The sequence below is a fragment of the Hypanus sabinus genome (genome assembly GCF_030144855.1).
Source record: "Hypanus sabinus isolate sHypSab1 chromosome X1 unlocalized genomic scaffold, sHypSab1.hap1 SUPER_X1_unloc_7, whole genome shotgun sequence".
Lineage (NCBI taxonomy): Eukaryota > Metazoa > Chordata > Chondrichthyes > Myliobatiformes > Dasyatidae > Hypanus > Hypanus sabinus.
Genome location: NW_026778976.1, coordinates 651972 through 931047, shown reverse-complemented (window position 1 = coordinate 931047; position 279076 = coordinate 651972). Strand labels below are relative to the sequence as shown.

Genomic DNA, 279076 nt, shown 5'->3' with positions numbered 1-279076 from the left:
GGGGGAAGATGTCTGAATGTGAGGGTGCGTGTGGAGGGGTAAGAGGACCAGCTGGAGGGTAATGCCAGAGGATCTCGGCAGGTCAGCCAGTACCGACGGGAATAAGCGGACAGTCAATGTTTTGGGCCGAGACCCCTCTTCGGGACTGGGAAAGGAGGGGGAAGGCGCCAAAGTAAAAAATGCTGGGGGGGGGGTGGCGGGTGAGAGGGAGACAAGGGAAGCCAGGTGCGCTGGAGGGGAAGGAATCTGATAGGAGAGGAGGGAAGGAGGAGGAGACCCAAGGCAGAGGTGGTAGGTGAGTGAGAAGAGGTGAGAGTGGGGAACTGAAGAGCGGGGGTGGGGGGGTGGAAATTAAACTAGAAGGTGATAGGTGAAGCTAGGTGGGTGGGGGGGGGAATGAACTACGAAGTGATGGGTGGGAAAGGCAAAGGGCTGGAGGAGAGGGAATCTGACAGGAGAGGAGAGTGGGACCGGGAGGGGGGGACCCAGGGGCAGGTAGGTGATCGTCAGGCCAGCGTGGGGCGGGGGGGGGCGGTACCCAGTTAGATTGCTCCCTAGGGTATCCGTAGAATCGAGGGTGATCACTCTGAATATCCGTCTCCCCTCTCCGTCAGGAGCTGAAATCTCTGCGCAGCCAGCTGCGGGGCACCGTGACGGTGGACGTGGACTCCGGCCGGGAACGGACCTGACCAAGGTCCTGGACGAAATGAGGGAGAAGTACGAGCTAATGGCCGCCAAGAACCAGAAGGAGGCGGAGGCCTGGTTTCAAGGAGCAGGTAGGCGGGAGGGAGAGGGAGGCGGGCGCTCTCCCCTCTTTGAGGGAAAGGTCCAGTGTGAGCGCGTGGTACTGGGCACCCCGGGGGTGACGTTGCTCGACGCCCGGGCGACCTCGGACCATCGGAATCCCGCGTACTCGCGAACCCCTTAAGAGGCGGGGGCAGGAATCGAACCCCGGTCGGTATCCCCGGGCGCTGCGAGACGGCAGCACCAACCGCGCCGCCAAATCAGACCACAGCGGGATTAGGCCGCTCGACCCGTCGAGGTTGCTGCGACTTTCCAACGCGGCGTTCCCTTCCACCCGGCCAGTGGTTGCGATCCCCAGACCGTACAGTGTCAATGGGCGGGAAGGTAATTCCGCCCGGGTGGAATTTGGGATTATCGTGACGCTACTGGGCTGGCCCGTTCTCCTGCTTCCCTACACCGCACCCCCCCCACCCACCCCGCCTCACGGCAACCAAAATGAATACCGAGCCCTGAAGAATGGCCTTGGCCTGAAAAGTCAACGCCATGGATAACTGCTGAGGCCCTCCAGCATTTTCTGTGTCGGCTACTCCAGATTTCCAACACCTGGAGATCCCCTTACACGAGTAAAAATCTCTGGATTCCACCAACCTCCCCTTCTCCCATGGTCCACTCTCCTCTCCTATCAGATTCCTTCTTCCTCAGCCTTATAGCTTTTCCACCAATCACCTCCCAGATTCTTACTTCAACCCCGCTTCCCCCGCCCACCCACCTTCCCCCTCACCTGGTCTCACCTGTCACCATGTCCTCCTCCCCCTCCCCCACCCACCCACCTTCCCCCTCACCTGGTCTCACCTGACACCTTCTCCTCCTCCCCCTCCCCCACCCACCCACCTTCCCCCTCACCTGGTCTCACCTGTCACCTTGTCCTCCCCCCTCCCCACACACCCACCTTCCCCCTCACCTGGTCTCACCTGTCACCTTGTCCTCCTCCCCCTCCCCCACCCACCCACCTTCCCCCTCACCTGGTCTCACCTGTCACCTTGTCCTCCTCCCCCTCCCCCACCCACCCACCTTCCCCCTCACATGGTCTCACCTGTCACCTTGTCCTCCTCCCCCTCCCCCACCCACCCACCTTCCCCCTCACCTGGTCTCACCTGTCACCTTGTCCTCCTCCCCCTCCCCCACCCACCCACCTTCCCCCTCACCTGGTCTCACCTGTCACCTTGTCCTCCCCCTCCCCACCCACCCACCTTCCCCCTCACCTGGTCTCACCTGTCACCTTGTCCTCCTCCCCCTCCCCCACCCACCCACCTTCCCCCTCACCTGGTCTCACCTGTCACCTTGTCCTCCTCCCCCTCCCCCACCCACCCACCTTCCCCCTCACCTGGTCTCACCTGTCACCTTGTCCTCCTCCCCCTCCCCTACCCACCCACCTTCCCCCTCACCTGGTCTCACCTGTCACCTTGTCCTCCTCCCCCTCCCCTACCCACCCACCTTCCCCCTCACCTGGTCTCACCTGTCACCTTGTCCTCCTCCCCCTCCCCTACCCACCCACCTTCCCCCTCACCTGGTCTCACCTGTCACCTTGTCCTCCTCCCCCTCCCCTACCCACCTTCCCCCTCACCTGGTCTCACCTGTCACCTTGTCCTCCTCCCCCTCCCCCACCCACCCACCCCCCTCACCTGGTCTCACCTGTCACATTGTCCTCCTCCCCCTCCCCACCCACCCACCTTCCCCCTCACCTGGTCTCACCTGTCACCTTGTCCTCCTCCCCCTCCCCCACCCACTCACCTTCCCCCTCACCTGGTCTCACCTGTCACCTTGTCCTCCTCCCCCTCCCCCACCCACCCACCTTCCCCCTCACCTGGTCTCACCTGTCAGCTTGTCCTCCTCCCACTCCCCCACCCACCCACCTTCCCCCTCACCTGGTCCCACCTGTCACCTTGTCCTCCTCCCCCTCTCCCACCCACCCACCTTCCCCTCACCTGGTCTCACCTGTCACCTTGTCCCCCTCCCCCACCCACCCACCTTCCCCCTCACCTGGTCTCACCTGTCACCTTGTCCTCCTCCCCCTCCCCCACCCACCCACCTTCCCCTCACCTGGTCTCACCTGTCACCTTGTCCTCGTCCCCCACCCACCCACCTTCCCCCTCACCTGGTCTCACCTGTCACCTTGTCCTCCTCCCCCTCCCCCACCCACCCACCTTCCCCCCACCTGGTCTCATCTGTCAGCTTGTCCTCCTCCCCCTCCCCCACCCACCCACCTTCCCCCTCACCTGGTCTCACCTGTCACCTTGTCCTCCTCCCCTCCCCCACCACCCACCTTCCCCTCACCTGGTCTCACCTGTCACCTTGTCCTCGTCCCCCACCCCCACCCACCCACCTTCCCCCTCACCTGGTCTCAACTGTCACCTTGTCTTCCTCCCCCTCCCCCACCCACCCACCTTCCCCCTCACCTGGTCTCACCTGTCACCTCGTCCTCCTCCCCTCCCCCACCCGCCCACCTTCCCCTGTCACCTTGTCCTCGTCCCCCACCCACCCACCCACCTTCCCCCTCACCTGGTCTCACCTGTCACCTTGTCCTCCTCCCCTCCCCCACCCGCCCACCTTCCCCTCACCTGGTCTCACCTGTCACCTTGTCCTCGTCCCCCACCCACCCACCTTCCCCCTCACCTGGACTCACCTGTCACCTTGTCCTCCTCCCCCTCCCCCACCCACCCACCTTCCCCCTCACCTGGTCTGACCTGTCAGCTTGTCCTCCTCCCCCTCCCCCACCCACCCACCTTCCCCCTCACCTGGTCTCACCTGTCACCTTGTCCACCTCCCCCTCCCCCACCCACCCACCTTCCCCCTCACCTGGTCTCACCTGTCACCTTGTCCTCCTCCCCTCCCCCACCCACCCACCTTCCCCCTCACCTGGTCTCACCTGTCACCTTGTCTTCCTCCCCTCCCCCACCTACCCACCTTCCCCCTCACCTGGTCTCACCTGTCACCTTGTCCTCCTCCCCCTCCCCCACCCACCCACCTTCCCCTCACCTGGTCTCACCTGTCACCTTGTCCTCGTCCCCCACCCCCACCCACCCACCTTCCCCCTCACCTGGTCTCAACTGTCACCTTGTCTTCCTCCCCCTCCCCCACCCACCCACCTTCCCCCTCACCTGGTCTCACCTGTCACCTCGTCCTCCTCCCCTCCCCCACCCGCCCACCTTCCCCTCACCTGGTCTCACCTGTCACCTTGTCCTCGTCCCCCACCCACCCACCCACCTTCCCCCTCACCTGGTCTCACCTGTCACCTTGTCCTCCTCCCCTCCCCCACCCGCCCACCTTCCCCTCACCTGGTCTCACCTGTCACCTTGTCCTCGTCCCCCACCCACCCACCTTCCCCCTCACCTGGACTCACCTGTCACCTTGTCCTCCTCCCCCTCCCCCACCCACCCACCTTCCCCCTCACCTGGTCTCACCTGTCAGCTTGTCCTCCTCCCCCTCCCCCACCCACCCACCTTCCCCCTCACCTGGTCTCACCTGTCACCTTGTCCACCTCCCCCTCCCCCACCCACCCACCTTCCCCCTCACCTGGTCTCACCTGTCACCTTGTCCTCCTCCCCTCCCCCACCCACCCACCTTCCCCCTCACCTGGTCTCACCTGTCACCTTGTCTTCCTCCCCTCCCCCACCTACCCACCTTCCCCCTCACCTGGTCTCACCTGTCATCTTGTCCTCCTCCCCTCCCCCCCACCCACCCACCTTCCCCCTCACCTGGCCTCACCTGTCACCTTGTCCTCCTCCCCCTCCCCCCACCTACCCACCTTCCCCTCACCTGGTCTCACCTGTCAGCTTGTCCTCCTCCCCCTCCCCCACCCACCCACCTTCCCCCCCACCTGGTCTCATCTGTCAGCTTGTCCTCCTCCCCCTCCCCCACCCACCCACCTTCCCCTCACCTGGTCTCACCTGTCACCCTGTCCTCCTCCCCCTCCCCCACCCACCCACCTTCCCCCTCACCTGGTCTCACCTGTCACCCTGTCCTCCTCCCTCTCCCCCACCCACCCACCTTCCCCTCACCTGGTCTCACCTGTCACCTTGTCCTCCTCCCCCTCCCCCCACCCACCTTCTCCCTCACCTGGTCTCACCTGTCAGCTTGTCCTCCTCCCTCTCCCCCCACCCACCCACCTTCCCCCTCACCTGGTCTCACCTGTCACCTTGTCCTCCCCCTCCCCACCCACCCACCTTCCCCCTCACCTGGTCTCAGCTGTCAGCTTGTCCTCCTCCCCCTGCCCCACCCACCTTCCCCCTCACCTGGTCTCACCTGTCACCTTGTCCTCGTCCCCCCACCCCCACCCACCCACCTTCCCCCTCACCTGGTCTCAACTGTCACCTTGTCTTCCTCCCCCTCCCCCACCCACCCACCTTCCCCCTCACCTGGTCTCACCTGTCAGCTTGTCCTCCTCCCCTCCCCCACCCGCCCACCTTCCCCTCACCTGGTCTCACCTGTCACCTTGTCCTCGTCCCCCACCACCCACCTTCCCCCTCACCTGGACTCACCTGTCACCTTGTCCTCCTCCCCCTCCCCCACCCACCCACCTTCCCCCTCACCTGGTCTGACCTGTCAGCTTGTCCTCCTCCCCCTCCCCCACCCACCCACCTTCCCCCTCACCTGGTCTCACCTGTCACCTTGTCCACCTCCCCCTCCCCCACCCACCCACCTTCCCCCTCACCTGGTCTCACCTGTCACCTTGTCCTCCTCCCCCTCCCCCACCCACCCACCTTCCCCCTCACCTGGTCTCACCTGTCACCTTGTCTTCCTCCCCTCCCCCACCTACCCACCTTCCCCCTCACCTGGTCTCACCTGTCACCTTGTCCTCCTCCCCCTCCCCCACCCACCCACCTTCCCCTCACCTGGTCTCACCTGTCACCTTGTCCTCGTCCCCCACCCCCACCCACCCACCTTCCCCCTCACCTGGTCTCAACTGTCACCTTGTCTTCCTCCCCCTCCCCCACCCACCCACCTTCCCCCTCACCTGGTCTCACCTGTCACCTCGTCCTCCTCCCCTCCCCCACCCGCCCCACCTTCCCCTCACCTGGTCTCACCTGTCACCTTGTCCTCGTCCCCCACCCACCCACCCACCTTCCCCCTCACCTGGTCTCACCTGTCACCTTGTCCTCCTCCCCTCCCCCACCCGCCCCACCTTCCCCTCACCTGGTCTCACCTGTCACCTTGTCCTCGTCCCCCACCCACCCACCTTCCCCCTCACCTGGACTCACCTGTCACCTTGTCCTCCTCCCCCTCCCCCACCCACCCACCTTCCCCCTCACCTGGTCTCACCTGTCAGCTTGTCCTCCTCCCCCTCCCCCACCCACCCACCTTCCCCCCTCACCTGGTCTCACCTGTCACCTTGTCCACCTCCCCCTCCCCCCACCCACCCACCTTCCCCCTCACCTGGTCTCACCTGTCACCTTGTCCTCCTCCCCTCCCCCACCCACCCACCTTCCCCCTCACCTGGTCTCACCTGTCACCTTGTCTTCCTCCCCTCCCCCACCTACCCACCTTCCCCCCTCACCTGGTCTCACCTGTCATCTTGTCCTCCTCCCCTCCCCCCACCCACCCCACCTTCCCCCTCACCTGGCCTCACCTGTCACCTTGTCCTCCTCCCCCTCCCCCACCTACCCACCTTCCCCTCACCTGGTCTCACCTGTCAGCTTGTCCTCCTCCCCCTCCCCCACCCACCCACCTTCCCCCACCTGGTCTCATCTGTCAGCTTGTCCTCCTCCCCCTCCCCCACCCACCCACCTTCCCCTCACCTGGTCTCACCTGTCACCCTGTCCTCCTCCCCCTCCCCCACCCACCCACCTTCCCCCTCACCTGGTCTCACCTGTCACCCTGTCCTCCTCCCTCTCCCCCACCCACCCACCTTCCCCTCACCTGGTCTCACCTGTCACCTTGTCCTCCTCCCCCTCCCCCCACCCACCTTCTCCCTCACCTGGTCTCACCTGTCAGCTTGTCCTCCTCCCTCTCCCCCACCCACCCACCTTCCCCCTCACCTGGTCTCACCTGTCACCTTGTCCTCCCCCTCCCCACCCACCCACCTTCCCCCTCACCTGGTCTCACCTGTCAGCTTGTCCTCCTCCCCCTGCCCCACCCACCTTCCCCCTCACCTGGTCTCACCTGTCACCTTGTCCTCGTCCCCCACCCCCACCCACCCACCTTCCCCCTCACCTGGTCTCAACTGTCACCTTGTCTTCCTCCCCCTCCCCCACCCACCCACCTTCCCCCTCACCTGGTCTCACCTGTCACCTCGTCCTCCTCCCCTCCCCCACCCGCCCACCTTCCCCTCACCTGGTCTCACCTGTCACCTTGTCCTCGTCCCCCACCCACCTTCCCCCTCACCTGGTCTCACCTGTCACCTCGTCCTCCTCCCCTCCCCCACCCACCCACCTTCCCCCTCACCTGGTCTCACCTGTCACCTTGTCCACCTCCCCCTCCCCCACCCACCCACCTTCCCCCTCACCTGGTCTCACCTGTCACCTTGTCCTCCTCCCCTCCCCCCACCCACCCACCTTCCCCCTCACCTGGTCTCACCTGTCACCCTTGTCTTCCTCCCCTCCCCCACCTACCCACCTTCCCCCTCACCTGGTCTCACCTGTCACCTTGTCCTCCTCCCCTCCCCCACCCACCCACCTTCCCCCTCACCTGGTCTCACCTGTCACCTTGTCCTCCTCCCCTCCCCCACCCACCCACCTTCCCCCTCACCTGGTCTCACCTGTCACCTTGTCTTCCTCCCCCTCCCCCACCCACCCACCTTCCCCCTCACCTGGTCACCTTCCTTGGTGTATTTAAAGCGGAAGTTCTTGATTAGTCAGGATGTCAAAAGTTACGTGGCGAAGGCAGGAGAATGGAGGTTGAGAGGGATAGTAAATCAGCTACGATGGAATGGGGGAGCAGATATTTATTAATTATTAAGTGCAGAACAGGGCAACGCGCCTTGACATCCCACAGCCTACCTATCTAACACTAGGCCAATTTACATTGACCAGTGACCTATCACCCACACTGCCTCATTGTCCTGTGTAGTTTTTATTGTCATGCCTGCACTGTCCGTTTCTCCGCAGTCGTCCACTGTCCAGCAGTCCGTGGCGACCAGCTCCCAGAGGCTGGGGACCGAGAAGGACCAGCTGAGCGAGAACAGGCGCAAGCTGCAGACGGTGGAGATCGACCTCCAGACGCTGCTGAGCGTGGTGAGTGGCCGCGAGGTTTTTCACCCCCCCGTCGCAGAGCACCGCGGAACAGAAACCGGCCCTTCGGCCCCGTCGACTGCGGGTCTGCACACCCTTCTCATCCACGTACCCACCCCGACTTCTCCTGAGCGTTGAAGTTTAACCCGTATCCACCACTTCCTCTGGCAGCTCGTTCCACACTCACACCGTGGAAAAACAAGTTCGTGTTCTCCTTAAACACTTCAACTTTCACCCTCAACCCGTGACCTCTACTTTTAGTGTCACCCAATCTCGGTTAAGAACAGAAAGCCTGCTGTCGTTTACCCTACCCGTACCCCTCATGACCCTATCAAATCTCCCCTCGTTCTACTGTGCTCCAGGCAGTAATCTATTCCACCTTACCCAACGTCCTTGTAAATTTTCTCTGCGCTCTTTCAATTTTATTCAGATCTTTCCTGGAGGTCAATGACCAGAACTGTGCGCAGTACTCCAAATTCGTCCTCACGAATGCCTGTGGAACTGCAGTAAAACATCCCAATTTCTGCGCTCCGTACTCTGATTTATGAAGGCCCAAATCTGTTTTTATGACCCTACGTATCCGTGACACCACTTTCAAAGAATTACAGATACTTCTGTTCAACAGCACTCCTGTGCAAATCCGTGCCCCGCCCTCCCAAAGTGCCACACCTTGCAGTTGTCTGGATTAAATTCCGTCTGCCATTTTTCCAGCTGGCCCAAAATCGTCCTCGCTGTCCGTATCGCCTCCGGTCTTGGTATCATCCGCGAAGTTGCTGATTCAGCTTGCCCCGTTATCATCCAGATCTGTTGATACAGATGACAAAACGACAATGGACACGGCACCAATCCCTCCGGGACACCACCCGATACAGCCCTGTCATCAGAGAAGCAAACATCAACTGCCTTTCTGTGGCTCTCCCACAGAGTCCAACGTTCCACCGAGCCAATGACGAATCCAATCTCCCACCGAGCCAGTGTCGAATCCAATCTCCCACGGAGAAAGAGTCAAATCCAATCTCCCACGGAGAAAGAGTCAAATCCAATCTCCCACTGAGCCAATGTCGAATCCAATCTCCCACCGAGCCAGTATCGAATCCAATCTCTCACCGAGCCAGTGTCGAATCCAATCTCCCCCCGAGCCAGTGTCAAATCCAATCTCCCACCGAGCCAGTGTCGAATCCAATCTCCCACGGAGAAAGAGTCAAATCCAATCTCCCACGGAGAAAGAGTCAAATCCAATCTCCCACTGAGCCAATGTCGAATCCAATCTCCCACCGAGCCAGTATCGAATCCAATCTCTCACCGAGCCAGTGTCGAATCCAATCTCCCCCTGAGCCAGTGTCAAATCCAATCTCCCACCGAGCCAGTGTCGAATCCAATCTCCCCCTGAGCCAGTGTCAAATCCAATCTCCCCCTGAGCCAGTGTCGAATCCAATCTCCCACCGAGCCAGCGTCGAATCCAATCTCCCCCTGAGCCAGCGTCGAATCCAATCTCCCCCCCGAGCCAATGTCGAATCCAATCTCCCACTGAGCCAATGTCGAATCCAATCTCCCCCCGAGCCAGCGTCGAATCCAATCTCCCACTGAGCCAATGTCGAATCCAATCTCCCACCGAGCCAGTATCGAATCCAATCTCTCACCGAGCCAGTGTCGAATCCAATCTCCCCCTGAGCCAGTGTCGAACCCAATCTCCCCCTGAGCCAGTGTCAAATCCAATCTCCCCCTGAGCCAGTGTCGAATCCAATCTCCCCCTGAGCCAATGTCGAATCCAATCTCCCCCTGAGCCAGTGTCAAATCCAATCTCCCCCTGAGCCAGTCGAATACAATCTCCCACCGAGCCAGTGTCGAATACAATCTCCCCCTGAGCCAGTGTCAAATCCAATCTCCTCCTGAGCCAGTGTCGAATCCAATCTCCCCCTGAACCAATGTCGAATCCAATCTCCCACCGAGCCAGTGTCGAATCCAATCTCTCCCTGAGCCAATGTCGAATCCAAACTCCCCCTGAGCCAGTGTCGAATCCAATCTCCCCCTGAGCCAATGTCGAATCCAATCTCCCCCTGAGCCAGTGTTGAATCCAATCTCCCCCTGAGCCAGTATCGAATCCAATCTCCCCCTGAGCCAGCGTCGAATCCAATCTCCCCCTGAGCCAGTGTCGAATCCAATCCCCCCCTGAGCCAGCGTCGAATCCAATCTCCCCCTGAGCCAGTGTCGAATCCAATCCCCCCCTGAGCCAGTCTAATCCAATCACCCCCTGAGCCAGTGTCGAATCCAATCTCCCCCTGAGCCAGAGTCGAATCCAATCTCCCCCTGAGCCAGTGTCGAATCCAATCCCCCCCTGAGCCAGTGTCGAATCCAATCTCCCCCTGAGCCGGTGTCGAATACAATCTCCTCCTGAGCCAGTGTCGAATACAATCTCCTCCTGAGCCAGCGTCGAATCCAATCTCCCCCTGAGCCAGTGACGAATCCAATCTCCCCCTGAGCCAGTGTCGAATCCAATCTCCCCCTGAGCCAGTATCGAATCCAATCTCCCCCTGAGCCAGTGTTGAATCCAATCACCCCCTGAGCCAGTGTCGAATCCAATCTCCCACTGAGCCAGTGTCGAATCCAATCTCCCCGTGAGCCAGTGTCGAATCCAATCTCCCCCCGAGCCAGTGTCGAATCCAATCTCCCACCGAGCCAGTGTCGAATCCAATCTCCCACCGAGCCAGTGTCGAATCCAATCTCCCACCGAGCCAGTGTCGAATCCAATCTCCCACCGAGCCAGTGTCGAATCCAATCTCCCACCGAGCCAGTGTCGAATCCAATCTCCCACCGAGCCAGTGTCAAATCCAATCTGCCACCGAGCCAGTGTCGAATCCAATCTCCCCCTGAGCCAGTGTCAAATCCAATCTCCCACCGAGCCAGTGTCAAATCCAATCTGCCACCGAGCCAGTGTCGAATCCAATCTCCCACCGAGCCAGTGTCAAATCCAATCTCCCACCGAGCCAGTGTCAAATCCAATCTCCCACCTAGCCAGTGTCGAATCCAATCTCCCACCGAGCCAGTGTCAAATCCAATCTCCCACCTAGCCAGTGTCGAATCCAATCTCCCACTGAGCCAATGTCGAATCCAATCTCCCCCCGAGCCAGTGTCAAATCCAATCTCCCACCGAGCCAATGTCGAATCCAATCTCCCACTGAGCCAATGTCGTATCCAATCTCCCACTGAGCCAATGTCGAATCCAATCTCCCCCCGAGCCAATGTCGAATCCAATCTCCCACTGAGCCAATGTCGAATCCAATCTCCCCCTGAGCCAGTGTCGAATCCAATCACCCCCTGAGCCAGTGTCGAATCCAATCTCCCACTGAGCCAATGTCGAATCCAATCTCCCACCGAGCCAGTGTCGAATCCAATCTCCCCCTGAGCCAGTGTCGAATCCAATCTCCCACCGAGCCAATGTCGAATCCAATCTCCCCCTGAGCCAGTGTCAAATCCAATCTCCCACCGAGCCAATGTCGAATCCAATCTCCCACCGAGCCAGTGTCGAATCCAATCTCCCCCTGAGCCAATGTCGAATCCAATCTCCCCCTGAGCCAGTGTCGAATCCAATCTCCCCCTGAGCCAGTGTCGAATCCAATCTCCCCCTGAGCCAGTGTCGAATCCAATCTCCCCCTGAGCCAGTGTCGAATCCAATCTCCCCCTGAGCCAGTGTCGAATCCAATCTCCCCCTGAGCCAGTGTCGAATCCAGTCTCGAACTGAGCCAATGTCGAATCCAATCTCCCACTGTCAGTGTCGAATCCAATCTCCCCCTGAGCCAGTGTCGAATCCAATCCCCCAGTGAGCCAGTGTCGAATCCAATCTCCCCCTGAGCCAGTGTCGAATCCAATCTCCCCCTGAGCCAGTGTCGAATCCAATCTCCCCCTGAGCCAGTGTCGAATCCAATCTCCCCCTGAGCCAGTGTCGAATCCAATCTCGAACTGAGCCAATGTCGAATCCAATCTCCCACTGAGTCAGTGTCGAATCCAATCTCCCCCTGAGCCAGTGTCGAATCCAATCCCCCAGTGAGCCAGTGTCGAATCCAATCTCCCCCTGAGCCAGTGTCGAATCCAATCTCCCCCTGAGCCAGTGTCAAATCCAATCTCCTCCTGAGCCAGTGTCAAATCCAATCTCCCCCTGAGCCAGTGTCGAATCCAATCTCCCCCTGAGCCAGTGTCGAATACAATCTCCCCCCGAGCCAATGTCGAATCCAATCTCCCCCTGAGCCAGTGTCGAATCCAATCTCCCCCTGAGCCAGTGTCGAATCCAATCTCCCCCTGAGCCAGTGTCGAACCCAATCTCCCCCTGAGCCAGTGTCAAATCCAATCTCCCCCTGAGCCAGTGTCGAACCCAATCTCCCCCTGAGCCAGTGTCAAATCCAATCTCCCCCTGAGCCAGTGTCGAATCCAATCTCCCCCTGAGCCAATGTCGAATCCAATCTCCCCCTGAGCCAGTGTCAAATCCAATCTCCCCCTGAGCCAGTCGAATACAATCTCCCACCGAGCCAGTGTCGAATACAATCTCCCCCTGAGCCAGTGTCAAATCCAATCTCCTCCTGAGCCAGTGTCGAATCCAATCTCCCCCTGAACCAATGTCGAATCCAATCTCCCACCGAGCCAGTGTCGAATCCAATCTCTCCCTGAGCCAATGTCGAATCCAAACTCCCCCTGAGCCAGTGTCGAATCCAATCTCCCCCTGAGCCAATGTCGAATCCAATCTCCCCCTGAGCCAGTGTCGAATCCAATCTCCCCCTGAGCCAGTATCGAATCCAATCTCCCCCTGAGCCAGCGTCGAATCCAATCTCCCCCTGAGCCAGCGTCGAATCCAATCTCCCCCTGAGCCAGTGTCGAATCCAATCTCCCCCTGAGCCAGCGTCGAATCCAATCTCCCCCTGAGCCAGTGTCGAATCCAATCCCCCCCTGAGCCAGTCTAATCCAATCACCCCCTGAGCCAGTGTCGAATCCAATCTCCCCCTGAGCCAGAGTCGAATCCAATCTCCCCCTGAGCCAGTGTCAAATCCAATCTCCCACCGAGCCAGTGTCAAATCCAATCTGCCACCGAGCCAGTGTCGAATCCAATCTCCCACCGAGCCAGTGTCAAATCCAATCTCCCACCGAGCCAGTGTCAAATCCAATCTCCCACCTAGCCAGTGTCGAATCCAATCTCCCACCGAGCCACTGTCAAATCCAATCTCCCACCTAGCCAGTGTCGAATCCAATCTCCCACTGAGCCAATGTCGAATCCAATCTCCCCCCGAGCCAGTGTCAAATCCAATCTCCCACCGAGCCAATGTCGAATCCAATCTCCCCCTGAGCCAGTGTCGAACCCAATCTCCCCCTGAGCCAGTGTCGAATCCAATCTCCCCCTGAGCCAGTGTCGAATCCAATCACCCCCTGAGCCAATGTCGTATCCAATCTCCCACTGAGCCAATGTCGAATCCAATCTCCCCCTGAGCCAGTGTCGAACCCAATCTCCCCCTGAGCCAGTGTCGAATCCAATCTCCCCCTGAGCCAGTGTCGAATCCAATCACCCCCTGAGCCAGTGTCGAATCCAATCTCCCCCTGAGCCAGTGTCGAACCCAATCTCCCACTGAGCCAATGTCGAATCCAATCTCCCCCCGAGCCAGTGTCAAATCCAATCTCCCACCTAGCCAGTGTCGAATCCAATCTCCCACTGAGCCAATGTCGAATCCAATCTCCCCCCGAGCCAGTGTCAAATCCAATCTCCCACCGAGCCAATGTCGAATCCAATCTCCCCCTGAGCCAGTGTCGAACCCAATCTCCCCCTGAGCCAGTGTCGAATCCAATCTCCCCCTGAGCCAGTGTCGAATCCAATCACCCCCTGAGCCAATGTCGTATCCAATCTCCCACTGAGCCAATGTCGAATCCAATCTCCCCCTGAGCCAGTGTCGAACCCAATCTCCCCCTGAGCCAGTGTCGAATCCAATCTCCCCCTGAGCCAGTGTCGAATCCAATCACCCCCTGAGCCAGTGTCGAATCCAATCTCCCCCTGAGCCAGTGTCGAACCCAATCTCCCCCTGAGCCAGTGTCAAATCCAATCTCCCCCTGAGCCAGTGTCGAACCCAATCTCCCCCTGAGCCAGTGTCAAATCCAATCTCCCCCTGAGCCAGTGTCGAATCCAATCTCCCCCTGAGCCAATGTCGAATCCAATCTCCCCCTGAGCCAGTGTCAAATCCAATCTCCCCCTGAGCCAGTCGAATACAATCTCCCACCGAGCCAGTGTCGAATACAATCTCCCCCTGAGCCAGTGTCAAATCCAATCTCCTCCTGAGCCAGTGTCGAATCCAATCTCCCCCTGAACCAATGTCGAATCCAATCTCCCACCGAGCCAGTGTCGAATCCAATCTCTCCCTGAGCCAATGTCGAATCCAAACTCCCCCTGAGCCAGTGTCGAATCCAATCTCCCCCTGAGCCAATGTCGAATCCAATCTCCCCCTGAGCCAGTGTCGAATCCAATCTCCCCCTGAGCCAGTATCGAATCCAATCTCCCCCTGAGCCAGCGTCGAATCCAATCTCCCCCTGAGCCAGTGTCGAATCCAATCTCCCCCTGAGCCAGCGTCGAATCCAATCTCCCCCTGAGCCAGTGTCGAATCCAATCCCCCCCTGAGCCAGTCTAATCCAATCACCCCCTGAGCCAGTGTCGAATCCAATCTCCCCCTGAGCCAGAGTCGAATCCAATCTCCCCCTGAGCCAGTGTCAAATCCAATCTCCCACCGAGCCAGTGTCAAATCCAATCTGCCACCGAGCCAGTGTCGAATCCAATCTCCCACCGAGCCAGTCAAATCCAATCTCCCACCGAGCCAGTGTCAAATCCAATCTCCCACCTAGCCAGTGTCGAATCCAATCTCCCACCGAGCCAGTGTCAAATCCAATCTCCCACCTAGCCAGTGTCGAATCCAATCTCCCACTGAGCCAATGTCGAATCCAATCTCCCCCCGAGCCAGTGTCAAATCCAATCTCCCACCGAGCCAATGTCGAATCCAATCTCCCACTGAGCCAATGTCGTATCCAATCACCCACTGAGCCAATGTCGAATCCAATCTCCCCCCGAGCCAATGTCGAATCCAATCTCCCACTGAGCCAATGTCGAATCCAATCTCCCCCTGAGCCAGTGTCGAATCCAATCACCCCCTGAGCCAGTGTCGAATCCAATCTCCCACTGAGCCAATGTCGAATCCAATCTCCCACCGAGCCAGTGTCGAATCCAATCTCCCACCGAGCCAGTGTCGAATCCAATCTCCCACCGAGCCAGTGTCGAATCCAATCTCCCACCGAGCCAGTGTCGAATCCAATCTCCCACCGAGCCAGTGTCGAATCCAATCTCCCACCGAGCCAGTGTCAAATCCAATCTGCCACCGAGCCAGTGTCGAATCCAATCTCCCCCTGAGCCAGTGTCAAATCCAATCTCCCACCGAGCCAGTGTCAAATCCAATCTGCCACCGAGCCAGTGTCGAATCCAATCTCCCACCGAGCCAGTGTCGAATCCAATCTCCCACCGAGCCAGTGTCAAATCCAATCTCCCACCTAGCCAGTGTCGAATCCAATCTCCCACCGAGCCAGTGTCAAATCCAATCTCCCACCTAGCCAGTGTCGAATCCAATCTCCCACTGAGCCAATGTCGAATCCAATCTCCCCCCGAGCCAGTGTCAAATCCAATCTCCCACCGAGCCAATGTCGAATCCAATCTCCCACTGAGCCAATGTCGTATCCAATCACCCCCTGAGCCAGTGTCGAATCCAATCTCCCACTGAGCCAATGTCGAATCCAATCTCCCACCGAGCCAGTGTCGAATCCAATCTCCCCCTGAGCCAGTGTCGAATCCAATCTCCCACCGAGCCAATGTCGAATCCAATCTCCCCCCGAGCCAATGTCGAATCCAATCTCCCACTGAGCCAATGTCGAATCCAATCTCCCACCGAGCCAGTGTCGAATCCAATCTCCCCCTGAGCCAATGTCGAATCCAATCTCCCCCTGAGCCAGTGTCGAATCCAATCTCCCCCTGAGCCAGTGTCGAATCCAATCTCCCCCTGAGCCAGTGTCGAATCCAATCTCCCCCTGAGCCAGTGTCGAATCCAATCTCCCCCTGAGCCAGTGTCGAATCCAATCTCCCACCGAGCCAGTGTCAAATCCAATCTCCCACCTAGCCAGTGTCGAATCCAATCTCCCACCGAGCCAGTGTCAAATCCAATCTCCCACCTAGCCAGTGTCGAATCCAATCTCCCACTGAGCCAATGTCGAATCCAATCTCCCCCCGAGCCAGTGTCAAATCCAATCTCCCACCGAGCCAATGTCGAATCCAATCTCCCACTGAGCCAATGTCGTATCCAATCACCCCCTGAGCCAGTGTCGAATCCAATCTCCCACTGAGCCAATGTCGAATCCAATCTCCCACCGAGCCAGTGTCGAATCCAATCTCCCCCTGAGCCAGTGTCGAATCCAATCTCCCACCGAGCCAATGTCGAATCCAATCTCCCCCCGAGCCAATGTCGAATCCAATCTCCCACTGAGCCAATGTCGAATCCAATCTCCCACCGAGCCAGTGTCGAATCCAATCTCCCCCTGAGCCAATGTCGAATCCAATCTCCCCCTGAGCCAGTGTCGAATCCAATCTCCCCCTGAGCCAGTGTCGAATCCAATCTCCCCCTGAGCCAGTGTCGAATCCAATCTCCCCCTGAGCCAGTGTCGAATCCAATCTCCCCCTGAGCCAGTGTCGAATCCAGTCTCGAACTGAGCCAATGTCGAATCCAATCTCCCACTGAGTCAGTGTCGAATCCAATCTCCCCCTGAGCCAGTGTCGAATCCAATCCCCCAGTGAGCCAGTGTCGAATCCAATCTCCCCCTGAGCCAGTGTCGAATCCAATCTCCCCCTGAGCCAGTGTCGAATCCAATCTCCCCCTGAGCCAGTGTCGAATCCAATCTCCCCCTGAGCCAGTGTCGAATCCAATCTCGAACTGAGCCAATGTCGAATCCAATCTCCCACTGAGTCAGTGTCGAATCCAATCTCCCCCTGAGCCAGTGTCGAATCCAATCCCCCAGTGAGCCAGTGTCGAATCCAATCTCCCCCTGAGCCAGTGTCGAATCCAATCTCCCCCTGAGCCAGTGTCAAATCCAATCTCCTCCTGAGCCAGTGTCAAATCCAATCTCCCCCTGAGCCAGTGTCGAATCCAATCTCCCCCTGAGCCAGTGTCGAATACAATCTCCCCCCGAGCCAATGTCGAATCCAATCTCCCCCTGAGCCAGTGTCGAATCCAATCTCCCCCTGAGCCAGTGTCGAATCCAATCTCCCCCTGAGCCAGTGTCGAACCCAATCTCCCCCTGAGCCAGTGTCAAATCCAATCTCCCCCTGAGCCAGTGTCGAACCCAATCTCCCCCTGAGCCAGTGTCAAATCCAATCTCCCCCTGAGCCAGTGTCGAATCCAATCTCCCCCTGAGCCAATGTCGAATCCAATCTCCCCCTGAGCCAGTGTCAAATCCAATCTCCCCCTGAGCCAGTCGAATACAATCTCCCACCGAGCCAGTGTCGAATACAATCTCCCCCTGAGCCAGTGTCAAATCCAATCTCCTCCTGAGCCAGTGTCGAATCCAATCTCCCCCTGAACCAATGTCGAATCCAATCTCCCACCGAGCCAGTGTCGAATCCAATCTCTCCCTGAGCCAATGTCGAATCCAAACTCCCCCTGAGCCAGTGTCGAATCCAATCTCCCCCTGAGCCAATGTCGAATCCAATCTCCCCCTGAGCCAGTGTCGAATCCAATCTCCCCCTGAGCCAGTATCGAATCCAATCTCCCCCTGAGCCAGCGTCGAATCCAATCTCCCCCTTGATCCAGTGTCGAATCCAATCCCCCCCTGAGCCAGCGTCGAATCCAATCTCCCCCTGAGCCAGTGTCGAATCCAATCCCCCCCTGAGCCAGTCTAATCCAATCACCCCCTGAGCCAGTGTCGAATCCAATCTCCCCTGAGCCAGAGTCGAATCCAATCTCCCCCTGAGCCAGTGTCAAATCCAATCTCCCACAGAGCCAGTGTCAAATCCAATCTGCCACCGAGCCAGTGTCGAATCCAATCTCCCACCGAGCCAGTGTCAAATCCAATCTCCCACCGAGCCAGTGTCAAATCCAATCTCCCACCTAGCCAGTGTCGAATCCAATCTCCCACCGAGCCAGTGTCAAATCCAATCTCCCACCTAGCCAGTGTCGAATCCAATCTCCCACTGAGCCAATGTCGAATCCAATCTCCCCCCGAGCCAGTGTCAAATCCAATCTCCCACCGAGCCAATGTCGAATCCAATCTCCCACTGAGCCAATGTCGTATCCAATCTCCCACTGAGCCAATGTCGAATCCAATCTCCCCCCGAGCCAATGTCGAATCCAATCTCCCACTGAGCCAATGTCGAATCCAATCTCCCCCTGAGCCAGTGTCGAATCCAATCACCCCCTGAGCCAGTGTCGAATCCAATCTCCCACTGAGCCAATGTCGAATCCAATCTCCCACCGAGCCAGTGTCGAATCCAATCTCCCCCTGAGCCAGTGTCGAATCCAATCTCCCACCGAGCCAATGTCGAATCCAATCTCCCCCCGAGCCAATGTCGAATCCAATCTCCCACTGAGCCAATGTCGAATCCAATCTCCCACCGAGCCAGTGTCGAATCCAATCTCCCCCTGAGCCAATGTCGAATCCAATCTCCCCCTGAGCCAGTGTCGAATCCAATCTCCCCCTGAGCCAGTGTCGAATCCAATCTCCCCCTGAGCCAGTGTCGAATCCAATCTCTCCCTGAGCCAGTGTCGAATCCAATCTCCTCCCGAGCCAGTGTCGAATCCAATCTCTCCCTGAGCCAATGTCGAATCCAATCTCCCACTGAGCCAATGTCGAATCCAATCTCCCACTGAGCCAATGTCGAATCCAATCTCCCCCCGAGCCAGTGTCAAATCCAATCTCCCACCGAGCCAATGTCGAATCCAATCTCCCACCGAGCCAATGTCGAATCCAATCTCCCCCCGAGCCAATGTCGAATCCAATCTCCCACTGAGCCAATGTCGAATCCAATCTCCCACCGAGCCAGTGTCGAATCCAATCTCCCCCTGAGCCAATGTCGAATCCAATCTCCCCCTGAGCCAGTGTCGAATCCAATCTCCTCCCGAGCCAGTGTCGAATCCAATCTCTCCCTGAGCCAATGTCGAATCCAATCTCCCACTGAGCCAATGTCGAATCCAATCTCCCACTGAGCCAATGTCGAATCCAATCTCCCCCCGAGCCAGTGTCAAATCCAATCTCCCACCGAGCCAATGTCGAATCCAATCTCCCACCGAGCCAGTGTCGAATCCAATCTCCCCCTGAGCCAATGTCGAATCCAATCTCCCCCTGAGCCAGTGTCGAATCCAATCTCCCCCTGAGCCAGTGTCGAATCCAATCTCCCCCTGAGCCAGTGTCGAATCCAATCTCTCCCTGAGCCAGTGTCGAATCCAATCTCCTCCCGAGCCAGTGTCGAATCCAATCTCTCCCTGAGCCAATGTCGAATCCAATCTCCCACTGAGCCAATGTCGAATCCAATCTCCCACTGAGCCAATGTCGAATCCAATCTCCCCCCGAGCCAGTGTCAAATCCAATCTCCCACCGAGCCAATGTCGAATCCAATCTCCCCCCGAGCCAGTGTCGAATCCAATCTCCCACTGAGCCAGTGTCGAATCCAATCTCCCCGTGAGCCAGTGTCGAATCCAATCTCCCCCCGAGCCAGTGTCAAATCCAATCTCCCACCGAGCCAGTGTCGAATCCAATCTCCACCTGAGACTGTGTCAAATCCAATCTCCCACCGAGCCAGTGTCGAATCCAATCTCCCCCGGAGACAGTGTCAAATCCAATCTCCCACCGAGCCAGTGTCAAATCCAATCTCCCACCGAGCCAGTGTCGAATCCAATCTCCCCCTGAGCCAGTGTCGAATCCAATCTCCCCCCGAGCCAATGTCGAATCCAATTTCCCACTGAGCCAATGTCGAATCCAATTTCCCACTGAGCCAATGTCGAATCCAATCTCCCACTGAGCCAATATCGAATCCAATCTCCCACCGAGCCAGTGTCAAATCCAATCTCCCACCTAGCCAGTGTCGAATCCAATCTCCCACTGAGCCAATGTCGAATCCAACCTCCCCCCGAGCCAGTGTCAAATCCAATCTCCCACCGAGCCAATGTCGAATCCAATCTCCCACTGAGCCAATGTCGAATCCAATCTCCCCCTGAGCCAGTGTCGAATCCAATCTCCCCCCGAGCCAATGTCGAATCCAATCTCCCACTGAGCCAATGTCGAATCCAATCTCCCACCGAGCCAGTGTCGAATCCAATCCCCCCCTGAGTCAGTGTCGAATCCAATCTCCCCCTGAGTCAGTGTCGAATCCAATCTCCCCCTGAGTCAGTGTCGAATCCAATCTCCCACCGAGCCAATGTCGAATCCAATCTCCCCCCGAGCCAATGTCGAATCCAATCTCCCACTGAGCCAATGTCGAATCCAATCTCCCACCGAGCCAGTGTCGAATCCAATCTCCCCCTGAGCCAGTGTCGAATCCAATCTCCCACCGAGCCAATGTCGAATCCAATCTCCCCCCGAGCCAATGTCGAATCCAATCTCCCCCTGAGCCAGTGTCGAATCCAATCTCCCACCGAGCCAATGTCGAATCCAATCTCCCCCCGAGCCAGTGTCGAATCCAATCTCCCACCGAGCCAATGTCGAATCCAATCTCCCCCCGAGCCAATGTCGAATCCAATCTCCCACTGAGCCACTGTCGAATCCAATCTCCCCCTGAGCCAGTGTCGAATCCAATCTCCCCCTGAGCCAGTGTCGAATCCAATCTCCCCCTGAGCCAGTGTCGAATCCAATCTCCCCGTGAGCCAGTGTCGAATCCAATCTCCCCCCGAGCCAGTGTCAAATCCAATCTCCCCCCGAGCCAGTGTCGAATCCAATCTCCACCTGAGCCAGTGTCGAATCCAATCTCCACCTGAGACTGTGTCAAATCCAATCTCCCACCGAGCCAGTGTCGAATCCAATCTCCCCCGGAGACAGTGTCAAATCCAATCTCCCACCGAGCCAGTGTCAAATCCAATCTCCCACCGAGCCAGTGTCAAATCCAATCTCCCACCGAGCCAGTGTCGAATCCAAACTCCCACCGAGCCAGTGTCAAATCCAATCTCCCACCGAGCCAGTGTCGAATCCAATCTCCCCCTGAGTCAGTGTCGAATCCAATCTCCCCCTGAGCCAGTGTCGAATCCAATCTCCCCCCGAGCCAGTGTCGAATCCAATCTCCCCCCGAGCCAGTGTCGAATCCAATCTCCCCCCGAGCCAGAGTCGAATCCAATCTCCCCCTGAGCCAGTGTCGAATCCAATCTCCCCCTGAGCCCGTGTCGAATCCAATCTCCCCTGAGCCAGTGTCGAATCCAATCTCCCCCCGAGCCAGTGTCAAATCCAATCTCTCCCTGAGCCAATGTCGAATCCAATCTCCCCCTGAGCCAATGTCGAATCCAATCTCCCCTGAGCCAGTGTCGAATCCAATCTCCCCCTGAGCCCGTGTCGAATCCAATCTCCCCCCGAGCCAGTGTCGAATCCAATCTCCCCCTGAGCCCGTGTCGAATCCAATCTCCCCCCGAGCCAGTGTCGAATCCAATCTCCCCCTGAGCCCGTGTCGAATCCAATCTCCCACCGAGCCAGTGTCGAATCCAATCTCCCACTGAGCCAGTGTCGAATCCAATCTCCCCCCGAGCCAGTGTCGAATCCAATCTCCCCCCGAGCCAGTGTCGAATCCAATCTCCCCCTGAGCCAGTGTCAAATCCAATCTCCCCCCGAGCCAGTGTCGAATCCAATCTCCCCCCGAGCCAATGTCGAATCCAATCTCCCCCCGAGCCAGTGTCGAATCCAATCTCCCAGTGAGCCGATGTATTTCCTTGTATCTCGATGTTGAACCCGTTAGACCGTTCCCTCCCAGCACACACCGATAGGGTTACTGACTCTCAACTTCTAAACGCAGAAATCGTCCTTGGAAGACACCCTGCAGAACACAGAATACCGCTACTCCGAGCAGCTGTACCACCTCGAGGACCTGCTGGAGCAGCGGGAGGCCGAGTTGGCCGAGATCCAGGCTGACACACGGAGGCAGTGCGACGAGTACGCACAGCTGTTGGACATCAAAACCCGGCTGGAGATGGAGATCGCCACGTACCGTCGCCTGCTGGAAGGAGAGGACTTCAGGTGAGGTGGGGAGTGTGGTAGACCAGAGCAGAGTGCAGATCCACTGCCGAACTTTTAACCTGACCCTTTCCCCTTCACATAGCTGATGCATCGTTAAAAAAAACAAGGGCTGGTGCAATCCGCGTACCACATGTACAAGGAGCGTGTGAGGCTGCAGCCTCTTTTTGCGAATTTGCATGGGCTGCTTCTCGCCTTCTGGCTGCATTTCAGCCCCCACCCTGTTTATGTACGGTCATCCAGTAAGGAAGGGGGCATGGAGGGATGAGGATGTCCTAGTCAACTTGCTGCTGGGGCTGGCGAAATCCGCCATCCGTGGGTCTTGGAAACGGGCGGCGGGAAGATCTCCCCGGACAGACTGCCTGGCGATGTTTAGGGGGTATGTTCGTGCCCGGGTAACTATTGAAAAAGAACACAGCGGCCTTGGAGGAGTTTATAAGGAGTTTATGCTTTTTACATACCTTGGCCTGTATGTACATGAAGTGAGACGAGGTGATGTGGGTGTCGTGGTAGTGGGGGGTGGGGAAGTTTACTACTTTCGAGTCTGGTGGTCCCTGGTGTGGATGCGACGTAGCCCCCTCCCCGACGGGAGTGGGGCAGACGGTCCGTGAGCAGGGTGGGTGGGATCCTTCATGGTGTTACCGGCCCCTCTCTCTGTGTCTGTGTCCTTGACGATGGGTCGGCTGGTGCTCGTGGTGCGGTGGGCAGTTTAGACCGTCCGCTGTGGAGAACTGCTGCCCGCCGCTGTCCAGTTCCTGGCGCAGTTTGTCAGGGCGCTCTCTGCAGCGCATCTGCGGAAGGACGGGGGCCGGGACTGATTTACCGGGACCACCTCGACCCTTCCGACTGGAGACCCAGCTTCTCATCTCTCACACCCCCACCCTCCTCCCCCCCCGCCCCCCCAGAGCAAAGAACACAGACCAGTACGGCGCAGGAGCCGACCCCACTCGGCCGGACGTCGGAGACTCGACTCACGCGGCGAAAAGCGTCGCGAACGGGCTGGGGAAAACCCGGAAGTCCCGCCGCGCCTCTGGCGCCAACAGAGACCGCCCGTGACATACCGACCCCGGCCCGTCCGCCGGGGCGAACCCACGCGGCCGGAGGGAAAGCGGGCCTCGGGAACTCCTGCTGCAGACGGGCCGCTGACCCGAAACCAGCCTCGGCCGCGGGAAGCGATTCATCCCAGGCGCGGCTTCCAAGCAAAACCAGGCCATTCAGCCCATCGAGTCTGCTTCACCCCCCCCCCCTCCACTCCACCGCGGCTGATTTATGATCCCCCTCCCGACCCCGTTCTCCCCGTTAACTTTTGGCGCCCCGAGTAACCGGACCAGGGGGTAAAGTAGGCTGAAGTTCCGACACAGTGCCGGAATGTTCTGTGTTCCGTGTCTCCGGAACGCGGGAGGCAGTCGGGAGCCCGTGAGGCCGGGAGGCGGAGGGAAGGGGGAATTGAACCTGGGTCGCCGGCACTGGAGTAGTATTACACCACCGATCAATCGGTGAATTGCTTTTCTCTGACTCTGCTCTTCCTATCTCCGACAGCTACTCTACCGAGATCAGAACCGTAGAGACCATTAAAGGTAAGCAGCGTCTGTCGCTGTTGGCAGGAAACCCGGGGTGGTGGGGGTTCTGCGGCGCGAGCGGTGCCTTGGCAAGCTGGTCGCGGCGGGTGGCCGAGACTTCTGCGGGGCCTCGTCGCTCCCTTGGCTCCCCGCGGACCGCGGCAGGCCCAGTCACGGGGGGGGTGGGGACGCTTGCGGCCACCGATCAACCAGTGAGAAGGGGACCGAGCGCCTTCCCGGCAATTTCCTGGCGCCAGAAGCTCCTCTGGGGCCTCCAGCCGGGGAACAGGTGTCGACTTCACCCGACGTTCCGATGACAGACTCCGCCATCTTCATCAGGGATGCTGCCCGGGCGCGTCTGGCCCGCTGGCGTACCTATTCAACTCACACGGTCCGCCCCTCCTGATTGGCTAGTCTCCAACCAATCAGGTCCCGCCTTGCTTACAATCTCATTCCACTTCTTACTTAGAGCAAGACTGTCGCCTTCACTTAAAAATTCCTTCCCAACGGAGAGCGGGTTCTTCCTATCTTGGGTCGATTTCAGACCCGGAGATTCTCCACGTGGAAGTGCACACGACATCCCTGCAGAACTGAATTGAACTTCGGTTTATTGTCACTGAGAAACCACAACCGCAATGCAGTTTAAAAAAACAAGACAGTGTTCCCCCAGAATGATATCACAAAAAAGCACACGACAAAACAGACTCCACCAGAAAATCCACGTAACGTTTGGCAATCCCCAATCCAGAGTCCGGAGAGGCTGCTGCGTATTAATATCGCGCTACCGTCTTAGCGCGTTCCCCGGAAAGGAGCTCCAATCCCACCAGACAGAACAAGACTACCCAGACACACCGAGTCAGGAGACCAACTCTACCACCAAACAAACCAAAAACTAAAGCTACAAGTCCTACACAAAACCACATAGTTACAACAGTGCAAACACTACCATAATTGATTTAAAAAAAAACAGACCATGGGCACGGTAAAAAATAGTCCAAAGACGTTAAAGGACTGTAAGTTTGAAAGAAACCACCACACAGTTTCCACACGTCCCCAGGGTCCCGACAGATTCGCCATCCCACGCAGGCAGCAGAAGGGAATACCCCCGCTGTGGACTTCAATGGCTACAGGGTGAAGGAAGTCAGTCGGTCCCGTAAAAGGGCGGACGGAAAGTCCAGGGAAACCGAACGACGAGGGGGAATCCGTCGCTACCGCCTGTCTTCCCGATACTCCCCCGGTTTCTGGGAGGAGGGCCAGGATCCCACGGCCACGGGATTGACCTTGGCAGCACAGAGCTACCGCGCCGTGCCAACAAGCTTTCGGGACCGGCTGGTGAAGGAAGGCATCGAAATGAGACTGGAGGGGGAAGAACCTTAACAGAGACGGAAGGCCGCGATTTTTAAGCAAGGCGGGACAGCGGGAAACCTGATTGGATGAGGAACCAGCCAATCAGGAGAGACGGACAACGGGGGGGGGGTGTAAATACCACCGGACTAGCCGCGCCCAGCGTCCACCCTGATGAAGATGGCGGCCGGGCGCGTCTAGTTGCACCGGGCTGAAAACCCGGGATTAGTGGCTTGGACTGCCGATGGGGAACCCCGGGGCACCCGGAGGAAAATCCGGGCGCACTCGAGAAGGAACGGACGAACTTGCTTACGGCGGGTGCCAGGACTGAACTCTGGGGCGCCAACCGCTAACGGTGCCATGCAGGGCCGCCCGTGTTACAGTGGAGCCCCATACACCGTACAGTCCAGCGCAGGACAGGTCCTATAACCAGTCGACCAACTTAAATTAGTAATCAAATGGCCAGCTAAACTAATCCCTTCTGCCCACACCATGTCCCTATCCTTCCATTTTCCACACGTCCTATCTAAAGGTCTCTTAAAAGTCCGTAATGGACCTACCTTGACCACCTGCCCATTCCAGCCACCCACCACTCTCTGAGTTTAAAACAACTGCCCTCACATCTCCTGTGGAATTACCCCGCCTCACCTTAAACACACTCCTCTGGCATTGGACATTGCGACCCTGGGAGAAAGGTATTGTCTGACTCTGCCTCCCATAATCTGGTAAACCCCTGTCAGATCTCTCCTCCCTCTCCCTCTCTCCCTTTCCTCCTCCCCTCCCTCCCTCCCCCTCTCCCCCTCCCCCTCTCCCTCCCCCTCTCTCTCTCCCCCTCCCTCTCTCTCTCTCCCCTCCCCCCTCTCCCTCTTTTCTCTCTCTCTTTCTCTCTCTCCCTCTCCCTGTCTCTGCCTCTCTCCCTCCCTCTCTTTCCCCCGTCTTTGCCTCTCTCTCTCCCTCTCCCCTCCCTCTCCCTCTTTTCTCTCTCTCTCTCTCTCTCTCACTCTCCCTCTCTCTCTGTCTCTCTCTTTCTCTCCCTCTCCCCCTCCCCTCTCCCTTTCTCCCCTCCCCCTCTCCCTCTCTCTCCCCTCTCCCCCCCTCTCTCTCTCTCACTCCCTCTGTGTCTCTCTCTCTTTCTCTCCCTCTCCCTGTCTCTCCCTTTCCCTCTCTCTCTCATTCTCTCTCTCCCTCTCCGTCTCTCTCTCTCTCTCTCCCCTCTCCCCCCCTCTCTCTCTCTCTCTCCCTCTCCGTCTCTCTCTCTCTCCCCTCTCCCCCCCCTCTCTCTCTCACTCCCTCTGTCTCTCTCTCTCTCTCCCCTCTCCCCCCCTCTCTCTCTCTCTCTCCCTCTCCGTCTCTCTCTCTCTCTCTCCCTCCCCCCTCTCTCTCTCTCTCCCTCTCCGTCTCTCTCTCTCTCTCTCCCTCTCCGTCTCTCTCTCTCTCTCTCCCCCTCTCTCTCTCTCTCTCCCTCTCCGTCTCTCTCTCTCTCTCCCTCCCCCCTCTCTCTCTCTCCCTCTCCGTCTCTCTCTCTCTCTCTCCCTCTCCGTCTCTCTCTCTCTCTCTCCCCTCTCTCTCTCTCTCTCCCTCTCCGTCTCTCTCTCTCTCTCCCTCCCCCCTCTCTCTCTCACTCCCTCTGTGTGTCTCTCTCTCTCTCCCTCTCCGTCTCTCTCTCTCTCTCTCCCCCCCCCCCCCCCCGTTCCCCGTTCCAGAGGTAAAGGAAACCCAGGCTTGCCCAGCCTATCGTCACAGCTTACTGGCGGTCACAATGCTGGTGTCGCCGTTTCTGTCTGTCCTTGGCCGCTCGGATGTAGAAGGGTTCCCCGTTGCTGCTTCCGTAACAAGCTTTGCTTGACCGGTCGGGGTGGTCGGACCCGAGCTGATCACCCCTCAACCCCCCCACCGAACCTGGAGGGCCGGTGGACTGCTCTTAGTCTGACCTCTGCCCTTTGACCTGTTCGGCACGGGTGACCGGACCGAGAGCGCGAAGCCCTGACTCCGGCCGGCAGAGCTCCCCAGGTCATCGAGGCACGTGAGCCTCCGAACCCTCCGACCCTACGAGATAGCCTACTGCCTCTCAAACTCGACACACCCCTTCGACCCGTTTAGCCACGTTCAGGGAACTGGGAACCCAAGATTCCTCTGGTCCCCTAAAACTACACCTCCAGAAGTGTGGACAGTGTAACGGAAGCACGTCCTTTAGAATTAGGCCATTCAGCCCATCGAGTCTGCTCTGCCATTCCATCAGGGCCGATTTATTATCACACTCAACCCCCGTTCTCCCGCCTTCTGCCCGTAATCACTGGCGCCCGTACTCGGCGAAAACCCATCAATCTCCGCTTCAAATGTAGCCAATGTCTCGTCCTGCACAGAATTCCACAGATTCACCACCCGCTGGCTAAAGAAATTCCTCCTCATCTCCGTTCTAAATGTACACCCCTCAATTCCTGAGGCTGTGTCCTCTAGTCTAGATTACCCCCACTATAGGGAATATCCACTACACATCCACTCTATCTGTGTCCTCTGGTCCTGGACTCTCCCACTATAGGAAACATCCTCTCCACATCCACCCCATCCGTGTCCTCTGGTCCCAGACTCTCCCACTATAGGAAACATCCTCTCCACGTCCACTCTATCTGTGTCCTCTGGTCCCAGACTCTCCCACTATAGGAAACATCCTCTCCAAATCCACACCATCTGTATCCTCTGGTCCTAGTCTCCCCCACTATAGGGAACATTCTCTCCACATCCACTCTATCTGTGCCCTCTGGTCCTAGACTCCCCCACTATAGGAAACATCCTCTCCACATCCACTCTATCTGTGCCGTCTGGTCTTAGACTCCCACACAGTAGGAAACATCCTCTCCACATCCACTCTATCTGTGCCGTCTGGTCTTAGACTCCCCCACTATAGGAAACATCCTCTCCACATCCACTCTATCTGTGTCCTCTGGTCCTAGCCTCCCCCACTATAGGAAACATCCTCTCCACATCCAATCTACCTGTGCCCTCTGGTCCTAGACTCCCCCCACTATAGGAAACATCCTCTCCACATCCACTCTATCTGTGTCCTCTGGTCCTAGACTCCCCCACTATAGGAAACATCCTCTCCACATCCACTCTATCTGTGCCCTCTGGTCCTAGACCCCACCACTATAGGAAACATCCTCTCCACATCCTCTCTATCTGTGTCCTCTGGTCCTAGACTCCCCCACTATAGGAAACATCCTCTCCACATCCACTCTGTCTGTGTCCTCTGGTCCTAGCCTCCCCACTATAGGAAACATCCTCTCCACATCCACTCTATCTGTGCCCTCTGGTCCTAGACCCCACCACTATAGGAAACATCCTCTCCACATCCTCTCTATCTGTGTCCTCTGGTCCTAGACTTCCCCACTATAGGAAACATCCTCTCCACATCCACTCTATCTGTGTCACTCTGGTCCTAGACTCCCCCACTACAGGAAACATCCTCTCCACATCCACTCTATCTGTGTCCTCTGGTCCTAGACTCCCCCACTACAGGAAACATCCTCTCCACATCCACTCTATCTGTGTCCTCTGGTCCTAGACTCCCCTACTAAAGGAAACATCCTCTCCACATCCACTCTATCTGTGTCCTCTGGTCCTGGACTTCCCCACTATAGGAAACATCCTCTCCACATCTGCTCTATCCGGACCGTTCAACATTCGATGGGTTTCAATGAGTTCCCTCATCCTCTCCCCACCATTCTTCTAAACTCAGAATCAGAAATCACTGGTGTATATTGTGAAATTGGTTAACTTACTGGCAGCGGTACAATGCAGTATGCCATGTATATATATATATATGTGTGTGAGTGTGTGTGTCCGTGCGTATGTGTCTGTGTGTGTGTGTGTGTGTATATATATATATATATATATATATATATAAATAGTTAAGTTATATAAGCAGTGCAAAAAAAAAAATTAAAAAGTGGTGAGGCAGCGTTCGGGGGTACGATGTCCGTTCAGAAAACCAGGACTGTGGTGAGCGGTGGCCCGGAGCAATCAGACACTACCGCGATGTTCACCCTTCCTTTCCGGAATCGTTTCGGCGAACCCGCCCGCTGGACCCCTCTCCGACGCCCGCGCACCTTCTCCCTCCGATCATGGCCCGGAGCTGCTGACGGCGCTGAGCGTGCTCGGCCGGGACATCCTTAGCCGTCGTGCAGGGCGGAGGGGATCGGTCGGCGACTCGATCACTAATTGAATGGGTCCAGCACAGCATTTGCGGGCCGAAGGTCCTGTGACCTGAGCTGCGCTGTTCTGTTTTGCTTTGCCCAGGGGGTGGAATGTCTGCCAGCAGAGGGGCATGCATTTACGGTAATTTCAAAGGAGTTGTGAGGGGCACGTTTTTTTTTTAAACACGCAGCGAGTTGTTGGCGCCTGGTGTGGTGGTAGAAGCAAATGGATCAGAGGCTCTTGGGACACGTTCAGAGTGCGGGGAAAATGGGAGGATTGGATGTTGTGTAGTCCGAAGTTCCCATTTACATGTACACTGTGCACAACCTGAAATTCGTACTCGTCACAGACATCCACGAAACGGGGGGGGGGGGGGGGAGAAAACCCCAAAGAATGAATGACAGGAAACGTTGGAACCCCAAAGCCCCCCCCCCCCACGCTAAAGCATCAACCCTCCCCCTCCCCCGCAACTTGGTCCGGCCGAAGTTTCACCCCCCCATCCCCTCACGCCCCGCCCCCCCCCCCCCCCCCCCGCACCGGGACCACGATCAAAATGACTGTCGACATGTCAGGCATCTCAGTGACGAGGGGGGGAGGGGAGTGCACCGGTACGTTCTGTCGATGTTACAGTCTGAGAGGCCGCCTGTTTCTGCAACGGCGTGCGCTGCTACGTTGGTAACTGTCTCTTGGTTACGAACTGGATCAGCGCAGCATCGACGGGCCGAAGGGCCCGTGCTGTTCTGTTCTCCGTCCTGTTCTTGCCCTGTGAACGTTCCCTCATTCATTCTCCCGCAGAACCGGAGGTGATCACCAAGAAGAAGGTAGTTACCATCACCGAAACACTGGTCGACGGGCAGGTCGTTGAGTCTCGTCAGGAGGTCAAAGAGGCCACGACTTAGCCGAACTCCTCTCGCCCGGCTGTGAAGAACTTCAGAAGACGCCAGCCCCATTAGCCTAGAAATTATGACTTGCTTCCTGGAATTTTGCCCGCCTTAAATAAAAGTAGTTCCTGGTGATTCATCAAACACTTGTGTGCGTTGTCGGCTGGTGTTGTGGAAAGGCCATTATGGTGGCAGCGGGGTTCGATATGCAGGCAGACTGAGATAATCCAGCTGGGCGCTCGATCCCAAGAGAGGGAATGCGCTCTGAGATGTCTTTCAGGGACAGCTTGCGTTTCAGCCCGCTCCCAGGTCGGGCAATTGGGTAATGAACCAGATTTAATGAGGGAGCACGAGGTAAAGGAACCCTTAGGAGCCGGTGATCATAATACGATGCACCTCGCCCTGAAGGAGAGGCGAAGATCGGATGTATCGGTGTTACAGTGGAGCAAAGAAGCACGAGGGAGAGGAGCTGGGCAAAGTGGATTGGAAGGGGACACTAGCTGGGGTGGTGGCCGAACAGCAGCGGCTAACGTTTCGGGGGGTGGGGGGGTGGGGGGAATTCGGAAAGTGCAAGGAAGATGCAACCCGAAGGTGAAAGAGTATTCTAAAGGGAGAACGAGACAAAGGGAAGTCAAAAGCAAAAGGCAGGGCGCACAATACAGCAAAGATTAGTGGGAGCGTTGAAGACTTTTTAAATAAAAACACCACCGGAAGGCAACCGGAAATGCCACAAGGGGGGTAAGGGGTGAAATAAGAGGATTTGCAAGCCAATCACATGAAACAGATGCAAAAAAGTTTTTACGAGGAGTAACAGAGAGGCGAGAGTGGATAGTGGGTTGCTGAAAAGTGATGCTGGAGACATAGCAACGAGGCGCAAAGAAATAGCGGAGGAAATTAATAAGTATTCCACATCACTCTCCACTGCGAAAGGCACCAGCACAAGATAGATACCTTATTGATCCCAAAGGAAATCACAGCGTCACAGTGGCATTACCAGTGCGCAGATTTACAAGTATTAGAAGAGAAGTTTGAAAGTATAAAAAATAAGTTCCCACAAGCAGTCTGACGGGAGTGTGGGGGGGGGGGGGGGGGTCACCACTTCCCCGGCTACGGGCTGACTCGTTATGGAGCCCAATGGCCGAGGGTAGGACTGCCCTCATTTTGTGCTCTTTGGAGCAGCGCAGTCGTCTCAGTCTGTTACTGAAAGTGCTCCTCCGTTCGGCCAAGGTGGCGGGCAGGGGGTGGGAGACATTGGCCGGAATTGCCAGGGTTTTCCGGAGGGGCCTTTGTTCCACCGCGGCCCCCCAGTGTGCCCGGTTTGTCTCCCGTAACGGAGCCGGCCTCTCCGATCGGTGTATTGAGCCTGTTGGCATCACCCGCGTCGATGCCGTTGCCCCGGCACGCCAACGCGTGGAGGATCGTACCGGTGACGACGGACCGGTAGAACGTGTGAGGGAGAGGCCTGCACCCTCCAAAGGGCCTCAGTCTCCTCGGGAAGTCGAGGCGACTCTGGCCCTACTTGTACACAGCCTCCGCTCAAGTCTGTCGTCCAGGTGCCCCCCCCCCCGCCCCAGGTACTTGTAGGTCCTCCCCACATCCACGTCCTCACCGTCGATAGTAACAGGGAGCAGGAGCAGTGCAGGCCTTGTCTTCCCAAAGTCCAGCACCGTCTCCTCTGTCTCACTGATGCTGAGCTGCGGGTGATTCAGCTCGCACCAACAAAATCCTCCACCAGGGCCCCGTACTCATCCTCCCCTCTCCCTTTATACATCCAGCCATTGCTGAGTCATCAGAGAATTACAGCAGATGGCATGACTCAGCATTGTATCCACTTGAGGTTATCCACTTTGGTGGCAAGAACAGGAAGGCAGATCACTATCTAAATGGAGTCAAGTTAGGAAAAGGGGAAGTACAACAAGATCTAGGTGTCCTTGTACATCAGTCAATGACAGCAAGCATGCAGGTACAGCAGGCAGTGAAGAAAGCTAATGGCATGCTGGCCTTTATAACAAGAGGAATTGAGTATAGGAGTGAAGAGGTCCTTCTGCAGCTGTACAGGGTCCTGGTGAGACCCCACCTGGAGTATTGTGTGCAGTTCTGGTCTCCAAATTTGAGGAAGGACATTCTTGCTATTGAGGGAGTGCAGCGTAGGTTCACGAGGTTAATTCCCGGAATGGCGGGTCTGTCATATGTTGAAAGATTGGAGCAACTGGGCTTGTATACACTGGAATTTAGAAGGATGAGAGGGGATCTGATTGAAGCGCATAAGATTATTAAATTTGCGAATGTTACTTTTAATCCCTTCATCTAAATCATTAATGTATATTGTAAACAGCTGTGGTCCCAGCACCGAACCTTGCGGTACCCCACTGCTCACAGCCTGCCATTCCGAAAGGGACCCGTTAATCACTACTCTTTGTTTCCTGTCAGCCAGCCAATTTTCAATCCATGTCAGTACTCTGCCCCCAATACCATGTGCCCTAATTTTGCCCACTAATCTCCTATGTGGGACTTTATCAAAAGTTTTCTGGAAGTCCAGATACACTACATCCACTGGCTCTCCCTTGTCCATTTTCATAGTTACATCCTCAAAAAACTCCAGAAGATTAGTCAAGCATGATTTTCCCTTCATAAATCCATGCTGACTCGGACTGATCCTTCTACTGCTATCCAAATGGGTTGTAATTTCCTCTTTTATAATTGACTCCAGCATCTTTCCCACCACTGATGTCAGGCTAAACAGTCTATAATTCCCTGTTTTCTCTCTCCCTCCTTTCTTGAAAAGTGGGACAACATTAGCCACCCTCCAATCAGCAGGAACTGTTCCTGAATCTATAGAACTTTGGAAAATGATTACCAATGCATCCACAATTTCTAGAGCCACCTCTTTAAGTACCCTGAGATGCAGACCATCAGGTCCCGGGGACTTATCAACCTTCAGACTCAACAGTCTATCCAACACCGTTTCTTGCCTAATATAAATCTCCTTCAGTTCATCCTTTACCCTAGTTCCTTTGACCACTATTACATCTGGGAGATTGTTTGTGTCTTCCCTAGTGAAGACAGATCCAAAGTACCTGTTCAAATCATCTGCCATTTCCTTGTTCCCCATAATAAATTCACCCGCTTCTGTCTTCAGTGGCCCATTTTTGGTCTTAACTATTTTTTTGCTATTCACATACCTAAAGAAGCTTTTACTATCCTCCTTTATATTCTTGGCTAGTTTACCTTCGTACCTCATTTTTTCTTGGCGTATTGCCTTTTTTGTTATCTTCTGTTGCTCTTTAAAAGCTTCCCGGTCCTCCGGTTTCCCGCTCATCTTTGCTATGTTATAGTTCTCTTTTATTTTTATACTGCCCTTTACTTCCCTCATCAGCCACGGCTGCCCTTTACTCCCCTTAGGATCCTTCTTCCTCTTTGGAATGAACTGATCCTGCACCTTCTGCATTATTCCCAGAAATACCTGCCATTGTTGTTCCACTGACATCCCTGCTAGGGTATTGTTCCATTGAACTTTGGCCAGCTCCTCCCTCATAGCTCCATAGTTCCCTTTGTTCAACTGTAATACTGACACATCCGATTTTCCCTTCTCCTTCTCAAATTGTAGGTTAAAACATATCATATTATGGTCACTACCTCCTGATGGTTCCTTTACCTCGAGGTCCCTGATCAAATCCGGTTCATTGCACAACATTAAATCTAGAATTGTACTCCAGTACAAGCTGTTCTAAGAATCCATCTTGGAGACACTCCACAAACTCCCTTTCTTGGGGTCCAGTACCATTCTGATCTTCCAGTCTACCTGCATGTTGAAATCCCCCACGACAACTGTAGCATTACCTTTGTGACATGCCAATTTTAACTCTTCATTCAACTTGCACCCTACATCCAGACTGCTGTTTGGGGGCCTGTAGATAACTCCCATTAGGGTCTTTCTACCCTTAGAATTTCTCAGTTCTATCCATACTGACTCTACTTCCCCAGATTCTATGTCCCCCCTCGCAAGGGACTGAATATCATTCCTCACCAACAGAGCCACCCCACCCCCTCTGCCAGTCAGTCTGTCCTTTCGATAAGACGTATATCCTTGAATATTTATTTCCCAGGCCCTGTCCGCTTGAAGCCATGTCTCAGTTATTCCCAAAACATCGTACTTGCACAATTTCCAACTGAGCCTCAAGCTCATCTACTTTATTCCTTATACTTCCTGCATTCATATATAATACTTTTAATTTGGTACTCCCCTCTCCTTTCATATCAATTCCTGTTTCACTTGGCCATACTGTATGATCTCTTCTTGAGCTTTCTACTCCATTGATTCTGTTGTCTGTTGTCCTTTTAAACTTTTTTCTTATTTTCACATTTCCTTTTAACTCCATCCTTATTTTTCCAGTTCATCCCCCCCCCCCCACTACTTAGTTTAAACTCGTCCGCGTTGCAGCGGCAAACCTGTCTGCCAGAATGCTGGTCCCCCACCGATGAAGGTGCAACCCGTCCCTTTTGAGAATGGATGGATGGCTGGCTGGCGGGAGGAGACGAGTGGGAATAAAGGGGGGCCCGTTGGCTGCTGGAGACGAGTGGTGTTCCACGGGAGTCGGTGTTCGGGCATCTCCTCCTCCCGCTGCGTCTCAATGAGCGAGGTGCAGGACTTGGCGGGACGGGAGGCAGCATCGAGAAAGCAGTCTGTGGAAGGACTGAGACACAGATTGGGCGGGGGGGGGGAGGGGGCTGGCAAGGAAGTGTAGAATGGAATATAATGTCAGAAAGCACTAGTAAACAGGGACAAAACTCAGAAATCTGTGGTGCAGAGGGACTTGGGAGTCATTGTGCGGGAGTTGCTGAAGGTTAACTCGTGGGGGAGGAAAGCAAATGCGATGTTAACGTCCATAAAAAAGCCAGGATATAATACTGAGGTTTCAAAAAGGCTTTGGTCAGACCACACGTGGGAATATTGTGAGCAGCTTCTGGCTCCTAAATCTACAAAACGATGTGTGGGCAGTGGAGACCGTCCCAAGGAGATTCATGAGAATGATCCCAGGATTGAAAGGGTTAACATATGGGGAGCGTTTGATGGCTCTGGGCTGGAGTTCAGCAGAATGGGGGTGGGGGGGGTGATCACTGAAACCTATCAAATATTGAAAGGTCTAGATAGAGTGGATGTGGAGAGGATGTTCCCTATAGTGGGGGAGTCTAGGACCAGAGGACACAGATAGAGTGGATGTGGAGAGGATGTTTCCTATACTGGGGGAGTCTAGGACCAGAGGACACAGATAGAGTGGATGTGGAGAGGATGTTTCCTATAGTGGGGGAGTCTAGGACCAGAGGGCACAGATGGAGTGGATGTGAAGAGAATGATTCCTGTAGTGGGGGAGTCCAGGACCGGAGGACACAGATAGAGTGGATGTGGAGAGGATGTTTCCTATAGTGGGGGAGTCTAGGACCAGAGGACACAGATAGAGTGGATGTGGAGAGGATGTGGATATTCAGTGTGTGTGTGTATGTGTGTGTGTGTGTGTGTGTGTGTGTGTGTGTGTGAGTGTGCATTCACCAACCCCCCCCCCACCTCCACAGCACAACAGTAGGAGTGTGTCAGTGGGGGGGGTTGGTGTGCCTAATAAAGTGGATATTCAGTGTGTGTGTGTGTGTGAGTGTGCATTCACCAACCCTCCCCCACCTCCACAGCACAACAGTAGGAGTGTGTCAGTGGGGGGGGGGTCAGTGTGCCTAATAAAGTGGATATTCAGTGTGCGTGTATATGAGTGTGCATTCACCAACCCCCCCCCCACCTCCACAGCACAACAGTAGGAGTGTGTCAGTGGGGGGGGTCGGTGTGCCTAATAAAGTGGATATTCAGTGTGTGTGTGTGAGTGTGCATTCACCAACCCCCCCCCCCACCTCCACAGCACAACAGTAGGAGTGTGTCAGTGGGGGGGTCAGTGTGCCTAATAAAGTGGATATTCAGTGTGTGTGTGAGTGTGTGCATTCACCAAACCCCCCCACCTCCACAGCACAACAGTAGGAGTGTGTCAGTGGGGGGGGGGGTCGGTGTGCCTAATAAAATGGATATTCAGTGTGTGTGAGTGTGCATTCACCAAACCCCCTCCCCCACCTCCACAGCACAACAGTAGGAGTGTGTCAGTGGGGGGGGTTGGTGTGCCTAATAAAGTGGATATTCAGTGTGTGTGTGTGTGTGAGTGTGCATTCACCAACCCCCCCCCACCTCCACAGCACAATAGTAGGAGTGTGTCAGTGGGGGGGGGGGTCGGTGTGCCTAATAAAATGGATATTCAGTGTGTGTGAGTGTGCATTCACCAACCCCCCCCCACCTCCACAGCACAACAGTAGGAGTGTGTCAGTGGGGGGGGTCGGTGTGCCTAATAAAGTGGATATTCAGTGTGTGTGTGTGTGTGTGTGAGTGTGCATTCACCAACCCCCCCCCACCTCCACAGCACAACAGTAGGAGTGTGTCAGTGGGGGGGGTTGGTGTGCCTAATAAAGTGGATATTCAGTGTGTGTGTGAGTGTGCATTCACCAACCCCCCCCCCCACCTCCACAGCACAAAAGTAGGAGTGTGTCAGTGGGGGGGGGGTCGGTGTGCCTAATAAAGTGGATATTCAGTGTGTGTGTGTGTGTGTGTGAGTGTGCATTCACCAACCCCCCCACCCCACCTCCACAGCACAACAGTAGGAGTGTGTCAGTGGGGGGGGGTCAGTGTGCCTAATAAAGTGGATATTCAGTGTGCGTGTATATGAGTGTGCATTCACCAACCCCCCCCCACCTCCACAGCACAACAGTAGGAGTGTGTCAGTGGGGGGGGGGTCGGTGTGCCTAATAAAATGGATATTCAGTGTGTGTGAGTGTGCATTCACCAAACCCCCTCCCCCACCTCCACAGCACAACAGTAGGAGTGTGTCAGTGTGGGGGGTTGATGTGCCTAATAAAGTGGATATTCAGTGTGTGTGTGTGTGTGAGTGTGTACATTCACCAAACCCCCCCACCTCCACAGCACAACAGTAGGAGTGTGTCAGTGGGGGGGGGGGGTCGGTGTGCCTAATAAAATGGATATTCAGTGTGTGTGAGTGTGCATTCACCAACCCCCCCCCCCCCACCTCCACAGCACAAGTAGGAGTGTGTCAGTGTGGGGGGTTGATGTGCCTAATAAAGTGGATATTCAGTGTGTGTGTGTGTGTGTGAGTGTGCATTCACCAACCCCCCCCCCCACCTCCACAGCACAAGTAGGAGTGTGTCAGTGTGGGGGGTTGATGTGCCTAATAAAGTGGATATTCAGTGTGTGTGTGTGTGTGTGAGTGTGCATTCACCAACCCCCCCCCCACCTCCACAGCACAACAGTAGGAGTGTGTCAGTGGGGGGGGGGTCGGTGTGCCTAATAAAGTGGATATTCAGTGTGTGTGTGTGTGTGTGTGAGTGTGCATTCACCAACCCCCCCCCCCCCCACCTCCACAGCACAACAGTAGGAGTGTGTCAGTGGGGGGGGTCGGTGTGCCTAATAAAGTGGATATTCAGTGTGTGTGTGTGTGTGTGTGTGTGTGTGTGTGAGTGAGTGTGCATTCACCAACCCCCCCCACCTCCACAGCACAACAGTAGGAGTGTGTCAGTGGGGGGGGGGTTCACGTTGTCCAGCTCCGAACGGCCCACACAGCTGACCCCCGCCCTCAGGAGGAGGCGGCGGCGGCTGTGAATTCTCGCAGTGCCCTTGGCTGGGAGCGGGCGAAGCCGGGAGGTGGGGACCAGTGGTTGCCCGCAGAGGAGGAGGAGGAGGAGGAGGAGGGTGGTAGCGGGGGCGTTCCCTGCCCCGGCACTGGCCAGTCCCGCTTCATGCGCCCGCCGTGCGCTGCTACTGCCCGGCTCTCACGCCGGAGGAGGATGGGAGAGGCGGCGCAGGGGCGATGGAGTTGTCCCGGCTCCTCGCCGACATACAGAGGCACTACGAGCAGATCGTGCTCCGGAGCCGGCAGCTCATGGACGGCTACTGCCCGCAGGTACGAGCCGGCAGGGGCAGGGGCAGGGGCAGGGGCAGGGGCGGGGGGCGGCGCAGGGCCGATCCCACTGCGGTTCTCCCGGCCGATCACACGGCAAAAGCGCTTCTCGTCAAACCCGCTCTCCGTTATGTCCATCTCCCTCCCTCCCTCTCTCTCCCCCCGCCATCTCTCTCTTTCCATCTCCAGGTCTGATTATGCCTCTCTCTCTCTCCTCTTTCTTCTCTCTCCCCTCCTCTCTCCAGTCTCCCATCTCTCTCCCCTTCTTTCTCCCCTCCCCTCTCTCTTCCCTCCCCCCTCTCCCCTCCCCCTCCCTATCCCCTCCTCTCTCTCCCTCCTCTCCCCTTCTCCCCTCTCTCACTCCTCCCCCCTCCTCTTCCCCTCTTCTCTTCCCCCTCTTCTCTTCCCCCTCTTCTCTTCCCCCTCTTCTCTTCCCCCTCTTCTCTTCCCCCTCTTCTCTTCCCCCTCTTCTCTTCCCCCTCTTCTCTTCCCCCCTCTTCTCCCCTCCCTCTCTCCCTCCCTCTCTCTCCCCCTCTTCTCTCCCCTTCTCCCCCCTCTTCTCCCCTCCCCTCCTTCTCCCCTCCCCTCCTTCTCCCCTCCCCTCCTTCTCCCCCCTCTTCTCCCCCCCTCTTCTCCCCCCTCTCACTCCCCCATCTCTCCCCTCCCTCTCCTCCCCTCTCTCACTCCCCCCCCATCTCTCTCCTCTCACTCTCTCTCCTCTCTCTCCCTCTCCGCAGGCTCCGGAGGGCGGCGAGGCGGAACTGAGCGACGGCGGGGGCGGGGACGGGGACGGGGACGGGGTCGAGGACTGCCTGCAGGCGGCCAGGGGCCGAGCTGAAGGACGCCCGGCGCCGGTGGCAGAGTCTGCAGCTGGAGACCGAGTCCCTGCGGGCGCTGGTGAGGACGTGCTGCGTCTCCCCTCTCTCTTTCCGAGCGGCCTTCGCACCCAGCGTCCTGGGGTAGGGGTGGGGGGGGGGCTGCCCCCTTGCACACCCGGGGGTGGTGGTGGTGGGGGGCCGGCGCCCTTCGCACCCAGTGTCCTGGGGTAGGGGTGGGGGGGGGGCTGCCCCCTTGCACACCCGGGGGTGGTGGTGGTGGGGGGCCGGCGCCCTTCGCACCCAGTGTCCTGGGGTAGGGGTGGGGGGGGGCTGCCCCCTTGCACACCCGGGGGTGGTGGTGGTGGGGGGAAACGCAGCCGTTCCGCCGCGGGTTCGGCCCCGTGCTGTCTCCGTGGAGTCTGCACGTTCCGGCTCTGCTCGGCGATTTCTGCATCGTCCATTCCCCTGTCGCAACCCGAGGGGAGGGCGGGGGAAGAACTTTGGTCGCTTGAAATTGCCCCCAGCGTGCGGGTGAGGATCACAGTCACCCTGCACCTGTCGTGAAATCTGTTGTCTTTGCGGCAGCTGTACAATACATGGTAATATAGGAAAAAGCGGTGTAATGCAGTACATATCACCATATGTGTGTGTATATATGTTTATGTGTGTGTTTATAGATATTTATTCATACTTAAATACAGTAGTGTGAGAATAGAAATTATAAAAGTAGCGAGGCAGTGTTCATGGGTCCAGTGTCCATTCAGAAATCTGATGGCAGAGGGGAAGAAGCTGTTCCTGAATCGTTGAGTGTGTGTCTTCAGGCTCCTGTACCCCCTCCCTGATGGCAGAGGGGAAGAAGCTGTTCCTGAATCGTTGAGTGTGTGTCTTCAGGCTTCTGTACCTCCTCCCTGATGGCAGAGGGGAAGAAGCTGTTCCTGAATCGTTGAGTGTGTGTCTTCAGGCTCCTGTACCTCCTCCCTGATGGCAGAGGGGAAGAAGCTGTTCCTGAATCGTTGAGTGTGTGTCTTCAGGCTCCTGTACCTCCTCCCTGATGGCAGAGGGGAAGAAGCTGTTCCTGAATCGCTGAGTGAGTGTCTTCAGGCTCCTGTACCTCCTCCCTGACGGCAGAGGGGAAGAGGCTGTTCCTGAATCGTTGAGTGTGTGTCTTCAGGCTCCTGTACCTCCACCCTGATGGCAGAGGGGAAGAAGCTGTTCCTGAATCGTTGAGTGTGTGTCTTCAGGCTCCTGTACCTCCTCCCTGATGGCGGAGGGGAAGAAGCTGTTCCTGAATCGCTGAGTGAGTGTCTTCAGGCTCCTGTACCCCCTGCCTGATGGTAGCAACGAGAAGAGGGCACGCCCTGGGTGATGGGGGTCCTTTAATGACGGATGCTGCCTTTTGAAGATGTTCCAGACGCGGGGGAGGTCGGTGTCCCACGATGGAGCTGGCAGAGTTTACAACTTTCTGCAGCTTATTTTAATCCTGCGTCCTCCCACACCAGACCCGTTAGAATGCTTTCCACGGTCCAGCTGCAGAAATCTCCGCGAGTCTTTTGGTGACTCCTCATGGGATACAGCCACCGTCGTGTCTTCTTTGTAACGCTGGGCCCAGGGAAGATCCTCAGAGATGTTGACACCCAGTAACTTGAAGCTGCTCACTCCTCCTGAGCAATGAGCAATGTCTGTGCTCCATTTGACGAGACCCCGGTGGTGGCTGGTTATTCATCAGTCCCCCAGCCCGGGGGAAGGAGCTGTTCCCCAGTCTGACAGTCCCAGTCCTGATGCTCCTGTACCTCCTCCCTGACGGCGGCGGGTCAGAGAGATTGTGGGATGGATGGGGGTGACGAGACCCCGGTGGTGGCCGGTTATTCATCAGTCCCCCAGCCCGGGGGAAGGAGCTGTTCCCCAGTCTGACAGTCCCAGTCCTGATGCTCCCGTACCTCTGTCCTGACGGTGGTGGGTCAGAGGGATTGTGGGATGGGTGGGGGGTGACGAGACCCCGGTGGTGGCCGGGGATTCGTTAGTCCCCCAGCCTGAGGGAAGGAGCTGTTCCCCAGTCTGACAGACCCATACTGATGCTCCCGTACCTCCTCCCTGACAGCGGTGGGTCAGAGAGATTGTGGGATGGGTGGGGGTGACGAGACCTCTGTGGTGGCCGGGGATTCATTAGTCCCCCAGCCTGAGGGAAGGAGCTGTTCCCCAGTCTGACAGATCCAGTCCTGATGCTCCCGTACCTCCTCCCTACATCTCAACAATGCTGTGGGCCCATTCAGATAAAACACTCCCAGTAAGTGTCCCGCGTAGGGGGAGGAGGACCCTGAAGACCCTTTAGGCTGGTTTTACTGTCCTCTGCAGGTTCTTGAGGCCCGATGCCTGGCAGATTCCCTACCACACAGTGACACAGGCCGGACGGGACAGTCTCCTCGGTCCTCCCGCAGGAAGTTGTTAGAATGGGGACGGGGAGACTTCCTTCCATACGCCTCAATCTCCTCAGTAAGGGTAGACCCTGCTCTATTTTCTTCACCAATGAGGAAGTGTTGGGGGGCCCCTGACGTGCACACCGGGGAGCTCTGTGTTCCCCTCTCTCTCTCTCCACGGCAGGGCCGTCGATCCTTCTGTCTTGCCCACGTGGACGTCGCGTCCTCGCACCGCTGGACGGGGCCTCTCCGCCCGCCACTGTGGCTGACGGGGGCGGGGGGAGGCCGGCCGGCCCGGTAAAAGTGGTTTGAGGGATGAGTCAGCAGCCCGTATCGCAGCTGGGGGGCGGGGGGGGGCCCCCAACTCGGTGATGCCTTTAGGACTGGGATAGGTGTCGCTGACAAAACGCTCCCAGATCCGGTTACAGGGAGGGGCTTTGGGAGCCCCAGTGAGAACAGTTTACCCACCAGCCCCCTCAGGGGTTACCACCGTGTTCACCGACCGGCTCGATGACGTATCAGGCGTTGCTTTTTTTTCAAGTGGGACGTGACGGAGTGGTGTGGGGGTAGGGGGATGAGGCTACGGTCTCGTCGGTGGGGCCTGTTTGAAAACAGTCCACTGTAGCTGGAAGGTAGGGTCCCTCACCGGCCGCTCAATGGTTGTTGAGGTCAGTGTCACTGGAAGCCATAGAATGGGTGCAGAGGAGATTTACCAGGATGTTGCCTGGATTGGGGAACGCGCCTTATGAGAATAGGTTGAGTGAACTCGGCCTTTTCTCCTCAGAGTGACGGAGGATGAGAGGTGATCTGATAGAGGTGTACAAGATGATGAGAGGCATTGATCGTGTGGATAGTCAGAGGCTTTTTCCCCAGGGCTGAAATGGTTGCCACAAAAGGACACAGGTTTAAGGTGCTGGAGAGTAGGTACAGAGGAGATGTCAGGGGTAAGTTTTTTACTCAGAGAGTGGTGAGTGTGTGGAATGGGCTGCCGGTGACGGTGGTGGAGGTGGATACGATAGGGTCTTTCAAGAGACTCCTGGATGGGTACGTGGAGTTTAGAAAGATAGAGGGTTATGGGTAAGTCGATGTAATTTCTAAGGTGGGGACATGTTCGGCACAGCTTTGTGGGCCGAAGGGCCTGTATTGTGCTGTAGGTTTTCTCTGTGTTCCCCCACTTCCTCTCCAGTCCTGTTGAGGGTTCTCGGCCCGAAACGCAAGTTGTTGTTTATTTTCTTCCACAGACGCTGCCTGATGTGCCGAGTTCCTCCAGCATTTTCTGTGTGTGTGTGTGTGTGTGTGAGAGAGGATGAACGTGTTACTACGGGGGCAAGAGAGGGTTTCTCACGGAGAGCTATTTGTGGGTGGGGATGTTTCTCTGACAGCACGGTGGAGGCAGTTTCAACAGGAACTTCACCTTGGCAGGGACAATGGAATTCACTGGATTAATCTACCCACGATGGGGTTTTGCAAGACAAGCACCTATAAATCTTCAGTGTCTGTAATCTTACCCCACTTCCCCTGAAAATACTAACCTTCAAAAAGAACACAGAAATCTAAAGCACGTTACAGGCCCTTCGGCCCATAATGTTGTGCTAACCATGAGACCTGCTCTAGAAATGCCTAGAATTTCCCTACCCTATAGCCCTCTATTTTTCTGAGCTCCATGTATCTATCTAAGAGTCTCTTAAAAGACCCTATCATATCCTCCTCCACCGCCGTTGCTGGCAGCCCATTCCACACACTCACCACTCTCTGTGTAAAAAACTTACCCCTGACATCTCCTCTGTACCCTCTCCCCAGCACCTTAAACCTGTGTCCACTTGTGGCAACCATTTCAGCCCTGGGAAAAAGCCTCTGACTATCCACATGATCAATGCCTCTCATCATCTTGTACACCTCTATCAGATCACCTCTCATCCTCCGTCACTCCGAGGAGAAAAGGCCAAGTTCACTCAACCTATTCCCATAAGGCATGCTCCCCAATCCAGGCAACGTCCTTGTAAATCTCCTCTGCACCCTTTCTATGGTTTCCACGTCCTTCCTGTAGTGAGGCGACCAGAACTGAGCACAGTACTCCAAGTGGGGTCTGACCAGGGTCCTATGTAGCTGCAACATTACCTCTCGGCTCCTAAACTCAATCCCACTATGGATGAAGGCCAATACACTGTATGCCTTCTTAATCACAGAGTCAACCTGCACAGCAGCTTTGAGTGTCCTGTGGACTCGGACCCCAAGATCTCTCAGATCCTTCACACTGCCAACGAGTCTTAGCTTTAATATTACATTCATCCTTTGAAGGATCCAGGGAAGGAAAGAGTTAATAGTTGAGGAGAGTTTGATGGCTCTGGGCCTGAACTCACTGGAGTTTAGAAGAATGAGGGGTATTGAAGAATTGAAACCTATCAAATATTGAAAGGCCAAAGGAGAGTGAAGAAGATGTTTCCTATAGTGGGGGAGTCTAGGACCAGAGGACACAGATACAGTGGATATGGAGAGGATGTTTCCTTTAGTGGGGGAGTCTAGGACCAGAGGACACAGATAGAGTGGATGTGGAGAGGATGTTTCCTATATTGGGGGAGTCTGGGACCAGAGGACACAGATAGAGTGGTTGTTGGGAGGATGTTTCCTATAGTGGGGGAGTCTAGGACCAGAGGACACAGATAGAGTGAATGAGGAGAGGATGTTTCCTATAGTGGGGGAGTCTAGGACCAGAGGACACAGATAGAGTGGATGTGGAGAGGATGTTTCCTATAGTGGGGGAGTCTAGGACCAGAGGACACAGATAGAGTGAATGAGGAGAGGATGTTTCCTATAGTGGATCAAGCGGACAGCCAGAGAAGGGAAGGGGAAGGGGGAAAGATGTCTGATACGAGGGGGGCATAATTTTAAGGATGATTGGAAGAAAGTGCAGGGGGGATGTCAGAGGCACAGAGAGTGGTGGGTGTGTGGAACACCCTGCCAGGGACTGATGCTGGAGTTGATACCTGGGCCCTCCTAATGAAAAGTAGCCGCTGGTGGGCTGCCTTCTCAGTCCCATCGATATGTTGGACCAACGGGAGGTCTTCGGAGAGCTCAGCAACTTGAAGCTAATCCCTCGGTGAGGACTGGCGCGCGTTCCCTCAACTTCCCCTTCCTGGAGTCCGCAGTCACTCCCTTACTGGCGTTGCGAGCGAGGTTTTTAGTAGCAAAGTAAGACAGCCGACAGATCTGTCTCGCTCCTGCATGCCTCCTCGCTATCCCCTGGACTTCTGCCAACAACCGTCGTGTCGTCGCGGATTTACTGGTGGGGGGGAGGGGGTTCCCAAACATTTTTTTTATATATATACCGGGGACCAATATCAGTGGCCACCCCCGGTTGGGACCGCCTGGTGTGGAGAGAGTGGAGCGTGGGCTCGGCACGCATCCTCGAGGTTTGCCGGCGTTGGTTGTCGGCGAGACCGAGACGTTGGTTTCCCATCTGCACTCCTGATGAGGAAGTGAAGGAACCAGATGCAGAGAGATGTAGGTTCCCTGGGCCTTGTGCAGGTTCCCCGGGCCTTGTGCGGGTTCCCCGGGCCTTGTGCGGGTTCCCCGGGCCTTGTGCGGGTTCCCCGGGCCTTGTGCGGGTTCCCCGGGCCTTGTGCGGGTTCCCCGGGCCTTGTGCGGGTTCCCCGGGCCTTGTGCGGGTTCCCCGGGCCTTGTGCGGGTTCCCCGGGCCTTGTGCAGTTTCAGGCTTTTGGACATTGGAGACTGGTACTGACCGCTAAAGCTGTCATCAATATCTAGCAGCCGGACGTTGGTACTGCAGTTGCCACCGGTGGCCCAAGGCTAGGCACCATTAGATTTCCAGCAAGAGACTGCGGTTAACGTAACGTTGTTGCAGCCTGCAGGAAGCTTGAATGTTCTCCCCCGTGACCGGGTGCTCCGAATATTGTCCCGTAGTCCACAGGCATCCGGGTTAGTAGGACAACCGGTCGTCGTAACTTGCCCCGTGATTCGGGCTCGGGTTAAGCCGGTGGGTTGCCGGGCGGGGCAGATTACAACGGGGCCCGATGGGGCCGCGTCTCAAAATAAGCAACGTGGGGAGAGGAAGCTCTCCGCCAACCATCTGGCTGAAGGTGGGATTGGCTGTGCGGGCCGCAGGCCCACTCTCTCCGGTGCTATTCCGCGGCCCCGCAGCGACTTGGACAATAGACAGTAGGTGCAGGAGTAGGCCATTCGGCCCTTCTAGCCAGCACCATCATTTACTGTGATCATGGCTGATCGTACACAATCAGTACCCCGTTCCTGCCCTCTCCCCATATCCCTTGACCCCGCTATCTATAAGAGCTCTATCTAACTCTCTCTTGAATGCATCCAGAGACTTAGCCTCCACTGCCTTCTGGGGCAGAGCATTCCACATATCCACCACTCTCTGGGTGAAAAAGTTTTTCCGCATCTCTGTTCTAAATGGCCTACCCCTTATTCTTAAACTGTGGCCTCCAGTTCTGGACTCACCCATCAGCGGGAACATGCTTCCTGCCTCCAGCGTGTCCAATCCCTTAATAATCTTATATGTCTCAATCAGATTCCCTCTCATCCTTCTAAATTCCAGTGTATACAAACCCAGTCGCTCCAATCTTTCAACATATGACAGTCCTGCCATTCCGGGAATTAACCTTGTGAACCTGCGCCGCACTCCCTCAATAGCCAGAATGTCCTTCCTCAAATTTGGAGACCAGAACTGCACACAATACTCCCGGTGGGGTCTCACCAGGGCCCTGTACAACTGCAGAAGGACCTCTTTGCTCCTGTACTCAATTTCTCTTGTTATAAAGGCCAGCATGCCATTAGCTTTCTTCACTGCCTGCTTGCACACGTTCGAAAATAACACCTTCAGTCCTGTGTGCAACCTTTCTGATTTTGTCCACCTTTTATGTTGCAACTCATCCTGCTGGCTGCAATTTTGCCCCGTCAGCAGTCCTCTTCTCACTCCAGGTTGCCTCTGTTTGTAAACCAACCACCTCATCTCCAGCACAGTCATCCGCCTTTCCTACGACACTTCTTGCAGACAGCTCAGGACACCAGCTCAACCTTTCAACTCCGAACCTTGTCTGAGATCTGACCAACATCCATCTCCACATCCCCTCCGCTAACTGTTCCCATCCCCCTGTAACTCTAGTTTAAACCCCACCGTGCAGCATGAACAAACCTTCCCACCCTCCAGTTCAGGTGCAAACCGTCCCTTCCGTACAAGACCCACCCTCCCTGGAAGAGGGACCGATGATCCCTCATGTCCTCCCTCCTCCGGAAAATCCTTAGCAACATTCCACCCTGAAGGTGGAATCTCATGTGGACAGGGTGGTGAAGAAAGCTTTTGGTATGCTGGCCTTTATAAATCAGAGCATTGAGTGCAGGAGTTGGGATGTGATGTTAAAATTGTACAAGGCATTGGTGAGGCCGAATTTGGAGTATTGTGTACGGTTCTGGTCACCGAATTATAGGAAAGATGTCAACAAAATAGAGAGAGTACAGAGAAGATTTGCTAGAATGTTACCTGGGTCTCAGCACCTAAGTTACAGAGGAAGGTTGAACAATTTAGGTCTTTATTCTTTGGAGCGTAGAAGGTTGAGGGGGGATTTGATAGAGGTATTTAAAATTACGAGAGGGATAGATAGAGTTGACGTGGATAGGCTTTTTCCATTGAGAGTAGGGGAGATTCAAACAAAAGGGCATGAGTTGAGACTTAGGGGGCAAAAGGTTAAGGGGGAATTTCTTTACTCAGAGAGTGGTGGCTGTGTGGAACGAGCTTCCAGTAGAAGTGGTAGAGGCAGGTTCGATATTGTCATTTAAAGTAAAATTGGGTAGGTATATGGACAGGAAAGGAATGGAGGGTTATGGGCTGAGTGCTGGTCAGTGGGACTAGGTGAGATTAAGACTTCGGCACGGACTAGACGGGCCGAGATGGCCTGTTTCCGTGCTGTAATTGTTGTATTAAACTGTATAATCTTCCTAGCTCTGGCCTCGCTGGCACGTGGCACGGGCAGCAATCCTGAGATCACAACCCTGGAGACTCCCCCACTATATGAGACATCCTCTCCACATCCACTCTATCTGTGTCCTCTGGTCCTAGACTCCCCCCACTATAGGAAACATCCTCTCCACATCCACTCTATCTGTGTCCTCTGGTCCTAGACTCCCCCGCTATAGGAAACATCCTCTCCACATCCACTCTGTCTCTGTCCTCTGGTCCTAGACTCCCCCGCTATAGGAAACATCCTCTCCACATCCACTCTGTCTCTGTCCTCTGGTCCTAGACTCCACCACTATAGGAAACATCCTCTCCACATCCACTCTATCTGTGTCCTCTGGTCCTAGACTCCCCCGCTATAGGAAACATCCTCTCCACATCCACTCTGTCTCTGTCCTCTGGTCCTAGACTCCACCACTATAGGAAACATCCTCTCCACATCCACTCTATCTGTGCCCTCTGGTCCTAGACTCCCCCCCCTATAGGAAACATCCTCTCCACATCCACTCTATCTGTGTCCTCTGGTCCTAGACTCCCCCACTACAGGAAACATCCTCTCCACATCCACTCTATCCGTGTCCTCTGGTCCTAGACTCCCCCACTACAGGAAACATCCTTCACATCCACTCTATCTGTGTCCTCTGGTCCTAGACTCCCCCACTACAGGAAACATCCCCTCCACATCCACTCTATCTGTGTCCTCTGGTTCTAGACTCCCCCACAATTGAAAACATCCTCTCCACATCCACTCTATCTGTGTCCTCTGGTCCTAGACTCCCCCACTACAGGAAACATCCTCTCCACATCCACTCTATCTGTGTCCTCTGGTTCTAGACTCCCCCACTATTGAAAACATCCTCTCCACATCCACTCTATCTGTGTCCTCTGGTTCTAGACTCCCCCACTATTGAAAACATCCTCTCCACATCCACTCTATCTGTGTCCTCTGGTTCTAGACTCCCCCACTATTGAAAACATCCTCTCCACATCCACTCTATCTGTGCCCTCTGGTCATAGACTCCCCCACCATGGGAAACATCCTTTCCACATCTACTCTGTCTAGGCCTTCCAACGTTCGAAAGTTTTCAATGAGATTCCCCCTCATCCTTCTGAATTCCAGCGAGTACAGGCCCAGAACCATCAAACGTTCCTCGTATGATAACCCTTTCATTCCTGGAATCATCCTTGTCAACCTCCCCTGGACCCTGTCCAATGCCAGCACATCTCTTCTAAGATGAGGGGCCCAAAACTATTCACAATACTCAAGCTGAGGCCTCACCAGTGCCTTATAAAGCCTCAGCGTCACATCCCTGCTCTTGTATTCTAGACCTCTTGAAATGAATCCTCACCACCGACTCAACCTTTAGTTACCCTTTAGGGTGTTCTGCACAAGGACTCCCAAGTCCCTCTGCATCTCAGATTCCTGGATTTTCTCCCTGTTTAGAAAATAGTCCGCACATTTATTTCTACAACCAAAGTGCATGACCGTGCATTTTCCAATGTTGTATTTCATTTGCCACTTTCGTGCCCTTTCTCCTAATCTGTCGAAATCCTTCTGCATCCTACCTGTTTCCACAACACTGCCTGCCTCTCCACTAATCTTCATGACATCTGCAAACTTGGCAACAAAGCCATCTGTTCCATCATCTAAATCATTGATACACAGCATAAAAAGAAGTGGCCCCAACACCGACCCCTGTGGAACACCACTAGTCACTGGCAGCCAACCAGAAAAGGATCCTTTCATTCCCACTCCCTGCCTCCTACCAATCAGCCAATGCTCTAACCACGTCAGTAACTTCCCTGGTAACTTGTCAACGGCCTTCTGAAAGTCCAAATATACAACATCCACTGCATCCCCTTTAATCTGTAATCTGCTCAAAGAATTCCCACAGATTCATCAGGCAGGATTTTCCCTGAGGGAAACCACACTGTCTTTGTATTATCTTGTCCCGTGTCACCAATTATTCCATCACCTCATCCTTAACAAAGGACACTAACATCTTCCCAGCCAGAGGTCAGGCTAGCTGGTCTATAATTTCCTTTCTGCTGCCTTCCTCCTTTCTTAAAGAGTGGAGTGCATTTGCAATTTTCCAGTCCTCTGGCACCATGCCGGAGTCCAATGATTTTTGAAAGATCATTTCTAATGCCTCCACAATCTCTAACGCTACCTCTTTCGGAACCCTAGGGTGCAGTTCCTCTGGTCCGTGGGACTTGTGAACCTTTAGGTCTTTCAGCTTTCTGAGCACCTTCTCCCTTGTCACAGTAACTGCCCCCACTTCTCTTCCCTCACACACTACAACATCAGGCACACTGCTAGCGTCTTCCACAGTGAAGACTGATGCAAAATGCTCATTAACTTCATCAGCCATCTCCTTGTCCCGTTATTATTTCTCCAGCCTCATTTTCTAGCGGTCCGATGTCCACTCTCATTTCTCTTTTATTTTTAACATGCTTGAAAAAACTTTTACTGTCCACTTTGATATCATTTGCTGGCTAGCTTTCATATGTCATCGTTTCCCTTCTGATGATTTTTTTCTTTTAGCTGCTCTCTGTACATTTTTAAAAGCTTCTCAATCTTCTATATTCTCACTAACGTTGCTTTGTTGTATGCCCTCTCTTTCGCTTTTACATTAGCTTTGACTTCCCTTGTCAACCGTTGTTGTACTATTTTACCATTTGAGTATTGCTTCATTTTTGGAATACACATGTCCTGCACCTTCCTCATTTTCCCCCAGAAACACACACTGATTGTGGATGATCAGCCATGATCACAGTGAATGGCGGTGCTGGCTCAAAGGGGCCGAGTGGCCTACTCCTGCAGCTATTGTCTGTTGTGCAGTATATGGAATCGGGTGGTTGATTACAGATTGGCTGCGGGCATCACTGAATCGTGGCCGAAGGACGATTATAGCCGGGGAGCTTAACGTCCAAGGATACACGTTGCATCGAAAGGACAGGCAGAGAGGGTGGCTTGCTCTGTTGGATTTTTTACAAAAAAGATCAGGTCATAAGAAAGAGGTGACGTAGTGTCGGGAGGAGTGGAATCGTTGTGGATGGAACAGCAAGGGGCGAAGGACCCTGGTGGAAGTTCTGTAACGGTGAGGATGTGGTATAGGTTACAATGGGTGATAGAAAATGTACACCAAAATGGCAGGGGGTATTTTGGTGTGCCGGTGGGTCGGGAAAATCAGATTGGTGCTGGATTCTCGGAGGGGGGACATCTAGAGTGCCTACAAGAGTGCTTTTTGGAGCAGCTCCTGGTTGAGCCCACAAGGGGATCAGCTATTCTGGAACAGAAACATGGAAAACCTACTGCACCATACAGGCCCTTCGGCCCACAAAGTGGTGCCGGACATGTCCCTACCTTAGAAATTACTAGGCTTACCTTAAGCCCTCTATTTTTCTGAGCTCCATGTATCTATCTAAGAGTCTCTTAAAAGACCCCATCGTATCCGCCTCCACCACCGTCACCGGCAGCCCATTCCACACACCGACCACTCTCTGTGTAGAAAACTCACCCCTGACATCCCCTCTGTACCTACTCCCCAGCACCTTAAACCTGTATCCTCTTGTGGCAATCATTTCAGCCCTGGGGAAAAGCCTCTGACTATCCCACACGATCAATGCCTCTCATCATCTTGTACACCTCTATCAGGTCACCTCTCATCCTCCATCAAAAGGCCGAGTTCACTCAACCTATTCTCATAAGGCACGCTCCCCAATCCAGGCAACATCCTCATAAATCTCCTCTGCACCCTTTCTATGGTTTCCACATCCTTCCTGCAGTGAGGTGACTAGAACTGAGCACAGTACTCCAAGTGGGGTCTGACCAGGGTCCTATACAGCTGCAACATGACCTCTCGGCTCCTAAACTCAATCCCATGATTGATGAAGGCCAGTACACCGTACGCCTTCTTAACCACAGAGTCAACCTGCGCAGCAGCTTTGAGTGTCCTATGGACTCGGACCCCAAGATCCCTCTGATCCTCCACACTGCCAAGAGTCTTACCATTAATACAATATTCTGCCATCATATTTGACCCACCAAAACAAACCACCTCACACTTATCTGGGTTGAACTCCATCTGCCACTTCTCAGCCCAGTTTTGCATCCTATCAATGTCCCGCTGTAACCTCTGACAGCCCTCCACACTATCCACAACACCTCCAACCTTTGTGTCATCAGCAAACTTACTAACCCATCCCTCCACTTCCTCATCCAGGTCATTTATAAAAATCACGAAGAGTAAGGGTCCCAGAACAGATCCCTGAGGCACCCCACTGGTGACCGACCTCCATGCAGAATATGACCCGTCTACAACCACTCTTTGCCTTCTGTGGGCAAGCCAGTTCTAGATCCACAAAGCAATGTTCCCTTGGATCCCATGCCCCCTTACTTTCTCAATCTGCCTTGCATGAGGTACCTTATCAAATGCCTTGCTGAAATCCATATACACTACATCTACGGCTCTTCCTTCATCAATGTGTTTAGTCACATCCTCAAAAAATTTACGTGTCTCGTAAGGCACGACCTGCCCTTTACAAAGCCATGCTGGCAGCTCCAAATTATATTATACCTCTCCAAATGTTCATAAATCCTGCCTCTCAGGATCTTCTCCATCAACTTACCAATCACTGAGGTAAGACTCACTGGTCTATAATTTCCTGGGCTATCTCTACTCCGTTTCTTGAATAAAACATCCGCAACCCTCCAATCCTTGGGAACCTCTCTTGTCCCCATTTATGATGCAAAGATCATCGCCAGAGGCTCAGCAATCTCCTCCCTCACCTCCCACAGTAGCCTGGGGTACATTTAGTCCGGTCCCGGTGACTGATCCAACTTGATGCTTTCCAAAAGCTCCAGCACATCCTCTTTCTTAATATCTGCATGCTCCAGCTTTTCAGTCTGCTGCAAGTCATCACTACAATCACTCAGATCCTTTTCCATAGTGAATACTGAAGTAAAATATTCATTAAGTACCTCTGCTATTTCCTGTGGTTCCATACACACTTTTCCACTGTCACATTTGATTGGTTCTATTCTTTCATGTCTTATCCTTTTGCTCTTCACATACTCGTAGAATGCCTTGGGGTTTTCCTTAATCCTGCCCGCCAAGGCCTTCTCATGGCCCCTTCTGGCCCTCCTAATTTCATTCTTAAACTCCTTCCTGCTAGCCTTATAATCTTCTAGATCTCGAACATTTCCTAGCTCTCTGAACCTTTTGTAAGCTTTTCTTCTTGACTAGATTTATTACAGCCTTTGTACACCACAGTTCCTGTACCCTACCATAACTTCCCTGTCTCATTGGAACATAGGCAGAACTCCACACAAATATCCCCTGACTATTTGCACATTTCTTCCGTACTTTTCCCTGAGAACATCTGTTTCCAATTTGAGCCTCCAATTTCCTGCCTGATAGCCTCATAATTCCCCTTAGTCCAATTAAATGCTTTTCTAACTTGTCTGTTCCTATCCCTCTCCAATGCCATTGTAATGGAGATAGAATTATGATCACTATCTCCAAAATGCTCTCTCACTGAGAGATCTGACACCTGACCAGGTTCATTTCCCAATACCAGATCAAGTACAGCCTCTCCTCTTGTAGGCTTATCTACATATTGTGTCAAGAAACCTTCCTGAACACACCTAACAAACTCCACCTCATCTAAACCCCTCACTCTAGGGAGATGCCAATCGATATAGGGGAAATTAAAATCTCCCATCACTAAAAACACTTATTATTACACCTTTGCAGGATCTGTTTCCCTATCTGCTCCTTGATATCCCTGTTACTATTGGGTGGCCTATAAAAAACACCCAGTAGAGTTCTTGACCCCTTCCTGTTCCTAACCTCCACCCACAGAGACTCTATAGACAATCCCTCCATGGCGTCCACCTTTTCTGCAGCTGTGACACTATCTCTGATCAACGGTGCCACGCCCCCAACTCTTTTGCCTCCCTCCCTGTCCTTTCTGAAACATCTAAAACCCGGCTCTTGAAGTAACCATTCCTGCCCCTGAGCCATCCAAGTCTCTGTAAAGGCCACCACATCATATCTCCATGTGCTGATCCATGCTCTAAGCTCATCTGCTTTGTTCACAACACTCCTTGCATTACAATAGACGCATCCCTTCTCTATCACCTGCCTATCCTCCCTCTCGCGCTGTCTACAAGCTTTCTCTGTTTGTGAGCCAACCTCCTCTTCCCCAGTCTCCTCTTCAGTGGAATGAATCAGAATGGTTCAGAGAACTTTAAGGTAAAGGAACTCTTGGTGATCGTAATATGGTCAGATTCACCCTGAAATTTGAGAAGAAGTTGCTAAAGTCAGATGCATCAGAGTAAATGGAATTACAGAGGCATGAGCGAGGAATTGATGGGGAAAAAAAAGTACTGTCAGGGATGACAGCAAAGCAGCAACGGCTGGAATTTTACTGAAGCAATTCGGAAGGCACAGGGTTTATACATCCCAAAGAGGAAGAATTATTCTGAAGGGAAGATGACCGTGGCTAACGAGAGAAAAGCCAAAGAGAAGGCATATAATAGAGATAAAAATCAGTAGAAAGTTAGAAACCAACTTAAAAACGTCATTACTTGGGTAAAGATGGAATACACAAGAGAGCTAGATATTAAAGTGGATACCAAAAGTTTCTTCAAATACATAAAAGGGAAGGGAGAGTGGAAAATGGTGCCGGAGAGGTAGTAATGGGGGGAAAGCTGAACAAGTATTTTGCGTCGGCCTTCACTGTGGAAGACTGTAGCAGTATGGTGGAATTCAAGTTAGGTCTTTATTCTTTGGAGTGTAGAAGGTTGTGGGGGGGGGACTTGATAGAGGTATTTAAAATTATGAGGGGGATAGATAGAGTTGACGTGGATAGGCTTTTTCCATTGAGAGCAGGGGAGATTCAAACAAGAGGACATGAGTTGAGAGTTAGGGGGCAAAAGTTTAAGGGTAACACGAGGGGGAATTTCTTTACTCAGAGAGTGGTGGCTGTGTGGAACGAGCTTCCAGTAGAAGTGGTAGAGGCAGGTTCGGTATTGTCATTCAAAGTAAAATCGGATAGGTATACGGACAGGAAAGGAACGGAGGGTTACGGGCTGTGTGCGGGTCGGTGGGACTAGGTGAGAGTGAGCGTTCGGCAGGGACGAGAAGGGCCTAGATGGCCTGTTAACGAGCTGTGATTGTTACGTGGTTGTATATGGAAGTTCCAGGTATCAGGGGTCATGAAGTGGGTGAAGTTACCATTACTAGGGAGAAGGTTCATGGGAAACTGAAGGTCAATAAGTCACCTAGACCAGATGGCAAACACCCCAGAGTCCTGAAAGAGGTAGCTGAAGAGATTTTTCAAGAACCGCTAGATTCAGGATCCAAACACTTTATTGTCACTCTAACCGTTCGTCAGCTCTGCAGGGCAGAATGAGACCGCGTTTCCCAGGAGCAGTGCAATCATAACATAACAAATGCAACACTAAATAATAAACACAACAATAAATAGTAAAACAACAACAGCCACGTGACGGTTAAAATCAGGTTGTAAGTGTCCAGTGCAAGTTAAAAGTGCCCAGAGAAGAGTCAGATAGAGCAGCGATTTAGCAGTCTGACTGCCCGTGGGAGGAAGCTGTTTAGTAGCCTTGTGGTTGTAGTTTTGATGCTCCTGTAACGTTTACCTGATGGCAGAGGAACAAACAGAGGGTGTGAGGGGTCTTCAATGATGTACCGTGTCTTCTGGAGGCATCGACTCTGAAAGAGGTCTTGGACAGAAGGTAGGGAGACCCCAATAACCTTCTCTGCTCCCCTAACCACCCTCTGCAAGGCTTTTTTGTCGGCAGCACTGCAGCTGGAGTACCAGGTCAGCACACTCACAGCCACGCCTCTTGAGATGTTAAGATTCTGGAATGGTTCTGGAAAACTGGAAGACAGCAACGTCACTTCGCTCTTCAAGGAGGGAGAGAGGCAGAAGAAATGAAATTGTTGGCCTCTTCGTCTGACTTCAATGGTTGGGAAGATGTTGGCGTTGATTATTAAGGACGAGGTCTCAGGGTGATTAAGTAGTCTACAGTCAGCATGTTATCCTCAATGGAAAATCCTGCCTGACAGATCTTTTGGACTTGTATGAAGAAATATCAAGCATGACAAAGGAGAATTAGTTGATGTTGCATATTTGAATTTTCAGAAGGCCTTTGACAAGGTGCCACTCATCAGATTGATATTCAGATTATTTGTCATTTAGAAACCACAAATGCAACGCAGTTAAAAAATGAGACAACGTTCCTCCGGAATGATATCACAAAAGCACACGACAAAACAGACTACACCAGAAAATCCACGTAACGTTTGGCAATCCCTGATCCAGAGTCCGGAGAGGCTGCTGCGTATTAATATCGCGCTACCGTCTAGCGCGTTCCCCGGAAAGAAGCTCCAAACCCACCAGACAGAACAAGACGACCCAGACACACCAAGTCAGGAGACCAACTCTACCACCCAACAAACCAAAAACTGAAGCTACAAGACCTACACAAAACCACACAGTTACAACAGTGCAAACACTACCATAATTGATTAACAAAAACGGACTATGGGCACAGTGAAAATAATCCAAAGATGTTAAAGGACTGTAAGTTCAAAAGAAATCACCACACAGTTTCCACAAGTCCCCGGAGTCCCGATAGACTCGTCATCCCACACAGGCAGCAGAAGGGAATACCCCGGCTAAGGACTTCCACGGCTCCGCCCGACTCAGCCTCGCAGACGCAGCGCACAATGAAAGCTCCGTCGAAACCAGCCTCGTTGACGCAGCACACAACCTGACCACAGCGGACTCCGAGCCCGTCGAGCCTCCGAGCCTCCGACCATCCCCTCCGGCACAGCCTCTCCGAGCACCATCGTCTGCCGAGCGTATTAAGACGGCCCCGCCAACGGCCACCGGCAACGCGACCCCGAGGACTGGGGGCCTGTCCTTCCCAGCAGAGACCCGGGACCTCACAGCAGCAGCAGCAACGAAGAGGGTCTTCCTGGAGATTTCCCGATGTTCCTCCGTGCGCCCACGTCCGTTTCCAATCGATTACGATTGCGCACAGCCACCCCGCTTCACAAACAACAGGTCATCAGCTCCGGAGTGGCCGCTGCAAGCCGTGTCGCGCCGCCGTCTTGGATGAGCCAGCGGTATGACAGGAAAGATACTAACATGGATGAAGCATTGGCTGATTGACAGGAGGGAAAGGGTGGGAATAAAGGGAGCCTTCTCTGGCCGGCTGCCGGTGACGAGTGAAGTTCCAGAGGGGTCTGTGTTGGGGCCAACTCTTGTTACGTTGTATGTCAATGATTTAAATGATGGAATCGATGGCTTTGTTGCAAAGTTTGCAGTGGCGATGAAGATAGGTGGGGCACGTAGGTTTGAGGCTACCGAGGGAGTTAGATCAGGAGAATGGGCACAGAAATGACGGGTGGACCAGGGTACAGGGAAGTGCACTTTGTAGGAGAAATGAAAGGGTAGGCTATTGTCTAAATGGGGAGAAAATGCGAATTACTGGGTGCAGAGGGACTTGGGAATGCCTGTGCAGGATTCCCTGAAGGTTAATTTGCAGGTTGAATCTGTGGTGAGGAAGGCAAATGGGATGTTTCGAGTGGACTAGAATATAAAAGCAAGGGTGTAATGTCGAGACTTCATAAAGCACTGGTGAGGCCTCGCTGGGGGTATTGCGAGCAGTTTTGGGCCCGTTATCTTGAAAAGGAGGTGCGGAAACTGGAGACAGTTCCAGGGAAGTTCACAAAAATGGCTCCAACATTAAACGGCTTGTCGTATGAAGAGCGTTTGACGGCTCTGGGCCTGTATTCACTGGAATTCAGAAGAATCAGGGGTGACCTCGTTGAAACGTATTGAAAGGTGAATGGCCTTGGTAGAGTGCATGTGGAGAGGATGTTTCCTGTAGTGGGGGAGTCTAGGACCAGAGGACACAGATAGAGTGGATGTGGAGAGGATGTTTCCTATAGTGTGGGAGTCTAGGACCAGAGGACACAGATAGAGTGGATGTGGAGAGGATGTTTCCTGTAGTGGGGGAGTCTAGGACCAGAGGCCACAGATAGAGTGGATGTGGAGAGGATGTTTCCTATAGTGTGGGAGTCTAGGACCAGAGGACACAGATAGAGTGGATGTGGAGAGGATGTTTCCTGTAGTGGGGGAGTCTAGGACCAGAGGACACAGATAGAGTGGATGTGGAGAGGATGTTTCCTGTAGTGGGGGAGTCTAGGACCAGAGGACACAGATAGAGTGGATGTGGAGAGGATGTTTCCTATAGTGGGGGAGTCTAGGACACAGATAGAGTGGATGTGGAGAGGATGTTTCCTATAGTGGGGGAGTCTAGGACCAGAGGACACAGATAGAGTGGATGTGGAGAGGATGTTTCCTATAGTGGGGGAGTCTAGGACCAGAGGACACAGATAGAGTGGATGTGGAGAGGATGTTTCCTGTAGTGGGGGAGTCTAGGACCAGAGGACACAGATAGAGTGGATGTGGAGAGGATGTTTCCTGTAGTGGGGGAGTCTAGGACCAGAGGACACAGATAGAGTGGATGTGGAGAGGATGTTTCCTATAGTGGGGGAGTCTAGGACACAGATAGAGTGGATGTGGAGAGGATGTTTCCTATAGTGGGGGAGTCTAGGACCAGAGGACACAGATAGAGTGGATGTGGAGAGGATGTTTCCTATAGTGGGGGTGTCTAGGACCAGAGGACACAGATAGAGTGGATGTGGAGAGGATGTTTCCTATAGTGGGGAGTTAGGACCAGAGGACACAGATAGAGTGGATGTGGAGAGGATGTTTCCTATAGTGGGGGAGTCTGGGACCAGAGGACACAGATAGAGTGGATGTGGAGAGGATGTTTCCTATAGTGGGGGAGTCTCGGACCAGAGGACACAGATAGAGTGGATGTGGAGAGGATGTTTCCTGTAGTGGGGGAGTCTGGGACCAGAGGACACAGATAGAGTGGATGTGGAGAGGATGTTTCCTATAGTGGGGGAGTCTAGGACCAGAGGACACAGATAGAGTGGATGTGGAGAGGATGTTTCCTATAGTGGGGGAGTCTAGGACACAGATAGAGTGGATGTGGAGAGGATGTTTCCTATAGTGGGGGGAGTCTAGGACCAGAGGACACAGATAGAGTGGATGTGGACCAGAGGACACAGATAGAGTGGATGTGGAGAGGATGTTTCCTATAGTGGGGGGAGTCTAGGACCAGAGGACACAGATAGAGTGGATGTGGAGAGGATGTTTCCTATAGTGGGGGAGTCTAGGACCAGAGGACACAGATAGAGTGGATGTGGAGAGGATGTTTCCTATAGTGGGGGGAGTCTAGGACCAGAGGACACAGATAGAGTGGATGTGGAGAGGATGTTTCCTATAGTGGGGGGAGTCTAGGACCAGAGGACACAGAGAGAGTGGATGTGGAGAGGAATTTTCCTATAGTGGGGAGTCTAGGACCAGAGGACACAGATAGAGTGGATGTGGAGAGGATGTTTCCTATAGTGGGGGAGTCTAGGACCAGAGGACACAGATAGAGTGGATGTGGAGAGGATGTTTCCTATAGTGGGGGAGTCTAGGACCAGAGGGCACAGACAGAGTGGATGTGGAGAGGATGTTTCCTATAGTGGGGGAGTCTGGGACCAGAGGACACAGATAGAGTGGATGTGGAGAGGATGTTTCCTATAGTGGGGGAGTCTAGGCCCGGAGGTCACAGCCTCAGAATAGAGGGACGCCCTTTTAGAATGGAGATGAGGAGGAATTTCTTTAGCCAGAGAGTGGAAAATCTGTGGAATTGATTGCCAGGGAATGCTATGGAGACCAAGTGTTTATGTATACTTAAGGCAGGGGTTGATAGATGTTTGATTGGCCAGGGTATGAAGGCATACGGGGTGGGGGCGGCAGGAGATTGGGGGCTGAGAGGGGAAATTGGTCAGCCATGATGAAATGATGGAGCTGACTCGATGGGCCAAATGGCCTAATTCTGCTCTTATATGCCCTTGTGGTCCATTGCTGACTGTTGAGGTAACTGCCTAAGAATTTTGCGCTGGACTCTACAATCGACTGATAAAGCTCATCTTTTAATCGTTAAAATTTGACAGGAAATCCAGAATTTACCCTGCAATTTCCCACCAGCAGCCTCTCCGGAGGTTCAGTTCTGAAGGAAGGGTGGTTATCGATCTGATCAGACACCCCGATCTATACTTTGTTCCAGAAAGCATACCACCTGTAACCTGTGACCCCTCCCCCCCTCGTCACGAATCGGATGCGGGAAGCCACGGGCAGTCGGACCTGGCGTCCGATGTCGTGTATTCCCAGACCCGGAGTATCACCCTGACCAGCGGCACCTCGTCCCGAAGCTGCCCTCTTCGACCCGAGCCCGATCGCGGGACTCCCTCAGGCATCCCGGCGCGGAGTGTTGGCGCGCCGCCGACGGGTAAGAAGCCAGGCCCCCCCGCGGAGTCGTTATTTTCAGGAGTTCTGGGCGCCGGTCGAGGCAGAGAGTCTCTGCGCGGCAGTGGAGTGTCGCTGGAGCAGTTGGCGGGGTGCAGTGCGTCCGGAGGCGGCTGGCGTCCCCTACCTCGTCCGCCGCTCTCGACGCGGCCTCCTCCGCGGTGGTGAGACCCGTCGTAAGTCGGTAGGGGTGGGGAGGAGGACGCTCCGTCGAACACCTCCGCACTATCCGCCACGAGTGAGTGGGCGGCCAAACGTTTTAACTCCGATTCCCACTCCCGATCCGGCATGTCCCAGGATGAGGCCACCCTCAGGGTGGGGGAACAACGCCTCCTATTCCGTCTGGGTAGCCTGCAACCTGATGGCATGAATATCGGTTTCTCCTTCCAGTGAACAAAATTCCTGCCCTTCCCCCTTCCTCTGCCCTTTCACTTCTTCTCACCTGCCCACCACCTCCCCCTGGGTCCCCTCCTTCCCTCTCTCCCACGGTCCGCTCTCCACTCCTGTCAGATTCCTTCCTCTCCAGCCCTTTTCCTTTCCCACCCATCACCTCCCCCTGGTGTCCCTCCTCCTCCCCTTCCTCCCACGGTCCACTCTCCTCTCCTGTCAGATTCCTTCCTCTCCAGCCCTTTACCTTTCCCACCCATCACCTCCCCCTGGTATCCCTCCTTCCCTTTCTCCCACGGTCCACTCTCCTCTCCTGTCAGATTCCTTCCTCTCCAGCCCTTTACCTTTCCCACCCATCACCTCCCCCTGGTGTCCCTCCCCCTCCCCTTCCTCCCATGATCCGCTCTCCTGTTTATTCATCGACTATTTATTCATTTCCAAAGGTGCTGCCTGATCCAGTATTCCGTGTGCTGATTGGATTTCCAGCATCTGCAGAACCTCTTGTCTTTGTCATTTAACAGATAGCTGCCTTTGTTATAATGTGAAAGTATCATCATTATGTGCCGTGTCATGTGACATAATCTTTATGTGCCGTGTCGTATGACATCATCATTACCTGCTGTGCGTCATATGACATCACCATTATGCGCACCTTGTCAAATGACATCATCAGGCGCGCCTTGCCGTATGACGTAGGCGGTCACGGTCTTTCCATGACCATGATTGTTCTTGGCAAATTTTCCCACGGAAGTGGTCTGCTGTTGCCTCCTTCTGGGGTACAAGACGGGTGACCCCTTGTCATTATCATTACCCTTCAGAGATTGCCTGCCTGGCGTCAGTGGTCGCATCACCAGGACTTGTGATCTGCACCGGCTGCTCGTACGACCGTCCACCACCTGCTCCCATGTGACCCCGATCGGGGAGCTAAGCAGGTGCCACACCCTGCCCAAGGGCGACCTGCAGGCCGGCGGAGGGAAGAAACGCCTCACGCCTCCTCTGGTAGCCACCCAGAATGTGTATTAGGGCTATGAAATCAAAAACGTGACACCTTCTTGAAAATTTCTTCCCCCAGTTAATCTGATTAACCATTCCAGTTGGACCTCCCCACTCCCCTCTACTTGCGCTGCTCTTCGCATTGAAAACCCATTCTGGTATTTAAAGGCATTCGCGTCTGTACCCCAATCCTCTGGTGGCATATTCCATATCTTTCTTTGTAATTGTCTTTGTAATTTTTTTTTTTGGCGTTCTGTGCCCTGGCTGGCATACTGTGGATAGATGTCAAGCAGACCGAAAAGACAGCGGAGAAAATTTACGGGGATGTGGCCGGGACTCGAGGACCAGATTTCCGGGGAAAGGCAACGCACGCTGCAGGGCCGGGGCTGGTTTAAACAATTAAATCAGGAATCAAATCCCTTGTGCCCACACAATGTGCAATTCCTCAACGTCGTGTCCCTGTCGAAGAGACTCCTGAACGTTGCTATCGTGATTACCTCCTGTCACCACCACCACCCCAGGCAGCCACGTCAAAATGACGCTTGAGAAGACCGTGAAGTACTATCAAGTCCGTCTATCCATTGAGACACAGCGTGGGACTGGCAATCCATCGATTTCATCCCAGCCCCATCACGGGGCAGTTGACAATGACTAATTAGCCCACCGACCGGTAGGCCTTTGGTCCGTGTGGGAGGAAACCCGGGCGGTCGAGGGGAGGGAAGTGCCGAGGGGCAGCGGTGGGAGTTGAACCCGGGTCGCCTCTACTCTGCAAAGCGTCGTGCTGGCAGTTGCTCTCCTGCGACGACGTGCTTGGAGAGGGTGTTGGCGGCCGGCGTCACCTCACGGCGAAGCGAGGGCCTGGACTCGCTGTTGTTGCCTACCGCCGCGATAGGCCTCCAGCCTCACCACCCCCCCCACGCTCGGCCTGGCGTCGCCCGGACGACGGTAATACTAAAGTCGGGCTGCTCTTTATTGACCGCAGAGCTGCAGTCAACACAATCGTCAACACCCTCCGAAATCTGGGCCTCTGTACCTCTGTCTGCATCTGGATCCTCGGCATCCTGCAGATCGGGTATGACATGCGTGGTTAGCCCGCTGCTCCGCTCTCCCGACAAACCCGCTCATCTCAAAATGCCGCCTATGAATTTCCCCGGCGACACTTGAACTTCTGACGGTGGCGAGGAGGCGGACGGGAGTGAGGGGGATCGGCCGGTCGAGCGACGTCGCAATGAGGACCTGGCACTCCCAACGCCAGTGAGACCTGACGGTGGACTTCGGGAAGGGGAGGTCGAGGGCACACCCACCATCCCTTGTCGAGGGATCAGCATTGGAAAGTGCGCCAAGTTCCCGGTTGACAGCGTCACTGAAGATCTTTCCTGGACCCAGCATACCGACGCTATCACAACGAAGGCTCAGGGGCTTCAGAAGATTCGGTACGCCACGACAGGCGCACGCAAACTTCTACAAACGTTCCGCGGACAACATTCTAACCGGTGGGGCCCACCGCACGGGATCGGAAAAAGCTGCAGAGAGTTGTAAACTCGGCTCCCCAGCATCTTCAATAGGCAGTGCCTCAAAATGGCGGCATCCGTCATTAAGGACCCCCATCACCTAGGACATGCCCTCTTCTCACTGCTACCATCAGGGAGGAGGTACAGGAGCCTGAAGACACACACTCAATGATTCAGGAACAGCTTCTTCCCCTCTGCCATGGGTGGGGATACAGGAGCCTGAAGACACACACTCAACGATTCAGGAACAGCTTCTTCCCCTCTGCCATCAGGGAGGAGGTACAGGAGCCTGAAGACACACACTCAACGATTCAGGAACAGCTTCTTCCCCTCTGCCATCAGGGAGGAGGTACAGGAGACTGAAGACACACACACTCAACGATTCAGGAACAGCTTCTTCCCCTCTGCCATCAGGGAGGAGGTACAGGAGCCTGAAGACACACACTCAACGATTCAGGAACAGCTTCTTCCCCTCTGCCATCAGGGAGGAGGTACAGGAGACTGAAGACACACACACTCAACGATTCAGGAACAGCTTCTTCCCCTCTGCCATCAGGGAGGAGGTACAGGAGACTGAAGACACACACACTCAATGATTCAGTAACAGCTTCTTCCCCTCTGCCATCAGGGAGGAGGTACAGGAGCCTGAAGACACACACTCAATGCCTCGCCCTCTGCCTCCAGGTTTCTGAATGGACAATATTTCTTTTGCTCTCTCTATCTCTAATTCAAATTAATTTTATACAGGACGGTGCAAACCTCAGAGGCCCATGTTGTCTTGCCGGGTTGCCGAAGACTATATTGGTTAACGTGGAACGGAGAGCGAGTTTGTAAATCTGACAGGAGCAAAGGATGCTGGGAATGGTGATGGTGGAGCACCTTGGGAGGGGTGTGGGACAGGTGGCAGAGAAGTAGCGTCAGGGGTGAGGGCAGACTCACAGCCAGCCCCGAGACACCAGGCAAGCTCACTTGATTCCAAACAATCGGTTTGTTGATCATTACAGAATGTCTCTCTGGTACTTCCCGCTCCCTCCCCCTCTCCCTTCCCCCTCTCCCAACCGTGATTCCCCTCTCCCTGCCCCCCCCCCCACTCTCAGTCCACAACAGAGACCCGTATCTGAATCAGGTTTATCATCAATCACACCCGACGTGAAATTTGTTTTTTTTCTGTGTGGCAATATATAATATATTTATATATATATTAAGTATAGTGCAATGCATAAAATTACCACAGTACTGTGTGCAAAAGTCTCAGGCACCGAGATATAGATATGCACCTAAGACTTTAGTAAATATTTATATTTTATCGCAATGTACTGCTGCTGCAAAACAGCAAACTTTATGACCTACCGGTGATATTAACGATTACAGCACGGAAACAGGCCATCTCGGCCCCTCCAGTCCGTGCCGAACGCTCACTCTCACCCAGTCCCACCGACCCTCACTCAGCACATAACCCTCCATTCCTTTCCTGTCCATATACCTACCCAATTTTACTTTAAATGACAATATCGAACCTGCCTCTACCACTTCTACTGGAAGCTCGTTCCACACAGCTACACTCTCCGAGTAAAGAAGTTCCCCCTCGTGTTACCCCTAAACTTTTGCCCCCTAACTCTCAACTCATGTCCTCTTGTTTGAATCTCCCCTACTCTCAATGGAAAAAGCCTATCCACATCAACTCTATCTATCCCCCTCATCATTTTAAATACCTCTATCAAGTCCCCCCTCAAACTTCTACGCTCCAAAGAATAAAGACCTAACTTGGCCCCCTCCACCCCTCGCCGTTCTCCTTCCCCATTTCCCTCTCTCTACCAGCCCATCACCTCCCTCTGGTGTTCCTCTCCCTTTCATTCCTTCCGTGGCCTTTTCTGTCCCCACCTACCGGACTCCACCCCCCCCCCTTCCATCTCTCCATCTCTGTCACCAATCGACTTCCCAGCCCCCACACCTTCTCACTCGTCCTTTCCAGTGCCGGTTCTCCCTCCTCTTCCTCTCCCTCCCCCCCCCACCCCCCCCCCCACACACGATCCCTTACTCCGACTGCCCAGCTTCTATCCCAGTCCTGACGAAGGGTCTCGGCCCGAAACGTCGACTGTCCACCCGTCTCTGGAGAGACGGCCGAGTTCCGCCATCGCTTTCCGCGTGGTGGTCCCGGTCTGTGAGAAGACTGGTTGGGGGGGGTGGGGGGACGCCGTTTCGCGGTGAGGGGGGAAAGGCGCTGGGCGCGCAAAGCTCACGGGTCTGTTGTGGGTTTACAGCGCAAAGGCTTGGAGCGCTCGCTGCAGGCAGCCGAGCGGAGGCACGTGCGGCGGCTGAGGGACCTGGCGGGCGTCGTCGAGGGGCTGGAGGGCGAGCTGAGGGAGGCGAGGACGGACCTCGGCCGCCAGGCCTGGAAGCACCAGCTGCTGCTCAACACCAAGATGAGGCTGGAGGGAGAAATAGCCAGGTACCGCGACCTCCTCGAGGGAGAGGAGGGGAGGTGAGTGCCGGAATCCGGCTGCCCTGCTTTGCAGAAGTGGGACGTCGTGTCCGTGCTTGCTATGCGGGGCCACAAGATCATCACAGGAGCAGGATTAGTCCATTCAGCCCATCGAGCCTGCTCGCCCATTCCATCATGGCTGATTTATTTCCCTCTCAAGCCCCTCCTCCTGCCTTCTCCCTGTAACCTTTGACTCCCTGACTAATCAAGGACGTCTTCCCCGGAGACCTTTGGCTCTTGGCAGGGTCGCCCATGTCAAACAGGTCAAAGGGTAGAGGTCAGACTAAGAGAGGTCCACTGGCTCCGACAGATTTGGGGATGGGGGGTGGGGTGGGATGGTGGGTAACAATGCTCACCAGACAAAAAAAAATAATTCTTAGGGAAAGAGCAATGAAGATTAATTCTATATAGTCAATATTCATTCTACACAGAGATGGAAGACCTTCACTGCTGCCCAAAATGCCAGCGGTGTAACAGGCAACTAATTCATAACGGCCAAGAGCCAGTTAACCTCCATTTTAAATATAGCCAATGGTTGGCTGCGTGCGGCAAAACAGTTTCACAGATTTGCGAACCGCTGGCGAAAGAAGTTCCGCCTTGTCCCTATTCTAAAGGGAGGCCCTTCTGTTCTGAGGCTGTGCCCCTGGTTCCAGACTCGCCCACAATTGGAAGCAGGGATATTTGGGTATTTAAATTCACTGCGGTTTTATCAATATCATTATTATTCGGTTCTTTATACTCTTGTAGGTTTTTTTTTTGGTGCTGCATTGCATGCAGAATAAAAAAATCATATCCTTCTCCTTAAACTTTTGTGCTGGAAATAATGCTTGAACCTCCTGATTGTTGATCCATCGGTTTATGATGAGCAAAGTTTGCCTTTTGCACAGAGCATGCCCGTGAGGCTTTTGTCTGCAGTTTTTCATAAAATCTTTTACATTATTTTGTACGACTCTGAATGCCTGCATCAATATATATGGCAGACTAAGAGAGTAAAATTACTTTGAGCTTAGGACTTTTATGAACCAGAGTCAATAGAGAAGGGACTAAACCATGAGCTTCCATATCAGCATAGGATTGATGTCTCCCCTCTGTGACCTTGTATATTAAGCTGGGATTCATGTCCCTCCACCATGACGATCGATATATCAGACTGTGGTTAATGTCACCCCAGCTTGCACTTTTATAACCATACAGCAATTCCAGCACGGAAACAGGCCGTCTCGGCCCTTCCAGTTGGCGCTGAATGCTTCCTCTCACCTAGTCCCACCGACCCTGTATATCAGACTGGGATTGATTCTCCCCACCATGACCCTGTATATCAGACTGTGATTGATTCTCCACACCCTGACCCTGTATATCAAACTGGGATTGATTCTCCCTCCCAGACCCTGTGTATCAGACTGGGATTGATTCTCCACACCCTGACCCTGTATATCAGACTGGGATTGATTCTCCCCTCCCAGACCCTGTATATCAGACTGGGATTGATTCTCCACACCCTGACCCTGTATATCAAACTGGGATTGATTCTCCCTCCCAGACCCTGTATATCAGACTGGGATTGATTCTCCACAACCTGACCCTGTATAACAGACTGGGATTGATTCTCCCCACCATGACCCTGTATATCAGACTGGGATTGATTCTCCCCTCCCTGACCCTGTATATCAGACTGGGATTGATTCTCCCCTCCCTGACCCTGTATATCAGACTGGGATTGATTCTCCCCACCCTGACCCTGCATATCAGACTGGGATTGATTCTCCCCTCCCTGACCCTGTATATCAGACTGGGATTGATTATCCCCACCCTGACCCTGTATATCAGACTGGGATTGATTCTCCCCACCCTGACCCTGTATATCAGACTGGGATTGATTCTCCCCACCCTGACCCTGTATATCAGACTGGGATTGATTCTCCCCTCCCTGACCCTGTATATCAGACTGGGATTGATTCTCCCCACCCTGACCCTGTATATTAGACTGGGATTGATTCTCCCCTCCCTGACCCTGTATATCAGACTGGGATTGATTGTCCCCACCCTGACCTTGTAAGTCAGACTGGGATTGATTCTCCCAATCTCCTGTATATCAGACTGGGATTGATTCTCCACTCCCTGACCCTGTATATCAGACTGGGATTGATTCTCCACACCCTCACCCTGTATATCAGACTGGGATTGATTCTCCCCTCCCTGACCCTGTATATCAGACTGGGATTGATTCTCCCCACCCTGACCCTGCATATCAGACTGGGATTGATTCTCCCAATCTCCTGTATATCAGACTGGGATTGATTTTCCACTCCCTGACCCTGTATATCAGACTGGGATTGATTCTCCACACCCTCACCCTGTATATCAGACTGGGATTGATTCTCCACACCCTGACCCTGTATGTCAGACTGGGATTGATTCTCCCCACACTGACCCTGTATATCAGACTGGGATTGATTCTCCCCATGACCCTGCATATCAGACTGGGATTGATTCTCCCCATGACCCTGTATATCAAACTGGGATTGATTCTCCCCACCCTGACCCTTTATATCACACTGGGATTGATTCTCCCCACCATGACCATGTATATCAGACTGGGATTGATTCTCCCCACCCTGACCCTGTTTGTCAGACTGGCAATGATTCTCCCCATGACCCTGTATATCAGACTGGGATTGATTCTCCACACCCTGACCCAGGTATATCAGACTGCGATTGATTCTCCCCATAACACTGTATATCAGACTGGGATTTATTCTCCACACCCTGACTCTGTATATCAGACTGGGATTGATTCTCCCCTCCCTGACCCAGTATGTCATACAGGGATTGATTCTCCCATGACCCTATATATCACACTGGGATTGATTCCCCACACTCTGACTCTGTATATCAGACTGGGATTGATTCTCCCCACCCTGACCCTGTATATCAGACTGGGATTGATTCTCCCTCACAGACCCTGTATATCAGACTGGGATAGATTCTCCCCTCCCTGACCCTGTATATCAGACTGGGTTTGATTCTCCACACCCTCACCCTCTATGTAAGACTGGGATTGATTCTCCCCACCCTGACCCTGTATATCAGACTGGGATTGATTCTCCCCTCCCAGACCCTGTATATCAGACTGGGATTGATTCTCCCCACCCTGACCCTGTATATCAGACTGGGATTGATTCTCCACACCCTGACCCGGTATATCAGACTGGGATTGATTCTCCCTCCCAGACCCTGTATATCAGACTGGGATTGATTCTCCACTCCCTGACCCTGAATATCAAACTGGGATTGATTCTCCCCACCCTGTCCTTGTATATCAGACTGGGATTGATTCTCCACACCCTGACCCGGTATATCAGACTGGGATTGATTCTCCACACCCTGACCCGGTATATCAGACTGGGATTGATTCTCCCTCCCAGACCCTGTATATCAGACTGGGATTGATTCTCCCCACCCTGACCCTGTATGTCAGACTGGGATTGATTCTCCACACCCTGACCGTATATCAGACTGGGATTGATTCTCCCCTCCCTGACCCTGTATATTAGACTGGGATTGATTCTCCCCACCCTGACCGTGTATGTCAGACTGGGATTGATTCTCCCCTCCCTGACCCTGTATATCAGACTGGGATTGATTCTCCCCTCCCTGACCCTGTATATCAGACTGGGATTGATTCTCCACACCCTGACCCTGTATATTAGACTGGGATTGATTCTCCCCGCCCTGACCCTGCATATCGGACTGGGATTGATTCTCCCTGCCAGACCCTGTATATCAGACTGGGATTGATTCTCCACTCCCTGACCCTGTATATCAGACTGGGATTGATTCTCCACACCCTCACCCTGTATATCAGACTGGGATTGATTCTCCACACCCTGACCCTGTATATCAGACTGGGATTGATTCTCCCCACACTGACCCTGTATATCAGACTGGGATTGATTCTCCCCATGACCCTGCAGATCAGACTGGGATTGATTCTCCCCACCCTGACCCTGTATGTCAGACTGGCAATGATTCTCCCCATGACCCTGTATATCAGACTGGGATTGATTCTCCACACCCTGACCCAGGTATATCAGACTGCGATTGATTCTCCCCATAACACTGTATATCAGACTGGGATTTATTCTCCACACCCTGACTCTGTATATCAGACTGGGATTGATTCTCCCCTCCCTGACCCAGTATGTCATACAGGGATTGATTCTCCCATGACCCTGTATATCACACTGGGATTGATTCCCCACACTCTGACTCTGTATATCAGACTGGGATTGATTCTCCCCACCCTGACCCTGTATATCAGACTGGGATTGATTCTCCCTCACAGACCCTGTATATCAGACTGGGATAGATTCTCCCCTCCCTGACCCTGTATATCAGACTGGGTTTGATTCTCCACACCCTCACCCTCTATGTAAGACTGGGATTGATTCTCCCCACCCTGACCCTGTATATCAGACTGGGATTGATTCTCCCCTCCCAGACCCTGTATATCAGACTGGGATTGACTGTCCCCACACTCACCCTGTATATCAGACTGGGATTGATTCTCCCCACCCTGACCCTGTATATCAGACTGGGATTGATTCTCCCCACCCTGACCCTGTATATCAGACTGGGATTGATTTTCCACACATTCACCCTGTATATCAGACTGGGATTGATTATCCACACCCTGACCCTGTATATCGGACTGGGATTGATTCTCCCTCCCAGAACCTGTATATCAGACTGGGATAGATTCTCCCCTCCCTGACCCTGTATATCAGACTGGGATTGATTCTCCACACCCTCACCCTGTATATCAGACTGGGATTGATTCTCCCCTCCCAGACCCTGTATATCAAACTGGATTAGATTCTGCCCAAGACGCTGAATATCAAACTGGGATTGATTCTCCCCTCCCTGACCCTGTGTATCAGACTGGGATTCATTCTCCTTCCCAGACCCTGTATATCAGACTGGGATTGATTCTCCCCTCCCTGACCCTGTATATCAGACTGGTATTGATTCTCCCCTCTCTGACCCTGTATATCAGACTGGGATTGATTCTCCCCACCCTGACCCTGTATATCAGACTGGGATTGATTCTCCCCTCTCTGACCCTGTATATCAGACTGGGATTGATTCTCCCCACCCTGACCCTGTATATCAGACTGGGATTGATTCTCCCTCCCAGACACTGTATATCAGACTGGGATTGATTCTCCCCACCCTGACCCTGTATATCAGACTGGGATTGATTCTCCCCTCCCTGACCCTGTATATAAGACTGAGATTGATTCTCCCCTCCTTAACCCTACATGTCAGACTGGGATTGATTCTCCCCACCCTGACCCTGTATATCAGACTGGGATTGATTCTCCCCACCCTGACCCTGTATATCAGACTGGGATTGATTCTCCCTACCCTGACCCTGTATATCAGACTGGGATTGATTCTCCACACCCTGACCCTGTATATCAGACTGGGATTGATTCTCCCCTCCCTGATCCTGTATATCAGACTGGGATTGATTCTCCACACCCTGACCCTGTATATTAGACTGGGATTGATTCTCCCCACCCTGACCCTGCATATCGGACTGGGATTGATTCTCCCTGCCAGACCCTGTATATCAGACTGGGATTGATTCTCCACTCCCTGACCCTGTATATCAGACTGGGATTGATTCTCCACACCCTGACCCTGTATATCAGACTGGGATTGATTCTCCACACCCTGACCCGGTATATCAGACTGGTATTGATTCTCCCTCCCAGACCCTGTATATCAGACTGGGATTGATTCTCCACACCCTGACCCTGTATATCAGACTGGGATTGATTCTCCACACCCTGACCCTGCATATCGGACTGGGATTGATTCTCCCTGCCAGACCCTGTATATCAGACTGGGATTGATTCTCCACTCCCTGACCCTGTATATCAGACTGGGATTGATTCTCCACACCCTGACCCTGTATATCGGACTGGGATTGATTCTCCACACCCTCACCCTCTATGTCAGACTGGGATTGATTCTCCACTCCCTGACCTGGTATATCAGACTGGTATTGATTCTCCCTCCCAGACCCTGTATATCAGACTGGGATTGATTCTCCACACCCTGACCCTGTATATCAGACTGGGATTGATTCTCCACACCCTGACCCGGTATATCAGACTGGTATTGATTCTCCCTCCCAGACCCTGTATATCAGACTGGGATTGATTCTCCACACCCTGACCCGGTATATCAGACTGGGATTGATTCCCCACACCCTGACCCGGTATATCAGACTGGGATTGATTCTCCCCACCCTGACCGTGTATGTCAGACTGGGATTGATTCTCCCCTCCCTGACCCTGTATATCAGACTGGGATTGATTCTCCCCTCCCTGACCCTGTATATCAGACTGGGATTGATTCTCCACACCCTGACCCTGTATATTAGACTGGGATTGATTCTCCCCTCCCTGACCCTGCATATCGGACTGGGATTGATTCTCCCTGCCAGACCCTGTATATCAGACTGGGATTGATTCTCCACTCCCTGACCCTGTATATCAGACTGGGATTGATTCTCCACACCCTCACCCTGTATATCAGACTGGGATTGATTCTCCACACCCTGACCCTGTATATCAGACTGGGATTGATTCTCCCCACACTGACCCTGTATATCAGACTGGGATTGATTCTCCCCATGACCCTGCAGATCAGACTGGGATTGATTCTCCCCACCCTGACCCTGTATGTCAGACTGGCAATGATTCTCCCCATGACCCTGTATATCAGACTGGGATTGATTCTCCACACCCTGACCCAGGTATATCAGACTGCGATTGATTCTCCCCATAACACTGTATATCAGACTGGGATTTATTCTCCACACCCTGACTCTGTATATCAGACTGGGATTGATTCTCCCCTCCCTGACCCAGTATGTCATACAGGGATTGATTCTCCCATGACCCTGTATATCACACTGGGATTGATTCCCCACACTCTGACTCTGTATATCAGACTGGGATTGATTCTCCCCACCCTGACCCTGTATATCAGACTGGGATTGATTCTCCCTCACAGACCCTGTATATCAGACTGGGATAGATTCTCCCCTCCCTGACCCTGTATATCAGACTGGGTTTGATTCTCCACACCCTCACCCTCTATGTAAGACTGGGATTGATTCTCCCCACCCTGACCCTGTATATCAGACTGGGATTGATTCTCCCCTCCCAGACCCTGTATATCAGACTGGGATTGACTGTCCCCACACTCACCCTGTATATCAGACTGGGATTGATTCTCCCCACCCTGACCCTGTATATCAGACTGGGATTGATTCTCCCCTCCCAGACCCTGTATATCAAACTGGATTAGATTCTGCCCAAGACGCTGAATATCAAACTGGGATTGATTCTCCCCTCCCTGACCCTGTGTATCAGACTGGGATTCATTCTCCTTCCCAGACCCTGTATATCAGACTGGGATTGATTCTCCCCACCCTGACCCTGCATATCGGACTGGGATTGATTCTCCCTGCCAGACCCTGTATATCAGACTGGGATTGATTCTCCACTCCCTGACCCTGTATATCAGACTGGGATTGATTCTCCACACCCTGACCCTGTATATCGGACTGGGATTGATTCTCCACACCCTCACCCTCTATGTCAGACTGGGATTGATTCTCCCCACCCTGACCCTGTATATCAGACTGGGATTGATTCTCCCCACCCTGACCCTGTATATCAGACTGGGATTGATTCTCCCCACCCTGACCCTGTATATCAGACTGGGATTGATTCTCCACTCCCTGACCCTGAATATCAGACTGGTATTGATTCTCCCCTCCCTGACCCTGTGTATCAGACTGGGATTGATTCTCCCCTCTCTGACCCTGTATATCAGACTGGGATTGATTCTCCCCACCCTGACCCTGTATATCAGACTGGGATTGATTCTCCCCACCCTTACCCTGTATATCAGACTGGGATTGATTCTCCCCTCCTTAACCCTGCATATCAGACTGGGATTGATTCTCCCCACCCTGACCCTGTATATCAGACTGGGATTGATTCTCCCCACCCTGACCCTGTATATCAGACTGGGATTGATTCTCCCCTCCCTGACCCTGTATATAAGACTGAGATTGATTCTCCCCTCCTTAACCCTGCATATCAGACTGGGATTGATTCTCCCCACCCTGACCCTGTATATCAGACTGGGATTGATTCTCCCCACCCTGACCCTGTATATCAGACTGGGATTGATTCTCCCTACCCTGACCCTGTATATCAGACTGGGATTGATTCTCCACACCCTGACCCTGTATATCAGACTGGGATTGATTCTCCACACCCTGACCCTGTATATCGGACTGGGATTGATTCTCCCTCCCAGAACCTGTATATCAGACTGGGATAGATTCTCCCCTCCCTGACCCTGTATATCAGACTGAGATTGATTCTCCCCTCCTTAACCCTGCATATCAGACTGGGATTGATTCTCCCCACCCTGACCCTGTATATCAGACTGGGATTGATTCTCCCCACCCTGACCCTGTATATCAGACTGGGATTGATTCTCCCCTCCCTGACCCTGTATATAAGACTGAGATTGATTCTCCCCTCCTTAACCCTGCATATCAGACTGGGATTGATTCTCCCCACCCTGACCCTGTATATCAGACTGGGATTGATTCTCCCTCCCAGACCCTGTATATCAGACTGGGATTGATTCCCCACACCCTGACCCGGTATATCAGACTGGGATTGATTCTCCCTCCCAGACCCTGTATATCAGACTGGGATTGATTCTCCACTCCCTGACCCTGTATATCAGACTGGGATTGATTCTCCCCACCCTGACCCTGTATATCAGACTGGGATTGATTCTCCCCTCCCAGACCCTGTATATCAAACTGGATTAGATTCTGCCCAAGACGCTGAATATCAAACTGGGATTGATTCTCCCCTCCCTGACCCTGTGTATCAGACTGGGATTCATTCTCCTTCCCAGACCCTGTATATCAGACTGGGATTGATTCTCCCCTCCCTGACCCTGTATATCAGACTGGTATTGATTCTCCCCTCTCTGACCCTGTATATCAGACTGGGATTGATTCTCCCCACCCTGACCCTGTATATCAGACTGGGATTGATTCTCCCCTCTCTGACCCTGTATATCAGACTGGGATTGATTCTCCCCACCCTGACCCTGTATATCAGACTGGGATTGATTCTCCCTCCCAGACACTGTATATCAGACTGGGATTGATTCTCCCCACCCTGACCCTGTATATCAGACTGGGATTGATTCTCCCCTCCCTGACCCTGTATATAAGACTGAGATTGATTCTCCCCTCCTTAACCCTGCATATCAGACTGGGATTGATTCTCCCCACCCTGACCCTGTATATCAGACTGGGATTGATTCTCCCCACCCTGACCCTGTATATCAGACTGGGATTGATTCTCCCTACCCTGACCCTGTATATCAGACTGGGATTGATTCTCCACACCCTGACCCTGTATATCAGACTGGGATTGATTCTCCCCTCCCTGATCCTGTATATCAGACTGGGATTGATTCTCCACACCCTGACCCTGTATATTAGACTGGGATTGATTCTCCCCACCCTGACGCTGCATATCGGACAGGGATTGATTCTCCCTGCCAGACCCTGTATATCAGACTGGGATTGATTCTCCACTCCCTGACCCTGTATATCAGACTGGGATTGATTCTCCACACCCTGACCCTGTATATCGGACTGGGATTGATTCTCCACACCCTCACCCTCTATGTCAGACTGGGATTGATTCTCCACTCCCTGACCTGGTATATCAGACTGGGATTGATTCTCCCTCCCAGACCCTGTATATCAGACTGGGATTGATTCTCCACACCCTGACCCTGTATATCAGACTGGGATTGATTCTCCCTCCCAGACCCTGTATATCAGACTGGGATTGATTCTCCACTCCCTGACCCTGTATATCAGACTGGGATTGATTCTCCCCACCCTGACCCTGTATATCAGACTGGGATTGATTCTCCACTCCCTGACCCTGTATATCAGACTGGGATTGATTCTCCCCACCCTGACCCTGTATATCAGACTGGGATTGATTCTCCACTCCCTGACCCTGTATATCACACTGGGATTGATTCTCCCCACCCTGACCCTGTATATCAGACTGGGATTGATTCTCCCCACCCTGACCCTGTATATCAGACTGGGATTGATTCTCCCCACCCTGACCCTGTATATCAGACTGGGATTGATTCTCCCCACCCTGACCCTGTATATCAGACTGGTATTGATTCTCCCCTCCCTGACCCTGTGTATCAGACTGGGATTGATTCTCCCCTCTCTGACCCTGTATATCAGACTGGGATTGATTCTCCCCCACCCTGACCCTGTATATCAGACTGGGATTGATTCTCCCCACCCTGACCCTGTATATCAGACTGGGATTGATTCTCCCCTCCTTAACCCTGCATATCAGACTGGGATTGATTCTCCCCACCCTGACCCTGTATATCAGACTGGGATTGATTCTCCCCACCCTGACCCTGTATATCAGACTGGGATTGATTCTCCCTCCCAGACCCTGTATATCAGACTGGGATTGATTCCCCACACCCTGACCCGGTATATCAGACTGGGATTGATTCTCCCTCCCAGACCCGGTATATCAGACTGGGATTGATTCTCCACTCCCTGACCCTGTATATCAGACTGGGATTGATTCTCCCCACCCTGACCCTGTATATCAGACTGGGATTGATTCTCCCCTCCCAGACCCTGTATATCAAACTGGATTAGATTCTGCCCAAGACGCTGAATATCAAACTGGGATTGATTCTCCCCTCCCTGACCCTGTGTATCAGACTGGGATTCATTCTCCTTCCCAGACCCTGTATATCAGACTGGGATTGATTCTCCCCTCCCTGACCCTGTATATCAGACTGGTATTGATTCTCCCCTCTCTGACCCTGTATATCAGACTGGGATTGATTCTCCCCACCCTGACCCTGTATATCAGACTGGGATTGATTCTCCCCTCTCTGACCCTGTATATCAGACTGGGATTGATTCTCCCCCACCCTGACCCTGTATATCAGACTGGGATTGATTCTCCCTCCCAGACACTGTATATCAGACTGGGATTGATTCTCCCCACCCTGACCCTGTATATCAGACTGGGATTGATTCTCCCCTCCCTGACCCTGTATATAAGACTGAGATTGATTCTCCCCTCCTTAACCCTGCATATCAGACTGGGATTGATTCTCCCCACCCTGACCCTGTATATCAGACTGGGATTGATTCTCCCCACCCTGACCCTGTATATCAGACTGGGATTGATTCTCCCTACCCTGACCCTGTATATCAGACTGGGATTGATTCTCCACACCCTGACCCTGTATATCAGACTGGGATTGATTCTCCCCTCCCTGATCCTGTATATCAGACTGGGATTGATTCTCCACACCCTGACCCTGTATATTAGACTGGGATTGATTCTCCCCACCCTGACGCTGCATATCGGACTGGGATTGATTCTCCCTGCCAGACCCTGTATATCAGACTGGGATTGATTCTCCACTCCCTGACCCTGTATATCAGACTGGGATTGATTCTCCACACCCTGACCCTGTATATCGGACTGGGATTGATTCTCTACACCCTCACCCTCTATGTCAGACTGGGATTGATTCTCCACTCCCTGACCTGGTATATCAGACTGGGATTGATTCTCCCTCCCAGACCCTGTATATCAGACTGGGATTGATTCTCCACACCCTGACCCTGTATATCAGACTGGGATTGATTCTCCCCTCCCAGACCCTGTATATCAGACTGGGATTGATTCTCCACACCCTGACCCGGTATATCAGACTGGGATTGATTCTCCCTCCCAGACCCTGTATATCAGACTGGGATTGATTCTCCACTCCCTGACCCTGTATATCAGACTGGGATTGATTCTCCCCACCCTGACCCTGTATATCAGACTGGGATTGATTCTCCACTCCCTGACCCTGTATATCAGACTGGGATTGATTCTCCCCACCCTGACCCTGTATATCAGACTGGGATTGATTCTCCACTCCCTGACCCTGTATATCACACTGGGATTGATTCTCCCCACCCTGACCCTGTATATCAGACTGGGATTGATTCTCCCCACCCTGACCCTGTATATCAGACTGGGATTGATTCTCCCCACCCTGACCCTGTATATCAGACTGGGATTGATTCTCCCCACCCTGACCCTGTATATCAGACTGGTATTGATTCTCCCCTCCCTGACCCTGTGTATCAGACTGGGATTGATTCTCCCCTCTCTGACCCTGTATATCAGACTGGGATTGATTCTCCCCACCCTGACCCTGTATATCAGACTGGGATTGATTCTCCCCACCCTGACCCTGTATATCAGACTGGGATTGATTCTCCCCTCCTTAACCCTGCATATCAGACTGGGATTGATTCTCCCCACCCTGACCCTGTATATCAGACTGGGATTGATTCTCCCCACCCTGACCCTGTATATCAGACTGGGATTGATTCTCCCCTCCCTGACCCTGTATATAAGACTGAGATTGATTCTCCCCTCCTTAACCCTGCATATCAGACTGGGATTGATTCTCCCCACCCTGACCCTGTATATATGACTGGGATTGATTCTCCCCACCCTGACCCTGTATATCAGACTGGGATTGATTCTCCCTACCCTGACCCTGTATATCAGACTGGGATTGATTCTCCACACCCTGACCCTGTATATCAGACTGGGATTGATTCTCCACACCCTGACCCTGTATATCGGACTGGGATTGATTCTCCCTCCCAGAACCTGTATATCAGACTGGGATAGATTCTCCCCTCCCTGACCCTGTATATCAGACTGAGATTGATTCTCCCCTCCTTAACCCTGCATATCAGACTGGGATTGATTCTCCCCACCCTGACCCTGTATATCAGACTGGGATTGATTCTCCCCACCCTGACCCTGTATATCAGACTGGGATTGATTCTCCCTACCCTGACCCTGTATATCAGACTGGGATTGATTCTCCACACCCTGACCCTGTATATCACACTGGGATTGATTCTCCGCACCCTGACCCTGTATATCGGACTGGGATTGATTCTCCCTCCCAGAACCTGTATATCAGACTGGGATAGATTCTCCCCTCCCTGACCCTGTATATCAGACTGGGATTGATTCTCCACTCCCTGACCCTGTATATCAGACTGGGATTGATTCTCCACACCCTGACCCCGGTATATCAGACTGGGATTGATTCTCCACACCCTGACCCGGTATATCAGACTGGGATTGATTCTCCCTCCCAGACCCTGTATATCCGACTGGGATTGATTCTCCACTCCCTGACCCTGTATATCACACTGGGATTGATTCTCCCTCCCAGACCCTGTATATCAGACTGGGATTGATTTTCCACTCCCTGACCCTGTATATCAGACTGGGATTGATTCTCCCCACCCTGACCCTGTATATCAGACTGGGATTGATTCTCCCCTCCCAGACCCTGTATATCAAACTGGATTAGATTCTGCCCAAGACGCTGAATATCAAACTGGGATTGATTCTCCCCTCCCTGACCCTGTGTATTAGACTGGGATTGATTCTCCCCACCCTGACCCTGTATATCAGACTGGGATTGATTCTCCCCACCCTGACCCTGTATATCAGACTGGGATTCATTCTCCTTCCCAGACCCTGTATATCAGACTGGGATTGATTCTCCCCTCCCTGACCCTGTATATCAGACTGGGATTGATTCTCCCCACCCTGTCCTTGTATATCAGACTGGGATTGATTCTCCCTCCCAGACACTGTATATCAGACTGGGATTGATTCTCCCCACCCTGAACCTGTATATAAGACTGGGATTGATTCTCCCCTCCTTAACCCTGCATATCAGACTGGGATTGATTTTCCACACATTCACCCTGTATATCAGACTGGGATTGATTTTCCACACATTCACCCTGTATATCAGACTGGGATAGATTCTCCCCTCCCTGACCCTGTATATCAGACTGGGATTGATTCTCCACACCCTCACCCTCTATGTCAGACTGGGATTGATTCTCCACTCCCTGACCTGGTATATCAGGATGGGATTGATTCTCCCTCCCAGACCCTGTATATCAGACTGGGATTGATTCTCCCCACCCTGACCCTGTATGTCAGACTGGGATTGATTCTCCCCACCCTGACCCTGTACATCAGACTGGGATGGATTCTCCCCTCCCAGACCCTGTATATCAAACTGGATTAGATTCTGCCCAAGATGCTGAATATCAAACTGGGATTGATTCTCCCCTCCCTGACCCTGTATATCAGACTGGGATTGATTCTCCCCACCCTGACCCTGTATATCAGACTGGGATTCATTCTCCTTCCCAGACCCTGTATATCAGACTGGGATTGATTCTCCCCTCCCTGACCCTGTATATCAGACTGGGATTGATTCTCCCCTCCCTGACCCTGTATATCAGACTGGTATTGATTCTCCCCTCTCTGACCCTGTATATCAGACTGGGATTGATTCTCCCCACCCTGACACTGTATATCAGACTGGGATTGATTCTCCCCACCCTGTCCTTGTATATCAGACTGGGATTGATTCTCCCTCCCAGACACTGTATATCAGACTGGGATTGATTCTCCCCACCCTGAACCTGTATATAAGACTGGGATTGATTCTCCCCTCCTTAACCCTGCATATCAGACTGGGATTGATTTTCCACACATTCACCCTGTATATCAGACTGGGATTGATTTTCCACACATTCACCCTGTATATCAGACTGGGATAGATTCTCCCCTCCCTGACCCTGTATATCAGACTGGGATTGATTCTCCACACCCTCACCCTCTATGTCAGACTGGGATTGATTCTCCACTCCCTGACCTGGTATATCAGGATGGGATTGATTCTCCCTCCCAGACCCTGTATATCAGACTGGGATTGATTCTCCCCACCCTGACCCTGTATATCAGACTGGGATTGATTCTCCCCACCCTGACCCTGTACATCAGACTGGGATGGATTCTCCCCTCCCAGACCCTGTATATCAAACTGGATTAGATTCTGCCCAAGATGCTGAATATCAAACTGGGATTGATTCTCCCCTCCCTGACCCTGTGTATCAGACTGGGATTCATTCAACTTCCCAGACCCTGTATATCAGACTGGGATTGATTCTCCCCTCCCTGACCCTGTATATCAGACTGGTATTGATTCTCCCCTCTCTGACCCTGTATATCAGACTGGGATTGATTCTCCCCACCCTGACCCTGTATATCAGACTGGGATTGATTCTCCCCTCTCTGACCCTGTATATCAGACTGGGATTGATTCTCCCCACCCTGACCCTGTATATCAGACTGGGATTGATTCTCCCTCCCAGACACTGTATATCAGACTGGGATTCATTCTCCCCTCCTTAACCCTGCATATCAGACTGGGATTGATTCTCCCCACCCTGTCCTTGTATATCAGACTGGGATTGATTCTCCCCACCCTGACCCTGTATATCAGACTGGGTTTGATTCTCCCCACCCTGACCCTGTATATCAGACTGGTATTGATTCTCCCCTCCCTGACCCTGTGTATCAGACTGGGATTGTTTCTCCCCTCTCTGACCCTGTATATCAGACTGGGATTGATTCTCCCCACCCTGACCCTGTATATCAGACTGGGATTGATTCTCCCCACCCTGACCCTGTATATCAGACTGGGATTGATTCTCCCCTCCTTAACCCTGCATATCAGACTGGGATTGATTCTCCCCACCCTGACCCTGTATATCAGACTGGGATTGATTCTCCCCACCCTGACCCTGTATATCAGACTGGGATTGATTCTCCCTACCCTGACCCTGTATATCAGACTGGGATTGATTCTCCACACCCTGACCCTGTATATCACACTGGGATTGATTCTCCGCACCCTGACCCTGTATATCGGACTGGGATTGATTCTCCCTCCCAGACCCTGTATATCAGACTGGGATTGATTCTCCACTCCCTGACCCTGTATATCAGACTGGGATTGATTCTCCCCACCCTGACCCTGTATATCAGACTGGGATTGATTCTCCCCTCCCAGACCCTGTATATCAAACTGGATTAGATTCTGCCCAAGACGCTGAATATCAAACTGGGATTGATTCTCCCCTCCCTGACCCTGTGTATTAGACTGGGATTGATTCTCCCCACCCTGACCCTGTATATCAGACTGGGATTGATTCTCCCCACCCTGACCCTGTATATCAGACTGGGATTCATTCTCCTTCCCAGACCCTGTATATCAGACTGGGATTGATTCTCCCCTCCCTGACCCTGTATATCAGACTGGTATTGATTCTCCCCTCTCTGACCCTGTATATCAGACTGGGATTGATTCTCCCCACCCTGACCCTGTATATCAGACTGGGATTGATTCTCCCCACCCTGTCCTTGTATATCAGACTGGGATTGATTCTCCCTCCCAGACACTGTATATCAGACTGGGATTGATTCTCCCCACCCTGAACCTGTATATAAGACTGGGATTGATTCTCCCCTCCTTAACCCTGCATATCAGACTGGGATTGATTTTCCACACATTCACCCTGTATATCAGACTGGGATTGATTTTCCACACATTCACCCTGTATATCAGACTGGGATAGATTCTCCCCTCCCTGACCCTGTATATCAGACTGGGATTGATTCTCCACACCCTCACCCTCTATGTCAGACTGGGATTGATTCTCCACTCCCTGACCTGGTATATCAGGATGGGATTGATTCTCCCTCCCAGACCCTGTATATCAGACTGGGATTGATTCTCCCCACCCTGACCCTGTATATCAGACTGGGATTGATTCTCCCCACCCTGACCCTGTACATCAGACTGGGATGGATTCTCCCCTCCCAGACCCTGTATATCAAACTGGATTAGATTCTGCCCAAGATGCTGAATATCAAACTGGGATTGATTCTCCCCTCCCTGACCCTGTGTATCAGACTGGGATTCATTCAACTTCCCAGACCCTGTATATCAGACTGGGATTGACTCTCCCCTCCCTGACCCTGTATATCAGACTGGTATTGATTCTCCCCTCTCTGACCCTGTATATCAGACTGGGATTGATTCTCCCCACCCTGACCCTGTATATCAGACTGGGATTGATTCTCCCCTCTCTGACCCTGTATATCAGACTGGGATTGATTCTCCCCACCCTGACCCTGTATATCAGACTGGGATTGATTCTCCCTCCCAGACACTGTATATCAGACTGGGATTGATTCTCCCCTCCCTGACCCTGTATATAAGACTGGGATTCATTCTCCCCTCCTTAACCCTGCATATCAGACTGGGATTGATTCTCCCCACCCTGTCCTTGTATATCAGACTGGGATTGATTCTCCCCACCCTGACCCTGTATATCAGACTGGGATTGATTCTCCCCACCCTGACCCTGTATATCAGACTGGTATTGATTCTCCCCTCCCTGACCCTGTGTATCAGACTGGGATTGTTTCTCCCCTCTCTGACCCTGTATATCAGACTGGGATTGATTCTCCCCACCCTGACCCTGTATATCAGACTGGGATTGATTCTCCCCTCCCTGACCCTGTATATAAGACTGAGATTGATTCTCCCCTCCTTAACCCTGCATATCAGACTGGGATTGATTCTCCCCACCCTGACCCTGTATATCAGACTGGGATTGATTCTCCCCACCCTGACCCTGTATATCAGACTGGGATTGATTCTCCCTACCCTGACCCTGTATATCAGACTGGGATTGATTCTCCACACCCTGACCCTGTATATCACACTGGGATTGATTCTCCGCACCCTGACCCTGTATATCGGACTGGGATTGATTCTCCCTCCCAGAACCTGTATATCAGACTGGGATAGATTCTCCCCTCCCTGACCCTGTATATCAGACTGGGATTGATTCTCCACTCCCTTACCCTGTATATCAGACTGGGATTGATTCTCCACACCCTGACCCGGTATATCAGACTGGGATTGATTCTCCACACCCTGACCCGGTATATCAGACTGGGATTGATTCTCCCTCCCAGACCCTGTATATCCGACTGGGATTGATTCTCCACTCCCTGACCCTGTATATCACACTGGGATTGATTCTCCCTCCCAGACCCTGTATATCAGACTGGGATTGATTCTCCACTCCCTGACCCTGTATATCAGACTGGGATTGATTCTCCCCACCCTGACCCTGTATATCAGACTGGGATTGATTCTCCCCTCCCAGACCCTGTATATCAAACTGGATTAGATTCTGCCCAAGACGCTGAATATCAAACTGGGATTGATTCTCCCCTCCCTGACCCTGTGTATTAGACTGGGATTGATTCTCCCCACCCTGACCCTGTATATCAGACTGGGATTGATTCTCCCCACCCTGACCCTGTATATCAGACTGGGATTCATTCTCCTTCCCAGACCCTGTATATCAGACTGGGATTGATTCTCCCCTCCCTGACCCTGTATATCAGACTGGTATTGATTCTCCCCTCTCTGACCCTGTATATCAGACTGGGATTGATTCTCCCCACCCTGACCCTGTATATCAGACTGGGATTGATTCTCCCCACCCTGTCCTTGTATATCAGACTGGGATTGATTCTCCCTCCCAGACACTGTATATCAGACTGGGATTGATTCTCCCCACCCTGAACCTGTATATAAGACTGGGATTGATTCTCCCCTCCTTAACCCTGCATATCAGACTGGGATTGATTTTCCACACATTCACCCTGTATATCAGACTGGGATTGATTTTCCACACATTCACCCTGTATATCAGACTGGGATAGATTCTCCCCTCCCTGACCCTGTATATCAGACTGGGATTGATTCTCCACACCCTCACCCTCTATGTCAGACTGGGATTGATTCTCCACTCCCTGACCTGGTATATCAGACTGGGATTGATTCTCCCTCCCAGACCCTGTATATCAGACTGGGATTGATTCTCCCCACCCTGACCCTGTATATCAGACTGGGATTGATTCTCCCCACCCTGACCCTGTACATCAGACTGGGATGGATTCTCCCCTCCCAGACCCTGTATATCAAACTTTATTAGATTCTGCCCAAGATGCTGAATATCAAACTGGGATTGATTCTCCCCTCCCTGACCCTGTGTATCAGACTGGGATTCATTCAACTTCCCAGACCCTGTATATCAGACTGGGATTGACTCTCCCCTCCCTGACCCTGTATATCAGACTGGTATTGATTCTCCCCTCTCTGACCCTGTATATCAGACTGGGATTGATTCTCCCCACCCTGACCCTGTATATCAGACTGGGATTGATTCTCCCCTCTCTGACCCTGTATATCAGACTGGGATTGATTCTCCCCACCCTGACCCTGTATGTCAGACTGGGATTGATTCTCCCTACCCTGACCCTGTATATCAGACTGGGATTGATTCTCCCCACCCTGACCCTGTATGTCAGACTGGGATTGATTCTCCCCACCCTGACCTTGCATATCTGACTGGGATTGATTCTCCCTGCCAGACCCTGTATATCAGACTGGGATTGATTCTCCACTCCCTGACCCTGTATATCAGACTGGGATTGATTCTCCACACCCTGACCCTGTATATCGGACTGGGATTGATTCTCCACACCCTCACCCTCTATGTCAGACTGTGATTGATTCTCCACTCCCTGACCTGGTATATCAGACTGGGATTGATTCTCCCTCCCAGACCCTGTATATCAGACTGGGATTGATTCTCCACACCCTCACCCTCTATGTCAGACTTCGATTGATTCACCACTCCCTGACCTGGTATATCAGACTGGGATTGATTCTCCCTCCCAGACCCTGTATATCACACTGGGATTGATTCTCCCTCCCAGACCCTGTATATCAGACTGGGATTGATTTTCCACTCCCTGACCCTGTATATCAGACTGGGATTGATTCTCCCCACCCTGACCCTGTATATCAGACTGGGATTGATTCTCCCCTCCCAGACCCTGTATATCAAACTGGATTAGATTCTGCCCAAGACGCTGAATATCAAACTGGGATTGATTCTCCCCTCCCTGACCCTGTGTATTAGACTGGGATTGATTCTCCCCACCCTGACCCTGTATATCAGACTGGGATTGATTCTCCCCACCCTGACCCTGTATATCAGACTGGGATTCATTCTCCTTCCCAGACCCTGTATATCAGACTGGGATTGATTCTCCCCTCCCTGACCCTGTATATCAGACTGGGATTGATTCTCCCCACCCTGTCCTTGTATATCAGACTGGGATTGATTCTCCCTCCCAGACACTGTATATCAGACTGGGATTGATTCTCCCCACCCTGAACCTGTATATAAGACTGGGATTGATTCTCCCCTCCTTAACCCTGCATATCAGACTGGGATTGATTTTCCACACATTCACCCTGTATATCAGACTGGGATTGATTTTCCACACATTCACCCTGTATATCAGACTGGGATAGATTCTCCCCTCCCTGACCCTGTATATCAGACTGGGATTGATTCTCCACACCCTCACCCTCTATGTCAGACTGGGATTGATTCTCCACTCCCTGACCTGGTATATCAGGATGGGATTGATTCTCCCTCCCAGACCCTGTATATCAGACTGGGATTGATTCTCCCCACCCTGACCCTGTATGTCAGACTGGGATTGATTCTCCCCACCCTGACCCTGTACATCAGACTGGGATGGATTCTCCCCTCCCAGACCCTGTATATCAAACTGGATTAGATTCTGCCCAAGATGCTGAATATCAAACTGGGATTGATTCTCCCCTCCCTGACCCTGTATATCAGACTGGGATTGATTCTCCCCACCCTGACCCTGTATATCAGACTGGGATTCATTCTCCTTCCCAGACCCTGTATATCAGACTGGGATTGATTCTCCCCTCCCTGACCCTGTATATCAGACTGGGATTGATTCTCCCCTCCCTGACCCTGTATATCAGACTGGTATTGATTCTCCCCTCTCTGACCCTGTATATCAGACTGGGATTGATTCTCCCCACCCTGACACTGTATATCAGACTGGGATTGATTCTCCCCACCCTGTCCTTGTATATCAGACTGGGATTGATTCTCCCTCCCAGACACTGTATATCAGACTGGGATTGATTCTCCCCACCCTGAACCTGTATATAAGACTGGGATTGATTCTCCCCTCCTTAACCCTGCATATCAGACTGGGATTGATTTTCCACACATTCACCCTGTATATCAGACTGGGATTGATTTTCCACACATTCACCCTGTATATCAGACTGGGATAGATTCTCCCCTCCCTGACCCTGTATATCAGACTGGGATTGATTCTCCACACCCTCACCCTCTATGTCAGACTGGGATTGATTCTCCACTCCCTGACCTGGTATATCAGGATGGGATTGATTCTCCCTCCCAGACCCTGTATATCAGACTGGGATTGATTCTCCCCACCCTGACCCTGTATATCAGACTGGGATTGATTCTCCCCACCCTGACCCTGTACATCAGACTGGGATGGATTCTCCCCTCCCAGACCCTGTATATCAAACTGGATTAGATTCTGCCCAAGATGCTGAATATCAAACTGGGATTGATTCTCCCCTCCCTGACCCTGTGTATCAGACTGGGATTCATTCAACTTCCCAGACCCTGTATATCAGACTGGGATTGATTCTCCCCTCCCTGACCCTGTATATCAGACTGGTATTGATTCTCCCCTCTCTGACCCTGTATATCAGACTGGGATTGATTCTCCCCACCCTGACCCTGTATATCAGACTGGGATTGATTCTCCCCTCTCTGACCCTGTATATCAGACTGGGATTGATTCTCCCCACCCTGACCCTGTATATCAGACTGGGATTGATTCTCCCTCCCAGACACTGTATATCAGACTGGGATTCATTCTCCCCTCCTTAACCCTGCATATCAGACTGGGATTGATTCTCCCCACCCTGTCCTTGTATATCAGACTGGGATTGATTCTCCCCACCCTGACCCTGTATATCAGACTGGGTTTGATTCTCCCCACCCTGACCCTGTATATCAGACTGGTATTGATTCTCCCCTCCCTGACCCTGTGTATCAGACTGGGATTGTTTCTCCCCTCTCTGACCCTGTATATCAGACTGGGATTGATTCTCCCCACCCTGACCCTGTATATCAGACTGGGATTGATTCTCCCCACCCTGACCCTGTATATCAGACTGGGATTGATTCTCCCCTCCTTAACCCTGCATATCAGACTGGGATTGATTCTCCCCACCCTGACCCTGTATATCAGACTGGGATTGATTCTCCCCACCCTGACCCTGTATATCAGACTGGGATTGATTCTCCCTACCCTGACCCTGTATATCAGACTGGGATTGATTCTCCACACCCTGACCCTGTATATCACACTGGGATTGATTCTCCGCACCCTGACCCTGTATATCGGACTGGGATTGATTCTCCCTCCCAGACCCTGTATATCAGACTGGGATTGATTCTCCACTCCCTGACCCTGTATATCAGACTGGGATTGATTCTCCCCACCCTGACCCTGTATATCAGACTGGGATTGATTCTCCCCTCCCAGACCCTGTATATCAAACTGGATTAGATTCTGCCCAAGACGCTGAATATCAAACTGGGATTGATTCTCCCCTCCCTGACCCTGTGTATTAGACTGGGATTGATTCTCCCCACCCTGACCCTGTATATCAGACTGGGATTGATTCTCCCCACCCTGACCCTGTATATCAGACTGGGATTCATTCTCCTTCCCAGACCCTGTATATCAGACTGGGATTGATTCTCCCCTCCCTGACCCTGTATATCAGACTGGTATTGATTCTCCCCTCTCTGACCCTGTATATCAGACTGGGATTGATTCTCCCCACCCTGACCCTGTATATCAGACTGGGATTGATTCTCCCCACCCTGTCCTTGTATATCAGACTGGGATTGATTCTCCCTCCCAGACACTGTATATCAGACTGGGATTGATTCTCCCCACCCTGAACCTGTATATAAGACTGGGATTGATTCTCCCCTCCTTAACCCTGCATATCAGACTGGGATTGATTTTCCACACATTCACCCTGTATATCAGACTGGGATTGATTTTCCACACATTCACCCTGTATATCAGACTGGGATAGATTCTCCCCTCCCTGACCCTGTATATCAGACTGGGATTGATTCTCCACACCCTCACCCTCTATGTCAGACTGGGATTGATTCTCCACTCCCTGACCTGGTATATCAGGATGGGATTGATTCTCCCTCCCAGACCCTGTATATCAGACTGGGATTGATTCTCCCCACCCTGACCCTGTATATCAGACTGGGATTGATTCTCCCCACCCTGACCCTGTACATCAGACTGGGATGGATTCTCCCCTCCCAGACCCTGTATATCAAACTGGATTAGATTCTGCCCAAGATGCTGAATATCAAACTGGGATTGATTCTCCCCTCCCTGACCCTGTGTATCAGACTGGGATTCATTCAACTTCCCAGACCCTGTATATCAGACTGGGATTGACTCTCCCCTCCCTGACCCTGTATATCAGACTGGTATTGATTCTCCCCTCTCTGACCCTGTATATCAGACTGGGATTGATTCTCCCCACCCTGACCCTGTATATCAGACTGGGATTGATTCTCCCCTCTCTGACCCTGTATATCAGACTGGGATTGATTCTCCCCACCCTGACCCTGTATATCAGACTGGGATTGATTCTCCCTCCCAGACACTGTATATCAGACTGGGATTGATTCTCCCCTCCCTGACCCTGTATATAAGACTGGGATTCATTCTCCCCTCCTTAACCCTGCATATCAGACTGGGATTGATTCTCCCCACCCTGTCCTTGTATATCAGACTGGGATTGATTCTCCCCACCCTGACCCTGTATATCAGACTGGGATTGATTCTCCCCACCCTGACCCTGTATATCAGACTGGTATTGATTCTCCCCTCCCTGACCCTGTGTATCAGACTGGGATTGTTTCTCCCCTCTCTGACCCTGTATATCAGACTGGGATTGATTCTCCCCACCCTGACCCTGTATATCAGACTGGGATTGATTCTCCCCTCCCTGACCCTGTATATAAGACTGAGATTGATTCTCCCCTCCTTAACCCTGCATATCAGACTGGGATTGATTCTCCCCACCCTGACCCTGTATATCAGACTGGGATTGATTCTCCCCACCCTGACCCTGTATATCAGACTGGGATTGATTCTCCCTACCCTGACCCTGTATATCAGACTGGGATTGATTCTCCACACCCTGACCCTGTATATCACACTGGGATTGATTCTCCGCACCCTGACCCTGTATATCGGACTGGGATTGATTCTCCCTCCCAGAACCTGTATATCAGACTGGGATAGATTCTCCCCTCCCTGACCCTGTATATCAGACTGGGATTGATTCTCCACTCCCTTACCCTGTATATCAGACTGGGATTGATTCTCCACACCCTGACCCGGTATATCAGACTGGGATTGATTCTCCACACCCTGACCCGGTATATCAGACTGGGATTGATTCTCCCTCCCAGACCCTGTATATCCGACTGGGATTGATTCTCCACTCCCTGACCCTGTATATCACACTGGGATTGATTCTCCCTCCCAGACCCTGTATATCAGACTGGGATTGATTCTCCACTCCCTGACCCTGTATATCAGACTGGGATTGATTCTCCCCACCCTGACCCTGTATATCAGACTGGGATTGATTCTCCCCTCCCAGACCCTGTATATCAAACTGGATTAGATTCTGCCCAAGACGCTGAATATCAAACTGGGATTGATTCTCCCCTCCCTGACCCTGTGTATTAGACTGGGATTGATTCTCCCCACCCTGACCCTGTATATCAGACTGGGATTGATTCTCCCCACCCTGACCCTGTATATCAGACTGGGATTCATTCTCCTTCCCAGACCCTGTATATCAGACTGGGATTGATTCTCCCCTCCCTGACCCTGTATATCAGACTGGTATTGATTCTCCCCTCTCTGACCCTGTATATCAGACTGGGATTGATTCTCCCCACCCTGACCCTGTATATCAGACTGGGATTGATTCTCCCCACCCTGTCCTTGTATATCAGACTGGGATTGATTCTCCCTCCCAGACACTGTATATCAGACTGGGATTGATTCTCCCCACCCTGAACCTGTATATAAGACTGGGATTGATTCTCCCCTCCTTAACCCTGCATATCAGACTGGGATTGATTTTCCACACATTCACCCTGTATATCAGACTGGGATTGATTTTCCACACATTCACCCTGTATATCAGACTGGGATAGATTCTCCCCTCCCTGACCCTGTATATCAGACTGGGATTGATTCTCCACACCCTCACCCTCTATGTCAGACTGGGATTGATTCTCCACTCCCTGACCTGGTATATCAGACTGGGATTGATTCTCCCTCCCAGACCCTGTATATCAGACTGGGATTGATTCTCCCCACCCTGACCCTGTATATCAGACTGGGATTGATTCTCCCCACCCTGACCCTGTACATCAGACTGGGATGGATTCTCCCCTCCCAGACCCTGTATATCAAACTTTATTAGATTCTGCCCAAGATGCTGAATATCAAACTGGGATTGATTCTCCCCTCCCTGACCCTGTGTATCAGACTGGGATTCATTCAACTTCCCAGACCCTGTATATCAGACTGGGATTGACTCTCCCCTCCCTGACCCTGTATATCAGACTGGTATTGATTCTCCCCTCTCTGACCCTGTATATCAGACTGGGATTGATTCTCCCCACCCTGACCCTGTATATCAGACTGGGATTGATTCTCCCCTCTCTGACCCTGTATATCAGACTGGGATTGATTCTCCCCACCCTGACCCTGTATGTCAGACTGGGATTGATTCTCCCTACCCTGACCCTGTATATCAGACTGGGATTGATTCTCCCCACCCTGACCCTGTATGTCAGACTGGGATTGATTCTCCCCACCCTGACCTTGCATATCTGACTGGGATTGATTCTCCCTGCCAGACCCTGTATATCAGACTGGGATTGATTCTCCACTCCCTGACCCTGTATATCAGACTGGGATTGATTCTCCACACCCTGACCCTGTATATCGGACTGGGATTGATTCTCCACACCCTCACCCTCTATGTCAGACTGTGATTGATTCTCCACTCCCTGACCTGGTATATCAGACTGGGATTGATTCTCCCTCCCAGACCCTGTATATCAGACTGGGATTGATTCTCCACACCCTCACCCTCTATGTCAGACTTCGATTGATTCACCACTCCCTGACCTGGTATATCAGACTGGGATTGATTCTCCCTCCCAGACCCTGTATATCAGACTGGGATTGATTCTCCACTCCCTGACCCTGTATTTCAGACTGGGATTGATTCTCCCTCCCAGACCCTGTATATCAGAGTGGGATTGATTCTCCACTCCCTGACCCTGTATATCAGACTGGGATTGATTCTCCCCACCCTGACCCTGTATATCAGACTGGGATTGATTCTCCCCACCCTGACCCTGTACATCAGACTGGGATGGATTCTCCCCTCCCAGACCCTGTATATCAAACTGGATTAGATTCTGCCCAAGATGCTGAATATCAAACTGGGATTATTTCTCCCCTCCCTGACCCTGTGTATCAGACTGGGATTCATTCTCCTTCCCAGACCCTGTATATCAGACTGGGATTGATTCTCCCCTCCCTGACCCTGTATATCAGACTGGTATTGATTCTCCCCTCTCTGACCCTGTATATCAGACTGGGATTGATTCTCCCCACCCTGACCCTGTATATCAGACTGGGATTGATTCTCCCCTCTCTGACCCTGTATATCAGACTGGGATTGATTCTCCCCACCCTGACCCTGTATATCAGACAGGGATTGATTCTCCCTCCCAGACACTGTATATCAGACTGGGATTGATTCTCCCCTCCCTGACCCTGTATATAAGACTGGGATTCATTCTCCCCTCCTTAACCCTGCATATCAGACTGGGATTGATTCTCCCCACCCTGACCCTGTATATCAGACTGGGATTGATTCTCCCCACCCTGACCCTGTATGTCAGACTGGGATTGATTCTCCCTACCCTGACCCTGTATATCAGACTGGGATTGATTCTCCCCACCCTGACCCTGTATGTCAGACTGGGATTGATTCTCCCCACCCTGACCTTGCATATCGGACTGGGATTGATTCTCCCTGCCAGACCCTGTATATCAGACTGGGATTGATTCTCCCCTCCCTGACCCTGTATATCAGACTGGGATTGATTCTCCCTCCCAGACCCTGTATATCAGACTGGGATTGATTCTCCACTCCCTGACCCTGTATTTCAGACTGGGATTGATTCTCCCTCCCAGACCCTGTATATCAGAGTGGGATTGATTCTCCACTCCCTGACCCTGTATATCAGACTGGGATTGATTCTCCCCACCCTGACCCTGTATATCAGACTGGGATTGATTCTCCCCACCCTGACCCTGTACATCAGACTGGGATGGATTCTCCCCTCCCAGACCCTGTATATCAAACTGGATTAGATTCTGCCCAAGATGCTGAATATCAAACTGGGATTGATTCTCCCCTCCCTGACCCTGTGTATCAGACTGGGATTCATTCTCCTTCCCAGACCCTGTATATCAGACTGGGATTGATTCTCCCCTCCCTGACCCTGTATATCAGACTGGTATTGATTCTCCCCTCTCTGACCCTGTATATCAGACTGGGATTCATTCTCCCCACCCTGACCCTGTATATCAGACTGGGATTGATTCTCCCCACCCTAACCCTGTATATCAGACAGGGATTGATTCTCCCTCCCAGACACTGTATATCAGACTGGGATTGATTCTCCCCTCCCTGACCCTGTATATAAGACTGGGATTCATTCTCCCCTCCTTAACCCTGCATATCAGACTGGGATTGATTCTCCCCACCCTGACCCTGTATGTCAGACTGGGATTGATTCTCCCTACCCTGACCCTGTATATCAGACTGGGATTGATTCTCCCTACCCTGACCCTGTATATCAGACTGGGATTGATTCTCCCCACCCTGACCCTGTATGTCAGACTGGGATTGATTCTCCCCACCCTGACCTTGCATATCGGACTGGGATTGATTCTCCCTGCCAGACCCTGTATATCAGACTGGGATTGATTCTCCCCTCCCTGACCCTGTATATCAGACTGGGATTGATTCTCCACACCCTGACCCTGTATATTAGACTGGGATTGATTCTCCCCACCCTGACCCTGCATATCGGACTGGGATTGATTCTCCCTGCCAGACCCTGTATATCAGACTGGGATTGATTCTCCACTCCCTGACCCTGTATATCAGACTGGGATTGATTCTCCACACCCTGACTCTGTATATCGGACTGGGAATGATTCTCCCTCCCAGAACCTGTATATCAGACTGGGATAGATTCTCCCCTCCCTGACCCTGTATATCAGACTGGGATTGATTCTCCACACCCACACCCTCTATGTCAGACTGGGATTGATTCTCCACTCCCTGACCTGGTATATCAGACTGGGATTGATTCTCCCTCCCAGACGCTGTATATCAGACTGGAATTGATTCTCCACACCCTGACCCTGTATATCAGACTGGGATTGATTCTCACACCCTGACCCGGTATATCAGACTGGGATTGATTCTCCACACCCTGACCCGGTATATCAGACTGGGATTGATTCTCCCTCCCAGACCCTGTATATCAGACTGGGATTGATTCTCCACACCCTCACCCTGTATATCAGACTGGCAATGATTCTCCCCATGTCCCTGTATATCAGACTGGCAATGATTCTCCCCATGACCCTGTATATCAGGTTGGGATTGATTCTCCCTCCCAGAACCTGTATATCAGACTGGGATCGATTCTCCACTCCCTGACCCTGTATAGCAGACTGGGATTGATTCTCCCCTCCCTGACCCTGTATATCAGACTGGGATTGATTCTCCACACCCTCACCCTGTATATCAGACTGGGATTGATTCTCCCCATGACCATGCATATCAGACTGGGATTGATTCTCCCCATGACCCTATATATCAAACTGGGATTGATTCTCCCCACCCTGACCCTGTATATCACACTGGGATTGATTCTCCCCACCATGACCATTATATCAGACTGGGATTGATTCTCCCCACCCTGACCCTGTATATCAGACTGGGATTGATTCTCCACACCCTGACCCTGTATAGCAGACTGGGATTGATTCTCCCCACCCTGACCCTGTATATCAGACTGGGATTGATTCTCCCCTCCCTGACCCTGTATGCCAGAATGGGATTGATTCCCCCCATGACCCTGTATATCAGACTGGGATTGATTCTCCCCACCCTGACCCTGTATGTCAGACTGGGATTGATTCTCCCTCCCAGACCCTGTATATCCGACTGGGATTGATTCTCCACTCCCTGACCCTGTATATCACACTGGGATTGATTCTCCCTCCCAGACCCTGTATATCAGACTGGGATTGATTCTCCACTCCCTGACCCTGTATATCAGACTGGGATTGATTCTCCCCACCCTGACCCTGTATATCAGACTGGGATTGATTCTCCCCTCCCAGACCCTGTATATCAAACTGGATTAGATTCTGCCCAAGACGCTGAATATCAAACTGGGATTGATTCTCCCCGCCCTGACCCTGTGTATTAGACTGGGATTGATTCTCCCCACCCTGACCCTGTATATCAGACTGGGATTGATTCTCCCCACCCTGACCCTGTATATCAGACTGGGATTCATTCTCCTTCCCAGACCCTGTATATCAGACTGGGATTGATTCTCCCCTCCCTGACCCTGTATATCAGACTGGTATTGATTCTCCCCTCTCTGACCCTGTATATCAGACTGGGATTGATTCTCCCCACCCTGACCCTGTATGTCAGACTGGGATTGATTCTCCCCACCCTGACCTTGCATATCTGACTGGGATTGATTCTCCCTGCCAGACCCTGTATATCAGACTGGGATTGATTCTCCACTCCCTGACCCTGTATATCAGACTGGGATTGATTCTCCACACCCTGACCCTGTATATCGGACTGGGATTGATTCTCCACACCCTCACCCTCTATGTCAGACTGTGATTGATTCTCCACTCCCTGACCTGGTATATCAGACTGGGATTGATTCTCCCTCCCAGACCCTGTATATCAGACTGGGATTGATTCTCCACACCCTCACCCTCTATGTCAGACTTCGATTGATTCACCACTCCCTGACCTGGTATATCAGACTGGGATTGATTCTCCCTCCCAGACCCTGTATATCAGACTGGGATTGATTCTCCACTCCCTGACCCTGTATTTCAGACTGGGATTGATTCTCCCTCCCAGACCCTGTATATCAGAGTGGGATTGATTCTCCACTCCCTGACCCTGTATATCAGACTGGGATTGATTCTCCCCACCCTGACCCTGTATATCAGACTGGGATTGATTCTCCCCACCCTGACCCTGTACATCAGACTGGGATGGATTCTCCCCTCCCAGACCCTGTATATCAAACTGGATTAGATTCTGCCCAAGATGCTGAATATCAAACTGGGATTATTTCTCCCCTCCCTGACCCTGTGTATCAGACTGGGATTCATTCTCCTTCCCAGACCCTGTATATCAGACTGGGATTGATTCTCCCCTCCCTGACCCTGTATATCAGACTGGTATTGATTCTCCCCTCTCTGACCCTGTATATCAGACTGGGATTGATTCTCCCCACCCTGACCCTGTATATCAGACTGGGATTGATTCTCCCCTCTCTGACCCTGTATATCAGACTGGGATTGATTCTCCCCACCCTGACCCTGTATATCAGACAGGGATTGATTCTCCCTCCCAGACACTGTATATCAGACTGGGATTGATTCTCCCCTCCCTGACCCTGTATATAAGACTGGGATTCATTCTCCCCTCCTTAACCCTGCATATCAGACTGGGATTGATTCTCCCCACCCTGACCCTGTATATCAGACTGGGATTGATTCTCCCCACCCTGACCCTGTATGTCAGACTGGGATTGATTCTCCCTACCCTGACCCTGTATATCAGACTGGGATTGATTCTCCCCACCCTGACCCTGTATGTCAGACTGGGATTGATTCTCCCCACCCTGACCTTGCATATCGGACTGGGATTGATTCTCCCTGCCAGACCCTGTATATCAGACTGGGATTGATTCTCCCCTCCCTGACCCTGTATATCAGACTGGGATTGATTCTCCCTCCCAGACCCTGTATATCAGACTGGGATTGATTCTCCACTCCCTGACCCTGTATTTCAGACTGGGATTGATTCTCCCTCCCAGACCCTGTATATCAGAGTGGGATTGATTCTCCACTCCCTGACCCTGTATATCAGACTGGGATTGATTCTCCCCACCCTGACCCTGTATATCAGACTGGGATTGATTCTCCCCACCCTGACCCTGTACATCAGACTGGGATGGATTCTCCCCTCCCAGACCCTGTATATCAAACTGGATTAGATTCTGCCCAAGATGCTGAATATCAAACTGGGATTGATTCTCCCCTCCCTGACCCTGTGTATCAGACTGGGATTCATTCTCCTTCCCAGACCCTGTATATCAGACTGGGATTGATTCTCCCCTCCCTGACCCTGTATATCAGACTGGTATTGATTCTCCCCTCTCTGACCCTGTATATCAGACTGGGATTCATTCTCCCCACCCTGACCCTGTATATCAGACTGGGATTGATTCTCCCCACCCTAACCCTGTATATCAGACAGGGATTGATTCTCCCTCCCAGACACTGTATATCAGACTGGGATTGATTCTCCCCTCCCTGACCCTGTATATAAGACTGGGATTCATTCTCCCCTCCTTAACCCTGCATATCAGACTGGGATTGATTCTCCCCACCCTGACCCTGTATGTCAGACTGGGATTGATTCTCCCTACCCTGACCCTGTATATCAGACTGGGATTGATTCTCCCTACCCTGACCCTGTATATCAGACTGGGATTGATTCTCCCCACCCTGACCCTGTATGTCAGACTGGGATTGATTCTCCCCACCCTGACCTTGCATATCGGACTGGGATTGATTCTCCCTGCCAGACCCTGTATATCAGACTGGGATTGATTCTCCCCTCCCTGACCCTGTATATCAGACTGGGATTGATTCTCCACACCCTGACCCTGTATATTAGACTGGGATTGATTCTCCCCACCCTGACCCTGCATATCGGACTGGGATTGATTCTCCCTGCCAGACCCTGTATATCAGACTGGGATTGATTCTCCACTCCCTGACCCTGTATATCAGACTGGGATTGATTCTCCACACCCTGACTCTGTATATCGGACTGGGAATGATTCTCCCTCCCAGAACCTGTATATCAGACTGGGATAGATTCTCCCCTCCCTGACCCTGTATATCAGACTGGGATTGATTCTCCACACCCACACCCTCTATGTCAGACTGGGATTGATTCTCCACTCCCTGACCTGGTATATCAGACTGGGATTGATTCTCCCTCCCAGACGCTGTATATCAGACTGGAATTGATTCTCCACACCCTGACCCTGTATATCAGACTGGGATTGATTCTCACACCCTGACCCGGTATATCAGACTGGGATTGATTCTCCACACCCTGACCCGGTATATCAGACTGGGATTGATTCTCCCTCCCAGACCCTGTATATCAGACTGGGATTGATTCTCCACACCCTCACCCTGTATATCAGACTGGCAATGATTCTCCCCATGTCCCTGTATATCAGACTGGCAATGATTCTCCCCATGACCCTGTATATCAGGTTGGGATTGATTCTCCCTCCCAGAACCTGTATATCAGACTGGGATCGATTCTCCACTCCCTGACCCTGTATAGCAGACTGGGATTGATTCTCCCCTCCCTGACCCTGTATATCAGACTGGGATTGATTCTCCACACCCTCACCCTGTATATCAGACTGGGATTGATTCTCCCCATGACCATGCATATCAGACTGGGATTGATTCTCCCCATGACCCTATATATCAAACTGGGATTGATTCTCCCCACCCTGACCCTGTATATCACACTGGGATTGATTCTCCCCACCATGACCATTATATCAGACTGGGATTGATTCTCCCCACCCTGACCCTGTATATCAGACTGGGATTGATTCTCCACACCCTGACCCTGTATAGCAGACTGGGATTGATTCTCCCCACCCTGACCCTGTATATCAGACTGGGATTGATTCTCCCCTCCCTGACCCTGTATGCCAGAATGGGATTGATTCCCCCCATGACCCTGTATATCAGACTGGGATTGATTCTCCCCACCCTGACCCTGTATGTCAGACTGGGATTGATTCTCCCTCCCAGACCCTGTATATCCGACTGGGATTGATTCTCCACTCCCTGACCCTGTATATCACACTGGGATTGATTCTCCCTCCCAGACCCTGTATATCAGACTGGGATTGATTCTCCACTCCCTGACCCTGTATATCAGACTGGGATTGATTCTCCCCACCCTGACCCTGTATATCAGACTGGGATTGATTCTCCCCTCCCAGACCCTGTATATCAAACTGGATTAGATTCTGCCCAAGACGCTGAATATCAAACTGGGATTGATTCTCCCCTCCCTGACCCTGTGTATTAGACTGGGATTGATTCTCCCCACCCTGACCCTGTATATCAGACTGGGATTGATTCTCCCCACCCTGACCCTGTATATCAGACTGGGATTCATTCTCCTTCCCAGACCCTGTATATCAGACTGGGATTGATTCTCCCCACCCTGACCCTGTATATCAGACTGGTATTGATTCTCCCCTCTCTGACCCTGTATATCAGACTGGGATTGATTCTCCCCACCCTGACCCTGTATATCAGACTGGGATTGATTCTCCCCACCCTGTCCTTGTATATCAGACTGGGATTGATTCTCCCTCCCAGACACTGTATATCAGACTGGGATTGATTCTCCCCACCCTGAACCTGTATATAAGACTGGGATTGATTCTCCCCTCCTTAACCCTGCATATCAGACTGGGATTGATTTTCCACACATTCACCCTGTATATCAGACTGGGATTGATTTTCCACACATTCACCCTGTATATCAGACTGGGATAGATTCTCCCCTCCCTGACCCTGTATATCAGACTGGGATTGATTCTCCACACCCTCACCCTCTATGTCAGACTGGGATTGATTCTCCACTCCCTGACCTGGTATATCAGACTGGGATTGATTCTCCCTCCCAGACCCTGTATATCAGACTGGGATTGATTCTCCCCACCCTGACCCTGTATATCAGACTGGGATTGATTCTCCCCACCCTGACCCTGTACATCAGACTGGGATGGATTCTCCCCTCCCAGACCCTGTATATCAAACTTTATTAGATTCTGCCCAAGATGCTGAATATCAAACTGGGATTGATTCTCCCCTCCCTGACCCTGTGTATCAGACTGGGATTCATTCAACTTCCCAGACCCTGTATATCAGACTGGGATTGACTCTCCCCTCCCTGACCCTGTATATCAGACTGGTATTGATTCTCCCCTCTCTGACCCTGTATATCAGACTGGGATTGATTCTCCCCACCCTGACCCTGTATATCAGACTGGGATTGATTCTCCCCTCTCTGACCCTGTATATCAGACTGGGATTGATTCTCCCCACCCTGACCCTGTATATCAGACTGGGATTGATTCTCCCTCCCAGACACTGTATATCAGACTGGGATTGATTCTCCCCTCCCTGACCCTGTATATAAGACTGGGATTCATTCTCCCCTCCTTAACCCTGCATATCAGACTGGGATTGATTCTCCCCACCCTGACCCTGTATATCAGACTGGGATTGATTCTCCCCACCCTGACCCTGTATGTCAGACTGGGATTGATTCTCCCTACCCTGACCCTGTATATCAGACTGGGATTGATTCTCCCCACCCTGACCCTGTATGTCAGACTGGGATTGATTCTCCCCACCCTGACCTTGCATATCTGACTGGGATTGATTCTCCCTGCCAGACCCTGTATATCAGACTGGGATTGATTCTCCACTCCCTGACCCTGTATATCAGACTGGGATTGATTCTCCACACCCTGACCCTGTATATCGGACTGGGATTGATTCTCCACACCCTCACCCTCTATGTCAGACTGTGATTGATTCTCCACTCCCTGACCTGGTATATCAGACTGGGATTGATTCTCCCTCCCAGACCCTGTATATCAGACTGGGATTGATTCTCCACACCCTCACCCTCTATGTCAGACTTCGATTGATTCACCACTCCCTGACCTGGTATATCAGACTGGGATTGATTCTCCCTCCCAGACCCTGTATATCAGACTGGGATTGATTCTCCACTCCCTGACCCTGTATTTCAGACTGGGATTGATTCTCCCTCCCAGACCCTGTATATCAGAGTGGGATTGATTCTCCACTCCCTGACCCTGTATATCAGACTGGGATTGATTCTCCCCACCCTGACCCTGTATATCAGACTGGGATTGATTCTCCCCACCCTGACCCTGTACATCAGACTGGGATGGATTCTCCCCTCCCAGACCCTGTATATCAAACTGGATTAGATTCTGCCCAAGATGCTGAATATCAAACTGGGATTATTTCTCCCCTCCCTGACCCTGTGTATCAGACTGGGATTCATTCTCCTTCCCAGACCCTGTATATCAGACTGGGATTGATTCTCCCCTCCCTGACCCTGTATATCAGACTGGTATTGATTCTCCCCTCTCTGACCCTGTATATCAGACTGGGATTGATTCTCCCCACCCTGACCCTGTATATCAGACTGGGATTGATTCTCCCCTCTCTGACCCTGTATATCAGACTGGGATTGATTCTCCCCACCCTGACCTTGTATATCAGACAGGGATTGATTCTCCCTCCCAGACACTGTATATCAGACTGGGATTGATTCTCCCCTCCCTGACCCTGTATATAAGACTGGGATTCATTCTCCCCTCCTTAACCCTGCATATCAGACTGGGATTGATTCTCCCCACCCTGACCCTGTATATCAGACTGGGATTGATTCTCCCCACCCTGACCCTGTATGTCAGACTGGGATTGATTCTCCCTACCCTGACCCTGTATATCAGACTGGGATTGATTCTCCCTGCCAGACCCTGTATATCAGACTGGGATTGATTCTCCCCTCCCTGACCCTGTATATCAGACTGGGATTGATTCTACCTCCCAGACCCTGTATATCAGACTGGGATTGATTCTCCACTCCCTGACCCTGTATTTCAGACTGGGATTGATTCTCCCTCCCAGACCCTGTATATCAGAGTGGGATTGATTCTCCACTCCCTGACCCTGTATATCAGACTGGGATTGATTCTCCCCACCCTGACCCTGTATATCAGACTGGGATTGATTCTCCCCACCCTGACCCTGTACATCAGACTGGGATGGATTCTCCCCTCCCAGACCCTGTATATCAAACTGGATTAGATTCTGCCCAAGATGCTGAATATCAAACTGGGATTGATTCTCCCCTCCCTGACCCTGTGTATCAGACTGGGATTCATTCTCCTTCCCAGACCCTGTATATCAGACTGGGATTGATTCTCCCCTCCCTGACCCTGTATATCAGACTGGTATTGATTCTCCCCTCTCTGACCCTGTATATCAGACTGGGATTGATTCTCCCCACCCTGACCCTGTATATCAGACTGGGATTGATTCTCCCCACCCTAACCCTGTATATCAGACAGGGATTGATTCTCCCTCCCAGACACTGTATATCAGACTGGGATTGATTCTCCCCTCCCTGACCCTGTATATAAGACTGGGATTCATTCTCCCCTCCTTAACCCTGCATATCAGACTGGGATTGATTCTCCCCACCCTGACCCTGTATATCAGACTGGGATTGATTCTCCCCACCCTGACCCTGTATGTCAGACTGGGATTGATTCTCCCTACCCTGACCCTGTATATCAGACTGGGATTGATTCTCCCCACCCTGACCCTGTATGTCAGACTGGGATTGATTCTCCCCACCCTGACCTTGCATATCGGACTGGGATTGATTCTCCACACCCTGACCCTGTATATTAGACTGGGATTGATTCTCCCCACCCTGACCCTGCATATCGGACTGGGATTGATTCTCCCTGCCAGACCCTGTATATCAGACTGGGATTGATTCTCCACTCCCTGACCCTGTATATCAGACTGGGATTGATTCTCCACACCCTGACCCTGTATATCGGACTGGGAATGATTCTCCCTCCCAGAACCTGTATATCAGACTGGGATAGATTCTCCCCTCCCTGACCCTGTATATCAGACTGGGATTGATTCTCCACACCCACACCCTCTATGTCAGACTGGGATTGATTCTCCACTCCCTGACCTGGTATATCAGACTGGGATTGATTCTCCCTCCCAGACGCTGTATATCAGACTGGAATTGATTCTCCACACCCTGACCCTGTATATCAGACTGGGATTGATTCTCACACCCTGACCCGGTATATCAGACTGGGATTGATTCTCCACACCCTGACCCGGTATATCAGACTGGGATTGATTCTCCCTCCCAGACCCTGTATATCAGACTGGGATTGATTCTCCACACCCTCACCCTGTATATCAGACTGGCAATGATTCTCCCCATGTCCCTGTATATCAGACTGGCAATGATTCTCCCCATGACCCTGTATATCAGGTTGGGATTGATTCTCCCTCCCAGAACCTGTATATCAGACTGGGATCGATTCTCCACTCCCTGACCCTGTATAGCAGACTGGGATTGATTCTCCCCTCCCTGACCCTGTATATCAGACTGGGATTGATTCTCCCCACCCTGACCCTGTATATCAGACTGGGATTGATTCTCCACACCCTCACCCTGTATATCAGACTGGGATTGATTCTCCCCATGACCATGCATATCAGACTGGGATTGATTCTCCCCATGACCCTATATATCAAACTGGGATTGATTCTCCCCACCCTGACCCTGTATATCACACTGGGATTGATTCTCCCCACCATGACCATGTATATCAGACTGGGATTGATTCTCCCCACCCTGACCCTGTATATCAGACTGGGATTGATTCTCCACACCCTGACCCTGTATAGCAGACTGGGATTGATTCTCCCCACCCTGACCCTGTATATCAGACTGGGATTGATTCTCCCCTCCCTGACCCTGTATGCCAGAATGGGATTGATTCCCCCCATGACCCTGTATATCAGACTGGGATTGATTCTCCCCACCCTGACCCTGTATGTCAGACTGGGATTGATTCTCCCTACCCTGACCCTGTATATTAGACTGGGATTGATTCTCCCCACCCTGACCTTGCATATCGGACTGGGATTGATTCTCCCTGCCAGACCCTGTATATCAGACTGGGATTGATTCTCCACTCCCTGACCCTGTATATCAGACTGGGATTGATTCTCCACACCCTCACCCTCTATGTCAGACTGGGATTGATTCTCCACTCCCTGACCTGGTATATCAGACTGGGATTGATTCTCCCTCCCAGACCCTGTATATCAGACTGGGATTGATTCTCCACACCCTGACCCTGTATATCAGACTGGGATTGATTCTCCACACCCTGACCCGGTATATCAGACTGGGATTGATTCCCCACACCCTGACCCGGTATATCAGACTGGGATTGATTCTCCCTCCCAGACCCTGTATATCAGACTGGGATTGATTCTCCACTCCCTGACCCTGTATATCAGACTGGGATTGATTCTCCCTCCCAGACACTGTATATCAGACTGGGATTGATTCTCCACTCCCTGACCCTGTATATCAGACTGGGATTGATTCTCCCCACCCTGACCCTGTACATCAGACTGGGATTGATTCTCCCCTCCCAGACCCTGTATATCAAACTGGATTAGATTCTGCCCAAGATGCTGAATATCAAACTGGGATTGATTCTCCCCTCCCTGACCCTGTGTATCAGACTGGGATTCATTCTCCTTCCCAGACCCTGTATATCAGACTGGGATTGATTCTCCCCTCCCTGACCCTGTATATCAGACTGGTATTGATTCTCCCCTCTCTGACCCTGTATATCAGACTGGGATTGATTCTCCCCACCCTGACCCTGTATATCAGACTGGGATTGATTCTCCCCTCTCTGACCCTCTGTAACAGACTGGGATTGATTCTCCCCACCCTGACCCTGTATATCAGACTGGTATTGATTCTCCCCACCCTCACCCTGTACGTCAGACTGGGATTGATTCTCCCCACCCTGACCCTGTATATCGGACTGGGATTGATTCTCCCTCCCGGACCCTGTATATCAGACTGGGATTGATTCTCCCTCCCGGACCCTGTATATCAGACTGGGATTGATTCTCCCCACCCTGACCCTGTATATCAGACTGGGATTGATTCTCCACACCCTGACCCAGGTATATCAGACTGCGATTGATTCTCCCCATAACACTGTATATCAGACTGGGATTGATTCTCGCCTACCTGACCCAGTATGTCAGACAGGGATTGATTCTCCCCATGACCCTGTATATCACACTGCAATTGATTCCCCACACTCTGACTCTGTATATCAGACTGGGATTGATTCTCCCCACCCTGACCCTGTATATCAGACTGGGATTGATTCTCCCTCCCAGACCCTGTATATAAGACTGGGATTGATTCTCCCCTCCTTAACCCTGCATATCAGACTGGGATTGATTCCCCCCACCCTGACCCTGTATATCAGACTGGGATTGATTCTCCCCACCCTGACCCTGTATATCAGACTGGGATTCATTCTCCACACCCTGACCCTGTATATTAGACTGGGATTGATTCTCCCCTCCCTGACCCTGCATATCGCACTGGGATTGATTCTCCCTGCCAGACCCTGTATATCAGACTGGGATTGATTCTCAACTCCCTGACCCTGTATATCAGACTGGGATTGATTCTCCACACCCTCACCCTGTATATCTGACTGGGATTGATTCTCCACACCCTGACCCTGTATATCAGACTGGGATTGATTCTCCCCACACTGACCCTGTATATCAGACTGGGATTGATTCTCCCCATGACCCTGCAGATCAGACTGGGATTGATTCTCCCCACCCTGACCCTGTATATCAGACTGGGATTGATTCTCCCCACCCTGTCCTTGTATATCAGACTGGGATTGATTCTCCCCTCCCTAACCCTGTATATCAGACTGGGATTGATTCTCCCTCCCAAACACTGTATATCAGACTGGGATTGATTCTCCCCTCCCTGACCCTGTATGCCAGACTGGGATTGATTCCCCCCATGACCCTGTATATCAGACTGGGATTGATTCTCCACATCCTGACCCGGTATATCAGACTGGGATTGATTCTCCACACCCTGACCCGGTATATCAGACTGCGATTGATTCTCCCTCCCAGACCCTGTATATCAGACTGGGATTGATTCTCCACTCCCTGACCCTGTATATCACACTGGGATTGATTCTCCCTCCCAGACACTGTATATCAGACTGGGATTGATTCTCCACTCCCTGACCCTGTATATCAGACTGGGATTGATTCTCCCCACCCTGACCCTGTATATCAGACTGGGATTGATTCTCCCCTCCCAGACCCTGTATATCAAACTGGATTAGATTCTGCCCAAGACGCTGAATATCAAACTGGGATTGATTCTCCCCTCCCTGACCCTGTGTATCAGACTGGGATTGATTCTTCCCTCCCTGACCCTGTATATCAGACTGGGATTGATTCTCCCCTCCCTGACCCTGTATATCAGACTGGGATTGATTCTCCCCTCCCAGACCCTGTATATCAGACTGGGATTGATTCTCCACTCCCTGACCCTGTATATCACACTGGGATTGATTCTCCCTTCCCTGACCCTGCATATCGGACTGGGATTGATTCTCCCTGCCAGACCCTGTATATCAGACTGGGATTGACTCTCCACACCCTGACCCTGCATATCGGACTGGGATTGATTCTCCACACCCTGACCCTGTATAGCAGACTGGGATTGATTCTCCCCACCCTGACCCTGTATATCAGACTGGGATTGATTCTCCCCTCCCTGACCCTGTATGCCAGAATGGGATTGATTCCCCCCATAACCCTGTATATCAGACTGGGATTGATTCTCCCCACCCTGACCCTGTATGTCAGACTGGGATTGATTCTCCCTACCCTGACCCTGTATATTAGACTGGGATTGATTCTCCCCACCCTGACCTTGCATATCGGACTGGGATTGATTCTCCCTGCCAGACCCTGTATATCAGACTGGGATTGATTCTCCACTCCCTGACCCTGTATATCAGACTGGGATTGATTCTCCACACCCTCACCCTCTATGTCAGACTGGGATTGATTCTCCACTCCCTGACCTGGTATATCAGACTGGGATTGATTCTCCCTCCCAGACCCTGTATATCAGACTGGGATTGATTCTCCACACCCTGACCCTGTATATCAGACTGGGATTGATTCTCCACACCCTGACCCGGTATATCAGACTGGGATTGATTCCCCACACCCTGACCCGGTATATCAGACTGGGATTGATTCTCCCTCCCAGACCCTGTATATCAGACTGGGATTGATTCTCCACTCCCTGACCCTGTATATCAGACTGGGATTGATTCTCCCTCCCAGACACTGTATATCAGACTGGGATTGATTCTCCACTCCCTGACCCTGTATATCAGACTGGGATTGATTCTCCCCACCCTGACCCTGTACATCAGACTGGGATTGATTCTCCCCTCCCAGACCCTGTATATCAAACTGGATTAGATTCTGCCCAAGATGCTGAATATCAAACTGGGATTGATTCTCCCCTCCCTGACCCTGTGTATCAGACTGGGATTCATTCTCCTTCCCAGACCCTGTATATCAGACTGGGATTGATTCTCCCCTCCCTGACCCTGTATATCAGACTGGTATTGATTCTCCCCTCTCTGACCCTGTATATCAGACTGGGATTGATTCTCCCCACCCTGACCCTGTATATCAGACTGGGATTGATTCTCCCCTCTCTGACCCTCTGTAACAGACTGGGATTGATTCTCCCCACCCTGACCCTGTATATCAGACTGGTATTGATTCTCCCCACCCTCACCCTGTACGTCAGACTGGGATTGATTCTCCCCACCCTGACCCTGTATATCGGACTGGGATTGATTCTCCCTCCCGGACCCTGTATATCAGACTGGGATTGATTCTCCCTCCCGGACCCTGTATATCAGACTGGGATTGATTCTCCCCACCCTGACCCTGTATATCAGACTGGGATTGATTCTCCACACCCTGACCCAGGTATATCAGACTGCGATTGATTCTCCCCATAACACTGTATATCAGACTGGGATTGATTCTCGCCTCCCTGACCCAGTATGTCAGACAGGGATTGATTCTCCCCATGACCCTGTATATCACACTGCAATTGATTCCCCACACTCTGACTCTGTATATCAGACTGGGATTGATTCTCCCCACCCTGACCCTGTATATCAGACTGGGATTGATTCTCCCTCCCAGACCCTGTATATAAGACTGGGATTGATTCTCCCCTCCTTAACCCTGCATATCAGACTGGGATTGATTCCCCCCACCCTGACCCTGTATATCAGACTGGGATTGATTCTCCCCACCCTGACCCTGTATATCAGACTGGGATTCATTCTCCACACCCTGACCCTGTATATTAGACTGGGATTGATTCTCCCCTCCCTGACCCTGCATATCGCACTGGGATTGATTCTCCCTGCCAGACCCTGTATATCAGACTGGGATTGATTCTCAACTCCCTGACCCTGTATATCAGACTGGGATTGATTCTCCACACCCTCACCCTGTATATCTGACTGGGATTGATTCTCCACACCCTGACCCTGTATATCAGACTGGGATTGATTCTCCCCACACTGACCCTGTATATCAGACTGGGATTGATTCTCCCCATGACCCTGCAGATCAGACTGGGATTGATTCTCCCCACCCTGACCCTGTATATCAGACTGGGATTGATTCTCCCCACCCTGTCCTTGTATATCAGACTGGGATTGATTCTCCCCTCCCTGACCCTGTATATCAGACTGGGATTGATTCTCCCCTCCCTGACCCTGTATGCCAGACTGGGATTGATTCCCCCCATGACCCTGTATATCAGACTGGGATTGATTCTCCACATCCTGACCCGGTATATCAGACTGGGATTGATTCTCCACACCCTGACCCGGTATATCAGACTGCGATTGATTCTCCCTCCCAGACCCTGTATATCAGACTGGGATTGATTCTCCACTCCCTGACCCTGTATATCACACTGGGATTGATTCTCCCTCCCAGACACTGTATATCAGACTGGGATTGATTCTCCACTCCCTGACCCTGTATATCAGACTGGGATTGATTCTCCCCACCCTGACCCTGTATATCAGACTGGGATTGATTCTCCCCTCCCAGACCCTGTATATCAAACTGGATTAGATTCTGCCCAAGACGCTGAATATCAAACTGGGATTGATTCTCCCCTCCCTGACCCTGTGTATCAGACTGGGATTGATTCTTCCCTCCCTGACCCTGTATATCAGACTGGGATTGATTCTCCCCTCCCTGACCCTGTATATCAGACTGGGATTGATTCTCCCCTCCCAGACCCTGTATATCAGACTGGGATTGATTCTGAACTCCCTGACCCTGTATATCACACTGGGATTGATTCTCCCTTCCCTGACCCTGCATATCGGACTGGGATTGATTCTCCCTGCCAGACCCTGTATATCAGACTGGGATTGACTCTCCACACCCTGACCCTGCATATCGGACTGGGATTGATTCTCCCTGCCAGACCCTGTATATCAGGCTGGGATTGATTCTCCACACCCTCACCCTGTATATCAGACTGGGATTGATTCTCCACACCCTGACCCTGTATATCAGACTGGGATTGATTCTCCCCACACTGACCCTGTATATCAGACTGGGATTGATTCTCCCCATGACCATGCATATCAGACTGGGATTGATTCTCCCCATGACCCTATATATCAAACTGGGATTGATTCTCCCCACCCTGACCCTGTATATCACACTGGGATTGATTCTCCCCACCATGACCATGTACATCAGACTGGGATTGATTCTCCCCACCCTGACCCTGTATATCAGACTGGGATTGATTCTCCCCACCCTGACCCTGTATATCAGACTGGGATTGATTCTCCCCACCCTGACCCTGTATATCAGACTGGGATTGATTCTCCCCTCCCTGACCCTGTATGCCAGACTGGGATTGATTCTCTTCATGACCCTGTATATCTGACTGGAATTGATTCTCCCCATGACTCTGTATATCCGACTGGGATTGATTCTCCCCACCCTGACCGTGTATGTCAGACTGGGATTGATTCTCCCCTCCCTGACCCTGTATATCAGACTGGGATTGATTCTCCCCATGACCCTGCATATCAGACTGGGATTGATTCTCCCCATGACCCTGTATATCAAACTGGGATTGATTCTCTCCACCCTGACCCTTTATATCACACTGGGATTGATTCTCCCCACCATGACCATGTATATCAGACTGGGATTGATTCTCCCCACCCTGACCCTGTATGTCAGACTGGCAATGATTCTCCCCATGACCCTGTATATCGGACTGGGATTGATTCTCCCCTCCCTGACCCTGTATATAAGACTGGGATTGATTCTCCCCTCCTTAACCCTGCATATCAGACTGGGATTGATTCTCCCCTCCCTGACCCTGTATATCAGACTGGGATTGATTCTCCACACCCTGACCCTGTATATCAGACTGGGATTGATTCTCCCCTCCCTGACCCTGTATATCAGACTGGGATTGATTCTCCCCACCCTGACCCTGTATATCAGACTGGGATTAATTCTCCCCAGGACGCTGTATATCAGACTGGGATTGATTCTCCACTCCCTGACCCTCTGTAGCAGCCTGGGATTGATTCTCCCCTCCCTGACCCTGTATATCAGACTGGGATTGATTCTCCCCATGACCCTGTATATCAGACTGGGATTGATTCTCCCCTCCCTGACCCTCTGTAACAGACTGGGATTGATTCTCCCCACCCTGACCCTGTATATCAGACTGGTATTGATTCTCCCCACCCTCACCCTGTACATCAGACTGGGATTGATTCTCCCCACCCTGACCCTGTATATCGGACTGGGATTGATTCTCCCTCCCGGACCCTGTATATCAGACTGGGATTGATTCTCCCTCCCGGACCCTGTATATCAGACTGGGATTGATTCTCCCCACCCTGACCCTGTATATCAGACTGGGATTGATTCTCCACACCCTGACCCAGGTATATCAGACTGCGATTGATTCTCCCCATAACACTGTATATCAGACTGGGATTGATTCTCGCCTCCCTGACCCAGTATGTCAGACAGGGATTGATTCTCCCCATGACCCTGTATATCACACTGCAATTGATTCCCCACACTCTGACTCTGTATATCAGACTGGGATTGATTCTCCCCACCCTGACCCTGTATATCAGACTGGGATTGATTCTCCCTCCCAGACCCTGTATATAAGACTGGGATTGATTCTCCCCTCCTTAACCCTGCATATCAGACTGGGATTGATTCCCCCCACCCTGACCCTGTATATCAGACTGGGATTGATTCTCCCCACCCTGACCCTGTATATCAGACTGGGATTCATTCTCCACACCCTGACCCTGTATATTAGACTGGGATTGATTCTCCCCTCCCTGACCCTGCATATCGCACTGGGATTGATTCTCCCTGCCAGACCCTGTATATCAGACTGGGATTGATTCTCCCCACCCTGACCCTGTATATCAGACTGGGATTGATTCTCCCTCCCGGACCCTGTATATCAGACTGGGATTGATTCTCCCTCCCGGACCCTGTATATCAGACTGGGATTGATTCTCCCCACCCTGACCCTGTATATCAGACTGGGATTGATTCTCCACACCCTGACCCAGGTATATCAGACTGCGATTGATTCTCCCCATAACACTGTATATCAGACTGGGATTGATTCTCGCCTCCCTGACCCAGTATGTCAGACAGGGATTGATTCTCCCCATGACCCTGAATATCACACTGCAATTGATTCCCCACACTCTGACTCTGTATATCAGACTGGGATTGATTCTCCCCACCCTGACCCTGTATATCAGACTGGGATTGATTCTCCCTCCCAGACCCTGTATATAAGACTGGGATTGATTCTCCCCTCCTTAACCCTGCATATCAGACTGGGATTGATTCCCCCCACCCTGACCCTGTATATCAGACTGGGATTGATTCTCCCCACCCTGACCCTGTATATCAGACTGGGATTGATTCTCCACACCCTGACCCTGTATATTAGACTGGGATTGATTCTCCCCTCCCTGACCCTGCATATCGCACTGGGATTGATTCTCCCTGCCAGACCCTGTATATCAGACTGGGATTGATTCTCCCCACCCTGACCCTGTATATCAGACTGGGATTGATTCTCCCTCCCGGACCCTGTATATCAGACTGGGATTGATTCTCCCTCCCGGACCCTGTATATCAGACTGGGATTGATTCTCCCCACCCTGACCCTGTATATCAGACTGGGATTGATTCTCCACACCCTGACCCAGGTATATCAGACTGCGATTGATTCTCCCCATAACACTGTATATCAGACTGGGATTGATTCTCGCCTCCCTGACCCAGTATGTCAGACAGGGATTGATTCTCCCCATGACCCTGTATATCACACTGCAATTGATTCCCCACACTCTGACTCTGTATATCAGACTGGGATTGATTCTCCCCACCCTGACCCTGTATATCAGACTGGGATTGATTCTCCCTCCCAGACCCTGTATATAAGACTGGGATTGATTCTCCCCTCCTTAACCCTGCATATCAGACTGGGATTGATTCCCCCCACCCTGACCCTGTATATCAGACTGGGATTGATTCTCCCCACCCTGACCCTGTATATCAGACTGGGATTCATTCTCCACACCCTGACCCTGTATATTAGACTGGGATTGATTCTCCCCTCCCTGACCCTGCATATCGCACTGGGATTGATTCTCCCTGCCAGACCCTGTATATCAGACTGGGATTGATTCTCAACTCCCTGACCCTGTATATCAGACTGGGATTGATTCTCCACACCCTCACCCTGTATATCAGACTGGGATTGATTCTCCACACCCTGACCCTGTATATCAGACTGGGATTGATTCTCCCCACACTGACCCTGTATATCAGACTGGGATTGATTCTCCCCATGACCCTGCAGATCAGACTGGGATTGATTCTCCCCACCCTGACCCTGTATATCAGACTGGGATTGATTCTCCCCACCCTGTCCTTGTATATCAGACTGGGATTGATTCTCCCCTCCCTGACCCTGTATATCAGACTGGGATTGATTCTCCCTCCCAAACACTGTATATCAGACTGGGATTGATTCTCCCCTCCCTGACCCTGTATGCCAGACTGGGATTGATTCCCCCCATGACCCTGTATATCAGACTGGGATTGATTCTCCACATCCTGACCCGGTATATCAGACTGGGATTGATTCTCCACACCCTGACCCGGTATATCAGACTGGGATTGATTCTCCCTCCCAGACCCTGTATATCAGACTGGGATTGATTCTCCACTCCCTGACCCTGTATATCACACTGGGATTGATTCTCCCTCCCAGACCCTGTATATCAGACTGGGATTGATTCTCCACTCCCTGACCCTGTATATCAGACTGGGATTGATTCTCCCCACCCTGACCCTGTATATCAGACTGTGATTGATTCTCCCCTCCCAGACCCTGTATATCAAACTGGATTAGATTCTGCCCAAGACGCTGAATATCAAACTGGGATTGATTCTCCCCTCCCTGACCCTGTGTATCAGACTGGGATTGATTCTTCCCTCCCTGACCCTGTATATCAGACTGGGATTGATTCTCCCCTCCCTGACCCTGTATATCAGACTGGGATTGATTCTCCCCTCCCAGACCCTGTATATCAGACTGGGATTGATTCTCCACACCCTGACCCGGTATATCAGACTGGGATTGATTCTCCACACCCTGACCCTGTATATCAGAATGGGATTGATTCTCCACATCCTGACCCGGTATATCAGACTGGGATTGATTCTCCACTCCCTGACCCTGTATATCAGACTGGGATTGATTCTCCCTCCCAGACCCTGTATGTCAAACTGGATTAGATTCTGCCCAAGACGCTGAATATCAAACTGGGATTGATTCTCCCCACCCTGTCCTTGTATATCAGACTGGGATTGATTCTCCCTCCCAGACACTGTATATCAGACTGGGATTGATTCTCCCCACCCTGACCCTGTATATCAGACTGGGATTGATTCTCCCCACCCTGACCCTGTATGTCAGACTGGGATTGATTCTCCACACCCTGACCGTATATCAGACTGGGATTGATTCTCCCCTCCCTGACCATGTATATTAGACTGGGATTGATTCTCCCCACCCTGACCGTGTATGTCAGACTGGGATTGATTCTCCCCTCCCTGACCCTGTATATCAGACTGGGATTGATTCTCCCCTCCCTGACCCTGTATATCAGACTGGGATTGATTCTCCACACCCTGTGCCTGTATATTAGACTGGGATTGATTCTCCCCTCCCTGACCCTGTATATCAGACTGGGATTGATTCTCCCCACACTGACCCTGTATATCAGACTGGGATTGATTCTCCCCATGACCCTGCAGATCAGACTGGGATTGATTCTCCCCACCCTGACCCTGTATGTCAGACTGGCAATGATTCTCCCCATGACCCTGTATATCAGACTGGGATTGATTCTCCACACCCTGACCCAGGTATATCAGACTGCGATTGATTCTCCCCATAACACTGTATATCAGACTGGGATTTATTCTCCACACCCTGACTCTGTATATCAGACTGGGATTGATTCTCCCCTCCCTGACCCAGTATGTCATACAGGGATTGATTCTCCCATGACCCTGTATATCAGACTGGGATTGATTCTCCCCTCCCTGATCCTGTATATCAGACTGGGATTGATTCTCCACACCCTGACCCTGTATATTAGACTGGGATTGATTCTCCCCACCCTGACCCTGCATATCGGACTGGGATTGATTCTCCCTGCCAGACCCTGTATATCAGACTGGGATTGATTCTCCACTCCCTGACCATGTATATCAGACTGGGATTGATTCTCCCTCCCAGACCCTGTATATAAGACTGGGATTGATTCTCCCCTCCTTAACCCTGCATATCAGACTGGGATTGATTCTCCCCACCCTGACCCTGTATATCAGACTGGGATTGATTCTCCCCACCCTGACCCTGTATATCAGACTGGGATTGATTCTCCCTACCCTGACCCTGTATATCAGACTGGGATTGATTCTCCCTCCCAGACCCTGTATATAAGACTGGGATTGATTCTCCCCTCCTTAACCCTGCATATCAGACTGGGATTGATTCTCCCCACCCTGACCCTGTATATCAGACTGGGATTGATTCTCCCCACCCTGACCCTGTATATCAGACTGGGATTGATTCTCCACACCCTGACCCTGTATATTAGACTGGGATTGATTCTCCCCTCCCTGACCCTGCATATCGCACTGGGATTGATTCTCCCTGCCAGACCCTGTATATCAGACTGGGATTGATTCTCAACTCCCTGACCCTGTATATCAGACTGGGATTGATTCTCCACACCCTCACCCTGTATATCAGACTGGGATTGATTCTCCACACCCTGACCCTGTATATCAGACTGGGATTGATTCTCCCCACACTGACCCTGTATATCAGACTGGGATTGATTCTCCCCATGACCCTGCAGATCAGACTGGGATTGATTCTCCCCACCCTGACCCTGTATGTCAGACTGGCAATGATTCTCCCCATGACCCTGTATATCAGACTGGGATTGATTCTCCACACCCTGACCCAGGTATATCAGACTGCGATTGATTCTCCCCATAACACTGTATATCAGACTGGGATTTATTCTCCACACCCTGACTCTGTATATCAGACTGGGATTGATTCTCCCCTCCCTGACCCAGTATGTCATACAGGGATTGATTCTCCCATGACCCTGTATATCAGACTGGGATTGATTCTCCCCTCCCTGATCCTGTATATCAGACTGGGATTGATTCTCCACACCCTGACCCTGTATATTAGACTGGGATTGATTCTCCCCACCCTGACTCTGCATATCGGACTGGGATTGATTCTCCCTGCCAGACCCTGTATATCAGACTGGGATTGATTCTCCACTCCCTGACCATGTATATCAGACTGGGATTGATTCTCCCTCCCAGACCCTGTATATAAGACTGGGATTGATTCTCCCCTCCTTAACCCTGCATATCAGACTGGGATTGATTCTCCCCACCCTGACCCTGTATATCAGACTGGGATTGATTCTCCCCACCCTGACCCTGTATATCAGACTGGGATTGATTCTCCCTACCCTGACCCTGTATATCAGACTGGGATTGATTCTCCACACCCTGACCCTGTATATCAGACTGGGATTGATTCTCCCCTCCCTGACCCTGTATATCAGACTGGGATTGATTCTCCACACCCTAACCCTGTATATTAGACTGGGATTGATTCTCCCCACCCTGACCCTGCATATCGGACTGGGATTGATTCTCCCTGCCAGACCCTGTATATCAGACTGGAATTGATTCTCCACACCCTGACCCTGTATATCAGACTGGGGTTGATTCTCCACACCCTGACCCGGTATATCAGACTGGGATTGATTCTCCACACCCTGACCCGGTATATCAGACTGGGATTGATTCTCCCTCCGAGACCCTGTATATCAGACTGGGATTGATTCTCCCCTCCCTGACCCTGTATATCACACTGGGATTGATTCTTCCTCCCAGACCCTGTATATCAGACTGGGATTGATTCTCCACTCCCTGACCCTGTATATCAGACTGGGATTGATTCTCCCCACCCTGACCCTGTATATCCGACTGGGATTGATTCTCCCCTCCCAGACCCTGTATATCAAACTGGATTAGATTTTGCCCAAGACGCTGAATATCAAACTGGGATTGATTCTCCCCTCCCTGACCCTGTGTATCAGACTGGGATTGATTCTCCCCACCCTGACCCTGTGTATCAGACTGGGATTGATTCTCCCTCCCAGACCCTGTATATCAGAGTGGGATTGATTCTCCACTCCCTGACCCTGTATATCAGACTGGGATTGATTCTCCCCACCCTGACCCTGTATATCAGACTGGGATTGATTCTCCCCTCCCAGACCCTGTATATCAAACTGGATTAGATTCTGCCCAAGACGCTGAATATGAAACTGGGATTGATTCTCCCCACACTGACCCTGTATATCAGACTGGGATTGATTCTCCCCACCCTGACCCTGTATATCAGACTGGGATTGATTCTCCCCACCCTGACCCTGTATATCAGACTGGGATTGATTCTCCCCACCCTGTCCTTGTATATCAGACTGGGATTGATTCTCCCCTCCCTGACCCTGTATATCAGACTGGGATTGATTCTCCCTCCCAAACACTGTATATCAGACTGGGATTGATTCTCCCCTCCCTGACCCTGTATGCCAGACTGGGATTGATTCCCCCCATGACACTGTATATCAGACTGGGATTGATTCTCCACACCCTGACCCGGTATATCAGACTGGGATTGATTCTCCACACCCTGACCCGGTATATCAGACTGGGATTGATTCTCCCTCCCAGACCCTGTATATCAGACTGGGATTGATTCTCCACTCCCTGACCCTGTATATCACACTGGGATTGATTCTCCCTCCCAGACCCTGTATATCAGACTGGGATTGATTCTCCACTCCCTGACCCTGTATATCAGACTGTGATTGATTCTCCCCTCCCAGACCCTGTATATCAAACTGGATTAGATTCTGCCCAAGACGCTGAATATCAAACTGGGATTGATTCTCCCCTCCCTGACCCTGTGTATCAGACTGGGATTGATTCTTCCCTCCCTGACCCTGTATATCAGACTGGGATTGATTCTCCCCACCCTGTCCTTGTATATCAGACTGGGATTGATTCTCCCCTCCCTGACCCTGTATATCAGACTGGGATTGATTCTCCCCACCCTGACCCTGTATATCAGACTGGGATTGATTCTCCCCACCCTGACCCTGTATATCAGACTGGGATTGATTCTCCACACCCTGACCCTGTATATTAGACTGGGATTGATTCTCCCCTCCCTGACCCTGCATATCGCACTGGGATTGATTCTCCCTGCCAGACCCTGTATATCAGACTGGGATTGATTCTCAACTCCCTGACCCTGTATATCAGACTGGGATTGATTCTCCACACCCTCACCCTGTATATCAGACTGGGATTGATTCTCCACACCCTGACCCTGTATATCAGACTGGGATTGATTCTCCCCACACTGACCCTGTATATCAGACTGGGATTGATTCTCCCCATGACCCTGCAGATCAGACTGGGATTGATTCTCCCCACCCTGACCCTGTATGTCAGACTGGCAATGATTCTCCCCATGACCCTGTATATCAGACTGGGATTGATTCTCCACACCCTGACCCAGGTATATCAGACTGCGATTGATTCTCCCCATAACACTGTATATCAGACTGGGATTTATTCTCCACACCCTGACTCTGTATATCAGACTGGGATTGATTCTCCCCTCCCTGACCCAGTATGTCATACAGGGATTGATTCTCCCATGACCCTGTATATCAGACTGGGATTGATTCTCCCCTCCCTGATCCTGTATATCAGACTGGGATTGATTCTCCACACCCTGACCCTGTATATTAGACTGGGATTGATTCTCCCCACCCTGACTCTGCATATCGGACTGGGATTGATTCTCCCTGCCAGACCCTGTATATCAGACTGGGATTGATTCTCCACTCCCTGACCATGTATATCAGACTGGGATTGATTCTCCCTCCCAGACCCTGTATATAAGACTGGGATTGATTCTCCCCTCCTTAACCCTGCATATCAGACTGGGATTGATTCTCCCCACCCTGACCCTGTATATCAGACTGGGATTGATTCTCCCCACCCTGACCCTGTATATCAGACTGGGATTGATTCTCCCTACCCTGACCCTGTATATCAGACTGGGATTGATTCTCCACACCCTGACCCTGTATATCAGACTGGGATTGATTCTCCCCTCCCTGACCCTGTATATCAGACTGGGATTGATTCTCCACACCCTGACCCTGTATATTAGACTGGGATTGATTCTCCCCACCCTGACCCTGCATATCGGACTGGGATTGATTCTCCCTGCCAGACCCTGTATATCAGACTGGAATTGATTCTCCACACCCTGACCCTGTATATCAGACTGGGGTTGATTCTCCACACCCTGACCCGGTATATCAGACTGGGATTGATTCTCCACACCCTGACCCGGTATATCAGACTGGGATTGATTCTCCCTCCGAGACCCTGTATATCAGACTGGGATTGATTCTCCCCTCCCTGACCCTGTATATCACACTGGGATTGATTCTTCCTCCCAGACCCTGTATATCAGACTGGGATTGATTCTCCACTCCCTGACCCTGTATATCAGACTGGGATTGATTCTCCCCACCCTGACCCTGTATATCCGACTGGGATTGATTCTCCCCTCCCAGACCCTGTATATCAAACTGGATTAGATTTTGCCCAAGACGCTGAATATCAAACTGGGATTGATTCTCCCCTCCCTGACCCTGTGTATCAGACTGGGATTGATTCTCCCCACCCTGACCCTGTGTATCAGACTGGGATTGATTCTCCCTCCCAGACCCTGTATATCAGAGTGGGATTGATTCTCCACTCCCTGACCCTGTATATCAGACTGGGATTGATTCTCCCCACCCTGACCCTGTATATCAGACTGGGATTGATTCTCCCCTCCCAGACCCTGTATATCAAACTGGATTAGATTCTGCCCAAGACGCTGAATATGAAACTGGGATTGATTCTCCCCACACTGACCCTGTATATCAGACTGGGATTGATTCTCCCCACCCTGACCCTGTATATCAGACTGGGATTGATTCTCCCCACCCTGACCCTGTATATCAGACTGGGATTGATTCTCCCCACCCTGTCCTTGTATATCAGACTGGGATTGATTCTCCCCTCCCTGACCCTGTATATCAGACTGGGATTGATTCTCCCTCCCAAACACTGTATATCAGACTGGGATTGATTCTCCCCTCCCTGACCCTGTATGCCAGACTGGGATTGATTCCCCCCATGACACTGTATATCAGACTGGGATTGATTCTCCACACCCTGACCCGGTATATCAGACTGGGATTGATTCTCCACACCCTGACCCGGTATATCAGACTGGTATTGATTCTCCCTCCCAGACCCTGTATATCAGACTGGGATTGATTCTCCACACCCTGACCCTGTATATCAGACTGGGATTGATTCTCCCCACCCTGACCCTGTATGTCAGACTGGGATTGATTCTCCACACCCTGACCGTATATCAGACTGGGATTGATTCTCCCCTCCCTGACCATGTATATTAGACTGGGATTGATTCTCCCCACCCTGACCGTGTATGTCAGACTGGGATTGATTCTCCCCTCCCTGACCCTGTATATCAGACTGGGATTGATTCTCCCCTCCCTGACCCTGTATATCAGACTGGGATTGATTCTCCACACCCTGTGCCTGTATATTAGACTGGGATTGATTCTCCCCTCCCTGACCCTGTATATCAGACTGGGATTGATTCTCCCCACACTGACCCTGTATATCAGACTGGGATTGATTCTCCCCATGACCCTGCAGATCAGACTGGGATTGATTCTCCCCACCCTGACCCTGTATGTCAGACTGGCAATGATTCTCCCCATGACCCTGTATATCAGACTGGGATTGATTCTCCACACCCTGACCCAGGTATATCAGACTGCGATTGATTCTCCCCATAACACTGTATATCAGACTGGGATTTATTCTCCACACCCTGACTCTGTATATCAGACTGGGATTGATTCTCCCCTCCCTGACCCAGTATGTCATACAGGGATTGATTCTCCCATGACCCTGTATATCAGACTGGGATTGATTCTCCCCTCCCTGATCCTGTATATCAGACTGGGATTGATTCTCCACACCCTGACCCTGTATATTAGACTGGGATTGATTCTCCCCACCCTGACCCTGCATATCGGACTGGGATTGATTCTCCCTGCCAGACCCTGTATATCAGACTGGGATTGATTCTCCACTCCCTGACCATGTATATCAGACTGGGATTGATTCTCCCTCCCAGACCCTGTATATAAGACTGGGATTGATTCTCCCCTCCTTAACCCTGCATATCAGACTGGGATTGATTCTCCCCACCCTGACCCTGTATATCAGACTGGGATTGATTCTCCCCACCCTGACCCTGTATATCAGACTGGGATTGATTCTCCCTACCCTGACCCTGTATATCAGACTGGGATTGATTCTCCCTCCCAGACCCTGTATATAAGACTGGGATTGATTCTCCCCTCCTTAACCCTGCATATCAGACTGGGATTGATTCTCCCCACCCTGACCCTGTATATCAGACTGGGATTGATTCTCCCCACCCTGACCCTGTATATCAGACTGGGATTGATTCTCCACACCCTGACCCTGTATATTAGACTGGGATTGATTCTCCCCTCCCTGACCCTGCATATCGCACTGGGATTGATTCTCCCTGCCAGACCCTGTATATCAGACTGGGATTGATTCTCAACTCCCTGACCCTGTATATCAGACTGGGATTGATTCTCCACACCCTCACCCTGTATATCAGACTGGGATTGATTCTCCACACCCTGACCCTGTATATCAGACTGGGATTGATTCTCCCCACACTGACCCTGTATATCAGACTGGGATTGATTCTCCCCATGACCCTGTATATCAGACTGGGATTGATTCTCCCCACCCTGACCCTGTATATCAGACTGTGATTGATTCTCCCCTCCCAGACCCTGTATATCAAACTGGATTAGATTCTGCCCAAGACGCTGAATATCAAACTGGGATTGATTCTCCCCTCCCTGACCCTGTGTATCAGACTGGGATTGATTCTTCCCTCCCTGACCCTGTATATCAGACTGGGATTGATTCTCCCCACCCTGTCCTTGTATATCAGACTGGGATTGATTCTCCCCTCCCTGACCCTGTATATCAGACTGGGATTGATTCTGCCTCCCAGACACTGTATATCAGACTGGGATTGATTCTCCCCTCCCTGACCCTGTATGCCAGACTGGGATTGATTCCCCCCATGACCCTGTATATCAGAGGGGGATTGATTCTCCACACCCTGACCCGGTATATCAGACTGGGATTGATTCTCCCTCCCAGACCCTGTATATCAGACTGGGATTGATTCTCCCCACCCTGACCCTGTATATAAGACTTGGATTGATTCTCCCCTCCTTAACCCTGCATATCAGACTGGGATTGATTTTCCACACATTCACCCTGTATATCAGACTGGGATTGATTCTCCACACCCTGACCCTGTATATCGGACTGGGATTGATTCTCCCTCCCAGAACCTGTATATCAGACTGGGATAGATTCTCCCCTCCCTGACCCTGTATATCAGACTGGGATTGATTCTCCACACCCTGACCCTGTATATCAGACTGGGATTGATTCTCCCCTCCCAGACCCTGTATATCAAACTGGATTAGATTCTGCCCAAGACGCTGAATATCAAACTGGGATTGATTCTCCCCATGACTCTGTATATCCGACTGGGATTGATTCTCCCCTCCCTGACCCTGTATATCAGACTGGGATTGATCCTCCCCATGACCCTATATATCAGACTGGCTATGATTCTCCCCATGTCCCTGTATATCAGACTGGCAATGATTCTCCCCATGACCCTGTATATCAGGCTGGGATTGATTCTCCCTCCCAGAACCTGTATGTCCGACTGGGATTGATTCTCCACTCCCTGACCCTGTATATCAGACTGGGATTGATTCGCCCCTCCCTGACCCTGTATATCAGACTGGGATTGATTCTCCCCTCCCTGACCCTGTATATCAGACTGGGATTGATTCTCCACACCCTGACCCTGTATATTAGACTGGGATTGATTTTCCCCACCCTGACCCTGCATATCGGACTGGGATTGATTCTCCCTGCCAGACCCTGTATATCATACTGGGATCGATTCTCCACTCCCTGACCCTGTATATCAGACTGGGATTGATTCTCCCCTCCCAGACCCTGTATATCAAACTGGATTAGATACTGCCCAAGACGCTGAATATCAAACTGCGATTGATTCTCCCCTTCCTGACCCTGTGTATCAGACTGGGATTCATTCTCCTTCCCAGACCCTGTATATCAGACTGGGATTGATTCTCCCCTCCCTGACCCTGTATATCAGACTGGGATTGATTCTTCCCACCCTGACCCTGTATATCAGACTGGGATTGATTCTCCCCACCCTGTCCTTGTATATCAGACTGGGATTGATTCTCCCCTCCCTGACCCTGTATATCAGACTGGGATTGATTCTCCCTCCCAGACACTGTATATCAGACTGGGATTGATTCTCCCCTCCCTGACCCTGTATATCAGACTGGAATTGATTCTCCCCATGACTCTGTATGTCCGACTGGGATTGATTCTCCCCTCCCTGACCCTGTATATCAGACTGGGATTGATTTTCCACACATTCACCCTGTATATCAGACTGGGATTGATTCTCCCTCCCAGACCCTGTATATCAGACTGGGATTGATTCTCCACTCCCTGACCCTGTATTTCAGACTGGGTTTGATTCTCCCTCCCAGACCCTGTATATCAGAGTGGGATTGATTCTCCCCTCCCTGACCCTGTATATCAGACTGGGATTGATTCTCCCCACCCTGACCCTGTATATCAGACTGGGATTGATTCTCCCCTCCCAGACCCTGTATATCAAACTGGATTAGATTCTGCCCAAGACGCTGAATATGAAACTGGGATTGATTCTCCCCACACTGACCCTGTATATCAGACTGGGATTGATTCTCCCCACCCTGACCCTGTATATCAGACTGGGATTGATTCTCCCCACCCTGACCCTGTATATCAGACTGGGATTGATTCTCCCCACCCTGACCCTGTATATCAGACTGGGATTGATTCTCCCTCCCAGAACCTGTATATCAGACTGGGATAGATTCTCCCCTCCCTGACCCTGTATATCAGACTGGGATTGATTCTCCACACCCTCACCCTCTATGTCAGACTGGGATTGATTCTCCACTCCCTGACCTGGTATATCAGACTGGGATTGATTCTCCCTCCCAGACCCTGTATATCTGACTGGGATTGATTCTCCACTCCCTGACCCTGTATTTCAGACTGGGATTGATTCTCCCTCCCAGACCCTGTATATCAGAGTGGGATTGATTCTCCACTCCCTGACCCTGTATATCAGACTGGGATTGATTCTCCCCACACTGACCCTGTATATCAGACTGGGATTGATTCTCCCCATGACCCTGCAGATCAGACTGGGATTGATTCTCCCCACCCTGACCCTGTATGTCAGACTGGCAATGATTCTCCCCATGACCCTGTATATCAGACTGGGATTGATTCTCCACACCCTGACCCAGGTATATCAGACTGCGATTGATTCTCCCCATAACACTGTATATCAGACTGGGATTTATTCTCCACACCCTGACTCTGTATATCAGACTGGGATTGATTCTCCCCTCCCTGACCCAGTATGTCATACAGGGATTGATTCTCCCATGACCCTGTATATCAGACTGGGATTGATTCTCCCCTCCCTGATCCTGTATATCAGACTGGGATTGATTCTCCACACCCTGACCCTGTATATTAGACTGGGATTGATTCTCCCCACCCTGACTCTGCATATCGGACTGGGATTGATTCTCCCTGCCAGACCCTGTATATCAGACTGGGATTGATTCTCCACTCCCTGACCATGTATATCAGACTGGGATTGATTCTCCCTCCCAGACCCTGTATATAAGACTGGGATTGATTCTCCCCTCCTTAACCCTGCATATCAGACTGGGATTGATTCTCCCCACCCTGACCCTGTATATCAGACTGGGAATGATTCTCCCCACCCTGACCCTGTATATCAGACTGGGATTGATTCTCCCTACCCTGACCCTGTATATCAGACTGGGATTGATTCTCCACACCCTGACCCTGTATATCAGACTGGGATTGATTCTCCCCTCCCTGACCCTGTATATCAGACTGGGATTGATTCTCCACACCCTGACCCTGTATATTAGACTGGGATTGATTCTCCCCACCCTGACCCTGCATATCGGACTGGGATTGATTCTCCCTGCCAGACCCTGTATATCAGACTGGAATTGATTCTCCACACCCTGACCCTGTATATCAGACTGGGATTGATTCTCCACACCCTGACCCGGTATATCAGACTGGGATTGATTCTCCACACCCTGACCCGGTATATCAGACTGGGATTGATTCTCCCTCCGAGACCCTGTATATCAGACTGGGATTGATTCTCCCCTCCCTGACCCTGTATATCACACTGGGATTGATTCTTCCTCCCAGACCCTGTATATCAGACTGGGATTGATTCTCCACTCCCTGACCCTGTATATCAGACTGGGATTGATTCTCCCCACCCTGACCCTGTATATCCGACTGGGATTGATTCTCCCCTCCCAGACCCTGTATATCAAACTGGATTAGATTTTGCCCAAGACGCTGAATATCAAACTGGGATTGATTCTCCCCTCCCTGACCCTGTGTATCAGACTGGGATTGATTCTCCCCACCCTGACCCTGTGTATCAGACTGGGATTGATTCTCCCTCCCAGACCCTGTATATCAGAGTGGGATTGATTCTCCACTCCCTGACCCTGTATATCAGACTGGGATTGATTCTCCCCACCCTGACCCTGTATATCAGACTGGGATTGATTCTCCCCTCCCAGACCCTGTATATCAAACTGGATTAGATTCTGCCCAAGACGCTGAATATGAAACTGGGATTGATTCTCCCCACACTGACCCTGTATATCAGACTGGGATTGATTCTCCCCACCCTGACCCTGTATATCAGACTGGGATTGATTCTCCCCACCCTGACCCTGTATATCAGACTGAGATTGATTCTCCCCACCCTGTCCTTGTATATCAGACTGGGATTGATTCTCCCCTCCCTGACCCTGTATATCAGACTGGGATTGATTCTCCCTCCCAAACACTGTATATCAGACTGGGATTGATTCTCCCCTCCCTGACCCTGTATGCCAGACTGGGATTGATTCCCCCCATGACCCTGTATATCAGACTGGGATTGATTCTCCACACCCTGACCCGGTATATCAGACTGGGATTGATTCTCCACTCCCTGACCCTGTATATCAGACTGGGATTGATTCTCCCCACACTGACCCTGTATATCAGACTGGGATTGATTCTCCCCATGACCCTGCAGATCAGACTGGGATTGATTCTCCCCACCCTGACCCTGTATGTCAGACTGGCAATGATTCTCCCCATGACCCTGTATATCAGACTGGGATTGATTCTCCACACCCTGACCCAGGTATATCAGACTGCGATTGATTCTCCCCATAACACTGTATATCAGACTGGGATTTATTCTCCACACCCTGACTCTGTATATCAGACTGGGATTGATTCTCCCCTCCCTGACCCAGTATGTCATACAGGGATTGATTCTCCCATGACCCTGTATATCAGACTGGGATTGATTCTCCCCTCCCTGATCCTGTATATCAGACTGGGATTGATTCTCCACACCCTGACCCTGTATATTAGACTGGGATTGATTCTCCCCACCCTGACTCTGCATATCGGACTGGGATTGATTCTCCCTGCCAGACCCTGTATATCAGACTGGGATTGATTCTCCACTCCCTGACCATGTATATCAGACTGGGATTGATTCTCCCTCCCAGACCCTGTATATAAGACTGGGATTGATTCTCCCCTCCTTAACCCTGCATATCAGACTGGGATTGATTCTCCCCACCCTGACCCTGTATATCAGACTGGGATTGATTCTCCCCACCCTGACCCTGTATATCAGACTGGGATTGATTCTCCCTACCCTGACCCTGTATATCAGACTGGGATTGATTCTCCACACCCTGACCCTGTATATCAGACTGGGATTGATTCTCCCCTCCCTGACCCTGTATATCAGACTGGGATTGATTCTCCACACCCTGACCCTGTATATTAGACTGGGATTGATTCTCCCCACCCTGACCCTGCATATCGGACTGGGATTGATTCTCCCTGCCAGACCCTGTATATCAGACTGGAATTGATTCTCCACACCCTGACCCTGTATATCAGACTGGGATTGATTCTCCACACCCTGACCCGGTATATCAGACTGGGATTGATTCTCCACACCCTGACCCGGTATATCAGACTGGGATTGATTCTCCCTCCGAGACCCTGTATATCAGACTGGGATTGATTCTCCCCTCCCTGACCCTGTATATCACACTGGGATTGATTCTTCCTCCCAGACCCTGTATATCAGACTGGGATTGATTCTCCACTCCCTGACCCTGTATATCAGACTGGGATTGATTCTCCCCACCCTGACCCTGTATATCCGACTGGGATTGATTCTCCCCTCCCAGACCCTGTATATCAAACTGGATTAGATTTTGCCCAAGACGCTGAATATCAAACTGGGATTGATTCTCCCCTCCCTGACCCTGTGTATCAGACTGGGATTGATTCTCCCCACCCTGACCCTGTGTATCAGACTGGGATTGATTCTCCCTCCCAGACCCTGTATATCAGAGTGGGATTGATTCTCCACTCCCTGACCCTGTATATCAGACTGGGATTGATTCTCCCCACCCTGACCCTGTATATCAGACTGGGATTGATTCTCCCCTCCCAGACCCTGTATATCAAACTGGATTAGATTCTGCCCAAGACGCTGAATATGAAACTGGGATTGATTCTCCCCACACTGACCCTGTATATCAGACTGGGATTGATTCTCCCCACCCTGACCCTGTATATCAGACTGGGATTGATTCTCCCCACCCTGACCCTGTATATCAGACTGGGATTGATTCTCCCCACCCTGTCCTTGTATATCAGACTGGGATTGATTCTCCCCTCCCTGACCCTGTATATCAGACTGGGATTGATTCTCCCTCCCAAACACTGTATATCAGACTGGGATTGATTCTCCCCTCCCTGACCCTGTATGCCAGACTGGGATTGATTCCCCCCATGACCCTGTATATCAGACTGGGATTGATTCTCCACACCCTGACCCGGTATATCAGACTGGGATTGATTCTCCACACCCTGACCCGGTATATCAGACTGGGATTGATTCTCCCTCCCAGACCCTGTATATCAGACTGGGATTGATTCTCCACTCCCTGACCCTGTATATCACACTGGGATTGATTCTCCCTCCCAGACCCTGTATATCAGACTGGGATTGATTCTCCACTCCCTGACCCTGTATATCAGACTGGGATTGATTCTCCCCACCCTGACCCTGTATATCAGACTGTGATTGATTCTCCCCTCCCAGACCCTGTATATCAAACTGGATTAGATTCTGCCCAAGACGCTGAATATCAAACTGGGATTGATTCTCCCCTCCCTGACCCTGTGTATCAGACTGGGATTGATTCTTCCCTCCCTGACCCTGTATATCAGACTGGGATTGATTCTCCCCACCCTGTCCTTGTATATCAGACTGGGATTGATTCTCCCCTCCCTGACCCTGTATATCAGACTGGGATTGATTCTGCCTCCCAGACACTGTATATCAGACTGGGATTGATTCTCCCCTCCCTGACCCTGTATGCCAGACTGGGATTGATTCCCCCCATGACCCTGTATATCAGAGGGGGATTGATTCTCCACACCCTGACCCGGTATATCAGACTGGGATTGATTCTCCCTCCCAGACCCTGTATATCAGACTGGGATTGATTCTCCCCACCCTGACCCTGTATATAAGACTTGGATTGATTCTCCCCTCCTTAACCCTGCATATCAGACTGGGATTGATTTTCCACACATTCACCCTGTATATCAGACTGGGATTGATTCTCCACACCCTGACCCTGTATATCGGACTGGGATTGATTCTCCCTCCCAGAACCTGTATATCAGACTGGGATAGATTCTCCCCTCCCTGACCCTGTATATCAGACTGGGATTGATTCTCCACACCCTGACCCTGTATATCAGACTGGGATTGATTCTCCCCTCCCAGACCCTGTATATCAAACTGGATTAGATTCTGCCCAAGACGCTGAATATCAAACTGGGATTGATTCTCCCCATGACTCTGTATATCCGACTGGGATTGATTCTCCCCTCCCTGACCCTGTATATCAGACTGGGATTGATCCTCCCCATGACCCTATATATCAGACTGGCTATGATTCTCCCCATGTCCCTGTATATCAGACTGGCAATGATTCTCCCCATGACCCTGTATATCAGGCTGGGATTGATTCTCCCTCCCAGAACCTGTATGTCCGACTGGGATTGATTCTCCACTCCCTGACCCTGTATATCAGACTGGGATTGATTCGCCCCTCCCTGACCCTGTATATCAGACTGGGATTGATTCTCCCCTCCCTGACCCTGTATATCAGACTGGGATTGATTCTCCACACCCTGACCCTGTATATTAGACTGGGATTGATTTTCCCCACCCTGACCCTGCATATCGGACTGGGATTGATTCTCCCTGCCAGACCCTGTATATCATACTGGGATCGATTCTCCACTCCCTGACCCTGTATATCAGACTGGGATTGATTCTCCCCTCCCAGACCCTGTATATCAAACTGGATTAGATACTGCCCAAGACGCTGAATATCAAACTGGGATTGATTCTCCCCTTCCTGACCCTGTGTATCAGACTGGGATTCATTCTCCTTCCCAGACCCTGTATATCAGACTGGGATTGATTCTCCCCTCCCTGACCCTGTATATCAGACTGGGATTGATTCTTCCCACCCTGACCCTGTATATCAGACTGGGATTGATTCTCCCCACCCTGTCCTTGTATATCAGACTGGGATTGATTCTCCCCTCCCTGACCCTGTATATCAGACTGGGATTGATTCTCCCTCCCAGACACTGTATATCAGACTGGGATTGATTCTCCCCTCCCTGACCCTGTATGCCAGACTGGGATTGATTCCCCCCATGACCCTGTATATCAGACTGGAATTGATTCTCCCCATGACTCTGTATGTCCGACTGGGATTGATTCTCCCCTCCCTGACCCTGTATATCAGACTGGGATTGATTTTTCACACATTCACCCTGTATATCAGACTGGGATTGATTCTCCTCTCCCTGACCTGGTATATCAGACTGGGATTGATTCTCCCTCCCAGACCCTGTATATCAGACTGGGATTGATTCTCCCCACACTGACCCTGTATATCAGACTGGGATTGATTCTCCCCACCCTGACCCTGTATATCAGACTGGGATTGATTCTCCCCACCCTGACCCTGTATATCAGACTGGGATTGATTCTCCCCACCCTGACCCTGTATATCAGACTGGGATTGATTCTCCCTCCCAGAACCTGTATATCAGACTGGGATAGATTCTCCCCTCCCTGACCCTGTATATCAGACTGGGATTGATTCTCCACACCCTCACCCTCTATGTCAGACTGGGATTGATTCTCCACTCCCTGACCTGGTATATCAGACTGGGATTGATTCTCCCTCCCAGACCCTGTATATCTGACTGGGATTGATTCTCCACTCCCTGACCCTGTATTTCAGACTGGGATTGATTCTCCCTCCCAGACCCTGTATATCAGAGTGGGATTGATTCTCCACTCCCTGACCCTGTATATCAGACTGGGATTGATTCTCCCCACCCTGACCCTGTATATCAGACTGGGATTGATTCTCCCCTCCTTAACCCTGTATATCAAACTGGATTAGATTCTGCCCAAGACGCTGAATATCAAACTGGGATTGATTCTCCCCACACTGACCCTGTATATCAGACTGGGATTGATTCTCCCCACCCTGACCCTGTATATCAGACTGGGATTGATTCTCCCCACCCTGACCCTGTATATCAGACTGGGATTGATTCTCCCCTCCCTGACCCTGTATGCCAGACTGGGATTGATTCCCCCCATGACCCTGAATATCAGACTGGAATTGATTCTCCCCATGACTCTGTATATCCGACTGGGTTTGATTCTCCACACCCTGACCCTGTATATCAGACTGGGATTGATTCTCCCCACCCTGACCCTGTATATCAGACTGGGATTGATTCTCCCCTCCCTGACCCTGTATATCAGACTGGGATTGATTCTCCACACCCTGACCCTGTATATCAGACTGGGATTGATTCTCCCCTCCCTGACCCTGTATATTAGACTGGGATTGATTCTCCCCTCCCTGACCCTGTATATCAGACTGGGATTGATTCTCCACTCCCTGACCCTGTATATCAGACTGGGATTGATTCTCCACACCCTGACCCTGTATATCAGACTGGGATTGATTCTCCCCTCCCTGACCCTGTATATTAGACTGGGATTGATTCTCCCCTCCCTGACCCTGTATATCAGACTGGGATTGATTCTCCACTCCCTGACCCTGTATATCAGACTGGGATTGATTCTCCCCTCCCTGACCCTGTATGCCAGACTGGGATTGATTCCCCCCATGACCCTGTATATCAGACTGGAATTGATTCTCCCCATGACTCTGTATGTCCGACTGGGATTGATTCTCCCCTCCCTGACCCTGTATATCAGACTGGGATTGATTTTTCACACATTCACCCTGTATATCAGACTGGGATTGATTCTCCTCTCCCTGACCTGGTATATCAGACTGGGATTGATTCTCCCTCCCAGACCCTGTATATCAGACTGGGATTGATTCTCCCCACACTGACCCTGTATATCAGACTGGGATTGATTCTCCCCACCCTGACCCTGTATATCAGACTGGGATTGATTCTCCCCACCCTGACCCTGTATATCAGACTGGGATTGATTCTCCCCACCCTGACCCTGTATATCAGACTGGGATTGATTCTCCCTCCCAGAACCTGTATATCAGACTGGGATAGATTCTCCCCTCCCTGACCCTGTATATCAGACTGGGATTGATTCTCCACACCCTCACCCTCTATGTCAGACTGGGATTGATTCTCCACTCCCTGACCTGGTATATCAGACTGGGATTGATTCTCCCTCCCAGACCCTGTATATCTGACTGGGATTGATTCTCCACTCCCTGACCCTGTATTTCAGACTGGGATTGATTCTCCCTCCCAGACCCTGTATATCAGAGTGGGATTGATTCTCCACTCCCTGACCCTGTATATCAGACTGGGATTGATTCTCCCCACCCTGACCCTGTATATCAGACTGGGATTGATTCTCCCCTCCTTAACCCTGTATATCAAACTGGATTAGATTCTGCCCAAGACGCTGAATATCAAACTGGGATTGATTCTCCCCACACTGACCCTGTATATCAGACTGGGATTGATTCTCCCCACCCTGACCCTGTATATCAGACTGGGATTGATTCTCCCCACCCTGACCCTGTATATCAGACTGGGATTGATTCTCCCCTCCCTGACCCTGTATGCCAGACTGGGATTGATTCCCCCCATGACCCTGAATATCAGACTGGAATTGATTCTCCCCATGACTCTGTATATCCGACTGGGTTTGATTCTCCACACCCTGACCCTGTATATCAGACTGGGATTGATTCTCCCCACCCTGACCCTGTATATCAGACTGGGATTGATTCTCCCCTCCCTGACCCTGTATATCAGACTGGGATTGATTCTCCACACCCTGACCCTGTATATCAGACTGGGATTGATTCTCCCCTCCCTGACCCTGTATATTAGACTGGGATTGATTCTCCCCTCCCTGACCCTGTATATCAGACTGGGATTGATTCTCCACTCCCTGACCCTGTATATCAGACTGGGATTGATTCTCCACACCCTGACCCTGTATATCAGACTGGGATTGATTCTCCCCTCCCTGACCCTGTATATTAGACTGGGATTGATTCTCCCCTCCCTGACCCTGTATATCAGACTGGGATTGATTCTCCACTCCCTGACCCTGTATATCAGACTGGGATTGATTCTCCCTCCCAGACCCTGTATATCAGACTGGGATTGATTCTCCACTCCCTGACCCTGTATATCAGACTGGGATTGATTCTCCCCACCCTGACCCTGTATATCAGACTGGGATTGATTCTCCCCTCCCTGACCCTGTGTATCAGACTGGGATTCATTCTCCTTCCCAGACCCTGTATATCAGACTGGGATTGATTCTCCCCACCCTGACCCTGTATATCAAACTGGGATTGATTCTCCCCACCCTGTCCTTGTATATCAGACTGGGATTGATTCTCCACACCCTGACCCTGTATATCAGACTGGGATTGATTCTCCCTCCCAGACACTGTATATCAGACTGGGATTGATTCTCCCCTCCCTGACCCTGTATGCCAGACTGGGATTGATTCCCCCCATGACCCTGTATATCAGACTGGAATTGATTCTCCCCATGACTCTGTATATCCGACTGGGATTGATTCTCCACACCCTGATGCTGTATATCAGACTGGGATTGATTCTCCCCTCCCTGACCCTGTATGTCAGACTGGGATTGATTCTCCACACCCTGACCCTGTATATCAGACTGGGATTGATTCTCCCCTCCCTGACCCTGTATATCAGACTGCTATTGATTCTCCCCTCTCTGACCCTGTATATCAGACTGGGATTGATTCTCCCCACCCTGACCCTGTATATCAAACTGGGATTGATTCTCCCCACCCTGTCCTTGTATATCAGACTGGGATTGATTCTCCCCTCCCTGACCCTGTATATCAGACTGGGATTGATTCTCCCTCCCAGACACTGTATATCAGACTGGGATTGATTCTCCCCTCCCTGACCCTGTATGCCAGACTGGGATTGATTCCCCCCATGACCCTGTATATCAGACTGGAATTGATTCTCCCCATGACTCTGTATATCCGACTGGGATTGATTCTCCACACCCTGATGCTGTATATCAGACTGGGATTGATTCTCCCCTCCCTGACCCTGTATATCAGACTGGGATTGATTCTCCACACCCTGACCCTGTATATTAGACTGGGATTGATTTTCCCCACCCTGACCCTGCATATCGGACTGGGATTGATTCTCCCTGCCAGACCCTGTATATCAGACTGGGATCGATTCTCCACTCCCTGACCCTGTATATCAGACTGGGATTGATTCTCCCCTCCCAGACCCTGTATATCAAACTGGATTAGATTCTGCCCAAGACGCTGAATATCAAACCTGGATTGATTCTCCCCTCCCTGACCCTGTGTATCAGACTGCTATTGATTCTCCCCTCTCTGACCCTGTATATCAGACTGGGATTGATTCTTCCCACCCTGACCCTGTATATCAGACTGGGATTGATTCTCCCCACCCTGTCCTTGTATATCAGACTGGGATTGATTCTCCCCTCCCTGACCCTGTATATCAGACTGGGATTGATTCTCCCTCCCAGACACTGTATATCAGACTGGGATTGATTCTCCCCTCCCTGACCCTGTATGCCAGACTGGGATTGATTCTCCACACCCTGACCCTGTATATCAGACTGGGATTGATTCTCCCCTCCCTGACCCTGTATGCCAGACTGGGATTGATTCCCCCCTCCCTGACCCAGTATGCCAGACTGGGATTGATTCCCCCCATGACCCAGTATATCAGACTGGGATTGATTCTCTTCATGACCCTGTATATCTGACTGGAATTGATTCTCCCCATGACTCTGTATATCCGACTGGGATTGATTCTCCACACCCTGACCCTGTATATCAGACTGTGATTGATTCTCCCCACCCTGACCCTGTATATCAGACTGGGATTGATTCTCGTCACCCTGACCCTGTATATCAGACTGGGATTGATTCTCCCCACACTGACCCTGTATATCAGACTGGGATTGATTCTCCCCATGACCATGCATATCAGACTGGGATTGATTCTCCCCATGACCCTATATATCAAACTGGGATTGATTCTCCCCACCATGACCATGTATATCAGACTGGGATTGATTCTCCCCACCCTGACCCTGTATATCAGACTGGGATTGATTCTCCACACCCTGACCCTGTATATCAGACTGGGATTGATTCTCTTCATGACCCTGTATATCAGACTGGGATTGATTCTCTTCATGACCCTGTATATCTGACTGGAATTGATTCTCCCCATGACTCTGTATATCCGACTGGGATTGATTCTCCCCACCCTGACCCTGTATATCAGACTGGGATTGATTCTCTTCATGACCCTGTATATCTGACTGGAATTGATTCTCCCCATGACTCTGTATATCCGACTGGGATTGATTCTCCCCACCCTGACCCTGTATATCAGGCTGGGATTGATTCTCCCTCCCAGAACCTGTATATCAGACTGGGATTGATTCTCCACTCCCTGACCCTGTATATCAGACTGGGATTGATTCTCCACACCCTGACCCTGTATATCAGACTGGGATTGATTCTCCCCACACTGACCCTGTATATCATACTGGGATTGATTCTCCCCATGACCATGCATATCAGACTGGGATAGATTCTCCCCATGACCCTATATATCAATCTGGGATTGATTCTCCACACCCTGACCCTGTATATCAGACTGGGATTGATTCTCCCCACACTGACCCTGTATATCATACTGGGATTGATTCTCCCCATGACCATGCATATCAGACTGGGATAGATTCTCCCCATGACCCTATATATCAATCTGGGATTGATTCTCCCCACCCTGACCCTGTATATCAGACTGGGATTGATTCTCCCCACACTGACCCTGTATATCATACTGGGATTGATTCCCCCCATGACCCTGTATATCAGACTGGGATTGATTCTCTTCATGACCCTGTATATCAGACTGGGATTGATTCTCTTCATGACCCTGTATATCTGACTGGAATTGATTCTCCCCATGACTCTGTATATCCGACTGGGATTGATTCTCCCCACCCTGACCCTGTATATCAGGCTGGGATTGATTCTCCCTCCCAGAACCTGTATATCAGACTGGGATTGATTCTCCACTCCCTGACCCTGTATATCACACTGGGATTGATGCTCCCCACCATGACCATGTATATCAGACTGGGATTGATTCTCCCCACCCTGACCCTGTATATCAGACTGGGATTGATTCTCCACACCCTGACCCTGTATATCAGACTGGGATTGATTCTCCCCACCCTGACCCTGTATATCAGACTGGGATTGATTCTCCCCTCCCTGACCCTGTATGCCAGACTGGGATTGATTCCCCCCATGACCCTGTATATCAGACTGGGATTGATTCTCCCCATGACCCTGTATATCAAACTGGGATTGATTCTCCCCACCATGACCCTTTATATCACACTGGGATTGATTCTCCCCACCATGACCATGTATATCAGACTGGGATTGATTCTCCCCACCCTGACCCTGTATGTCAGACTGGCAATGATTCTCCCCATGACCCTGTATATCAGACTGGGATTGATTCTCTTCATGACCCTGTATATCTGACTGGAATTGATTCTCCCCATGACTCTGTATATCAGACTGGGATTGATTCTCAACACCCTGACCCTGTATATTAGACTGGGATTGATTCTCCCCTCCCTGACCCTGCATATCGGACTGGGATTGATTCTCCCTGCCAGACCCTGTATATCATACTGGGATTGATTCTCCACTCCCTGACCCTGTATATCAGACTGGGATTGATTCTCCCTCCCAGACCCTGTATATAAGACTGGGATTGATTCTCCCCTCCTTAACCCTGCATATCAGACTGGGATTGATTCCCCCCACCCTGACCCTGTATATCAGACTGGGATTGATTCTCCCCACCCTGACCCTGTATATCAGACTGGGATTGATTCTCCACACCCTGACCCTGTATATTAGACTGGGATTGATTCTCCCCTCCCTGACCCTGCATATCGCACTGGGATTGATTCTCCCTGCCAGACCCTGTATATCAGACTGGGATTGATTCTCCCCACCCTGACCCTGTATATCAGACTGGGATTGATTCTCCCTCCCGGACCCTGTATATCAGACTGGGATTGATTCTCCCCACCCTGACCCTGTATATCAGACTGGGATTGATTCTCCCTCCCGGACCCTGTATATCAGACTGGGATTGATTCTCCACACCCTGACCCAGGTATATCAGACTGCGATTGATTCTCCCCATAACACTGTATATCAGACTGGGATTGATTCTCGCCTCCCTGACCCAGTATGTCAGACAGGGATTGATTCTCCCCATGACCCTGTATATCACACTGCAATTGATTCCCCACACTCTGACTCTGTATATCAGACTGGGATTGATTCTCCCCACCCTGACCCTGTATATCAGACTGGGATTGATTCTCCCTCCCAGACCCTGTATATAAGACTGGGATTGATTCTCCCCTCCTTAACCCTGCATATCAGACTGGGATTGATTCCCCCCACCCTGACCCTGTATATCAGACTGGGATTGATTCTCCCCACCCTGACCCTGTATATCAGACTGGGATTCATTCTCCACACCCTGACCCTGTATATTAGACTGGGATTGATTCTCCCCTCCCTGACCCTGCATATCGCACTGGGATTGATTCTCCCTGCCAGACCCTGTATATCAGACTGGGATTGATTCTCAACTCCCTGACCCTGTATATCAGACTGGGATTGATTCTCCACACCCTCACCCTGTATATCAGACTGGGATTGATTCTCCACACCCTGACCCTGTATATCAGACTGGGATTGATTCTCCCCACACTGACCCTGTATATCAGACTGGGATTGATTCTCCCCATGACCCTGCAGATCAGACTGGGATTGATTCTCCCCACCCTGACCCTGTATATCAGACTGGGATTGATTCTCCCCACCCTGTCCTTGTATATCAGACTGGGATTGATTCTCCCCTCCCTGACCCTGTATATCAGACTGGGATTGATTCTCCCTCCCAAACACTGTATATCAGACTGGGATTGATTCTCCCCTCCCTGACCCTGTATGCCAGACTGGGATTGATTCCCCCCATGACCCTGTATATCAGACTGGGATTGATTCTCCACATCCTGACCCGGTATATCAGACTGGGATTGATTCTCCACACCCTGACCCGGTATATCAGACTGGGATTGATTCTCCCTCCCAGACCCTGTATATCAGACTGGGATTGATTCTCCACTCCCTGACCCTGTATATCACACTGGGATTGATTCTCCCTCCCAGACCCTGTATATCAGACTGGGATTGATTCTCCACTCCCTGACCCTGTATATCAGACTGGGATTGATTCTCCCCACCCTGACCCTGTATATCAGACTGTGATTGATTCTCCCCTCCCAGACCCTGTATATCAAACTGGATTAGATTCTGCCCAAGACGCTGAATATCAAACTGGGATTGATTCTCCCCTCCCTGACCCTGTGTATCAGACTGGGATTGATTCTTCCCTCCCTGACCCTGTATATCAGACTGGGATTGATTCTCCCCTCCCTGACCCTGTATATCAGACTGGGATTGATTCTCCCCTCCCAGACCCTGTATATCAGACTGGGATTGATTCTCCACACCCTGACCCGGTATATCAGACTGGGATTGATTCTCCACACCCTGACCCTGTATATCAGAATGGGATTGATTCTCCACATCCTGACCCGGTATATCAGACTGGGATTGATTCTCCACTCCCTGACCCTGTATATCAGACTGGGATTGATTCTCCCTCCCAGACCCTGTATGTCAAACTGGATTAGATTCTGCCCAAGACGCTGAATATCAGACTGGGATTGATTCTCCCCACCCTGTCCTTGTATATCAGACTGGGATTGATTCTCCCTCCCAGACACTGTATATCAGACTGGGATTGATTCTCCCCACCCTGACCCTGTATATCAGACTGGGATTGATTCTCCCCACCCTGACCCTGTATGTCAGACTGGGATTGATTCTCCACACCCTGACCGTATATCAGACTGGGATTGATTCTCCCCTCCCTGACCATGTATATTAGACTGGGATTGATTCTCCCCACCCTGACCGTGTATGTCAGACTGGGATTGATTCTCCCCTCCCTGACCCTGTATATCAGACTGGGATTGATTCTCCCCTCGCTGACCCTGTATATCAGACTGGGATTGATTCTCCACACCCTGTGCCTGTATATTAGACTGGGATTGATTCTCCCCTCCCTGACCCTGTATATCAGACTGGGATTGATTCTCCACACCCTGACCCTGTATATCAGACTGGGATTGATTCTCCCCACACTGACCCTGTATATCAGACTGGGATTGATTCTCCCCATGACCCTGCAGATCAGACTGGGATTGATTCTCCCCACCCTGACCCTGTATGTCAGACTGGCAATGATTCTCCCCATGACCCTGTATATCAGACTGGGATTGATTCTCCACACCCTGACCCAGGTATATCAGACTGCGATTGATTCTCCCCATAACACTGTATATCAGACTGGGATTTATTCTCCACACCCTGACTCTGTATATCAGACTGGGATTGATTCTCCCCTCCCTGACCCAGTATGTCATACAGGGATTGATTCTCCCATGACCCTGTATATCAGACTGGGATTGATTCTCCCCTCCCTGATCCTGTATATCAGACTGGGATTGATTCTCCACACCCTGACCCTGTATATTAGACTGGGATTGATTCTCCCCACCCTGACCCTGCATATCGGACTGGGATTGATTCTCCCTGCCAGACCCTGTATATCAGACTGGGATTGATTCTCCACTCCCTGACCATGTATATCAGACTGGGATTGATTCTCCCTCCCAGACCCTGTATATAAGACTGGGATTGATTCTCCCCTCCTTAACCCTGCATATCAGACTGGGATTGATTCTCCCCACCCTGACCCTGTATATCAGACTGGGATTGATTCTCCCCACCCTGACCCTGTATATCAGACTGGGATTGATTCTCCACACCCTGACCCTGTATATTAGACTGGGATTGATTCTCCCCTCCCTGACCCTGCATATCGCACTGGGATTGATTCTCCCTGCCAGACCCTGTATATCAGACTGGGATTGATTCTCAACTCCCTGACCCTGTATATCAGACTGGGATTGATTCTCCACACCCTCACCCTGTATATCAGACTGGGATTGATTCTCCACACCCTGACCCTGTATATCAGACTGGGATTGATTCTCCCCACACTGACCCTGTATATCAGACTGGGATTGATTCTCCCCATGACCCTGCAGATCAGACTGGGATTGATTCTCCCCACCCTGACCCTGTATGTCAGACTGGCAATGATTCTCCCCATGACCCTGTATATCAGACTGGGATTGATTCTCCACACCCTGACCCAGGTATATCAGACTGCGATTGATTCTCCCCATAACACTGTATATCAGACTGGGATTTATTCTCCACACCCTGACTCTGTATATCAGACTGGGATTGATTCTCCCCTCCCTGACCCAGTATGTCATACAGGGATTGATTCTCCCATGACCCTGTATATCAGACTGGGATTGATTCTCCCCTCCCTGATCCTGTATATCAGACTGGGATTGATTCTCCACACCCTGACCCTGTATATTAGACTGGGATTGATTCTCCCCACCCTGACTCTGCATATCGGACTGGGATTGATTCTCCCTGCCAGACCCTGTATATCAGACTGGGATTGATTCTCCACTCCCTGACCATGTATATCAGACTGGGATTGATTCTCCCTCCCAGACCCTGTATATAAGACTGGGATTGATTCTCCCCTCCTTAACCCTGCATATCAGACTGGGATTGATTCTCCCCACCCTGACCCTGTATATCAGACTGGGATTGATTCTCCCCACCCTGACCCTGTATATCAGACTGGGATTGATTCTCCCTACCCTGACCCTGTATATCAGACTGGGATTGATTCTCCACACCCTGACCCTGTATATCAGACTGGGATTGATTCTCCCCTCCCTGACCCTGTATATCAGACTGGGATTGATTCTCCACACCCTGACCCTGTATATTAGACTGGGATTGATTCTCCCCACCCTGACCCTGCATATCGGACTGGGATTGATTCTCCCTGCCAGACCCTGTATATCAGACTGGAATTGATTCTCCACACCCTGACCCTGTATATCAGACTGGGATTGATTCTCCACACCCTGACCCGGTATATCAGACTGGGATTGATTCTCCACACCCTGACCCGGTATATCAGACTGGGATTGATTCTCCCTCCGAGACCCTGTATATCAGACTGGGATTGATTCTCCCCTCCCTGACCCTGTATATCACACTGGGATTGATTCTTCCTCCCAGACCCTGTATATCAGACTGGGATTGATTCTCCACTCCCTGACCCTGTATATCAGACTGGGATTGATTCTCCCCACCCTGACCCTGTATATCCGACTGGGATTGATTCTCCCCTCCCAGACCCTGTATATCAAACTGGATTAGATTTTGCCCAAGACGCTGAATATCAAACTGGGATTGATTCTCCCCTCCCTGACCCTGTGTATCAGACTGGGATTGATTCTCCCCACCCTGACCCTGTGTATCAGACTGGGATTGATTCTCCCTCCCAGACCCTGTATATCAGAGTGGGATTGATTCTCCACTCCCTGACCCTGTATATCAGACTGGGATTGATTCTCCCCACCCTGACCCTGTATATCAGACTGGGATTGATTCTCCCCTCCCAGACCCTGTATATCAAACTGGATTAGATTCTGCCCAAGACGCTGAATATGAAACTGGGATTGATTCTCCCCACACTGACCCTGTATATCAGACTGGGATTGATTCTCCCCACCCTGACCCTGTATATCAGACTGGGATTGATTCTCCCCACCCTGACCCTGTATATCAGACTGGGATTGATTCTCCCCACCCTGTCCTTGTATATCAGACTGGGATTGATTCTCCCCTCCCTGACCCTGTATATCAGACTGGGATTGATTCTCCCTCCCAAACACTGTATATCAGACTGGGATTGATTCTCCCCTCCCTGACCCTGTATGCCAGACTGGGATTGATTCCCCCCATGACCCTGTATATCAGACTGGGATTGATTCTCCACACCCTGACCCGGTATATCAGACTGGGATTGATTCTCCACACCCTGACCCGGTATATCAGACTGGGATTGATTCTCCACTCCCTGACCCTGTATATCACACTGGGATTGATTCTCCCTCCCAGACCCTGTATATCAGACTGGGATTGATTCTCCACACCCTGACCCGGTATATCAGACTGGGATTGATTCTCCCTCCCAGACCCTGTATATCAGACTGGGATTGATTCTCCACTCCCTGACCCTGTATATCACACTGGGATTGATTCTCCCTCCCAGACCCTGTATATCAGACTGGGATTGATTCTCCACTCCCTGACCCTGTATATCAGACTGGGATTGATTCTCCCCACCCTGACCCTGTATATCAGACTGTGATTGTTTCTCCCCTCCCAGACCCTGTATATCAAACTGGATTAGATTCTGCCCAAGACGCTGAATATCAAACTGGGATTGATTCTCCCCTCCCTGACCCTGTGTATCAGACTGGGATTGATTCTTCCCTCCCTGACCCTGTATATCAGACTGGGATTGATTCTCCCCACCCTGTCCTTGTATATCAGACTGGGATTGATTCTCCCCTCCCTGACCCTGTATATCAGACTGGGATTGATTCTGCCTCCCAGACACTGTATATCAGACTGGGATTGATTCTCCCCTCCCTGACCCTGTATGCCAGACTGGGATTGATTCCCCCCATGACCCTGTATATCAGAGGGGGATTGATTCTCCACACCCTGACCCGGTATATCAGACTGGGATTGATTCTCCCTCCCAGACCCTGTATATCAGACTGGGATTGATTCTCCCCACCCTGACCCTGTATATAAGACTTGGATTGATTCTCCCCTCCTTAACCCTGCATATCAGACTGGGATTGATTTTCCACACATTCACCCTGTATATCAGACTGGGATTGATTCTCCACACCCTGACCCTGTATATCGGACTGGGATTGATTCTCCCTCCCAGAACCTGTATATCAGACTGGGATAGATTCTCCCCTCCCTGACCCTGTATATCAGACTGGGATTGATTCTCCACACCCTGACCCTGTATATCAGACTGGGATTGATTCTCCCCTCCCAGACCCTGTATATCAAACTGGATTAGATTCTGCCCAAGACGCTGAATATCAAACTGGGATTGATTCTCCCCATGACTCTGTATATCCGACTGGGATTGATTCTCCCCTCCCTGACCCTGTATATCAGACTGGGATTGATCCTCCCCATGACCCTATATATCAGACTGGCTATGATTCTCCCCATGTCCCTGTATATCAGACTGGCAATGATTCTCCCCATGACCCTGTATATCAGGCTGGGATTGATTCTCCCTCCCAGAACCTGTATGTCCGACTGGGATTGATTCTCCACTCCCTGACCCTGTATATCAGACTGGGATTGATTCGCCCCTCCCTGACCCTGTATATCAGACTGGGATTGATTCTCCCCTCCCTGACCCTGTATATCAGACTGGGATTGATTCTCCACACCCTGACCCTGTATATTAGACTGGGATTGATTTTCCCCACCCTGACCCTGCATATCGGACTGGGATTGATTCTCCCTGCCAGACCCTGTATATCATACTGGGATCGATTCTCCACTCCCTGACCCTGTATATCAGACTGGGATTGATTCTCCCCTCCCAGACCCTGTATATCAAACTGGATTAGATACTGCCCAAGACGCTGAATATCAAACTGGGATTGATTCTCCCCTTCCTGACCCTGTGTATCAGACTGGGATTCATTCTCCTTCCCAGACCCTGTATATCAGACTGGGATTGATTCTCCCCTCCCTGACCCTGTATATCAGACTGGGATTGATTCTTCCCACCCTGACCCTGTATATCAGACTGGGATTGATTCTCCCCACCCTGTCCTTGTATATCAGACTGGGATTGATTCTCCCCTCCCTGACCCTGTATATCAGACTGGGATTGATTCTCCCTCCCAGACACTGTATATCAGACTGGGATTGATTCTCCCCTCCCTGACCCTGTATGCCAGACTGGGATTGATTCCCCCCATGACCCTGTATATCAGACTGGAATTGATTCTCCCCATGACTCTGTATGTCCGACTGGGATTGATTCTCCCCTCCCTGACCCTGTATATCAGACTTGGATTGATTTTCCACACATTCACCCTGTATATCAGACTGGGATTGATTCTCCTCTCCCTGACCTGGTATATCAGACTGGGATTGATTCTCCCTCCTAGACCCTGTATATCAGACTGGGATTGATTCTCCACTCCCTGACCCTGTATTTCAGACTGGGTTTGATTCTCCCTCCCAGACCCTGTATATCAGAGTGGGATTGATTCTCCCCTCCCTGACCCTGTATATCAGGCTGGGATTGATTCTCCCTCCCAGAACCTGTATGTCCGACTGGGATTGATTCTCCACTCCCTGACCCTGTATATCAGACTGGGATTGATTCGCCCCTCCCTGACCCTGTATATCAGACTGGGATTGATTCTCCCCTCCCTGACCCTGTATATCAGACTGGGATTGATTCTCCACACCCTGACCCTGTATATTAGACTGGGATTGATTTTCCCCACCCTGACCCTGCATATCGGACTGGGATTGATTCTCCCTGCCAGACCCTGTATATCATACTGGGATCGATTCTCCACTCCCTGACCCTGTATATCAGACTGGGATTGATTCTCCCCTCCCAGACCCTGTATATCAAACTGGATTAGATACTGCCCAAGACGCTGAATATCAAACTGGGATTGATTCTCCCCTTCCTGACCCTGTGTATCAGACTGGGATTCATTCTCCTTCCCAGACCCTGTATATCAGACTGGGATTGATTCTCCCCTCCCTGACCCTGTATATCAGACTGGGATTGATTCTTCCCACCCTGACCCTGTATATCAGACTGGGATTGATTCTCCCCACCCTGTCCTTGTATATCAGACTGGGATTGATTCTCCCCTCCCTGACCCTGTATATCAGACTGGGATTGATTCTCCCTCCCAGACACTGTATATCAGACTGGGATTGATTCTCCCCTCCCTGACCCTGTATGCCAGACTGGGATTGATTCTCCCCACACTGACCCTGTATATCAGACTGGGATTGATTCTCCCCATGACCCTGCATATCAGACTGGGATTGATTCTCCCCATGACCCTGTATATCAAACTGGGATTGATTCTCCCCACCCTGACCCTTTATATCACACTGGGATTGATTCTCCCCACCATGACCATGTATATCAGACTGGGATTGATACTCCCCACCCTGACCCTGTATGTCAGACTGGCAATGATTCTCCCCATGACCCTGTATATCGGACTGGGATTGATTCTCCCCTCCCTGACCCTGTATGTCAGACTGCGATTGATTCTCCACACCCTGACCCTGTATATCAGACTGGGATTGATTCTCCCCTCCCTGACCCTGTATGCCAGACTGGGATTGATTCCCCCCTCCCTAACCCAGTATGCCAGACTGGGATTGATTCCCCCCATGACCCAGTATATCAGACTGGGATTGATTCTCTTCATGACCCTGTATATCTGACTGGAATTGATTCTCCCCATGACTCTGTATATCCGACTGGGATTGATTCTCCACACCCTGACCCTGTATATCAGACTGTGATTGATTCTCCCCACCCTGACCCTGTATATCAGACTGGGATTGATTCTCGTCACCCTGACCCTGTATATCAGACTGGGATTGATTCTCCCAACACTGACCCTGTATATCAGACTGGGATTGATTCTCCCCATGACCATGCATATCAGACTGGGATTAATTCTCCCCATGACCCTATATATCAAACTGGGATTGATTCTCCCCACCATGACCATGTATATCAGACTGGGATTGATTCTCCCCACCCTGACCCTGTATATCAGACTGGGATTGATTCTCCACACCCTGACCCTGTATATCAGACTGGGATTGATTCTCTTCATGACCCTGTATATCAGACTGGGATTGATTCTCTTCATGACCCTGTATATCTGACTGGAATTGATTCTCCCCATGACTCTGTATATCCGACTGGGATTGATTCTCCCCACCCTGACCCTGTATATCAGACTGGGATTGATTCTCTTCATGACCCTGTATATCTGACTGGAATTGATTCTCCCCATGACTCTGTATATCCGACTGGGATTGATTCTCCCCACCCTGACCCTGTATATCAGGCTGGGATTGATTCTCCCTCCCAGTACCTGTATATCAGACTGGGATTGATTCTCCACTCCCTGACCCTGTATATCAGACTGGGATTGATTCTCCACACCCTCACCCTGTATATCAGACTGGGATTGATTCTCCACACCCTGACCCTGCATATCGGACTGGGATTGATTCTCCCTGCCAGACCCTGTATATCAGACTGGGATTGATTCTCCACACCCTGACCCTGTATATCAGACTGGGATTGATTCTCCCCACACTGACCCTGTATATCAGACTGGGATTGATTCTCCCCATGACCATGCATATCAGACTGGGATAGATTCTCCCCATAACCCTATATATCAAACTGGGATTGATTCTCCCCACCCTGACCCTGTATATCACACTGGGATTGTTTCTCCCCAGCATGACCATGTATATCAGACTGGGATTGATACTCCCCACCCTGACCCTGTATATCAGACTGGGATTGATTCTCCACACCCTCACCCTGTATATCAGACTGGGATTGATTCTCCCCACCCTGACCCTGTATGCCAGACTGGGATTGATTCCCCCCATGACCCTGTATATCAGACAGTGATTGATTCTCTTCATGACCCTGTATATCAGACTGGGATTGATTCTCCACACCCTCACCCTGTATATCAGACTGGGATTGATTCTCCACACCCTGACCCTGTATATCAGACTGGGATTGATTCTCCCCACCCTGACCCTGTATATCAGACTGGGATTGATTCTCCACACCCTGACCCTGTATATCAGACTGGGATTGATTCTCCCCACCCTGACCCTGTATATCAGACTAGGATTGATTCTCCCCTCCCTGACCCTGTATGCTAGACTGGGATTGATTCCCCCCATGACCCTGTATATCAGACTGGGATTGATTCTCTTCATGACCCTGTATATCAGACTGGGATTGATTCTCTTCATGACCCTGTATATCTGACTGGAATTGATTCTCCCCATGACTCTGTATATCCGACTGGGATTGATTCTCCCCACCCTGACCCTGTATATCAGGCTGGGATTGATTCTCCCTCCCAGAACCTGTATATCAGACTGGGATTGATTCTCCACTCCCTGACACTTTATATCAGACTGGGATTGATTCTCCACACCCTCACCCTGTATATCAGACTGGGATTGATTCTCCACACCCTGACCCTGTATATCAGACTGGGATTGATTCTCCCCACACTGACCCTGTATATCAGACTGGGATTGATTCTCCCCATGACCCTGCATATCAGACTGGGATTGATTCTCCCCATGACCCTGTATATCAAACTGGGATTGATTCTCCCCACCCTGACCCTTTATATCACACTGGGATTGATTCTCCCCACCATGACCATGTATATCAGACTGGGATTGATTCTCCCCACCCTGACCCTGTATGTCAGACTGGCAATGATTCTCCCCATGACCCTGTATATCGGACTGGGATTGATTCTCCCCTCCCTGACCCTGTATATAAGACTGGGATTGATTCTCCCCTCCTTAACCCTGCATATCAGTCTGGGATTGATTCTCCCCACCCTGACCCTATATATCAGACTGGGATTGATTCTCCCCACCCTGACCCTGTATATCAGACTGGGATTGATTCTACACACCCTGACCCTGTATATCAGACTGGGATTGATTCTCCCCACCCTGACCCTGTATATCAGACTGGGATTGATTCTCCCCACCCTGACCCTGTATATCAGACTGGGATTGATTCTCCCCTCCCTGACCCTGTATGCCAGACTGGGATTGATTCTCTTCATGACCCTGTATATCTGACTGGAATTGATTCTCCCCATGACTCTGTATATCCGACTGGGATTGATTCTCCCCACCCTGACCCTGTATATCAGGCTGGGATTGATTCTCCCTCCCAGAACCTGTATATCAGACTGGGATTGATTCTCCACACCCTCACCCTGTATATCAGACTGGGATTGATTCTCCACACCCTGACCCTGTATATCAGACTGGGATTGATTCTCCCCACACTGACCCTGTATATCAGACTGGGATTGATTCTCCCCATGACCATGCATATCAGACTGGGATTGATTCTCCCCATGACCCTATATATCAAACTGGGATTGATTCTCCCCACCCTGACCCTGTATATCACACTGGGATTGATTCTCCCCACCATGACCATGTATATCAGACTGGGATTGATTCTCCCCACCCTGACCCTGTATATCAGACTGGCAATGATTCTCCCCATGACCCTGTATATCGGACTGGGATTGATTCTCCCCTCCCTGACCCTGTATGTCAGACTGGGATTGATTCTCCACACCCTGACCCTGTATATCAGACTGGGATTGATTCTCCCCTCCCTGACCCTGTATGCCAGACTGGGATTGATTCCCCCCTCCCTGACCCAGTATGCCAGACTGGGATTGATTCCCCCCATGACCCAGTATATCAGACTGGGATTGATTCTCTTCATGACCCTGTATATCTGACTGGAATTGATTCTCCCCATGACTCTGTATATCCGACTGGGATTGATTCTCCACACCCTGACCCTGTATATCAGACTGTGATTGATTCTCCCCACCCTGACCCTGTATATCAGACTGGGATTGATTCTCGTCACCCTGACCCTGTATATCAGACTGGGATTGATTCTCCCCACACTGACCCTGTATATCAGACTGGGATTGATTCTCCCCATGACCATGCATATCAGACTGGGATTGATTCTCCCCATGACCCTATATATCAAACTGGGATTGATTCTCCCCACCATGACCATGTATATCAGACTGGGATTGATTCTCCCCACCCTGACCCTGTATATCAGACTGGGATTGATTCTCCACACCCTGACCCTGTATATCAGACTGGGATTGATTCTCTTCATGACCCTGTATATCAGACTGGGATTGATTCTCTTCATGACCCTGTATATCTGACTGGAATTGATTCTCCCCATGACTCTGTATATCCGACTGGGATTGATTCTCCCCACCCTGACCCTGTATATCAGACTGGGATTGATTCTCTTCATGACCCTGTATATCTGACTGGAATTGATTCTCCCCATGACTCTGTATATCCGACTGGGATTGATTCTCCCCACCCTGACCCTGTATATCAGGCTGGGATTGATTCTCCCTCCCAGTACCTGTATATCAGACTGGGATTGATTCTCCACTCCCTGACCCTGTATATCAGACTGGGATTGATTCTCCACACCCTCACCCTGTATATCAGACTGGGATTGATTCTCCACACCCTGACCCTGCATATCGGACTGGGATTGATTCTCCCTGCCAGACCCTGTATATCAGACTGGGATTGATTCTCCACACCCTGACCCTGTATATCAGACTGGGATTGATTCTCCCCACACTGACCCTGTATATCAGACTGGGATTGATTCTCCCCATGACCATGCATATCAGACTGGGATAGATTCTCCCCATGACCCTATATATCAAACTGGGATTGATTCTCCCCACCCTGACCCTGTATATCACACTGGGATTGTTTCTCCCCAGCATGACCATGTATATCAGACTGGGATTGATACTCCCCACCCTGACCCTGTATATCAGACTGGGATTGATTCTCCACACCCTCACCCTGTATATCAGACTGGGATTGATTCTCCCCACCCTGACCCTGTATGCCAGACTGGGATTGATTCCCCCCATGACCCTGTATATCAGACAGTGATTGATTCTCTTCATGACCCTGTATATCAGACTGGGATTGATTCTCTTCATGACCCTGTATATCTGACTGGAATTGATTCTCCCCATGACTCTGTATATCCGACTGGATTGATTCTCCCCACCCTGACCCTGTATATCAGGCTGGGATTGATTCTCCCTCCCAGAACCTGTATATCAGACTGGGATTGATTCTCCACACCCTCACCCTGTATATCAGACTGGGATTGATTCTCCACACCCTGACCCTGTATATCAGACTGGGATTGATTCTCCCCACACTGACCCTGTATATCAGACTGGGATTGATTCTCCCCATGACCATGCATATCAGACTGGGATTGATTCTCCCCATGACCCTATATATCAAACTGGGATTGATTCTCCCCACCCTGACCCTGTATATCACACTGGGATTGATTCTCCCCACCATGACCATGTATATCAGACTGGGATTGATTCTCCCCACCCTGACCCTGTATATCAGACTGGGATTGATTCTCCACACCCTGACCCTGTATATCAGACTGGGATTGATTCTCCCCACCCTGACCCTGTATATCAGACTAGGATTGATTCTCCCCTCCCTGACCCTGTATGCTAGACTGGGATTGATTCCCCCCATGACCCTGTATATCAGACTGGGATTGATTCTCTTCATGACCCTGTATATCAGACTGGGATTGATTCTCTTCATGACCCTGTATATCTGACTGGAATTGATTCTCCCCATGACTCTGTATATCCGACTGGGATTGATTCTCCCCACCCTGACCCTGTATATCAGGCTGGGATTGATTCTCCCTCCCAGAACCTGTATATCAGACTGGGATTGATTCTCCACTCCCTGACCCTGTATATCAGACTGGGATTGATTCTCCACACCCTCACCCTGTATATCAGACTGGGATTGATTCTCCACACCCTGACCCTGTATATCAGACTGGGATTGATTCTCCCCACACTGACCCTGTATATCAGACTGGGATTGATTCTCCCCATGACCCTGCATATCAGACTGGGATTGATTCTCCCCATGACCCTGTATATCAAACTGGGATTGATTCTCCCCACCCTGACCCTTTATATCACACTGGGATTGATTCTCCCCACCAGGACCATGTATATCAGACTGGGATTGATTCTCCCCACCCTGACCCTGTATGTCAGACTGGCAATGATTCTCCCCATGACCCTGTATATCGGACTGGGATTGATTCTCCCCTCCCTGACCCTGTATATAAGACTGGGATTGATTCTCCCCTCCTTAACCCTGCATATCAGTCTGGGATTGATTCTCCCCACCCTGACCCTATATATCAGACTGGGATTGATTCTCCCCACCCTGACCCTGTATATCAGACTGGGATTGATTCTACACACCCTGACCCTGTATATCAGACTGGGATTGATTCTCCCCACCCTGACCCTGTATATCAGACTGGGATTGATTCTCCCCACCCTGACCATGTATATCAGACTGGGATTGATTCTCCCCTCCCTGACCCTGTATGCCAGACTGGGATTGATTCCCCCCATGACCCAGTATATCAGACTGGGATTGATTCTCTTCATGACCCTGTATATCAGACTGGGATTGATTCTCTTCATGACCCTGTATATCTGACTGGAATTGATTCTCCCCATGACTCTGTATATCCGACTGGGATTGATTCTCCCCACCCTGACCCTGTATATCAGGCTGGGATTGATTCTCCCTCCCAGTACCTGTATATCAGACTGGGATTGATTCTCCACTCCCTGACCCTGTATATCAGACTGGGATTGATTCTCCACACCCTCACCCTGTATATCAGACTGGGATTGATTCTCCACATCCTGACCCTGCATATCGGACTGGGATTGATTCTCCCTGCCAGACCCTGTATATCAGACTGGGATTGATTCTCCACACCCTGACCCTGTATATCAGACTGGGATTGATTCTCCCCACACTGACCCTGTATATCAGACTGGGATTGATTCTCCCCATGACCATGCATATCAGACTGGGATAGATTCTCCCCATGACCCTATATATCAAACTGGGATTGATTCTCCCCACCCTGACCCTGTATATCACACTGGGATTGTTTCTCCCCAGCATGACCATGTATATCAGACTGGGATTGATACTCCCCACCCTGACCCTGTATATCAGACTGGGATTGATTCTCCACACCCTCACCCTGTATATCAGACTGGGATTGATTCTCCCCACCCTGACCCTGTATATCAGACTGGGATTGATTCTCCCCTCCCTGACCCTGTATGCCAGACTGGGATTGATTCCCCCCATGACCCTGTATATCAGACAGTGATTGATTCTCTTCATGACCCTGTATATCAGACTGGGATTGATTCTCTTCATGACCCTGTATATCTGACTGGAATTGATTCTCCCCATGACTCTGTATATCCGACTGGGATTGATTCTCCCCACCCTGACCCTGTATATCAGGCTGGGATTGATTCTCCCTCCCAGAACCTGTATATCAGACTGGGATTGATTCTCCACACCCTCACCCTGTATATCAGACTGGGATTGATTCTCCACACCCTGACCCTGTATATCAGACTGGGATTGATTCTCCCCACACTGACCCTGTATATCAGACTGGGATTGATTCTCCCCATGACCATGCATATCAGACTGGGATTGATTCTCCCCATGACCCTATATATCAAACTGGGATTGATTCTCCCCACCCTGACCCTGTATATCACACTGGGATTGATTCTCCCCACCATGACCATGTATATCAGACTGGGATTGATTCTCCCCACCCTGACCCTGTATATCAGACTGGGATTGATTCTCCACACCCTGACCCTGTATATCAGACTGGGATTGATTCTCCCCACCCTGACCCTGTATATCAGACTAGGATTGATTCTCCCCTCCCTGACCCTGTATGCTAGACTGGGATTGATTCCCCCCATGACCCTGTATATCAGACTGGGATTGATTCTCTTCATGACCCTGTATATCAGACTGGGATTGATTCTCTTCATGACCCTGTATATCTGACTGGAATTGATTCTCCCCATGACTCTGTATATCCGACTGGGATTGATTCTCCCCACCCTGACCCTGTATATCAGGCTGGGATTGATTCTCCCTCCCAGAACCTGTATATCAGACTGGGATTGATTCTCCACTCCCTGACCCTGTATATCAGACTGGGATTGATTCTCCACACCCTCACCCTGTATATCAGACTGGGATTGATTCTCCACACCCTGACCCTGTATATCAGACTGGGATTGATTCTCCCCACACTGACCCTGTATATCAGACTGGGATTGATTCTCCCCATGACCCTGCATATCAGACTGGGATTGATTCTCCCCATGACCCTGTATATCAAACTGGGATTGATTCTCCCCACCCTGACCCTTTATATCACACTGGGATTGATTCTCCCCACCATGACCATGTATATCAGACTGGGATTGATTCTCCCCACCCTGACCCTGTATGTCAGACTGGCAATGATTCTCCCCATGACCCTGTATATCGGACTGGGATTGATTCTCCCCTCCCTGACCCTGTATATAAGACTGGGATTGATTCTCCCCTCCTTAACCCTGCATATCAGTCTGGGATTGATTCTCCCCACCCTGACCCTATATATCAGACTGGGATTGATTCTCCCCACCCTGACCCTGTATATCAGACTGGGATTGATTCTACACACCCTGACCCTGTATATCAGACTGGGATTGATTCTCCCCACCCTGACCCTGTATATCAGACTGGGATTGATTCTCCCCACCCTGACCCTGTATGCCAGACTGGGATTGATTCCCCCCATGACCCAGTATATCAGACTGGGATTGATTCTCTTCATGACCCTGTATATCAGACTGGGATTGATTCTCTTCATGACCCTGTATATCTGACTGGAATTGATTCTCCCCATGACTCTGTATATCCGACTGGGATTGATTCTCCCCACCCTGACCCTGTATATCAGGCTGGGATTGATTCTCCCTCCCAGAACCTGTATATCAGACTGGGATTGATTCTCCACTCCCTGACCCTGTATATCAGACTGGGATTGATTCTCCACACCCTCACCCTGTATATCAGACTGGGATTGATTCTCCCCACACTGACCCTGTATATCAGACTGGGATTGATTCTCCCCATGACCCTGCATATCAGACTGGGATTGATTCTCCCCATGACCCTGTATATCAAACTGGGATTGATTCTCCCCACCCTGACCCTTTATATCACACTGGGATTGATTCTCCCCACCATGACCATGTATATCAGACTGGGATTGATTCTCCCCACCCTGACCCTGTATGTCAGACTGGCAATGATTCTCCCCATGACCCTGTATATCGGACTGGGATTGATTCTCCCCTCCCTGACCCTGTATATAAGACTGGGATTGATTCTCCCCTCCTTAACCCTGCATATCAGTCTGGGATTGATTCTCCCCACCCTGACCCTGTATATCAGACTGGGATTGATTCTCCCCACCCTGACACTGTATATCAGACTGGGATTGATTCTACACACCCTGACCCTGTATATCAGACTGGGATTGATTCTCCCCACCCTGATCCTGTATATCAGACTGGGATTGATTCTCCACACCCTGACCCTGTATATCAGACTGGGATTGATTCTCCCCTCCCTGACCCTGTATATCAGACTGGGATTGATTCTCCACACCCTGACCCTGTATATCAGACTGGGATAGATTCTCCCCACCCTGACCCTGTATATCAGACTGGGATTAATTCTCCCCAGGACGCTGTATATCAGACTGGGATTGATTCTCCACTCCCTGACCCTCTGTAGCAGACTGGGATTGATTCTCCCCTCCCTGACCCTGTATATCAGACTGGGATTGATTCTCCCCACTCTGACCCTGTATATCAGACTGGGATTGATTCTCCCCTCTCTGACCCTCTGTATCAGACTGGGATTGATTCTCCCCACCCTGACCCTGTATATCAGACTGGGATTGATTCTCCCCACCCTCACCCTGTACGTCAGACTGGGATTGATTCTCCCCACCCTGACCCTGTATATCGGACTGGGATTGATTCTCCCTCCCAGACCCTGTATATCAGACTGGGAATGATTCTCCCTCCCTGACCCTGCATGTCGGACTGGGATTGATTCTCCCTGCCAGACCCTGTATATCAGACTGGGATTGATTCTCCACTCCCTGACCCTGTATATCAGACTGGGATTGATTCTCCACACCCTCACCCTGTATATCAGACTGGGATTGATTCTCCCCACACTGACCCTGTATATCAGACTGGGATTGATTCTCCCCATGACCCTGCATATCGGACTGGGATTGATTCTCCCCTCCCTGACCCTGTATATAAGACTGGGATTGATTCTCCCCTCCTTAACCCTGCATATCAGTCTGGGATTGATTCTCCCCACCCTGACCCTGTATATCAGACTGGGATTGATTCTCCCCACCCTGACACTGTATATCAGACTGGGATTGATTCTACACACCCTGACCCTGTATATCAGACTGGGATTGATTCTCCCCACCCTGATCCTGTATATCAGACTGGGATTGATTCTCCACACCCTGACCCTGTATATCAGACTGGGATTGATTCTCCCCTCCCTGACCCTGTATATCAGACTGGGATTGATTCTCCACACCCTGACCCTGTATATCAGACTGGGATAGATTCTCCCTACCCTGACCCTGTATATCAGACTGGGATTAATTCTCCCCAGGACGCTGTATATCAGACTGGGATTGATTCTCCACTCCCTGACCCTCTGTAGCAGACTGGGATTGATTCTCCCCTCCCTGACCCTGTATATCAGACTGGGATTGATTCTCCCCACTCTGACCCTGTATATCAGACTGGGATTGATTCTCCCCTCTCTGACCCTCTGTATCAGACTGGGATTGATTCTCCCCACCCTGACCCTGTATATCAGACTGGGATTGATTCTCCCCACCCTCACCCTGTACGTCAGACTGGGATTGATTCTCCCCACCCTGACCCTGTATATCGGACTGGGATTGATTCTCCCTCCCAGACCCTGTATATCAGACTGGGAATGATTCTCCCTCCCTGACCCTGCATGTCGGACTGGGATTGATTCTCCCTGCCAGACCCTGTATATCAGACTGGGATTGATTCTCCACTCCCTGACCCTGTATATCAGACTGGGATTGATTCTCCACACCCTCACCCTGTATATCAGACTGGGATTGATTCTCCACACCCTGACCCTGTATATCAGACTGGGATTGATTCTCCCCACACTGACCCTGTATATCAGACTGGGATTGATTCTCCCCATGACCATGCATATCAGACTGGGATTGATTCTCCCCATGACCCTATATATCAAACTGGGATTGATTCTCCCCACCCTGACCCTGTATATCACACTGGGATTGATTCTCCCCACCATGACCATGTATATCAGACTGGGATTGATTCTCCCCACCCTGACCCTGTATATCAGACTGGGATTGATTCTCCACACCCTGACCCTGTATATCAGACTTGGATTGATTCTCCCCACCCTGACCCTGTATATCAGACTGGGACTGATTCTCCCCTCCCTGACCCTGTATGCCAGACTGGGATTGATTCCCCCCATGACCCTGTATATCAGACTGGGATTGATTCTCTTCATGACCCTGTATATCAGACTGGGATTGATTCTCTTCATGACCCTGTATATCTGACTGGAATTGATTCTCCCCATGACTCTGTATATCCGACTGGGATTGATTCTCCCCACCCTGACCCTGTATATCAGGCTGGGATTGATTCTCCCTCCCAGTACCTGTATATCAGACTGGGATTGATTCTCCACTCCCTGACCCTGTATATCAGACTGGGATTGATTCTCCACACCCTCACCCTGTATATCAGACTGGGATTGACTCTCCACACCCTGACCCTGCATATCGGACTGGGATTGATTCTCCCTGCCAGACCCTGTATATCAGACTGGGATTGATTCTCCACACCCTGACCCTGTATATCAGACTGGGATTGATTCTCCCCACACTGACCCTGTATATCAGACTGGGTTTGATTCTCCCCATGACCATGCATATCAGACTGGGATAGATTCTCCCCATGACCCTATATATCAATCTGGGATTGATTCTCCCCACCCTGACCCTGTATATCACACTGGGATTGGTTCTCCCCACCATGACCATGTATATCAGACTGGGATTGATTCTCCCCACCCTGACCCTGTATATCAGACTGGGATTGATTCTCCACACCCTGACCCTGTATATCAGACTGGGATTGATTCTCCCCACCCTGACCCTGTATATCAGACTGGGATTGATTCTCCCCTCCCTGACCCTGTATGCCAGACTGGGATTGATTCCCCCCATGACCCTGTATATCAGACTGGGATTGATTCTCTTCATGACCCTGTATATCAGACTGGGATTGATTCTCTTCATGACCCTGTATATCTGACTGGAATTGATTCTCCCCATGACTCTGTATATCCGACTGGGATTGATTCTCCCCACCCTGACCCTGTATATCAGGCTGGGATTGATTCTCCCTCCCAGAACCTGTATATCAGACTGGGATTGATTCTCCCCACACTGACCCTGTATATCAGACTGGGATTGATTCTCCACTCCCTGACCCTCTGTAGCAGACTGGGATTGATTCTCCCCTCCCTGACCCTGTATATCAGACTGGGATTGATTCTCCCCACTCTGACCCTGTATATCAGACTGGGATTGATTCTCCCCTCTCTGACCCTCTGTATCAGACTGGGATTGATTCTCCCCACCCTGACCCTGTATATCAGACTGGGATTGATTCTCCCCACCCTCACCCTGTACGTCAGACTGGGATTGATTCTCCCCACCCTGACCCTGTATATCAGACTGGGATTGATTCTCCCCACCCTCACCCTGTACGTCAGACTGGGATTGATTCTCCCCACCCTGACCCTGTATATCGGACTGGGATTGATTCTCCCTCCCAGACCCTGTATATCAGACTGGGAATGATTCTCCCTCCCTGACCCTGCATGTCGGACTGGGATTGATTCTCCCTGCCAGACCCTGTATATCAGACTGGGATTGATTCTCCACTCCCTGACCCTGTATATCAGACTGGGATTGATTCTCCACACCCTCACCCTGTATATCAGACTGGGATTGATTCTCCCCACACTGACCCTGTATATCAGACTGGGATTGATTCTCCCCATGACCCTGCATATCGGACTGGGATTGATTCTCCCCTCCCTGACCCTGTATATAAGACTGGGATTGATTCTCCCCTCCTTAACCCTGCATATCAGTCTGGGATTGATTCTCCCCACCCTGACCCTGTATATCAGACTGGGATTGATTCTCCCCACCCTGACACTGTATATCAGACTGGGATTGATTCTACACACCCTGACCCTGTATATCAGACTGGGATTGATTCTCCCCACCCTGATCCTGTATATCAGACTGGGATTGATTCTCCACACCCTGACCCTGTATATCAGACTGGGATTGATTCTCCCCTCCCTGACCCTGTATATCAGACTGGGATTGATTCTCCACACCCTGACCCTGTATATCAGACTGGGATAGATTCTCCCTACCCTGACCCTGTATATCAGACTGGGATTAATTCTCCCCAGGACGCTGTATATCAGACTGGGATTGATTCTCCACTCCCTGACCCTCTGTAGCAGACTGGGATTGATTCTCCCCTCCCTGACCCTGTATATCAGACTGGGATTGATTCTCCCCACTCTGACCCTGTATATCAGACTGGGATTGATTCTCCCCTCTCTGACCCTCTGTATCAGACTGGGATTGATTCTCCCCACCCTGACCCTGTATATCAGACTGGGATTGATTCTCCCCACCCTCACCCTGTACGTCAGACTGGGATTGATTCTCCCCACCCTGACCCTGTATATCGGACTGGGATTGATTCTCCCTCCCAGACCCTGTATATCAGACTGGGAATGATTCTCCCTCCCTGACCCTGCATGTCGGACTGGGATTGATTCTCCCTGCCAGACCCTGTATATCAGACTGGGATTGATTCTCCACTCCCTGACCCTGTATATCAGACTGGGATTGATTCTCCACACCCTCACCCTGTATATCAGACTGGGATTGATTCTCCACACCCTGACCCTGTATATCAGACTGGGATTGATTCTCCCCACACTGACCCTGTATATCAGACTGGGATTGATTCTCCCCATGACCATGCATATCAGACTGGGATTGATTCTCCCCATGACCCTATATATCAAACTGGGATTGATTCTCCCCACCCTGACCCTGTATATCACACTGGGATTGATTCTCCCCACCATGACCATGTATATCAGACTGGGATTGATTCTCCCCACCCTGACCCTGTATATCAGACTGGGATTGATTCTCCACACCCTGACCCTGTATATCAGACTTGGATTGATTCTCCCCACCCTGACCCTGTATATCAGACTGGGACTGATTCTCCCCTCCCTGACCCTGTATGCCAGACTGGGATTGATTCCCCCCATGACCCTGTATATCAGACTGGGATTGATTCTCTTCATGACCCTGTATATCAGACTGGGATTGATTCTCTTCATGACCCTGTATATCTGACTGGAATTGATTCTCCCCATGACTCTGTATATCCGACTGGGATTGATTCTCCCCACCCTGACCCTGTATATCAGGCTGGGATTGATTCTCCCTCCCAGTACCTGTATATCAGACTGGGATTGATTCTCCACTCCCTGACCCTGTATATCAGACTGGGATTGATTCTCCACACCCTCACCCTGTATATCAGACTGGGATTGACTCTCCACACCCTGACCCTGCATATCGGACTGGGATTGATTCTCCCTGCCAGACCCTGTATATCAGACTGGGATTGATTCTCCACACCCTGACCCTGTATATCAGACTGGGATTGATTCTCCCCACACTGACCCTGTATATCAGACTGGGTTTGATTCTCCCCATGACCATGCATATCAGACTGGGATAGATTCTCCCCATGACCCTATATATCAATCTGGGATTGATTCTCCCCACCCTGACCCTGTATATCACACTGGGATTGGTTCTCCCCACCATGACCATGTATATCAGACTGGGATTGATTCTCCCCACCCTGACCCTGTATATCAGACTGGGATTGATTCTCCACACCCTGACCCTGTATATCAGACTGGGATTGATTCTCCCCACCCTGACCCTGTATATCAGACTGGGATTGATTCTCCCCTCCCTGACCCTGTATGCCAGACTGGGATTGATTCCCCCCATGACCCTGTATATCAGACTGGGATTGATTCTCTTCATGACCCTGTATATCAGACTGGGATTGATTCTCTTCATGACCCTGTATATCTGACTGGAATTGATTCTCCCCATGACTCTGTATATCCGACTGGGATTGATTCTCCCCACCCTGACCCTGTATATCAGGCTGGGATTGATTCTCCCTCCCAGAACCTGTATATCAGACTGGGATTGATTCTCCCCACACTGACCCTGTATATCAGACTGGGATTGATTCTCCACTCCCTGACCCTCTGTAGCAGACTGGGATTGATTCTCCCCTCCCTGACCCTGTATATCAGACTGGGATTGATTCTCCCCACTCTGACCCTGTATATCAGACTGGGATTGATTCTCCCCTCTCTGACCCTCTGTATCAGACTGGGATTGATTCTCCCCACCCTGACCCTGTATATCAGACTGGGATTGATTCTCCCCACCCTCACCCTGTACGTCAGACTGGGATTGATTCTCCCCACCCTGACCCTGTATATCGGACTGGGATTGATTCTCCCTCCCAGACCCTGTATATCAGACTGGGAATGATTCTCCCTCCCTGACCCTGCATGTCGGACTGGGATTGATTCTCCCTGCCAGACCCTGTATATCAGACTGGGATTGATTCTCCACTCCCTGACCCTGTATATCAGACTGGGATTGATTCTCCACACCCTCACCCTGTATATCAGACTGGGATTGATTCTCCACACCCTGACCCTGTATATCAGACTGGGATTGATTCTCCCCACACTGACCCTGTATATCAGACTGGGATTGATTCTCCCCATGACCATGCATATCAGACTGGGATTGATTCTCCCCATGACCCTATATATCAAACTGGGATTGATTCTCCCCACCCTGACCCTGTATATCACACTGGGATTGATTCTCCCCACCATGACCATGTATATCAGACTGGGATTGATTCTCCCCACCCTGACCCTGTATATCAGACTGGGATTGATTCTCCACACCCTGACCCTGTATATCAGACTTGGATTGATTCTCCCCACCCTGACCCTGTATATCAGACTGGGACTGATTCTCCCCTCCCTGACCCTGTATGCCAGACTGGGATTGATTCCCCCCATGACCTTGTATATCAGACTGGGATTGATTCTCTTCATGACCCTGTATATCAGACTGGGATTGATTCTCTTCATGACCCTGTATATCTGACTGGAATTGATTCTCCCCATGACTCTGTATATCCGACTGGGATTGATTCTCCCCACCCTGACCCTGTATATCAGGCTGGGATTGATTCTCCCTCCCAGTACCTGTATATCAGACTGGGATTGATTCTCCACTCCCTGACCCTGTATATCAGACTGGGATTGATTCTCCACACCCTCACCCTGTATATCAGACTGGGATTGACTCTCCACACCCTGACCCTGCATATCGGACTGGGATTGATTCTCCCTGCCAGACCCTGTATATCAGACTGGGATTGATTCTCCACACCCTGACCCTGTATATCAGACTGGGATTGATTCTCCCCACACTGACCCTGTATATCATACTGGGTTTGATTCTCCCCATGACCATGCATATCAGACTGGGATAGATTCTCCCCATGACCCTATATATCAATCTGGGATTGATTCTCCCCACCCTGACCCTGTATATCACACTGGGATTGGTTCTCCCCACCATGACCATGTATATCAGACTGGGATTGATTCTCCCCACCCTGACCCTGTATATCAGACTGGGATTGATTCTCCACACCCTGACCCTGTATATCAGACTGGGATTGATTCTCCCCACCCTGACCCTGTATATCAGACTGGGATTGATTCTCCCCTCCCTGACCCTGTATGCCAGACTGGGATTGATTCCCCCCATGACCCTGTATATCAGACTGGGATTGATTCTCTTCATGACCCTGTATATCAGACTGGGATTGATTCTCTTCATGACCCTGTATATCTGACTGGAATTGATTCTCCCCATGACTCTGTATATCCGACTGGGATTGATTCTCCCCACCCTGACCCTGTATATCAGGCTGGGATTGATTCTCCCTCCCAGAACCTGTATATCAGACTGGGATTGATTCTCCCCACACTGACCCTGTATATCAGACTGGGATTGATTCTCCCCATGACCATGCATATCAGACTGGGATTGATTCTCCCCATGACCCTATATATCAAACTGGGATTGATTCTCCCCACCCTGACCCTGTATATCACACTGGGATTGATGCTCCCCACCATGACCATGTATATCAGACTGGGATTGATTCTCCCCACCCTGACCCTGTATATCAGACTGAGATTGATTCTCCACACCCTGACCCTGTATATCAGACTGGGATTGATTCTCCCCACCCTGACCCTGTATATCAGACTGGGATTGATTCTCCCCTCCCTGACCCTGTATGCCAGACTGGGATTGATTCCCCCCATGACCCTGTATATCAGACTGGGATTGATTCTCTTCATGACCCTGTATATCAGACTGGGATTGATTCTCCCTACCCTGACCCTGTATATCAGACTGGGATTAATTCTCCCCAGGACGCTGTATATCAGACTGGGATTGATTCTCCACTCCCTGACCCTCTGTAGCAGGCTGGGATTGATTCTCCCCTCCCTGACCCTGTATATCAGACTGGGAATGATTCTCCCCATGACCCTGTATATTGGACTGGGATTGATTCTCCCCTCCCTGACCCTGTATATAAGACTGGGATTGATTCTCCCCTCCTTAACCCTGCATATCAGTCTGGGATTGATTCTCCCCACCCTGACCCTATATATCAGACTGGGATTGATTCTCCCCACCCTGACCCTGTATATCAGACTGGGATTGATTCTACACACCCTGACCCTGTATATCAGACTGGGATTGATTCTCCCCACCCTGACCCTGTATATCAGACTGGGATTGATTCTCCCCACCCTGACCCTGTATGCCAGACTGGGATTGATTCCCCCCATGACCCAGTATATCAGACTGGGATTGATTCTCTTCATGACCCTGTATATCAGACTGGGATTGATTCTCTTCATGACCCTGTATATCTGACTGGAATTGATTCTCCCCATGACTCTGTATATCCGACTGGGATTGATTCTCCCCACCCTGACCCTGTATATCAGGCTGGGATTGATTCTCCCTCCCAGAACCTGTATATCAGACTGGGATTGATTCTCCACTCCCTGACCCTGTATATCAGACTGGGATTGATTCTCCACACCCTCACCCTGTATATCAGACTGGGATTGATTCTCCACACCCTGACCCTGTATATCAGACTGGGATTGATTCTCCCCACACTGACCCTGTATATCAGACTGGGATTGATTCTCCCCATGACCCTGCATATCAGACTGGGATTGATTCTCCCCATGACCCTGTATATCAAACTGGGATTGATTCTCCCCACCCTGACCCTTTATATCACACTGGGATTGATTCTCCCCACCATGACCATGTATATCAGACTGGGATTGATTCTCCCCACCCTGACCCTGTATGTCAGACTGGCAATGATTCTCCCCATGACCCTGTATATCGGACTGGGATTGATTCTCCCCTCCCTGACCCTGTATATAAGACTGGGATTGATTCTCCCCTCCTTAACCCTGCATATCAGTCTGGGATTGATTCTCCCCACCCTGACCCTGTATATCAGACTGGGATTGATTCTCCCCACCCTGACACTGTATATCAGACTGGGATTGATTCTACACACCCTGACCCTGTATATCAGACTGGGATTGATTCTCCCCACCCTGATCCTGTATATCAGACTGGGATTGATTCTCCACACCCTGACCCTGTATATCAGACTGGGATTGATTCTCCCCTCCCTGACCCTGTATATCAGACTGGGATTGATTCTCCACACCCTGACCCTGTATATCAGACTGGGATAGATTCTCCCCACCCTGACCCTGTATATCAGACTGGGATTAATTCTCCCCAGGACGCTGTATATCAGACTGGGATTGATTCTCCACTCCCTGACCCTCTGTAGCAGACTGGGATTGATTCTCCCCTCCCTGACCCTGTATATCAGACTGGGATTGATTCTCCCCACTCTGACCCTGTATATCAGACTGGGATTGATTCTCCCCTCTCTGACCCTCTGTATCAGACTGGGATTGATTCTCCCCACCCTGACTCTGTATATCAGACTGGGATTGATTCTCCCCACCCTCACCCTGTACGTCAGACTGGGATTGATTCTCCCCACCCTGACCCTGTATATCGGACTGGGATTGATTCTCCCTCCCAGACCCTGTATATCAGACTGGGAATGATTCTCCCTCCCTGACCCTGCATGTCGGACTGGGATTGATTCTCCCTGCCAGACCCTGTATATCAGACTGGGATTGATTCTCCACTCCCTGACCCTGTATGCCAGACTGGGATTGATTCCCCCCATGACCCTGTATATCAGACTGGGATTGATTCTCCCCATGACCCTGTATATCAAACTGGGATTGATTCTCCCCACCATGACCCTTTATATCACACTGGGATTGATTCTCCCCACCATGACCATGTATATCAGACTGGGATTGATTCTCCCCACCCTGACCCTGTATGTCAGACTGGCAATGATTCTCCCAATGACCCTGTATATCAGACTGGGATTGATTCTCTTCATGACCCTGTATATCTGACTGGAATTGATTCCCCCCATGACCCTGTATATCAGACTGGGATTGATTCTCTTCATGACACTGTATATCAGACTGGGATTGATTCTCTTCATGACCCTGTATATCTGACTGGAATTGATTCTCCCCATGACTCTGTATATCCGACTGGGATTGATTCTCCCCACCCTGACCCTGTATATCAGGCTGGGATTCATTCTCCCTCCCAGAACCTGTATATCAGACTGGGATTGATTCTCCACTCCCTGACCCTGTATATCAGACTGGGATTGATTCTCCACACCCTCACCCTGTATATCAGACTGGGATTGATTCTCCCCATGACCCTGCATATCAGACTGGGATTGATTCTCCCCATGACCCTGTATATCAAACTGGGATTGATTCTCCCCACCCTGACCGTTTATATCACACTGGGATTGATTCTCCCCACCATGACCATGTATATCAGACTGGGATTGATTCTCTTCATGACCCTGTATATCTGACTGGAATTGATTCTCCCCATGACTCTGTATATCAGACTGGGATTGATTCTCAACACCCTGACCCTGTATATTAGACTGGGATTGATTCTCCCCTCCCTGACCCTGCATATCGGACTGGGATTGATTCTCCCTGCCAGACCCTGTATATCAGACTGGGATTGATTCTCCACTCCCTGACCCTGTATATCAGACTGGGATTGATTCTCCACACCCTCACCCTGTATATCACACTGGGATTGATTCTCCACACCCTGACCCTGTATATCAGACTGGGATTGATTCTCCCCACACTGACCCTGTATATCAGACTGGGATTGATTCTCCCCATGACCATGCATATCAGACTGGGATTGATTCTCCCCATGACCCTATATATCAAACTGGGATTGATTCTCCCCACCCTGACCCTGTATATCACACTGGGATTGATTCTCCCCACCATGACCATGTATATCAGACTGGGATTGATTCTCCCCACCCTGACCCTGTATATCAGACTGGGATTGATTCTCCCCTCCCTGACCCTGTATGCCAGACTGGGATTGATTCCCCCCATGACCCTGTATATCAGACTGGGATTGATTCTCTTCATGACACTGTATATCATACTGGGATTGATTCTCTTCATGGCCCTGTATATCTGACTGGAATTGATTCTCCCCATGACTCTGTATATCCGACTGGGATTGATTCTCCCCACCCTGACCCTGTATATCAGGCTGGGATTGATTCTCCACTCCCTGACCCTGTATATCAGACTGGGATTGATTCTCCACACCCTCACCCTGTATATCAGACTGGGATTGATTCTCCCCACACTGACCCTGTATATCAGACTGGGATTGATTCTCCCCATGACCCTGCATATCAGACTGGGATTGATTCTCCCCATGACCCTGTATATCAAACTGGGATTGATTCTCCCCACCCTGACCCTTTATATCACACTGGGATTGATTCTCCCCACCATGACCATGTATATCAGACTGGGATTGATTCTCCCCACCCTGACCCTGTATGTCAGACTGGCAATGATTCTCCCCATGACCCTGTATATCGGACTGGGATTGATTCTCCCCTCCCTGACCCTGTATATAAGACTGGGATTGATTCTCCCCTCCTTAACCCTGCATATCAGACTGGGATTGATTCTCCCCACCCTGATCCTGTATATCAGACTGGGATTGATTCTCCCCACCCTGACCCTGTATATCAGACTGGGATTGATTCTACACACCCTGACCCTGTATATCAGACTGGGATTGATTCTCCCCACCCTGACCCTGTATATCAGACTGGGATTGATTCTCCACACCCTGACCCTGTATATCAGACTGGGATTGATTCTCCCCTCCCTGACCCTGTATATCAGACTGGGATTGATTCTCCACACCCTGACCCTGTATATCAGACTGGGATTGATTCTCCCCTCCCTGACCCTGTAGATCAGACTGGTATTGATTCTCCCCACCCTGACCCTGTATATCAGACAGGGATTAATTCTCCCCAGTACGCTGTATATCAGACTGGGATTGATTCTCCTCTCCCTGACCCTCTGTAGCAGACTGGGATTGATTCTCCCCTCCCTGACCCTGTATATCAGACTGGGATTGATTCTCCCCACTCTGACCCTGTATATCAGACTGGGATTGATTCTCCCCACCCTGACCCTGTATATCAGACTGGGATTGATTCTCCCCATGACCCTGTATATCAGACTGGGATTGATTCTCCCCTCCCTGACCCTCTGTATCAGACTGGGATTGATTCTCCCCACCCTGACCCTGTATATCAGACTGGTATTGATTCTCCCCACCCTCACCCTGTACGTCAGACTGGGATTGATTCTCCCCACCCTGACCCTGCATATCGGACTGGGATTGATTCTCCCTGCCAGACCCTGTATATCAGACTGGGATTGATTCTCCACTCCCTGACCCTGTATATCAGACTGGGATTGATTCTCTACACCCTCACCCTGTATATCAGACTGGGATTGATTCTCCACACCCTGACCCTGTATATCAGACTGGGATTGATTCTCCCCACACTGACCCTGTATATCAGACTGGGATTGATTCTCCCCATGACCATGCATATCAGACTGGGATTGATTCTCCCCATGACCCTATATATCAAACTGGGATTGATTCTCCCCACCCTGACCCTGTATATCACACTGGGATTGATTCTCCCCACCATGACCATATATATCAGACTGGGATTGATTCTCCCCACCCTGACCCTGTATATCAGACTGGGATTGATTCTCCACACCCTGACCCTGTATATCAGACTGGGATTGATTCTCCCCACCCTGACCCTGTATATCAGACTGGGATTGATTCTCCCCTCCCTGATCCTGTCTGCCAGACTGGGATTGATTCCCCCCATGACCCTGTATATCAGACTGGGATTGATTCTCTTCATGACCCTGTATATCAGACTGGGATTGATTCTCTTCATGACCCTGTATATCTGACTGGAATTGATTCTCCCCATGACTCTGTATATCCGACTGGGATTGATTCTCCCCACCCTGACCCTGTATATCAGGCTGGGATTGATTCTCCCTCCCAGTACCTGTACATCAGACTGGGATTGATTCTCCACTCCCTGACCCTGTATATCAGACTGGGATTGATTCTCCACACCCTCACCCTGTATATCAGACTGGGATTGACTCTCCACACCCTGACCCTGCATATCGGACTGGGATTGATTCTCCCTGCCAGACCCTGTATATCAGACTGGGATTGATTCTCCACACCCTGACCCTGTATATCAGACTGGGATTGATTCTCCCCACACTGACCCTGTATATCATACTGGGATTCATTCTCCTCATGACCATGCATATCAGACTGGGATAGATTCTCCCCATGACCCTATATATCAATCTGGGATTGATTCTCCCCACCCTGACTCTGTATATCACACTGGGATTGGTTCTCCCCACCATGACCATGTATATCAGACTGGGATTGATACTCCCCACCCTGACCCTGTATATCAGACTGGGATTGATTCTCCACACCCTGACCCTGTATATCAGACTGGGATTGATTCTCCCCACCCTGACCCTGTATATCAGACTGGGATTGATTCTCCCCTCCCTGACCCTGTATGCCAGACTGGGATTGATTCCCCCCATGACCCTGTATATCAGACTGGGATTGATTCTCTTCATGACCCTGTATATCAGACTGGGATTGATTCTCTTCATGACCCTGTATATCTGACTGGAATTGATTCTCCCCATGACTCTGTATATCTGACTGGGATTGATTCTCCCCACCCTGACCCTGTATATCAGGCTGGGATTGATTCTCCCTCCCAGAACCTGTATATCAGACTGGGATTGATTCTCCACTCCCTGACCCTGTATATCAGACTGGGATTGATTCTCCACACCCTCACCCTGTATATCAGACTGGGATTGATTCTCCACACCCTGACCCTGTATATCAGACTGGGATTGATTCTCCCCACACTGACCCTGTATATCAGACTGGGATTGATTCTCCCCATGACCATGCAAATCAGACTGGGATTGATTCTCCCCATGACCCTATATATCAAACTGGGATTGATTCTCCCCACCCTGACCCTGTATATCACACTGGGATTGATGCTCCCCACAATGACCATGTATATCAGACTGGGATTGATTCTCCCCACCCTGACCCTGTATTTCAGACTGGGATTGATTCTCCACACCCTGACCCTGTATATCAGACTGGGATTGATTCTCCCCACCCTGACCCTGTATATCAGACAGGGATTGATTCTCCCCTCCCTGACCCTGTATGCCAGACTGGGATTGATTCCCCCCATGACCCTGTATATCAGACTGGGATTGATTCTCTTCATGACCCTGTATATCTGACTGGAATTGATTCTCCCCATGACTCTGTATATCCGACTGGGATTGATTCTCCCCACCCTGACCCTGTATATCAGGCTGGGATTGATTCTCCCTCCCAGAACCTGTATATCAGACTGGGATTGATTCTCCACTCCCTGACCCTGTATATCAGACTGGGATTGATTCTCCACACCCTCACCCTGTATATCAGACTGGGATTGATTCTCCACACCCTGACCCTGTATATCAGGCTGGGATTGATTCTCCCCTCCCTGACCCTGTATTTCAGACTGGGATTGATTCTCAACACCCTGACCCTGTATATTAGACTGGGATTGATTCTCCCCTCCCTGACCCTGCATATCGGACTGGGATTGATTCTCCATGCCAGACCCTGTATATCAGACTGGGATTGATTCTCCACTCCCTGACCCTGTATATCAGACTGGGATTGATTCTCCACACCCTCACCCTGTATATCAGACTGGGATTGATTCTCCACACCCTGACCCTGTATATCAGACTGGGATTGATTCTCCCCACACTGACCCTGTATATCAGACTGGGATTGATTCTCCACACCCTCACCCTGTATATCAGACTGGGATTGATTCTCCACACCCTGACCCTGTATATCAGACTGGGATTGATTCTCCCCACACTGACCCTGTATATCAGACTGGGATTGATTCTCTTCATGACACTGTATATCAGACTGGGATTGATTCTCTTCATGACCCTGTATATCTGACTGGAATTGATTCTCCCCATGACTCTGTATATCCGACTGGGATTGATTCTCCCCACCCTGACCCTGTATATCAGGCTGGGATTCATTCTCCCTCCCAGAACCTGTATATCAGACTGGGATTGATTCTCCACTCCCTGACCCTGTATATCAGACTGGGATTGATTCTCCACACCCTCACCCTGTATATCAGACTGGGATTGATTCTCCCCATGACCCTGCATATCAGACTGGGATTGATTCTCCCCATGACCCTGTATATCAAACTGGGATTGATTCTCCCCACCCTGACCGTTTATATCACACTGGGATTGATTCTCCCCACCATGACCATGTATATCAGACTGGGATTGATTCTCTTCATGACCCTGTATATCTGACTGGAATTGATTCTCCCCATGACTCTGTATATCAGACTGGGATTGATTCTCAACACCCTGACCCTGTATATTAGACTGGGATTGATTCTCCCCTCCCTGACCCTGCATATCGGACTGGGATTGATTCTCCCTGCCAGACCCTGTATATCAGACTGGGATTGATTCTCCACTCCCTGACCCTGTATATCAGACTGGGATTGATTCTCCACACCCTCACCCTGTATATCACACTGGGATTGATTCTCCACACCCTGACCCTGTATATCAGACTGGGATTGATTCTCCCCACACTGACCCTGTATATCAGACTGGGATTGATTCTCCCCATGACCATGCATATCAGACTGGGATTGATTCTCCCCATGACCCTATATATCAAACTGGGATTGATTCTCCCCACCCTGACCCTGTATATCACACTGGGATTGATTCTCCCCACCATGACCATGTATATCAGACTGGGATTGATTCTCCCCACCCTGACCCTGTATATCAGACTGGGATTGATTCTCCCCTCCCTGACCCTGTATGCCAGACTGGGATTGATTCCCCCCATGACCCTGTATATCAGACTGGGATTGATTCTCTTCATGACACTGTATATCATACTGGGATTGATTCTCTTCATGGCCCTGTATATCTTACTGGAATTGATTCTCCCCATGACTCTGTATATCCGACTGGGATTGATTCTCCCCACCCTGACCCTGTATATCAGGCTGGGATTGATTCTCCACTCCCTGACCCTGTATATCAGACTGGGATTGATTCTCCACACCCTCACCCTGTATATCAGACTGGGATTGATTCTCCCCACACTGACCCTGTATATCAGACTGGGATTGATTCTCCCCATGACCCTGCATATCAGACTGGGATTGATTCTCCCCATGACCCTGTATATCAAACTGGGATTGATTCTCCCCACCCTGACCCTTTATATCACACTGGGATTGATTCTCCCCACCATGTCCATGTATATCAGACTGGGATTGATTCTCCCCACCCTGACCCTGTATGTCAGACTGGCAATGATTCTCCCCATGACCCTGTATATCGGACTGGGATTGATTCTCCCCTCCCTGACCCTGTATATAAGACTGGGATTGATTCTCCCCTCCTTAACCCTGCATATCAGACTGGGATTGATTCTCCCCACCCTGATCCTGTATATCAGACTGGGATTGATTCTCCCCACCCTGACCCTGTATATCAGACTGGGATTGATTCTACACACCCTGACCCTGTATATCAGACTGGGATTGATTCTCCCCACCCTGACCCTGTATATCAGACTGGGATTGATTCTCCACACCCTGACCCTGTATATCAGACTGGGATTGATTCTCCCCTCCCTGACCCTGTATATCAGACTGGGATTGATTCTCCACACCCTGACCCTGTATATCAGACTGGGATTGATTCTCCCCTCCCTGACCCTGTAGATCAGACTGGTATTGATTCTCCCCACCCTGACCCTGTATATCAGACAGGGATTAATTCTCCCCAGTACGCTGTATATCAGACTGGGATTGATTCTCCTCTCCCTGACCCTCTGTAGCAGACTGGGATTGATTCTCCCCTCCCTGACCCTGTATATCAGACTGGGATTGATTCTCCCCACTCTGACCCTGTATATCAGACTGGGATTGATTCTCCCCACCCTGACCCTGTATATCAGACTGGGATTGATTCTCCCCATGACCCTGTATATCAGACTGGGATTGATTCTCCCCTCCCTGACCCTCTGTATCAGACTGGGATTGATTCTCCCCACCCTGACCCTGTATATCAGACTGGTATTGATTCTCCCCACCCTCACCCTGTACGTCAGACTGGGATTGATTCTCCCCACCCTGACCCTGCATATCGGACTGGGATTGATTCTCCCTGCCAGACCCTGTATATCAGACTGGGATTGATTCTCCACTCCCTGACCCTGTATATCAGACTGGGATTGATTCTCTACACCCTCACCCTGTATATCAGACTGGGATTGATTCTCCACACCCTGACCCTGTATATCAGACTGGGATTGATTCTCCCCACACTGACCCTGTATATCAGACTGGGATTGATTCTCCCCATGACCATGCATATCAGACTGGGATTGATTCTCCCCATGACCCTATATATCAAACTGGGATTGATTCTCCCCACCCTGACCCTGTATATCACACTGGGATTGATTCTCCCCACCATGACCATATATATCAGACTGGGATTGATTCTCCCCACCCTGACCCTGTATATCAGACTGGGATTGATTCTCCACACCCTGACCCTGTATATCAGACTGGGATTGATTCTCCCCACCCTGACCCTGTATATCAGACTGGGATTGATTCTCCCCTCCCTGATCCTGTCTGCCAGACTGGGATTGATTCCCCCCATGACCCTGTATATCAGACTGGGATTGATTCTCTTCATGACCCTGTATATCAGACTGGGATTGATTCTCTTCATGACCCTGTATATCTGACTGGAATTGATTCTCCCCATGACTCTGTATATCCGACTGGGATTGATTCTCCCCACCCTGACCCTGTATATCAGGCTGGGATTGATTCTCCCTCCCAGTACCTGTACATCAGACTGGGATTGATTCTCCACTCCCTGACCCTGTATATCAGACTGGGATTGATTCTCCACACCCTCACCCTGTATATCAGACTGGGATTGACTCTCCACACCCTGACCCTGCATATCGGACTGGGATTGATTCTCCCTGCCAGACCCTGTATATCAGACTGGGATTGATTCTCCACACCCTGACCCTGTATATCAGACTGGGATTGATTCTCCCCACACTGACCCTGTATATCATACTGGGATTGATTCTCCTCATGACCATGCATATCAGACTGGGATAGATTCTCCCCATGACCCTATATATCAATCTGGGATTGATTCTCCCCACCCTGACTCTGTATATCACACTGGGATTGGTTCTCCCCACCATGACCATGTATATCAGACTGGGATTGATACTCCCCACCCTGACCCTGTATATCAGACTGGGATTGATTCTCCACACCCTGACCCTGTATATCAGACTGGGATTGATTCTCCCCACCCTGACCCTGTATATCAGACTGGGATTGATTCTCCCCTCCCTGACCCTGTATGCCAGACTGGGATTGATTCCCCCCATGACCCTGTATATCAGACTGGGATTGATTCTCTTCATGACCCTGTATATCAGACTGGGATTGATTCTCTTCATGACCCTGTATATCTGACTGGAATTGATTCTCCCCATGACTCTGTATATCTGACTGGGATTGATTCTCCCCACCCTGACCCTGTATATCAGGCTGGGATTGATTCTCCCTCCCAGAACCTGTATATCAGACTGGGATTGATTCTCCACTCCCTGACCCTGTATATCAGACTGGGATTGATTCTCCACACCCTCACCCTGTATATCAGACTGGGATTGATTCTCCACACCCTGACCCTGTATATCAGACTGGGATTGATTCTCCCCACACTGACCCTGTATATCAGACTGGGATTGATTCTCCCCATGACCATGCAAATCAGACTGGGATTGATTCTCCCCATGACCCTATATATCAAACTGGGATTGATTCTCCCCACCCTGACCCTGTATATCACACTGGGATTGATGCTCCCCACAATGACCATGTATATCAGACTGGGATTGATTCTCCCCACCCTGACCCTGTATTTCAGACTGGGATTGATTCTCCACACCCTGACCCTGTATATCAGACTGGGATTGATTCTCCCCACCCTGACCCTGTATATCAGACAGGGATTGATTCTCCCCTCCCTGACCCTGTATGCCAGACTGGGATTGATTCCCCCCATGACCCTGTATATCAGACTGGGATTGATTCTCTTCATGACCCTGTATATCTGACTGGAATTGATTCTCCCCATGACTCTGTATATCCGACTGGGATTGATTCTCCCCACCCTGACCCTGTATATCAGGCTGGGATTGATTCTCCCTCCCAGAACCTGTATATCAGACTGGGATTGATTCTCCACTCCCTGACCCTGTATATCAGACTGGGATTGATTCTCCACACCCTCACCCTGTATATCAGACTGGGATTGATTCTCCACACCCTGACCCTGTATATCAGGCTGGGATTGATTCTCCCCTCCCTGACCCTGTATTTCAGACTGGGATTGATTCTCAACACCCTGACCCTGTATATTAGACTGGGATTGATTCTCCCCTCCCTGACCCTGCATATCGGACTGGGATTGATTCTCCATGCCAGACCCTGTATATCAGACTGGGATTGATTCTCCACTCCCTGACCCTGTATATCAGACTGGGATTGATTCTCCACACCCTCACCCTGTATATCAGACTGGGATTGATTCTCCACACCCTGACCCTGTATATCAGACTGGGATTGATTCTCCCCACACTGACCCTGTATATCAGACTGGGATTGATTCTCCACACCCTCACCCTGTATATCAGACTGGGATTGATTCTCCACACCCTGACCCTGTATATCAGACTGGGATTGATTCTCCCCACACTGACCCTGTATATCAAACTGGGATTGATTCTCCCCACCCTGACCCTGTATATCACACTGGGATTGATTCTCCCCACCATGACCATGTATATCACACTGGGATTGATTCTCCCCACCATGACCATGTATATCAGACTGGGATTGATTCTCCCCACCCTGACCCTGTATATCAGACTAGGATTGATTCTCCACACCCTGACCCTGTTTATCAGACTGGGATTGATTCTCCCCACCCTGACCCTGTATATCAGACTGGGATTGATTCTCCCCTCCCTGACCCTGTATGCCAGACTGGGATTGATTCCCCCCATGACCCTGTATATCAGACTGGGATTGATTCTCTTCATGACCCTGTATATCAGACTGGGATTGATTCTCTTCATGACCCTGTATATCAGACTGGGATTGATTCTCCCCACACTGACCCTGTATATCACACTGGGATTGATTCTCCCAATGACCATGCATATCAGACTGGGATTGATTCTCCCCATGACCCTATATATCAAACTGGGATTGATTCTCCCCACCCTGACCCTGTATATCACACTGGGATTGATTCTCCCCACCATGACCATGTATATCAGACTGGGATTGATTCTCCACACCCTGACCCTGTATATCAGACTGGGATTGATTCTCCCCTCCCTGACCCTGTATGCCAGACTGGGATTGATTCCCCCCATGACCCTGTATATCAGACTGGGATTGATTCTCTTCATGACACTGTATATCAGACTGGGATTGATTCTCTTCATGACCCTGTATATCTGACTGGAATTGATTCTCCCCATGACTCTGTATATCCGACTGCGATTGATTCTCCCCACCCTGACCCTGTATATCAGGCTGGGATTGATTCTCCCTCCCAGAACCTGTATATCAGACTGGGATTGATTCTCCACTCCCTGACCCTGTATATCAGACTGGGATTGATTCTCCACACCCTCACCCTGTATATCAGACTGGGATTGATTCTCCCCATGACCCTGCATATCAGACTGGGATTGATTCTCCCCATGACCCTGTATATCAAACTGGGATTGATTCTCCCCACCCTGACCGTTTATATCACACTGGGATTGATTCTCCCCACCATGACCATGTATATCAGACTGGGATTGATTCTCTTCATGACCCTGTATATCTGACTGGAATTGATTCTCCCCATGACTCTGTATATCAGACTGGGATTGATTCTCAACACCCTGACCCTGTATATTAGACTGGGATTGATTCTCCCCTCCCTGACCCTGCATATCGGACTGGGATTGATTCTCCCTGCCAGACCCTGTATATCAGACTGGGATTGATTCTCCACTCCCTGACCCTGTATATCAGACTGGGATTGATTCTCCACACCCTCACCCTGTATATCACACTGGGATTGATTCTCCACACCCTGACCCTGTATATCAGACTGGGATTGATTCTCCCCACACTGACCCTGTATATCAGACTGGGATTGATTCTCCCCATGACCATGCATATCAGACTGGGATTGATTCTCCCCATGACCCTATATATCAAACTGGGATTGATTCTCCCCACCCTGACCCTGTATATCACACTGGGATTGATTCTCCCCACCATGACCATGTATATCAGACTGGGATTGATTCTCCCCACCCTGACCCTGTATATCAGACTGGGATTGATTCTCCCCTCCCTGACCCTGTATGCCAGACTGGGATTGATTCCCCCCATGACCCTGTATATCAGACTGGGATTGATTCTCTTCATGACACTGTATATCAGACTGGGATTGATTCTCTTCATGACCCTGTATATCTGACTGGAATTGATTCTCCCCATGACTCTGTATATCCGACTGGGATTGATTCTCCCCACCCTGACCCTGTATATCAGGCTGGGATTCATTCTCCCTCCCAGAACCTGTATATCAGACTGGGATTGATTCTCCACTCCCTGACCCTGTATATCAGACTGGGATTGATTCTCCACACCCTCACCCTGTATATCAGACTGGGATTGATTCTCCCCATGACCCTGCATATCAGACTGGGATTGATTCTCCCCATGACCCTGTATATCAAACTGGGATTGATTCTCCCCACCCTGACCGTTTATATCACACTGGGATTGATTCTCCCCACCATGACCATGTATATCAGACTGGGATTGATTCTCTTCATGACCCTGTATATCTGACTGGAATTGATTCTCCCCATGACTCTGTATATCAGACTGGGATTGATTCTCAACACCCTGACCCTGTATATTAGACTGGGATTGATTCTCCCCTCCCTGACCCTGCATATCGGACTGGGATTGATTCTCCCTGCCAGACCCTGTATATCAGACTGGGATTGATTCTCCACTCCCTGACCCTGTATATCAGACTGGGATTGATTCTCCACACCCTCACCCTGTATATCACACTGGGATTGATTCTCCACACCCTGACCCTGTATATCAGACTGGGATTGATTCTCCCCACACTGACCCTGTATATCAGACTGGGATTGATTCTCCCCATGACCATGCATATCAGACTGGGATTGATTCTCCCCATGACCCTATATATCAAACTGGGATTGATTCTCCCCACCCTGACCCTGTATATCACACTGGGATTGATTCTCCCCACCATGACCATGTATATCAGACTGGGATTGATTCTCCCCACCCTGACCCTGTATATCAGACTGGGATTGATTCTCCCCTCCCTGACCCTGTATGACAGACTGGGATTGATTCCCCCCATGACCCTGTATATCAGACTGGGATTGATTCTCTTCATGACACTGTATATCATACTGGGATTGATTCTCTTCATGGCCCTGTATATCTGACTGGAATTGATTCTCCCCATGACTCTGTATATCCGACTGGGATTGATTCTCCCCACCCTGACCCTGTATATCAGGCTGGGATTGATTCTCCACTCCCTGACCCTGTATATCAGACTGGGATTGATTCTCCACACCCTCACCCTGTATATCAGACTGGGATTGATTCTCCCCACACTGACCCTGTATATCAGACTGGGATTGATTCTCCCCATGACCCTGCATATCAGACTGGGATTGATTCTCCCCATGACCCTGTATATCAAACTGGGATTGATTCTCCCCACCCTGACCCTTTATATCACACTGGGATTGATTCTCCCCACCATGACCATGTATATCAGACTGGGATTGATTCTCCCCACCCTGACCCTGTATGTCAGACTGGCAATGATTCTCCCCATGACCCTGTATATCGGACTGGGATTGATTCTCCCCTCCCTGACCCTGTATATAAGACTGGGATTGATTCTCCCCTCCTTAACCCTGCATATCAGACTGGGATTGATTCTCCCCACCCTGATCCTGTATATCAGACTGGGATTGATTCTCCCCACCCTGACCCTGTATATCAGACTGGGATTGATTCTACACACCCTGACCCTGTATATCAGACTGGGATTGATTCTCCCCACCCTGACCCTGTATATCAGACTGGGATTGATTCTCCACACCCTGACCCTGTATATCAGACTGGGATTGATTCTCCCCTCCCTGACCCTGTATATCAGACTGGGATTGATTCTCCACACCCTGACCCTGTATATCAGACTGGGATTGATTCTCCCCTCCCTGACCCTGTAGATCAGACTGGTATTGATTCTCCCCACCCTGACCCTGTATATCAGACAGGGATTAATTCTCCCCAGTACGCTGTATATCAGACTGGGATTGATTCTCCTCTCCCTGACCCTCTGTAGCAGACTGGGATTGATTCTCCCCTCCCTGACCCTGTATATCAGACTGGGATTGATTCTCCCCACTCTGACCCTGTATATCAGACTGGGATTGATTCTCCCCACCCTGACCCTGTATATCAGACTGGGATTGATTCTCCCCATGACCCTGTATATCAGACTGGGATTGATTCTCCCCTCCCTGACCCTCTGTATCAGACTGGGATTGATTCTCCCCACCCTGACCCTGTATATCAGACTGGTATTGATTCTCCCCACCCTCACCCTGTACGTCAGACTGGGATTGATTCTCCCCACCCTGACCCTGCATATCGGACTGGGATTGATTCTCCCTGCCAGACCCTGTATATCAGACTGGGATTGATTCTCCACTCCCTGACCCTGTATATCAGACTGGGATTGATTCTCTACACCCTCACCCTGTATATCAGACTGGGATTGATTCTCCACACCCTGACCCTGTATATCAGACTGGGATTGATTCTCCCCACACTGACCCTGTATATCAGACTGGGATTGATTCTCCCCATGACCATGCATATCAGACTGGGATTGATTCTCCCCATGACCCTATATATCAAACTGGGATTGATTCTCCCCACCCTGACCCTGTATATCACACTGGGATTGATTCTCCCCACCATGACCATATATATCAGACTGGGATTGATTCTCCCCACCCTGACCCTGTATATCAGACTGGGATTGATTCTCCACACCCTGACCCTGTATATCAGACTGGGATTGATTCTCCCCACCCTGACCCTGTATATCAGACTGGGATTGATTCTCCCCTCCCTGATCCTGTCTGCCAGACTGGGATTGATTCCCCCCATGACCCTGTATATCAGACTGGGATTGATTCTCTTCATGACCCTGTATATCAGACTGGGATTGATTCTCTTCATGACCCTGTATATCTGACTGGAATTGATTCTCCCCATGACTCTGTATATCCGACTGGGATTGATTCTCCCCACCCTGACCCTGTATATCAGGCTGGGATTGATTCTCCCTCCCAGTACCTGTACATCAGACTGGGATTGATTCTCCACTCCCTGACCCTGTATATCAGACTGGGATTGATTCTCCACACCCTCACCCTGTATATCAGACTGGGATTGACTCTCCACACCCTGACCCTGCATATCGGACTGGGATTGATTCTCCCTGCCAGACCCTGTATATCAGACTGGGATTGATTCTCCACACCCTGACCCTGTATATCAGACTGGGATTGATTCTCCCCACACTGACCCTGTATATCATACTGGGATTGATTCTCCTCATGACCATGCATATCAGACTGGGATAGATTCTCCCCATGACCCTATATATCAATCTGGGATTGATTCTCCCCACCCTGACTCTGTATATCACACTGGGATTGGTTCTCCCCACCATGACCATGTATATCAGACTGGGATTGATACTCCCCACCCTGACCCTGTATATCAGACTGGGATTGATTCTCCACACCCTGACCCTGTATATCAGACTGGGATTGATTCTCCCCACCCTGACCCTGTATATCAGACTGGGATTGATTCTCCCCTCCCTGACCCTGTATGCCAGACTGGGATTGATTCCCCCCATGACCCTGTATATCAGACTGGGATTGATTCTCTTCATGACCCTGTATATCAGACTGGGATTGATTCTCTTCATGACCCTGTATATCTGACTGGAATTGATTCTCCCCATGACTCTGTATATCTGACTGGGATTGATTCTCCCCACCCTGACCCTGTATATCAGGCTGGGATTGATTCTCCCTCCCAGAACCTGTATATCAGACTGGGATTGATTCTCCACTCCCTGACCCTGTATATCAGACTGGGATTGATTCTCCACACCCTCACCCTGTATATCAGACTGGGATTGATTCTCCACACCCTGACCCTGTATATCAGACTGGGATTGATTCTCCCCACACTGACCCTGTATATCAGACTGGGATTGATTCTCCCCATGACCATGCAAATCAGACTGGGATTGATTCTCCCCATGACCCTATATATCAAACTGGGATTGATTCTCCCCACCCTGACCCTGTATATCACACTGGGATTGATGCTCCCCACCATGACCATGTATATCAGACTGGGATTGATTCTCCCCACCCTGACCCTGTATTTCAGACTGGGATTGATTCTCCACACCCTGACCCTGTATATCAGACTGGGATTGATTCTCCCCACCCTGACCCTGTATATCAGACTGGGATTGATTCTCTTCATGACCCTGTATATCTGACTGGAATTGATTCTCCCCATGACTCTGTATATCCGACTGGGATTGATTCTCCCCACCCTGACCCTGTATATCAGGCTGGGATTGATTCTCCCTCCCAGAACCTGTATATCAGACTGGGATTGATTCTCCACTCCCTGACCCTGTATATCAGACTGGGATTGATTCTCCACACCCTCACCCTGTATATCAGACTGGGATTGATTCTCCACACCCTGACCCTGTATATCAGGCTGGGATTGATTCTCCCCTCCCTGACCCTGTATTTCAGACTGGGATTGATTCTCAACACCCTGACCCTGTATATTAGACTGGGATTGATTCTCCCCTCCCTGACCCTGCATATCGGACTGGGATTGATTCTCCATGCCAGACCCTGTATATCAGACTGGGATTGATTCTCCACTCCCTGACCCTGTATATCAGACTGGGATTGATTCTCCACACCCTCACCCTGTATATCAGACTGGGATTGATTCTCCACACCCTGACCCTGTATATCAGACTGGGATTGATTCTCCCCACACTGACCCTGTATATCAGACTGGGATTGATTCTCCACACCCTCACCCTGTATATCAGACTGGGATTGATTCTCCACACCCTGACCCTGTATATCAGACTGGGATTGATTCTCCCCACACTGACCCTGTATATCAAACTGGGATTGATTCTCCCCACCCTGACCCTGTATATCACACTGGGATTGATTCTCCCCACCATGACCATGTATATCACACTGGGATTGATTCTCCCCACCATGACCATGTATATCAGACTGGGATTGATTCTCCCCACCCTGACCCTGTATATCAGACTAGGATTGATTCTCCACACCCTGACCCTGTATATCAGACTGGGATTGATTCTCCCCACCCTGACCCTGTATATCAGACTGGGATTGATTCTCCCCTCCCTGACCCTGTATGCCAGACTGGGATTGATTCCCCCCATGACCCTGTATATCAGACTGGGATTGATTCTCTTCATGACCCTGTATATCAGACTGGGATTGATTCTCTTCATGACCCTGTATATCTGACTGGAATTGATTCTCCCCATGACTCTATATATCCGACTGGGATTGATTCTCCCCACCCTGACCCTGTATATCAGGCTGGGATTGATTCTCCCTCCCAGAACCTGTATATCAGACTGGGATTGATTCTCCACTCCCTGACCCTGTATATCAGACTGGGATTGATTCTCCACACCCTCACCCTGTATATCAGACTGGGATTGATTCTCCCCACACTGACCCTGTATATCAGACTGGGATTGATTCTCCCCATGACCCTGCATATCAGACTGGGATTGATTCTCCCCATGACCCTGTATATCAAACTGGGATTGATTCTCCCCACCCTGACCCTTTATATCACACTGGGATTGATTCTCCCCACCATGACCATGTATATCAGACTTGGATTGATTCTCCCCACCCTGACCCTGTATGTCAGACTGGCAATGATTCTCCCCATGACCCTGTATATCGGACTGGGATTGATTCTCCCCTCCCTCACCCTGTATATAAGACTGGGATTGATTCTCCCCTCCTTAACCCTGCATATCAGACTGGGATTGATTCTCCCCACCCTGACCCTGTATATCAGACTGGGATTGATTCTCCCCACCCTGACCCTGTATATCAGACTGGGATTGATTCTACACACCCTGACCCTGTATATCAGACTGGGATTGATTCTCCCCACCCTGACCCTGTATATCAGACTGGGATTGATTCTCCACACCCTGACCCTGTATATCAGACTGGGATTGATTCTCCCCTCCCTGACCCTGTATATCAGACTGGGATTGATTCTCCACACCCTGACCCTGTATATCAGACTGGGATTGATTCTCCCCTCCCTGACCCTGTATATCAGACTGGTATTGATTCTCCCCACCCTGACCCTGTATATCAGACTGGGATTAATTCTCCCCAGGACGCTGTATATCAGACTGGGATTGATTCTCCTCTCCCTGACCCTCTGTAGCAGACTGGGATTGATTCTCCCCTCCCTGACCCTGTATATCAGACTGGGATTGATTCTCCCCACTCTGACCCTGTATATCAGACTGGGATTGATTCTCCCCACCCTGACCCTGTATATCAGACTGGGATTGATTCTCCCCATGACCCTGTATATCAGACTGGGATTGATTCTCCCCTCCCTGACCCTGTATATCAGATTGGTATTGATTCTCCCCACCCTCACCCTGTACGTCAGACTGGGATTGATTCTCCCCACCCTGACCCTGCATATCGGACTGGGATTGATTCTCCCTGCCAGACCCTGTATATCAGACTGGGATTGATTCTCCACTCCCTGACCCTGTATATCAGACTGGGATTGATTCTCCACACCCTCACCCTGTATATCAGACTGGGATTGATTCTCCACACCCTGACCCTGTATATCAGACTGGGATTGATTCTCCCCACACTGACCCTGTATATCAGACTGGGATTGATTCTGCCCCATGACCATGCATATCAGACTGGGATTGATTCTCCCCATGACCCTATATATCAAACTGGGATTGATTCTCCCCACCCTGACCCTGTATATCACACTGGGATTGATTCTCCCCACCATGACCATATATATCAGACTGGGATTGATTCTCCCCACCCTGACCCTGTATATCAGACTGGGATTGATTCTCCACACCCTGACCCTGTATATCAGACTGGGATTGATTCTCCCCACCCTGACCCTGTATATCAGACTGGGATTGATTCTCCCCTCTCTGACCCTGTCTGCCAGACTGGGATTGATTCCCCCCATGACCCTGTATATCAGACTGGGATTGAGTCTCTTCATGACCCTGTATATCAGACTGGGATTGATTCTCTTCATGACCCTGTATATCTGACTGGAATTGATTCTCCCCATGACTCTGTATATCCGACTGGGATTGATTCTCCCCACCCTGACCCTGTATATCAGGCTGGGATTGATTCTCCCTCCCAGTACCTGTATATCAGACTGGGATTGATTCTCCACTCCCTGACCCTGTATATCAGACTGGGATTGATTCTCCACACCCTCACCCTGTATATCAGACTGGGATTGACTCTCCACACCCTGACCCTGCATATCGGACTGGGATTGATTCTCCCTGCCAGACCCTGTATATCAGACTGGGATTGATTCTCCACACCCTGACCCTGTATATCAGACTGGGATTGATTCTCCCCACACTGACCCTGTATATCATACTGGGATTGATTCTCCCCATGACCATGCATATCAGACTGGGATAGATTCTCCCCATGACCCTATATATCAATCCGGGATTGATTCTCCCCACCCTGACCCTGTATATCACACTGGGATTGGTTCTCCCCACCATGACCATGTATATCAGACTGGGATTGATACTCCCCACCATGACCATGTATATCAGACTGGGATTGATTCTCCACACCCTGACCCTGTATATCAGACTGGGATTGATTCTCCCCACCCTGACCCTGTATATCAGACTGGGATTGATTCTCCCCTCCCTGACCCTGTATGCCAGACTGGGATTGATTCCCCACCCTGACCCTGTATATCAGACTGGGATTGATTCTCCCCCTCCCTGACCCTGTATGCCAGACTGGGATTGATTCCCCCCATGACCCTGTATATCAGACTGGGATTGATTCTCTTCATGACCCTGTATATCAGACTGGGATTGATTCTCTTCATGACCCTGTATATCTGACTGGAATTGATTCTCCCCATGACTCTGTATATCCGACTGGGATTGATTCTCCCCACACTGACCCTGTATATCAGGCTGGGATTGATTCTCCCTCCCAGTACCTGTATATCAGACTGGGATTGATTCTCCACTCCCTGACCCTGTATATCAGACTGGGATTGATTCTCCACACCCTCACCCTGTATATCAGACTGGGATTGATTCTCCCCACACTGACCCTGTATATCAGACTGGGATTGATTCTCCCCATGACCATGCATATCAGACTGGGATTGATTCTCCCCATGACCCTATATATCAAACTGGGATTGATTCTCCCCACCCTGACCCTGTATATCACACTGGGATTGATGCTCCCCACCATGACCATGTATATCAGACTGGGATTGATTCTCCCCACCCTGACCCTGTATTTCAGACTGGGATTGATTCTCCACACCCTGACCCTGTATATCAGACTGGGATTGATTCTCCCCACCCTGACCCTGTATATCAGACTGGGATTGATTCTCCCCTCCCTGACCCTGTATGCCAGACTGGGATTGATTCCCCCCATGACCCTGTATATCAGACTGGGATTGATTCTCTTCATGACCCTGTATATCTGACTGGAATTGATTCTCCCCATGACTCTGTATATCCGACTGGGATTGATTCTCCCCACCCTGACCCTGTACATCAGGCTGGGATTGATTCTCCCTCCCAGAACCTGTATATCAGACTGGGATTGATTCTCCACTCCCTGACCCTGTATATCAGACTGGGATTGATTCTCCACACCCTCACCCTGTATATCAGACTGGGATTGATTCTCCACACCCTGACCCTGTATATCAGGCTGGGATTGATTCTCCCCTCCCTGACCCTGTACTTCAGACTGGGCTTGATTCTCAACACCCTGACCCTGTATATTAGACTGGGATTGATTCTCCCCTCCCTGACCCTGCATAACGGACTGGGATTGATTCTCCCTGCCAGACCCTGTATATCAGACTGGGATTGATTCTCCACTCCCTGACCCTGTATATCAGACAGGAATTGATTCTCCACACCCTCACCCTGTATATCAGACTGGGATTTGATTCTCCACACCCTGACCCTGTATATCAGACTGGGATTGATTCTCCCCACACTGACCCTGTATATCAGACTGGGATTGATTCTCCCCATGACCATGCATATCAGACTGGGATTGATTCTCCCCATGACCCTATATATCAAACTGGGATTGATTCTCCCCACCCTGACCCTGTATATCACACTGGGATTGATTCTCCCCACCATGACCATGTATATCAGACTGGGATTGATTCTCCCCACCCTGACCCTGTATATCAGACTGGGATTGATTCTCCACACCCTGACCCTGTATATCAGACTGGATTGATTCTCCCCACCCTGACCCTGTATATCAGACTGGGATTGATTCTCCCCTCCCTGACCCTGTATGCCAGACTGGGATTGATTCCCCCCATGACCCTGTATATCAGACTGGGATTGATTCTCTTCATGACCCTGTATATCAGACTGGGATTGATTCTCTTCATGACCCTGTATATCTGACTGGAATTGATTCTCCCCATGACTCTGTATATCCGACTGGGATTGATTCTCCCCACCCTGACCCTGTATATCAGGCTGGGATTGATTCTCCCCATGACCCTGCATATCAGACTGGGATTGATTCTCCCCATGACCCTGTATATCAAACTGGGATTGATTCTCCCCACCCTGACCCTTTATATCACACTGGGATTGATTCTCCCCACCATGACCATGTATATCAGACTGGGATTGATTCTCCCCACCCTGACCCTGTATGTCAGACTGGCAATGATTCTCCCCATGACCCTGTATATCGGACTGGGATTGATTCTCCCCTCCCTGACCCTGTATATAAGACTGGGATTGATTCTCCCCTCCTTAACCCTGCATATCAGACTGGGATTGATTCTCCCCACCCTGACCCTGTATATCAGACTGGGATTGATTCTCCCCACCCTGACCCTGTATATCAGACTGGGATTGATTCTACACACCCTGACCCAGTATATCAGACTGGGATTGATTCTCCCCACCCTGACCCTGTATATCAGACTGGGATTGATTCTCCCCACACTGACCCTGTATATCATACTGGGATTGATTCTCCCCATGACCATGCATATCAGACTGGGATAGATTCTCCCCATGACCCTATATATCAATCCGGGATTGATTCTCCCCACCCTGACCCTGTATATCACACTGGGATTGGTTCTCCCCACCATGACCATGTATATCAGACTGGGATTGATACTCCCCACCATGACCATGTATATCAGACTGGGATTGATTCTCCACACCCTGACCCTGTATATCAGACTGGGATTGATTCTCCCCACCCTGACCCTGTATATCAGACTGGGATTGATTCTCCCCTCCCTGACCCTGTATGCCAGACTGGGATTGATTCCCCCCATGACCCTGTATATCAGACTGGGATTGATTCTCTTCATGACCCTGTATATCAGACTGGGATTGATTCTCTTCATGACCCTGTATATCTGACTGGAATTGATTCTCCCCATGACTCTGTATATCCGACTGGGATTGATTCTCCGCACCCTGACCCTGTATATCAGGCTGGGATTGATTCTCCCTCCCAGAACCTGTATATCAGACTGGGATTGATTCTCCACTCCCTGACCCTGTATATCAGACTGGGATTGATTCTCCACACCCTCACCCTGTATATCAGACTGGGATTGATTCTCCCCACACTGACCCTGTATATCAGACTGGGATTGATTCTCCCCATGACCCTATATATCAAACTGGGATTGATTCTCCCCACCCTGACCCTGCATATCGGACAGGGATTGATTCTCCCTGCCAGACCCTGTATATCAGACTGGGATTGATTCTCCACTCCCTGACCCTGTATATCAGACTGGGATTGATTCTCCACACCCTCACCCTGTATATCAGACTGGGATTTGATTCTCCACACCCTGACCCTGTATATCAGACTGGGATTGATTCTCCCCACACTGACCCTGTATATCAGACTGGGATTGATTCTCCCCATGACCATGCATATCAGACTGGGATTGATTCTCCCCATGACCCTATATATCAAACTGGGATTGATTCTCCCCACCCTGACCCTGTATATCACACTGGGATTGATTCTCCCCACCATGACCATGTATATCAGACTGGGATTGATTCTCCCCACCCTGACCCTGTATATCAGACTGGGATTGATTCTCCACACCCTGACCCTGTATATCAGACTGGGATTGATTCTCCCCACACTGACCCTGTATATCAGACTGGGATTGATTCTCCCCACACTGACCCTGTATATCATACTGGGATTGATTCTCCCCATGACCATGCATATCAGACTGGGATAGATTCTCCCCATGACCCTATATATCAATCCGGGATTGATTCTCCCCACCCTGACCCTGTATATCACACTGGGATTGGTTCTCCCCACCATGACCATGTATATCAGACTGGGATTGATACTCCCCACCATGACCATGTATATCAGACTGGGATTGATTCTCCACACCCTGACCCTGTATATCAGACTGGGATTGATTCTCCCCACCCTGACCCTGTATATCAGACTGGGATTGATTCTCCCCTCCCTGACCCTGTATGCCAGACTGGGATTGATTCCCCCCATGACCCTGTATATCAGACTGGGATTGATTCTCTTCATGACCCTGTATATCAGACTGGGATTGATTCTCTTCATGACCCTGTATATCTGACTGGAATTGATTCTCCCCATGACTCTGTATATCCGACTGGGATTGATTCTCCCCACCCTGACCCTGTATATCAGGCTGGGATTGATTCTCCCTCCCAGAACCTGTATATCAGACTGGGATTGATTCTCCACTCCCTGACCCTGTATATCAGACTGGGATTGATTCTCCACACCCTCACCCTGTATATCAGACTGGGATTGATTCTCCCCACACTGACCCTGTATATCAGACTGGGATTGATTCTCCCCATGACCCTATATATCAAACTGGGATTGATTCTCCCCACCCTGACCCTGCATATCGGACAGGGATTGATTCTCCCTGCCAGACCCTGTATATCAGACTGGGATTGATTCTCCACTCCCTGACCCTGTATATCAGACTGGGATTGATTCTCCACACCCTCACCCTGTATATCAGACTGGGATTTGATTCTCCACACCCTGACCCTGTATATCAGACTGGGATTGATTCTCCCCACACTGACCCTGTATATCAGACTGGGATTGATTCTCCCCATGACCATGCATATCAGACTGGGATTGATTCTCCCCATGACCCTATATATCAAACTGGGATTGATTCTCCCCACCCTGACCCTGTATATCACACTGGGATTGATTCTCCCCACCATGACCATGTATATCAGACTGGGATTGATTCTCCCCACCCTGACCCTGTATATCAGACTGGGATTGATTCTCCACACCCTGACCCTGTATATCAGACTGGGATTGATTCTCCCCACCCTGACCCTGTATATCAGACTGGGATTGATTCTCCCCTCCCTGACCCTGTATGCCAGACTGGGATTGATTCCCCCCATGACCCTGTATATCAGACTGGGATTGATTCTCTTCATGACCCTGTATATCAGACTGGGATTGATTCTCTTCATTACCCTGTATATCTGACTGGAATTGATTCTCCCCATGACTCTGTATATCCGACTGGGATTGATTCTCCCCACCCTGACCCTGTATATCAGGCTGGGATTGATTCTCCCTCCCAGAACCTGTATATCAGACTGGGATTGATTCTCCACTCCCTGACCCTGTATATCAGACTGGGATTGATTCTCCCCATGACCCTGCATATCAGACTGGGATTGATTCTCCCCATGACCCTGTATATCAAACTGGGATTGATTCTCCCCACCCTGACCCTTTATATCACACTGGGATTGATTCTCCCCACCATGACCATGTATATCAGACTGGGATTGATTCTCCCCACCCTGACCCTGTATGTCAGACTGGCAATGATTCTCCCCATGACCCTGTATATCGGACTGGGATTGATTCTCCCCTCCCTGACCCTGTATATAAGACTGGGATTGATTCTCCCCTCCTTAACCCTGCATATCAGACTGGGATTGATTCTCCCCACCCTGACCCTGTATATCAGACTGGGATTGATTCTCCCCACCCTGACCCTGTATATCAGACTGGGATTGATTCTACACACCCTGACCCTGTATATCAGACTGGGATTGATTCTCCCCACCCTGACCCTGTATATCAGACTGGGATTAATTCTCCCCAGGACGCTGTATATCAGACTGGGATTGATTCTCCACTCCCTGACCCTCTGTAGCAGACTGGGATTGATTCTCCCCTCCCTGACACTGTATATCAGACTGGGATTGATTCTCCCCACTCTGACCCTGTATATCAGACTGGGATTGATTCTCCCCACCCGGACCCTGTATATCAGACTGGGATTGATTCTCCCCATGACCCTGTATATCAGACTGGGATTGATTCTCCCCTCCCTGACCCTCTGTATCAGACTGGGATTGATTCTCCCCACCCTGACCCTGTATATCAGACTGGTATTGATTCTCCCCACCCTCACCCTGTACGTCAGACTGGGATTGATTCTCCCCACCCTGACCCTGTATATCGGACTGGGATTGATTCTCCCTCCCAGACCCTGTATATCAGACTGGGAATGATTCTCCCTCCCTGACCCTGCATATCGGACTGGGATTGATTCTCCCTGCCAGACCCTGTATATCAGACTGGGATTGATTCTCCACTCCCTGACCCTGTATATCAGACTGGGATTGATTCTCCACACCCTCACCCTGTATATCAGACTGGGATTGATTCTCCACACCCTGACCCTGTATATCAGACTGGGATTGATTCTCCCCACACTGACCCTGTATATCAGACTGGGATTGATTCTCCCCATGACCATGCATATCAGACTGGGATTGATTCTCCCCATGACCCTATATATCAAACTGGGATTGATTCTCCCCACCCTGACCCTGTATATCACACTGGGATTGATTCTCCCCACCATGACCATGTATATCAGACTGGGATTGATTCTCCCCACCCTGACCCTGTATATCAGACTGGGATTGATTCTCCACACCCTGACCCTGTATATCAGACTGGGATTGATTCTCCCCACCCTGACCCTGTATATCAGACTGGGATTGATTCTCCCCTCCCTGACCCTGTATGCCAGACTGGGATTGATTCCCCCCATGACCATGCATATCAGACTGGGATTGATTCTCCCCATGACCCTGTATATCAAACTGGGATTGATTCTCCCCACCCTGACCCTTTATATCACACTGGGATTGATTCTCCCCACCCTGACCCTGTATATCAGGCTGGGATTGATTCTCCCTCCCAGTACCTGTATATCAGACTGGGATTGGTTCTCCACTCCCTGACCCTGTATATCAGACTGGGATTGATTCTCCACACCCTCACCCTGTATATCAAACTGGGATTGACTCTCCACACCCTGACCCTGCATATCGGACTGGAATTGATTCTCCCTGCCAGACCCTGTATATCAGACTGGGATTGATTCTCCACACCCTGACCCTGTATATCAGACTGGGATTGATTCTCCCCACACTGACCCTGTATATCAGACTGGGATTGATTCTCCCCATGACCATGCATATCAGACTGGGATTGATTCTCCCCATGACCCTATATATCAATCTGGGATTGATTCTCCCCACCCTGACCCTGTATATCACACTGGGATTGGTTCTCCCCACCCTGACCCTGTATATCAGACTGGGATTGATTCTCCACACCCTGACCCTGTATATCAGACTGGGATTGATTCTCCCCACCCTGACCCTGTATATCAGACTGGGATTGATTCTCCCCTCCCTGACCCTGTATGCCAGACTGGGATTGATTCCCCCCATGACCCTGTATATCAGACTGGGATTGATTCTCTTCATGACCCTGTATATCAGACTGGGATTGATTCTCTTCATGACCCTGTATATCTGACTGGAATTGATTCTCCCCATGACTCTGTATATCCGACTGGGATTGATTCTCCCCACCCTGACCCTGTATATCAGGCTGGGATTGATTCTCCCTCCCAGAACCTGTATATCAGACTGGGATTGATTCTCCACTCCCTGACCCTGTATATCACACTGGGATTGATGCTCCCCACCATGACCATGTATATCAGACTGGGATTGATTCTCCCCACCCTGACCCTGTATATCAGACTGGGATTGATTCTCCACACCCTGACCCTGTATATCAGACTGGGATTGATTCTCCCCACCCTGACCCTGTATATCAGACTGGGATTGATTCTCACCTCCCTGACCCTGTATATCAGACTGGGATTGATTCTCTTCATGACACTGTATATCTGACTGGAATTGATTCTCCCCATGACTCTGTATATCCGACTGGGATTGATTCTCCCTACCCTGACCCTGTATATCAGGCTGGGATTGATTCTCCCTCCCAGAACCTGTCTATCAGACTGGGATTGATTCTCCACTCCCTGACCCTGTATATCAGACTGGGATTGATTCTCCACACCCTCACCCTGTATATCAGACTGGGATTGATTCTCCACACCCTGACCCTGTATATCAGGCTGGGATTGATTCTCCCTGCCAGACCCTGTATATCAGACTGGGATTGATTCTCCACTCCCTGACCCTGTATATCAGACTGGGATTGATTCTCCACACCCTGACCCTGTATATCAGACTGGGATTGATTCTCCCCACACTGACCCTGTATATCAGACTGGGATTGATTCTCCCCATGACCATGCATATCAGACTGGGATTGATTCTCCCCATGACCCTATATATCAAACTGGGATTGATTCTCCCCACCCTGACCCTGTATATCACACTTGGATTGATTCTCCCCACCATGACCATGTATATCAGACTGGGATTGATTCTCCCCACCCTGACCCTGTATATCAGACTGGGATTGATTCTCCACACCCTGACCCTGTATATCAGACTGGGATTGATTCTCCCCACCCTGACCCTGTATATCAGACTGGGATTGATTCTCCCCTCCCTGACCCTGTATATCAGACTGGGATTGATTCTCCACACCCTGACCCTGTATATCAGACTGGGATTGATTCTCCCCACCCTGACCCTGTATATCAGACTGGGATTGATTCTCCCCTCCCTGACCCTGTATGCCAGACTGGGATTGATTCCCCCCATGACCCTGTATATCAGACTGGGATTGATTCTCTTCATGACCCTGTATATCAGACTGGGATTGATTCTCTTCATGACCCTGTATGTCTGACTGGAATTGATTCTCCCCATGACTCTGTATATCCGACTGGGATTGATTCTCCCCACCCTGACCCTGTATATCAGGCTCGGATTGATTCTCCCTCCCAGAACCTGTATATCAGACTGGGATTGATTCTCCACTCCCTGACCCTGTATATCAGACTGGGATTGATTCTCCCCATGACCCTGCATATCAGACTGGGATTGATTCTCCCCATGACCCTGTATATCAAACTGGGATTGATTCTCCCCACCCTGACCCTTTATATCACACTGGGATTGATTCTCCACACCCTGACCCTGTATATCAGACTGGGATTGATTCTCCCCACCCTGACCCTGTATATCAGACTGGGATTGATTCTCCCCTCCCTGACCCTGTATATCAGACTGGGATTGATTCTCCACACCCTGACCCTGTATATCAGACTGGGATTGATTCTCCCCACCCTGACCCTGTATATCAGACTGGGATTGATTCTCCCCTCCCTGACCCTGTATGCCAGACTGGGATTGATTCCCCCCATGACCCTGTATATCAGACTGGGATTGATTCTCTTCATGACCCTGTATATCAGACTGGGATTGATTCTCTTCATGACCCTGTATGTCTGACTGGAATTGATTCTCCCCATGACTCTGTATATCCGACTGGGATTGATTCTCCCCACCCTGACCCTGTATATCAGGCTGGGATTGATTCTCCCTCCCAGAACCTGTATATCAGACTGGGATTGATTCTCCACTCCCTGACCCTGTATATCAGACTGGGATTGATTCTCCCCATGACCCTGCATATCAGACTGGGATTGATTCTCCCCATGACCCTGTTTATCAAACTGGGATTGATTCTCCCCACCCTGACCCTTTATATCACACTGGGATTGATTCTCCCCACCATGACCATGTATATCAGACTGGGATTGATTCTCCCCACCCTGACCCTGTATGTCAGACTGGCAATGATTCTCCCCATGACCCTGTATATCGGACTGGGATTGATTCTCCCCTCCCTGACCCTGTATATAAGACTGGGATTGATTCTCCCCTCCTTAACCCTGCATATCAGACTGGGATTGATTCTCCCCACCCTGACCCTGTATATCAGACTGGGATTGATTCTCCCCACCCTGACCCTGTATATCAGACTGGGATTGATTCTACACACTCTGACCCTGTATATCAGACTGGGATTGATTCTCCCCTCCCTGACCCTGTATATCAGACTGGGATTGATTCTCCCCACCCTGACCCTGTATATCAGACTGGGATTAATTCTCCCCAGGACGCTGTATATCAGACTGGGATTGATTCTCCACTCCCTGACCCTCTGTAGCAGACTGGGATTGATTCTCCCCTCCCTGACCCTGTATATCAGACTGGGATTGATTCTCCCCACTCTGACCCTGTATATCAGACTGGGATTGATTCTCCCCACCCTGACCCTGTATATCAGGCTGGGATTGATTCTCCCCATGACCCTGTATATCAGACTGGGATTGATTCTCCCCTCCCTGACCCTCTGTATCAGACTGGGATTGATTCTCCCCACCCTGACCCTGTATATCAGACTGGTATTGATTCTCCCCACCCTCACCCTGTACGTCAGACTGGGATTGATTCTCCCCACCCTGACCCTGTATATCAGACTGGGATTGATTCTCCCCATGACCCTGTATATCAGACTGGGATTGATTCTCCCCTCCCTGACCCTCTGTATCAGACTGGGATTGATCCTCCCCACCCTGACCCTGTATATCAGACTGGTATTGATTCTCCCCACCCTCACCCTGTACGTCAGACTGGGATTGATTCTCCCCACCCTGACCCTGTATATCGGACTGGGATTGATTCTCCCTCCCAGACCCTGTATATCAGACTGGGAATGATTCTCCCTCCCGGACCCTGTATATCAGACTGGGATTGATTCTCCCCATGACCCTGTATATCAGACTGGGATTGATTCTCCCTCCCAGACACTGTATATCAGACTGGAATTGATTCTCCCTCCCAGACCCTGTATATCAGACTGGGATTGATTCTCCACTCCTTGACCCTGAATATCAGACTGGGATTGATTCTCCCCACCCTGACCCTGTATGTCAGACAGGGATTGATTCTCCCCATGACCCTGTATATCACACTGGAATTGATTCCCCACACTCTGACTCTGTATATCAGACTGGGATTGATTCTCCCCACCATGACCCTGTATATCAGACTGGGATTGATTCTCCCCTCCCAGACCCTGTATATCAGACTGGGATTGATTCTCCCCACCCTGACCCTGTATATCAGACTGGGATTGATTCTCCCCTCCCAGACCCTGTATATCAGACTAGGATTGACTGTCCCCACACTCACCCTGTATATCGGACTGGGATTGATTCTCCCCTCCCTGACCCTGTATATAAGACTGGGATTGATTCTCCCCTCCTTAACCCTGCATATCAGACTGGGATTGATTCTCCCCACCCTGACCCTGTATATCAGACTGGGATTGATTCTCCCCACCCTGACCCTGTATATCAGACTGGGATTGATTCTACACACCCTGACCCTGTATATCAGACTGGGATTGATTCTCCCCACCCTGACCCTGTATATCAGACTGGGATTAATTCTCCCCAGGACGCTGTATATCAGACTGGGATTGATTCTCCACTCCCTGACCCTCTGTAGCAGACTGGGATTGATTCTCCCCTCCCTGACACTGTATATCAGACTGGGATTGATTCTCCCCACTCTGACCCTGTATATCAGACTGGGATTGATTCTCCCCACCCGGACCCTGTATATCAGACTGGGATTGATTCTCCCCATGACCCTGTATATCAGACTGGGATTGATTCTCCCCTCCCTGACCCTCTGTATCAGACTGGGATTGATTCTCCCCACCCTGACCCTGTATATCAGACTGGTATTGATTCTCCCCACCCTCACCCTGTACGTCAGACTGGGATTGATTCTCCCCACCCTGACCCTGTATATCGGACTGGGATTGATTCTCCCTCCCAGACCCTGTATATCAGACTGGGAATGATTCTCCCTCCCTGACCCTGCATATCGGACTGGGATTGATTCTCCCTGCCAGACCCTGTATATCAGACTGGGATTGATTCTCCACTCCCTGACCCTGTATATCAGACTGGGATTGATTCTCCACACCCTCACCCTGTATATCAGACTGGGATTGATTCTCCACACCCTGACCCTGTATATCAGACTGGGATTGATTCTCCCCACACTGACCCTGTATATCAGACTGGGATTGATTCTCCCCATGACCATGCATATCAGACTGGGATTGATTCTCCCCATGACCCTATATATCAAACTGGGATTGATTCTCCCCACCCTGACCCTGTATATCACACTGGGATTGATTCTCCCCACCATGACCATGTATATCAGACTGGGATTGATTCTCCCCACCCTGACCCTGTATATCAGACTGGGATTGATTCTCCACACCCTGACCCTGTATATCAGACTGGGATTGATTCTCCCCACCCTGACCCTGTATATCAGACTGGGATTGATTCTCCCCTCCCTGACCCTGTATGCCAGACTGGGATTGATTCCCCCCATGACCATGCATATCAGACTGGGATTGATTCTCCCCATGACCCTGTATATCAAACTGGGATTGATTCTCCCCACCCTGACCCTTTATATCACACTGGGATTGATTCTCCCCACCCTGACCCTGTATATCAGGCTGGGATTGATTCTCCCTCCCAGTACCTGTATATCAGACTGGGATTGGTTCTCCACTCCCTGACCCTGTATATCAGACTGGGATTGATTCTCCACACCCTCACCCTGTATATCAAACTGGGATTGACTCTCCACACCCTGACCCTGCATATCGGACTGGAATTGATTCTCCCTGCCAGACCCTGTATATCAGACTGGGATTGATTCTCCACACCCTGACCCTGTATATCAGACTGGGATTGATTCTCCCCACACTGACCCTGTATATCAGACTGGGATTGATTCTCCCCATGACCATGCATATCAGACTGGGATTGATTCTCCCCATGACCCTATATATCAATCTGGGATTGATTCTCCCCACCCTGACCCTGTATATCACACTGGGATTGGTTCTCCCCACCCTGACCCTGTATATCAGACTGGGATTGATTCTCCACACCCTGACCCTGTATATCAGACTGGGATTGATTCTCCCCACCCTGACCCTGTATATCAGACTGGGATTGATTCTCCCCTCCCTGACCCTGTATGCCAGACTGGGATTGATTCCCCCCATGACCCTGTATATCAGACTGGGATTGATTCTCTTCATGACCCTGTATATCAGACTGGGATTGATTCTCTTCATGACCCTGTATATCTGACTGGAATTGATTCTCCCCATGACTCTGTATATCCGACTGGGATTGATTCTCCCCACCCTGACCCTGTATATCAGGCTGGGATTGATTCTCCCTCCCAGAACCTGTATATCAGACTGGGATTGATTCTCCACTCCCTGACCCTGTATATCACACTGGGATTGATGCTCCCCACCATGACCATGTATATCAGACTGGGATTGATTCTCCCCACCCTGACCCTGTATATCAGACTGGGATTGATTCTCCACACCCTGACCCTGTATATCAGACTGGGATTGATTCTCCCCACCCTGACCCTGTATATCAGACTGGGATTGATTCTCACCTCCCTGACCCTGTATATCAGACTGGGATTGATTCTCTTCATGACACTGTATATCTGACTGGAATTGATTCTCCCCATGACTCTGTATATCCGACTGGGATTGATTCTCCCTACCCTGACCCTGTATATCAGGCTGGGATTGATTCTCCCTCCCAGAACCTGTCTATCAGACTGGGATTGATTCTCCACTCCCTGACCCTGTATATCAGACTGGGATTGATTCTCCACACCCTCACCCTGTATATCAGACTGGGATTGATTCTCCACACCCTGACCCTGTATATCAGGCTGGGATTGATTCTCCCTGCCAGACCCTGTATATCAGACTGGGATTGATTCTCCACTCCCTGACCCTGTATATCAGACTGGGATTGATTCTCCACACCCTCACCCTGTATATCAGACTGGGATTGATTCTCCACACCCTGACCCTGTATATCAGACTGGGATTGATTCTCCCCACACTGACCCTGTATATCAGACTGGGATTGATTCTCCCCATGACCATGCATATCAGACTGGGATTGATTCTCCCCATGACCCTATATATCAAACTGGGATTGATTCTCCCCACCCTGACCCTGTATATCACACTGGGATTGATTCTCCCCACCATGACCATGTATATCAGACTGGGATTGATTCTCCCCACCCTGACCCTGTATATCAGACTGAGATTGATTCTCCACACCCTGACCCTGTATATCAGACTGGGATTGATTCTCCACACCCTGACCCTGTATATCAGACTGGGATTGATTCTCCCCACCCTGACCCTGTATATCAGACTGGGATTGATTCTCCCCTCCCTGACCCTGTATATCAGACTGGGATTGATTCTCCACACCCTGACCCTGTATATCAGACTGGGATTGATTCTCCCCACCCTGACCCTGTATATCAGACTGGGATTGATTCTCCCCTCCCTGACCCTGTATGCCAGACTGGGATTGATTCCCCCCATGACCCTGTATATCAGACTGGGATTGATTCTCTTCATGACCCTGTATATCAGACTGGGATTGATTCTCTTCATGACCCTGTATGTCTGACTGGAATTGATTCTCCCCATGACTCTGTATATCCGACTGGGATTGATTCTCCCCACCCTGACCCTGTATATCAGGCTCGGATTGATTCTCCCTCCCAGAACCTGTATATCAGACTGGGATTGATTCTCCACTCCCTGACCCTGTATATCAGACTGGGATTGATTCTCCCCATGACCCTGCATATCAGACTGGGATTGATTCTCCCCATGACCCTGTATATCAAACTGGGATTGATTCTCCCCACCCTGACCCTTTATATCACACTGGGATTGATTCTCCACACCCTGACCCTGTATATCAGACTGGGATTGATTCTCCCCACCCTGACCCTGTATATCAGACTGGGATTGATTCTCCCCTCCCTGACCCTGTATATCAGACTGGGATTGATTCTCCACACCCTGACCCTGTATATCAGACTGGGATTGATTCTCCCCACCCTGACCCTGTATATCAGACTGGGATTGATTCTCCCCTCCCTGACCCTGTATGCCAGACTGGGATTGATTCCCCCCATGACCCTGTATATCAGACTGGGATTGATTCTCTTCATGACCCTGTATATCAGACTGGGATTGATTCTCTTCATGACCCTGTATGTCTGACTGGAATTGATTCTCCCCATGACTCTGTATATCCGACTGGGATTGATTCTCCCCACCCTGACCCTGTATATCAGGCTGGGATTGATTCTCCCTCCCAGAACCTGTATATCAGACTGGGATTGATTCTCCACTCCCTGACCCTGTATATCAGACTGGGATTGATTCTCCCCATGACCCTGCATATCAGACTGGGATTGATTCTCCCCATGACCCTGTTTATCAAACTGGGATTGATTCTCCCCACCCTGACCCTTTATATCACACTGGGATTGATTCTCCCCACCATGACCATGTATATCAGACTGGGATTGATTCTCCCCACCCTGACCCTGTATGTCAGACTGGCAATGATTCTCCCCATGACCCTGTATATCGGACTGGGATTGATTCTCCCCTCCCTGACCCTGTATATAAGACTGGGATTGATTCTCCCCTCCTTAACCCTGCATATCAGACTGGGATTGATTCTCCCCACCCTGACCCTGTATATCAGACTGGGATTGATTCTCCCCACCCTGACCCTGTATATCAGACTGGGATTGATTCTACACACTCTGACCCTGTATATCAGACTGGGATTGATTCTCCCCTCCCTGACCCTGTATATCAGACTGGGATTGATTCTCCCCACCCTGACCCTGTATATCAGACTGGGATTAATTCTCCCCAGGACGCTGTATATCAGACTGGGATTGATTCTCCACTCCCTGACCCTCTGTAGCAGACTGGGATTGATTCTCCCCTCCCTGACCCTGTATATCAGACTGGGATTGATTCTCCCCACTCTGACCCTGTATATCAGACTGGGATTGATTCTCCCCACCCTGACCCTGTATATCAGGCTGGGATTGATTCTCCCCATGACCCTGTATATCAGACTGGGATTGATTCTCCCCTCCCTGACCCTCTGTATCAGACTGGGATTGATTCTCCCCACCCTGACCCTGTATATCAGACTGGGATTGATTCTCCCCATGACCCTGTATATCAGACTGGGATTGATTCTCCCCTCCCTGACCCTCTGTATCAGACTGGGATTGATTCTCCCCACCCTGACCCTGTATATCAGACTGGTATTGATTCTCCCCACCCTCACCCTGTACGTCAGACTGGGATTGATTCTCCCCACCCTGACCCTGTATATCAGACTGGGATTGATTCTCCCCATGACCCTGTATATCAGACTGGGATTGATTCTCCCCTCCCTGACCCTCTGTATCAGACTGGGATTGATCCTCCCCACCCTGACCCTGTATATCAGACTGGTATTGATTCTCCCCACCCTCACCCTGTACGTCAGACTGGGATTGATTCTCCCCACCCTGACCCTGTATATCGGACTGGGATTGATTCTCCCTCCCAGACCCTGTATATCAGACTGGGAATGATTCTCCCTCCCGGACCCTGTATATCAGACTGGGATTGATTCTCCCCATGACCCTGTATATCAGACTGGGATTGATTCTCCCTCCCAGACACTGTATATCAGACTGGAATTGATTCTCCCTCCCAGACCCTGTATATCAGACTGGGATTGATTCTCCACTCCTTGACCCTGAATATCAGACTGGGATTGATTCTCCCCACCCTGACCCTGTATGTCAGACAGGGATTGATTCTCCCCATGACCCTGTATATCACACTGGAATTGATTCCCCACACTCTGACTCTGTATATCAGACTGGGATTGATTCTCCCCACCATGACCCTGTATATCAGACTGGGATTGATTCTCCCCTCCCAGACCCTGTATATCAGACTGGGATTGATTCTCCCCACCCTGACCCTGTATATCAGACTGGGATTGATTCTCCCCTCCCAGACCCTGTATATCAGACTAGGATTGACTGTCCCCACACTCACCCTGTATATCAGACTGGGATTGATTCTCCCCACCCTGACCCTGTATATCAGACTGGGATTGATTTTCCACACACTCACCCTGTATATCAGACTGGGATTGATTCTCCACACCCTGACCCTGTATATCGGACTGGGATTGATTCTCCCTCCCAGACCCTGTATATCAGACTGGGATAGATTCTCCCCTCCCTGACCCTGTATATCAGACTGGGATTGATTCTCCACACCCTCACCCTCTATGTCAGACTGGGATTGATTCTCCCCACCCTGACCCTGTATATCAGACTGGGATTGATTCTCCCCTCCAGACCCTGTATATCAGACTGGGATTGACTGTCCCCACACTCACCCTGTATATCAGACTGAGATTGATTCTCCCTCCCAGACCCTGTATATCAGACTGGGATTGATTCTCCGCTCCCTGACCTGGTATATCAGACTGGGATTGATTCTCCCCACCCTGACCCTGTATATCAGACTGGGATTGATTCTCCCCTCCCAGACCCTGTATATCAAACTGGATTAGATTCTGCCCAAGACACCGTATATCAAACTGGGATTGATTCTCCCCACCCTGACCCTGTATATCAGACTGGGATTGATTCTCCCCACCCTGACCCTGTATATCAGACTGGGATTGATTCTCCCCACCCTGACCCTGTATATCAGACTGGGATTGATTCTCCCCACCCTGACCCTGTATGTCAGACTGGCAATGATTCTCCCCATGACCCTGTATATCGGACTGGGATTGATTCTCCCCTCCCTGACCCTGTATATAAGACTGGGATTGATTCTCCCCACCCTGACCCTGTATATCAGACTGGGATTGATTCTCCACACCCTGACCCTGTATATCAGACTGGGATTGATTCTCCCCACCCTGACCCTGTATATCAGACTGGGATTGATTCTCCACACCCTGACCCTGTATATCAGACTGGGATTGATTCTCCCCTCCCTGACCCTGTATATCAGACTGGGATTGATTCTCCACACCCTGACCCTGTATATCAGACTGGGATTGATTCTCCCCTCCCTGACCCTGTATATCAGACTGGGATTGATTCTCCACACCCTGACCCTGTATATCAGACTGGGATTGATTCTCCCCACCCTGACCCTGTATATCAGACTGGGATTGATTCTCCCCTCCCTGACCCTGTATATCAGACTGGGAATGATTCTCCCTCCCGGACCCTGTATATCAGACTGGGATTGATTCTCCCCATGACCCTGTATATCAGACTGGGATTGATTCTCCCTCCCAGACACTGTATATCAGACTGGAATTGATTCTCCCACCCAGACCCTGTATATCAGACTGGGATTGATTCTCCACTCCCTGACCCTGAATATCAGACTGGGATTGATTCTCCCCACCCTGACCCTGTATATCAGACTGGGATTGATTCTCCCCATGACCCTGTATATCAGACTGGGATTGATTCTCCCCTCCCTGACCCTCTGTATCAGACTGGGATTGATTCTCCCCTCCCTGACCCTGTATATCAGACTGGGATTGCTTCTCCCCATGACCCTGCATATCAGACTGGGTTTGATTCTCCCCATGCCCCTGTATATCAAACTGGGATTGATTCTCCCCACCCTGACCCTGTATGTCAGACTGGGATTGATTCTCCCCTCCCTGACCCAGTATGTCAGATAGGGATTGATTCTCCCCATGACCCTGTATATCAGACTGGGATTGATTCTCCACACCCTGACCCAGGTATATCAGACTGCGATTGATTCTCCCCATAACACTGTATATCAGACTGGGATTTATTCTCCACACCCTGACTCTGTATATCAGACTGGGATTGATTCTCCCCTCCATGACCCAGTATGTCAGACAGGGATTGATTCTCCCCATGACCCTGTATATCACACTGGAATTGATTTTCCACACACTCACCCTGTATATCAGACTGGGATTGATTCTCCACACCCTGACCCTGTATATCGGACTGGGATTGATTCTCCCTCCCAGACCCTGTATATCAGACTGGGATAGATTCTCCCCTCCCTGACCCTGTATATCAGACTGGGATTGATTCTCCACACCCTCACCCTCTATGTCAGACTGGGATTGATTCTCCCCACCCTGACCCTGTATATCAGACTGGGATTGATTCTCCCCTCCAGACCCTGTATATCAGACTGGGATTGACTGTCCCCACACTCACCCTGTATATCAGACTGGGATTGATTCTCCCCACCCTGACCCTGTATATCGGACTGGGATTGATTCTCCCTCCCAGACCCTGTATATCAGACTGGGATTGATTCTCCGCTCCCTGACCTGGTATATCAGACTGGGATTGATTCTCCCCACCCTGACCCTGTATATCAGACTGGGATTGATTCTCCCCACCCTGACCATGTATATCAGACTGGGATTGATTCTCCACACCCTCACCCTCTATGTCAGACTGGGATTGATTCTCCCCACCCTGACCCTCTATATCAGACTGGGATTCATTCTCCCCACCCTGACTCTGTATATATGACTGGGATTGATTCTCCACTCCCTGACCCTCTGTATCAGACTGGGATTGATTCTCCCCTCCCTGACCCTGTATATCAGACTGGGATTGATTCTCCCCACCCTGACCCTGTATATCAGACAGGGATTGATTCTCCACACCCTCACCCTCTATGTCAGACTGGGATTGATTCTCCCCACCCTGACCCTGTATATCAGACTGGGATTGATTCTCCCCTCCAGACCCTGTATATCAGACTGGGATTGATTCTCCACTCCCTGACCCTCTGTATCAGACTGGGATTGATTCTCCCCTCCCTGACCCTGTATATCAGACTGGGATTGATTCTCCCCACCCTGACCCTGTATATCAGACTGGGATTGATTCTCCCCTCCAGACCCTGTATATCAGACTGGGATTGATTCTCCACTCCCTGACCCTCTGTATCAGACTGGGATTGATTCTCCACTCCCTGACCCTCTGTATCAGACTGGGATTGATTCTCCCCTCCCTGACCCTGTATATCAGACTGGGATTGATTCTCCCCACCCTGACCCTGTATATCAGACTGGGATTGATTCTCCCCACCCTGACCCTGTATATCAGACTGGGATTGATTCTCCCCTCCCAGACCCTGTATATCAAACTGGGATTCATTCTCCCCACCCTGACCCTGTATATTAGACTCGGATTGATTCTCCAAACCCTCACCCTCTATGTCAGACTGGGATTGATTCTCCCCACCCTGACACTGTATATCAGACTGGGATTGATTCTCCCCTCCCTGTCCCTGTATATAAGACTGGGATTGATTCTCCACTCCCTGACCCTCTGTATCAGACTGGGATTGATTCTCCACTCCCTGACCCTCTGTATCAGACAGGGATTGATTCTCCCCTCCCTGACCCTGTATATCAGACTGGGATTGATTCTCCCCACCCTGACCCTGTATATCAGACTGGGATTGATTCTCCCCACCCTGACCCTGTATATCAGACTGGGATTGATTCTCCCCACCCTGACCCTGTATATCAGACTGGGATTGATTCTCCCCTCCCAGACCCTGTATATCAAACTGGGATTCATTCTCCCCACCCTGACCCTGTATATTAGACTGGGATTGATTCTCCAAACCCTCACCCTCTATGTCAGACTGGGATTGATTCTCCCCACCCTGACACTGTATATCAGACTGGGATTGATTCTCCCCTCCCTGTCCCTGTATATAAGACTGGGATTGATTCTCCACTCCCTGACCCTCTGTATCAGACTGGGATTGAATCTCCACTCCCTGACCCTCTGTATCAGACTGGGATTGATTCTCCCCTCCCTGACCCTGTATATCAGACTGGGATTGATTCTCCCCACCCTGACCCTGTATATCAGACTGGGATTGATTCTCCCCACCCTGACCCTGTATATCAGACTGGGATTGATTCTCCCCTCCCAGACCCTGTATATCAAACTGGGATTCATTCTCCCCACCCTGACCCTGTATATTAGACTGGGATTGATTCTCCAAACACTCACCCTCTATGTCAGACTGGGATTGATTCTCCCCACCCTGACACTGTATATCAGACTGGGATTGATTCTCCCCTCCCTGTCCCTGTATATAAGACTGGGATTGATTCTCCCCTCCTTAACCCTGCATATCAGACTGGGATTGATTCTCACCACCCTGACCCTGTATATCTGACTGGGATTGATTCTCCCCACCCTGACCCTGTATATCGGACTGCGATTGATTCTCCCCACCCTGACCCTGTATATCAGACTGGGATTGATTCTCCACACCCTGACCCTGTATATCAGACTGGGATTGATTCTCCACACTCTGACCCTGTATATCAAACAGGGATTGATTCTCCCCTCCCTGACCCTGTATTTCAGACTGGGATTGATTCTCCACTCCCTGACCTGGTATATCAGACTGGGATTGATTCTCCACACCCTCACCCTCTATGTCAGACTGGGATTGATTCTCCCCACCCTGACCCTGTATATCAGACTGGGATTGATTCTCCCCACCCTGACCCTGTATATCAGACTGGGATTGATTCTCCACACCCTGACCCTGTATATCAGACTGGGATTGATTCTCCCCACCCTGACCCTGTATATCAGACTGGGATTGATTCTCCCCTCCAGACCCTGTATATCAGACTGGGATTGATTCTCCACTCCCTGACCCTCTGTATCAGACTGGGATTGATTCTCCACTCCCTGACCCTCTGTATCTGACTGGGATTGATTCTCCCCTCCCTGACCCTGTATATCAGACTGGGATTGATTCTCCCCACCCTGACCCTGTATATCAGACTGGGATTGATTCTCCCCACCCTGACCCTGTATATCAGACTGGGATTGATTCTCCCCTCCCAGACCCTGTATATCAAACTGGGATTCATTCTCCCCACCCTGACCCTGTATATTAGACTCGGATTGATTCTCCAAACCCTCACCCTCTATGTCAGACTGGGATTGATTCTCCCCACCCTGACACTGTATATCAGACTGGGATTGATTCTCCCCTCCCTGTCCCTGTATATAAGACTGGGATTGATTCTCCACTCCCTGACCCTCTGTATCAGACTGGGATTGATTCTCCACTCCCTGACCCTCTGTATCAGACAGGGATTGATTCTCCCCTCCCTGACCCTGTATATCAGACTGGGATTGATTCTCCTCACCCTGACCCTGTATATCAGACTGGGATTGATTCTCCCCACCCTGACCCTGTATATCAGACTGGGATTGATTCTCCCCACCCTGACCCTGTATATCAGACTGGGATTGATTCTCCCCTCCCAGACCCTGTATATCAAACTGGGATTCATTCTCCCCACCCTGACCCTGTATATTAGACTGGGATTGATTCTCCCCACCCTGACACTGTATATCAGACTGGGATTGATTCTCCCCTCCCTGTCCCTGTATATAAGACTGGGATTGATTCTCCACTCCCTGACCCTCTGTATCAGACTGGGATTGATTCTCCACTCCCTGACCCTCTGTATCAGACTGGGATTGATTCTCCCCTCCCTGACCCTGTATATCAGACTGGGATTGATTCTCCCCACCCTGACCCTGTATATCAGACTGGGATTGATTCTCCCCACCCTGACCCTGTATATCAGACTGGGATTGATTCTCCCCTCCCAGACCCTGTATATCAAACTGGGATTCATTCTCCCCACCCTGACCCTGTATATTAGACTGGGATTGATTCTCCAAACACTCACCCTCTATGTCAGACTGGGATTGATTCTCCCCACCCTGACACTGTATATCAGACTGGGATTGATTCTCCCCTCCCTGTCCCTGTATATAAGACTGGGATTGATTCTCCCCTCCTTAACCCTGCATATCAGACTGGGATTGATTCTCACCACCCTGACCCTGTATATCTGACTGGGATTGATTCTCCCCACCCTGACCCTGTATATCAGACTGCGATTGATTCTCCCCACCCTGACCCTGTATATCAGACTGGGATTGATTCTCCACACCCTGACCCTGTATATCAGACTGGGATTGATTCTCCACACTCTGACCCTGTATATCAAACTGGGATTGATTCTCCCCTCCCTGACCCTGTATATCAGACTGGGATTCATTCTCCCCTCCCTGACCTTGTATATCAGACTGGGATTAATTCTCCACACCCTCACCCTCTATGACAGACTGGGATTGATTCTCCCCTCCAGACCCTGTATATCAGACTGGGATTGACTGTCCCCACACTCACCCTGTATTTCAGACTGGGATTGATTCTCCACTCCCTGACCTGGTATATCAGACTGGGATTGATTCTCCACACCCTCACCCTCTATGTCAGACTGGGATTGATTCTCCCCACCCTGACCCTGTATATCGCACAGGGATTGATTCTCCCTCCCAGACCCTGTATATCAGACTGGGATTGATTCTCCACTCCCTGACCTGGTATATCAGACTGGGATTGATTCTCCACACTCTGACCCTGTATATCAGACTGGGATTGATTCTCCACACCCTGACCTGGTATATCAAACTGGGATTGATTCTCCTTTCCCTGACCCTGTATATCAAACTGGGATTCATTCTCCCCACCCTGACCCTGTATATTAGACTGGGATTGATTCTCCAAACCCTCACCCTCTATGTCAGACTGGGATTGATTCTCCCCACCCTGACACTGTATATCAGACTGGGATTGATTCTCCCCTCCCTGTCCCTGTATATAAGACTGGGATTGATTCTCTACTCCCTGGCCCTCTGTATCAGACTGGGATTGATTCTCCACTCCCTGACCCTCTGTATCAGACTGGGATTGATTCTCCCCTCCCTGACCCTGTATATCAGACTGGGATTGATTCTCCCCACCCTGACCCTGTATATCAGACTGGGATTGATTCTCCCCACCCTGACCCTGTATATCAGACTGGGATTGATTCTCCCCACCCTGACCCTGTATATCAGACTGCGATTGATTCTCCCCACCCTGACCCTGTATATCAGACTGGGATTGATTCTCCACACCCTGACCCTGTATATCAGACTGGGATTGATTCTCCACACTCTGACCCTGTATATCAAACTGGGATTGATTCTCCCCTCCCTGACCCTGTATATCAGACTGGGATTGATTCTCCACACCCTCACCCTCTATGTCAGACTGGGATTGATTCTCCCCACCCTGACCCTGTATATCAGACTGGGATTGATTCTCCCCTTGCCCCTGTATAACAGAGTGGGATTGATTCTCCCCATGACCCTGTGTATCAGACTGGGATTGATTCTCCCCTCCCTGACCCTGTATATCAGACTGGGATTGATTCTCCCCACCCTGTCCTTGTACATCAGACTGGGATTGATTCTCCCTCCCAGACACTGTATATCAGACTGGAATTGATTCTCCCTCCCAGACCCTGTATATCAGACTGGGATTGATTCTCCACTCCCTGACCCTGCATATCAGACTGGGATTGATTCTCCACATGACCCTGTATATCAGACTGGGATTGATTCTCCCCTCCCTGACCCTGTATATCAGACAGGGATTCATTCTCCCCACCCTGACCCTGTATATTAGACTGGGATTGATTCTCCAAACCCTCACCCTCTATGTCAGACTGGGATTGATTCTCCCCACCCTGACACTGTATATCAGACTGGGATTGATTCTCCCCTCCCTGTCCCTGTATATAAGACTGGGATTGATTCTCTACTCCCTGGCCCTCTGTATCAGACTGGGATTGATTCTCCACTCCCTGACCCTCTGTATCAGACTGGGATTGATTCTCCCCTCCCTGACCCTGTATATCAGACTGGGATTGATTCTCCCCACCCTGACCCTGTATATCAGACTGGGATTGATTCTCCCCACCCTGACCCTGTATATCAGACTGGGATTGATTCTCCCCACCCTGACCCTGTATATCAGACTGCGATTGATTCTCCCCACCCTGACCCTGTATATCAGACTGGGATTGATTCTCCACACCCTGACCCTGTATATCAGACTGGGATTGATTCTCCACACTCTGACCCTGTATATCAAACTGGGATTGATTCTCCCCTCCCTGACCCTGTATATCAGACTGGGATTGATTCTCCACACCCTCACCCTCTATGTCAGACTGGGATTGATTCTCCCCACCCTGACCCTGTATATCAGACTGGGATTGATTCTCCCCTTGCCCCTGTATAACAGAGTGGGATTGATTCTCCCCATGACCCTGTGTATCAGACTGGGATTGATTCTCCCCTCCCTGACCCTGTATATCAGACTGGGATTGATTCTCCCCACCCTGTCCTTGTACATCAGACTGGGATTGATTCTCCCTCCCAGACACTGTATATCAGACTGGAATTGATTCTCCCTCCCAGACCCTGTATATCAGACTGGGATTGATTCTCCACTCCCTGACCCTGCATATCAGACTGGGATTGATTCTCCACATGACCCTGTATATCAGACTGGGATTGATTCTCCCCTCCCTGACCCTGTATATCAGACAGGGATTGATTCTCCCCATGACCCTGCATATCAGACTGGGATTGATTCTCCCCACCATGACCCTGTATATCTGACTGGGATTGATTCTCCCCACCCTGACCCTGTATGTCAGACTGGGATTGATTCTCCCCTCCCTGACCCTGTATATCAGACTGGTTTTGATTCTCCCCAGCCTGACCCTGTGTATCAGACTGGGATTTATTCTCCCCACACCAGAGGTCTCAGATAGAGTGGATGTGGAGAGGATGTTTCCTGTAGTGGGGGAGTCTAGGACCAGAGGACACAGATAGAGTGGATGTGGAGAGGATGTTTCGTATAGTTGGGTAGTCTAGGACCAGAGGACACAGATAGAGTGGATGTGGAGAGGATGTTTCCTGTAGTGGGGGTGTTTAGGACCAGAGGACACAGATAGAGTGGATGTTGAGAGGATGTTTCCTATAGTGGGGGAGTCTAGGAGCAGAGGACGCAGATAGAGTGGATGTGGAGAGGATGTTTCCTGTAGTGGGGGAGTCTAGGACCAGAGGACACAGATAGAGTGGATGTGGAGAGGATGTTTCCTGTAGTGGGGAAGTCTCGGACCAGAGGACACAGATAGAGTGGATGTGGAGAGGTTGTTTCCTGTAGTGGGGGAGTCTAGGACCAGAGGACACAGATAGAGTGGATGTGGAGAGGTTGTTTCCTATACTGGGGGAGTCTAGGACCAGAGGACACAGATTTTGTGGATGTGGAGAGGATGTTTCCTATAGTGGGGGAGTCTAGGACCAGAGGACACAGATAGAGTGGATGTGGAGAGGATGTTTCCTATAGTGGGGGAGTCTAGGACCAGAGGACACAGATAGAGTGGATGTGGAGAGGATGTTTCCTATAGTGGGGGAGTCTAGGACCAGAGGACACAGATAGAGTGGATGTGGAGAGGATGTTTCCTATAGTGGGGGAGTCTGGGACCAGAGGACACAGATAGAGTGGATGTGGAGAGGATGTTTCCTATAGTGGGGGAGTCTAGGACCAGAGGACACAGATAGAGTGGATGTGGAGAGGATGTTTCCTGTAGTGGGGGTGTCTAGGACCAGAGGACACAGATAGAGTGGATGTGGAGAGGATGTTTCCTATAGTGGGGGACTCTAGGACCAGAGGACACAGATAGAGTGGATATGGAGAGGATGTTTCCTGTAGTGGGGGAGTCTAGGACCAGAGGACACAGATAGAGTGGATGTGGAGAGGATGTTTCCTGTAGTGGGGGAGTCTAGGACCAGAGGACACAGATAGAGTGGATGTGGAGAGGATGTTTCCTATAGTCGGGGACTCTAGGACCAGAGGACACAGATAGAGTGGGTGTGGAGAGGATGTTTCCTGTAGTGGGGAAGTCTCGGACCAGAGGACACAGATAGAGTGGATGTGGAGAGGTTGTTTCCTATAGTGGGGGAGTCTAGGACCAGAGGACACAGATAGAGTGGATGTGGAGAGGTTGTTTCCTATAGTGGGGGAGTCTAGGACCAGAGGACACAGATTTTGTGGATGTGGAGAGGATGTTTCTTATAGTGGGGGAGTCTAGGACCAGAGGACACAGATAGAGTGGATGTGGACAGGATGTTTCCTATAGTGGGGGAGTCTAGGACCAGAGGACACAGATAGAGTGGATGTGGAGAGGATGTTTCCTATAGTGGGGGAGTCTAGGACCAGAGGACACAGATAGAGTGGATGTGGAGAGGATGTTTCCTGTAGTGGGGGAGTCTGGGACCAGAGGACACAGATAGAGTGGATGTGGAGAGGATGTTTCCTATAGTGGGGGAGTCTAGGACCAGAGGGCACAGATAGACTGGATGTGGAGAGGATGTTTCCTACAGTGGGGGAGTCTGGGACCAGAGGACACAGATAGAGTGGATATGGAGAGGATGTTTCCTGTAGTGGGGGAGTCTAGGACCAGAGGACACAGATAGAGTGGATGTGGAGAGGATGTTTCCTGTAGTGGGGGAGTCTAGGACCAGAGGACACAGATAGAGTGGATATGGAGAGGATGTTTCGTATAGTGGGGGAGTCTAGGACCAGAGGACACAGATAGAGTGGATGTGGAGAGGATGTTTCCTATAGTGGGGGAGTCTGGGACCAGAGGACACAGATAGAGTGGATGTGGAGAGGATGTTTCCTGTCGTGGGGAGTCTGGGACCAGAGGACACAGATAGAGTGCGTGTGGAGAGGATGTTTCCTGTCGTGGGGAGTCTGGGACCAGAGGACACAGATAGAGTGGATGTGGAGAGGTTGTTTCCTGTAGTGGGGGAGTCTAGGACCAGAGGACACAGATAGAGTGGATGTGGAGAGGTTGTTTCCTATAGTGGGGGAGTCTAGGACCAGAGGACACAGATTTTGTGGATGTGGAGAGGATGTTTCCTATAGTGGGGGAGTCTAGGACCAGAGGACACAGATAGAGTGGATGTGGAGAGGATGTTTCCTATAGTGGGGGAGTCTAGGACCAGAGGACACAGATAGAGTGGATGTGGAGAGGATGTTTCCTATAGTGGGGGAGTCTAGGACCAGAGGACACAGATAGAGTGGATGTGGAGAGGATGTTTCCTATAGTGGGGGAGTCTGGGACCAGAGGACACAGATAGAGTGGATGTGGAGAGGATGTTTCCTATAGTGGGGGAGTCTAGGACCAGAGGACACAGATAGAGTGGATGTGGAGAGGATGTTTCCTGTAGTGGGGGTGTCTAGGACCAGAGGACACAGATAGAGTGGATGTGGAGAGGATGTTTCCTATAGTGGGGGACTCTAGGACCAGAGGACACAGATAGAGTGGATATGGAGAGGATGTTTCCTGTAGTGGGGGAGTCTAGGACCAGAGGACACAGATAGAGTGGATGTGGAGAGGATGTTTCCTGTAGTGGGGGAGTCTAGGACCAGAGGACACAGATAGAGTGGATGTGGAGAGGATGTTTCCTATAGTCGGGGACTCTAGGACCAGAGGACACAGATAGAGTGGGTGTGGAGAGGATGTTTCCTGTAGTGGGGGAGTCTAGGACCAGAGGACACAGATAGAGTGGATATGGAGAGGATGTTTCGTATAGTGGGGGAGTCTAGGACCAGAGGACACAGATAGAGTGGATGTGGAGAGGATGTTTCCTATAGTGGGGGAGTCTGGGACCAGAGGACACAGATAGAGTGGATGTGGAGAGGATGTTTCCTGTCGTGGGGAGTCTGGGACCAGAGGACACAGATAGAGTGCGTGTGGAGAGGATGTTTCCTGTCGTGGGGAGTCTGGGACCAGAGGACACAGATAGAGTGGATGTGGAGAGGATGTTTCCTGTAGAGGGGGAGTCTGGGACCAGAGGACACAGATAGAGTGGATGTGGAGAGGATGTTTCCTGTAGTGGGGGACTCTAGGACCAGAGGGTGAGAGGGAGTTGGTTTCTCTTCCGAATGCCAATGCCGCCCCTCCACGCCGTCCTCTGCTCCCGGAACTTTTATTTAAAGTCACTGACTTCTGACCACCGGAAGGGGGACCGTTTCCACGGTAACGCTATCGACCCGGCCCAGGTTTAGGCAGGCCGACAGCGTCCCGCCGGTCACCCCTTTTGTCCACGCCGTGGGCAAAAAAAAAAAGCCCCTCCCGCGTCGTGGGCACGCCGAGCTCCGCCAGTGCCTCCGGGCTCCCTGTGCCTCCTTGTGTGTCTGAGTTTAAGGATGTCGACTGACCTTTGTATATATCTGGCTGCCAGCTGCCCATTATCTAGCTCTGCCTTTCAGTACCCCGACGCAACTCTCAGTCCCTCTCTCTCTCGTCCTGCTGCTGAACTAGCACACCGGCTGCTCGCTCTCCCTCTCCCTCTGTCTCGAAGGAACGGTCCGCTTTAGAATAATCCTTTGGATCTCGTCACAGTGGCGACAGACTGTCGTGTGCGTACAGAGAGAGGGGGGCTTAAAGGAGTGTAAGAGAGGTGTAACGGGTATAAAGGAGGGTAGGGCGTAGAACGCAGCCCTGAGGGGCACCTGTGTTGAGAGTCAGGGGGCCTTGGAGGTGAGGGAGACCACTCTTCCAACGGCCTACAATCTGACAGGATCACCCTATACAGCCTGTTTACACTCTCCCTCCCATTACAGCCTCACCGCCACAGCCGCCGTCGGTCCACGGTCATCGCACACCTGGTTACGTCAGAAGACGCTGACTCTCCCTTCGGGTAAGTGTGGCGTGGGGAGGCAGTCTGGACGCCTGGGGCTGTCGGGGTTGCCCCATGTCGGAGAGGTGGCCCGTGGGCCGGGTCCCGGTCAGTCGGTGGGTTAAATCAGAAGACCAGAATTTTTACCCCTGTCCTGGAGTTGGATGAATGTCTGTGCGCGCGCGTGGATGGTTAGGGGAGAGCGCGGGGGGGGGGGGTTTAAAGGGGCTTATTTCGCTGTTCTTCCCGCTGCCCGCCCCTCCCCACCTCCTTACTGTAACTCCTCATACTGTCCTGTCTCCAGTCCCGCAGGAGGGTCTCGGCCCAAAATGTCGACTGTTCACTCTCTTCCACGGATGCTGCCCGACCCACTGTGTCCCTCCAGCCTCTTTTTTTTAAAGACCACGGGGCATAGGAGCAGAATTCGGCCATTCAGCCCATCGAGTCTGTTCCTCCAATCCATCCTGGCTGATCCTGGATCCCACTCAGCCCCATACACCTGTCTTCTCATAGGTGTGTGTGCGTGTGTGTCTGTGTGTGTGTGTGCGTCTGTCCACGTGTGTGTGTGTCTCTGTGTGTGTGTGTGTGTGTGTGTGTGTCCGTGTGAGTGTATCTCTGTGTGAGTGTGTCTGTGTGTGTGAGTCTGTGTGTGTCTGTGTCTGTCCGTGTGAGTGTGTGTGTGTGTCTGTGTCTGTCCGTGTCTGTGTGTGTGTCTGTGTCTGTCCGTGTGTGTGTGTGTGTGTGTCTGTGTGTGAGTGTCTGTCTGTGTGTGTGTGTGTGTGTGTCTGTGTGTGAGTGTCTGTGTGTGTGTGTGTCTGTGTCTGTCCGTGTATGTGTGTGTGTGTGTGTCTGTGTGTGAGTGTCTGTGTGTGTGTGTGTCTGTGTCTGTCTGTGTATGTGTGTGTGTGTCTGTGTGTGAGTGTCTGTCTGTGTGTGTGTGTGTCTGTGTCTGTCCGTGTATGTGTGTGTGTGTGTGTGTGTGTCTGTGTGTGTGTGTGAGTGTCTGTCTGTGTGTGTGTGTGTCTGTGTCTGTGTCTGTCCGTGTGAGTGTGCGTGTTATCGTCTTTGTTGCTTGCTGTGTTCCGTTCTTTGGTAGTAATTGAGTGACTGATGCAGGGCAGAACAGGCCCATCCCGACCCAACCGCAGGGATTGTGGAATTAAAGTGAGCGGACACGGGGGGGGGGGGGGGGGTAAGTGGAAGGTGGGGGGGGGGGGGATCCTGCTATTTCTGGTGGAGAAGTGGCCTCCCAGGTCTGCATCGGGTCTGACCGTTGTCCGGGAGCTGCAACACCGACATACTCACGGGTGGAGTGTCACCTCACCTGGAAGCTGGGGGTTATTTACCGTGTTCGATGCTCCCAGTGTGGCCTCCTGTAGAAACATAGAAAGCCTACAGCACAATACAGGCCCTTCGGCCCACCAAGCTGTGCCACACATGTCCCTACCTTAGAGATTACCCTGGGTTACCCATAGCCCTCTATTTTTCTGAACTCCATGTTAGCCATCCAGGAGCCTCTTAACGGATCGTATCCGCCCCCACCGTCACCGGCAGCCCGTTCCGTGCACTCACCACCCTCTGCGTGAGAAAGCTCACCCCAGACATCTCCTCTGTCCCTGCTCCCCAGCACCTTAAACCTGTGCCCTCTCGTGCCAGCTATCACGGAGAGAGCCAACGTAGACCGGGTGACCACTTTACCGACTCCGCCAGAGAAAGCGGGATCTCCCGGCAGCCGTCCATTTTAAATCCCACTTCCCGTTCCCACACACCCAGCCGCGGCCTCCTCCGCTGTCACGCTCGGGTGGGAGCAGCAACACCTTCCTTATTACTCATTCCATCTGGGTAGCCTCCAACCTGATGGTAACGACATCGATTTCTCAAACTTCCGGTAATGCCCCCCCCCCCTCAACATTCCCCATCCCCTCTGCCCTCCCTCACCTTATCTCATCGCCTCCCTCTGGTGCTCCTCCCCCTTTTTCCGTGGCCTTTCTGTCCTCTCCTGCCAAACAACTCTTTACTTCACCCTCCCCCCTCCAGGTTTCACCTCTCACCCAGTGCTTCCCTCTCCCCTCCCCACCTCCACCTTTTAAATCAGCTCCTCAGCTTTTTTGTCCTCCAGTCCAGCCGAAGGGTTTCGACCCCAGACGCCGGCTGCTCACTCTTTGCCATAGACGCTGCCCGACCTGCTGAGTTCCTCCAGCATTTCGTCTGCGTTGCTTTGGATTTCCAGCATCTTGTAGATTTTCCCTTGCTCATGGCCGGCTAAGCCTCTCTCCCCTTCCCTCGCAATGTCGAGATCCTCCCGCCGTCCCTCACAGCCACCCGCCTACCAAAGCATCTCCAAAAGTCTCCAACGTTTCTGCCTCGACCACCGGCCCCAGGCAGTATTTAAAAACAAAACAAATCCCCTCTGAATTTCACCCCCCGCCCCAGCTTAAATGTACCCCCTCTGGTGTGAGAAATCTTTCGGTAGAAAGCTACTACCTCATCAGAGAATTGAGTGTAGGAGTTGGGATGTAACGTTAAAATTGTACAAGGCATTGGTGAGGCCGAATTTGGAGTATTGTGTACAGTTCCGGTCACCGAATTATAGGAAAGATGTCAACAAAATAGAGAGAGTACAGAGGAGATTTACTAGAATGTTACCTGGGTTTCAGCACCTAAGTTACAGGGAAAGGTTGAACAAGTTAGGTCTTTATTCTTTGGAGCGTAGAAGGTTGAGGGGGCGACTTGATAGAGGTATTTAAAATTATCAGGGGGATAGATAGAGTTGACGTGGATAGGCTGTTTCCATTGAGAGTAGGGGAGATTCAAACAGGAGGCCATGAGTTGAGAGTTAGGGAGCAAAAGTTTAAGGGGGAATTTCTTTACTCATGGAGTGGTAGCTGTGTGGAACGAGCTTCCAGTAGAAGTGGTAGAGGCAGGTTCGGTATTGTCATTTAAGGTAAAATTGGACAGGTATACGGACAGGAAAGGAGCGGAGGGTTATGGGCTGAGTGCGGGTCAGTGGGACGAGGTGAGAGTGAGCATTCGGCATGGACTAGAAGGGCCGAGATGGCCGGTTTCCGTGCTGTAATTGTTATATTAAACTGTATAATCTTCCCAGCTCTGGCCTCGCTGGCACGTGGCACGGGCAGCAATCCTGCGACCACAACCCTAGAGGTCCTGCCCTTTAATCTTAAACACAACGTACACTGCAGGTGCTGGGGTCAAAGCAAGACGTAGAACACGCTGGAGGAACTCAGCAGGCCGGGCAGCGTCCGCGGAGACCGGCGGTCAACGTGCCCTGACCGAGGGCCTCGGCCCGAAACGCTGACCGCTCGTTTCCACGGACGCCGAGTTCCTCCAGCGTGTTGTACGTGCTGCCCTTCAATTCAACACCTGGCTCCCCGAACCTCGTCACTCAACCTCCCCAGGCCACTGGCATCCACCCGGACCACGACCTCCGGCCGTTCACCCTCCCGCTCAAGAATGCCAAGGGCTGGATCCGGGATTTTCCAGGCACCGGCACACGGGAGGCAACGTGAGAGTGAGCGTTCGGCACGGACTAGAGGGGTCGAGATGGCCTGTTTCGGTGCTGTAATTGTTATATGGTTATATGGGTCGGTGGGACTAGGTGAGAGTGAGCGTTCGGCACGGACTAGAGGGCCGAGATGGCCTGTTTCCATGCGGTAATTGTGATATGGTTACATGGGTCGGTGGGACTAGGTGAGAGTGGGCGTTCGGCACGGACTAGAAGGGCTGAGATGGCCTGTTTCCGTGCTGTGATTGTTATAGGGTTATATGGGTCAGTGGGACTAGGTGAGAGTGGGCGTTCGGCACGGACTAGAAGGGCCGAGACGGCCTGTTTCCATGCTGGAATTGTGATATGGTTATATGGGTCGGTGGGACTAGGTGAGAGTGGGCGTTCGGCACGGACTAGAAGGGCCGAGACGGCCTGTTTCCGTGCTGTGATTGTTATATGGTTATATGGGTTGGTGGGACTGGGTAAGAGTGAGCATTCGGCATGGACTAGAAGGGCCGAGACGGCCTGTTTCCGTGCTGTGATTGTTATATGGTTATATGGGTCGGTGGGACTAGGTGAGAGTGAGCATTCGGCACGGACTAGAAGGGCCGAGACGGCCTGTTTCCGTGCTGTGATTGTTATATGGTTATATGGGTCGGTGGGACTGGGTAAGAGTGAGCGTTCGGCATGGACTAGAAGGGCCGAGACGGCCTGTTTCCGTGCTGTGATTGTTATATGGTTATATGGGTCGGTGGGACTAGGTGAGAGTGAGCATTCGGCACGGACTAGAAGGGCCGAGACGGCCTGTTTCCGTGCTGTGATTGTTATATGGTTATATGGGTCAGTGGGACTAGGTGAGAGTGGGCGTTCGGCACGGACTAGAAGGGCCGAGATGGCCTGTTTCGGTGCTGTAATTGTTGTATGGTTGCTCTATCAAAGCCTTCATAAACCTCTCCGATCTGCCCTCAGCCTCTGCCACTCCAGGGGAGGCAACCCAGCCTCTCGTTGTAACACACGCCCTCTTAATCCAGGCAGCCTTCTGTTAGCGGTCCCCGACAGCCTTCTCTCACCTCCTGGCCCGTCCCAAGCCCGGACGGTGGCGGGAGGGGGGGGGGGGGGTGTCTGAGAACGGCTGGACACCGCCGTTGAGGGTCTAGTCTGACCGCGGACTCTTTCTCTGCCCCAGTAGCCGTTGTGATGGAGGCTTCCCTGGAGCAGAGGATTGAGACGGTGACGACACAGGAGATCGCCGGTCACAGCGCGGAATCCGAGAGCGCCAAAGCTCCCAGCAAAGTTCAGTGAGTGCAAAAGTTCTTCCTCCATTCTTAACGGCGCCCCGTAGCATCCGTGCCCCCAACTTACCCGCCCGTTCGCCTAGGGTGAACCGCTGTTGCCCCACCAACTGTGTAATGCTTCGATGCCCCCCCCACCAGTACACACTCACAATACAAACACCAGACAGTACACCGAAGTCGAGTGAGTAACTACAACTTCGCAGTTATTTCCCAGTGATGGGTTGGTAGAAACGGATAACCCAAAGGCGCCAAACCGGCGAGTTGATGGGTTTGTGCGCGTGGTATTTCAATACGTCGGAGCTCACGCCTCCGGTTCCGCCGCCCGGGAACCGCCGTCCGCTCCTCACCCGTCCGTCTGTCCTCGCCGGCCTCCCGGAAAAGACCGCCAGCGTAACGATTCTCCATGGGTCAGTTCCCCCGCTTATCGGCAGGTATAACCCAAACGTTCCAGACACAGCATTAAGTGACATTACGGGGAAGCCATTTTGTTATAACAATACAGAGAAGCCATTTTGTTAGCCGGAATAGTTAACATCACTGTTACTGATACTGAGGGCCCTACACGAGCTAAAGCGGGAGCAGTGCTAGGTTATGTCAAAGTTTAAAGTAAGTTTATTATCAAGGTACATATACGTCACCATATACCACCCTGAGGTTCAATTTCTTGCGAACACACTCACTAACTCTACAGGATAACAACCAGACCGGTATCAATGAAAGATCGCGCCAACTCGGGCGTTCAGCCAGAGAGTGCAGAGGACATCAAACACAGCACAACCGCAGAAAGAGATAACAGTGTTAAATAAATATCGAGAACATGAGGTGAAGAGTCCTTGAAAGTGAGCCCATGGGTTGTGGGAACAGTTTAGCGTTGGGGCGAGTGAAGTTATCCCCTCTGGTTCAAGAGCCAGATGGTTGAGGGGTAATAACTGTCCCTGAACCTGGTGGTGTGGGACCTGAGGCTCCTGTACCTCCTTCCTGATGGTTGAGGGGGGCAATAACTGTTCCTGAACCTGGTGGTGTGGGACCTGAGGCTCCTGTACCTCCTTCCTGATGGTTGAGGGGTAATAACTGTCCCTGAACCTGGTGGTGTGGGTCCTGAGGCTCCTGTACCTCCTTCCTGATGGTTGAGGGTAATAACTATTCCTGAACCTGGTGCTGAGGGAACTGAGTCTCCTGTACCTCCTTCCTGATGGTTGAGGGGTAATAACTGTTCCTGAACCTGGTGGTGTGGGTCCTGAGGCTCCTGTACCTCCTTCCAGATGGTTGAGGGGTGATAACTTCCTGAACCTGGTGGTGTGGGTCCTGAGGCTCCTGTACCTCCTTCCTGATGGTTGAGGGTAATAACTATTCCTGAACCTGGTGCTGAGGGAACTGAGTCTCCTGTACCTCCTTCCTGATGGTTGAGGGGTAATAACTGTTCCTGAACCTGGTGGTGTGGGTCCTGAGGCTCCTGTACCTCCTTCCAGATGGTTGAGGGGTGATAACTGTTCCTGAACCTGGTGGTGTGGGTCCTGAGGCTCCTGTACCTCCTTCCTGATGGTTGAGGGGTGATAACTGTTCCTGAACCTGGTGGTGTGGGTCCTGAGGCTCCTGTACCTCCTTCCTGATGGTTGAGGGGGGTAATAACTGTTCCTGAACCTGGTGGTGTGGGGCCTGAGGCTCCTGTACCTCCTTCCTGATGGTTGAGGGGGGCAATAACTGTTCCTGAACCTGTTGGTGTGGGTCCTGAGGCTCCTGTACCTCCTTCCTGATGGTTGAGGGGGGTAATAACTGTTCCTGAACCTGGTGGTGTGGGGCCTGAGGCTCCTGTACCTCCTTCCTGATGGTTGAGGGGGGCAATAACTGTTCCTGAACCTGGTGGCGTGGGACCTGAGGCTCCTGTACCTCCTTCCTGATGGTTGAGGGGTAATAACTGTTCCTGAACCTGGTGGTGTGGGACCTGAGGCTCCTGAACCTCCTTCCTGATGGTGGTGGGTCAAGCGAGATTGTGGGATGGGTGGTAGGCATCCTCAACAATACCTGTCTCTGCATTAAATCCCATCTTGCCATTTTCCGGCCCATTTCCCCAGCTGGTTCAGCTCCGGTCGTCTTCCTCGCCGTCCGTTCCCCCCCCCACCCCCCGCAGTCTCGGTGTCGGCCGGAAAGCTTCTCACTTTCCGGCTGTGTCTCCCACGCACTGAATGGTCAGGTGACATCGTTTGTGGTTTGTTCACAATATCTATTTGTCTGTTTATTCAGAGATGCAGCCCAGCGGCGCCCCCACCGCCCAGCAAACCTCCCCTCCCCCCCTCCATTTAACGCCCAGCCTAATCGCGAGACGGTACACAGCGGCCAGTCAACCTACTAACCAGAACGCCTCTAGATGGTGGGAGGGAACGGGTGGCGTCGCCATTAACGCGCCACCGTTACAGTTTGCAGTTCTGTCACGGCGTCCCCTGTACGTCCTCCCCAGGGCAAGTTTAACCCCACACGCTCCAGTTTCCTCCCACCGTCCACAGACAGACCGGGGTAGGTCCATCGGCCGTTGTGAATCGGGTTAGGGTCAAATCCGGGTGCCGGGAATGTCTCCCCTTGCTGCTTCTCCAAATCGAGTCTTCCCGTTGAGCGCGGAGCCCCGGTTGAGAGGCTCCGCTCCGAGCAAGCGGCTGGAGGAAACCCACAGGGCCGTGGTTTCTACCCCCCCCCCCCCCCCTCCCAAGCCTCGGTCCTTCCCGGCCTTCGACGTCCGGCGCCCCAGACCCGTTCCCCGTTCCCGGCGGCCCGACCCGCTGGGTTTCCCCCTGCGTTCTGCCTGCTCAGGATTTCCAGCGTCTGCGGAACCCCCCGCCCCCATCTCTGTGAACTTTTACCGGATGTCGGCGGTCACCGTTCCCAGCAGGAAGTTACCCACCCGGCCTGCCCCCTCCCTCAGGTTCCCATGGACTCCTCAAACCAACCCCCCCACCACTCCTCTGGGGTCTCCCGTTGCAAGGGTTCTCCCCCACCCCCCCCCCCCTCCCCGACGTCCCTCTGTCGCGGTCAGAACAGCGGTGGGGGAATCGGGCCCCAGCCGCCATTCAGACCGCGGCGACGGTATGGGAGCTGACCGTTCTCCCTGCTCTCCCCAGGACGGAGAAGATGGACGAGCTGATCAAGGGCTGGGAGTGCTCCTTCTTCAAAGACAACCCCCACCTCCGGAAGAAGTCGGCCTCCCTCCGCTTCGACCTGCACCTGGCCGCCGCCGAGGAGGGGTCGCCCCCCATCAAGCGGGGCACCCTCCCCGACATCGAGCTGCGGCTGGTGATGCGCAAGTCCAGCAGCATCCCCTCCCTCAAGTCGTAAGGCCGTGCGGGGACCGGCGCGACGTTCTCCCCGGCGTCCAGCGGGCCTCCTGCGCCACCCCCCACCCCCTCTCTCTCTCTCTCTCTCTCTATCTCTCGATATTTATTATCACATTTCTCCGTAAACCAAGGCGCATGCAAAGACGGACCGGCCCGTGACGAGTGAATCAGGAAGATGGAGGTGGCCAGGGTCCGGGCGGGCGCTGGCTATGCACCGTGGACTGAGTTGAGTTAGTTGAGTGGAATGGGCCACGGGTGGGGACTTGGCGTGCTCGGGACCGCGGGCCGGGAGCTACAACCCACTGCGGTGGGCGCCTTCCGAGGAGACGAAGGCGAAGCAACTGTTAAAAGTATTCCAATAAGCAGATTCAATGCCAGGCTTCAGATCTATACTCCACATAACGGCGACCAGTACTGAATGTAACCTCCTCCTCCTCCCCTTCCCTCTTCAGGGCTAAATTCGGGCCTCTTACCTCGTCTCCTTGCCTGCCTGTCATCTCCCCCGGTGACCATTCTCCCCTTTCTCCCTCGGTCCACTCTCCTGTCAGATTCCTCCCTCTCCAGCCCTTTACCTTTCCCACCCAGCCCCTCCTTGGCTTCATCTTCTAGCTGGTCTTCCTTCGCCTCCCTCCCCGCTTTTGAAATCCAGTGTCTTCCCTCTTCTCGTCTCCTCCTCCCCGGTGTCCCTCCTCCTTCCCTTCCTCCCTCGGTCCACTCTCCTTCTCCTCACCTCTGCCACCTGTCACCAACCAGCTTCTCACTTCAAATTCCACCCCCCACCCACCTGGCTTCACCTATCAGCTTCTGGCTTGTCCTTCCCCCACCGTTTTATTCCGGCTTGTACTTCCCCCACCGTTTTATTCCGGCTTGTCCTTCCCCCACCGTTTTATTCCGGCATCTGTCCTTCCCCCACCGTTTTATTCCGGCTTGTCCTTCCCCCACCGTTTTATTCCGGCATCTGACCTTCCCCCACCGTTTTATTCCGGCATCTGTCCTTCCCCCACCGTTTTATTCCGGCTTGTCCTTCCCCCGCCGTTTTATTCCGGCATCTGTCCTTCCCCCACCGTTTTATTCCGGCTTGTCCTTCCCCCACCGTTTTATTCCGGCATCTGTCCTTCCCCCACCGTTTTATTGCGGCATCTGTCCTTCCCCCACCGTTTTATTCCGGCATCTGTCCTTCCCCCACCGTTTTATTCCGGCATCTGTCCTTCCCCCACCGTTTTATTCCGGCATCTGTCCTTCCCCCACCGTTTTATTCCGGCTTGTCCTTCCCCCACCGTTTTATTCCGGCTTGTCCTTCCCCCACCGTTTTATTCCGGCATCTGTCCTTCCCCCACCGTTTTATTCCGGCATCTGTCTTTCCCCCACCGTTTTATTCCGGCATCTGTCCTTCCCCCACCGTTTTATTCCGGCTTGTCCTTCCCCCACCGTTTTATTCCAGCTTGTCCTTCCCCCACCGTTTTATTCCGGCATCTGTCCTTCCCCCACCGTTTTATTCCGGCTTGTCCTTCCCCCACCGTTTTATTCCGGCATCTGACCTTCCCCCACCATTTTATTCCGGCATCTATCCTTCCCCCACCGTTTTATTCCGGCATCTGTCCTTCCCCCACCGTTTTATTCCGGCTTGTCCTTCCCCCGCTGTTTTATTCCGGCATCTGTCCTTCCCCCACCGTTTTATTCCGGCTTGTCCTTCCCCCGCCGTTTTATTCCGGCATCTGTCCTTCCCCCACCGTTTTATTCCGGCTTGTCCTTCCCCCACTGTTTTATTCCGGCATCTGACCTTCCCCCACCGTTTTATTCCGGCATCTGTCCTTCCCCCACCGTTTTATTCCGGCATCTGTCCTTCCCCCACCGTTTTATTCCGGCTTGTCCTTCCCCCGCCATTTTATTCCGGCATCTGTCCTTCCCCCACCGTTTTATTCCGGCTTGTCCTTCCCCCGCCGTTTTATTCCGGCAACTGTCCTTCCCCCACCGTTTTATTCCGGCATCTGTCCTTCCCCCACCGTTTTATTCCGGCATCTGTCCTTCCCCCACCGTTTTATTGCGGCATCTGTCCTTCCCCCACCGTTTTATTCCGGCTTGTCCTTCCCCCACCGTTTTATTCCGGCTTGTCCTTCCCCCACCGTTTTATTCCGGCATCTGTCCTTCCCCCACCGTTTTATTCCGGCATCTGTCCTTCCCCCATCGTTTTATTCCGGCTTGTCCTTCCCCCACCGTTTTATTCCGGCATCTGTCCTTCCCCCACCGTTTTATTCCGGCATCTGTCCTTCCCCCACCGTTTTATTCCGGCTTGTCCTTCCCCCACTGTTTTATTCCGGCATCTGTCCTTCCCCCACCGTTTTATTCCGGCATCTGTCCTTCCCCCACCGTTTTATTCCGGCTTGTCCTTCCCCCACCGTTTTATTCCGGCATCTGTCCTTCCCCCACCGTTTTATTCCGGCATATGTCCTTCCCCCACCGTTTTATTCCGGCATCTGTCCTTCCCCCGCCGTTTTATTCCGGCTTGTCCTTCCCCCGCCGTTTTATTCCGGCATCTGTCCTTCCCCCACCGTTTTATTCCGGCATCTGTCCTTCCCCCACCGTTTTATTCCGGCATCTGTCCTTCCCCCACCGTTTTATTCCGGCATCTGTCCTTCCCCCACCGTTTTATTCCGGCATCTGTCCTTCCCCCACCGTTTTATTCCGGCATCTGTCCTTCCCCCACCATTTTATTCCGGCTTGTCCTTCCCCCGCCGTTTTATTCCGGCATCTGTCCTTCCCCCGCCGTTTTATTCCGGCATCTGTCCTTCCCCCACCGTTTTATTCCGGCATCTGTCCTTCCCCCACCGTTTTATTCCGGCATCTGTCCTTCCCCCGCCGTTTTATTCCGGCATCTGTCCTTCCCCCACCGTTTTATTCCGGCATCTGTCCTTCCCCCACCGTTTTATTCCGGCATCTGTCCTTCCCCCACCGTTTTATTCCGGCTTGTCCTTCCCCCACCGTTTTATTCCGGCTTGTCCTTCCCCCACCGTTTTATTCCGGCATCTGTCCTTCCCCCACCGTTTTATTCCGGCATCTGTCCTTCCCCCACCGTTTTATTCCGGCATCTGTCCTTCCCCCACCGTTTTATTCCGGCATCTGTCTTTCCCCCACCGTTTTATTCCGGCATCTGTCCTTCCCCCACCGTTTTATTCCGGCTTGTCCTTCCCCCACCGTTTTATTCCGGCTTGTCCTTCCCCCGCCGTTTTATTCCGGCATCTGTCCTTCCCCCACCGTTTTATTCCGGCATCTGTCCTTCCCCCACCGTTTTATTCCGGCATCTGTCCTTCCCCCGCCGTTTTATTCCGGCATCTGTCCTTCCCCCACCGTTTTATTCCGGCATCTGTCCTTCCACCACCGTTTTATTCCGGCATCTGTCCTTCCCCCACCGTTTTATTCCGGCTTGTCCTTCCCCCACCGTTTTATTCCGGCATCTGTCCTTCCCCCACCGTTTTATTCCGGCATCTGTCCTTCCCCCGCCATTTTATTCCGGCTTGTCCTTCCCCCGCCGTTTTATTCCGGCATCTGTCCTTCCCCCGCCGTTTTATTCCGGCATCTGTCCTTCCCCCACCGTTTTATTCCGGCATCTGTCCTTCCCCCACCGTTTTATTCCGGCATCTGTCCTTCCCCCACCGTTTTATTCCGGCATCTGTCCTTCCCCCACCGTTTTATTCCGGCTTGTCCTTCCCCCACCGTTTTATTCCGGCTTGTCCTTCCCCCACCGTTTTATTCCGGCATCTGTCCTTCCCCCACCGTTTTATTCCGGCTTGTCCTTCCCCCGCCGTTTTATTCCGGCATCTGTCCTTCCCCCACCGTTTTATTGCGGCATCTGTCCTTCCCCCACCGTTTTATTCCGGCTTGTCCTTCCCCCACCGTTTTATTCCGGCATCTGTCCTTCCCCCACCGTTTTATTCCGGCATCTGTCCTTCCCCCACCGTTTTATTCCGGCATCTGTCCTTCCCCCACCGTTTTATTCCGGCATCTGTCCTTCCCCCACCGTTTTATTGCGGCATCTGTCCTTCCCCCACCGTTTTATTCCGGCATCTGTCCTTCCCCCACCGTTTTATTCCGGCATCTGTCCTTCCCCCACCGTTTTATTCCGGCATCTGTCCTTCCCCCACCGTTTTATTCCGGCTTGTCCTTCCCCCACCGTTTTATTCCGGCTTGTCCTTCCCCCACCGTTTTATTCCGGCATCTGTCCTTCCCCCACCGTTTTATTCCGGCATCTGTCCTTCCCCCACCGTTTTATTCCGGCATCTGTCCTTCCCCCACCGTTTTATTCCGGCATCTGTCCTTCCCCCACCGTTTTATTCCGGCATCTGACCTTCCCCCACCGTTTTATTCCGGCATCTGACCTTCCCCCACCGTTTTATTCCGGCTTCTGTCCTTCCCCCACCGTTTTATTCCGGCTTGTCCTTCCCCCGCCGTTTTATTCCGGCATCTGTCCTTCCCCCACCGTTTTATTCCGGCATCTGTCCTTCCCCCACCGTTTTATTCCGGCATCTGTCTTTCCCCCACCCCCTTCTGTTCCAGTCCTGATGAAGGGTCTCGGCCTGAAATGTCGATTCTTTGTTTCGGTCAGTAAATTATTTCCATCGCTGTATGTAAACTAGTTTGTGTTTATATTTATTGTGTTTTAATTATTGTTGTGTTTGTGTTTGTTTTCTTGTGCTACATCGGGGCCAAAGTAACAATTGCTTAATTGTTCTTGAGGCAAGGATGGCATTAAGTGATCCTGATTTCTGCCTGACCTGCTGAGTTCCTCCGGCATTGTCCCTGTCCCTGTCTGTCTGTGTGTGAGTGTCTCAGTCTGCCTGTCCCTGTCCCTGTCCCTGGCTGTGTGTGTGAGTGTCTCAGTCTGCCTGTCCCTGTCCCTGTCTGTGTGTGAGTGAGTGTCTCAGTCTGCCTGTCCCTGTCCCTGTCCGTGTGAGTGTCTCAGTCCTCCTGTCCCTGTCCCTGTCTGTGTGTGTGTGAGTGTCTCAGTCTGCCTGTCCCTGTCCCTGTCTGTGTGTGAGTGAGTGTCTCAGTCTGCCTGTCCCTGTCCCTGTGTGTGTGTGTGTGAGTGTCTCAGTCTGCCTGTCCCTGTCCCTGTCTGTGTGTGTGTGAGTGTCTCAGTCTGCCTGTCCCTGTCCCTGGCTGTGTGTGTGAGTGTCTCAGTCTGCCTGTCCCTGTCCCTGTCTGTGTGTGTGTGAGTGTCTCAGTCTGCCTGTCCCTGTCCCTGTCTGTGTGTGTGAGTGTCTCAGTCTGCCTGTCCCTGTTCCTGTGTGTGTGTGTGTGTGAGTGTCTCAGTCTGCCTGTCCCTGTCCCTGTGTGTGTGAGTGTCTCAGTCTGCCTGTCCCTGTTCCTGTGTGTGTGTGTGTGTGAGTGTCTCAGTCTGCCTGTCCCTGTCCCTGTCTGTGTGTGTGTGAGTGTCTCAGTCTGCCTGTCCCTGTCCCTGTCTGTGTGTGTGTGAGTGTCTCAGTCTGCCTGTCCCTGTCCCTGTCTGTGTGTGTGAGTGTCTCAGTCTGCCTGTCCCTGTCCCTGTCTGTGTGTGTGTGTGAGTCTCAGTCTGCCTGTCCCTGTCTGTGTGTGTGTGAGTGTCTCAGTTGCCTGTCCCTGTCTGTGTGTGTGTGTGAGTGTCTCAGTCTGCCTGTCCCTGTCCCTGTCCCTGTCTGTGTGTGTGAGTGTCTCAGTCTGCCTGTCCCTGTCCCTGTCTGTGTGTGAGTGAGTGTCTCAGTCTGCCTGTCCCTGTCCCTGTGTGTGTGAGTGTCTCAGTCTGCCTGTCCCTGTCCCTGGCTGTGTGTGTGAGTGTCTCAGTCTGCCTGTCCCTGTCCCTGTCTGTGTGTGTGTGAGTGTCTCAGTCTGCCTGTCCCTGTCCCTGTCTGTGTGTGTGAGTGTCTCAGTCTGCCTGTCCCTGTTCCTGTGTGTGTGTGTGTGTGAGTGTCTCAGTCTGCCTGTCCCTGTCCCTGTGTGTGTGAGTGTCTCAGTCTGCCTGTCCCTGTTCCTGTGTGTGTGTGTGTGTGAGTGTCTCAGTCTGCCTGTCCCTGTCCCTGTCTGTGTGTGTGTGAGTGTCTCAGTCTGCCTGTCCCTGTCCCTGTCTGTGTGTGTGAGTGTCTCAGTCTGCCTGTCCCTGTTCCTGTGTGTGTGTGTGTGAGTGAGTGTCTCAGTCTGCCTGTCCCTGTCCCTGTCCCTGTCTGTGTGTGTGTGAGTGTCTCAGTCTGCCTGTCCCTGTCTGTGTGTGTGTGAGTGAGTGCCTCAGTCTGCCTGTCCCTGTTCCTGTGTGTGAGTGTCTCAGTCTGCCTGTCCCTGTCCGTGTCTGTGTGTGTGTGAGTGTCTCAGTCTGCCTGTCCCTGTCCCTGTCTGTGCGTGTGAGTGTCTCAGTCTCCCTGTCCCTGTCCCTGTCTGTGTGTGTGAGTGAGTGAGTGTCTCAGTCTGCCTGTCCCTGTTCCTGGCTGTGTGTGTGAGTGTCTCAGTCTGCCTGTCCCTGTCCCTGTCTGTGTGTGTGTGAGTGTCTCAGTCTGCCTGTCCCTGTCCCTGTCTGTGTGTGTGTGTGAGTGTCTCAGTCTGCCTGTCCCTGTCCCTGTCTGTGTGTGTGTGAGTGTCTCAGTCTGCCTGTCCCTGTCCCTGTCTGTGTGTGTGTGAATGTCTCAGTCTGCCTGTCCCTGTCCCTGTCTGTGTGTGTGTGTGAGTGTCTCAGTCTGCCTGTCCCTGTCCCTGTGTGTGTGAGTGTCTCAGTCTGCCTGTCCCTGTCCCTGTCTGTGTGTGTGTGTGTCTCAGTCTGCCTGTCCCTGTCCCTGTCTGTGTGTGTGTGTGTCTCAGTCTGCCTGTCCCTGTCCCTGTCTGTGTGTGTGAGTGTCTCAGTCTGCCTGTCCCTGTCCCTGTCTGTGTGTGAGTGTCTCAGTCTGCCTGTCCCTGTCCCTGTCTGTGTGTGTGTGAGTGTCTCAGTCTGCCTGTCCCTGTCCCTGTCTGTGTGTGTGTGAGTGTCTCAGTCTGCCTGTCCCTGTCCCTGGCTGTGTGTGTGAGTGTCTCAGTCTGCCTGTCCCTGTCCCTGTCTGTCTGTGTGTGTGAGTGTCTCAGTCTGCCTGTCCCTGTCCCTGTCTGTGTGTGTGTGTAAGTGTCTCAGTCTGCCTGTACTTGTGTCTGTACCTGTGTGTGTGTGTGTGTGTACCTGTGTCTGTTGGTCTGTACCTGTGTGTGTGTGTGTCTGTACCTCTGTGAGTGAGTGTGTGTGTGTGTGTCTGTGTGTATTTGTACCTGAGTTTGGGTATGTACCTGTGTGTATGTGTTTGTGTGTGTGTGTTTCTGTGTGTGTGCATTTGTCTGTGTGTGTGGGTTTGTACCTGCATCTGTCTGGGTATGTGTCTCTGTGTACCTGTGTGTGTGTGTGTCTGTGTGTACCTGCGTGTGTGTGTCTGTGTGTACCTGTGTGTGTGTGTGTGTGTCTGTGTGTACCTGTGTGTGTGTGCCTGTGTCTGTGTGTGTGTATCTCTGTGTGTGTGTACCTGTGTGTGTGGGTTTGAACCTGCGTCTGTCTGGGTATGTGTCTGTGTGTACCCGTGTGTGTGTGTGTGTGTCTGTGTGTATCTGTGTGTGTGTCTGTGTGTATCTATGTGTGTGTCTGTCTGTGTGTGTACCTGTGTGTGTGTGTGTCTGTGTGTCTCTGTGTACCTGTGTGTGTGTGTCTGTGTGTGTCTGTCTGTGTGTGTACCTGTGTGTGTGTGTGTCTGTGTGTCTGTGTGTCTCTGTGTACCTGTGTGTGTGTGTGTGTACCTGTGTGTGTGTGTGTGTCTGTGTGTACCTGTGTGTGTGTGTCTGTGTGTATCTGTGTGTGTGTCTGTCTGTGTACCTGTGTGTGTGTCTGTGTGTATCTGTGTGTGTGTCTGTCTGTGTGTGTACCTGTGTGTGTGTGTGTCTGTGTGTCTCTGTGTACCTGTGTGTGTGTGTGTCTGTGTGTACCTGTGTGTGTGTGTGTGTGTCTGTGTGTACCTGTGTCTGTGTGTCTCTGTGTACCTGTGTGTGTGTGTCTGTGTGTATCTGTGTGTGTGTCTGTCTGTGTGTGTACCTGTGTGTGTGTGTGTCTGTGTGTCTCTGTGTCTCTGTGTACCTGTGTGTGTGTGTGTGTGTACCTGTGTGTGTGTGTGTGTGTCTGTGTGTACCTGTGTCTGTGTGTACCTGTGTGTGTGTGTGTGTGTCTGTGTGTACCTGTGTCTGTGTGTCTCTGTGTACCTGTGTGTGCCCTCTCCCTGCGTGACACTGGATGTGTCCTCGTTGACGCTGGAGCCCAGCTCCGGCATTCAGCGGGGAAAACACACAGCTGTGATCACGGAGGACCCCTTCCCTTCTCCCCCTCCCTGACCACCTTGAAGGCATTCCAGCCAAGAGTCAGAGCCCTGCTGCGCCCCGGTGGGATGTCACCATTCAGTCACACCCCGATCTGATCTGCTCCCAGACTCCCCGGACGCGCCTTGGTTCGAACCGACCATGCAGTTCCAGGACCAAGACCCCTTTCTGTCCAGGCAGCCTCCGATACGATGGCATCAACATCGATTTCTCCTCCCAGTACTTTTCCCCCTCTTCTATTGCCCACTCTGGCCTCTTGCCTCTTCTCCTCACCTGCCTATCACCTCCCCCTGGTGTCCCTCCTCCTCCCCTCTCTCCCACGGTCCACTCTCCCTTCCTGTCAGATTCCCCCCTCTCCAGCCCTTTACCTTCCCCACCCATCACCTCCCCCTGTTGTCCCTCCTCCTTCCCTTTCTCCCACGGTCCACTCTCCCCTCCTGTCAGATTCCTTCCTCTCCAGCCCTTTACCTTTCCCAACCATCACCTCCCCCTGGTGTCCCTCCTCCTCCCCTTTCTCCCACGGTCCACTCTCCTCTCCTGTCAGATTCCCCCCTCTCCAGCCCTTTACCTTCCCCACCCATCACCTCCCGCTGTTGTCCCTCCCCCTCCCCTTCCTCCCACGGTCCACTCTCCCCTCCTGTCAGATTCCTTCCTCTCCAGCCCTTTACCTTTCCCACCCATCACCTCCCCCTGGTGTCCCTCCTCCTCCCCTTTCTCCCACAGTCCACTCTCCTCTCCTGTCAGATTCCTTCCTCTCCAGCCCTTTACCTCTCCCACCCTCCTGACTTCACCCATCACCTCCTTTCCATCTCCCCCCCCCATCCTCCCTCCTCTCCTTGGCTGACCTGTCTCCCTCCTGCCCTTTCTCCCACAGCCCAATCAGATTCTTTTCTTCTCCAGCCATTTACCTCTCCCGCCTATCACCTCCCAGCCTCTCACTCCGTCACTCCTCCATCAACCTCCTGGCCCTGCCTGTTGCCCTCCAGCCTGTCCTCCTCCCTTCCTCCGCACCCCAGCCCACCCGGCGTCCCCTACCCTGCCCGTCGAAGGGTGGCGGCCCGAAACGTCGACTGCCCGTTCACTCCCCGCAGGTGCCGCCCGGCCTGCCCCAGTTCCTCCGGACGTTCTGTCGTGGGCCGCTCAGGATCTCCAGCGGCTGCGGAACCCGTCGCCGTCGCGGAGTTACCACCGAACCACCGTTTCCCGCCAAGCTGCGCGACCGCGCCGTGACCGGAACGCCACCCCTCCCCCCCCCCCCCCCCCGGCCGCTTCGGTTCCACGCGGCTGGGGCTTTTCTTTCACATCCACCTCAATACCATTGAGGAATAATGCGGTTGTGTCCAGCTTCGGCTCTGAACAGGGCACGTATCGCAACAAAAGGGACCTCGCGAGCGGTAGAAAGCACAGACAGCAAACGTGAACATCAGACACTCCAGCCCGCGAGCAGGCCCTTCGGCCCACAACGCTGTGCCGGACGTCCCCTACCTTAGAGATTACTAGGCTTACCCATAGCCCTCTATTTTTCTAAGCTCCATGTACCTATCCAGGAGTCTTTTAAAAGACCCTGTCGTATCCACCTCCACCACCGTCACCGGCAGCCCATTCCACGTACTCACCACTCTCTGAGTAAAAAACTTACCCCTGACATCTCCTCTGTACCCTCTCCCCAGCACCTTAAACCTGTGTCCTCTTGTGGCAGCCATTTCAGCCCTGGGGAAAAGCCTCTGACTGTCCTCACAATCAATGCCTCTCATCATCTTGTACACCTCTATCAGGTCACCTCTCATCCTCCGTCGCTCCGAGGGGAAAAGGCCGAGTTCACTCAACCTATTCTCATAAGGCATGCTCCCCAATCCAGGCAACATCCTCGTAAATCTCCTCTGCACCCTTTCTACGGCTTCCACGTCCTTCCTGTAGTGAGGCGACCAGAACTGAGCACAGTACTCCAAGTGGGGTCTGACCAGGGTCCTATATAGCTGCAACATTACCCCTCGGCTCCTAAACTCAGTCCCATGATTGATGAAGGCCAACTAAACTAAACCCCTCTGCCAACACATTGTCCCTATCCTTCCATTTCCTCACATTCATGTGCCTACCTAAACATTTCTTAAAGGTCTCCTAATGCTTCTGCTAGCTGCCCTGGACATCCACTACTCTCTGCGTTTAATTTTAAAAATACACCCCCCCCCTCCCCCAACCCAGCATCGCCTTCAAAATTACCCCATCTCACCTTCGAAGCGTGCCGTCTGGTGTTAGACATTTCCACCCTGGGGGAACAGATGCTCCCCGTCCACTCTCTCTGCGCCTCGCATCATCTTGTAAACCTCGGACAGATCTCCCCTCGGCCTCAGGCGCTCCGGAGAAAAGGACCCAAGTTCGTCCGCTCTCTCGCGACAGCGCACGCCCTGGTCAACCCCTTCTGCACCCTCTTCAGAAGCCTCAGTGTCCTTCCTGCAGCGGGGAGGGGAGCGACTGGACCTGCTTGCAACACTCCGACGGGTTGTGACTCCCACCCCCCCCCACCGCGCCGTGCAGAGAAGTGCCAAGTGTTTAACGTTCAAGGGGCAGAATCTTCTCGAGACTCCTCGCGCAGGGCGCTGTCGCCTCCCCCCCCACCCCCCCAGACGTCCATGTACCCATCCAAACCCATCCAAGCTCGAGCTAGCGACCTCGCACCTTTCAGACCCCCCCACCCCTCAATTTCCTCCTGGCATTCCTCATGCTCCTCGAGTGCCTCATTCGTCCCTACCCCTCAACTCCTGCTCTGCCAAGGAGAGCCACAAGCTTTGTACCCTCGAGATCTCTGAGGGCCTCCCACCCTCCGAGTACACCTTCGCCAGAGAACAGATCTCTCCCCGTCCGCGCTCGCCCTTTCTGATGGCCACCAAAGCCGGCCCTTCTCCGATTTCGAACATTAACCTGAGGGCCAGTCCTGTCCTCTCCAATAATGACCTTGAAGCTAATGTCGTTTGTGCTGGCCCGTGGCCTAGCGGATAAGGCTTCGGTCTTGTGATCTGAAGGTCGCTGGTTCGAGCCCCGGCTGAGGCAGCGCGTTTGTGTCCCCGAGCAAAGGCACTTAACAGCGACGATACCGGTGCCAAGCCAGTGCCCTTCCCTTGGGCAACGTCGGTGGCGTGGAGAGGGGAAGGCCTGCAGCTGGGGCAGCTGCCGGTCCCCCACACAACCCTGCCCAGGCCTGTGCGCCCCGGAAACCTTCCAAGGCGCAAATCCGTGGTCTCACGGGACTGACGGGTGCCCGTAACATCGTGGTCCCCTGCATAAACTTCTGTCGCCCGTCCCTGACTCAAGTTTCAAGTTCTGGGAATTAAGGACGTTCGACCGACTCTGCCCCCATCCAGCCCTTCTACAGTTCGGCAGTCCCCCCCCAGTCAACAACGTGGAAGGTTTAAGATCACCTACCATCGCAACCTCGTGTTTCTCGCCCAACAGTCAGGAACCTCTCTGCCGATCTGACCCCCTCCCGAAGACGGCTGGGTGGCCGATAATCCCCGTCAATCTGGCCGCACCTTTTTGTGATCCTCACTGGCTGAGCTCTCCTGACAGTCGACGCCCCCCGCTCCGTCACGTCCAGAAACAACAGAACCCCCCCCCGGGACACTGATCTGCCCCCTCCTGCAACCTAACGCCGCCAATGGCGACAGTGTCACGATGCTGCTCCGAGCCCGAAGCCTCTTACTCCTTGCACTGAAGCGTGTGTTGATAAGAACCTCTTCCCACCCGGTCTTTCAGTACACCTTCCTGCTGGGATATTATACCACCCCCCCCCCCACACACACACAGACACTCACTCACACACACACACACACACTCACACACAGACACACACACACACACTCACACACACACACAGACACACACACACACACACACAGACACTCACTCACACACACACACACACAGACACACACACAGACACTCACTCACACACACACACAGACACTCACACACACACACAGACACACACACACACACACACACACACAGACTCACACTCACACACACAGACACACACACACACACACACTCACACACACAGACACACACAGACACTCACACACACAGACACTCACACACACACACTCACACACACAGACACACACAGACACACACACACAGACACTCACACACACACAGACACTCACACACACACACACACACACACACACACAGACACTCACACACACACAGACGCACACACAGACACACACACACACTCACACACGCACACAGACACTCACACACACACAGACACTCACACGCACACACAGACACACACACACACAGACACACACACACACAGACACTCACTCACACACACACAGACACACACACACACACACACACACACAGACACACACACACACACACTCACAGACACACACACACAAACACTCTCACACACACACTCTCACACACACACACACACACACACACACACACACTCACACACACACTCACACACACACACACACTTCAAGTTCAAACTATCCATTGGCGCGAGTTATTCGGCCAAGTGGTCGCCTCAGTACAAATCCTGGCTCAATGCTGATACATAGAACAGTACAGGCCCTTCGGCCCACAAGGTGGTGCGGACCCTTAAAGCCTTCCTCCAAAAAATATCCCCCCCCTCACCTTAAATTCCTCCACATACCTGTCTAGTAGTCTCTTAAACTTCACTAGTGTATCTGTCTCCACCACTGACTCAGGCAGTGCATTCCACACACCAACCACTCTCTGAGTGAAAAACCCTCTAATATCCCCCTTGAACTTCCCTCCCCTTACCTTAAAGCCATGTCCTCTTGTAGTGAGCAGTGGTGCCCTGGGGAAGAGGCGCTGGCTGTCCACTCTGTCTATTCCTCTTAATATCTTGTACACCTCTATCATGTCTCCTCTCGTCCTCCTTCTCTCCAAAGAGTAAAGCCCTAGCTCCCTGAATCTCTGATCATAATCCATACTCTCTAAACCAGGCAGCATCCTGGTAAATCTCCTCTGTACCCTTTCCAATGCTTCCACATCCTTCCTGTAGTGAGACGACCAGAACTGGACAGAGTACTCCAGGTGTGGCCCAACCAGAGTTTTATAGAGCTGCCATCATTCATTACCCCGGGTTGAGATGCGATTGTTGAGCCTCTGACGCGACTGCCAGGTGCCCGGAACCGGTTCTCGGAGCTTTTCCGACGGGACCCGCGGCAGACGCACTGAGAACCCGCCGGAGGAGCTGGGCCGGTCGGAGTCAGCAGGGCTGGGAAGGGCGAGGGGCGAGGGGCGCTGAAGGGAGAGGCCGGGAGGTGACCGGCGGGGACGGCAGAAGAGAGCGGGCTGTGGGAGAAAGGGAAGGAGGCGGGCCGAGACTTTCGCCCGACAGTCCCGGAGTCTCCGGGGCACTGCTAACGACAGAGGAGGCGCTGAAATTCTCATCCTGCTTGCAAAAGAGTATTAAAAAAAAAACATGAATGTAAATTCTATATTAATATTATACTGTAATGTCTTATTGAAGGAGAAATTACCGCTGTTGAGATGTGGAACATATATTTGCAGATAGTGTTAAATTACTAAATAAAAAGACATATTGTTTGTATGGTTTATGGTGATTATTTAATATCATTCTGAGAATACCATCTCACTTCGGCACAGTTGAAGTAAATGACATATATGGTTCCTTATGGTTGTCAGAGCCAGGGGTGGCAATGGGGACAAGCTCCCACGACCGATTAAATGCCCCCAATGACGGGCGACAACCCAGTCAAGTTCCCGGCCTTCACCCGTGGTTTAGCTGCGAAGCCCGACAGCAGAGTTTCTACTGACAGGAGAAGGGGGCAAAGGTGGGTCACTGGCCCCTTAAAGCCAGTCGCTCCGGGGGTCGTCAGCTCATCTGGGAGGAGGAAAACTCTGATCCCAGACCTCCCGCTGTACCCGCTCTCGGGGGGAGGCTTCGGGAGTGGAAACCCCCCCGAGGGGGAAAATCCGGAGCTGCAGTCCCGAACGTTGAGGTCGACGCTGACCGGCAGCTCCCGGTGTCAAACTGTACCGGGTCGACCGGCTGCGTGGAGAGGGGGAGCCCGCAGCGGGGGCAACTGTCAGCCCTCCGCGTTGCGCTGCCCGGCCGGAGCATCCAGACAGCTGGGACGCCGCATCCAGGGGTTGACAACGACCAATGGAAGCCTGACTCATCACAGACGTCACCACGCATCAGCCTGGGACTCACTCTCTTGCGGGCATTCACAGTATGGGAGGACCCGCAGACAGCCGAGACGCCAAGACCGAGACAAAAAGCATATGCAATCACCAAGAAAATCAATCAATAATATAGAGCACGCAATAAATAGTCTTTGAAAGTGAATCCACAGGTTGTGGAAAGAGTTCAGTCTGGGGGTGAGTGAAGTTATCCCCATTAGTTCAGGAGCCTGGTGATTCAGGGGTAATAACTGTTCCTGAACCTGGTGGTGTGGGTCCTGAGACTCCTGTACCTCCTTCCTGATGGTTGAGGGGTTATAACTGCTCCTGAACCTGGTGGTGTGGGTCCTGAGGCTCCTGTACCTCCTTCCTGATGGTTGAGGGGTAATAACTGTCCCTGAACCTGGTGGTGTGGGTCCTGAGGCTCCTGTACCTCCTTCCTGATGGTTGAGGGTAATAACTATTCCTGAACCTGGTGCTGAGGGAACTGAGTCTCCTGTACCTCCTTCCTGATGGTTGAGGGGTAATAACTGTTCCTGAACCTGGTGGTGTGGGTCCTGAGGCTCCTGTACCTCCTTCCAGATGGTTGAGGGGTGATAACTGTTCCTGAACCTGGTGGTGTGGGTCCTGAGGCTCCTGTACCTCCTTCCTGATGGTTGAGGGGTAATAACTGTTCCTGAACCTGGTGGTGTGGGACCTGAGGCTCCTGTACCTCCTTCCAGATGGTTAAGGGGTAAAAACTGTTCCTGAACCTGGTGGTGTGGGTCCTGACGCTCCTGTACCTCCTTCCTGATGGTTGAGGGGTAATAACTGTCCCTGAACCTGGTAGTGTGGGTCCTGAGGCTCCTGTACCTCCCTCCTGATGGTTGAGGAGTAATAACTGTCCCTGAACCTGGTGGTGTGGGTCCTGAGGCTCCCTGATGGTTGAGGGGTAATAACTGTCCCTGAACCTGGTGGTGTGGGTCCTGAGGTTCCTGTACCTCCTTCCAGCCTTTCCGATCAGTGTATTGAGACTGCGTAGATGCCACCGCCCCGGTGGCGACAGTCTGGTCGGACGTGTGCCGTGGAGCTCCCCGGTGAAAGAGGCCGCTCTGCCTCCGGGGTTCGTTCAGGTGAGGAGTGATAACTCGGTCCAAAGCCGGAGGGTGCGGTCAGCCACCCGGGACAACACTGTCGCCAAAGCAGCGGGCAGAGTCAATGCATCCAGAGCAGGTGAGCAACCGGGACAGACCCGCGACGACTTGGGCGCTCGGCCAGAGGGCAGAACAATAACAAGCAATAATAATAATAATAATAATAATAATAATAGTAATAATAATATCGATAATAAATAAATGTGCAATAAAGGAGAAACCAAAGTATCCACATCCACTCTATCTGTGTCCTCGAGTCCTAGACTCCCCCACTATAGGAAACATCCTCTCCACATCCACTCTATCTGTGTCCTCGAGTCCTAGACTCCCCCACTATAGGAAACATCCTCTCCAGATCCACTCTATCTGTGTCCTCTGGTCCTAGACACCCCCACTATAGGAAACATTCTCTCCACATCCACTCTATCTGTGTCCACTGGTCCTAGACTCCCCCACTATAGGAAACATTCTCTCCACATCCACTCTATCTGTGTCCACTGGTCCTAGACTCCCCCACTATAGGAAACATTCTCTCCACATCCACTCTATCTGTGTCCTCTGGTCCTAGACTCCCCCACTATAGGAAACATCCTCTCCACATCCACTCTATCTGTGTCCTCTGGTCCTAGACTCCCCCACTGCAGGAAACATCCTCTCCACATCCACTCTATCTGTGTCCTCTTGTCCTAGACTCCCCCCACTATAGGAAACATCCTCTCCACATCCACTCTATCTGTGTCCTCTGGTCCTAGACTCCCCCCACTATAGGAAACATCCTCTCCACATCCACTCTATCTGTGTCCTCTGGTCCTCGAGTCCTCGACTCCCCCACTACAGGAAACATCCTCTCCACATCCACTCTATCGGTGTCCTCTGGTCCTAGACTCCCCCACTACAGGAAACATCCTCTCCACATCCACTCTATCTGTGTCCTCTGGTCCTAGACTCCCCCACTATAGGAAACATCCTCTCCACATCCACTCTATCTGTGTCCTCGAGTCCTAGACTCCCCCCACTATAGGAAACATCCTCTCCAGATCCACTCTATCTGTGTCCTCTGGTCCTCGACACACCCACTATAGGAAACATCCTCTCCACATCCACTCTATCTGTGTCCTCTGGTCCTCGACTCCCCCACTATAGGAAACATCCTCTCCAGATCCACTCTATCTGTGTCCTCTGGTCCTAGACTCTCCAACTATAGGAAACATCCTCTCCACATCCACTCCATCTGTGTCCTCTGGTCCTAGACTCCCCCACTACAGGAAACATTCTCTCCACATCCACTCTATCTGTGTCCTCTGGTCCTAGACTCCCCCACTATAGGAAACATCCTGTCCATATCCACTCTATCTGTGTCCTCTGGTCCTAGACTCCCCCACAACAGCAAACATCCTCTCCACATCCACTCTATCTGTGTACTCTGGTCCTAGACTCCCCCACTATAGGAAACATCCTGTCCATATCCACTCTATCTGTGTCCTCTGGTCCTAGACTCCCCCACTACAGCAAACATCCTCTCCACATCCACTCTATCTGTGTACTCTGGTCCTAGACTCCCCCACTATAGGAAACATCCTCTCCGCATCCACTCCATCTGTGTCCTCTGGTCCTAGACTCCCCCACTACAGGAAACATTCTCTCCACATCCACTCTATCTGTGTCCACTGGTCCTAGACTCCCCCACTATAGGAAACATCCTCTCCGCATCCACTCCATCTGTGTCCTCTGGTCCTAGACTCCCCCACTACAGGAAACATTCTCTCCACATCCACTCTATCTGTGTCCTCTGGTCCTAGACTCCCCCACTATAGGAAACATCCTCTCCACATCCACTCTATCTGTGTCCTCTGGTCCTAGACTCCCCCACTGCAGGAAACATCCTCTCCACATCCACTCTATCTGTGTCCTCTTGTCCTAGACTCCCCCCACTATAGGAAACATCCTCTCCACATCCACTCTATCTGTGTCCTCTGGTCCTAGACTCCCCCCACTATAGGAAACATCCTCTCCACATCCACTCTATCTGTGTCCTCTGGTCCTCGAGTCCTCGACTCCCCCACTACAGGAAACATCCTCTCCACATCCACTCTATCTGTGTCCTCTGGTCCTAGACTCCCCCACTATAGGAAACATCCTCTCCACATCCACTCTATCTGTGTCCTCTGGTCCTAGACTCCCACACTATAGGAAACATCCTCTCCACATCCACTCTATCTGTGTCCTCTGGTCCTAGACTCCCCCACTATAGGAAACATCCTCTCCACATCCACTCTATCTGTGTCCTCTGGTCCTAGACTCCCCCACTATAGGAAACATCCTCTCCACATCCACTCTATCTGTGTCCTCTGGTCCTAGACTCCCCCACTACAGGAAACATCCTCTCCACATCCACTCTATCTGTGTCCTCTGGTCCTAGACTCCCCCACTATAGGAAACATCCTCTCCACATCCACTCTATCTGTGTCCTCTGGTCCTCGAGTCCTCGACTCCCCCACTACAGGAAACATCCTCTCCACATCCACTCTATCTGTGTCCTCTGGTCCTAGACTCCCCCACTATAGGAAACATCCTCTCCACATCCACTCTATCTGTGTCCTCTGGTCCTAGACTCCCCCACTATAGGAAACATCCTCTCCACATCCACTCTATCTGTGTCCTCTGGTCCTAGACTCCCACACTATAGGAAACATCCTCTCCACATCCACTCTATCTGTGTCCTCTGGTCCTAGACTCCCCCACTAAGGAAACATCCTCTCAACACCCACTCTATCTGTGCCCTCTGTTCCTAGACTCCCCAGACTATAGGAAACATCCTCTCCACATCCACTCTATCTGTGTCCTCTGGTCCTAGACTCCCCCACTACAGGGAACATCCTCTCCACATCCACTCTATCTGTGTCCTCTGGTCCTAGACTCCCCACACTGTAGGAAACATCCTCTCCACATCCACTCTATCTGTGTCCTCTGGTCCTAGACTCCCCCACTACAGCAAACATCCTCTCCACATCCACTCTATCTGTGTTATCTGGTCCTAGACTGCCCCCCCATAGGAAACATCCTCTCCGCATCCACTCCATCTGTGTCCTCTGGTCCTAGACTCCCCCACTACAGGAAACATTCTCTCCACATCCACTCTATCTGTGTCCTCTGGTCCTAGACTCCCCCACTATAGGAAACATCCTCTCCACATCCACTCTATCTGTTTCCTCTGGTCCTAGACTCCCCCACTGCAGGAAACATCCTCTCCACATCCACTCTATCTGTGTCCTCTTGTCCTAGACTCCCCCCACTATAGGAAACATCCTCTCCACATCCACTCTATCTGTGTCCTCTGGTCCTAGACTCCCCCCACTACAGGAAACATCCTCTCCACATCCACTCTATCTGTGTCCTCTGGTCCTAGACTCCCCCACTATAGGAAACATCCTCTCCACATCCACTCTATCTGTGTCCTCTGGTCCTAGACTCCCACACTATAGGAAACATCCTCTCCACATCCACTCTATCTGTGTCCTCTGGTCCTAGACTCCCCCACTATAGGAAACATCCTCTCCACATCCACTCTATCTGTGTCCTCTGGTCCTAGACTCCCCCACTATAGGAAACATCCTCTCCACATCCACTCTATCTGTGTCCTCTGGTCCTAGACTCCCCCACTACAGGAAACATCCTCTCCACATCCACTCTATCTGTGTCCTCTGGTCCTAGACTCCCCCACTATAGGAAACATCCTCTCCACATCCACTCTATCTGTGTCCTCTGGTCCTCGAGTCCTCGACTCCCCCACTACAGGAAACATCCTCTCCACATCCACTCTATCTGTGTCCTCTGGTCCTAGACTCCCCCACTATAGGAAACATCCTCTCCACATCCACTCTATCTGTGTCCTCTGGTCCTAGACTCCCCCACTATAGGAAACATCCTCTCCACATCCACTCTATCTGTGTCCTCTGGTCCTAGACTCCCCCACTAAGGAAACATCCTCTCAACACCCACTCTATCTGTGCCCTCTGTTCCTAGACTCCCCAGACTATAGGAAACATCCTCTCCACATCCACTCTATCTGTGTCCTCTGGTCCTAGACTCCCCCACTACAGGGAACATCCTCTCCACATCCACTCTATCTGTGTCCTCTGGTCCTAGACTCCCCACACTGTAGGAAACATCCTCTCCACATCCACTCTATCTGTGTCCTCTGGTCCTAGACTCCCCCACTACAGCAAACATCCTCTCCACATCCACTCTATCTGTGTTATCTGGTCCTAGACTGCCCCCCCATAGGAAACATCCTCTCCACATGCACTCTATCTGTGTCCTCTGGTCCTAGACTCCCCCACTACAGCAAACATCCTCTCCACATCCACTCTATCTGTGTCCTTTGTTCCTAGACTCCCCCACTATAGGAAACATCCTCTCCACATCCACTCTATCTGTGTCCTCTGGTCCTAGACTCCCCCACTACAGCAAACATCCTCTCCACATCCACTCTATCTATATCCTCTGGTCCTAGACTCCCCCACTACAGGAAACATCCTCTCAACACCCACTCTATCTGTGCCCTCTGTTCCTAGACTCCCCACACTATAGGAAACATCCTCTCCACATCCACTCTATCTGTGTCCTCTGGTCCTAGACTCCCCCCACTATAGGAAACATCCTCTCCACATCCACTCTATCTGTGTCCTCTGGTCCTCGAGTCCTCGACTCCCCCACTACAGGAAACATCCTCTCCACATCCACTCTATCGGTGTCCTCTGGTCCTAGACTCCCCCACTATAGGAAACATCCTCTCCACATCCACTCTATCTGTGTCCTCCGGTCCTAGACTCCCCCACTATAGGGAACATCCTCACCACATCCACTCTATCTGTGCCCTCTGGTCCTAGACTCCTCCACGATAGGAAACATCCTCTCCACATCCACTCTATCTGTGCCCTCTGGTCCTAGACTCCCCCACTATAGGAAACATCCTCTCCACATCCACTCTATCTGTGTCCTCTGGTCCTAGACTCCCACACTATAGGAAACATCCTCTCCACATCCACTCTATCTGTGTCCTCTGGTCCTAGACTCCCCCACTATAGGAAACATCCTCTCCACATCCACTCTATCTGTGTTCTCTGGTCCTAGACTCCCACACTATAGGAAACATCCTCTCCACATCCACTCTATCTGTGTCCTCTGGTCCTAGACTCCCCCACTACAGGAAACATACTCTCAACACCCACTCTATCTGTCCCCTCTGTTCCTAGACTCCCCACACTATAGGAAACATCCTCTCCACATGCACTCTATCTGTGTCCTCTGGTCCTAGACTCCCCCACTACAGCAAACATCCTCTCCACATCCACTCTATCTGTGTTCTCTGGTGCTAGACTCCCCCCCTGTAGGAAACATCCTCTCCACATCCACTCTATCTGTGGACCTAGACTCCCTCACTACTGGAATCATCCTTTCCACATCCACTCTATCTGTGTCCTCTGGTCCTCGAGTCCTCGACTCCCCCACTACAGGAAACATCCTCTCCACATCCACTCTATCTGTGTCCTCTGGTCCTCGAGTCCTCGACTCCCCCACTACAGGAAACATCCTCTCCACATCCACTCTATCTGTGTCCTCTGGTCCTAGACTCCCCCACTATAGGAAACATCCTCTCCACATCCACTCTATCTGTGTCCTCTTGTCCTAGACTCCCCCACTATAGGAAACATCCTCTCCACATGCACTCTATCTGTGTCCTCTGGTCCTAGACTCCCCCACTACAGCAAACATCCTCTCCACATCCACTCTATCTGTGTCCTTTGTTCCTAGACTCCCCTACTATAGGAAACATCCTCTCCACATCCACTCTATCTGTGTTCTCTGGTGCTAGACTCCCCCCCTGTAGGAAACATCCTCTCCACATCCACTCTATCTGTGTCCTCTGGACCTAGACTCCCCCACTACAGGAATCATCCTTTCCACATCCACTCTATCTGTGTCCTCTGGTCCTAGACTCCCCCACTACAGCAAACATCCTCTCCACATCCACTCTATCTGTGTCCGCTGGTCCTAGACTCCCCCACTATAGGAAACATCCTCTCCACATCCACTCTATCTGTGTCCTCTGGTCCTAGACTCCCACACTATAGGAAACATCCTCTCCACATCCACTCTATCTGTGTCCTCTGGTCCTAGACTCCCCCACTAAGGAAACATCCTCTCAACACCCACTCTATCTGTGCCCTCTGTTCCTAGACTCCCCAGACTATAGGAAACATCCTCTCCACATCCACTCTATCTGTGTCCTCTGGTCCTAGACTCCCCCACTACAGGGAACATCCTCTCCACATCCACTCTATCTGTGTCCTCTGGTCCTAGACTCCCCACACTGTAGGAAACATCCTCTCCACATCCACTCTATCTGTGTCCTCTGGTCCTAGACTCCCCCACTACAGCAAACATCCTCTCCACATCCACTCTATCTGTGTTATCTGGTCCTAGACTGCCCCCCCATAGGAAACATCCTCTCCGCATCCACTCCATCTGTGTCCTCTGGTCCTAGACTCCCCCACTACAGGAAACATTCTCTCCACATCCACTCTATCTGTGTCCTCTGGTCCTAGACTCCCCCACTATAGGAAACATCCTCTCCACATCCACTCTATCTGTTTCCTCTGGTCCTAGACTCCCCCACTGCAGGAAACATCCTCTCCACATCCACTCTATCTGTGTCCTCTTGTCCTAGACTCCCCCCACTATAGGAAACATCCTCTCCACATCCACTCTATCTGTGTCCTCTGGTCCTAGACTCCCCCCACTACAGGAAACATCCTCTCCACATCCACTCTATCTGTGTCCTCTGGTCCTAGACTCCCCCACTATAGGAAACATCCTCTCCACATCCACTCTATCTGTGTCCTCTGGTCCTAGACTCCCACACTATAGGAAACATCCTCTCCACATCCACTCTATCTGTGTCCTCTGGTCCTAGACTCCCCCACTATAGGAAACATCCTCTCCACATCCACTCTATCTGTGTCCTCTGGTCCTAGACTCCCCCACTATAGGAAACATCCTCTCCACATCCACTCTATCTGTGTCCTCTGGTCCTAGACTCCCCCACTACAGGAAACATCCTCTCCACATCCACTCTATCTGTGTCCTCTGGTCCTAGACTCCCCCACTATAGGAAACATCCTCTCCACATCCACTCTATCTGTGTCCTCTGGTCCTCGAGTCCTCGACTCCCCCACTACAGGAAACATCCTCTCCACATCCACTCTATCTGTGTCCTCTGGTCCTAGACTTCCCCACGATAGGAAACATCCTCTCCACATCCACTCTATCTGTGGACCTAGACTCCCTCACTACTGGAATCATCCTTTCCACATCCACTCTATCTGTGTCCTCTGGTCCTCGAGTCCTCGACTCCCCCACTACAGGAAACATCCTCTCCACATCCACTCTATCTGTGTCCTCTGGTCCTCGAGTCCTCGACTCCCCCACTACAGGAAACATCCTCTCCACATCCACTCTATCTGTGTCCTCTGGTCCTAGACTCCCCCACTATAGGAAACATCCTCTCCACATCCACTCTATCTGTGTCCTCTTGTCCTAGACTCCCCCACTATAGGAAACATCCTCTCCACATGCACTCTATCTGTGTCCTCTGGTCCTAGACTCCCCCACTACAGCAAACATCCTCTCCACATCCACTCTATCTGTGTCCTTTGTTCCTAGACTCCCCTACTATAGGAAACATCCTCTCCACATCCACTCTATCTGTGTTCTCTGGTGCTAGACTCCCCCCCTGTAGGAAACATCCTCTCCACATCCACTCTATCTGTGTCCTCTGGACCTAGACTCCCCCACTACAGGAATCATCCTTTCCACATCCACTCTATCTGTGTCCTCTGGTCCTAGACTCCCCCACTACAGCAAACATCCTCTCCACATCCACTCTATCTGTGTCCGCTGGTCCTAGACTCCCCCACTATAGGAAACATCCTCTCCACATCCACTCTATCTGTGTCCTCTGGTCCTAGACTCCCACACTATAGGAAACATCCTCTCCACATCCACTCTATCTGTGTCCTCTGGTCCTAGACTCCCCCACTAAGGAAACATCCTCTCAACACCCACTCTATCTGTGCCCTCTGTTCCTAGACTCCCCAGACTATAGGAAACATCCTCTCCACATCCACTCTATCTGTGTCCTCTGGTCCTAGACTCCCCCACTACAGGGAACATCCTCTCCACATCCACTCTATCTGTGTCCTCTGGTCCTAGACTCCCCACACTGTAGGAAACATCCTCTCCACATCCACTCTATCTGTGTCCTCTGGTCCTAGACTCCCCCACTACAGCAAACATCCTCTCCACATCCACTCTATCTGTGTTATCTGGTCCTAGACTGCCCCCCCATAGGAAACATCCTCTCCGCATCCACTCCATCTGTGTCCTCTGGTCCTAGACTCCCCCACTACAGGAAACATTCTCTCCACATCCACTCTATCTGTGTCCTCTGGTCCTAGACTCCCCCACTATAGGAAACATCCTCTCCACATCCACTCTATCTGTTTCCTCTGGTCCTAGACTCCCCCACTGCAGGAAACATCCTCTCCACATCCACTCTATCTGTGTCCTCTTGTCCTAGACTCCCCCCACTATAGGAAACATCCTCTCCACATCCACTCTATCTGTGTCCTCTGGTCCTAGACTCCCCCCACTACAGGAAACATCCTCTCCACATCCACTCTATCTGTGTCCTCTGGTCCTAGACTCCCCCACTATAGGAAACATCCTCTCCACATCCACTCTATCTGTGTCCTCTGGTCCTAGACTCCCACACTATAGGAAACATCCTCTCCACATCCACTCTATCTGTGTCCTCTGGTCCTAGACTCCCCCACTATAGGAAACATCCTCTCCACATCCACTCTATCTGTGTCCTCTGGTCCTAGACTCCCCCACTATAGGAAACATCCTCTCCACATCCACTCTATCTGTGTCCTCTGGTCCTAGACTCCCCCACTACAGGAAACATCCTCTCCACATCCACTCTATCTGTGTCCTCTGGTCCTAGACTCCCCCACTATAGGAAACATCCTCTCCACATCCACTCTATCTGTGTCCTCTGGTCCTCGAGTCCTCGACTCCCCCACTACAGGAAACATCCTCTCCACATCCACTCTATCTGTGTCCTCTGGTCCTAGACTCCCCCACTATAGGAAACATCCTCTCCACATCCACTCTATCTGTGTCCTCTGGTCCTAGACTCCCCCACTATAGGAAACATCCTCTCCACATCCACTCTATCTGTGTCCTCTGGTCCTAGACTCCCCCACTAAGGAAACATCCTCTCAACACCCACTCTATCTGTGCCCTCTGTTCCTAGACTCCCCAGACTATAGGAAACATCCTCTCCACATCCACTCTATCTGTGTCCTCTGGTCCTAGACTCCCCCACTACAGGGAACATCCTCTCCACATCCACTCTATCTGTGTCCTCTGGTCCTAGACTCCCCACACTGTAGGAAACATCCTCTCCACATCCACTCTATCTGTGTCCTCTGGTCCTAGACTCCCCCACTACAGCAAACATCCTCTCCACATCCACTCTATCTGTGTTATCTGGTCCTAGACTGCCCCCCCATAGGAAACATCCTCTCCACATGCACTCTATCTGTGTCCTCTGGTCCTAGACTCCCCCACTACAGCAAACATCCTCTCCACATCCACTCTATCTGTGTCCTTTGTTCCTAGACTCCCCCACTATAGGAAACATCCTCTCCACATCCACTCTATCTGTGTCCTCTGGTCCTAGACTCCCCCACTACAGCAAACATCCTCTCCACATCCACTCTATCTATATCCTCTGGTCCTAGACTCCCCCACTACAGGAAACATCCTCTCAACACCCACTCTATCTGTGCCCTCTGTTCCTAGACTCCCCACACTATAGGAAACATCCTCTCCACATCCACTCTATCTGTGTCCTCTGGTCCTAGACTCCCCCCACTATAGGAAACATCCTCTCCACATCCACTCTATCTGTGTCCTCTGGTCCTCGAGTCCTCGACTCCCCCACTACAGGAAACATCCTCTCCACATCCACTCTATCGGTGTCCTCTGGTCCTAGACTCCCCCACTATAGGAAACATCCTCTCCACATCCACTCTATCTGTGTCCTCCGGTCCTAGACTCCCCCACTATAGGGAACATCCTCACCACATCCACTCTATCTGTGCCCTCTGGTCCTAGACTCCTCCACGATAGGAAACATCCTCTCCACATCCACTCTATCTGTGCCCTCTGGTCCTAGACTCCCCCACTATAGGAAACATCCTCTCCACATCCACTCTATCTGTGTCCTCTGGTCCTAGACTCCCACACTATAGGAAACATCCTCTCCACATCCACTCTATCTGTGTCCTCTGGTCCTAGACTCCCCCACTATAGGAAACATCCTCTCCACATCCACTCTATCTGTGTTCTCTGGTCCTAGACTCCCACACTATAGGAAACATCCTCTCCACATCCACTCTATCTGTGTCCTCTGGTCCTAGACTCCCCCACTACAGGAAACATACTCTCAACACCCACTCTATCTGTCCCCTCTGTTCCTAGACTCCCCACACTATAGGAAACATCCTCTCCACATGCACTCTATCTGTGTCCTCTGGTCCTAGACTCCCCCACTACAGCAAACATCCTCTCCACATCCACTCTATCTGTGTTCTCTGGTGCTAGACTCCCCCCCTGTAGGAAACATCCTCTCCACATCCACTCTATCTGTGGACCTAGACTCCCTCACTACTGGAATCATCCTTTCCACATCCACTCTATCTGTGTCCTCTGGTCCTCGAGTCCTCGACTCCCCCACTACAGGAAACATCCTCTCCACATCCACTCTATCTGTGTCCTCTGGTCCTAGACTCCCCCACTATAGGAAACATCCTCTCCACATCCACTCTATCTGTGTCCTCTGGTCCTAGACTCCCCCACTACAGGAAACATCCTCTCCACATCCACTCTATCTGTGTCCTCTGGTCCTAGACTCCCCCACTATAGGAAACATCCTCTCCACATCCACTCTATCTGTGTCCTCTGGTCCTCGAGTCCTCGACTCCCCCACTACAGGAAACATCCTCTCCACATCCACTCTATCTGTGTCCTCTGGTCCTAGACTTCCCCACGATAGGAAACATCCTCTCCACATCCACTCTATCTGTGGACCTAGACTCCCTCACTACTGGAATCATCCTTTCCACATCCACTCTATCTGTGTCCTCTGGTCCTCGAGTCCTCGACTCCCCCACTACAGGAAACATCCTCTCCACATCCACTCTATCTGTGTCCTCTGGTCCTCGAGTCCTCGACTCCCCCACTACAGGAAACATCCTCTCCACATCCACTCTATCTGTGTCCTCTGGTCCTAGACTCCCCCACTATAGGAAACATCCTCTCCACATCCACTCTATCTGTGTCCTCTTGTCCTAGACTCCCCCACTATAGGAAACATCCTCTCCACATGCACTCTATCTGTGTCCTCTGGTCCTAGACTCCCCCACTACAGCAAACATCCTCTCCACATCCACTCTATCTGTGTCCTTTGTTCCTAGACTCCCCTACTATAGGAAACATCCTCTCCACATCCACTCTATCTGTGTTCTCTGGTGCTAGACTCCCCCCCTGTAGGAAACATCCTCTCCACATCCACTCTATCTGTGTCCTCTGGACCTAGACTCCCCCACTACAGGAATCATCCTTTCCACATCCACTCTATCTGTGTCCTCTGGTCCTAGACTCCCCCACTACAGCAAACATCCTCTCCACATCCACTCTATCTGTGTCCGCTGGTCCTAGACTCCCCCACTATAGGAAACATCCTCTCCACATCCACTCTATCTGTGTCCTCTGGTCCTAGACTCCCACACTATAGGAAACATCCTCTCCACATCCACTCTATCTGTGTCCTCTGGTCCTAGACTCCCCCACTAAGGAAACATCCTCTCAACACCCACTCTATCTGTGCCCTCTGTTCCTAGACTCCCCAGACTATAGGAAACATCCTCTCCACATCCACTCTATCTGTGTCCTCTGGTCCTAGACTCCCCCACTACAGGGAACATCCTCTCCACATCCACTCTATCTGTGTCCTCTGGTCCTAGACTCCCCACACTGTAGGAAACATCCTCTCCACATCCACTCTATCTGTGTCCTCTGGTCCTAGACTCCCCCACTACAGCAAACATCCTCTCCACATCCACTCTATCTGTGTTATCTGGTCCTAGACTGCCCCCCCATAGGAAACATCCTCTCCGCATCCACTCCATCTGTGTCCTCTGGTCCTAGACTCCCCCACTACAGGAAACATTCTCTCCACATCCACTCTATCTGTGTCCTCTGGTCCTAGACTCCCCCACTATAGGAAACATCCTCTCCACATCCACTCTATCTGTTTCCTCTGGTCCTAGACTCCCCCACTGCAGGAAACATCCTCTCCACATCCACTCTATCTGTGTCCTCTTGTCCTAGACTCCCCCCACTATAGGAAACATCCTCTCCACATCCACTCTATCTGTGTCCTCTGGTCCTAGACTCCCCCCACTACAGGAAACATCCTCTCCACATCCACTCTATCTGTGTCCTCTGGTCCTAGACTCCCCCACTATAGGAAACATCCTCTCCACATCCACTCTATCTGTGTCCTCTGGTCCTAGACTCCCACACTATAGGAAACATCCTCTCCACATCCACTCTATCTGTGTCCTCTGGTCCTAGACTCCCCCACTATAGGAAACATCCTCTCCACATCCACTCTATCTGTGTCCTCTGGTCCTAGACTGCCCCACTATAGGAAACATCCTCTCCACATCCACTCTATCTGTGTCCTCTGGTCCTAGACTCCCCCACTACAGGAAACATCCTCTCCACATCCACTCTATCTGTGTCCTCTGGTCCTAGACTCCCCCACTATAGGAAACATCCTCTCCACATCCACTCTATCTGTGTCCTCTGGTCCTCGAGTCCTCGACTCCCCCACTACAGGAAACATCCTCTCCACATCCACTCTATCTGTGTCCTCTGGTCCTAGACTCCCCCACTATAGGAAACATCCTCTCCACATCCACTCTATCTGTGTCCTCTGGTCCTAGACTCCCCCACTATAGGAAACATCCTCTCCACATCCACTCTATCTGTGTCCTCTGGTCCTAGACTCCCCCACTAAGGAAACATCCTCTCAACACCCACTCTATCTGTGCCCTCTGTTCCTAGACTCCCCAGACTATAGGAAACATCCTCTCCACATCCACTCTATCTGTGTCCTCTGGTCCTAGACTCCCCCACTACAGGGAACATCCTCTCCACATCCACTCTATCTGTGTCCTCTGGTCCTAGACTCCCCACACTGTAGGAAACATCCTCTCCACATCCACTCTATCTGTGTCCTCTGGTCCTAGACTCCCCCACTACAGCAAACATCCTCTCCACATCCACTCTATCTGTGTTATCTGGTCCTAGACTGCCCCCCCATAGGAAACATCCTCTCCACATGCACTCTATCTGTGTCCTCTGGTCCTAGACTCCCCCACTACAGCAAACATCCTCTCCACATCCACTCTATCTGTGTCCTTTGTTCCTAGACTCCCCCACTATAGGAAACATCCTCTCTACATCCACTCTATCTGTGTCCTCTGGTCCTAGACTCCCCCACTACAGCAAACATCCTCTCCACATCCACTCTATCTATATCCTCTGGTCCTAGACTCCCCCACTACAGGAAACATCCTCTCAACACCCACTCTATCTGTGCCCTCTGTTCCTAGACTCCCCACACTATAGGAAACATCCTCTCCACATCCACTCTATCTGTGTCCTCTGGTCCTAGACTCCCCCCACTATAGGAAACATCCTCTCCACATCCACTCTATCTGTGTCCTCTGGTCCTCGAGTCCTCGACTCCCCCACTACAGGAAACATCCTCTCCACATCCACTCTATCGGTGTCCTCTGGTCCTAGACTCCCCCACTATAGGAAACATCCTCTCCACATCCACTCTATCTGTGTCCTCCGGTCCTAGACTCCCCCACTATAGGGAACATCCTCACCACATCCACTCTATCTGTGCCCTCTGGTCCTAGACTCCTCCACGATAGGAAACATCCTCTCCACATCCACTCTATCTGTGCCCTCTGGTCCTAGACTCCCCCACTATAGGAAACATCCTCTCCACATCCACTCTATCTGTGTCCTCTGGTCCTAGACTCCCACACTATAGGAAACATCCTCTCCACATCCACTCTATCTGTGTCCTCTGGTCCTAGACTCCCCCACTATAGGAAACATCCTCTCCACATCCACTCTATCTGTGTTCTCTGGTCCTAGACTCCCACACTATAGGAAACATCCTCTCCACATCCACTCTATCTGTGTCCTCTGGTCCTAGACTCCCCCACTACAGGAAACATACTCTCAACACCCACTCTATCTGTCCCCTCTGTTCCTAGACTCCCCACACTATAGGAAACATCCTCTCCACATGCACTCTATCTGTGTCCTCTGGTCCTAGACTCCCCCACTACAGCAAACATCCTCTCCACATCCACTCTATCTGTGTTCTCTGGTGCTAGACTCCCCCCCTGTAGGAAACATCCTCTCCACATCCACTCTATCTGTGGACCTAGACTCCCTCACTACTGGAATCATCCTTTCCACATCCACTCTATCTGTGTCCTCTGGTCCTCGAGTCCTCGACTCCCCCACTACAGGAAACATCCTCTCCACATCCACTCTATCTGTGTCCTCTGGTCCTCGAGTCCTCGACTCCCCCACTACAGGAAACATCCTCTCCACATCCACTCTATCTGTGTCCTCTGGTCCTAGACTCCCCCACTATAGGAAACATCCTCTCCACATCCACTCTATCTGTGTCCTCTTGTCCTAGACTCCCCCACTATAGGAAACATCCTCTCCACATGCACTCTATCTGTGTCCTCTGGTCCTAGACTCCCCCACTACAGCAAACATCCTCTCCACATCCACTCTATCTGTGTCCTTTGTTCCTAGACTCCCCTACTATAGGAAACATCCTCTCCACATCCACTCTATCTGTGTTCTCTGGTGCTAGACTCCCCCCCTGTAGGAAACATCCTCTCCACATCCACTCTATCTGTGTCCTCTGGACCTAGACTCCCCCACTACAGGAATCATCCTTTCCACATCCACTCTATCTGTGTCCTCTGGTCCTAGACTCCCCCACTACAGCAAACATCCTCTCCACATCCACTCTATCTGTGTCCGCTGGTCCTAGACTCCCCCACTATAGGAAACATCCTCTCCACATCCACTCTATCTGTGTCCTCTGGTCCTAGACTCCCCCACAACAGCAAACATCCTCACCACATCCACTCTATCTGTGCCCTCTGGTCCTAGACTCCTCCACGATAGGAAACATCCTCTCCACATCCACTCTATCTGTGCCCTCTGGTCCTAGACTCCCCCACTATAGGAAACATCCTCTCCACATCCACTCTATCTGTGTCCTCTGGTCCTAGACTCCCACACTATAGGAAACATCCTCTCCACATCCACTCTATCTGTGTCCTCTGGTCCTAGACTCCCCCACTATAGGAAACATCCTCTCCACATCCACTCTATCTGTGTTCTCTGGTCCTAGACTCCCACACTATAGGAAACATCCTCTCCACATCCACTCTATCTGTGTCCTCTGGTCCTAGACTCCCCCACTACAGGAAACATACTCTCAACACCCACTCTATCTGTCCCCTCTGTTCCTAGACTCCCCACACTATAGGAAACATCCTCTCCACATGCACTCTATCTGTGTCCTCTGGTCCTAGACTCCCCCACTACAGCAAACATCCTCTCCACATCCACTCTATCTGTGTTCTCTGGTGCTAGACTCCCCCCCTGTAGGAAACATCCTCTCCACATCCACTCTATCTGTGGACCTAGACTCCCTCACTACTGGAATCATCCTTTCCACATCCACTCTATCTGTGTCCTCTGGTCCTCGAGTCCTCGACTCCCCCACTACAGGAAACATCCTCTCCACATCCACTCTATCTGTGTCCTCTGGTCCTCGAGTCCTCGACTCCCCCACTACAGGAAACATCCTCTCCACATCCACTCTATCTGTGTCCTCTGGTCCTAGACTCCCCCACTATAGGAAACATCCTCTCCACATCCACTCTATCTGTGTCCTCTTGTCCTAGACTCCCCCACTATAGGAAACATCCTCTCCACATGCACTCTATCTGTGTCCTCTGGTCCTAGACTCCCCCACTACAGCAAACATCCTCTCCACATCCACTCTATCTGTGTCCTTTGTTCCTAGACTCCCCTACTATAGGAAACATCCTCTCCACATCCACTCTATCTGTGTTCTCTGGTGCTAGACTCCCCCCCTGTAGGAAACATCCTCTCCACATCCACTCTATCTGTGTCCTCTGGACCTAGACTCCCCCACTACAGGAATCATCCTTTCCACATCCACTCTATCTGTGTCCTCTGGTCCTAGACTCCCCCACTGCAGCAAACATCCTCTCCACATCCACTCTATCTGTGCCCTCTGGTCCTAGACTCCCCCACTACAGGAAACATCCTCTCCACATCCACTCTGTCTGTGTCCTCTGGTCCTAGACTCCCCCACTATAGGAAACATCCTCTCCACATCCACTCTATCTGTGTCCTCTGGTCCTAGACTCCCCCACTATAGGAAACATCCTCTCCACATCCACTCTATCTGTGTCCTCTGGTCCTAGACTCCCCCACTACAGGAAACATCCTCTCCACATCCACTCTATCTGTGTCCTCTGGTCCTAGACTCCCCCACTACAGGAAACATCCACTCCACATCCACTCTATCTGTGCCCTCTGGTCCTAGACTCCCCCACTACAGCAAACATCCTCTCCACATTCACTCTATCAAGGCCTTTCCACTTACAATAGGTTTCAATGAGATCTCCACCTCCCCACCACCTTCATCCTTCTAAACTCCAGCGAGTCCAGGCCCAAATGATCCTCACATATTAACCCTTTCATGCCCGGTGAACCAGCCAGCCTCGGTAGGAAGAGGGAAACTGAGTGACTGTTCAGTGGGCAGAGGGTTAATTCCGTGACTCCCCCTTCGGAGCTGGTGGTTCCGAGAGACGGAGGCATGATTCGAGTGGTCAGCATAGTCTGGGCCTGGTCTGGTTCGGACGCTGGTGAGGAGAGACTCGAGTGTTGGCTCTATAATTCAGCGGGGTGTGTTTATTCCTGATGGGTGTGAATACCACTTGAATTCCTCTGCTTCAACAGCCTCAGTATCCCTCCCGTACACCTCATCCCTCTGTCTCCTTCCTCAACTCGCCCCACACTCTCCTCGGCCTCCTCCCTCAGCATCCCTTCTTAATCCCTTTCCCTCAGCCTCCTTGCTTAACTCTCCTCCGTCAGGTTCACCTCAGCTTCCCTCCTCAATTCCTCTCTCAACCTCGCTCCTCAACTCCCCTCACCCTCTCCTCAACCTCCCACAACCTACTTCCTCGATCTCTCCTCAGCTTCCTTTCTTAATCCCTTTCCCTCAGCCTCCTTCTCAACCCTCATCGTTCCTCAGAACCTCACTCAGTTTTGCTCCTCAATCCCTCCCTTAGCCTCCATCCTCAATGCTCCTCCTTTAGCCCTCATCCTCAACATTCCTTCAGCCTTCCTCCTCAACACCCCTCCCAGCCTCCTTCCTCAATTCCTCCCTCATCAGTCCCCTCTATCACTTACAGCCTCATTCCTCAATTCCTTACCTCAGCCTCCCTTCTCAATGCCTTCCTCAACATCCCTCCTCAACGCTTCCCTCAGCCTCCCTCATCAATCTCCTCTCAGACTCCCTCCTTAATCCCCTCCCTTAATGACCCTCCTCAAGCCCCTCTCTCAGCCTTCAATTCATCCATCAGCCTTCCACTTCAACGCCTCCCTCCTCAATCCCCTCCCTTGGCTTTGCCCCTCGGCCCGCCTCCCTCCCTCCTCAGTTTCTCCCTCCTCGTTCCCCTCCCTCCCCAACTTCATCCCGCTGCCTCACTCCCCTTTCCCTCCTCACCAATCGCTCCCTCCCTCTCCAAGAACTGTCCTCCTCTCTCACTGAAGCCCAACCATCTGCCTCCTCCGTGTTCACCCCTTCCCCTTCCCTGAGTCCGAACTCCAGCTTGGCTTCCCCTGGCCTTTACCTCTCTGCCTCACCACTCCTCCCCCCCCCCCCCTCTCCACTCGGCCTAACTGGTCCAGGCTGTCAAAAAAAATCCCCACCTGAGCTCAGTTGCATTTGCCTCAGTTGGACGCGTATCCCTCCGAACCTTTCCTATCCACCTACCCGCCCTCGTTTCCTATCCATGCCCTCAACCCCTGGCAGAACATCCCCCATGTGAAAGAAGTTATATAGCGGGTGTTCAGGGAGGGGGTAACTCCTCTGGTGGAGGGGGCTCGTCTGTGTCCATTCCAGGGGCAGCCCCCTCACCTTCGGCCCCCACCGGACGCTCAGCCTCCCCCCCCCCCACACCCGTGGCTCCAGGTAAACGCCCCCCACCCCCACGCCCCGGTATGCCGCTCCGACAGAGGGGATAGCCCGGGGGAGGGTAGCCCAACACCCTGGTGAGGTAGGGACGCGCCTGTCCTCGCTCTCCGGCGGACCGAGAGTGAGGTCCAACGGCCAGGAAGGCGGCTCGGCGACGCCCCGCGGAGGGCGAGGTGTGGGGCACGACGAGGCACTGAAGGGGTCACGGTCTTCCACCGCGACCAGGGTGGACCCCCAGTTTGTGACCACGACTCGGGCGGCCGGAACTGGGCTTCTGAGGCCGAGAGAGTGGAACTGCCCCAGCGGAGTGGCTTTCCCACTGTAAATGCTCCCCCGCACAGGTCTCCCCCCTCATCACCGGACGCGATGGACGACCGACCACACCCGTATACAACTATGCGGATCGTCACGCAGTCGATCGGACAGATCTAGTCAGTACGCAGCTCCGTACCGGTAGATCGAAGGGTACTTTATTGATCCCCAAGGAAATCACAGTGTCCAAGTTGCATGCCATCTTGGACAACGTCTCCCATCCCCTCCATAATGTACGGGTTAGGCACAGGAGTACATTCAGCCAGAGACTCATCCCACCGAGATGTAACACTGAGCGTCATAGGAAGTCATTCCTGCCTGTGGCCATCAAACTTTACAACTCCTCCCTCGGAGTGTCAGACACCCTGAGCCAATAGGCCGGTCCTGGACTTATTTCCACCGGGCACGATTAACTTATTATTATTTAATTATTTGTGGTTTTATTTTGCTAAATAAATTCTTCACTAATCTTGGTTGGTGCGGCTGTAGCGAAACCCAGTTTCCCTCGGGATCAATAAAGCGAGTCTGTCTGTAGATTACAGGAGCACAGATGTACAAAATATTAGAAGAGAAGTCTATTTTCTCTGCAATTTCTAAGGTTTTAAAAATTAACTTACAACCTAATCAATTGATAGTTTTATTTGGTACAGTCCCTCAATATATTCACAGTACTTCTCCACCAGATCAGCGTGGAATTGCATTCGTTACGTGATGAGCCAGAAGGACTATTTTGTTGAAATGGGAAGATGTTTCTGATCCAGCGGTTCTCTCAGGTCTTAGTTTGGAGAAAAATCAGAAGTCGAACTTCCGATCCTCGATTCCACCTTGAGAAAAGGTGGGGTTCATTCGCCCGCTACTATCATCTGATTGATTTGAGTTAATTAATACGGTTTCCTTCCAATTTTTCTTTAGGTGGATTTGACTTGGCAGATTGGTATTTTTTTTTCTCTGGAAGCCTGTAAGATGTTTAGCTCCGGGGTCGTGCCCTCAATGGGGGTTTTTTTGTCTTTCTTTTTCAGTCAGTAGGGGGCTTTTTCAGTCAGTAGGGGGCTTTTTCAGTCAGTAGTGGTTCTTTTCTTTTACCTTCTTTTTCTTTCAAAAAAAAATATTCTTAACACTTTATTTTCTCTTGCTATTATTAATATATCGCTTAGCTTTGTACATCAGTCATTTGCCAATTTAATTCTTCATTGTGTATAATGACATGTTGACTCAATGTACCTTTTCTTGTTAATCTTCAACAATAATTAATAAAAAGATTTTTTAAATGAGGAAGAATAAAAAAAATAAGTTACCACAAGCAGTCTGACGGGAGTGTTGGGGGGGGGGGGGTCACCACTTCCCCGGGGAGAGGTTGACCCGTTATGGAGCCCAACGGCCGAGGGTAGGACTGCCCTCATTTTGTGCTCTTTGGAGCAGCGCAGTCGTCTCAGTCTGTTACTGAAAGTGCTCCTCCGTTCGGCCAAGGTGGCGGGCAGGGGGTGGGAGACATTGGCCGGAATTGCCAGGGTTTTCCGGAGGGGCCTTTGTTCCACCGCGGCCCCCCAGTGTGCCCGGTTTGTCTCCCGTAACGGAGCCGGCCTCTCCGATCGGTGTATTGAGCCATTGCCCCGGCACGCCACCGCGTGGAGGATCGTACCGGTGACGACGGACCGGTAGAACGTGTGAGGGAGAGGCCTGCACCCTCCAAAGGGCCTCAGTCTCCTCGGGAAGTAGAATCGACTGGCCCTTCTTGTACACAGCCTCTGGCTGCGGACCGCAGGTTAACAGCAGGTAAGATAACCTTTTCTTCTTCAACTCCGTTTCAAAATAAATAACCCAAGACCAAGAGAGCGGAACACCCTTCCCGTTCAAAAGCTCTTCCCGCGCAGGATTTCTGTCGTCGTCGGATATGACGGCCAGCTGCCACTTATCAAGGATTGAGGATCAATTTTATCCACCATTATGCGCTCAGGGGGGGTGAGGAATTTGGAGTGGTGGGTCAGTCAGGGTGTGACATGCAACAGCGATGGGTAAAAAAGCAACGTTCAACAATTTTAAAATTAAATTACAACAAAAATAAAAGTCAGGGACTGAGGTGCAGATATGGAATATAATGTACATAAATACTAGGATGTATTTCAAATTCCGATTCAGTTTATTGTCATTTAGAAACCACAACTGCAATGCGGTTAAAAATATGAGACGACGTTCCCCCAGAGTGGGACCTTATCAATTGCCTTCTGAAAATTGAGGTACACTACATCCACTGGATCTCCCCCGTCTAACTTCCTGGTTAAATCCTCGAAAAACTAAAACTTGATTAGTCAAGCATGATTTGCCCTTTGTAAATCCATGCTGGCTCGGCCCAATCCTATCACTTTATTGTCATTTATTGTCATTTAGAAACCACAACCACAATGCAGATTAAAATCATGAGACGACTTTCCTCCAGAATGATATCACAAAAGCACACGGCAAAACAGACTCCACCAGAAAATCCACGTAACGTTTGGCAATCCCCGATCCAGAGTCCGGAGAGGCTGCTGCGTATTAATATCGCGCTCCCGTCTTAGCGCGTTCCCCGGAAAGGAGCTCCAAACCCACCAGACAGAACAAGACCAAAAACTAAAGCTGCAAGACCTGCACAAAACCACATAGTTACAACAATGCAGACAATAGCATAATCGATTTAAAAAAAAAACAATTTGCAATGTGAACAGCATTATAAAAATTGTTTAAAGTCTTTACAGTGCATTGTTATAGTCATGGTGAAGTACAGCCCAGAAACAGGCCCTTTGGCCTATCTAGTCCGTGCCGACCCATTTGAACTGCCTCCTCCCGTCAACCTGCTGCCAGGACCATAGCCCCCACCCCCCCGGACCCCTCCCATCCAAACTTCTCTTAAAACATTGAAGCGGAGCCCGCGTGCACCTCTTGCGCTGGCGGCTCGTTCCGCACTCTCGCCACCCCTCCGGGTGAGGGAGTTCCTCCTCATGTCGCCCCCTTAGACCTCTCACCTTTCACCCTTAACCCAAGACCTCTGGTTGTCGTCCCACCCCAGCGGGGAAGGCATGCTTGCATTTACCCTATCTATAACCCCCACCCCCCCCCCCATAATTTTGCACACCTCTATGGAATCAGCTCTGAACCTTCCACGAGGCGGGGGTAACAGAGGAGAGTGGGGGGGGGTCCAACTAGAATGGTTGATCAGAGTAACTGCCTGGGGGAGGAAAACTTTAAGATGTCACAGAGTTGTGTTTTTTAACAGCCCTGTAGAGCTTCCGCAGTCTCTCGTCAAACCTCTCGCCTCTCACCTTAAGTCTAAGCCCTCCAGCTCTTGACCCCCCCAAACCCTTCTGCACAAAGACTATGCTCCCAGATTTCCTTCTTCAATCTTTTTATTAACTTTCCAATAAACAATATTAGTACTGATACATCAAGATCAGGAGTACATTAATAACAGTTAACATGTAGAAACACATATTCCAAGAAACAAATGGAGACTAACCTCCCAATCTCTTAGTAATTAACCATGGAAAAGATAATTATAATTATAAAAAAAGAGGAAAAAAAACCCAGACTAAAACAAACTAACCTAAAAAAAAAATTGGGCTAACAACACACACAATATGCCGGTGGTACACAGCAGGCCAGGCAGCATCTACAGGGAGAAGCGCTGTCGACGTTTCGGGCCGAGACCCTTTGTCAGGACTAACTGAAAGGAAAGATAGTAAGAGATTTGAAAGTAGGAGTGGGTGGGGAGAATGCGAAATGATAGGAGAAGACCGGAGGGGGTTGGGGTGAAGCTAAGAGCTGAAAAGGTGATTGGAAAAAGTGATACAGAGCTGGAGAAGGGAAAGGATCGTGGGACGGGAGGCCTCGGGAGACAGAAAGAAGGGGGAGCACCAGAGGGAGATGGAGAACAGGCAAACAACTAAATAAATCAGGGATAGGGTAAGAAGGGGAGGAGGGGCATTAACGGAAGTTAGAGAAGTCAATGTTCATGCCATCAGGTTGGGGGCTACCCGGCCGGTATATAAGGTGTTGTTCCTCCAACCTGAGTGTGGCTTCATCTTGACAGTAGAGGAGGCCATGGATAGACATATCAGAATGGGAATGGGACGTGGAATTAAAACGTGTGGCCACTGGGAGATCCTGCTTTCTCTGGCAGACCGAGCGTAGGTGTTCAGTGAAATGGTCTCCCAGTCTGCGTCGGGTCTCACCAATATATAAAAGGCCACACCGGGAGCACCGGACACAGTATACCACACCAGCCGACTCACAGGTGAAGTGTCGCCTCACCTGGAAGGACTGTCTGAGGCCTGAATGGTGGTGAGGGAGGAAGTGTGAGGGCAGGTGTCAAAGTTTGGGCTGCTATAATTCATTGGTTAAAATTATATTTTGTCGTTTAACTCCGTTCCTCTATCCATAAAAAAAATTACTGAATAAAGGATTCAGAAAAGGTCAACGTACATCGTATGAAAATATTGAACAAAAGGCTTCCAAGTTTCTTCAAATTTAACTGAGGGGTCTATAGTACCACTCCTAATCTTCTCCAAATTTACACATGCAGTCGTTTGGGAAAACCATTGAAATGTGGTAGGGGGATTGGAATCTTTCCACTTAAATAAAATCGACCTTCTGGCTATTAATGTCACGAAAGCAATTAAATGACAAGCTGATGAGGATAAATGACTGGAGTTTATCACTGCTAGACCAAAGATCGCGCCGAGATTTCAAAGTAAATGTGCAGTGGATCACAGCCGTTCATTGGGCCATCAGTTAACGGGCACAGCAGCATACTGGGGACAACTCTTAAAGAGCAAAAAACTAACCGAGAGCAGAGCCAGTGTTCCCCTTCGTTCATTTGGGACGCTCTGCTGCTTAAGTGGGCAGTTTCTAACTTGTATTTCTAACGATCAGAGTCAGGTTCAATCTCACCGGCATGTGTGGTGAAATTTGTTGCCTCTGCAGCAGCAGTACGTTGCGATTCGTAAAAATTTAAAAAAATGAATTGCAGTGAGAACGTATATATGAAATTGTTGGATTAATTAAGCAATAAAATGTTTGTTGTAATTTATCTTTGATTTATCTTTATTGAAGTTCATCATCACACATTCCCAAACACACTTCCAGCACATCACACAAACCAATGTTCCATCCTTGGACTCACTTTACACCACACGCTGTCGGAGCAGAGCTGACAGGATAATCAAGGACACGACCCACCCAGCCAACACACTTTTGTCCCTCTTCCCTCCGGGAGAAGGTTCAGGAGCTTGAAGACTCGTACGGCCAGATTTGGGAACAGCTTCTTTCCAACCGTGATAAGACTGCTGAACGGATCCCGACCCGGATCTGGGCCGAACCTTCCAAATATCCGGACCTGACTTGCTCTACCTTACTTTCCCTTTTCTATTTTCTAATTATGATTTACAATTTAAATTTTTATTATATTTAATTCGATTTGTACTCCAGGGAGCGCAAAGCGCAGAATCAAATATCGTTGTGATGATTGTACGCTCTAGTGTCAATTGTTTGGTGACAATAAGGTATATCATATTTGCCACAAATTGCCACATAATATTTATCTGAGGTATATACTTATAGAAAAGAGAGGAGGAGAGAAAGAACAAGCAAAAGGAGAAAACAATGTACAAGTAGGGAATGATCCTCTTTTTTTACAACATATTCATTGATTTGTGAGAATAAAATCAGGCCTATGAGGTGTTATGTAGTTAAACCATTTTTCCCAGAATGAATCAAATTGTTCCAGCTTCTGATTAACAGATGCTGTTATCTTCTCCATTTTGTAAATGTCCGTTGTAATTTCCAACCGCGTATTTAAAGTTGGGCTCTCCTGTGATAACCATTTCCGAGTAAGAGTCTTTTTACCAGCCACCAACAGTATATTCATTAAATATTTATCTCTTTTCAACCATTCTTGAGGTATACATCCAAAATATATGGTCTTACTCTCTAAGAGTATTTCACATTTAAAGATGTCTCGTAGGGCTATCCCCTTCCAATGGTCTTTGATAACAGGGCATTCCCAGAAAATATGGTAATGCAATTTTTTTAAATTATAAGGTAGTGTTCATGGGTTTAGTGTCCATTTAGAAATTGGATGGCGGAGGGAAGAAGCTGTTCCTGAATCGTCAAGTGTGTGTCTTCAGGCTCCTGTACCTCCTCCCTGATGGCAGAGGGGAGGAAGCTGTTCCTGAATCGTTGAGTGTGTGTCTTCAGGCTCCTGTACCCCCTCCCTGATGGCAGAGGGGAAGAAGCTGTTCCTGAATCGTCGAGTGTGTGTCTTCAGGCTGTTGTACATCCCCCCTGATGGCAGAGGGGAAGAAGCTGTTCCTGAATCGCTCTTTGTGTGTCTTCAGGCTCCTGTACCTCCTCCCTGATGGCAGAGGGGAAGAAGCTGTTCCTGAATCGCTGAGTGAGTGTCTTCAGGCTCCTGTACCTCCTCCCTGATGGCAGAGGGGAAGAAGCTGTTCCTGAATCGCTGAGTGTGTGTCTTCAGGCTCCTGTACCCCCTCCCTGATGGCAGAGGGGAAGAAGCTGTTCCTGAATCGCTGAGTGTGTGTCTTCAGGCTCCTGTACCTCCTCCCTGATGGCAGAGGGGAAGAAGCTGTTCCTGAATCGCTGAGTGTGTGTCTTCAGGCTCCTGTACCTCCTCCCTGATGGCAGAGGGGAAGAAGCTGTTCCTGAATTGCTGAGTGTGTGTCTTCAGGCTCCTGTACCTCCTCCCTGATGGCAGAGGGGAGGAAGCTGTTCCTGAATCGTTGAGTGTGTGTCTTCAGGCTCCTGTACCCCCTCCCTGATGGCAGAGGGGAAGAAGCTGTTCCTGAATCGTCGAGTGTGTGTCTTCAGGCTGTTGTACATCCCCCCTGATGGCAGAGGGGAAGAAGCTGTTCCTGAATCGCTCTGTGTGTGTCTTCAGGCTCCTGTACCTCCTCCCTGATGGCAGAGGGGAAGAAGCTGTTCCTGAATCGCTGAGTGAGTGTCTTCAGGCTCCTGTACCTCCTCCCTGATGGTAGCAATGAGAAGAGGGCATGTCCCGGGTGGTACGCCGCCTTCCCGAGGCATAGCTCCTTGAAGGAGTCTGGGATGCTGGGGAGGCCGGTACCCGTGATGGGGCTGACTGATTTCACAACTTTCTGAAGTTTATTTTGATCAGACGGTGATGCAGCCAGTTGGAACGCTCTCCACCCTCTGTCTGAGTCAGGCCTCCGTCGGTCAGGGTCGAACATGGACGTTGCGTCCCGGCTGTCTACGTGATACGGAGGGCAGGCCAGGGCAGTACGATATGGAGGGCGAGCTGTTGCCCGTGTAGCGGGCTCCCCCTTTCTCCACGCAGCCGATGAACCCAAAGGAACGGCAGAGACTGGTACCGGGAGTTGCTGGTCAGCGTTGAACCCAACGTTAGGGACTCCAGCTCGAGATTTTTCCCCTCGGGGTTCACTCCCGAAGCCTCCCCCGTGAGTGGGATTAGCTGCAAGCCAGCGGGAGGTTTGAGATCAGAGATTTCCTTCCCCCAGATGAGCACCAACCGCGGCTGACCAGCCCCGTCTGCCCGGAGCGACCGGTTTTAAGGCACCAGTGACCCAGCTTTGCCCCCTTCTGCTGTCAGTAGAAACAGTTTCGCTGGGCTTTGTAGCACAACCACAGGTGAAGAACGCATTTGCGGAAATTTACAAGTGCCTGGTACATACCAAACCCCCTCAAACTCCCAATGAAATATAGCCGGTCTTGTGCCTTGCCTTACTGCACCAATAAAGAATACCACAGAGAATTCTTTGCTACTGAACAAAGAAATCTACATTCAGTAATATTTGAGCAAAATTGTAAATATATTGTTTGATTACACATCCTTTATTGTTTAAATAATTCATTATGTGTTGTGTGTAGAAGTAAGGGAATGGCATACGCCATCGCGTCACCACGTCACATGCAGCGTCCATGCACAAACTATCTCCCAGCTCCATGTTTTCTCCTTTCAAATAATTTTATGCTTCAGACTTTACAGTGGCGACGATGAAGGGCAGTGAGACGTTCAAGTTAAGAGTAAAACGTGGCTTGTTTCTTAAAAACGGACGAAATTCATGGTTTCGCAAACTGTGATAACAGTCAAAAGTTTAACAAAAGAGCAGAAATGGCAGGCTACATCGGAAAGCTAGACGTGTTCCATTACACAAAAGATGACTGGAATATTGTATCCCGAGCAAACTGAACAGTATTTTGAAGCAAATGAGATGATCAGCGAGAAACCAGCACCATCTTTGCTTTCTTTTCTTTTCCAATCTTTTTATTAATATCAAGATAGTGGATATAACATAATATTGCTACACAATTATTGGGATTACATTGTTAATGCATAACATATAATTACATTTTCAGTTAACACAAGGGTAATAAATTTCACAAAAGTGTTTGAGTACAAATGTAGAATACACAAAACAGGGATTAACATATCCAAAAAGAAAAAAAAAATGCCCCCCCCCCAAAAAAACTAATCTAAACAATACTAACCAAAAAAAAACTAAAAAAAAAAGAAAGGAACATGGGCTGTTTATAACATCAAAAAAAAAGGACCATTAGTGTCATCAACTCCGAACTTCCCTCCGAGTGCCAACTTTGCTGGGTGCAAACTAATAATAGACGGACCTCCCTCCAGGCACTTATCCCTGCAAATGGAAGAAGTGCTACACCTGCCCCCACACTTCTTCCCTCACCACCACCCCAGGCCCCAGACAGTCCTTTCAGGTGAGACACCACTTCACCTGCGAGTCAGCCGGGGTGATATACTGTATCCGGTGCTCCCGATGTGGCCATTTATACACTGGGGAGACCATTTCGCCGAACACCGGCGCTCGGCCCTCCAGCAGTGGCGGGATCTCCCTGTGGCCACACACTTCAATTCCACAGACCACTCCCACTCCGACATGTCTGTCCATGGCCTCCTCTACCGTCAAGATGAGGCCACACGCAGGTTGATGGAGCAATACCTTATCTCCCGCCTAGGTAGCCTCCTACCTGCCAGCATGAACATCCAACTCACTGACCTCCGTTGATACCCCTGCACCCCCCCTTACCCCATCCCTATCTATAATTTCAGTCTGCTTCTCTTTCTCTCTCTCTTTCCCCCCTCACTATAATCTCCCCCCCAGCCCTAGCTTTCTTTCTCTTTTATTTCCCATAATTCTCCACCTTCCCCCCCCCCCGGCCCATTTCCCTCCAGCCTATCACTTCCCAGCTCCCTACTTCATCCCTCTCCCCCCACCCCCCACTTCTTACCTTCCCATGTTACTTCACCCCTGATGAAGGGTTTCGGCCCGAAACGTCGTCACTACCTCCTCCCGTAGGTGCTGTCTGGCCCGCTGAGCTCTGCCGGCATTTTGTGTTTTTTGTTTTTTATTTATTTCCAGCATCTGCAGATTCACTCATCTTGTAATAGATCAGCAATATGGCTTACACCATAATAAATTAAAATGGAATTGGACACTGGCTCAGAGGTTTCAGTCAATCCACAAAATGAGTTTGAACAGCATTTCATAGATACTAAAGTGAAGCCTGCAGACACCCAGCTAAGAACTTATACTGGAGAAACTTACGAAGTCCTGACAATGGGTCTCGGCCCGAAATGTCGACAGTGCTTCTCCCTATAGACGCTGCCTGGCCTGCTGCGTTCCACCAGCATTTTGTGTGCGTTGCTGTTTGAATTTCCAGCATCTGCAAATCTCCTCGTGTTTGCACAGGAGAAACTTATGCGGGAATGATGTTTGTTCATTTCAGTTTCAGTTTATTGTCATTTAGAAACCGCAAATGCAATGCAGTTAAAAAATGAGACAACGTTCCCCCAGAATGATATCACAAGAGCACACGACGAAACAGACTCCACCAGAAAATCCACATAACGTTTGGCAATCCCCAAACCCAGAGTCTGGAGAGGCTGCTGCGTGTTAATATCGCGCTACAGTCTTAGCGCGTTCCCCGGAAAGGAGCTCCAAATCCACCAGACAGAACAAGACTACCCAGACACACCAAGTCAGGAGACCAACTCTAGCACCCAACAAACCAAAAACTGAAGCTACAAGACCTGCACAAAACCACATAGTTACAACAGTGCAAACACTACCATAATTGATTAACAAAAACAGACCATGGGCACAGTGAAAATAGTCCAAAGATGTTAAAGGACTGTAAGTTTGAAAGAAACCACCACACAGTTTCCACAAGTTCCCAGGGTCCCGACAGACTCGCCATCCCACACAGGCAGCAGAAGGGAATACCCCCGCTGTGGACTTCCACGGCTCCACCTGACTCTGCCTCGCAGACGCAGCACACAGTGAAAGCGACCTGACTGCAGTGGACTCCGAGTCCGTCGAGCCTCCGAGCCGACGACCATCCCCTCCGGCACAGCTTCTCCGAGCACCATCCTCTGCCGAGCGCACCTACGATGCCCCCGCCAACGGCCAACGGCCACGCGACCCCCAGGACTGGGGGCCTGTCCTTCCCGGCAGAGACCCCGGACCTCACAGCAGCAGCAGCAGCAACGAAGAGGGTCTTCCTGGAGATTTCCCGATGTCCCTCCGTGCTCCCACGTCCGTTTCTCATCCGATTACGATTGCGCACGGCCACCCCGCTCCACAAACAACAGACCATCTGCTCCGGAGTGGCCGCTGCAAGCCGCGTCACGCCGCCATCTCAGACTGTGCTGTAAAGTTCCGTGTCCTGCCAAAATATCACTTCCTGCTGCAACCAAGTTTTAAAACCAATTTTAAAATATTGTAACAGTGAAATGCGGCAACCAACGGGCCAACGTTGGTATCCGCCACAAACGGGGGGGGGGGGCCCACGCTGTGGGGCACGATGGGGTCAGACAGCTACGACCCGACCGGCTGTCCGCACGCCGCATCCCCCTGCAACAGAGTCGGCCGAAAGCGGATTAAGAAAGTTAGCGGACGACGCCTCAGCATTGGGATTGGAAGACTCAAACACTAAGGGTAAAAAAATAGCGTTAAATGAAAATGCCGAACCCAGGTTTTGCAAAGCCCACCCGGTTCCTTATACCATCCATGACGAAACGGCCGGACTGCAGACTGAAAGGACTTTTTCCAGGTTTGAGTGCAGCCCATGGGAGACACCAGTAGCCAAGGAGAGTGGGTCTGTCAGGATCTGTGCAGACTTTGAGGTCACTCTCAACCCAGTACCCACTGTCCGGGATAGAGGATACCCCTGCAAACCTTCCTGGTGGGAAACACTTTAGCAAAGTGGACTTGGCCGAGGCCCACCTACAGACGGAGATGGAAGACGAGTTCCGAAGTGTTTCTCACCACAAACATTCACAGAGTGCTTCATCGCTATAATAGGCTTGTTTTTTTAGGGAACGCCCCACGGTTTGTACGGACTTTATCAAGACAGCTGTAGGTGAGTGTGTCCCCACTAAATCATTCAGGGTCTTCCGTCCCCAACCAGAAGCCCTGGACGAACCATGAGATACAAAAATCTGCAGAGGGCCAGATCAGAGGCCCACCCGGCTATTTACCTCAGGAATTGGGCCCCAATCCCCTCGTTTAGTTCCCAGTCATTCCCAGGTTCCACGAACTACACACACCCGCTTTCCATCGGAGAGATAAAGACCAAAGAAGTAAATCCTCCCACCACGTTTCAGTGGCTTTCTCAAACTATTTCTTATCTGAGCCTGGAAAAAATTAGAAGCACTATTTTTGACTCATCAATTAAATTTGAAGAAACTTGGAGACCGTTTATTCGACATTTTCATATGAATTAATTTGGCTTTTTCCAGACCTTCTCTCGGCTTATTCATGTTCAGGTATGGAGTTCCAGAGTTTTTTTTTTGACACTATCATATACTTGTAAGCTATTACTATTGCCCATGTTAGTTTAGTTTAGTGTTTTATTTTTCTTAATATATACTTTTTTCACATATTTTCAAATTTTTTCTTCTTTTAATGGTTATTTTTGTTTTTTTCATATATAATCATATGGATTGATTAAGGTATTTTTTTTCTGCTGATGTTTAATAGGATATTGTTATCTTATTATCAATGTGACTTCAAGTCTATTGTATTCATAATTTACTCATTATTATGTTATGTTTTTTTATATGTATATATGAAAATCAATAAAAAAATTGAAAAAGAAAGAAAGAGATAAAGACCCTGTGATCACAACGAGGAGCTGCCAGTTCGTTGGTCGACTGTTGTGTGAGCAACCTGGTTTCGCGGTTCTTAGGGCTGCCAGTTCTAAGTCTAGCATCACTCCTGGATACTGACTCCACGCTCGCTACGCCAATAACGCCTCCCGACTCTGCCTCCGCGCCCGTGTCCTGCGCTTGGGCTCGTCCACCGCCAGGCTCGTGTAGCAACGGGAGGCGCAGGGGCGGTCTCGCGGGCCGAGTGGAGACTCCGGGCCAAAGCCGAGCCAATGAGGGATGCTGGGCGGCTGGGTGGGCGGGGCTGGGATGTTATCGCCTCCTCTGCGAAGTTAGATCCTGTGACACGGGAGACAGCAGGGCTCTGCGTCCAGCTGGGCTCCGTTCTGGCTTTGACTGTCAGGAGACTGTCGCCAAGCCCCCCCCCCCCCCAGTGGCCCTGCGACCCCACTCTCTGAAGCTGGCGTGCGGGCTGCCTTCAGGGAGGGTGAGTCGCTGGAAATCACGTGGACCGGACAGAGTACCGGGCCACGTACTGAAGACCTGTGCTGACCAACTGGCTGGAGTGTACACTGAGACCTTTGGCCTCTTGCTTCGACAGTGCCAGGTTCCCAACTGCTTCGAGCGGGCTTCAGTCGTGCCGGTGCCCAGGAAGAACACGGAGACCCACCTCGATGACTGTCACCTCACGCCCACAGTGATGAAGTGTTTTGAGCGGTTGGTGACGGAGCACGTCAACTCCTGCCTGAGAGGTGACTCCGATTGGCCGACTGGAGCAACAGGTCCACAGCAGATGCCATCTCACCGGTGCTTCACTCAACCCTGGGGCATCTGGGCAGCAAAGGTGCACACATCAAGACGCTCCTTATTGTAACTGACGCTCCAGCTAGCGGGTTAATATAGAGGGTGATCGCCCCCGCCTGGCCTGGCCAAACTTAGGAAACCTCGTTTGGGTGAATGCTGCGCGATGCGTCCCCTAGAACCACAGAACATTGCAGCACTGAGAAAGGCCTTTCGGCCCTTCTTGGCCATGCCGAACCATTTCTCTGCCCAGTCCCACTGACCTGCACCATATCCCTCCGTACCCCTCTCATCCACGTACCTGTTCAAGTTTTTCTTAAATGTTAAAAGTGAGCCCGCATTCACCACTTCATCTGGCAGCTCATTCCACACTCACACCGCTCTCTGTGTGAAGAAGCCCCCCCCCCCACAATGTTCCCTTTAAACTTTTCCCCCTTCACCCTTAACCCATGTCCTCTGGTTTTTTTTTTCTCCCCTGTTACAAATCAGTACCCCGAAATAACAAGCGGTACACAACATGTGATTAAACGATTGAGCTTTATAATTCTTGCTTTGACTATACGGTTAGTAAAGGAAACGAAAGAAAAGAGAAAGGGCCCATTCTCATGGAACGGTCTGTCGCGCATAGTAGGAGCTCGTTGATAAGCCGATTGTCCATCATCGACCTCCTCTGATTGTCGCTGACATTTGGCCCCTCACTCCGCGTCCACCCCATCCGGCGGCCTACCAACTCTCTCCATTCGCGTCTTCTCTCTTCACCTCTCCCCGGCAAAACACCGCGAAAATCTCTCTTCCAGACTCGCAAGAAATCACAGCAGCCTTTCTGAACCCCGTTATCGCTAGTCCGAGCCCAAACGTTGCTGCTGCAGAGAAACCATTACATTATCAGTGGAACTTCACGGTGTGTTACACGGCCGTGAAACCCTACGGCATTGTTACATTATCAACCTCAGCTCAGCATTCAATACCATCATTCCCTCAAGACTAATCCACGAGTTTCCCAGACCTTGGATGCTGAATTTCCACATTCGCAGACTCCAGTCAGTTCACGTTGGCAACGGCCCCCTGCTCTGGCAGTCAGGTCCAACACGGCTCCGATGCCTTGTTTAAGTTCGCTGGGGACACCACTGTCGTGGGCCGGGTCGAAGGTGGCGACGGACCGGCGGGCGCGGTGGGGGGGGGTCGTGAACTCGGTCGTCACGACAACGTCTTCTCGCTTGCCGCGAGGGAGCCGGTGGCGGACCCCGGGAGAGGGGAAACCAGGGGTCCCGCGAGCCAGTCCTCAGCCGAGGGTCAGAGGCGGACAGGGTCGGCAAATCTGAATTCCCGTGCGATGCTGTTTCAGAGGGTTTGCCCTGGGCTGAGCGTGCAAGAGAGATCGGGAGGAAGTCCCGGCACCTGCTCTACCTCCTTCCGAGTCTGTGGAGATTCAGCATAGCATCTAAAACTTCGACCAACCTCTGCCGGCTCTTGAACTCAGTCCCATGGTTGATAAATGCCAACACACCATACGCCTTCTTAATACAGGAAGGATTTGGAAGCTACGGAGAGGGTGCGGAGGAGATTTACCAGGATGTTGCCTGGATTGGAGAACAAGTCACATGAAGCAAGGTTAGCAGAGCTGGGACTTTTCCCTTTGGAGCGTAGAAGGATGAGAGGGGACTTGATAGAGGTCTACAAGATTATGAGGGGCATAGATAGGGTGAATAGTTTCCCAGGGCACCAATAGCAAACACCAGAGGGCATATGTACAAAGTTAAGAGAGGGAAGTTTAGGGGTAAGTTTTTTTTACACAGAGGGTTGTGGGTGCCTGGAATGACTTGCCAGGGATGGTGGTGGAGGCTAAAACATTAGGGGTATTTAAGAGCCTCTTGGACAGGCACGTGGATGAAAGAAAAATAGAGGGTTACAGGGTAGTGTGGGTTCAGTACTTTTTTTTTAAGGAATATATGGGTCGGCACAACATGGAGGGCCGAAGGGCCTGTACTGTGCTGTAGCGTTCTAGTATGAAGAACACTGTCAACCTGCGCAGCTGCTTTGAGTGTCCCATGGACTCGGACCCCAAGATCCCTCTGATCCTCCACCCTGCCAGGACTCTTACCACTAATATTATATTCTGTCTTCAAATTTGACCTCCTCTTTATCTCATTATCTCATGTTATTTATTGCTATTTATTTACATTTGCATTTGCACAGTTTGTTGTGTTGGGGGGAAAGCCTAGTCTGAAGCGGGGTCCAGAATAGGCCCTACGAACTGTGCTGATACTAAGAGAGAGAGAGAGGGAGACATCCAGCGCAGTGAGAGAGAGAGACAGAAACTGCTCGGAAGATTGACGTTATGGTTTCTCTGCCAGCTGGTTCACCTTTTCCCCCGAGGTCACTTGCCTGCTTGTAGAGTTCCTGCAGAGAGAGGGGAGGGCGGAGCAGGTCGATGGACAGCGGGTGTCCAACATGTGGGGGGTGAAAAGCCAGGTCCGCTGAGACGCGCACAGGTTCGGACACCAAACGAGCTTTGTTGCACACCAAGGCGGGATTTTTGGAGGATCGATGCGGGGAAATCGATCAGCGGCTCTCGCAGTGTGAAAAGATGCGACCGGTGGGGAATTATTCGTGTGTCCACCCTCACCTGGGTGACAATTCCGCCACGGAAGAATGGTTGTATGTATCGTGGTCACAGTCGGTGGCCACAACAGGACTTCGGTAGACAATGGGAAGATCAACGGCATCAGCTCACCTCTCACCTCTCACCTCTCACCTCCCATCTCTCACCTCTCTCTCTCTCTCTCTCACCTCTCACCTCTCACCTCCCATCTCTCACCTCTCACCTCCCATTTCTCTCCTCTCACCTCTCACCTCTCACTCTCTCTCTCTCTCTCTCTCTCTCTCTCTCTCTCTCTCTCTCCCTCTCTCTCTCTCCCTCACCTCTCACCTCTCTCTCACCTCTCACCTCCCATTTCTCTCCTCTCTCCTCTCTCCTCTCACCTCTCTCCTCTCTCCTCTCTCCTCTCACCTCTCACCTCTCTCCTCTCACCTCTCTCCTCTCTCCTGTCACCTCTCTCCTCTCACCTCTCACCTCTCTCCTCTCTCCTCTCACCTCTCACCTCTCTCCTCTCTCCTCTCTCCTCTCACCTCTCACCTCTCTCCTCTCACCTCTCACCTCTCACCTCTCTCCTCTCTCCTCTCACCTCTCACCTCTCACCTCTCTCCTCTCACCTCTCACCTCTCACCTCTCACCTCTCTCCTCTCTCCTCTCTCACCTCTCTCCTCTCTCCTCTCACCTCTCACCTCTCTCCTCTCTCCTCTCTCCTCTCACCTCTCACCTCTCTCCTCTCACCTCTCACCTCTCACCTCTCTCCTCTCTCCTCTCACCTCTCACCTCTCTCCTCTCTCCTGTCACCTCTCTCCTCTCACCTCTCACCTCTCTCCTCTCTCCTCTCTCCTCTCACCTCTCTCCTCTCTCCTCTCTCCTGTCACCTCTCTCCTCTCACCTCTCACCTCTCTCCTCTCACCTCTCACCTCTCACCTCTCTCCTCTCTCCTCTCTCCTCTCACCTCTCACCTCTCTCCTCTCTCCTCTCTCCTCTCACCTCTCTCCTCTCTCCTCTCTCCTGTCACCTCTCTCCTCTCACCTCTCACCTCTCTCCTCTCACCTCTCACCTCTCTCCTCTCACCTCTCTCCTCTCTCCTCTCACCTCTCTCCTCTCTCCTCTCACCTCTCACCTCTCACCTCTCACCTCTCACCTCTCTCCTCTCTCCTCTCACCTCTCTCCTCTCTCCTCTCACCTCTCTCCTCTCTCCTCTCACCTCTCACCTCTCTCCTCTCACCTCTCACCTCTCTCCTCTCTCCTCTCACCTCTCACCTCTCACCTCTCTCCTCTCACCCCTCTCCTCTCTCCTCTCTCCTGTCACCTCTCTCCTCTCTCCTCTCACCTCTCTCCTCTCACCTCTCACCTCTCTCCTCTCTCCTCTCACCTCTCTCCTCTCTCCTCTCACCTCTCACCTCTCACCTCTCTCCTCTCACCTCTCACCTCTCTCTCTGTCTCTCTCTCTCCTCTCTCCAACATTACTCAAATAACCAGCTCAAGCTGAACTGAACTCTCTCCGTCATCGTAACACTCTATTCATTCACCCCTCGGTTTGAAAGAGCCTAGTCTTGTTCCTATTTCCGCACACATATATATCATTGCTAACCTGTTCGATATTTCTGCATTTATAATACTGAATGGCATAGTCACTAATAAACACTATTACTTTATAACAACAACACCAGACGCCAGAGCGCTTTTCCCATTTCTGCGGGTTCCTTCACCCGGTCACGGGGTTACATGACAGCGTCTCCTGCACTCTGGCTGATCTTTCACCGATCCTGTTGTAGTCGCCGTTCTGCCGTCTGCCCGCAGGAAAATGAATCTCAGGGTTGTACCCTGACAGTAAGTTCCCCTTGAACTTTGGAATTTTTGGACTGAAAGCCATGGACCAGGTGTGGAAAGGGTGCCCGTGGCTGGATGTCATCATTGGGGCCAGTGAGGGTGACAAGGAACATCTAGAGAATATGAAGGGGGTATTAAAAAGATTAGAAAGTTACGGGTTTCAGAGCGTGTCACGACAGGAGTGAATTCTTTAAACCCAGCAGCACTTGATTTGGTCACACGAGGACCACGTAGATGTGCTGAGAAAATTCCAGCGGTGGCGGGTGGCCCGAGGCCAGAGAAAGTGTCACGGTCACGGCCCTGGTTAGGATTTGTCGGTCACCACAACGGGCCCCTGCCAAACCCGGCTACCGGGCTCCCACCCCTGCAGCTCATCGCTGCAGATCAGCGACCCACAAAGACGCCGTGAGGCGGCTTTCGAAAAGGCGAAGGAGTTGACGACATTACACACTGCACTCGCACTCTATGCTCCAGTGAAGCTCGTCCGCGATGCCTCGCCATACGGCGTAGGTGCTCGCCTCATGAGTGATGGAGGTGGACGCCCCATAGTCTTCGCACGCCTCATGAGTGATGGAGGTGGATGCCTCATAGTCTCACACGCCTCATGAGTGATGGAGGTGGACGCCCCACAGTCTTCGCACGCCTCATGAGTGATGGAGGTGGATGCCTCATAGTCTCACACGCCTCATGAGTGATGGAGGTGGACGCCCCATAGTCTTCGCACGCCTCATGAGTGATGGAGGTGGACGCCCCATAGTCTTCGCACGCCTCATGAGTGATGGAGGTGGACGCCCCATAGTCTTCGCACGCCTCATGAGTGATGGAGGTGGACGCCCCATAGTCTTCACACACCTCCTGAGTGATGGAGGTGGACGCCCCACAGTCTTCACACGCCTCATGAGTGATGGAGGTGGACGCCCCATTGTCTTCACACGCCTCATGAGTGATGGAGGTGGATGCCTCATAATCATCGCATGCCTCATGAGTGATGGAGGTGGACGCCCCATAGTCTTCGCTCGCCTCATGAGTGATGGAAGTGGACGCCCCATAGTCTTCGCTCGCCTCATGAGTGATGGAGGTGGAAGCCCCATAGACTTCGCACACCTCATGATTGATGGAGGTGGAGGAACCATAGTCTTCGCAGGCCTCATGAGTGATGGAGGTGGACGCCTCGTAGTCTTTGCAGGCCTCATGAGTGATGGAGGTGGACGCCTCGTAGTCTTTGCAGGCCTCATGAGTGATGGAGGTGGACGCCCCACAGTCTTCGCACACCTCATGAGTGATGGCGGTGGACACTCAATAGTCTTCACACGCCTCATGAGTGATGGAGGTGGACGCCCCATAGTCTTCGCACGCCTCATGAGTGATGGAGGTGGACGCCCCATTTTCTTCGCACGCCTCGTGAGTGATGGAGGTGGACACTTCATAGTCTTTGCAGGCCTCATGAGTGATGGAGGTGGATGCCCCATAGTCTTCGCACGCCTCATGAGTGATGGAGGTGGACGTCTCATAATCATCGCATGCCTCATGAGTGATGGAGGTGGTCACCTCATAGTCTTCCCACGCCTCATGAGTGACGGAGGTGGACGCCTCATAATCATCGCACGCCTCATGAGTGATGGAGGTGGTCGCCTCATAGTCTTCGCATGCCTCATGAGTGATGGAGGTGGACACTCAATAGTCTTCACACACCTCATGAGTGATGGAGGTGGACGCCTCATAGTCTTCGCATGCCTCATGAGTGATGGAGGTGGACACTCAATAGTCTTCACACACCTCATGAGTGATGGAGGTGGACGCCTCATAGTCTTCGCATGCCTCATGAGTGATGGAGGTGGACGTCTCATAATCATCGCATGCCTCATGAGTGATGGAGGTGGTCGCCTCATAGTCTTCCCACGCCTCATGAGTGACGGAGGTGGACGCCTCATAATCATCATACGCCTCATGAGTGATGGAGGTGGATGCCTCATAATCATCGCACGCCTCATGAGTAATGGAGGTGGTTGCCTCATAGTCTTCGCATGCCTCATGAGTGATGGAGGTGGACACTCAATAGTCTTCACACGCCTCATGAGTGATGGAGGTGGACTCCTCATAATCATCGCACGCCTCATGAGTAATGGAGGTGGTTGCCTCATAGTCTTTGCAGGCCTCATGAGTGATGGAGGTGGACGCCCCACAGTCTTCTCACGCCTCATGAGTGATGGAGGTGGACACCTCATAGTCTTCACACGCCAAATGAGTGATGGAGGTGGACGCCTCATAGTCTTCACACGCCTCATGAGTGATGGAGGTGGACGCCTCATAGTCTTCACACGCCTCATGAGTGATGGAGGTGGACGCCTCATAATCATCGCACGCCTCATGAGTGATGGAGGTGGACGCCCCATAGTCTTCTCACGCCTCATGAGTGATGGAGGTGGACACCCCAGTCTTCGCTCGCCTCATGAGTGATGGAGGTGGACGCCTCATAATCATCGCACGCCTCATGAGTGATGGAGGTGGACGCCCCACAGTCTTCGCACACCTCATGAGTGATGGAGGTGGACGCCCCACAGTCTTCGCACGCCTCATGAGTGATGGAGGTGGACGCCCCATAGTCTTCGCACGCCTCATGAGTGATGGAGGTGGACGTCTCATAGTCTCGCACGCCTCATGAGTGATGGAGGTGGATGCCCCACAGTCTTTGCACGCCTCATGAGTGATGGAGGTGGACGTCTCATAGTCTCGCACGCCTCATGAGTGATGGAGGTGGATGCCCCACAGTCTTCGCACGCCTCATGAGTGATGGAGGTGGACGTCACATAGTCTCGCACGCCTCATGAGTGATGGAGGTGGATGCCCCACAGTCTTCGCACGCCTCATGAGTGATGGAGGTGGACACCCCATAGACTTCACATGCCTCATGAGTGATGGAGGTGGACGCCCCACAGTCTTCGCTCGCCTCATGAGTGATGGAGGTGGACGCCCCACAGTCTTCGCTCACCTCATGAGTGATGGAGGTGGATGCCCCACAGTCTTCGCACGCCTCATGAGTGATGGAGGTGGACGCCCCATAGTCTTCGCACGCCTCATGAGTGATGGAGGTGGACGCCTCATAGACTTCGCATGCCTCATGAGTGATGGAGGTGGAGGAACCATAGTCTTCGCACCCCTCATGAGTGATGGAGGTGGACGTCCCATAGTCTCGCACACCTCATGAGTGATGGAGGTGGACGTCTCATAGTCTCGCACGCCTCATGAGTGATGGAGGTGGAAGCCCCACAGTCTTCTCACGCCTCATGAGTGATGGAGGTGGACGCCCCAGTCTTCGCTCGCCTCATGAGTGATGGAGGTGTACGCCCCATAGTCTTCTCACGCCTCATGAGTGATGGAGGTGGAAGCCCCACAGTCTTTGCACGCCTCATGAGTGATGGAGGTGGACGCCCCATAGTCTTTGCACGCCTCATGAGTGATGGAGGTGGACGCCCCACAGTCTTCGCACACCTCATGAGTGATGGAGGTGGAAGCCCCACAGTCTTCTCACTCCTCATGAGTGATGGAGGTGGACGCCCCATAGTCTTCGCACACCTCATGAGTGATGGAGGTGGACGCCCCACAGTCTTCGCACACCTCATGAGTGATGGAGGTGGAAGCCCCACAGACTTCTCACGCCTCATGAGTGATGGAGGTGGACGCCCCATAGTCCTTCGCTCGCCTCATGAGTGATGGAGGTGGACGCCCCACAGTCTTCGTACACCTCATGAGTGATGGAGGAGGACGCCCCACGGTCTTCGCACGCCTTATGAGTGATGGAGGTGGACGCCCCACAGTCTTCGTATGCCTCATGAGTGATGGAGGTGGACGTCTCATAGTCTCGCACGCCTCATGAGTGATGGAGGTGGACGCCCCATAGTCTCGCACGCCTCATGAGTGATGGAGGTGGACGTCTCATAGTCTCGCACGCCTCATGAGTGATGGAGGTGGACGCCCCATAGACTTCGCTCGCCTCATGAGTGATGTAGGTGGAAGCCCCATAATCTGGGCCTGTTGTCAGCTAGAAGCAACACATCCATCAGCTGAGGAGAGCAGGGTCCATCGCTGGCGAAGAAATGTGTTCAGAGCTGTCGGAACCACTTCCTGCAGTCCCAGAGTCAGCTCCTATCACCACCACGACAGATTGTCTCTCCAGCCAAGCAGATAGATACACACCCCTCCCCTAGCTCCTGCGAGTGAGGGGTAATAACTGTTCCTGAACCTGGTGGAGTGGGTCCTGAGGCTCCTGTACCTCCTTCCTGATGGTTGAGGGGTGATAACTGTTCCTGAACCTGGTGGTGTGGGTCCTGAGGCTCCTGTACCTCCTTCCTGATGGTTGAGGGGTGATAACTGTTCCTGAACCTGGTGGTGTGGGTCCTGAGGCTCCTGTACCTCCTTCCTGATGGTTGAGGGGTAATAACTGTTCCTGAACCTGGTGGTATGGGTCCTGAGGCTCCTGTACCTCCTTCCTGATGGTTGAGGGGTAATAACTGTTCCTGAACCTGGTGGTGTGGGTCCTGAGGCTCCTGTACCTCCTTCCTGATGGTTGAGGGGGTAATAACTGTTCCTGAACCTGGTGGTGTGGGTCCTGAGGCTCCTGTACCTCCTTCCTGATGGTTGAGGGGTAATAACTGTTCCTGAACCTGGTGGTGTGGGTCCTGAGGCTCCTGTACCTCCTTCCTGATGGTTGAGGGTTAATAACTGTTCCTGAACCTGGTGGTGTGGGTCCTGAGGCTCCTGTACCTCCTTCCTGATGGTTGAGGGGTAATAACTGTTCCTGAACCTGGTGGTGTGGGTCCTGAGGCTCCTGTACCTCCTTCCTGATGGTTGAGGGTTAATAACTGTTCCTGAACCTGGTGGTGTGGGTCCTGAGGCTCCTGTACCTCCTTCCTGATGGTGAGGGTTAATAACTGTTCCTGAACCTGGTGGTGTGGGTCCTGAGGCTCCTGTACCTCCTTCCTGATGGTTGAGGGTTAATAACTGTTCCTGAACCTGGTGGTGTGGGTCCTGAGGCTCCTGCACCTGAGTTATCAGTGAGAGAAGAGTGGCATACCCTGGCTGGTGGCGTCCATGATGACCGATGCTGCTTTCTTGCGGCTGTGCTCCTTATTGGTTCCTTCTGGTTGTTATATCCAGTGGGGGTGATAACGGGGACAAGCTCCCACTGCTTATTAAACACCTCCAGCGACGGGCGTCTCAAACAGCCTCTGACAACCGAGTCCAGCCCCTGGCCTTCTCGTGTGGTTTGGCTACTCAGCCCGGCGGAGCCGTTTCTACTGACAGGAGAAGGGGGCGAAGGCGGGTCACTGGCGCCTTAGAACCAGTCGCTCCGGGCAGACAGGGCTCGTCAGCCGTGGTTGACAGCTTGTCTGGGAGAAGGAAAACTCTGATCACAAACCTCCTGCTGTACCTGCACACGGGGAAATCTTCGGGAGTTTTCCCGAGGGAAAAATCTGGAGCTGGAGTCCCTGAGGCAGTCCTACGTCGAATTCAACGCAGACCGGCAACTCCCGCAGTCAAACTGTCTCGGTCTCTGCCGTTCCTT

At 51.4% G+C, this 279076-nt stretch overlaps 2 protein-coding genes across 2 annotated transcripts; both read left to right on the top strand.

Moving 5' to 3' along the window:
* Positions 1-614: 614 nt before the first annotated feature.
* On the top strand, positions 615-30340 carry LOC132385653 (keratin, type I cytoskeletal 17-like; the record flags this gene model as incomplete). Its single annotated transcript, XM_059957860.1, has 6 exons — positions 615-844; positions 930-1128; positions 7810-7973; positions 22009-22229; positions 23766-23803; positions 30119-30340. Coding segments are annotated over 6 exons (956 nt in total), but the record flags the coding sequence as incomplete, so codon positions are not given.
* A 30584-nt stretch (positions 30341-60924) lies between these two features.
* On the top strand, positions 60925-222587 carry krt222 (keratin 222). The gene is made up of 7 exons (XM_059957858.1): positions 60925-61056; positions 62062-62345; positions 64836-64941; positions 65046-65266; positions 213412-213488; positions 218159-218270; positions 221378-222587. Exons 1-7 carry the CDS (start codon positions 60925-60927, stop codon positions 221589-221591), a joined length of 1146 nt encoding a protein of 381 aa, XP_059813841.1. The 3' UTR covers positions 221592-222587.
* The last annotated feature ends 56489 nt before the right edge of the window (positions 222588-279076 follow it).

Coding starts and splice junctions, on each gene's coding strand:
- krt222 (XM_059957858.1), top strand. CDS start 60,925: ATGCGCACCTTGTCAAATGACATCATCAGGCGCGCCTTGCCGTATGAC. Junction 213,489..218,158: donor GACGCTGACTCTCCCTTCGG/GTAAGTGTGGCG, acceptor TCTCTGCCCCAG/TAGCCGTTGTGATGGAGGCT. Junction 218,271..221,377: donor AAAGCTCCCAGCAAAGTTCA/GTGAGTGCAAAA, acceptor TGCTCTCCCCAG/GACGGAGAAGATGGACGAGC.